The sequence below is a fragment of the Aptenodytes patagonicus genome, chromosome 5 (genome assembly GCF_965638725.1).
Source record: "Aptenodytes patagonicus chromosome 5, bAptPat1.pri.cur, whole genome shotgun sequence".
NCBI lineage: Eukaryota > Metazoa > Chordata > Aves > Sphenisciformes > Spheniscidae > Aptenodytes > Aptenodytes patagonicus.
The window spans coordinates 64,181,786-64,470,143 of NC_134953.1; the positions used below are offsets into that span (position 1 = coordinate 64,181,786).

A 288,358-nucleotide genomic window follows, 5' to 3' on the forward strand; every position below is an offset into this window, starting at 1 on the left:
AGAAGAGAACAAATGACATTTTGTTTCCTTTTTTTTTCCCACTTCAGGAATGGGGTGGTAGTTTCATTTTGTATTTCTTGTCCTATCAGGTCACTGTGTCAACTACTGACAACATAATCATCATAATTAAGAAATTATGGTTTAGCCTGATGGTGGATGATTCTTTTTCTGCTTGTTGGTAGCAAGTAATATCTTTTACTTGTACCTGCAGGAAAAAATTTCCTCCATTTGATTTTGTTATGGGTAACAAATGCACTAATAAACTACAGTGAAGTAGAAGATGAAGCCTTCTGTGTCATCTTCAGTCTCCTGCTACTGTCCTTTAAAGGTATTTTCTCATCCCCCTATGCATATGCTGACCACGCTAAGAATAGGAACAATGTCAGAGCCTAAACATTTTTTATTTTATTTCTTCAGAATTATGTTTGGGTTAGGGGGTTACAGAGAGGAAGATTGATGGAAGAGAATCACCTTTAGCCTACAAGCAGTCATTCTTAAAAGAGGATAATTAAATCAAGTATGCCAATAAGTGCCATCGTAAGTAGATTTTCTTAATAGATTTATTATACTGTCACTGGTTTTAATACAAATGTTTATGAAAAAAAGATCAGCATTACGGTGGAACGAAGACAGTAGTTGGTTCTCTGTCTTTCTGAGGCAAACAAATAATTCTATCTTGGGCTTTTCTTGCCAATTCCTGTATGATCCCAGCAAATAAAAGCCATTAGCAATAAATTTTCCCAATCCTGTCCATTTTAATCTAGTTTTTCTCTGATCTTAATGAATTGTCATAAATTCCTCTAGGTCAGGGATGAGGAACCTGGCTGAGGGCTAAGCAGACCAGTCTTCTAAATGACTCCATATTAGCATACACCAGAAGAAATCAAATTACCACAGGTTGTATGGAATTAAATCCTCAGGCCTCAGAGTCCCTGTTCTGTTTCTACTTAGAGCTTATGGCTGTGTTTGGACTAAGTTTCACAAGAGAAGGGACTTTTCTTTCTGAGCATTATAAAGATCTGCCTTATTGTCCAGATTCTCATCCTTTCATGGCATGTTTAGAGCTGCACTGGAGAGTATCATGATATTGGAGGCATTTCCCCAAAACACATGGAATGTGTTCAGCCAAAATGTGGTACCATTTAAGAAATGGCTGAAGAATCTCTCTTGCATTTAAAATAGACAGAGATGATCCTGAAACTAAGATTTATTTTATCTGTAGTTATTTAATCCTCTCTAGTAGTGCTGTATGTCTGGAGGATGATGCAGCAAAGATGCAGCTGACTCACCTAACTGGCACCGATACTTTACAGGACTAGGAAAAGTTTGTCAGATGTTGCAGTATGTGTTAAAAACAGGGTGTGATGGTATTCAGTTAAGCGATTCAAGTGACTTACTGACCAAATCCTGTTACAAGGTTTACAGAGAAACACATTTTGAGGGCATTATAAATTTGAGTAGCTTTATAACAATAACATAACTTAAATTTTGTTATGGTTTCAGAAAAGAGTAAATTCAGGTTACAGTTTTGCAGGACAGTTTGACATAACAACCTTATCTAGGAGTTGCAAGGGATGTAAACTGACATTTTAGGACTCAACATTTCTTCAAGAAGTACGTTTCAGAACTTGCTGAGGGGCTTTGCCATTTAGAAATCTATCTTCTGTACTCCCTTTACACAGAGGAGGGCAGAAAATTCCTCCCACGTGTCCCTGTCACACTTGAGATCTTTCAGTGTTCAGAAATGAAGGCATTAACAGCAATACAAATTTAATAGGGAAAGCACTTTCTAACAAAATCTGTAACTTAAATATACTATAAATCTAGTCCAAAAGAATTAAAAGATTTGCCTAGCCTTTATACTGAAGAAACAGTTAAATGAGCAATTTTCTGTCTGCACATAGACTGAGCTCTGGTAATCTGGAAATCAATCTAGCAACTAGAAAAATGCTGGAATTAATTTTGCACAGTGAACAATTCACCTTAATCTTAGTATTATTTTATTATAAAACTTAGAACAAATCATAATTTAGTCTTGAGAACAGCAGGCCTGATGTCTCTGCTGAGTACAGGAGTTCAGAGTTCAGAGCATGCTGAATCACATTTTGTACTCCTAATGCATTGCTTAGATGGGTAACGTCTCATCATTTGATTTAAACATCTTATCCTGTGGGCAGAATTTATTTAAAATTTAATGCAGAAGTCCATGCTATTTTCTCAACCGCAAATAAGTGATTTCGACTGTAGTCTCCACAGAGACTTTGAAAAGATACAGAGGAATGCTGCTCAACTGGAATGTTTACTTCACTGCAGCCGGTACAAAAAGGCAAATAAGCATAATCTCTTTTCCCAAAGCTTTCCCACCATCACCTCTTTTCATAGTGTTTGTCCTATTAATATGTTTCAAATAAGGTTACTTGCTCTTTGTAATCCATTTGTTTTGCAAGAATGCAATAGATACATTGTCTTCTCACAAAATTTACACTATTTACAGTAGAGTTTGATGTGTAGCGAATTTAGCAAGGGAAAAGGTAAGAACGGATTTAATATTTTAAAGACTATTGTCGCTAATCATAAGGATTATATGCTATGTTTATTTTCAGTAAGGAGTGTTTATTTTTTCTTTATATACTATTTGTTATTAATAGATACAGCAATATCAAAGCTAGTATTTAAAGCTAGTGTATACACATACACAAGTAGGTTCCAAAATATATGCATATTATTAGGCTGTTATGAATAGTATCCATGCTGTCTGGTACAAAGTCTTATTAAAACCTGGAGGAAAAATATTTTTTTCCTTCTCTTTTTTTTTGTGCAGGTAAATAACAGAAATAATGTCTTAAGCGTAAATCTGACTACGGTAATTTTTAGTTCTAGGTGGGAAATCTAAGGAGATGAAAGGGAGGATAAAAGTAAAGTCAAGGAGACGTGGAACTGAGCAATCAATCATAAAACACAAGTATATAGAATGAGTACTATCCCATGAGAGCTTCTATTACTCATTTTATTTCCATAGCTAGAAGTATTAAAGGGGTATTTGTTAAAACTAAGTTTCAGTTGTGTCAATTTAGAATCAGTTTCCAGCTCCTTCTGCATTTCATTCTGGGATTTAAGGCCAAATCATTTTACTTTAGATCTAAAATCACTCCCAGTGATTTGTACATAGGAGGAGCCCTGTATACAGTATAATCCCTCATGTAATACTGCCCTGATTTTGGGATGCCAAAAAGATCTTTCTTTAGGGTTACTGTTTCTTGTATAAGGATGGGAGACAAAGGTAGCAAGGTTTATCCTACCAAAAATTGGAGAAGTCTTTTTCTTCTTATCTCAGAATTAAAACAATCCTTTTTTGGTGCCTGCTTGAAGGATTTGCTTCCTCTTTGTTCTGATGGAAGTGAAAATGCAGAAATTATGTTTTCATCCTACTCAGATCTCTCTCTCTCCCCTCCTCCCCTTCCCCTTCCCCCCCCCCCGAGAAATGGAGAAAGAAGCAGAGAATTTATTTAGTAGAAGAAAAATAAGTAGCCACCAGAATTGGCAGAATAAACACAAATTGCTCCACAAAAATCATGATCTGCACTTGGACCTCAATTTAGAGAGCAGATGGGTGTTTTGCTACTTTGACAGCTCTCAGGAGCTGTCAGGAGACTATTCCGGCTACGTGTGAACAAGCAGACTCATGTGCAGGATGCAGCCACATCTGATTTCCAGATGAAGCGAGACTTTGGTTCACAGCAGCACCTCCTGCAGCTTCATCAGCTTGGTATCAGTAGGAAGAAAACCCAGGTTCAAAGATCAGGGGAAAGCTCTAGCCCACCCTGGCTAGCTTTCCAACCTCCAGTATGAAGACAAAAGCCTGGGACGTATTATAGGACACATTCATCAGCTGTCTGGACTAAAACAACCACTCACACCAATTAAACAACTCCAGCTCAGGTGACTTCTGAGCTGTAAATTATTGGAGGTTTGGGAAGTACACCAGGGCAGCCTCACTACATGCTTATCTACTACCATCTTCCATAGCTACTAGCTATTGCTGCTGCTGGAGACAGGACAACTGGGCTATTTAGACCTTTGTTCTGAGCCACCACCTCTACTCTTACATTATGTTCTTATTTTCACAGTTAGCTAAGGGACTCTGTAGGTACCCTTTCAAGGAGAGCTTTGGTTTTTTTTCCCCCCGGTAAAAGAGTGGAATTTCTGTGGGGATCTTTAATGATATTGTAGCCTAATTTTACATTGTAGTAGTTGAACCTTATTTTGCCCATTTTTTCATATTAGCAGTTTCACTGACTTTCGCTGAAGTTGCTCAGAACTGCTGAAATAAGCCCTGATGTCACAGACTGAAACAAAGGGAATCCTACTCAGCTCGTAGGCAGCAGCACACACAGGGCAGCTCTGTTACTTAGTTTGTAAGCCAAGAACTTGATGAAAATCCAGGCCTTGTTGCATCTGTTTGCTTCCAAGTTTCAAAAGTTCAGTCTGTTTTATTCGTACTTCCCAGTGCCCTGATAAACTGTTTAATTTGAACAGTAACTGCAACGTAACTTCTAAGCAAATGCTACAATAACATTAATATTAAAATCTGTAAATGCTACTGGAGTTAACCAAATTATCTGGACAATTGTCAGAAAATGGAGAGTTACATCAGCAAGATAATTAATTTTTGAAAATAAACTTGTGAGGAATATACTAACAAGCAAGTCTAACTATAAAAATAGTCTGTAGTATACAGTGAAACTTTGATTTCCATAGTGTAAGCTGAAGTTGGTAATGTTTAGGATTTTGTAGTTTTTTACAGTTGTGTATTTACTTGAGATATACACAACAGATAGTTTGTTTTAATTTACTGATCAAGTTTGCAATATCGTTTGTAGATTAGTAGCATTAAGTCTTTCAAAATAAGGTATCAACAAACAAAAGCATAGTTTAGTCGGGTGTTTTCAGTTCAGGCCAAACAGACCAAAAGTTGTTCATACTTGTGTGTTCCATTGGTGTTATTGTGGTTACATGTACATAATCAAGAGCAAAATCTATCCCATTGACTTAAAGATTAAAGCATGTAAATAGCCAAAGTTAAGCTCTGCTATTCATATTGCATAAGAAAAGAGCTTTTCATTAGTATTACACTCTCCGGTTTTTGCTGACTAGTTCCAATTACGCTGTTTCTAGTATGCCAACTAGAGAAAAGATGCAGCTCTTCTGAATGCAGCAAAATCAGTAGCAACTGAACTGTTGTCTTATCAATCTTTTAGATTTTGTTTTACATATCTGACAATTTTAGACAAAACAAAATCCTACCCACAGTTTTCCCTGATCCAACTATCATTTACATATTGATAACATTAACCCATTCTGTCTGTAAAATGTTATGTCTACTTGGCTTTACACTTTTGGATGGGAATTTAATCTGTTAAATATCAGGGGTTATGTCTCATATGTTTAATCACTATGGAGTCACTGCATTAAATTTACTCATTTCACCAAATTTCTAAAACATGAGGAGGACAATGTTCTTTTTCTTAAAGGTAGTGGACCAATCTTATACCCTGAGTATTTGTTTTGGCTGTAGAATTAACTCAACTTACGATTTCTTGAATCCTGTATATGCACAAATCCTTAATTGTAGCACTTTTGGGGGATTATCAGTGCAGTGTCAGCTGATGCAGTGACTGTGTGAAGCATAGGAAATACTCTGCAGTGTAACTGATCTTAGTAGTGCTTGACTGACTCAAGTGATGGCTGTCATTTCTGTTCCCAGTAGGAACATGGGCATATTCTGTACAGTGAATGCTCAGACAGCATAATTACTTCTTGGAAATGTTTGATTTTTTTCATGCACAGAGAAACTGTGCAGTATGCAATCTGCCATTCTCCGGGTTTTTTGAATGTACTGTGTCAGGATTTCTGATGTTAAGAAATTCAGACAACTAGATACAGAGTTTGGGGAGATGGAAAGATTAATAGACAGATAGAGATGTACATAGATGTGTGTGTGTCCTCAGGAAAAAAATCCAGATGGAAAAAACTGGCATATCTGGGAAAATTGAGACATACGGTAGCTTTAAATCAGGTTTACTTTACAGTGAAGGCATTGCCTAAGGCATAATAATGCCAGCAGGAACAATGCTTCCACTTAGGCAAGCCATGGACCAACTGTTTGGCAGGGGGTCCTGTGGAAAGGCTAGGAAGTATTACAAGCTGGGGAGAACTTTCTGGTAGCTGTTCCTATATCAGATTGTTTAAATGGGAAATCAGTAGACTTCATATTCCAGGCATTTTAAATTATTTATTTGTGCTTAAGCCCTGCCAACCAAAGCATAAGTTAAAAAGGAATTTTGGTCTCTGAACCTTCAGGGTTCATATTTTCAAGCTTTTCTTGGCAACCTTGAAGGCCAGAAAGGTCCTATATTTTGCTGCTTTCTTGTTTGCTTTTTTTAATTAAAGCTCAAATAACCCATGCAAATGCGTAACTCTAGAGGCTGGAGGTTTATTAAAAAAAAAAATAAAATTGGAAAATATGTGATAAAATCTTGGTAGCTGGTAAAACTGAATTTGTTTTCTAGAGCATGCCATATTTGAAAAGAATAAGCAGAAAGGCAGAAAATGAGAAAAGAGCATCTTCCAAGCAGATAGGCCCTGTTTATCTAAAGTGGGACAAGGAAAACTTTTATCCCACTGAACTTTTACTTTTGGATGGCATTTGAATTGGCCATGTATGTTTGGCAGCTCATCTGTTGAGCCATCTGTTTCAAATTATGCATGCTCAGAGGGCACATTGCATCCAGGGATACAGTTCCCCCGAACACAAGAAATTTGAATTTGATTTGCAGTTTAGTGATCTGTAAACATGGATGTGCAATCATACATCTAAATGAACTCTTGTTTATTTTGGAGAAATTGAAGCATTCATACAGCTGGAGAAACCTGAGGAAGGTTGTAAGTGGAAAGCCTTAGGCCACATTCACTGTTCTGTGTCCCTTGTACAGTCCTCAGGCAGTGCAAAATAAGAGAAAACCACCCAAGGTCCCCAGCTAGGAAATTTCTCTTTTAGACTGAGAAGTTCTTAATGGACTAAGAGCTAATATAGTAACCAGGTTTACAGCCCATTTAAACAGTGTCTTAAAGGGATTGTAGGGTGGAGAAACTGCAATTTGGCTCCCTCTGTTAATGAGTCATCTCCAGTCCCATCACAGTGCTCGAGATGAACTGCGTAGTGAATCAGAAAGCTATAACCAACTCTCTGAGAGCCTTTGTTATGCAAGTAACATAGGCCAGGAAAGAGGATTTGATCCATAAACTTTAACACGGTGCATTAGGTAAATTTGATATTATTTATGGCATACTAGTAGCACTTACGTGTTTCATATGTTATCTGCTTTGAACATACTTTTTTTGGAAGAATATACTGCTTGTTCCACCCCTCCCTATTCCTTCCTTTCCCCATAACGCTGACTCAATTCCTTTTGCTCTTTCAGTCAGCTTGCAGTTTTAGGCATTTCCTTGTCTAGTTTTCAGTAGAACACATTACTTCCCTCTCATCAGCATTGTGCAGCTCTGTTGCAGCTGTTGAATAACATGCTGGCTGGAGATGGAAAAGATTTCTTTACAAGCAGTAGATACTAACATAAGACCATCTTCTCTTCATGGAATACACTGGAACTATAGACTTGGGTAGCAGTTGTGCAGTTGCGTATGAGAAAAGGAAATTTGGCGCACATAATGCAGTGATGGAAGTAATGGTAAATCTAGAACCAGCCAGGAGACTTGAGGGATAAATGCAATTTTGTCATAGATTCTCTTTCTAGATTATTATATTTCCTTTTTATAGTTTTCACATTAGCCAAACCCCCAGATTGTTTGCATTATTAGCAAAGTTTGAGTCCTCTGGTGATGAGGATCAGACGTAAGTGATAAGGTTTATAATAAATTGTGAACAGACCATTGACCAAATGTAGATCTATTATATTGTTTGGGCAGATCTTATTCAATGTGTATGAAGAGTCTAATTATGACGTTAGGTTGAGTGAGGTGCTTGGAAATATTTCTTCCTGCTAGAAGTAGCACATGTAGTTCATTTAATCAAATAATTGTATATGCGCAATTTGCACATCTAAAATTTTAGGAATTTTACTTTTTGTAATATATTTAATCTGCTCATCTGATCAAAAATAGATCTTTATGTTACATTGCTTACTCAAATATTAAGTTGTATTACTTTTTAAATTAGCAATCCCAAAAGAGGTACAGGAATTGAATGTTATTTCAGCAACGTTATAAAATTGAGGTACCTGAAAGAAAAAAAAAAAGTCTAATTAAAATGTTGCCTTTTTGAATCTTGTTAGTAAATAAATGCTTTTCTCACATGAACTATTTGTTAAGTTATGACAAAGTTACAAGGGCAGGGGACAGAACTGCAGACATGTAAAAAAGTCAGCTCTATGCTAATGATAAAGGGGGGAGAGAAAGATTCTCCACTGTTTTTAGAATCTGCCAAGGACGTAGGTGCTATATTTTGGGCAAGAGAACTCTTTTAGACTAATGCCATCTGGCTGGCTTTCGTCTGTGCCAGTTGTTATATAGGCCAAGCCCCCTGTCCTGCCTCTACCACCTTTCTTGAAGTAGAAATTAGATTAAAAGTAGTGTAATTCCAGTTACCTGACTGGAAACATACCTATTAAGTGATTTAGAAACCCAAGGAAGCAATCCAAGCTTCTGTGCTTCCTTCAGAGACTTTGATCAAAAATTTCCTCATCCATGTCCTGAAGCAATTTTTTGATTCTTTCCCCCTTTCAAGCCTTGCTGGCAGCAAAAAAGCCTGGCTGTAGGATCTGCTCCAATTTGCTGTCCAATGCACATGATAAATACAGTTAACCTCCTCCCCCCCCACCCCAACTCCACCACCCCCCCAGGTCTTCTATCTCATTCTTTTAATTAGTAACTACTCTTTCTGAGATGCCATGCATATCAGCTTTGTTTCCTGCGCTTTATTTTTTCAAAAGACAGAGATTTATCACACCAAGGTTTTTTAAAGGCTGCATCTGCATGACAATATTGGTAACTCACTTAATCTTTTAAATTATTCTGTAAACGCAAGTGTCAATGCTATATTGAGGATAACTGTAGATTTTTAAGTTATGATTGTAGGAACTCCATATACTGGAAGAAGGGATTTGAAATTATCAGAATTAGTTATTATGTTGACTTTTATTTGAATACAATAAACTTTGTGATATCATCCAGGCCTGTCACAAACTTTTGTTGTTTAGAGTTAACAGACATCTTGCATACCTGAGAATCCCAACTACAAAAATAAGGATACAGAAAAGCAAGAATAAACAGCAGATACCTGTATTTATAAATACAACAATATAGGTTTTCTTGACCTTGACCTCTACAAGGTACCTGTATGGTTTGTATTTTTGGGCCGACAGTTGTGCCATCTAGCTAATGGATTTGTTCTGTAGTCAGTCCCATGTAGGAGACCCACAGCTAATTTTTAGCCTTGGATTTATTCCCTACGTAGGAGAACTGGAGTTAAATTAAGTAACTCATCTATATATTCATTTTACAGTTAACTAAATAGTTCTACTGATGATTTTGAAGTATTTTTTTTCTCATGCTCATCTGTATATATGTAATTTACCATCATCTAATGCTATCACAAGGAAAGGAGACAGAAATTAATTTAATATTTTTTTACAAATATTTCTCTAAGGAAAATCACTCGGGTAAACTTGATTTGAACAGGAACAAATTATATCTCTTCAGTAAACAGGAAGAGACTGACAATCAAGAATGTTTCAGTTTTGGATGTAATTTGAATGCCTTTTGAATCATGGAGATTCTTTTAGGAAGAATACATCCTCTGTTTCTGCAAAACTCATCTAGCTATCTGATCTTATCTAGCTTATTATGGCTTGTCTGTCTTGTTTTCTGGTTTTTTTTGTTTTGTTTTGTTTTAAGATTAAGTTACAGAAGTAATGCAGCAGTGATTCAGCTTTGATGGAACTGTTTAAGGTGTGCATGTGACTGATCAGATGCAGAAGAGCATTAATTGAATTTGAACTCCAGCTGACAAGGACAAAAAAGGAAAGTTGCAAGAAGAAACACTTGCTAGTATCAAGATTTACAGTAATGCCATAAAAATGGCATCATGCCATAAATAGTCATGAGTTTGTCTTAAAGAGAAACCATTACATGAGAAGAAAAAATTCAGTCAATAACATGCTCTTTTACCTAATTACTTCATGTATCATAATTCTGAAATGAATTAATGATCTTTGTGAAGTGCAGAGTGAATGAGTTCTAGGTTAGGGGAATGCTGAGAATTCAGTGTGCAGATTTTTTTCGGTTTAATATTTTCTATTTACTTAAAACATAATAGACTTGTAATTGTTTCAGAAAGGTGAGCCATGTATTCCCTGGATTTGTAGTATAGACAACATGTGTGAGGAAAAAGGGAACAGAAGAAACTGTTGGTAGAAGCCTTTCTGCCCACTACTTTGTAAACATACTAGTTTTCAACCCTCATTTTGGTTGAATATACAATGCACATTACAATATCAATGTGTTTAATTTATAATGAAGACTGTTGCTGTTTCAGCAGTGGTATCACTTGTTCTATTTCTGTCAGAGCATGTATTAAGCTATACAAGGAACAGCTAAATCTCCAACTGCTGTATTAGCTGGACATTATGTCAAATTAGTGCCTATTGAAGATTTTTCTGGGTTTCAAATATGATCTTGAATTAAAAATTAAATCCTATGTGAAAAGTGTCACTCTGCTGTCTGTCATCCATCTGGTTTATAAAGAGGTCAAATTGACCTCTTGTATATATCTACATTTTCTCTAATTCTTTTGGGGCATGAGGTATAGCCCCATGAAATTGGCTCATACAAATTAGCTGGAGAAAATACGCTTACAGTCTTAATTAAAAGATAAATTGTGTGTGTTTTAAAGTGGTATAGATGGGTCTGTAGTGCTGCATTTTAAATTTGCCAATTCTTCCATCAAACGCAATTGTTTTGAAGAGATTCACTCAAGCCTTATTCAGGTTATCATCAACTGTAACATTCCAATCTCTTCATAAAAATTCAAGATTGTTCTTTCTAATTCTCACAGTTCAAAAATAGTTTTGCCCTTTGGGATTCTGAGTAGTTGCAATATAAATGACATCATTTTACAAAAACAAAGAGGTACAATTGTTCCATACTGTACTCTGTTTCTGTGTGACATAAGACTGCCAGATGAAGAAATTAAATTCAGATATATTCAAGTACTTCTGAACATCTGAACAGAAAACACTGTTCAGATGAAGAAATATGCAAAGATACCTTAAGATCCTAGTCTGTGCTTCTTTGATACTGCTACAGTTTTGTATAAATTTGATCATCCCACAACCCACTTTAAAACACTTTCAAGGCAGCTATAACTTTGAAGGTCTGCAAACCACCATGAGGAGCCAAGAGCACAGCACAACAGGAATTAGCAGATGATTCCTATGCAGTTTTCATAATGATCAGTGTACATACTCTAGTAACTAGACATCCTCCTAGAAGATACTTTATGCAAAAAATTAACAGATCTCTATGGAAGATCTGAGGAAGAAGGTCAGGCTGGATTATTGTAATGATCTCTTGTGGCCTTACAACATACCAGCCTATCAGTAACCCTACGTCTAGAAAACTTGCAGCTGCATAAAATGTAAAGAGCACATAAAGCATATCCTGGGGTGTATTTCTAGTTAAAGGCACGCCTGCAGTTGTGACCTCCTAAAACAACTTGTGTCACTAGTCCTGGAAAGTACTCTGAGATTTCTCATAAAAGGTACCTTCAGTCCAAAAGGTCATCAAAGTTTTGCATGATGATCTTCCTCATTTCTCAGGAGGGAACTCTCAATAATCTAAGTGTGGGAAAATGCTGTTTTGTATCAGGAGCATGGCTGTTACTTGACTTTCTGAAACCTGTGCAACATAAGACAGTCTCTGTTTACCTGTGAACCGGTTCCCTTGCATTTCATTCTTTGATCATAGAATAGTACTTCTTTTTTTGCCAGGATTTTGTGTGTTCATGCATATGGCTCCTTTTGTTCTGTAAAACTCAAAATGGTTTAGTCCTTCTGACATGTAGATCCTTAATTCTGTGTATGTAATACTGGAGCTACTAATCTGCTTTGCACTGAAATTCCAGAAAGCTGGGTACATCATTTCATGTTCAGGTATGCAGGAGGCAGGAGTGAGTCATTCCTCTAGTCAGCCTTCCGAGTGTTCATGGGTTGTAATAATACTTTTCCTAGAACGAGCAGAACAAGTCATACTAAATGACTACATGTTGTTTTGGAAAAAAAATAATGGGCTTCCTGTGTGCTGATCCATAATGTAAACAAAGCTATAATAAAGGAAGAGATGGACACTTAAGATGTTATTTCCAGGGAGACCAGTGGATATGATTGAAATGTTATTAGTTTTACTAACGAAGATATTTGGTGATCATAAGAGATTTATAAAACACAGAGGTCATTAGTGTCTGATTCTGACTTGTGTAAGGCCTTTCTGTGCTGTCTTGCTGCAACACAGGTTTCAAATTCAACTGTGCTAGAACAAATCACTTTATACGCTTACGCAGTATCTTACAATGGGGATTTGCACCAAAACGGTTATGCTGTTGCTATTGTAGCTGCACTGGTGCAAGCCCCGTTCTTCACAAGCCATTTGGCTGGGTTTGATTTATTAGTAGTCACTTGTTTGTCCAGTGTAGACTTAACCTTGTGCATTGTACTTTTAAAAAAACAATAAAGAACACTGAAATCTGGTACCCATTTGCCAAAACGTCAGTACTTAGAATCACAGAAAATCCTATTATACTTACAAATAATAGCATGCTAATACTGTTCTCCATGTCCTTTTGGTATCGAAAGTGTCCTGTACTAGAGGATCTTGTGACAAATAGATCAACATATAGCAGTTATTACAGAGCAGATTACAGATAAACACATTTCCTGCAGGAGGATTCATGTTGAATGTGAGAAGATATAAAATGAAACTGTTAATTTAAGTTTTTACCTTGTTCATTGACCTTTAGACTTACTTATGTTCTTAACAAGCTTTCCCAAAACCCCAGCACACAATCCCACCACCCCTTCAACATCTACACAATTCTCAGTGGCTGTGATATTGCAAAAGGTCAAGATTCATGGGGTCAGCAGAGGGAAAAACAGCATTTCCACTGAGGAGCAAATAAGGGGAGAGGTACATTTAGTAAGTCCCCCAGTTCCAGATTTCAGGAGCTCTTCCACCCTAGCCAAGCCCTAGTGAGCTGCTCGTGGCTAAGCCAAGAAAGTAGTTGGAGGGCATTGTTTTGCAAACCTGCCAACAGTTTCAGGTAAATTTTAGTAGCCTTAATTTTTCTCTTGACAGAAAATAAGTATGAAGTCCAGTTTTATGACCGTATGTGAGGAGATGACATTTCGATTCCAGCTTAGAAGCAGATAGCTATTTCCTTCTGGGAGCTGACATTCTAGACTCTAGATGTACCTGCAGTACAACAATTCATTGTCCGCAGGCTGACAAGTGCTGTTGTAGTTATTATAGGGATGTCTGAGGCTGTGAGCTAGTTGTTTTAACTCAGGTGGTTGGAGGCATCCGGGACAATGTTTGTCTGTGGGAGGCACAGAATGCTCAACAACAGCAAAGGGCTACGTGACCACACCAATCCAGTGTTGATTGAATGGAACTCATTATTATCTTAATTTGCAGAGGCCACAGTGGTTACCTTGAGCGATTCTTGCACTCTGACTGTGGACAGAGTTGTCACACATGATGACCATGTGTTTTGAAAGTCCATCCACCTCTCAGAGGAGCCAAGTATGCTATATCTATGGCCAGGGCATGAAGGTACATAACCACGTACCTGGCACTGCCTGCTAGTTCCTAAGCAGCCAGTGCAACTCATCGTCTGCTGCGGCTGCTTAGGAGAGCTCAACAGCAGTATGAAAAGGCTGTCCGGATCAGCAGGCTGCTGCGCACTTCACAGATTGAGGGAGCAAAATGGTGGGTTTTGTTGTGTTTATTTTCTAACCCAGAGGCTTCAGGAAGGTCAGGCCCTCAGGGGCAGTCATTCAGCCAGAGGAGACATACCTCCTGGACAGCACATTCTGCTCAGAGGGAACATGGGACATTTAATTGTGCTCTGGGTGAGGCTGCCCTGCATGAAGGGCTCTTTTGGGAGAGGCGAGTACCCGTTCAAGTCCCTGGTGTTCCTTGACTTGTTCAACACCCTCATTTCGGTAGCCTTGCTGCAGCTGTGGGTCTAGTCCTGGAGTGGATGGGAAACACTTGATGCAATACCCAGCAGAGAGAAAGGGAACAGCAGCAAGAACACATCTGCCAAGTTAGATAGCCTGCCCACAAATTCCTGCTCACAACAGCTCTCAACATCAAGCTCCTAACTCCAGAGCCAGGTCCCATTACCCTGTTTTGCATTTTCCTTCTGTTTGCAATGAGAAGACATCAGCCTGGGTGTAACCTCTCTCCTGAGAGGCCACCTGTCTGCTGTAGCTGTTCTTCTCACTGGGGGAGAGGAGAGAGAAGGAGAAAACAACAGACGGAGCAAAAGGCATCCACGCAAGATCATGGCAGCTAATAGAAACCCAGGCCCTCCAAATCTCTACCGAGGAGCCCCCTCCCAAACTAATCGGCTCAAATACTGCTGTCTCCAGGAGACATAGCTGTAGTTTTACAATCTTCTGGTTTAATTTCCAGGTATTAATTATTGTGGGATAGTATTCCAATTCAATCAAAGAAGAAAAAATCAACCTAGAAATAGAATAACCTGTGCTGTTTTCTAGGGATTTTGCTTAGGAGGAAATGAGCATGAGGTGGAGTAGAGGTGGGACAGTGAGTATGTGAATAGTGTGAATATTTTTACATCTATACTGTTTGCTTTTTATGTTCTTCCCCTCCATGTCTTCTTTTTCTTGCTGAAACAATGACTGAAAACCAGGTCGGTAAAGCAAAGCTTCTATAAAACCTTTATCAGAGAATAGGTGGGAAGGAGGGATCCCACATGTCTTGTGACAGATGATGAGAAATAGCAGCTCAGAATGACTGCCAGCTGAGGAATAACAGGATGTAGAGGTGGGGCATGAGCATCAGCCCAAGCATGAAACTGAGCTGGAGAGGACAGAAAAATGCAGAGCAGTAGAGAATTAAGAACCGAGAAAGAAAACAAAGCACATTGTGAAACCTTTACAGTAATCAAGTATGACTTCAGGTAATTTCCTCTTACTGGCCCAAATGTGTATTTCAAGTTTAAATTTGTGCCTAATCCATCTTGGCGTGAAGTAAAAAAATAGGAATGTTTTCCCTCCACCCTCGGTGACTGATGTACTATGTGGTAGTGCAAAAAGCTCAGAATAGTAGTTGAAATAGCCAGTGTGTGGGTGTGAGCAGGTACAGGAGGAACAGTTTGTGCTCTCCTGTTCGCTGGCTCTGTTGTGGCAGAGGGAGGTTTGCCTGGGTGAAGCTGGAGCCCTAAGCGGGAGAAAGAGCAGGAGAGTGGTGGTGACACGAATATTGCTTTCAGCCTGTTTGTACACAGTTGTTTCTCAAGGGTTAGGAGAACGTGGTACAGTTTGCTTCCCACTCCAGCTTGCTCCTCTTGCTGCCTATGTTGTCTCACAGTTTCTCCTGTCATAAGGGTTGCTCATCCCCTTTCTTCTGCTTCCCCCCCCAGAAGACCCACTGTTCCCCGTACTGTTCCACCGAGCACGAACAGTCTTGACTGATGAGGAGATGGATGTATACAACCGAGAGTTGCCTGGGCGGGCATGTAATTTCCTGTGAGCGGAAAGAGGTCTGGCGGAGAGAGGCAAGAAGCCAAGTGCAGAGCTGCCCCTCACTGCTGCTGAGCCGAGCCAGGAGAGGACGTGTCGGGTCAGCACATCCTGCTGGGCTCAGGCACGGCTTCCTCCGGTGCTCAATTCTGTTGCAAGCGAGCCCAGACCTGGTGCACCTCCTGTTTTGGGACTTCCCCCACCTGTGTCATGACTAAACTAGGGGACTGTAAGCGTTCAAAATGCTTGAAGCATCTACAGCAGAAGCAGGGCCAATAGAGAAGGTAAGGGAAAGGCTAGGAGCTGGGTGCAGGGATGTTGGCCACCGTATCAGGCCAACAACTCCGGCTCCGGGTTTTTGTTGCAGCCGCCTCGAGTGGGCTCCGGCTCCGGCGAGTGTGCTCCAGCGCCCGGTTTTGCTTGCGGCTGCCGCGTGCTGGCGGAGGAGGCTCCGGCTGTCGGGCGGGTGGGGATCCGGTGCCGGGTTTTGGCTGGGGCCGGCTGGGGAAGTTGCTGAAGTTGGGCCGCGAGTGCCGGGGCCGCGGCGCGTCCTTCCTGCGGCCCGGCCGGTGCATGATGGAAGCAGCATGGCCGCCCACCTCTCCCTGACACAGGTACCTCCCGCCGGCTTCCGCGCGGGGAGGGGGCTCCCCACCCCTGCCCGCTGCTCGCCTCCCTCTGCCGGCGGGCTCCGAGGCCTGGCGCTTCCCAGGGGTGGGGTGGGGGATTCGGGACAGGAGCGGGGCCTGGGGCTGACCCGCTCCCGCGGCGCTGAGGCTGGCGGCGGGGCCGCCTCGACGCCGCTGGGGAGTGGCGCGGTGCTCTCCGGAGGGCCCCTCGGCGGCGCGGCTTTGTGTGCCCGCCGCCGCCCCTCAGCCCTGCCCCGCCGCGCTAACGGCCGCTGGCGCTGTCAGGTGGCGACTGAGGAGCGGTGGGGGGCAGGGGTGTGTCTGTGGGAGGGAGGGGGTGGCCGGGCGGGCAGCCAGCCCCGAGCTTGCCCGGGTGACTCTGAGCCGCGGCCCGGGGGCGCCGCGGGCGTGAAACGAGATCCCGTCCGGCTGCAGGTGCCTCTGCCCGGGGCTGAGGAGGGAACGCAGCCTGCCGGAACGCGGCAGGGGCATGGCCGCAGGCGTCCCCCCGGACGGGGAGCGGCCCTCCGGGCGGGCAGCGCCGCGGTCGCGCCCGGCAGCCCGCAAAGGTCTGGGCTGCGGCGCCTGTAATCGCGGTTGGTCTTTTGTCTTCTATAAAGACACAGGGCGCCTGGTTTAAACAGCAAAAAAAAACCCCGCCCCGTAGATTTTGAAGGCAGGTGGTGAACTCGGAGACAAGGGGAGCGTTCGCTGAGGGTTTGAAACGCGATAGCTCTGCGTTAGGTAACTGTGCCCCGGTGTCTGTGCGGGCAGCCGCCGGCCCAGCTTCCCTGCTCGGTTCCCGGAGCTCTGCAACTGACAGCATGGGGAGAGACAGGGTCGAGTGAATCTCTGGAGGTAGCGGTGTCGGCGTGTTAACGGGCAGTATGCAAGAAGATTAGCTCGGAAGGGAGAGCTTAATTTCACGTTTTAACAGAAACTTAACTCCGAAGATGTTGCTTGGAAGTCATTTTTCCTTTTTTTTCGGTGGGCCCCATGGTATGTGGACACCATTTTTGCATACTGCCTGTACAGGTGCCTAATAATGAAGAGCTTTGCAGGTGATGCTCTTAAAACTTCGAGAATCTTGGCACCATTTGGTGCTCAAGTGATCTCACTTTGCCTAAATCTTTATTGCTTGCATTTTTTTCCTGATGGTAGTAGAATTGCTTCATGCTGTTGGGATTACCTCTAGGTAATCCCCTAGGGATTTGATAGGTAATAAACTGCACTTTTTGGTACTTTTTTGTTTCATTTAGCAGTGACATGAGAAATTTGCATTCCTACCTGACATAAGCCTGAGGCAGGCCTGTCGGTGCACGGGCTCCTGCTTGGGATGCTTCAATCCGATAATCTATTATCGCATTTACAGGAAGTAAAGCTGGTAAATAAGCGTGAATCACTTAAGCGCATAGAATTAAACTTAAAAAGTTGGCAGCGAGGCTACTCAATTTGCAGTTACTCACTTATGTAGTTGACTTTTGAGAAAATCAACAACTATTTCAAGGAAAGAAAGGAGGATAGTTCAGTGAAAAGATGAACTTCAAATATGTAGAGAAAATAAATGTGTCTTTAAAGGTCTAAAGATATATAGTTATGAAGTATAGTACCTTCTGTGAAAGCTTGCTTTAATATTAAAAAATGTTAGGTTAGCCTTTTCTTTTTCAACAGTCTTCAAGCAAAAGAAAAAAGTTTAAAACATCTCCTTACTGAAGAGGAAAAAAAAGTTTTCAGAGACCAGCAGCCTTAATTCTGTTGGTCTAAAGGCATGGGCTATTCTGGCTCTTTATTTGGGGAGAGGGGAGGAGTGTCTGCTCTGGTGTGTTCTACAGCAAGACATTATTGCTTACAGGCTGTGTAATCCTTTCATTGTAGAATTTATTTACTCTTTTTGGTCACATGGAAGGGGGACTAAATACAAATGTGATAATGTTGACAGAAGCAGAAAAATCGCCAGTATCCTTAAAACCATTGTGATTACAGCTTACATCAGTGGTTAAATTGAGGAAGCGATTTCTGTTGTTACTGACCATTTGTGTGGGGATTTCTTTTGTTTGGTTGGTTTTTCTTCTTGCATTGCATAAGAATCATCTTAGAAAATCAAGGAAGCCTGAAGATAATTTCTTCAACGTAGGCTCTAACTTCTGAAATTTCAGGGTTATGAAAGGTCCTAACAAATTGTTTAGTGTTCTAAATCTGTTTAGATGAGCATGAGGAAGTGAAAGTGACAGTATAGGGGGTGGGGGCTACAGTTACTGGCTGCACTGAGGTCAGTTACTAACACCAGCAATGAAAAGTATGCAGGTCGGTACTTTCTGCTGTAGACCACACGCAGAGAATAAGAGGCGCATTTACCTGCAGTCAAGCTCACAATTGTGTCGAATTTTCTTTTCCCCTTCCCATGTTTGGTTTGACTGTGATTTAACATGGCTAGGAAGATGGGTATTTCCAAATGAGACTAGGGTATTTTCAGATGACTTCGCAGCTGCAGTGTCTGAGAGGGCTGGGCATCCTTTATTTGAATATCAAAGCTCTGTTTAAGTAATTTGAAACTTTTTGGTGCTAATTGTATTCTGTTGGCTGATTAGTAAAAATATTTCAGGACTGTGTAGCTGCAGTGAAATTTATTACACCAAGTATATTTGAAAGAGTGTTGCAAAATGAAGGTGATTATCTCCCCTTCCTCCCCCCAATTTAGTAATAATCTGAAGTATCTTTTATCTCCCTATTTTGAACCTATTCTGCAACATCTTGTTGCCACTTGCATTTGCTCACTAAGTATTATGGTCTGAGCATAACTGTGGATTTAACAGGGAACTTCTAAGGAAACTTCTACGAAGTTTTGTTGTGGTTGCCTTTAGTTTGGAAACAAGCTAGCAACATCAATGAGAAGGGACTGTTCCTATTTCGCAAATCATCATCTGTTGTTGGAAAACTCAAATTAGGCTATAGCCAATATGAGGAGTTACATTTTTTGACCTTCTGAGGATGGTTGCTTATCTGGCCTGTTTAATTTAGGGAGTAAGGAGCAGAAAACTAAAGATGCAGAAAATGCATGTTGAGAGTGGGGAAGATATGTTTGTTGAAAGCATTCAAAAACTTCTCGTTGCTCTTGAAAATTGAACTTGTGGTTTGTTCTGAAAAACTGTCTATGTGTGATTGAGGGGGAAGCTCACAGTTCAGGGAAGGACTGTAAAGAAATATTCAGGGAGAATAGGAAGATAACTTTTTGTGTTCGTCTTCCTGATGTCATGAAATGCTTTTTGTGAAGAAAGTGGTAGTCGTCTTAAAGTAGTTATGAACTGCTTTGCTAAACAAGACGGTCATGTAATATCAGTTTGTATCCTAATTAGCTACAAGTCTCAGTTTAAACTTCAGTATTGTGTCACGGAGTCCAGAACGCTGTGCTTTGTTGTTGAAGGGAAGCATCGAATATTGTAACTGAGGCTAGGCTAGATAGATAGCTGTCTAATGCATGCATTGCCAGGATTAACGTCTTGTTACTGGAATACGTAGGATGTAAATACTTACAGTATGAATGACACTCTCATAGTAATATATGTGTTATATATAATGTAGAGCCAAAGCTTTTGAGGTCTCTGGCAAACTTCTGACTTTTTTTTTTTTAAGGGATCAGTAAAATGATAAAATTAAGATCTTAGTTTGTTCTTATTACTGGAGTGAGAGATCTGTTGTTCCTATTTGTCCTCCATGAAAGACGAGAAAATCAGAGTATGCGCGTGTGTGTTTAGACTTACGTATAGAGGACACTGACTGCTCCTAAAGCAGATAGAACTTAATTTTTTTTATTGATATTGCATCAACCATGTTAGAGAGTAGCTGCATCTAAAAAGGCAGTGAGATACTCTTTCATGTTATACAGGCTTTGTCCAGTACTGATTAGAAGATGGTGGAGGTTTCCCGTAGCTATTTGAAAATTAAATCGAACCATTCTTAATTATGCAGTGACAGACGTCTGTGCAGAGAGAAGATGGCAGTTTTTGTGCATGCTTCAGCTGTTCAATGGGAATGAAAGTGCTGAATTTTGAAGTACTTGGTAATATTTGTATACAAACTTATAGTAAATATTTTCTTATCTTTTGTTATTGCTGTAGGAGATGTGCTTGGTTATATAATGGAAAGTGGTAGAAAGCTTTACTATGAAACACTTCAGATCAGACAGTAAAGCAATAGGGGAAAAAAAGACAAGTTGATTATTGTTTGGAAAGGGCATCATAAGAAAACCAGCTTGCCTTAAACTTACGTGCTTTTTGGCTGGCTGACTGTGAGGAATGTTTATGACCAGATTGTGTTGTTTGGCCTGGAAACTCTTAAAATGAATCCTAAAGCTTTGCATCATGATAGAATACAGTATTTTGGATTTTAATCAAGATAGAATAGCTTGTTTCTTCCCTTCTATCTCATTTGGGTTGAAGGGGAAAGTTACTTTTGTTTTTTTAATGGACAGCTTTTTTTTTGTTTGTTTTTAAACCTTTTTGTAAGCAAAGGAAGGTTGTGGATGGGTGGCGTGGACAGGCTGGTAGTAGTATCTTATTACACCTAAAGGCAAGTGTGCCAGAGGGATGAAAACATGGGGATATAAAGGCTTGATTGACACCAGAAGATGAACAAGATGGGTGTCCCTGAGGGTGTTTTTTATTTCCTAGGTTAGTATTCTAAAGTTCATAGGTTTGTAACAAAGGTTGTAATTACTAGAACAGATGTTACTCTTATTGATAAACTTTTAAATGGGATCATAATAATGTATTTCTATTTTTGTACACTGTGGAATCTGACCTTTTCTCCCTTCCTCCTTTTTGCATTGAAAACAAGTTGAATTTACTCTCTGCAATTGGTTGTTACAAAGCCCATAAAAAGAATTTTGCCAGGTAAATTCTACAGCAGCACTTTGAAATATGTTGAGCAGTATTTTTTCTTCTTATCCCAGAAGCATATCCTAGACTATATTTATGTCTGTTATTTTATTGTGGGGTGTACTTTGAAGGAAAAACAAGTCTGTTACTAGTAAAATAGCCTGGGAAACTTTTTTACTACTATTATTCTATTTGGCGTCACAGGAAATTCCAGTTACTGCAGTGATACTGATGTTAAAATGAACATTGGAAACACTAACGAAATAAGTAAGAATTAACTGGCTCGTACTCCAAGTACTGAATGAAAAGATTGTTTTGCACTTAGTGTTTTCATTGCAGGACTTCAACACGATGTTTCCTGTCCAGGAGTGACAATGATCAGTTTGGCTGTAATAATGAAACATTTGGCTGAACAAAGGGTAGTATTGGGCAAGAGGGATGATGCATGAGAACTGATACTTCTAGTGTATGTGCTGGCCAACTCTGTTCTAGTTTTCTGCTCATAGCTTTAGTTTGATTCTGTGCCTATATTTTTACTGACTAAGTATTACTTCATTATAATGTAAAATACTTGAATGTTTAGGAGAACTACCCCTCTAGATTGCTATTCAAAGTGTAGCGGAGTTGGTAAGAACAGCATTTGATGCTTAGTTAAGAAAATATAGTATGCTTTGGAGCATGCTGGAAAGTGATTGAAAGTGTTGTCTGTTATATTGGTGTTACGGTAGTCAGAGGTCTGGCAAAACTTGAATATATTTCGTCGGGCTATTTGAAGGGATGTGTAAATGCCTGCTTAGTTGATGGCTGAAATAATAATTCTTTGGGTACCAGAGCAAAGTCAGAGCAAGGTTAAGCTATATAAATGGAAGAATTGCAGTGAATACAATGATGGTTTCCTAGCATATGTAACTTCTAATGTCTGGCTTTGTGAGAGGTATTTCCCACCCACTCCCCAACAAACAAACAAAAACTCACCAGCTCCCCAAGCCTCCCCCTGCCCAAAAAAAAAAAAAAAAAAAAAAAATCAGAAATGCCATGTGGCTCTCAAAAGAAACTGAGTGTCTCTGGGGCAGCATACTTGCTGAACAAGCAGATGTCAAGGTCTGAATGAAAGTTCTCCTGTTATTTCTAGCTGTTCTCTATAATTTATCTTTCAGGATGTTCTGGTGATACTGCACACTTTCTGTAGTTGAACAGGATCACGCTAAACCCCTGATTTCTACCAAACTTTCCCTCTTATGATTCACGAATTTGTCCAAGTAGTATATTCTTTATTTGCAGCGCGCTGGATGCACGGGGGATCTCTCCACCTATCGTGCATGCCCACAACAAAAGTTACATCTCATTTATACAATTGAGTAATGAATATTCTAATAATGCCTATACATATTCATTATCTAACCACGCCTATCCTCGCTCCTCATGCTAATTAGTTGCTAATTAGTTGCGTCTGCGCAGATCTTCCAAATAATTCTGGGCCGGGGTCGTTCCGGTGAAGGCTGATAGTCTTCCTCGTCCCCTTTCACCTAGTTGGCGCCAGGTTTCGCTGATCTTTGAATATATTGCTGACAGCTTGAAGGTCCTTTACACTTATCAGACGGTCTCATTATCCACCTTACAACAAACTGTTTTTATAGTTCCTGTGTCTTCTATCTTCAGAAGGTCAGGGTTCTTTATCTTTAGAGGGTCAGGACTAATTGGTATGCACAAACATCTGCTCTTTATCAAACACATGACAGAATATAAATGTAACACAAATTATCTATATATACATGACAGAGTAATGATTTACGTAAACACCTGGTTGACAATAATTGTCTAATTATTTGTCTAAATATATTTCTCTTGTCCTCCATCACTTAGTATTCTTTGATAATCGGCACCTGTGAACATCGAAGTGCTTAGCCAAAAGAGCAACTGTATTAGCTGTTGCTATAGGAAAATGTATGTGGTTTTATTTAAGCTGTCACCATTTATATGTGCTGTAGTAAAGTGTCTTCTACAACTGTATGACTGACAACATCTAGAATACTGTTGGTTTCCGTATTTCAATGCAGACTTCTAAATTTTAAAGCCAAAGAAGCTACCTTGTTGGATTCAGTTTGTACAAAGGTCTGTAAATCCTGGGGTTAAAGATCGTATTCCTCTTAAGGGGGAGAATTCTATTTCTGGATGATATTCAAAGTTATGTGGTTTGGGTTTTTTTTAGTATGTATCGTGTAATTAACTTGTATTATGCTCAGTTGTTCCAGCTGGGTTTGCGAGGGCAACATGTTGTGATATTTCTAGGGTTATTTCTGCATATGCGCCCAGTCATACACACAGTCTTTGGTTTAGGCAACATGATCTTCATGAAAATAGTATCTGGTTTTGTGCCTGTTTTTACATCGGGTAAGAGAGAGAGCCTTAACAATACATTTCTTGGGAATCTGTTGGGCAAGGGTATTTGGCATAGGCCAAGATGCTAGGTTTTGCATGGTTTCAGGCCTTGGGCTTTTTTAGAGTTTCTAAGAGTGGTTTAAAAATAAATTCATAAAGAAAGGGCCTTTTCCAAAGAAGCTGTTTTGTCCTTGTCCACCTAAGTTTAAGTGAGCACTGAATGTCTGGTAGATGGCAGTGGAACGAAGACAGAAGTTATCCCTGGCAAGGATTCAAGTTACAAAACCCTAAGTTAAAATATTACTCTCTCTTAATTTGGTACCATTGCTGTGGATTTAGTTATGAATCCAGGAGTTAATTTGGATATCTGAAAATTTTACAGACTAGTTGCATATGACACTAAATTCTAAAGAATGATGCGGTGGATAACGAAATAAAATTATATTGCTTTGTACTCATTAGAGAGCATTTCCTAGCCTGTATCATTTCAGGTTTTTTCTTTTGCCTATAGACGGTCTTGCCTAAGAATTCTTGTTTCATGTTGCCTAATCTGGTGACCTGTCTGATAGTAATCTGATAGTAGTTGGTATCGCTGACTTCAAAACAAGAAGTTCATCTTCTAAAAGTTACGGCATGAAGAGCTGTTATAGTCCTCATCGTTTTGCAGAATAAATAGAATTATATAAATGCTTAATGCTTCTTTAGAGACCAGTAAAAAGTGTTTTATATCTTTATTTATCCAGGGAGAGGGGAATTGATATATGGATCTTTAAGGTTAATTTTATCTCTCTCTCTCTCTTTTACAGCTATCGAGTGCAAATCCTGTGTATGAGAAATTTTATCGACAGGTATGTATGTTCTTGTTGAGAGAACAAACTTTATTTTGTATTTAAAGGAAAGAGTATTCTTTTGCTATGGACTTCAGCATGGCCAACAGTGTGTAAACAATAAAAGTTCAAGGAAAATTATTCTATTTTAAAATATATTTTTATAATAACTAACACTTAGGTCTGAGCTATATCAGTATAAATTTAATATTGGTTGTAAGATGACTTATTTAATTTGCTAGGGAACTGCCAGGTATGTATAACTTGCATCACTTTACAGTGATGTTACTGTAAAAGCTAACAGACTGTTAGCTTTTGGAGTGGAGTAAATTCTTGCAAAATACCGTATTGATATGTTCTTTGTTCCTTTTTACAAGCGAAGCTGAATTTCTTGTGTTTGTAGTGCAATTAGTGTTATATAAGACTTGCATCTCTCTGAGAGTGTCCCCAGAGGTTCTTACAGGATGCTGTAAGGAGTCAAATTTGGATGAAAGGCCACTGAATGCCAAAAGAATGCATGTAGTTCTTGCAGCTTCACTCAACAGATACAAATCTTTTAACTTTATAATGTAAAAATAAAATATAATATATATAAAAATAAAATATAACAATATATAAATTTTATTTACCATCTTTTATATTTAGGCCCAGCAAAAATACAGTGTATTAATTCCTATAAATACAGCTCTTTTGAAAAATAGCTGTTTCAACTACTCTATTATAGCAATATTTTGTATCATGTGCATAATATATGTTATTGTACAAACATAGATATATGAAAAATTTTAAGGAAATATAAACTAAATGAATGATTGTATAAAACAATTAAAAATAGATTTTTTTTTTTTTTTTTTTTTTTAAAAAGACCTGATGAGTAATTGATGAATCATGTAAAAACCAACCTGTAGGAAGTTTTTTCTCCTTTGTGCAACTGGTAATGTTCCTGTCTGTTTGTCCTAAGACAGGATATAGTGTATATGACCTCTTTATTTAGGAACTTCTTTTGGGTGTCAACATTAGAATGTAAGCTTATCTGCTGGGGAAGAGAGAAGACCATGATTTCTATTCACGCTCTATTTTTGGATTATGCTTGGAGGATTAGTCCCATTACTAAGTGTGTAAAACAACAGTTAAAGTGTATCAGCCTATGATGCCTGGAAAGCTTGAGCCTTCTATTCTACTTTAACAAGGGTTTTTCTCCACTACAGGAGAGTAGCAGTTTTGAAATTGCCAAACAAGAAGAGAGAGTTTACCTTGATCTAGGTTCGGATGGCTCCTGAAGGTTGAAGGAGAAAGTATCACCCTCACAGTTTTCCTTCAATATGGTGGACAAATCCACTGTGTGTCTATCTCTAGGCATTGGATTAAAAGCCTTAGGAGAATCCCATATTCTGGTGTTCATTATAAGGTCAGAAGAAAAGGTTTCCTAGCTCAATACTACTATCACTGTCATGTATCATCTTTGCTACATGCCGGTCTGTCTCTTCCTCCTGATTGCAATTGCTTAACCACTGATGTGTGAAGCAAAAAGTTGGATAAAGAAACTGAATTTGAGCACAAATGTGATACTGGGTTCCTAAGTCACTTAACATCTTGCATTCATTGGAATATATAGCCTAGTGAAATTGGAGCACTATTTGTTGTCCAGCAGTCTCAGTAGTATACAGGAACAGGGATTCTTTAAACATGATGTTACTGTTAGTGAAGTTGTGCCAATGGATTTGTTTTTCAGAGGATTAATTTTCTGACTTGTTCTGCCAAACTCTTTTCTGCAAGCATTTGTCCTAAAGAATAGCTTTTGAATGTACCGTGTCTAAATCCACTAGATAACTTTTTCCTTCCCTCCCTTAAATAAGGAGATGTCAACTTTCAGAATAGAAATGTTAGAAAGACATTTCCCACTTTGTCCTATGGTGCTGGTAGAGCATGTTTTTATTCTTTCATACCAAAAGCACTTCAGAGCATTCCATGCAACTTGAGAAGAAATTCATCACCTGAAATAGCTCTCATGCTTAGTACACTTCTGGTTCTATCACAAACTTAAAATAATTCATCTTGCATAACGTGTGTTGTGAAATGGGTATAAATCCCAGGCTTTGTACTTAGAATGAGATTGAAATCTTAACCTTTCAATGGGGACACTTTTTTTTCAAATAAAAGTTTTTCTGATTAACTTTTTATAGACTGACTCTCAAAATAGGGTGAGATTAAAGGATAAATTTAAATATGTGTGATAAAGTAATAGGAAATTACTTAAGCATGTGATGCAGTGTAGCAGGTAAGCAGTATGCCTGAGCTGCTGATGAAATCTTAATGAATCCTGAGTTGAAGTATGTCCCACTGTTACCTTATGACCTAATGACGTTAGATGTATGTTTTTAACTTCTAATCATTTCTGGCCCTACAAAAAACAATTTGCAGCAAGAGCGTTGTTGGCCAATACAGCTATGAAAATTTGCACATCAGAGAAAAACCTCTACCAAGCTGGTATATTACTGACAAACACCAGTGATCTTCTCAGCATGATAGTCAAACATAAGCCAGCTTTCTGCACTATTTTAATGCTTAGTAAGTACCCCCATCCCAGCATGCAAGACTCAGTAATTTGTAAAGAAATTGAAATCAGCCCTTTACAAAAAAAAAAAGTTACAAAAATTTAGGGAATTAGTTGCACAAAAAGAAACTGTATCCATATCGGGTTAAATAAGAATCCTGTTTAAATCCCTTAAAGTCACCTTCTGCTGGGTTGGAGGTGAGGAAATTAAAAAAACAAAACAAACAAAAAAAAAACAACCAACCCACGGCTGATACCGTGTTGCTTTGTGACTTTCCCAAAAGAGTGGAAAAGTCCTAGGCTAGAGGTTTTCTGAGTGGATGCCAAGATTACTGTGCTTGTGTGCAAGGTCAACTCCACTAACGGAAAAGGCGATTTGATGCAGTGTCTCGGTAACTTATTGCCTGTAATGTGAACAGCTCTCCCATACAGACTGAATTAGATATTTTAAAAATTTGAGGAGCAGGCTAACTACAAGGCTGTAGTGTTTGTAATTTTATTACCCTGATCAGGGAATCCTCAATTATAGGAAGCAACCTCTCCTAATTAAAATCATATTAGTTATGTTGAAAACAAAAGATGTTTCTGCTTTTGTATTAAATGATGCTATTGGGATTGCTTTCAGAGTTTTTTTGTTCACTTTTAGAAGCAGAAGTGTCTACAGACAACCTTCATCTGCTGCAGCATGCTTTCCAAATGATAAATTCTCCACAGTCTTTCATTAGCTAGTTCTAAACCCATGGTTGGGAGCTGATTGCTTTGAGCATCTTGTGTGTGCTGCACCTGTGAGCTTGGAAGGTTGGTCTTATGTTCCAAACAAAATACTAAATATAGTCTTTGTTTAAGTCTAAAGCTATGAGACTGTAAATGATGCAATGCATCATCATCATCATCAAGTGCTTTGCTGTATATTCCCAACCTTGCTGTTCTATCTGAAGCACTAGTTCTCACTAGACATTCTCAGGCTATTTAAAAGACAGCCATGATGACTCAGTGTTCAGCAAGTGCTCAAAAAGCATTGATCTTCAAAAGGGGGTACTGAGAAATCTAATGCTAACATCAAGTTATTCTTTCAGTGCATGTACTTCAGTTTTCCATGTATGCTCATTTATTTGTACGATTTCAGTTTTGCTTCTCTTTCTCTCCAGGAAGTGTGGAAAGTAAGTGACCTGTTGCCTCTTTCCTGTCCTTTGAAATGTTTATCATGTCGCAAATTCTTCAGAGTTTCAGGGTGTCTCAGCTGATCATAGATGGGAAGACTCTGTTTTTGAAGATAATATTATATAATTTTTATTTACAAAATGTAATATATTATTTGATCTCTAGATCTTGTGGGACCTGTACAGCTACCTGTCTGTTGTAGTAAGCCTGACAGTTTGAACTGACTGAAGATACCCTTAGTCCTCTTCTCCATACTGTGCCCTTTTTAGGCATCCTTTTGCTTTAGGGTTTCAAAGACTCGCAGCTTTTCCTCTATTTTCCTTGTCCTCGTGTATGTGACGTTAGTTTTACTGCTTGTTTCTTCCACCTGAAGGTATAGCTGAGGTACTGTTTTTGTTCAGGAGCTTGTATAACTATCTATTTTAATTATCTCCCTGTTGATCCAGGGAGAAATGCATGCTGGTAGATATTCTGCCAAAACTACCACCAAATTCTTCATTCTGTAAATAAGTTTCACTTTAGGGAGTAAGCATTTTCCTCTTCTAGGGTGGTAAAGGTATCTTCAAGCAGAGCCTTCTTTTTCAGACGGTAACAGTAATGAGTTCAGAGCTGGACAATTAAATGTAATCAACGCTGGGACTTCTGTGTCCTTACAAATCAAATGTTCTGCAGGCATCAAGAAGAAAATCCTGTGATTACAAAGGGCTAATTAGATAAGTTCAAATGATGACCTAATGTGAACAAGCTTCCCTATCTACTGCATAACTTGAGAAATTCTTGGGCCTTTGTCTGTACTTGAAACTTTCTACTGGAGACCTTGAAATCCAGGCATAATAAATGGTTAGAAGCTTAAAGCAGTGCAAATTTAATTGCTTGCATATGTATTAGTGTTTTTTTCCTGTTTTTAAGTGGAATTAATCTAAATCTTCATTGATGATCTATAAGAGTAAGCTTGTGTTGGGGTGCTGGCTTGTGACTTGGGAGACCTGTGTTACTTTCCTCGCTCCTGCCCCAAACCAGGTCATCTAGGCAAAATTCTTATTCTCCCTGTGACTTAGTTGCCTACTGACAGATGGGGATAATAGTGTATTTTTCTGGTATGTTGTAAAACATATTGTAGTGTGAAAGATTCTTAGATATATATGCATAATATATCTTAAATTTGGCAGTGTTAGTTTAAGATACCAATTTCCAAAGCCTGCCTATTAATATTAAATCTGGAGCAACTAGTTCAAAATATCTTACTTCTAATGTAACATGGTTTTTAATGAAAGGGAGTTTTTCTTTTTTTAGAAAAAGTCTGAAGGTTGTTCTCAAAGTGACTATGTTAACTTGAGCATTCTTCTTTGCTAGCTTTTTGAGAGCCTGTGTAAAGAGCATCAATTCAAAAGCTAGTTTGTCATGCAGGTTTTTTTTAATCCCCCCAGGTTGATTCTGCTAATACTGGAAGAGTGTTAGCTTCTGATGCAGCTGTTTTCTTGAAAAAGTCTGGATTGACAGATTTGATACTTGGAAAGGTATTTAATGACAATTATTTAATTATCCTGTCTCTTGCTTCAGTTAGTATCCTGTGTAAATTAAAATACTTAGTGGTACTACAGGATATGTGATCTTCTCTAATGTGTTCTCAGTTCTGCTATCCAGTAGTTTCCAACTTCAAGTATCCTTGATTATTCTACTATGTATGTAGTTTGTGGTGGAAATTAAAACAATATTTAAATTTGTCACCGCAAATAAGTGCTATCATGAAAGTTAAGACCTGAACTTTCATCCAAGAATGCATTGTTAAATGGAGTGAGAACTTGTCAGCTTCCTCTCAGTGCTGTGGAACACTTCGTCTACTGTTTTTATGTTTTAGATTTGGGACTTAGCTGACACTGATGGCAAAGGTATCCTGAACAAACAGGTATGATTATTTATATGATGTATGAGGTTACTCTAACTGTTAGCAAGCCTTGAAATAAGATAAAAGTTAAGATTTCTGGTTCAGGAAAGCAGTTTTTCTAACGGACTTTTTTCAGATTTTTCTGATTGGAGCTAGATATGTACTTCCCACTTCAATGTAAGATCAGTGAATTAAGCAGCCTTCAGATACCTCATCAGTTTTTCTTCAAGTCATAAAATGAGCTGCTGTGTAGCTGTGCAATACAATATACTGAGAAGTAATTTAAGGGTTAATGTACTGTATTTACTATAAAGGTGACTTTTCCTCTTAATCTTGGAGGAAACAATGCAGAAATTAAAATTCTAGTAAAATCTTGAAAATTCTTATTTATCTAATTTTGGTGGACTTGACATTAGTACATTCTGTTTGGAGTTGTTCTTCCAAAGTTGTACCGATGAGCAGTATGACAGTCACTTGCATATCAGTGGTGCTACTGAAAAGCTGTAATGTGTGTTGCTGTTTGGTTTGAAGTATAGTTACTTAAATAACGGCCTGTGGAGAGCTGGCTGCCTCATCCCATGGTAAGAAAAGGAGGAGCTTGTAGCATCTATCAAATAAATTTTTTTTCAGACTACTTTTGTTTCAGTTTTCTGATGTGCTGTACCTTTCTTTCCTCCCCCTCCATCAACTGCCACCTTCGGGATCAACTCAGTTCCTCCAAGATAAACAGCTGTAATTGCTACTTTAAATTTTCACTGCTCTGCTATAGAACTGAGTGCTGAGAACTGACTACACTAGCTGGGAAGCTACTAAATGCTTGGAGCTAGTAATTATAAACTTTGTCTCACTGGAGAAATTCAGTGGTTGCTGACTGCTGCTTTCTGTCACTTTGTGACCCCCTTTGAAGCCATTTACAACCCTTTATATATATAGCAATACTAGAAAAGCTCATAATTCTTCTGAAATTTGAGTATTTTCATATAATAAATCCTTTAAAATTTCATTTTTCCTGTAGGAATTTTTTGTGGCTTTACGACTTGTAGCATGTGCACAGAATGGATTGGATGTTTCCCTGAGTAGTCTTAATTTGCCTGTTCCTCCACCAAGATTTGTAAGATTTCTTTTTTAATTGAACATATCAACTCATTAATAAGAACTGCTTTTAAGTGAACAATTAGGAAGGTTTGATATAAATACCAAACACATCTGAAAGTGATGTTGTAGGGCAATAGGGCCCTACAATAGGGGAAAATTAAGCAATGTGGAATAAGAATAAGGTGCTACATGTTCTAGTGGGCATTTGAATATAAAAGTGTGTATAATTTGAATATATATGGTATTTGTTCTATTCGTGTTGTCCTTAGTGGAAGAAGCATTTTAAATTTCTTACTGTAAATTTTGGTATCCTTAACTAAGGTATGAGTTTAAATGAGGTTTAACAAGGCCAAGTGCAAGGTCCTGCACCTGGGTCGGGGCAACCCCCGGTATCAAGGGGGGATGGGGGATGAAGGGATTGAGAGCAGCCCTGCCGAGAAGGACTTGGGGTACTGGTGGATGAAAAGCTGGACATGAGCTGGCAATGTGCGCTCGCAGCCCAGAAGGCCAATCGTATCCTGGGCTGCATCAAAAGAAGCGTGGCCAGCAGGTCGAGGGAGGGGATTCTGCCCCTCTACTCTGGTGTGGTGAGACCCCACCTGGAGTACTGCGTCCAGCTCTGGAGCCCTCAGCATGAGAAAGACATGGACCTGTTGGAGCGCGTCCAGAAGAGGGCCACGAAAATGATCAGGGGGATGGAACACCTCTCCTGTGAAGAAAGGCTGAGAGAGTTGGGGTTGTTCAGCCTAGAGAAGAGAAGGCTTCGGGAAGACCTTATTGCAGCCGATCAGTACTTAAAGGGGGCTTATAAAAAAGATGGCAGCAAACTTTTTAGCAGGGCCTGTTGCGACAGGACAAGGGGGAATAGCTTTAAACTAAAGGGGGCGTAGATATAGACTAGATATAAGGAAGAAATTTTTTACACTGAGGGTGGTGAAACACTGGCCCAGGTTGCCCAGAGAGGTGGTGGATGCCCCGTCCCTGGAAACATTCCAGGTCAGGTTGGACAGGGCTCTGAGCAACCTGATCTAGTTGGAGGTGTCCCTGCCCATGGTGGGGGGGGTTGGACTAGATGACCTTTAGAGGTCCCTTCCAACCCAAACTATTCTATGGTGTTACGAAATTGCAGTTCTGGCTTTGAGAAGGAGCACCTTCTCAAATAAGGGAATGTTTTTGCAAGGTCAGAACCATTTCTCTTTTAATGTGGGTTTTTTTCCTGTTTTTCTTTAGACTGATACTAGTAGTCCTTTGCTACTCAGTGGAACAGTATCAAGTGATGTACCATGGGCTGTTAAGGTAAACTAAAGATCAGGCTATTACTTAGAACTATGATGTGGTTTGCAAGAAAACATAAGTCTGTTTGAGAAAAATATAATGCTGCTGGTAGCTATAGTTTATAAAGTATGATAAATTACCATTCATGTCATGTCTGTAATCGGGCTAGTAGACCTAATTTGATAAAAACACTTGTCTTTTGGGAAATCTCTTTCTGTTTAGAAATTTGATTTATTGGGAATAGTTACCTGAAGCCATGAAAATAATTGAAGAATAAATCTCACTGGGTTTTGGATGAGTCTCTAGCTGACTTAGAAATAGTATCTTTTTCGTATTTTCTTTTAAACATCAGGAACTGCAATCTGTGTGTTTCCAACTGTAACTTTAAAAAAAAAAAAGTTAATACTTTTGAAAGAACTACTGCTTCTTAGCCTACAAGTGTGACTATCTCCATAAGTAATACTCTTCTTCTGCCCCTGCAGCTGGAAGAGAAGGCCAAGTATGATGCTATTTTTGACAGCCTAAATCCTGTGAATGGACTGTTGTCAGGTGATAAGGTGAAACCTGTACTCCTTAACTCAAAACTGCCAGTGGATATCTTAGGACGAGTAAGAATATCTTTCTACTTAATTGTTAATTCACAAATAATAAGTGTGCTACACTCATCAATATCTGTTTTTCAAATTGAAGATTTGTAGTAAGAAGTGTAACTATTAAATACTATCTCATTGAGTGGCCACACATGTGTAACTGTTAAACTGTAAAAAAAAAAAAAAAAAAAAAATCTTTTGATAGATTGCCTCTTACCACAGTATATCAGTTACTCATACTCTTTAACACTTGGTTTAGTGCAGGGTACCATTAGTGCACTCTGTCTCCAACTTAAGAATCTCTCTTCTTTTGCATGGTGTATATGAGTGTATGTTGCTCGCTGAAAACTAATGCTGTTAGTCTTAATAGAACTTAGGATATGGTGGAGGGAGGCTGTTCTCACATTTGTTTTTAATGAGGTTTTAAATAGGAAACTGCTGCAGTTTAGGCAAACATCCCTATGTTCTGCTTTTTATTGGTAGGTGTGGGAATTGAGTGATATTGACCATGATGGAATGTTGGATCGAGATGAGTTTGCAGTTGTAAGTATCTTCTGCCTCTTGGGATTTTGAAAGCCTAATGGCAGAGGTTTAAAATAGATGCACCGTGTATTAATTTTTGACTGTGTGGTTCATTTATTACCTTTATTCAAAGACCTTAATCAAGCTTTAGTACTAGTTAATGTTTCTGTCAGTTTATTGAAGATCTCTCATTACGCAGCAGTAACTTTCTTTGTGGGCTAAATGAGCCATTAAAAACTTAAACCCGTGATCTGCTGTCCCATGAGAGACCGAGTGATTTCACTAAGTAAATTTTACCTTAACCTTCAGTGTTTATAGTACTTGGATGCCTCAAGATACCTTTGAGGAAAATTTTAAAGAAATTATGTATAAATTCTTCAAAAGTTCGTAGCAAGTTAGAATTTTAACACTATTAATGCCAGGACTGATGAAATAACGTAAGAAGCAGTAAGTAAGTTTCACTTCTCCTAAGAGGTGGCAAGTGAGAAGAGAGTGGGAGGCTCTTGCTTTTGAAGACTCTCTAAGTCTTGAATGCAATAGTAACCATGCATCAACTTTTTCTCAAAACTTTCAGCTTGTTCTTTCATGTAAGTGAATTGGAGAGGAAGGAATTATACATTCGCTCTGGAGGAGAGGGTTTCATTTTACACAGAGAAATATCAAACCTAAGTTTAAGGTTTGGAAAAGCTAACAAAATATCTTAACTGCATTCTGCATTGCAAGAATCTTGAAAAAATAATGTGACCTCTCTGTCCTCAGGTGGGACTAAAGCCAGCCTTTAATTCTGATTTCTACAAACTAAACTATTGCTCATCCTTTCAGAGTCAAAATTAAGAAATAAAATAAAAAGAAAGTTAAAAATACCTGTTTAATTGCCAAGAATTGATATAATGGACAATGTCAAAAGCTTGCTTTATTTTTTTTTTGTAATGTAAATATGATTAATTTACCTTTTTTCTGCTGTCACGTATATTTTTGAGAAATGGTAAAAGTGTAGAACAGTATTCAAGAAAGCAATTTTTAGGCATCTCCAGGCACCTATATGCTTCAGTTTCTTCTGAAACCAATTTCTTTAAGACCCTAGTAGTTAACTGTTACTATACTTGATTTCCTGTGTTTATGCTGTAATGCTTCAGACTTTTAGCTTTGAGATCAGAGGATTGGTATGCTCTAGGCAAATGTTGGAGATAAACTGATAATCTGTAAAGTGTTATTTATTTAAGATGCAGTTCTGTGTCTTGAACAACAGTCATAAAATTATTAAAATGTACCACCACAACAAAAGAATAGTCACTAAGTGGAGCGACTCCTGCAAAAACAGTGAATACCATAAAATTAAGTGTTTAAAGTGTTCTCCCAAATAAAATTCGAGAAGTGGTGGTACAAGCTTGGTAATATTGAGGAGAATCATTTTAATGTTCTAAAAGATACTGAACTTCATTTGCTCAGCACTGAACCTCCAAAGAAAGTAGTAATGATAAACACAGGACAGAAGGCAATAAGCTGCAATTCAATTGAGGGGCCTTGTAAAGGAGAAACATAATGAAAAAATGCTACAAAGTTATTTCTTAACTAATTCTTTAATTTATATATATACTTATTTCTTATATATTTACATTCACACACCTTATTTTCTTGTTCAGGCCATGTTTTTGGTGTACTGTGCTTTGGAGAAAGAACCAGTGCCAATGTCCTTGCCTGCAGCTTTGGTGCCACCATCCAAGAGAAAACCTATTAGTGTTCCAGGAGCAATGCCATTAATTCCATCTTCAACCAAAGAGTCTCATCAGTCCTTGCCACCTGTAGGCATTTTAGCTGCCAAAACACCCTTAACACAGGTATGGTTGTGAAGTTTCTTGGGTTAGAAGATTTCTGCACTTAATGCTGTGCTTTGAAGACTGCCTGAATGAAAAGTCTTGATACAGGTTTTTAGTTTCCTTCTTGCCCTATTGATTGTCTTCAGATATAAACAGTTGGATAAAAGAATATTATTTAGTAAAGATTTTGAAGATATTTTTAAATAAATTATTTCAAGGCATCAAGCTCAACCCAAAGGTCAGAATATTAAGAAAGTTTAAAAATGTAGTCCAGGTACACACCTGCAGAATGTAAGTCTTCTGACTGAAGACTGATTTGAATACGAACAAGTTCATAAAAGAAATTGTGGCAGGCGTGTATGTGCAGTTGTATGTGCACACATGCCTGCAATTTGCAGAAGACATGAATGAAAATGGAATAGATAAATGCAAGCAATGGGAAAAGGAGACAAAAGGTCTGGCATATCCACCTAAACACATGAGATTTGTTTTTTGTTTCAAATTTAATTATTAAGAAACTTGACACCTTTGCACCCCCCCAAGCATCTTATTTAATCCTAGTCATTTTAGAATGCAGAATTTGGGAAAATGTCTTTCCAGGTAGATTGTAACTTACTTGTTCTATTCAAAATAAGAAAAAATTGAGGAGGGGATCTAAGGTAAGAGCTGTAGTACTTAATGCATAAGATACTGCTTGGACATTTGGGTACCCATATTTGAGTAATCAGTAAGAAACTGGCATCTTAATTCTGGAGGTGCCAAGGTTTTCATCTGGCAGTTTACTTGCTAAGTCTTGCTGTGTGTATTACAAAGCAGTGCCATTCTGGATGAGTATTTCAGTGTATGTTTTGTGTACAGCACCATTTGGGATTCATCTAAGTGTCCTTGTATGCTGAAATTAATTAGTGTCCACAAGCATGCACCTGAAGGCATTTTCACTCAAAAAAAAAAAAAATCTTTAGGTAGCTTAGTGTTTGGAAAACTTGTTGAAGAGAAGTGGCTCTAATTCCCATCTTTACCTTGATTGGAAGTAAATTCTACAATTTAGAATGTGCCAATTATTGACAGTCTGGCCTTGAGCAGTTCTTCAGTCCCTCCAGCTAAAGCTCTCCAGCTGTGTAAAGAGGAATAAAATTGATGGAGCCAGACAGTAAGCGGGACTGTGACTGAGCACAGTGATAAGGGCACAACCCCATGCTGGGAGGAGATCTGGGCTCCAGGGAATACTTTTAATACATAGGCAAAGAGGCAGAGCAAGTATCAGCCAGCCTTGGTGCTTCACTGATGTAAATGCTTTGCTTCTGCTTTTCGAGTTGCTAGTGGATCTCTGTGCATCTCTATTTTGGAGGATAAAACTGGTTCATGAACTAGGCACCTATATCACTTTTTAAACCTATGCTGTAGTCCTTGAATTATGTAACTCAAAGTAACTATCTGAAAACAGAACGGCCTATATCTTAGTATTGTGGTTTTTGTTTTTGTTGTTTTCCCCCCCACCTTCCATCCCCACCCTCTTTCAGTGGGTTGTATCGCCTGCAGACAAAATTAAGTATGATGAGATCTTTGTGAAAACTGACAAGGACATGGATGGATTTGTGTCAGGTGTGGAAGCCAGAGAACTATTCTTGAAGACAGGACTGCCTTCTGCTCTTCTTGCACATATCTGGTAGGGATTTTTTTTCCATGACAGCTGTTTAGACGATGGTATGGTTCTCGCTCCTTCCTAGCACTTTGCATGAAAAGTGCTATGTTGACATTTCTGGAAAGTGAGAGTTGCTTTTTGTATATAATAGCATGGGCTCTGTATAAGCAGTGGTATGCTTATACAAGTTACTTGCTTCTACTTTTGGACAGAAGTGGGGGGGGGGGAACGGGTTTATGCTATGCATCATCTCCTAGGGGAGGAAGTAAAGTGCCTGAACACAGATTGTTACAAACAAATACTGCACTTCAGCTAAATCTCTGTATTTAAGGCATCATAGTGTTGCTGTGTATCTAAACACAGATACTATCCATATACTGGTAATGAGAATTATCTGTATAAAATTCTTAGCATGTGAGACTTATGGCCCATTTAATTCTGCAATTTGTTTGTCTTTCATTACAGCTAGTAGTGACACCCACTGCTTTTTTAATTCTTTCCCCACTATAAGTTATTCCAGGGCACTCTGATAGGAAAAACGTCTCCCCCCCCCCTCCCCCCGGTATGGTTAACGTAACCTCTAATTCAGGAAATTTAGGAAAATTAGATGAACTTGTGTTGGCTGTGAAAAGTTATTTAATTTAGAAGAACTTCAGTTACAGATACTCAGGTGGTGTTAGTGACTCATAGCCCTGATTCTGCCTTTCACCAGATCAGAACTTACTGTAACAGAGCTGCAGCCTTAGCATGCAAGGAGAAAGTGGTTGTATGTTTGAGTAATGTTTCCTGTTTATTACCATGCCTTATTTTTATGTTGCATTCTTTTAGAAGAGGAGATATACACTAGCAATTGTCACATTTTTAAATGACAGCAAGTACAATAAACAGGGCTATACTTGCAGAAATGAGGATTTGATTTATTTCATCTGCATCTCTGTACAGGGCGCTCTGTGACACAAAGGACTGCGGAAAGCTTTCAAAGGAACAGTTTGCTTTGGCTTTCTATTTAATTAATCAGAAGTTAACAAAGGGCATTGATCCACCTCAGGCTCTGACTCCAGACATGATTCCACCTTCAGACAGGGGTGTCAGTTTACAGAAGGTAAGAATGGGTTTGGCATTTTTGGTATAAATCTCAAACAAAGAACGTTAGTTTCAAAGGCTACGCAAGAAACACCTCAAGCACTGGCATACCTTAAATTTATCATAATGTCAGGAATAAAACAAGTCAAGTGCAAAGAATTGACAAAACACTGTTCCATTCATGTTTCAAAATGAAGCTGTCATTTATTACGCCTGCCAACCAAGCAGAGAGATCTTATGTTGAGAAAGCATTATTTTCTATTTTGAAAGAATAGTCTTTCTACTACCTGTCTAAAGAAATTTTAGTTTGCATTTGAAATAACATGCACAAGTTCAATGTTTTTCTACTAATGTGTTCACAATTACCTTTCTTACCTTTCTTTTTTAAGAAGTCTGGAAACAATGTGAACTAAATAAAGTTTAGAATTTTATATTTAAAGTTTTAAAAGTAAATGGTCCTCCCATTTTTTTTTATACTTCACAGATAGTTTAAATGTCTTCATAGTCTGTTGATTGCCATCTATCTTAATCCAGCAGTAGACTATACCTCAGCAGTTCAAGTTGTATTTATCAGAATGGTAGAGGTCATCGCAAATTCTTACTTGTTTTACGCATCATGAAGTCTGATGTGGGTTACCTTTTCTTGGTTGTGCAAAACATTGACCTAATTCTACAACTTTCTTAAACAGAATGAAAAGTTTGCACCTGAAAAAATGAAACTCAAAATTTGGCACTACTTTTGAGTTTCTGTAACTAGTATCTAATTTCTTTTTACATTCTGTTTGTAAAAAGTAATTGCTTTATTTGCAACTCTACTAATCTTTTTTGTATGTTTGCTTTCCTTTCTATGTCTCTTTTCTAGTTTGGACTGTTTTTTCCATTCTGCACCACTCTGCTTTTCATCCTTATTATTCTGTCAGTTTGTTAACTCTGCTTTCTCAAGGTTAGAGAATCTTTGCTTTTCTAATATTTACTATCTGTTGGTTTAATAATGAACATCCTTCTAAGACTCTTACATAATCATTGAAATAACACAGCACTTCTCTGAAGTGTCACAGTATGTTGCGATCTCAAATTATTGCTGATTTCCATTGTTGTTCATCTGGAAGAACCCCAAGGTTCTTCCTTGAACCCAGACCTCTGTGACTGTTACCTGTTGGTAGTACGTGCTGCTTAAACTTAAAAAGAAAATGCTATGTCTTATCCTGTTGAAATTGCTGGGGAAGTGGTGACAGAGTAGTAACCCAATGTGACAGTTGACAGTTATCATTAGGACTAATACCCATGGTTTTACTGATTATATTGCAGAAAATGTAGTGATCAGAACGCATTAGATGAGATCAGTGTTGGTTACTGCTATTCTGTGTGTGTAAATTGTTTTTATAGAACTCTCAAAGACATCAGTGTGGTGGGTTTTTTTGCATTACTAACATAAACAGTAAGAGTAAGAATGTTGTGAAAGAAGGTAAGAGTTCTCTTAGTTAGCACTCTAAATCCTTACCAAGAATCTGTTTTACTAGATTGAGCTTGAACCTTAAGCTCATTTTGAGCTTTTTCAAAAGAGATGTTGTCTTGTTGATATGAAAGAACCTGTTTGTCCAAGATTATTGCTCAAGAATTAAACCCAAAGGATAAAAGCAGTAGGCAGAAATAGGCTTTTTGCTGGTTTTCTTGAAGTGGAGTGGCTTACATTGTAACAACAACAAAAAAAAAACCAAAAAACAAAACAAAACAAAAAAACCCAACCAACCCCAAAACCTTAGGCTTCATCTTCTGACTTGACCAATATAAAGGTAGTAGCAGAAATATCAGTAAGTATAATGGTAATCCATTATGTTTTTAAAGTAGGGGAAGTTAACTTGTGATCCTTCTTGGTAGATGTTCAGAATGCATATGTATGTATATTGCTGTTATCTAATGTTTGGTTTCCTTACAGAATTTTATTACTGCAGTAGTGTAACTTTTATTTCAATTTTGAAGCCTGAATGCAGATCCTATGAATGGGACACAGCAGCAGTCTAGTACTTGTTGCTGTGTTTCTTTACCTAGAACTGTTTGTAGTCACCAAATTGTACTTGCATTACCAGCCATAAAACTTAAACTTACATGCAAGTTCCTCTTAAAGAATTTTGACAGGAATTGACTTTTATTGCTATTTTGAGTTTAAAAACTCAAAGCGTTGTTTGCATGCATGTTGCAGCGTAGTAAATGGCAGCAAATAGTTCTAACTTCTGTCTTTTTTTAACTTGTGTATTGAAGCTAAAAACGTTGGCTTATGTTCCTCCCCCACACCAGTTCTCCTGAACAATTGAAAATAAGATGGAACTACATTGTGTTCAAGTTTGATGCTGGCGTTAATGTGCAGAATTTCTTTAACCGATGAGAGGAGGAGGCCTGGAAAGAATTTGTACTTGTAGCTAATAGCTTCATGTTTTCCTTCTGTCCCCTTCCTAGGAGAAGTAGAAACTTTCTCATTGGAACACCATGAGCAGCTCTGCAAAACTCCTGTGTAATTCCTTTAGAACAGGATTGAACTTCATACCTATTTTGCCCATTTGAGAAGCCGTACACTAACCAGTTTAAGAACAGCTGTATGGGGTTTTTTTATTCTCAGTTCATGCCATTTGTTCTAGTAAAATATGCATAAATAATCTATAGTTCTGCTGAATAGTATTCTCTGGCACAGTGTGTTCAGATTTACTGTTTAGGTCTTTTCGTGGCTCTTGTTATAAACAAGCTTAAATAAACACGTAGTTAATAGCATCTTGATTTACCTTTAGAGAAACTTCAGCGTTTAAAGGCTTTTGTATTATTTTGGGGGTATCACTTGCCTTTTTTAATTATATATATACTTTTCCTCTGGACTTTGTGTTTGTCCTGGATGACTTTATTCAAGACTTGAAGGAACTGATGTATGTATAGAAAGTAGTTACAGTGACTATGGCTTCCTAAACATGTTCGTGTTGTGATAAGGCGCAGTAGAACAATTAAAGTATTTGCTAATTTGTGTCTTCAGCATTTGTTCTCTAGTCGTTTATGTGTATGTACTTTTTTTAAACAATTTGTATTACAGTTGTCTTATTATAAAGACATTAAGTAAATGGGAACTCATGGGTGTAACTTACCTATGACTTTGTATTGTCAAAGTTTCATCCAGTACTCTGGAGGTTGATGTTAAACTAGCTTGATATCACTTAAAGCACTGCAAATAAGTGTCTATACTCTGCAACAGGAGGATCATCAAGGTGAAGAAATATAAATATAAAAGTAATAAACCAAACCACTCTTAAATGAATGCTAGGAAGCCAGCTAAACGTTAACTGTAAGATAAATCTCATTTTAGAAGTAGATTTTTTTTTTTTTGTATGATCAGGTGGTCCTGTGCTTTTGTGGAAGATGTCTTCAAGAGTTTACAGGAGACAAACTCTGTTTGAATTGCTAGATGCATTGGATGTATGTTGTGTTCTGTTATTATAGCATCTGGACTGTTTGGGGTTTTTTAAGATTGAAGATTCGAAATACAATGCTACCAACAGTTGTTACAGAGGATAGCTCATGCTGTCACAAAAAGTAAAGTGAATATAGTTGTTGGACAGCATAAACTATAAACTAACAGTATTTATTTTTTATCTTTCAGAGTGCTCAAGGACTGAATTCTGTAGCAGATTTTTCTGCAATTAAAGAACTTGATACATTAAACAATGAAATAGTAGACCTGCAGAGGTAGGTAAAGGAGGAATAGTCATAGTTGCTTTAGGTTCAGTTGTGCTACTTACTGTTTTTTAAAAAAGAATTCAATGCATAAGAGAAAACCAGGTGGTAATAGTCTGCTTTGCTAAAATAAGTGGTTAGCATGTCTGTAAATGTCTGTAATACTGTTTAACGCTTCTACTCTTTGTTCACTCATACGAGTGCATTTAATAACAGCAAGACTGTGAAAGGTCTGCCTATCATGCCTTCTAGGTATGTTTCAGAGAGCTGCATATCTTAGCATTCTGAGATGGAAATATTCTCTCTTGTTCATCTTTATTGGCAGATGAGAACGGAGCAGATCTTTAGGATGATGGAACCATGGTATAAATTGGTATTAGTTGTCTTTGATTTGTAGAGGGAATTCTAAGGACTTTTTTCTAGTGGCAGTAAGGAAGTGAGATAGGAAAGATCAAGAAGTATGTAGAGTACAGAGTGGGAAGATGACAGTTTGTATATGGACCTCTGCTAGGGTTTTGATGGTGGTAAAAATGAACATGCTTCTCTTCTGTTTAGTAAAATAAATGGTTGCACTGAGAAAAATTGTTTTAATTTGAGGTCTGCAGATCCTTGGGTTCCACTAATTATTTCTAAGATGACTTGAAGTGACTAAGAAAATCCAGTTCATATATGTTGTATAGTCTTCGTCGTACTCTCAAAACATAGCAGATATTTTTCTTCAGTGATTTTTTTTGGTACTATCATAAATCTACTGAAAACTCTATTAAGAACAGTTAATTCTACTATTTTATAAGTGAGGGTGCTTTGTCAGGGTGAAATCTGCCTTATTCATGTCACTTGCAGGAATGATTTAATTTGGCAGTGTGTCAAAGCACAGTCTGTTTCCTAAATACATAAATGTTTTTTCACTTCAACTGCTTATTCTCCCTCTTATTACTCCCACTACCTCCTCACTTCTCCCTGCTCTGCCTTCCTCTGTTGTTCTTTAGGTTGTATTAATTCCAATTTTGGACTTTCACATCTATGAACCTGAAATATGATTTACAACCGTGTATATTTGCTGTTAGTATCTTAGAGGGAAATAAATTGTTCATGTCTCGTTTTCTTTTTTTACTGTGAGGTATGAAGGAACCATGGCCTTTGGAAAGTCATTGCTTCCACTTCTTCAGTGGCAAATATACTTGGACAATTATTTAAGACACATTTGAATAATAATTAGATTGTTGAAGATATGGTAGGGGCAACTATTAGTATGTATTTATTTTTAGCAAGGGGAAATTTACTTTGGTATGATTTAGAGGTTCAGAACAGAACTGGATTAACAATCAGAGGCTTAAGCCTGTATCGTCAAACTGAAATACAATAGTAAGAGGTTTGTGTGGTTTCATTGGGAATGACTAGCAAACTCTCAATGTCATAAAGTGAGCTGTGGCTCAAGTAAAATTTTTTCATTTTAATTTTTTTCAAGAAAATTAATTTTGTGATTACTTGGAAATCCTTTAGCCACTGTAGAAGAGTTACTTTGGTAGCAGAGTAAATGTTACTTTTCTGTACCTTCCCTAAGCACAGGGGGCAATGCTAGGCAATAGATTAATCTTTGTGGTAAATGTAGGAAGCTTTTTTCATCTTTGGCAAATCCACATTTCTGTTACAACTGGTGAAGTACACTTTCAGTCTTGATAGTTATCATATAAAAATGTAATTTAAACTTAAGTTACTTTTGTTCATTATTAAGCAAGATATATTGTTCAGCTGTTGAACTCTATAATAATTCTAGTCCATGATTCCACTAAGAAGTATCCATGAGAGCTGCATTTCTGAGACCCAGTAATAGAAATTGAATCTCTTTTTGAAGTGCACTTTAAAAAAAAAAAAAAAGGCAGCAGAGGAAATGCCTCAAAAGAATGACAATGTCTAGAAAACATAGCTTTTTGAGAGACTGAGCAAAGAATACAGAGGTGATGTGTTTGTGGCTCAGTGGTTTGCGTGGGAAAGATTTCTGGTAGCCAATAGGTTTTTAATCTAATTCAATAAAAACAATGTCAGGAAGGTGGAGGTTGAAGATCAGGTGAAGAATAAAATGCAGAACACTTATTAGCAAGGGTAATTCCCCTCTGGTAGGGGGAATGATTTGCCTAGGGACGCTGTGGAATCTGCATCATTTTGAGCCTGTCAGCACTGCTGCCTGAAAGTTCTGTTTCAGTTGCACTATATTTTTAGAAAGCTATTTGAAGCTTTTTTGATCAGCATTGTGGGAGGCTAGACCAGATGTTCTTAATATTCTTTTTTGAGCCATAAAACCTTTTTCTTCCCCAGCAAACCCTGCTTTGCTTTCGTGCATTCAAAGCTAGCTACAGCCCACAAATTAGTGGAATTGTGAAAGATGTCCCTGCCCAGGGCAGGGGGGTGCACTATATGATCTTTACAGGTCTCTTCTGACCCAAACCATTCTGTGATTCTCTGAATTTCTTCAAGCTTTACCAATACTGCGTTCCTCTCTAAGCGTGTGAAGTAGTTGAGCTTAACTTAGTGTGTCTCACCAGAGGTGCCATCCTTCACAAATGTTGGACAGCAACAGTTATATTGTCTTGAATATAAATCAGGTTAAAAGGACCATAAAGCTGGTAAATTGGTCTCTCAAAAGTAAGGAAACAGAAAAATGTCCCCAGAAAAACAGGGCAACCTCTCCTTGCCATACACTTGCATCAAGCCTTTGTCTCAAAGTTCAGAGATCTACAGCTTCTTAGCAAAGCAATGGTAAGAATTTTAATGTAGGCTAGATTATTTCTTCTAACCTTTGGTTTGGAAGTAACTGAGCTGTTGCAGCTGAAAAGGTTGGGGAGAACAAAGGGGAGAAGAAACTAGACAAACCCTAGACATTTTTTCTGGCATTGCCAAACTGAAGTACTACTACACTAGGAATTCCCAAAATTACAAATGTATGTGAAAATAAGAAATGTTGGGCTACTGTGAGTGTAGATAATGCTACCAGCTCTGTAAGTAGTTATCTGTCACTTGTTGTGGAAAAGAACATGATTTTTTTGCTTTTGTAACTAAGGTGGTTCTAAAGTGTTGGCCATCAAGAAGCCTGGCCAGGGTTGTTTCATATTTGGCTTGAATGCCTCTACTGACTGGGGACTCCTCAGTTGTCAGCTATCACAAATATTTGCAATATGCTGGCTCCCATTTTTAAATTACTTCATTCACAAATTAGTATAAAACTTATAGATTTACTGAGATTATTTGATTGTAAATCATGAAGTATCTGCATTGGAGAAACCATCTGTTCGTTTTGGGTTTTTTTTAATCATTGCTTTTAATTTCTTTGATATGAGTTTCTCCTGACCTGACTACTATTAAAATACATAGGGAAGTTGTATTGCTTTCATAAATTGACTTGAATTGGTTACAAGTGTCCTTTATTGGCAAGACCGCAGTTGGTTTTGGGTTGTTTGTTTTTTGGGGGTTTTTTTAAGTGCTGATGTGGTAAGGGACTTTATGGTCCAGGAAATCTGTCATATCCAATAAATCAATTTTGTTACTTGTTTTTGGTTCTTTCAGTTGCTGAGCATTCCTACAGGGGCATACCAGATAGTTTGTAAAAGAAATGGAGGCATTCAGAAGAATTAGTGAATTAAGTAGGTCTGTGTTGTCTTTTTTTTTTTTTTTTAAAACAAAGAGGCATTACGGGGGGGAGGAGGGGATGTGTTATGTGTAGACTACATACACTCAGCTTGTTTTCCTTTGCCTGAGACTGCTGCCTAAGCTTTTCTTGTTCTGCCTGACAATACTTCTTTCACTTGATTTTTTTCCAATTCATTGTTTGTGTTGTGATTTGGCCAGTGTAAGCTGCCTGTGGGTGGGTATTGTATCCTGTTGCTTGCTTAGCATAGTTCAGACTGCAAGGTTTAGGTACCTGGCTTCTGTTGAAATTAAAGGGAAGTGATCTTCATCTCTGATAGTCTCTTAGGCATATCAGTGACAGTAATGCGGAAGGCTGTATATTAAAGCATACATACCTGCTTGCATTTCTATTTCCTGCTCAGTTTTCATACATGAGCAGGAAGAATAACAAGTATTTGTTACCTAGTCAATTATTCTCTTTTATCTTCAATCAGGAATAATATGCCTGAATTTTTGCTATGCTTGATGCGTGTCTGAGGGCTTGAAGGTATTTTTCAGCCTGACTTTTATTTAGATCTGTGGAAGTGCTTTACTGAGATTGAGACCCTTCGTTCTTGGGAAGTTATGGAAGGCAAAATCAACAGAACTTGTTTCAACCCTGTGTTGCAATGCTTTAAATATTTAAGTACAACTACACTACAAATACTAGTTTATTGAGCTAGAGGAGTGTGCTATAGCTTTGATGGAAATGGTAAAGATTTGCTTAGAATTTCCATGATACTTTTTCTGATGAATGGAGAGTGAGGAATTTCATGAAACTTGAAGGTTCACACATAACAAAATAACTAGCCTTGTTCTTCAAAGTCCTTCTTTCCACATCTTTCCTTTCCTCCATTTAAACCTTCCCTTTGGGCACAATCAGCAAGTTGCTCTTTAATCAGATACTGAGATAAATAATAGCAGAACATAATCTGTAGTAATTATTTTTCAGAGCAAATGTTCATTTAAGATCTGTGACATCTGGATCCTTTTTATTTTCCATTGTATGTGGTTTAGCAGTAAACAATAATTCCTCAGCTTGAGTAAAGAGAACTTAGAGTAGAGCTGCTTTACTTTGGAGACAGAAATGCTTTCTTCTGTATTAGATAAGAGTAAACAATAAGATGAATAGTTTTAGATTGATTACCAATCTGCTGCTATTAAAATACGAAGTTACCTTAATTTCAATATACACTAGTAATATAATTTGGTAGCTTTTCACTATGGTATTTCATTTAGAAACGTTAGGTTTATCATTGTTCAAAATCTAACTTTTAATGTGTGTGCTAATTTATTAACGAAATCTTTATGAAAGTAAATATCTGTATACAGAAGGTAGTGTTAAAACGGTAAAGCTTAATGCTTTTCAGCATCTGTGAAAGGAGAAAAGATTCCATATACTGTCTAGAGATAAACACTCCTGATTTTTTTTTTTTTAAACCATAACACTTCTGAGTTGTATGTTGTTTTTTTCCCCTTTCTTAAAGCTATTGTTATGTCTGACTGCCAAGAATTTATTGATGATAATTCCCCTGTCATCAGTAGTCTTGAATAAATGTCTGTAGAGACAGACTTGATATGACACAGCAAATAACTATGCATGGAGTCTCTGAGCAGATAGTGATTACAGCAAGCTAACCTTTCTTCTTCTGGCTGAGCTTACCAACAGATATATCTAAAATCTGTTAGGCAAAGTTCATTAATCAGCTAGATTGGCCTGCTGGAAATGTTTTCTAGCTGCTGTTAGCATAGGAATTACTGTGTTTGCAGGGGTTAATAGATGGAATCTGATGCAATCCCTCCCACTTTTCCCAGCAGTTTTCATTAGACAAGTGCTCCATAGCAACAGTGAGATCACTGGAGACAGTATTTCATTGATTTCTCCCTCCCGCCCCCTTCCATTTTTGAGCCATTCTTATCACTGAAGTGCAGTTGGGTGAAAAGACGGGTTTTTTTATGCAGAACACTTATGTGGGCTTCTGTCTTGTAAATAATTTGGAAAGCAGAAATCCCTTACATCTTTTGTGTTTAATGTTTCACAATGTATTTAAAGAGAGATACAGGCTTAGGGGGCTGGATAACTGTACCTGCTGTAGCTGATGTTCTTAAGTATTCTTGCATTGTTTGCTGGTCTTCTAGGGAAAAGAATAATGTAGAGCAAGACCTGAAGGAGAAAGAAGATACCATCAAGCAGAGGACGAGTGAGGTCCAGGTAAATAAGACACAAAATTATTGTTCGGACACCTGATATTGCACCATGTGGTGCTTTAATGGCAGTGGGATTACTGAGTCTTTAGATCACATCACTTACTCAGTGAAAAGAAAAAAATTGGTGGCTAGGAAAAAGAGTGTACTTTGAAATGTATTTTCTATATGAATGTGAGTTGGTGTGGGTGTGTATATTTATATAAATGCGTGAGCTCCTAGGATATGTAGCCTGCATGAAAAATATTACAAAATAATAGATTTTTTCTTTTTTGTTTTTTAGCAAGGCTGCCTAATGTATAATTAAAACTAAAGATGCTGTAGCACTGCAAATTAATAAACTTAAGTGTCTGAATTAAAAGGGCTTGTATATGGGGCTGCTTCTTAAGAGTCACAGTAATTACCAGCTTGAGAGGAATGTTGCCTCAAGTTAATTTTGCGTAACATAAGTGAATTTTAAAAATTATCTGTTTGATTTTTATTTATAAGGATGACATTGAATTTCCAGAATATTGGAAAATTTAAATTTTATAAGTGTTTTACAGGGATTAAAAATTACACAGTCAGCATCAGTGTTTAGGGTGCTAACAGTCTAGCCAAGCCCTGAATTAAATGCTGCAAAGCAATATTTCAATTAAATTTTAAGCTGCAAAAGCAGCTGGAGTTGCTGCTTTAAGAAAAAGCTTCAGTGTGATATCTGATCACTTACATTTATTTTAGGAATCTTTATTATTTTAAATAATCTTTATTTGATTAAGAGCAAATAATGCAGGATTTCTGCATTTTACTTTGTATTGGGCAGAAAAAGAGCCAACGGGTTACAACCGTTATGAATTTTGTGCTTGGCTATTTAATATCCTTAAAGCCTGGATGATAATTAATAGTCTGACCTTTCAGAAGATAATCAGAAGCTGGCCTGTTAGTCACGATGGCAGCCAGATTCAGCAGCTGCAGGAATGCATACAGAAGTTGCCCATGTCTGTGATTCTGTCCATGCATGCAGCGGTCATTCCCCTCCCCACTCTGCAGATTGCCTTTTCACACTGTTAAAAATTCTTACGGGTATTCCTGGTTTTGCACACAGGATGATTTTGTTAGTGTGTTCTGGAATCTGTGTGTGTTCATGTGAAGGTTGAGTTCTCTGGTGTCTTTGCACAAAAGGTATATAAAGCTAAATAAAAACCTTACCTTTAATGTTACAGTATTAGTGTCATCTGCATATGTTTAGTGTTTGATAGTCAGCAGCATCACAGAATTAAGTCATTGTATCTAGAGCAGTAATGTTGGAAGCAACTGTCTTGGGTCCTTAACCTCTTAGTGATCGCACAGGCTATTTGTCCCTTGTTAATTACAGAGTTATAGAGTTCTGCCAGTCTGCAGAGAAGGAACAGTCTTACTGGCTTGTCAGAAAAATGAGAAACCATCAGGATCAAATAGGATATGGCTGCAGCATTTATTTAAGCTGGTGGCCCTTTATCTCTGGTCCCTTTCTTGCTCCTGAATGTTGGAGGACCTGCATGTTTCAGGAAACTTTCTGGAACTTCAGAGAATAGTGGTGACAGACTAAGAATATCTTTACGTCATGCTTTTTTCTTCTGGTTTTATTCTAATGGTGACATTTCTAAAGATGGTGCACAAACCCAGTGTGTTCTAATCTGCCACCTTGGATCAAGCTAGTTTTGTGGCATCACGCTCCAGGGTTTCTGACACCAGAATTACTTCCATGGACACAAATTATCATCTCAAATATAGCCACGGTCTGATGGGTTGGACAGACTTGTATGGGAGGAGGGAAAGAATGACAGTTTTTCTTCTATAAAATAATTTGTATACTATGTAAATAGATACTAAAAAGTAAGGACAGAAAAAGAGTTGGAGGGAAAACATAGCATACTGGTGGGTTTTAATGTGCTTATTAAAATATCAGCTCTTTAGTACCAAAGATTAGGGAGTGTTTTTTCTTGAAAAGGTATAGGCAGAGTAACAAAGATCAGGAGACCTCTAAGGCACCATTTCCTTAACTTACTCTGTGATTGGATTAGCATTTTCCTCTAAATATGGGACTAATAAACTCATATGAAATGTTCTTGGCAGTAGAGAACTTTGTTTTACAGAGTTAATGTGTAGCTAAAACATTAGTTTTTGACCACATACCAAGTGGCATCTGAAAGTGCCTTTACTTTGCTGTCCCCTTGCTCTCTCACCACCAGCCTGCTCTTCTAGACACAGATGTTGAAGGACAGTGTGCCTCAGTGGCTAGACACTGCCTCAAGCAATGGGCTTTTGGGCACATTCACAAAACTCATCTTCCATCTAGCTTTTCACATGTATGGACATGGTTTGTCAGTCTACCTGCTAAGACTCTGAAATAAGTGGTGATTCTCCTGACTTTTCCAACAATTACCACTTGTTCCCTAGAATTTTATTGACATGAAGTCAAAAGGTCTCTGTTTTGCTTTTCAATGGGACACTGAAACTTCGTAGAGAAATTTTTAGAACAAATGCATGTAACTCCTGAACAAAGCATAATATATGTTTGCATCAATTGGGAAAAAAAATATAACTGCATGTGAGACACTGCTTCAGAGAAGAGGGGGAAAAAAGTGAAAGGTATTTTGGGACTGTGGCCTTCCAAGTAGTCCAGAATGTTTCTGGCCTTCTCTTCTAGCCTTTTGATCTCCTTGTTGGCCTGAGTTTTCTTAAACAGATTTATGCCGAGTATCCCACTCAGCATTGGATTTTCCCTATTCTTGGTTTGTTGCAGTGCACCAAAGCCATTAGAAAGTCAGTGAAGTTTAACTTTTCTGTGCTGTTTTAGGCTTAACACTTCTTAACACATGAATCATTTGGTGAAGTACAGACTGGCAAGTTATTAAATCCATTGTCTATCTGTGGAAATACAGATCTTTAGCCTTTCCTTGTTCTACACTACGTTAGCATGGAGAGTTACAATTGTAAATCTAATACAAGGATTACAATTACCATAAAAATGCTAGTTTGTACCACCTCAAATATGTTAATGGTTTTCATATAGAATCTCATTCAGTGCTTGAACATTAAGATGCTGCTTCTCTGCTGAGGGGGTTCTTTGAAATCAAAGCTTCATTGGAGCCTGGTTTATTTCATGAAGATGTATCTTTGAGTATTAGCCCCAGTTCTGTGTATTGTATCTACTCTGACCTTTAATTTTGGAGTGGTTATGTCAGCGTGTTTGGGTTTTGGGTTTGGTTGGACTTTTTCCTTCTTTTTCTCTTCCGGGAGCCATCAGGCTTAGTCAGGTCTCTTCAGTGCTTCTCTGCTGCTGTGCCTGGGACAGACATTGGGATTCAATGAACAGTAGCAAGAGTGGAGGTGATCTATATTGTGCGTATGTGAATTCTTGCTTCGTTTCGAAGAAAGGAGACTGAAATCACTTTAAGCTGTTACTTTTTCCCCCATTGCTTGTGTTGAGTGTCAGCTGATACTTGCTTTTCAAAGCAATGTAAAAAATGAATGGATCAAGAGTGTCCCAATTATCCAAGTCAGTAGCTGCTGTAAGAGCTTTTTGTGTGCACGCTGGTTTGTCTTTCAGATTAGAAATAACCAGTAATTTACCTAGTCTGACTGCTGTACATCAGTCATATACCCTTTACTGAACTTCAAATTTTGGTTTTTTTTTCGTGTTTTGTGTTTTGTTTTTGTTTGGTTTATTGTTTTGGTTTTGTTTTCATAAAAGCATCTATGATGTTTCTTTAGGTAGTCTTCCAGTTGTCTTGAGGTTACCTATTTCCCTAGCATCTGACTGCTGCACCATATGCCTTTCTATTTCTGTCTGGCTTTTTTGTCCTGATTATCTGGAGGTGTTAGCACATGTGGATAAACTATCTCCTGCACCAAAAAAAACCCCAAACAAAACATATCTAAAAAAGGACAACAGGATCTTAGCTTAGAGTAGCACACGAATGTATGATCTAATCAGAAATTCATGTCAGCTTGTTTTTTATCCTCCTTAATTTTCTTTTCATCTCTATTTGTTTTTTACTGTCGTTCATGATTCTTCCTTCAATTACCGCATTTTCTTGGAAAGGCTGCATTCTTCTCTTTTCATCTAATACTTTTCCTTTAATATAAATCCTTTTTGATCTCCCTGTATTATCTCTTCCTCTTGACTTTGACAATTCTTTCTTCTTCCTAAATTCTTTTCTTGACATGTTTTTTCAATGTTATCTCTGCAGTTTGTTGAAGTATAACCATTCCTGTTGCTCAGAAATGAACTAATTATCATATGATGCTACTTAATGTACTTAGAACGCAAGATGCATACTTACTGCTGTTTCATAAATTAAAAGATGTCATATTGTTGTGTATGGAGTGTGCATTTCTTACCAGTACTGTTACATGGAAAATAAGGTTTTGGCTGATTTTTGCAAAATCAGAGGCAGGGAGGCTCTAGAAGGGAGTGCATTTAGGTTAATAATGCACCGGTTTGGTCCTTTACCATGTTGCTAAAACAAGTTCCTATTTTTGGCCATGTGTTTTTGGAAGGGGGAAGGAGCGGAATAAATAATTTCTGTTGTTAAGGAACTCAGTAAAACATATTGCTAAAACATAGGACAGAGACAATGTAGCAGCCTGAATAAAGACAACTTCTAAATTCAAAATGAAACCCTAACCTCCCTGTGAGTAAAACAGTTAATCTCTCTGTTGATGCATAATCTTCAATATTTCAGTGAGATTCTTTTTACTAAAGAAAAGAAAAAGCAAATAACCTGATTATTTTTGTCTTAGAATTAGAATTTGAGAATACTTGCTTGTCTGACATGTTACAAATGCTAGCTTTTGAAAGATAATTTGTTGATACTTTGAAATCTGAGTTAGTAATGCAGTTTATACTGTGGAATTTAGTGGTTAGGCAGAAAGAGGGAACAAATGCAAAGCTAATCTGTTTTATTCCAGGATCTACAAGATGAAGTAAAGCGGGAAAGCAGTAATCTGCAAAAGCTGCAAGCTCAGAAACAGGAAGCACAGGAAGTCCTTAATGATCTTGATGAGCAGAAGGCCAAGTTGGAAGAGCAACTTAATGATATCAGGCAGAAGTGTGCAGAGGAGGCCCATTTGGTAAAGTCTAGTGGCTAAGGCCATTGAAAGAGTAAATGCCTCATTTTGAAGAACTTAGCCTTCCAGTGTTACGGTTGTTGGGGCAGGAGAAAAAACTTTAACGAATAAACAGGCTGAGTGTCAAGATTTTGTGACCAACAGAGAATAGGAAATAATGTCACTCATTTCAGTGACCTCCTAATTTAGTATCAGTGTGTCAGCAAATATACTGGGATATACTTGCACACAAATAAAGTTAAGTGCAAACAAATAATGCAAAATTATAATGCAATATAAGTGTAATTAGAAGCACTAATTATTGGGATTGATTTGTTAGCAGTTTAAAAAAATCATCTTATGGTTACGTAGATTTTTTTCTAATATAAAGCTGTAGTATTTCTTTAAGGTCTAAAATCATATTTTCAGTATTAGAAATATCTGTGTTGGACAGGAAAACAGCTAGAATATGATGATCTTATTGAGACCGAAAGGGAATTAACCTTTCATTCAGGTATGATCTGTAATCTCTGCAATAGCTATGAAGTTTTTACTTTTTCTGGTCATAAATAAGAGTATATGGATGCGTTTGGAGGTGGGTTTTTTTTATTTGGCTTTGAAATATTTGTTGATGCTTTAGATTGCCATGCTGAAGGCTGAAATAACAAGCCAGGAATCAAAGATTTCAGCATATGAAGATGAACTGACCAAAGCTCAAGAGGAGCTGAGTCGCCTGCAGCAAGAAACTGCAGAGCTTGAGCATTGCATAGAGTCTGGGAAAGCACAGCTGGGACCCCTTCAGCAACATCTGCAGGATTCACAACAGGAAATAAATTCAGTAAGGCAATGTGGAAGACAAAAAAAAAAAATTTTTTTTTTAGCTGACAACCTTTGGTGTGGTTTTTCTTAAGGGGAAGGCGTTGTTTTCTTTTTTCTTCACTGTTTGCTCATGTCTTCAGTTGCTTACACATGTGTTCTGTGCTAGTAGTTGTTAGGATTCTTAGAGGCTGACTCAAGTCACTCAAGATACTTTGTGATTTTTCTCCAAGTTTTGTTAATAAAAAGGGATTAATTTATTATACTTCCTAAATAATTTATCTTAAGGTAATGAATGAAAAATGGATAATGCACGTTTAAATTCTGTGTCCAGTAGTTATTTTAGCTTTCTTCCTCAGCCATGGCCTGGGGCGTGCTCTCACTATTCTTTAATTGATGTGAAGTCAGTATAAAATTACTAAGATTTACTTAGTGCATTGTTGAAGGGGGAAAGTAAGGTGAGTGTAAGAATAAATTGGATTGAGACTAGATACTGAGAAGCAGAGATGGCTGCACTGGTTTTTAAGCACAGAACTGTGCTTTGAGTTGTCTGCCGTTATGTTAAAGGAACACTTCCAGCTCCTATCTGTAATCAGTGATTTATTATTACTTCAGTGATGGGTTTGCTTGCATACCCTTTCCTCATCATTCTTCTCTGGCTCGCCAGCTGTCTAATATATTAGCCAGAGTCACATCGTTATCAAGTTAAAACAAAACAAAAAGCCTTCCTATTAACTTTGAACCCTAGAAATTGCTGACTTTTGGGTTGGTCATTTCACATGTTTCATGTCTGTAACTTGTTAACAATTTTTTTTTTTTTAAGACTTCCACTGCTAGAGTTCACGCAAGAACACTTTCTTCTGTTGAAGAGCCTTACAACGTATTCATAATTTTTGAATTTGGCTTTGAGGTTTAGAAACTGAGAAGTAAACAAATGGGTTTTCCATTGTTTCATCACAGGTAGAGAGAAGGTTGTGCTATTTCAATATTAATATACTAACAAGAGGTACTTGTGATGAACAGATTTGAGGCTGATAATACAAATGTTTATGCTTGACTGTACTACAAATAGTTTTTTATAGGTTTTATATTAGTACTCATGATTTTATTGCTCTTGGCTCACAAACAATGAACAATAGGTGCTTTAGGCAAGATTAGATAATGGTTGGTCTGAGGTCAGTGTATTTGAAAGACACCTGGTGTTGTCTTTGCTGCCACCTGACTTGTGACGTGCAAGGCAATGAAAACTATTAGGTGACTGAACTAGCAGAAGTCAGTGGGATTTAGACACCTAAATATCTGAACTTTGTTCATCCTTCTGCATAATCTGCCAAATCCAATAATTCCTTCATAACTGGCAGGTTGGTTGTAAATGTTCACTGTGAGGCACTGCATTAAGCATATTGCTGAAATAATAATATGTGGATCTAACTGTCTGCTTAGGAAGATATACTGTGGATTTTGTAGACTTCAAAAGTCAGGTGGGAAAAGATAATGAATTTGTAACTTTCTTTCTTGGAAGATGAGAATTCTGATAAAGCAGCCTTTTTAATTTAGAGTTTAAGGCAATTGCAAATGCGTAATTAAAAAAAACCAAACACCACCAACAAAAAAAATCCCAAACAAACAAAAAAAAACCCTGAAAGCTTTGCAACTCTTCTTATGAGTTTAAGTAGAAACAAAGCAACAAGTCTTGGTGTTGCCAGTGATGCAGTCTGCTTCCTTGGCAGGAGAAGGTTCTCAGGTCTGTCCTTCAGCTACATTATACCTCTTCTAAATCATATTTGTGCTTATCTCTCAAATTTCACCCTTTGATTGAAAGAACATGGTTTTTATTACATTTGCTTTTGAAAATAAGAATTTCAGACATATAACTTCCATCTTATGTTTAAGAGGGCATGGTCATATACTAGCTTCTGTGTACTGCCATACGGATGCATATACATTTATTTCTTTTTACAGGTGCAGACAAAACTTCTTGAGCTGAAAGAATTGGAAAATAACCAATTTAGTTGGCACTCTCAGCCACATAATACACTTGTTAATGGAACTGTGGATCATTCTAGTCTTAGCAACAGCAGCAGTGAAACTTCTAACCTTAATGAGAATGCTGAAAGGGAAAGTATAGCAGAAGATGAACAAATAAACAGTGTGTCTCCAGTAAGTAGTGTTTTGCCTGCTTCATCATGATGCAATGCAGCTGTGAAGTTGGAATAAGTTAAGAATGTATCGAGATTGATTATGTTTTTAAACACTTGCACAAGTGAAATTTCAGGGTGTTATTCTGAGGGACTATGTTTCAGCAATCTGGAAGTTGATAAGCAGAAAAGGAGGCAATTTTAGCTTGGCTGGAAAGTGGCAATAAATTTTTTTCTGTATTTGTTTCCAAAGCAAAATATCATAAATTGAATAGTAGAATTAACATTAAAGGAGAGCAGCTGTCTCCAGTTGGTGCAACAAGAATGGAATAAGGAATAGTACAGAAAATCTAAAGCTGTCTTGCTTTAAATGTCCCTCCTTATGTCCCGGTAGATTCTTGATTTTTTTTTTTTTTTTTAAACTTTCACAAGGTTTATGGAACACTTCAAGAGGTTCATACTTATTATGGAACATACTGAAGTATCCTTTAATATATTCTTTTAGCTATTTAATACTTAAAATTATATTCTGTAGTCTTCTGTTTACTTATTTACGGTGAATTGCTTTTATCCTTATGTAGATAAGGAATAGCCCTGAAACAACAGCCTCTGTTGTGGAAGAAGAGAAAGAGACCCCAGCTGCAACCATTACCAAAAAAGTGAGTTTGTTCAGATCTGGGGGAGGAAAAAGTAAATTAAAAAGTCCTGGATAAACTCTTTCAGGCTTGCATCATGGTCATAGAACAACAGAGAAATAACTTATTTTATAGTGACAATAAGTCACTTCTTATTGTTTTTATTTAGAGTGTGATGTTATGAAAACATTTCATCTCATATATAGCAGGCAGGTTGTTGGGAAATATTTTGGATCTCCATTGATGAATTATGTAGAATCCTAGCTGTGTCTTTTTTTTTTTTTTTTTTTTAGCTTAAGAAACTACTAAATGGTAACACAAGATGACATAAGTGTTTTCTGTCCTGCATGTATTAAAAATTTAATACCTTTCTCTACTTCTTTTGCATTGCCCAGGAAGATCCATTTGATGCTGAATCTCATCCGTTGCCTGATCTAGTTTCTGAAGCCAGCTTAGAGTTCTTCCAGTCTGACCCTTTTGTTGGCAGTAAGTAGACTTTTCTCTAAGTGCAGATTTGCAGAAACAGGTCTTGTATGAACACATCTCAGACTAATCTTCACCTTGGAACTGCTCTTTATAGAATAAATGTGAAGGTGTTTGAGTGACAGGAGTGTGGAGCCAACAGTGTTACAAAAATGGAAATGAGAGTTCCAGGATGTTTCACCTTCCTTCATCTGGACTTTCTAATTAGCTGTGAAAATTGCAGCTTTCCCTCACCACTCTTCCTGAGTACCTCTCTTACCTCCCACCCACCCTTAATTTGCAGCACAGATCCACAAACAGACCAACTGAGTGTTCAGTGAGCTGTGGTGTGGGGAGGGTGTGGGTGCTTGAGAATGAATGGCTGTGGCCTACTTATGGTGAGTTTGGCAGTCAGAAAAAGGTAATGTGGAACTGCACCATCTGTTTGTCTTGTGGAAGTGCTATGCTTTATTTTAAGAACTTGCTGCTTACGAATGCTGTTCCTCTGATTTTATTTTTTCTTTTATGTTGGAAGAAGTGATCTGTCTATATGGAGCCACTTGGAGAAGGGGAGTTAATTTGAATTAACTGCTGAAGCAGATGTTTTCAGCCACGTTGATTCTGAAAGCATGTAATATATTAATGTAGTCTAATCAATTTAGCTAGTATCGCTCCAAAAGGAAAATAAGCTAAATGTTTCAGATCACTTGGCTTCTGAAAGAATGTCAGTGCAGATTTAATACTTTTAATGAATAAATTAAACTAATTTAAAACACCTTGAATGTTTCTGTGTAAATATTGCTTGATTTTTGTTTATATTGAAGTGATCCTACTTTTACAGCACATGACACAGCCTTTCAGAGGAGAAAGGTATGTCTGTTAGTAGCCAGCCTTTTGGGCTTTGTGTGCTCAGTATGTTCAGGGCTAGATACCTACAGCTAAGAGACAGTATACCTATGTCTCTCCAATGTAGATGAGGGAGTAGAACTGATGTAGTTGGGACCATGCGTCCAGTACAGAAATGAACACTTAGGAGGTACCATCCATGACACCTGTGAGAATTATCAAAACTGGGACTAAGCTTCTATCAGTGGTTAAGCCTGGATTACCATGGTAGTAAATACTGCATAGTGTGGGTGTTTATTGACAATAGTCAACAGAAATGCATCTTTGAGATCAGGCTGCTTTTGTGTGTATTTCATGCTGGTAATGAGCTACTTGATGAATAATTGCTTCATCTAATGCTAGCTCTTGTATTTCCACTGCAAATAGTGAAACTATTCCTGTGAGTGAGAGTTGTTTAAATTCTAGCTGTAGAAATGAGTTTGTATCCGAAATACTTCAACTCAGTACATGCTTTATGATAAAAAGCTACAAGTCACTTTTTTTTTTTTAAACAGGTGATCCTTTCAAAGATGACCCTTTTGGGAAAATTGGTAAGTAACTTTGTAACTTTTAATGTGTTTGTTTTTCTAAACGAATCCTGGGGAAAAGTGTCACCACTTTCAGCACAAAAAAGGTGGAAATGACCCAAAAAGTCACCATAGGATGGATATATAGCAGTAGCAGCTGGCCAGTTGTGTTAAAGCTTTTCAGAGAAGCCCATTGCCAGTGAACATCTCTCTTGCTGTTGGAAGTCTCCTTAGTTGGGATTTAAGTATGTGAAGGTGGTGAACAGAAGGCCCCAAACTCTTGCTGCTTGTTTTATATGCAAAATAGTAAGACTATACTCTTTTAAAGGCCCTTAACTTACCAACTTTCTTTAGCACTAAATATTGAAAATGGTGGGAAGTCTCTATTTAGACTGGCTGTATAGGCAGTGTCATTGCGTTACTTGCTTGGTCCTGAATGGAGTTATTGGTGACAAAAAAGCAAAATGGCCAGTAGGAGGGCTATAGCAAAATAGCATTGTGCACCAAGTGTCAAATAAGAAAACATCAATTGTGTTTGGGGAGTAAAGGAGAGGAGGGTAGGAGAGTTCTGAAAAACATTGGGTTTTGTAAAATGCTTCATTTTTAGGGGGGCTTGGCTAAAGAACCTATATGCTCAGATGATTCAGGAACTGAACCATTGGCACCATCCAAAGTTTTCATGATATGCAGAAAACGTTGGCTTGCCTAATGTTTTGAATCACAGAATACAAATTATTCACAGATGAATTTCATACTTCAAAGATTCTTGGTCTTAAATGTGTTACCTTCCTGCAGTATGAGAAAAGCAATATAATGTTTAGTTTGTAAGATACCAGGCTAAGTAAAGCTAGCAGAAATGTTAATGAGATGTTTACTTTTTAGATCCCTTTGGTGGTGATCCCTTCAAAGGCTCAGATCCTTTTGCAGCTGACTGTTTTTTCAAACAATCCTCCACTGATCCTTTTGTGACTGCTGGCACTGATCCATTTAGCACTGCAGACAACAGTAATAATATCACAGTAGGTTTGATAGCATACCTTTTACTTCCTTCTATATATGATTTGGACAAAATAACCTATTCTGTACATTTGGACATGCCTTGAAATGCTGATACTCAGAAATCATATAGATAAAAGGTTCCCTCTTACCCCATGGCTCTGTCTTGTCTTTTTTTTGTGTCCTATTTTCTAGAAATAGTCACAGATGCAATAGAAGTAAAAATAAAAACATTTTTAAAATGTTTCAGTGTGGAGCTTCATTGCTCCACAGATAAGAACATTTGAGAATAATGAACTAAGCTCTATTGGTAGCTGGTGGAACTTACTAAACATTCAAAGAAACCCAAGATTCATCTCGCCAAGTTATGTTGAGACACTTGACTTTTCCTTCCAAAGCTTACAGGATCAATAAGTATGTTCTATATCTTATCTGAAATCTGATGTGGTACAGGGTTTCCCCTCTGAAAAGTCAAGTTGTTCTATAGGTATTTGTTGTTTGGGTTTTGTTGTGGTTTTTTTTTAGTAAGAGTCATTGAAGCCCTCTCATAATGTGGAGATTCTTACTGAAGGTACCTCTTTCCAGTGTACTTAGGTGTAACTTTTAGCTGTTCACATTATAACTGAGCAGTTATTGATTAGTCTTGAGCCTCTAAGAAGGTGGAGTTGGGCATGAAACCTTTGATGTAGGATAGAACTTGATGAAGATGAGGTAATATTTAGGGCTGATAGACAAACACTTAATCTAAGAAGCTGAAATTCTTCACGTCATAAGTTTGTCTCCATCCTTTTGCCATCTCCTTTCCCTCTCAGTGCTGCTTCTGTTCATGCCTCACTTCCAATTTTGTTTGTGTATAAAATATGTGTATACATATATAAAAATTAAAGATACATGAGGATTAGGAAGTTAAGTGGCTGTAGAGTGTGCCTGAGGCAAACCCACAACAGCCATGATAGTGAGAAATCACTGCACCTAACAGTAGTGTTGTCCTTCCACATGGTATGCACATTATGCAGATCTCGAGGTCATATTACACACCACAGCCTACACCTCCAACCTTAAAAATTAGTTTTCTACAATCTTTAATACTTAATCAGTACACTATCCTTTGCCAAGTCTTAATATTCTAATATAACCAATTCTTGGTCATATTACAGTCTGATGATAACAGAAGTACAGAAGAGAAAAAAAAATTTAAAAAGGGTCAGAGCTGTGGTGTGAGATTAGCAGTTGATTCTTGCGAGATCTGTGTTTCTGAACTGAAGTTAAGTTATGCATTCATCCGAAAAGCTTTATCACACCTTTGTGGTGTTGATATCTTGTAGTTATATCTTCATGAAGATGGCTCTGGCTGTAGAAATCTGAGACCAAAATGAGTGTTAGATATTCTTAAATTTTAAATTAGTGGTTACCAAGTATGTTGCACATATTGTACCTTTATTCCATCCTTTGGAAGTATTAATCACAGTTCTGAGGAGGAGTTTCTGTAACAGACTTGTTTACTGATGCTGATAAAAGCTACGTCCAAAATACTTTATCTTAAAACTTCTAAACGGAAATAAATCGTGATTGTATTCTTAGAACAAGGAATCTTTTAAGCTGAAAAACAAGTTTCCCTCCAAAGGAATTTTTTATTTTAGACAGAGATATCGAAGAAGAATGACCCTTTTGCTCCTGGTGGAACAACTGTTACTACATCAAATGATCTAGGTAAAAGTAGATTATACACATCAGATTTCTTGGGTTTTATTTTTATTTGCTTTTGCTTATTTTTGTTTCCAGTCTTTTAACTGAATGTGTGATGGAGCATTTTAGGGATTTCCTACGTTTTCTGAATTTTTCTATAAAGTATGACATAAAGTGCAAGTTTGCAGGGGGGGTATTTTTATAAAACAAAACTGTCTCACTGTCTTTAATGCATATTGCTGAAGACTGATTCTGCAAAAATGTTCCTCTGCCTTACCTAAAACTGGTGAAATATCCTGATCTAAGTGTTTGGACTATTTGAATGGTTTGTACTGGTACCTGTTAGGGTTGTTTTTAGAGATTTCATGTCACTTTCTAAGTAACATACAAGATAGTTTTGTGCTACGAGAGGAGATGTGGGATAGAATAACTACTTAATCAAGAACTTAACAGTAAAAGTTTGCTCCTTTTGTTTTGCTGTGACCCTTCCTCATTTGAGGGCTAAAGATGTTTTAGGGAAGACTCCGATACACTGTTTTCCCAGATTACACTGGCAAATGGTAATCCAAAACATGAATCCACATGTGATTTCACACTGTAAACCTGTTCAGTTTAATTGTAGGAAAAAATGCCATTTTCTGGAGATGCAGAAGTGAGTATTGGTAAAGAAAACTGCACTTCTTGCTTTACAGTAGAATAGCAGTTTTTACATATTTTGAGGCACATAAGAATGAAAGGGTACTGTTGGATTAGATTGAAGTGATATGAGGTTTAGATACTTTACTCCACAAGTGGGCCTACAGTCAGAAGTGAGCTCTTGTTCATGTTCTTTTATATATGTATACGTGTATGTATATTTATGGATGTATGCACACAAAAAATACCTCTGTGTGTACACATACATGTATCTCAGCAGAACATCCAGTAGTATGGTTATTTGATACTTTCAGTGGAATTTAACTTTTTTTAATGTAGGAAACCAGAATACCAGTATTTCTTTTGAATTACTCTGTGTTCAGGAGAATTGTTACTCTTAATCGGTAGTTGACAAAGTTTTTGTAAAAGCTACTTAATAACTTAAAGTGCCCACCTGAAAATATTTCACTTGAATTAGTCTATGCTGCAAAATATGTAACAGTTGCTTTTTGTTGTGGGATTTTTTTCAATCTCTTTCATATTTAACTTCTAATCTCATTCTGTTTGCTTGATTTGTGTGTATTTAGCTACAGACCCTTTTGCCTCTCTGTTTGGAAATGAATCCTTTGGAAGTGGCTTTGCTGACTTTAGCACGCTGTCAAAGGTAATATGAAGCTAGTGCCACTCAGAGAAAATGCATGAAACTCTGTAGTGACAAGACATAGGTTACTGTCTCTACCAACAGTTTTTTGTTGTTACAGTTTTGCCACTACTAGAAATTTATAATGGTTGACTTTCTTTAAAAAGAGGTCTTTATAATAAATTGTCCTGCAATTCCATTGTGAAGAATGCAATGTAATCTTTGTGGCTTTATGAGTATTTTCTGTATATTTGAAGTGATATTATAATTATTATTTTTTTAAATTTGCTGAGTTTAACAGCAAAAGTATTACTTTTGCAGGTATAACTGCACTCAACTTTATATTGCTGTACACACTAAGCATTCCTGATTTTTCTTTATTTTCAATCTCCTGGAGTATGTGGATGATATGTTTAAAAACAAAGTATTTTCTTTCTGTCTTAGTCCAAATTTTCAGTTCTAAATAAATATTGCATTGTTGAAAAGAAGGGAAAGTATTAGTAGAATTGCACTGAAAATGTGTGTGTTGCTGTTTTCTTTGTTGGAAGGCCAACAATGAGGATCTCTTTAGCTCTTCCACATCAGGTTCTGTCAACAACGTGATCATAACTAAAAACTTATTTGAGGAACCACCAGCTAAAAATGAGGATGTTCCTCCTGCATTGCCCCCTAAAACAGGAACTCCCACAAGGCCCTGTCCACCACCGCCCGGTAAGAGCTGATACTGAGATGCTGTTAACGATTAGCTTCTTCAATATTGGCAATGGGACAATAATTATGAGGGGATGGTGAAGTGTCTGAATTTAGAATGAATGAGCAAGATGTGAAACAAGTCTGTTCCTGATCTGTTGGTGGTTTCCTCAGAGTTAAATTTTACGTTGTGTTGGGGGTCATAGTTTGTTTTTTGAAGAGAGAAAGGATATAGAAAACAGGAAAAAATTCAGTTATTACAAGTATCTGCAAGAACGTAGCGCGGCTGCAAATTAAATGGTTACTAATGTGATACATTGTGAATCTTGCATTAAATTATGCTTAAAGTGAGACTTCTGTGTGTTTTATCCATTGCAAAACCTCTGGTTTTAATGCAAAATGAATTAAATAGGGTTAAATGACTGTCTCAGGTTTTAAGATTAACTTTTTCCAGGTGGCCTTGCCAGAGGTCTGTGGTAGTAAACCTAGCCAATATAATAGTAATAAACCCAAGTTTCCTATGCTGTTTTCTGTTCAGTGATAGCTGAGTCCTCTGGCCTACCCCGTGACACAAACCAGTCTGCTTTCCAGAAAAGACCATGATTATCAAAAATAACAACGCCTTCTTGTGGTTGCAACAAGCCCATGTTACAACAGACCCCTCACACTCTCTTTTTTTTTTTGCATAGATTGGAAAATGTATTACTAATAGTCCCTTTTTAAGTTTCTGTCCTTTGTTTCATTTTCTTTAAAAACTACTGCATCATTTTTTCCACTATTGCGCTATATGGATCAATCTTAAGGTGTTTCGGAAAATTGTGTAGCATGAAACTTAAATATGTATTAATCTCTTTTCTCAAAAGAAGGGGAACACAGTAAATGTAGGATTATTAATACTGAAGTTTAAACTCAGCTGTTTACTTGCAAGGCATGAGCATGAACCAGATCTCACATCAACATTAGAAATTAATCAGTTTCATTGCAAATAACATTAAAACAGCTGACATAACAAGTGATGATAATTCAAATGTTTGATAGTGTTTCCTCTTATGGTGGTCCTTATTTAAAATAATAAAAAAAAAGGATTTCTGACTTCATTGTGTGGGAGTGGCTACAAGGTGGTGTACAGATCCTCTTTTAGAATGCAAGTTTCTAGTGGTGGAACAACAGCATCCTTATCAATAGATGACTAGAAAAAAGTAGCCTGTTTTGATTTGCACATATTAAAAATGATACTGTGGTTATCTTGATAACCATTCCTAATAAATTATTTTCCTAATGGAAATAAAAAATGGAGATACTTAAGTGTATTTGTTTTTAATTCTTCTCTTGGTCTGACTCAAAACAAGGGAATGTTTTTTTTTCAAAGAAATTCCCCAAAATCTTTCTCTTAATTCGTCACGCTACTGGAAAGTGTGCAGAAGGGCTGTTTGCTTGCCTCTGAAATCCGTTGCCTTTCTAGATACTGATAAGCACCCACATTTCATGATTTCTTGGGCAGATTTGAAGATTGTATATTTCATATTCTTATACTTATTAATCCTTCCCATGTAGAAATAAAATTCCCTAAATGTTATTTGAAGCTGCTTCTCCCACGTTATTCAAGACATAGACATGCGTCGTTTGCCAGTAATAGAACATCATCAGTGAGCAAGAGCTATCATGGCAAGGTTATCTGCAAAGTGTCTAAATAAATCATATATTCCCGAGGGGTTATTCTCTAAATCATTGCCAAATTAGAATCTCTTTTGGTCTATGAAAGAATTTTTAGACTAACTTGCAACAGTGATATGCAAAATAATAAGCACTTTGGTTCGATTCTGCAGTTTAAAATGGCAACAGAAGCACATTTTAAAATACGACTATTGTAAGTGTTGAACCACTTGCAGAACCCATTAATCGAATTCAAGAAACTGCAATGAAACCTTTTCTGTTAGCAGTGACATACGGAGAGAATGGTGGGATGAAATTCAGCTCAACTGTTCTTGGAAGTATTTGGGTTAATGTCCTCAAAGGTTTTGAAAGCTGACTGGGGTTAAGCTGGAAAAAGAGCAAGATAAGTGAGGACTTGTGCCTGATTCTGTTGTATCTGCAGCTACTTAGGCAAGGATTAACAAAATAGTTAAGCCTGTGATTGCTTGTTACCATACTCCTTCATTCTGTCAGTTTATAAACTACAGAAATTCCAGGTGTTAGCATAGTGAGAGGACATGGTGTTTTGAAGACTTACAAATATATATTTCTGGTCTCTGAATGAAATTGTGTGAACTTGATCCAAATAAATAATAAGAGCCTTGCTGGAATGATCATGGACAGTTGATAAGCAGAAGAAAAAATTACTGGGCTGATAGAATAGGGACTCAAAACTGTTAGAAACTCTCTTCCCAAAATAGTTAATTAGTACATAACTGTGTTCTTGAATCATTAACATACATGTGTTCCTTTTTACCTGATTACCCTTTAAGAAACTAGGGACCATACCCTCATTTTTTTAAATTGGCAACCCTTCCTCTGAAGTCATTGCAACTCCACTAGTTTACTAGAAGAGGTTGCATTCTAAGTAGCTTTTGAATTTGGTTTTGGTTTTTGGTTTTTTTTTTTTTTACTATTTTTGGCATGTTATTACCTGCTATCTTAAATTCCTTTTAAATTCATTTTAATCTAAGGGAAAAGACCTATCAATCAAATAGACTCTTCAGATTCCTTTAAACCGAGCGATCCATTTCAGCCTTTCCCCACCCCAGACATTCCCAAAGAACAAGAAGCAGATCTATTCTGTGATCCATTTGCTCCCACCAGCATCAGTAAAGAGGCTGACCCCAACAATTTTGCAAACTTCAGTACTGTGAGTAAACACTTTTTACATTTGTTTCAGTATAATGACAGCTTTGAATTGTTCACACTGAAGTCTTCAGTCTAATTTAAAATATCAAAACATGTCCCATGTACAAAAGGGATATTCCTTCTAGTTAAAACAGTATTTACATTTAGTTTACAGCTGAGGCTGTTTTATGAGTTTTTTCATGGAGGCCTCCTAGCTTTTAGAAAATAGGACTTTTAAAATGTCTATGTTCTAGGGATTATCCATTTTATCAGAGCATGCGGCAGATTTAAATTACATATCTATAACAAGCACACTGTTCACTATCCAATTATAAAAATGAAACATAAGGTGTGGTTTTAATTTAGCTGTCACTGAACTGTTTGGTCATAATTTCAATGTACTGAAATATTGATAAACAGCCTCATAACGGTATATGTTAATGAAATACAACTTGGTGAGTTTTGAATGGCTAGTAAATTCCAGACTTATGTACAATGAAGTAAAAGGTAGTAAGTGTCTCTTTATAACCAGAATCCATTTCATAGAAGTCATGGTGTCCAAGCAGTAGAAGCAAATCTAAAGGTTTGTGCATGCCTGTATATATTTTTTTTTTCCTTGAGCTTTTGCAAATAGGAGTTTTGAAAGGCATCATCTTACTTTCAAGCTTGATACCTGTTAAATGCAATTCGCATTTACAGTATCTTGATCATACTGCTTTTTTTTATTTTCAGGCCTAATAAACTATGTGCTTGATTGAAGTAAATTGAGGATCGACAGGCTCTCAAAATTGACTTGCACTGGTTGATGTGTCTTGTAGCATGATAATTTCTGAATTGCTGTTATTGATTACTGTTACTAGTTAGAGGGACCGAGAAGCCAGTTTGGAGGAGAGAGTGTGAAATGCTGAGGAGAAAACAAAAATGTTCATTATCTTTATGAAGGAAAAAATATTCTTTTCCAGCTGCAATTACTGAAAATACTAAGTGAACTATGGAGAAAACTCAAGCTTTTCTACATTTATTTCCCAAAGAAGCAGCTCAAAGCAGAAACTAGCTGGAGAGAGATATTATGAGAACCCTTTCAGACTTAATATTGGGACATTCATGAAGACATGGGCTTCACCTACCTCTTAGCTTTTCTGCATGCTGACTAGAAACAAACTTTAGCATAATCTTTTGTATTTTACTTAAGATAATACCCTTAACTGTCTCTGATTTATAATCATTGTACCACAGAAACTTAGTTCACGTTCTGTTCACATCAACATACATGGAAAGAACCTGTTCTTTTTTTTTCTCTTGTATCACACTGACCTTTCTCTATATTACTACTAAGCTTCTAACTGTACAGTTACCTTATTATTTTGCTGCTTCTTGGCAGAAGTATTTTTCATCTGCACAATTAAAACCAGTCATTTTACAGCTAATTTTTGCAGTCATTGTCACCTGGAAAAATCATCCCTAATGAAAGTAGGGTAAATCAGGATGTTCCACAGTGTGGATAGGGGTGTGTTTTGCAAAATGTTCTCCTGGTTTATTAAAAATTTTTCTTATATAGACTGGTTTTTATCCAAAATAGTTTGAATTTAAATTATAGCACTTTCTGCTCAGTAATGTTTTTGAAACTTAATACTGAATTTTGAAACATGGCATATTTCATAAAAATACATCAATTGGATGGCTTCAGTGCAGTTCTTAATAGTTAAACCTCAGACTAAGCTAATCTTAAGTGTATTAAAATTAAAAAAACAAGTAATATTTGAAGACTAGAATATATACAACATTTTGTAAGAGTGTAATTGTCCCTTAAACCAAGGACTCGGAAAGTATTAGTTACCATTATATTATTAATCTGGTTTATTTTGTTTTTTAAAAATGCAGTATTCTACTGAGGAAGATATGATTGAATGGGCTAAGAGGGAAAGTGAGAGAGAAGAGAAAGAAAGATTGGCAAGACTAAAACAGCAAGAGCAAGAAGACTTGGAACTGGCTATTGCACTCAGTAAATCTGAAATATCAGAAGCATGAAGTTTAGAATAAGATTTTGTCTTATGTCAACTGTTTTGTCCCTTTTCCTGAATACCTAACCTATTTAAATGTTAATCAGAAAATACATATATACAAGAAACTATGAAAGGTTTTAAATTTCTGAAAGTGATGTGAATGTTTCTGCTAAATTCAATCCCTTTGGTTATTGTTTGAATAATTGTGAAGTTTAACATTCAATTTCTCTCAAGTTTTCAGGAGAACAAAGTACTTTTCCCAGCTGTAAACAAATCAGTTTAAAATGCAGATAGTGAGACTGTAGTTTGACTGTAATCTGTCAGCAGTTGGTAATTGAGCATAAAATGAACATAGCAATGATTCTGTCATGGCTGACTGTCTCCCATCAAGCAGTTAGTCATTTGAAACCTTTTATCCTTCTAAAGAGATTTTAGTAATGCCAGAGTTGTGGAGTGCTTTATTTTATATGTATGCATTTAGATTTTTCTCTTCGTTGAAGATTCTACATTTGGATTTGAAATAACAATCTTCATGGAGTCTGAAGTCAGAAAGAGTATGTCTTTTTCTGAAACCTTTAATGCCTTTTCTTGCATGGTCATAGGTTTTAAGACAGACCCGTTATCTTGTTTTATAAAGCAATTAAGTTGAAGATTTATGTGCGTTTGCTGTTGGCCAAGATGACTGTCAAATTATGAGACCCCACTGCTATTTGAGCCACTTTTGCCTGTGAAATATGCAGCTGAACTGGCAAGTTAATAAGTTCAATTTGAAATAGGATTGAGAATAGAAAGAAAAAACAGGTAGTCTGATTTTTATTTTTTTTAACCACAGTTGTTTTCTATAAATGTAATTTATTGAATACCAACTGATAGTTGCACCTTAAACTGAATTATTTCTTTATGGTCACTGAGTCAGAGTAGGATTGATAGAATGTTAATGAAAATAACTTAATGAAAATAACTTATTGTTCATTTTGAAAGAACTCTATTCTGGAGAATCAGTTTCATTAAAATAATTCCAAAAAGAATAATCTTTTGCCCTATCTAAGAAAAATGGATGGCAGCAGCATAAACATCGAGAGATTGGGTTTTTTTTCTTGCACTTTTAACCTGTGGTATTTCTGTTGAAGAAATGGAAGTGTTTCAACACAGCGCTGGGGGGGAAAGGAGGAGAACTCAGCCATGCTTCAGTATATTTAAGCTCTTCCCATTACCTATCAGTGCTGCTGTTGCACGATTTTGAGGGTAGTTTTCAATTTTTCAGGAAAAATGGGTAACCTGACTGGGATGGTTTTTCTTTTGCACTGGGAAATGAGCATTTAAACACCTGCTCAAAAAAAAAAACTTAATTTTGCAAGTATTTAATAGTTAACTTATCTATACATCTTTGTAATGAGTGTACACTAATCTTGCAAATCATATGCTTAACTGGATTACATAGTTTCTTATCTTTTGTTAAAAATGTATACTCAGTGGACCAACACAATATTATATGTATATATTATATATATATTCCTGCTTTCCTTTACGGAATTTAAAGTTTTGAGTCATTTGATGTTACATTTCATGTTACTGACTCTGACTATAATACTATAATTTTACTCAGACTACCAACAAACCACTGCTGTGAGCTAAATGGCATTACTTTATGAAGTTTTAACTGTTTTTTTTTTTTTAATCTTGTTCAGGTGGGATTAGCCTCTATTTATAGACTTCCCTTTTGTTTAAAAATTCTAACAATAGCCTGTAATTATGAAGAAATAAAGTTTAAGTACATAAGTGTGAACTGTTTGCCTGTGTTTTCAAAAGGGTGCTGTGAGCTGTAAACCAACATGTAAATGTAATGCAAACAATATGAAGTGTTCCAATTGTAGTCTGACGGGAGTGGGTTAATTTGCAGAGAAAAAAGTTGCCTGAATCTTGAGGTTAGCTGAAGTGCACGCTAATCCCAGCTGTCACTTGCTTCATTAGGAGTTGTGGCAGCTTCAAAGAAAATTCGGGCGACTCTTGCCCAAGGATTTTTGCCTGCGCAAGGGTTGCAGAGCCCAAATGTTTAGATACTTAAGATTTATCTGTGAAGATATATAAGCATCCTCTACTGGCTGCTGTCAACATCCAGGGCTTCAGAGATCTTTAGTTTGACCCAGCATATATGATTCTTCTAAATATGTCTGTCAGCATAATGTCTCCCTTATGTCAAGGTATAGACTGCTTGGTCAGAGGTTTAGGAGTTTAGCAACCATTTACATGTGTCTTTTGATCCTTTTGTTACAGCAGTGCTAGGTTTTAATATACTCATCTAAGTGGACCCAAATCTCTTTGCCTATTTTCTTTTAATGAGACATCGGTTGGATTAGGCAATGTAATATCTTCGTTAACTTTATCAAGTTCACACACATTCTTGAAGCTATTTGAAACCTTCTGCAGGCTGTCCATTTTTTTTCCCCTTTTAAGTCCCCTGTCAAGTTTCCATCTTGGGCACACTTTGCCTCTGATTATGCTGCTTTCAACCCTCTCTCCCCTCCAAATTGTATGCAGTCCATTTAACTCTTTATCATGAAACTGAAGATGGTTGCTAATCATCTTGAATAATTTGATATCGTCAAATATTTCAATATTTGATATCCTCTTTTCACTGTCTTTCTCTAACTTCCTATGCTGTCATGTAAAAGTTTCTATTGCATTCGCAGACTATCATTGCACTCAAAAGATTGAAGAGATTATCTAAGGTCTAGCAGATGAATTGGCCACTTGACAGTTACCTTTCTGATGCAAGTTATCTGAAGCAACTTCACTAGAAAATGTATTGGAAGAATGTACTGGGAATTAATGTTAAGTCTGTTACATCACTGTGAAGTATTGACGAAGAATAAAATGGCAATAAAGGTGCTTAATGAAGGAACTGACGTACCGGGTTGACTTTAAGTGGAGTTCTCTAGAAAGCTGTCTGCTTCAGCACAGTGGACTTCAAGCCAGGAGACTTGATGTGACAAAGAATACTGACCCTTCTACTTAATACTTAAAAACTGTTGTGTTAGACCTCGGTATTGGGCTTACCGGTTTCTTTGGTTCACGTGGACTTCCTTGCCGTCCTTTGCCACCTGATGCACCCGCTGTATGTCACCTCTTCACAGAAATAGCATCCAGCTGTCAGAATCATGTTGCCTACTGTTGTTTCCCCACTAACTTCTCAACAGTTTCATTTAGCTACTTAAATTTAAATTGACTTTCAGAATTTGAGTATTTAGCAAAATTATAACTTTACTATTGGAATGTTTTAGTCATGCTTTAGCCTGAATCTTCAAAGTGATTGTGTGCATGGATGTGCAACCTCATGTTTTTGCAATACTGATGGAATGGTATTTTTAGATGATAATGTTTTTAGATAATATAGAGAGTACAGGTTTAATTTATAAAAGGGTAAAATCAGAAAAGTAACGTATCTGTTCAAAATATTGGCAACTAAAGTCGTATGTCTTCTCTTTATGGAATTCCATATCATGTCAGTGAATGCTCTTGAATTTAATTCCATTGTTAATTAGAGTGAACATGAAGGTTGGCTGTCAGATGCATCCATTTTTTATCATAAGAAGGAAGAGGATCTGTTTGCCTTTGTGCAATGATAAAACACAAGACAATGTCAAATTAAAAGCAGATAGTCAACAGTTCGTGCTGGAAGTAGACAGTAGTTTTCCCAAATTGAAGATCTATCTTGATGCAAGTTTGAAACTTACCCTTTTGGTAGGTAAAGTGGAGCTTTAGTTACCTATATGAGTGTTATTGAACTTTCTGTGGAGTTGTGTTTCTAGGGAGCTCCGAGGCTAAAATGAAGAAAGCTGCTGTCTGCACTCACTGCAGAACTATAACTCAGTACCCATGCAGGGAGGGAAGACAGCATAATGTTAAGGAATTTCTTATGTGGAGAAAAGTCAGGGAGGGGAAAAAAAAGTTAAAAAATTTTTCTCCTGTGCTTATAGACTGACAGATGAGTATGAGAAGCCCTTGTTGCGGGTTTTTGTGGGAAGCTTCACAGTAAATTTTGGCCTGTGTCAGTTACCCCAGAAAAGATTGGAAGGAACTTTTAGTTTGTCAGGTGACAAGCCATCAAGTCTAGGTCAGTAATGTCCTGAAACAGAAGTCATTTTCATCTACAGTCTGTTTAAAGAAACATGAATAACAAAAATACATAAATAATATCAGCTGCATTGCCATTCCTTGCTCAGAATACTTAAGAATTCCTGTTGTGAGAGATCTAGAGCTGCTAGAACCTTAGATTTTAAACTGAAAACAAAAGTTTTTAAAGCAGGTGATCAGGTAGCTAGCTGATAGAGGGGAAAAATGCTGCATTGTTTGGATGTGTATTCAAGAGGTCAGGATGTTGTTTCCAGTTATCTCTTGCTGATTTATTAAATGATTTTGGACAAACGACTTCTTAATGCTAATCTGTTTCCTGTTTTCTAAGTGACAACGGGTCTGATAGCGTATTATGTAACTGCTGTAATTCAGAAAGACAATCTTGTGCAGAGTAAAAAGAATTTTATCCCATTTTACTTGTGTGTATCATATAGGTAGGAGAGGTGTTATAAGGTGTTTTCTCCGTTAGTATGAGCAGCCAATTGCACTCTAGGACTATACAAACAACTGGAAATAGATTACAAATTTGACAGAAGTGCTGCTTTAAACAAGGTAGTTGCTTGAGGATTTAGTTTGCTGATGATACAGGGTGAAATTCTTACCTTTGACTTCAGAGGTCTGTCCCAGCTGGCATTGGTCAGCAAGAGATCCTTGTAACACTGTCTGCAAACTGTCAGCTTTCTCAGGTTTGCATCTGACAGTGCCCAAGTCAATACAAGGATTCATCCTGATCCACTTACTTAGACTGATTTTCCTGTGTGGACAGATTCAATATTTATTCTGTTTAGACTATGTAGCATTGAACTTATATTCAAAAGCCAAAAGGTCTTTAGGATTGTTTTCCACAGAATGCAGCCTCTCTTGAGATGTTACATGAACAGGTGTGGTCACTTACTGGTTTCGGCAGGGATAGAGTTAATTTCCCTCCTAGTAGCTGGTACAGTGCTGTATTTTGGATTTAGGATGAGAATAATGTTGATAACACACCGATGTCTTAGTTGTTGCTAAGTAGTGCTTACACTAGTCAAGGACTTTCCAGCTTCCCATGCTCTATCGACTGAGAAGGCTGGAGGTGCACAAGAAGCTGGGAGGGGGCACAGCCAAACTGGCCAAAGGGACATTCCATACCATGTGACGTCATGCTCAGTACATAAACTGCGGAAAGCTGGGGGGGGGCGTGCTGCTCGGGGACAGGCTGGGCATCGGTCAGTGGGTGGTGAGCAATTACATTGTGCATCACTTGTTTTGTATATTCTTTTATCTATTATTATTTTCTCTTCATTTTCTGTCCTATTAAACTGTCTTTATCTCAACCCATGGATTTTACTTTTTTTTCTTCCCAATTCTCTCCCCCATCCCACGGGGGGGCAGGGTGAGCAAGCAGCTGTGTGGTGCTTAGTTGCCAACTGGGGTTAAACCATGACACACAGAAAAAACTGATTTTGAAAGGCTCAATGGATTTTTAGGTAAAATCCTTCATGTAGATTTTTTTTTTAATACATATCTGAAGGTCTATTAATACCTCCTTAAATGCTTTTCTGTAATATAGACTAGGGTCTTTGAGTTCTAAACAGTTCTGAGGAGTTTGGAGTATTAATCCTATTTTGGGCCCATATCCAGTAATAACTTTTACTGAATAAAGAATTTGGTTGAGGTTCAAACCAGTGACCCAGAATCCTGAAAACTGTATGTAAAAGTACTAGTTGAATGTTAGTCGTAGATTTAAATTCTCTAATTTTCCTTAATAGGCGATCAATTTATCTTAAAATATTTATTTTACTGTCATGAACATGTCTGTTCATGAACATACAATAAGATGCTCAGGAGAATAACTAATTCGAACTGCACTTAAGCTAATGATGCAACTTTGTCCTTCTGTTTTAGCTTTTTCAACTTTGTCCCTACAACATAGAATTCCTAAATGTTGTAAAAAGCAATTTAGAGCAGGGTGGTTATTAGGGTGTTCTTTAGGTTAAATGTGACTGGCTGTTGAAGATAGGCTGTATTTAAAGTGCAGAACTACATGGGAAGTCTCTCTTCATTATGAAAGCTATGAGCTGGAGCGTACGAGCTTCACAATTCAAAAAACTAAATGTAAGTAAGTTATGCTGAAAAATGTGGTTTTGCATCTGTACCAGAATAGCTCTGTGGAGGTGCTTGTCACCACTCCTTACAACATCCCTCATTGATCTCAAATGTTTGATGTAGCTAAGGTAATCATGAATTTTTGCCTGTTGTCAGGCTAAAGAATCATGTTCAAATTGATCAAATGTGCTTTCTTCAGTTGTCTTAGCTTCTCTCAAAACAGCTGCACCCCGTGCACTGGAGCGTGAGGCAGGCCTGCCGCCTACCTCTCATTCACATCACGAACCACGTTGTTGGTGTTCAGCTAATAAATGCTTTCTTTTTTTAACCTTATACACCCACTGTTCTCATTAATGTGCCCATTGTTTCATTATGTCAACCAAGTTCTTCTGTTTGTCTTGCCACTCCCTCTGCCGTGTATACCTTTGCCTTCCTTCCCCTGTTCATTTCCTTCCACAAACTCCTTTCTTTTGTTAATCTCTTCTCAACTGTTATCCCTGAAGCTGCAACATTGATATGATTATAATACATGAATGGCCAAATTAAAACAACTTTTCAGTATTGCATATCTATCAGTAATTTCAACTGGTTTAGCTTTTTTTGACTGTACTTTAAATTATTTTAAATAATTTGTTCATAAACTGATAAATTTGAACGGTAAGCACTGTTGGGTGTTACTCCTTTTGTACGTTTAACTGACCATTGTGATTTGGGGTAGAGGGCTCCACCCAGGCAAACACTTTCTTGGGAGCAGGCTTTTACAACGTGTAGGCTAATTTAAAACTCCGCTAAATATGCATTATACGTTCCTCCTGTTTTTTCTCAAGAGGAATTAATGACTCTAATTCCAGCACATAATAATAATGCACGGTTTCCTCTCAGCTGTTCTTGGGGCCCACCTGGGCTCACCGCAGGCCTCCCTTCCCTACAGTTTAACAGCTGGCTGAAGCCCTTCATCCCACCCAGCAAAGGCCCCAAGTCCTGCGCTAGTACCGGGTGAAATGTCCAACTATCGTTGTGTGCCCAAATACTGCGTTATTATCGTTACCCAAGGGAGGTGGCCGAGGCAGGCCCCCGCGCCCTGCCCACGGCCGGCGGAGAGGCGGGCGCTGCCGCAGCCGCGCACCTGCGGGGGCGGCCTCTCCTCCCGGGCCCGGCCCTGCCCGAACATGCGCCGAGGCTCGCCGCTGCCGCCGCTTCACACCATGCGAGGTAGCTGCGGCTGCCGCCCGCGCCGGGGAACAGCAGCACCGCCGCCAGCCCTCGGCTCCGGCCTCCCTTCCCACAGCTTCTGGAGCTGGGGACGCCCTTCGCGACTCCTCTATGGACTCCCGCGCGGCCAATAGCGGGAGCGGCGACGCCCGGTACGGGGCTGAGGCGGGGCGGGGGGGCCGCGGCCGTTGGAGGGGGTGCCGGAGCCGTTACCTCAGGCCGCGAGGGACAGCGGGGGTCTCTCCCGCCACAGCCAGCGCCTGCAGCCGCCGGCGGGGCGGTTGGGGTGTCCCCTGGGAGCAGCACTGCCTCACCCGAGGCTTTGGGAACGCTCCCGTCCCGGGTGGGAAGACCCGTCCCGGTACTAGCCGAAGGTCTGGTCGCAGGAGGCGCCGGCGCCCTGGCGGAGCGGGATGAGGGCGGCTTGTTTCCCGGATAAGCAGCCCGCCTTGGTCTGAAGCCTGTAAATCGAGTTTGGTACCTGTCTGAATTACTCCCGACAGGCTGTGAGGAGTCGGTGCCTTTGTAGCTTCAGCACTCCTTGTCTCCTCGCTGTGGTCTTGGGGTCGGTCCTGCCCCGACGCAGGCCGGGACCACCGGGCAGGTGCTGCCCAGGTGCAGCTCAAGATGGGGCCGAGCCGCCCTTCGATCTGCTTTTGCCGCTGAACTGCACACAACTTTGAGCAAACGACTCTGTCCATCTGTGCATCCGCTTACCGACCTGAACGCAGTGGCTGAAGGGGCAGAAACTGTTTTTTGCACTTTCAGGGGCTTTTCTTTTTTTTCTTGGACAAAAGCATTAGCTTAAGGTAATTACATACCTGTGCTGCAGTCCTTCAGTAGTTACATGCAAATTAACTTTGGTCTTCACAGTGTTGTTTAAGAGCAGTGTCATGTCTCTGAAGTCTGTGGAAGAGCATGGAAGACCAAGTCCTTTTCCTTGAGCTCCTGTTTGCACAGCTTGCAACACGCCTTAACAGTGAAACATTGACATTAATTACTCTGTAACTCAATGCCTTCTTGCTCACCCTTATGAACAAGCTGCAGGTGGATAATTTACCTTTCTCCCTTCCACGTGTGCACTCCCACTGCCCCTAAAATACATAAACTTCCATTGTGTGCATGTGAGGGAGTTGTTTCTTCAAAAGCTGAATCAGTGTGCAAATAACATTCTTCCCCAGTGATGACGGCATGTTAAATTTTAGACATGGCTGCATTAAAGGCTTGTTTGTGGATTCCCTATTTGACATAAGACTTTTGAAATAATCTGCTTTATAATCTATGCAGGAGTAGAAACTTTTAAGAGTGCAGTTGTTTGAGAGGTCAGCAAACCATTTCTCTGCTTAGAAGAGTGGTAAAGGGCGCGTTCATGGCTCTTCATGAAGGGTGGGAAGTGGTGTTTTGCTCTCTTTGCCTGCATGCTTTCCCTATATCTTAAAGTTGAAAACAGCAAACATCAGCGCAAGACTTCAATTTGTCTGCAGAAACCATGATGGAAAACGTTTCCTGAATTTTAGAATATATAAGCTACACAACAGTGTTCATTTTTTGGTGGCATCTATATTAACGTTAGAGTTAGAGAGTGGAGGTAGGTGGTCTAGTGGCACTTAAAGCAGCAAAGTCCCGCAGGATTAAAAAATACAGAGTCCGTTAGCCCTGCCAATGATTCAAAATGACACGTGTATTAGTATTTGTAATACCCTTATACAATTTTGTTGCCATGTTCTCTCTCGATAACTCTTTAATGGACCAACAAATTTTTTTTTTTTTATTTTTTTTTTTTTTTTTACTCTCTAGGGTGGGAAGGTGGGCCATATGTTTGCAATAATGATTTTAAATGACACCATTAAATGACTTCCAGGTCTTGTGTTTGCATTGACAATAGTAGCAGCAAAGGCTGAGAATTGCGATTGTGACTGCATTGCACTTCAGAAAGTTTTGAACGTACAGAAGAACGTTTGCAAAGATGTTGAGAAGCAGGAAGGAGTTTGCTGAATTTTGCTAGATTGGGCAGGTTGTCCCAAAAGTCAGACTGTGTTACTGAAGCTGCTGGAGAACTTGGTGCTGGGTCCTCATCGCCTTTCTGTAGCTCCATCTACTGGAACCTGCTGTCACATTCCAGTGTAACATTGCACTGGTATGTAAAGTACTGCAGATGTTTTGGATACTGTACTACAAAATGTTGAAAACTATGTATCAGAATTTTTCCTAATTTTTGGAAAAAATATTACTATTTCATTATTGTAGTTCACATTTTACTTAAAAAACTCCTTTAAAACCCCGATGAAGCTCCTAGACAGTGTTTTTGCAGGGCTGAGCTTCTGATTTCTTAGGTTTCAGATATATTTTGGGAATAGATTGACATTATTAGCTCATAGTTGGAGGACACGATGGTCTAGTGGACTGGTTGGAAGTAAAACTAAATGCCAGATTTTTTGAGTAGGGGTGATGGAAAATGACTTCCTATTTTGCAGGTTTTCAGCTTTTGTCTTCACTTTGATAATAAAACTTTCAGTCATCTTTTGTGGAAAAAACTATCAGAAGAGAGTCTGAATGTTAGGATGGTCATTCAGATATACTTGATTTAATGGCTTGAATCTCGAATGCAAATCAAATAGAATGTAGTACTGAACTTGCATGTAATTTTATCTTTCTTTCTCTTTGGCTCTAACTAAAATTGTCATCCTGAGCTGATGAAATCTTCTCACTACGTCTGCATCAAAGTTTTTAATTTTGACCATGTTTCCTGTCAGAAAGGGGAAAAAATGCCAGAAAGATCCCAGACTGCTCTGATTCTGAGTTCAAAATCAGCCTTGCTTTTTTTGTTTGTTTTTTTTTTTTATCCTCAGGTAGCTTACTTAGTTGTTTTGCACTCTGAAATGGAGAGAATAACTGTCTGCTTCTTGAAGCTGTTGTGCCTAAGAATAACTCTTCAAAATGGCTTTAGAAATACTGAGTGCCAAGAAAACTTGCTGCTAGTACTTTTTTCCTGTTCTTGAGTATTGATTCAATAGGCAGGTTCAAGAGAGTTATAAAGGAATATTGAAGTGCTATTAATTGGAGAGAAAGTGGCATTGTTATTGGTCAAGGTACCATGAAGTATGCTTTGCAGATGGCTTCTGAAATATAAAGTCAGTTTGTTGGAAGCTCTCAGGGAAACATAATCTGAAGTTTCATGTAAAGCAATGAATAAAGGCAAAGCAACAATCCTCTATTTGTTAAAATATTTTGTGTCATTCCTTTTTTTTTTTATGAGAGCCTAAAGTACTGTTCAGCAATGGAATTGAAACAAAAGCATGATTTTTTTTTAAGTTGCAATAAAACACATTACAGAGTAATTTATTTTGAAAACGCTTTGCATAGATTTAATGCAAAAAAAACCCCAAACCAACAAAACCAAAAACCAAACCAAGAAACACTTCAGCTCAGATGAAGTATTGCAGGAAAATGCCTTTCGGGCCAAAATGTGTATTTCATCCCTTCCATGTTCATCACCACACTGAAGTCTGAAACAAGTGAAGTGTAAGCCAGCATAAAAAAGTACAAACCAGACTACAAAACACTGAAGATGCATAGGTAACTACTTTGTAATCAACCAATCAGTCTTTATTATTGCTAGGTAATGGAGAATCCAACCAAAAGGGAAAATTGTTCAACATCCCTCCCTAAATTCCCACTGAATCTTATTTCAGAAATAATACAGACCTCTGCCTTGATCTTGCAGTCCTTACAAAAACAAACCTCTCAGATTTTGTCTGGCTTCTTGTCATGAATGTGGCAGACGTGAGCTTGCATTTTGCTTGATGCTTTTTTTGTTAGTATGGTGGGTGCCTAAATGTGCTCAACACCATTGCAAGACAATGGTCTAGTGCAGCTCTTGTTGATTTCTCATTAGTTTTAATATGAACAGGATTAGACCTTTAAAACCGAGAGTAACTATGTCAGAAGTGTAGGTTGACCAGGGGCAGTAAAACTGTGAGAAGTTAGAGGACTTTGAGAAAAGAGCAAATTAGTATTGTAAGGTTGTCTAAAGACCTTAAGACTCTTAAAAACCAAAAAGGCATGATATGAATCACATCTGTCCTTCAAAGTGACAAAGGTTGTAGAGCATTTGAATTGAAAAAGAAGAGCTGTTAAAACTTGCTAAGCATCAATACAGAGTGATTTGTGATTAAAATGTAATTGCAGTGTTCCTGTAAATTTCTTTAATGCTGGATATATTAGTTTTCTTTTAATTTTGACCCTGTGTGAGCTAATTTTTTCTGTGTACATTCCAATAGGTTATTGGAGTTCCAGGATGCTTGGATTGATAATTTGTAATTTGCCAGACTATATTGTGTATACATATATTTTCCATCCTCTTTGATGCAGGCAGTTCTACTAACTGGGAATAATCACCTACAGTGATGCATTTAGCCCTCTGTGAGCAGTCATGGCGGTACAACATGGAAAGGGAACTGCAAAAATGACACCAATACTTTTTATTTGTCTGAACAAACCTATCTAAATGAATTTATTGCGTTGTTTGCCTGTTCAAATACAGGATGAGAACTGTGAGTGTAATGCAACTTAGATCCTGCTTGGTGCAAGTTAAACAGTGGTGGAACCGAGGGCAGAACACAAGTCTACCGATTCCCTGGACTTTGTTCTGCTCACTTGACTGCTTTGCCACATCTCTTTGTTTTGTTAGCCTTCACTGAAACAGAAGGGCCGAAAGCTTGAGTATCTTTTTAACAAAAGACCTTTTACATTGCTGAGGCATCAACAACTTGGTGGTTTGAGAGCTGAGTTAACCTCAAAAATAAACTGTGTCGTACTCCATGTACAACTTGAAATACTGACTAAGATCTCCTGAATTCCAGAATTGCATCACTGTTGTGTCTCTATGCAGAATATTTGGAGAACGTGAATGTTGAAACCAATTGCTTTGTTGTTAGAAGTAATGGCATTTCTGCAGCACCGAGTCTTAGTCACAGGCCAGAAATGTGTTCAAGAACACAGAAAGATAAATGCTGAGATATTACTAGCTTGGCACACAGAACAGGAAAGGATATGGTAGAATTAATTTTCTTGCATTAACTTATTTGCTTTTGAATTATGAAGAAATTTCTGTATTGTCTGAAAACTGAATAGCAACAAATTATTGTGAGAACTGCTTACTGGTTCTCCTTTTCATGATAATGAGAGAGCTGTTCATCAGAGATTATTTCTGATCTCGTGTGGGTTTGGAAATGTTTGCAAAAGAGGAAGAGAATTCTTCTCAACTGATGTGCTTTTTGTTTTCTTTGAATGTAGCGATTTTTTCAGTCTCAGGCTCAGAACATTTGTAACGCAGTGTTGCTCAAAGCAATCATCTGTTTACAAAAGTAGTAGTCATTGATTTAGGAATGACCTGGCAAACTTGAAAAGGCTAAAGAAAGAAACCCCAGGTGTATCCTGGTATCTCCTAACGTCTCTCTGATTATCCAGCATTACGAGAACAGAAAGTGGTGTCATGGCAAGAATTTCTATATTCAGTGGTGATATTTTTGCAAACATACAATGGGAAGGACACCCTGGTGTCAGCGACAGTACTTACCACATGTGTTGGCCTGCGTATCAGCAAGCCAGGTTGGGTTCATGTGCTGGAGGTGTCTTAGATGGTTTTTTGTTAAGAACTGAAATGCAGACCTTTGAAATGTGCTTTGGGATGCCCCTCACATCCATGAATGGTTGAAGTGTTAGCACTAATGAAGCTTTGGTAGACCGAGTGGCACAGTGTTTGTAGGGAGCAATATGGTTTTACTACTCCTTCCTGTTTGGAAAAAATGAAGCTGCTTTGGGCATGTGAGACTAATCTCTTTTCAGTTCCGTTTCATACTCTATAAAGAAATTGTTTAACAATTTATTACTTTTTTTCTGACTACGTGGCTAGAAGCAGCCTTCTCTAAATCTCTTTGTAAAGACAGAGAGAATGTAATGCTAATTGTTGTTTCTCTGTACATACTGAGCTCTCCACCATCATAGTAGTAAGGTGTGCTGCCAGGCATAGAATCATAGAATAGAATCATAGAATCATTGAGGTTGGAAAAGACCTCTAAGATCATCGAGTCCAACCGTCAACCCAACACCACCATGCCCACTAAACCATGTCCCTAAGCGCCTCATCTACACGTCTTTTAAAAACCTCCAGGGATGGGGACTCCACCACTTCCCTGGGCAGCCTGTTCCAATGTTTCACCACTCTTTCAGTAAAGAAATTTTTCCTTACATCCAATCTAAACCTCCCCTGCCGCAACTTGAGGCCATTTCCTCTCGTCCTATTGCTAGTTACTTGGGAGAAGAGACCAACACCCACCTCGCTACAACCTCCTTTCAGGTAGTTGTAGAGAGCAATGAGGTCTCCCCTCAGCCTCCTTTTCTCCAGGCTGAACAGTCCCAGTTCCCTCAGCCGCTCCTCATAAGACTTGTTCTCCAGACCCCTCACCAGCCTCGTTGCCCTTCTCTGGACACGCTCCAGCACCTCAACGTCCTTCTTGTAGTGAGGGGCCCAAAACTGAACACAGTATTCGAGGTGCGGCCTCACCAGTGCCGAGTACAGGGGCACGATCACTTCCCTACTCCTACTGGCCACACTATTTCTGATACAGGCCAGGATGCCATTGGCCTTCTTGGCCATGTGGGCACACTGCCGGCTCATGTTCAGCCGGCTGTCGACCAACACCCCCAGGTCCTTCTCTGCTGGGCAGCTTTCCAGCCACTCTTCCCCAAGCCTGTAGCGCTGCATGGGGTTGTTGTGGCCGAAGTGCAGGACCCGGCACTTGTCCTTGTTGAACCTCATACAGTTGGTCTGGGCCCATCGATCCAGCCTATCCAGGTCCCTCTGCAGAGCCTTCCTACCCTCGAGCAGATCAACACTCCCACCCAACTTGGTGTCGTCTGCAAACTTACTGAGGGTGCACTCAATCCCCTCATCCAGATCATCAATAAAGATATTAAACAAGACCGGCCCCAGTACTGAGCCCTGGGGAACACCGCTCGTGACCGGCCGCCAACTGGATTGAACTCCATTCACCACAACTCTCTGGGCCCGGCCATCCAGCCAGTTTTTGACCCAGCGCAGAGTCCACCTGTCTAAGCCGTGAGCCGCCAGCTTCTCTAGGAGAATGCTGTGGGAGACAGTGTCAAAGGCCTTGCTGAAGTCCAGGTAGACCACATCCACAGCCTTTCCCTCATCCACTAGGCGGGTCACCTGGTCATAGAAGGAGATCAGGTTGGTCAAGCAGGACCTGCCTCTCATGAACCCGTGCTGGCTAGGCCGGATCCCCTGGTTGTCCCGCTCATGCCTTGTGAGCGCCCTCAAGATGAGCCGCTCCATAATCTTCCCCGGCACCGAGGTCAGGCTGACATATTCACTATTGACGCAGGTAGCTTAAAAGAGCTGCAAAAATACGTGTTGGTGCAACCCAGTCCTTTCCACCAGTGCTGTCTTTTAATAGCGTAAGATTAGCATTATCATGTAAAAATTGAAACTGTATGTTACACTGAGAGCCCTTGATATAAAGGGAGTAAAGGAGGCCAAAACACCGTATTGTCCAAATTGTTAAACATAAAATCAAGAGCAAATACTTCAAAATTACTTAAGAGGAAACTTCTGAGCTGAAATTGTAACCCTTCAGATGAACAGCTATGTTCTCCTTTCCTTCTATGTAGTAAGACTGGGTCCGAACAGTTTCTGTTGTGTTGCAGAAGAAATGTTTCAGTGGGACAGCAGGAGCAGAAGCCAGCTGTGCAGTATAGGTAGCTTTATAGCAGCAGTCAAGCCAGAACCCAGGTTGGTATTCACTAGAGTAGCTTTGTTAATGTTTCTGAATAAGATGAAAGCAGTATCAGTCATCATTGAGCCAAATTGCACCAGTGCTGTTCAAGCCCCAGAGATAGAAGGTCCCTAGTATGATTACAGAGATTTTGCGGTGAAATTTCTTTGGGATGAGAATATAATCTTTCCATTAGATGCTTTTCTTTGATCTTGCATCTCACTTGCTTCACGTGTTTGGGATATATTTGGGAAAACAGGGCGTGCTTCCACTGCTTCTCACTCCAAGAGTCTCCTGATAATGGAGAGAAGAGAGTCAACTACTGAGTCACCAGCACTTTGTCTTCTCTGTCATGGTTTCTCATCAAGTACTGGTTTAGCTCAATTGTGCATGACTCTGTATTTTATTCTCTTCCTCCAAATTAAGTTACCCATGCAGACTACCTCAACTGACTTATGCAGATAATGTAGATTTGGCAGAGAAATGCATCCATATTTTAGGATATAGTGATTTAACTTGCTTTCAGTGTTTCACAATACGGAAGGAGCTCTTGAATTTACTATTAAAAGCATTACTATAAAGGCACAAACTTCAGACTTACCTTTTTTTGCAAAGTTCTGATAATTACTTGAAGTAAAATGAGTCAGTAGTTCAGCATTTTGCAGAATACAAAGTTCAAGATCCTTTTTATTAATGAAATCCATAAAACCCAATGACAAATCATAAGGCATATGTGCTGCAAACTTACAGTAAGAAACCACTCAGTATCATGCACACAGTGAAATAAAATTTATGCAGAAATATGGTAACTCCCATGCTCAAAAAAGCCTTCCCTCCCCCCCCCGGCTTTTGACCATGGAAAACATCATGATTCTTTACTTTTGAAAGTGCTTTACTTTTCATTAATATTCAGAAATTTAATTTTGCTTAGTTCTGCTTATTTATTTTGTTTGATATTGCTGTAGGCATAAAAAGGATTTGATGCTTCAGTAAAAAGGGCATTGCCTAGCATGTCCCAAGTAATTGTGCTTCTGACTTGAGACAGTGGGGATGCAGTGGAGTAACGAGATCAGGTCTTACCTTAACTCAGAAGATACACTGTAATTATGATTTGTGAAGCACCCCCAGTCATGGTTCCCAGGGCAGAGAACGATGATTTCATAAATAATAAAACCACAATGAGAACCATATGACTGTCCTTAGAAGACCTGTGACCAAAAAGCAAAAAAGGAAAGAAGCTTCTAAAACCAAGGGGGAAATGGCCTAAATTTGGATGTATTTCAGCTCTTAATTTTTTAGATTTGTTTTCTTTAGTTAAAAGAAAATATTGATGTATGTGAGGGAAGAGAGGTTGCATGCTGAAGGTTGGCTGAGCATGTAATTGTTACCAGAGAAGTGGTATTCAAATAAAAAACTGCCAACTCAAGTCTTGAAGAACTTGGCAGAAACAGCCAGAGCCTTCACCATACAGAATCGTAAAGACCATTTGGAGAAATACAGTATCAATTAGGAATTGTATAAACAGCTAGTGAAAATGATGAATAATCTTTTCAGAGTAGCTCATGATCCTGCCATGGAAGCACCCTGGTTAATTTTAAGTTGTAAGCAGTAGTTATTCCCAACTGGGGAAAAAAAATCCAGTAATGTCTTTTATCTCCTGCTGTGGCCCAGGTACATAGTGCTGTTACGAACATGTAATGTAGTCATTAACGGGGCAGCCTGTGGACCTATTACAGTAATTTTTATACCAAATGCAGCACAGGCTTTCCCTGTACAGGATGTCATAAAAACAGCAAGAGATTTAATCAGGTATGTTAATGTCTTCAGGGTATCTTCCTGAAATTATCCTTCGCTTGTTTATCGTTTTTGGGCCTTCCTTCAGCAGTTGATGTCTTCATTACTGGTCCTGCTTTGTGTAATCTAACAAATAAGATCACGTGTAGGAGAAAAGACATGTATAATTTTTAACATTAGATGCTCTTGGAGAGACTAACTTTTCTAAGTAGATCATAGCTGATCAACTTCTACAGTCCAGCTGTGTAATGAGATGACTGCTTTTCCTGTTTGTAGCTGCCCTTCTTATGTACAGGACCAGTACTGCTGATGTGCCAGCAAAGCAGTTTAGGAGCATACCTTATTTTATTTTGGGCAAATTCGGCCAGGTGAGCTCACTCCACTGATGAAATTGTTTATGCCAACCCACCCCATTTTGCATGACATTAAAGAGAGATTTTTACAAAGAACATGTTGAGTCTCGCTACCTCCCAAAGTTATAGGAACCAAGAAGCAGCAGTTTGGCTGGTGGATTGAAGCCTGTTTTGTGGAGAATCCTTGCTGGGAAGAAGTAGTTTCTTGTCTCTCTCACCTGTCTGTTTCTCACAGTTGCAGCAATTAATGCCTCAATCAGTTCTCCTGCATTTCAGCTGGCCTCATTTGAGTCTCCGTTCTGGTTCGTAGGTTTCTGATGTGGTTCGCTGCTGCATGCAGTAATTTTTGTTGTTCCAGATCTGTAATTACAGGGATATTTGACTTCTGCTTAGTTTGTAGTGAATGAAAGATAGCTGGTGCTGCCACTAATTTCAGACAGGTCTGTAGATCAAAGATGTGCTGGCAACTGCCAGCACTTCTACATTAGTAGCAAGTATCCAGTGGTATATGAACTTCATGTGTCATGGACTGGCTTCCAAATCACTCATTTGTAGTATGTTGTAAGTGAACTAACGATGCTCGTAACTCTCATCGTATCATCCATAATGACCAATCAGAGAGTACGGTATCGCAGGCAGGCAGACACTGCCCTACTCTGCGCTCACAGTGTGACTGTCACTCAGAGCTGGTTAAGTAGTACCGAGTGCTGCTGCTAGATGTTCGTGCCTAAATGCTGAGTGGGCATACAAATGACTATGTCAGAAAACACAAGAGATTTAGCAGAAAGGTAAGTAGCAGCACACAGCATTTTCCATTTGGCTTAGAGGCGGTTCTGATATTGCTGTTGAAAGCAGGAGAGAATCTGCAGCCCACTGAAGCATGACTAATCAGTTTGCTAAAATGCTTAGCACTCTCTAGTTTAAAGTATTTCTTCCTATTGTTAACAGCAACAGATGATGATTTGTAGCATTTATGTAAGGTGTGTATTGTGTTCGGGTGTTAAGCCCTTTACTAGGGAACTATATCAAATGTCAGGTTTCCTTGGAGCATGAGGGAAGTGTGCAACTTGTATTTTTGCTGCTGCTGGGGGTGGCACTGTGTTAATAATTCTTATTCCAGAAAAGATGCCAAGTAATTAATACATTTTATTTGTGCTTTGAGCCTCAACAGTGTTTTTTTCTTTGTCATCTTTCTGTTTCAAAGGAATATTTTGTAAAGGTTTATTTATATTGAATGGGGTAATTCTCCTGCATGATAAGAAACAAACAAACAAAAAACCCAGGTAAAATGTTACTGGTCTAAATATTTTAAAACAGGTGAGACTATGTTTTATATAGTGTTAAATATGCTGTTTGGTTCAGGGACACGGGTTTAAAAAAAGCAGGTAAGAATTGTAATTCATGTAAACAATAATTGGCAAAGTTTTAATTATGACAGTAAGTAAGGCTCAGAATAGTTAGGCAGACATGATATTGCATATTTTATGAGACGGATGCCAAGACTTGGTTAATCAATGTTTGCAAAGCACTTGGAGAGGCTCTTGAGTGCAGAAGGATTTGCAGTGTATCTGAAGTGTGATGACAACAGCCGCTATGAACAGTGTCATATAATGTTTCTCTCAAATTTATAATCCTGTTTTTCATATATATATTTATGCTCTTTTTTCCTTTGCAGTCATTATTCTTAAAAACAAAACCAAACCACTGCTGCAGTCAGTGGTTATTACTGATGCTGTCTGTTTGTTCTGTGCTCCCCTGTCTTTTCCTAAGATGATACCAGGACTTTGCTTTCCGTTTTTCCTTTCAGCAGGCTATGTGTTGGGCCATTTTTTAAGGAAGTAACAGTTTCTAAGTCACAAGGCAGATCACATCAGTTAGAGTTGTTCGGAGTCAGGAACGTGATGAGGATTTGTTTGTGTTTTGTTGGGGGAGCTTTTTTGTACGGACTTGTATACAACATATTAGTGCAGTATAGCTCTTTGATCATTAGATGCAGATGTTTCAACTGTCCTGACATTGGCCAGGTTACCTTAACTTTGTTAGTGCAAGGCCTTATTGTTTCTTCTGTGGATTTTTTGTCCAGCAGTTCTGGTGCTGATGAACTTGGGCCAAACTTATTCAGCTGGTCTGTATTATCCTGTTGCCAGTAACCCAAAGACCAGCTGAGAACCCTTGTAACAGGTCAGGCTGACACCTGAATGTTGTAAGGAGAAAAATACAGCCAGAAAAAAACACTGAGACAATCTTCTGACTTTGAGATGCAGCGGCAGTTTTTTTGTTTGAGTGCAGTGGCACTTCTTAGGGACAGTGATGTTCCCAGGAGCATGCACAATGTGAAATTTTAACCCACCTGCAAACCTGTAGTGGTCTACTGGTGAGGAACCATGCTGAACATGAGCTGAACTAAAGCAGATGTTCCAGCAGCAGTTGATGTAATAGTCTGATGCAGTTCGGCAATGTCTCATGCTTAAAGTGACAACATGATCATAATGTCACTAGCCTGTAGTCTCTGTCAGCTTTACACACAGTCAGATGTGTGTTGTCACCCAGTGCTTCTGTGTTCCTGGATACCTGAGCTCATCAAATTGCCACGCTCCCACATGGTAAATTCTGCATGTCCAGGCTCTTATGTACAGCACATGCAGTTTATCTTATTTTCAGAAAGTACAAAACTTGAATTGCTTTCCACATGACACAGAGTAAGAGCATAGTTTAAAAAAACCCAGACCACAAACATAACGGAAGACACTTTCATTTTTTGCAATCACTAGAAATGTAATAACAGATTATACATGGGAATAAAGCTAGAACTGAAGATGAGGAGTTCAAATGTAGCAGTAACGCACTGGTAGAAGGAGAACAGATGTGCTGAGTTTTTTCTCTCTTCTTCTGGCAGGTCACCTACATCAGACCTCAACACGGCATTGCATGAGTGTATGGCAGCTCTGGATTTATTTCTTAACAACAAGTTCTCGGATGCTTTGGCTTCTTTACAAGCAAAGTAAGTTGATTACATTTACTGGTTTTCCTCTGTTTATTTTTCTTTGCTTCACCATCTATCAGGAGAATTGACTAGACAGTTAGTTCTCTGTTAATAGTTGATAAGACTGCATGGTTTTGGTTCAGAAGGGGGTGGTAAGTTAATGTGTTAAGTTTTGGGGAAGACAGAAAAGTGCTTTACACTTGAGTGAGTAAATAACAAGATTGATCAAAGGTAACTACAAAAAGTACAGAATTGTTGTCCAAAGAAGTAACCCCTCAGCTGTAGTACAGTATGTGAGATTCTTGCTCCTGGAAGAATAAAAACCATCTTCTGTCACTTTTTTTTTCCCCCCATATTTTTCTGCATACTGTAAGAATTTGAGAATTCATAGTTTTGTGTCTAAATGAGCAACTGACCATGAATTGCCAGGTTTGGGACACATTACTTTAGGTATGAATTCTTTTTTTTGTTGTTTTTTAATAACCACTTGCAGAAACTTTCTCACAGCTTATTTTGCAATTCAGTGTTGTGGTCATGCACTCTGTTTCCTAATTACATTGCAGCCCAACATGTAATGAGTCACCCAGCTGCAAGCAGTGAGGTCATAAAATAGCTTCTAAAAATTGTTGTGTCTTTACAATGTCTCTGATTTTTCATACCCTGTCCTGAAGTTACCTGTGCTCTTGGCTTGTTGAAGTCCGTGGTTAATTCACATTTTTTTCCCCCAATTTGCTCCATTTGTTTTTGAATCAGCAATTTACATCATGCCTTCTTTCAGGCCACTGGAATATGAAACAAGTAAAATTCATAGGTAATGCAGTAGTGTCTGTTTGATATGCATCAGGGGTAACTATAGTGAATACTACGTATCTGCTTTGCTGAGGTATCAGCCTCAGTCTTTGATGCCAGAATCTGTAGCTTAACCATGTAAGTACACTCTGTGCAAGACATTAATGATAAATTGTAGGCTCAGATGTATTAATAATGCTGGTTTTATTCACAGCAGTAGTGTTTTTTGTTTATATGTCATCAGAAGATATCATAAAAATGGTAAGAAGAATAACCGTGTTTTCATTAAATTCTGACAGTAAAGCCCCTGTGCCCATCTGGAAATGCTTACTCAGTGCTTAGCATAAAATAGGGAGATATTTTATTGAAGGGGGTTTCCAAAACACTGCAAAAGCTAGTGAGGCTGTGGGTTTTTTTTTTCTGTAAATCCATTTTTCTTCTATTGCATATGGTTTTTATTCAGCTTTTGTTGGGCCCTGCAGAATATATTTCATGAGCTGATACTCTGTTTTTGTACCTGACTGTATTCCACACTGCAAAACCATTTTGAAACTGGTTTTTCATGTTAGCCTGTTGTTATGAGAAGGCCCTTATTCCTGTTGCCTTTGGCAGTGAGGGAAATACAGACTTAGGATCTTTGCGAGTGTAATGCAGAAACAGGATGCTAAATTTCCCCACAGATGATATCCATTATGGACACACTCCATCTCTTTAGGGAACGACAAGTGCTGTAGAGTGGGCACATGTGGCAATACTGAGTATTTTCTTTAGGAGTCATCAGTTCCTCACTGTTGCCTTTTAGCGTGCTGAGATTTGAAATTGGTTTTCACAGTCCATAAACATACTATCTTTGTTTAAAGAAATACTTTTCAGTTTTTACATGCTTGTAAAGAATTTCATATCATAGATTTTGCAGCTTTACCACTTATGTTGTAGGACATACTCTGCTCTGTATTACATTACTGCAGATTCACTAAATTACTCACATCTGGCTTCCACAATAAGTGTATTTTCAACTGATTTGTACCATGTGTAACTGAGAGCAGATTTGGCAATGTATGAGAGTTAAAATCGGAAGATCTTTCCTAGCAGCTTAAAAATAAATATCTGAGGACGGTGTCTAGACTTATGTTGGGGTAAAGCTCTTTTTTTGCTGTTAGAAAAGCAAATCCATCGTAAAGAAGAGATCTCGTTTCATAAAAAAATTCATCTGGCATTTTTCCTTCATGTTACGTAACTTTTCTTGTTTCCTCAGCTACCTTTTAGGTTTTAGAGTCAGTTTTCTTTATTATCATTAACAATCATTGTACAATAGTGAGCTCCAATTATCTTGTGGTTTCTGCAGTAAGTTTAATTAAATTCATCTTTTATATGGAGTATTCACACTAAGTCTAAGAACTCTTAAGAAATTCCTTAAATTCAGTCATCAAACACAGCAGTGCTTTTCAATATGTAACCTGTTAACTGTGACAATGAGTAACACTGAAACTGTTTAGTCACTGGAGTGGGGAAAAAAATCTAATCTTCCTCCTCAACCCTGAGATACATACAGTAAATCAATTAAAAGCTGACTAGATTTTAGCTCTCATGTAATTGCAAACAGATAATCATAAATTAAAGAGTTGATTCTGGTGAGATGTCCCCTTTCCTTCCCCAAGACAAATGTTTAATATTTCAATAATTATCCTGAAGGAAAGCATGACATAATCACCTGATAGTTTGCTGATGTCAAATCACTTGGGAGAATGGTAAATAATAAAGATAAATGCATGACACAGAGTAATCTGGATCATTGGATGAGCTGCAACGCATCTGTGTTGCTGCTTGCAGTATTATAAGAACAATATGAGAACAATTCATTCTGGGCAGTTGACTTTATTCTGAAAATAGTCTCCAAAAAGCACTTGGTGTTGTTTGGTGGAATGTTAATTCTAGAATGACTGTGTTTGAAAGGTAAGTTCAATCCTTTGATGTGGGAGTATCTCAGGTAGGTGTGAAGAGATTGTGTTACTGCTCTGCTAGTTACATGTGAAACTCTTATCGGAATAGTATAGTTCTGTGGTACCTATTTACTATCACTGGAATTTTTAATATAAACCCAATTTACAATATTAAATGTTATCTTGTGTATTCTGATCTTTTAAAAGTTTAAAGAGGTTACTAAGGAATGAAGCCTTTTGTAATGACTGTCTTCATGGTGTGGTGAAATGTTCTTGCCCTTGTAGAACAAAAGCAAACATGAGGTTCAGTGGGGTGGAGGAGCTTTCTCTGGGAACTGATCTAACAAAGAAGGTGTGTGATTGTCAAACTGAGAGCGGTGAAAGAGTAAGGAGAAGCACATGGAGGTAGAGTGAAGCTCTAGGCAGTGTTTGGGTAAAGATGGTGTACAGCTCTGCAGAAAGCTCGAGTTAGCTATTTATGGTAAAGAATGTCAAGAACATGAAGGTGGTCATTATTTCCAGGGGCTTTTTATCTTTTTATGCCTGGAGTCTGGAAGAACACAACTTTTATAGTCTTTGTAAATAAATACATTGCTGCCAAAACCTGACTTAATTGTTGGTTTCACCTCCAAGCTGAAAGAACTTACTGGATTCCAAATTTTGGAGAATGGCTTAGATCAAAAAAGCTCAGGGGTACTCTTGTTGAACTGCAGCTTTTTGGCTTAGACCAGACTTAGACCGTTCTGGTGGCTTGTGGTCATTAGGGAACCACCATGTTGGTGGCTGATCAGAATGGTCCTTCCAGTAAACTTAATGCCAGTGGGGAGTTTTCATAGGAAACAGTTTTTTATTGGAAAATGTCGATTCATCAAAATGGAGAGTGTCTACGGAAGCCAATGCAGTAAGTCTAGTGGGTTGTTTGTACATTGGGTGGAACTTCTGGTCAAAGATGAGGAAAGTCTTCAGGGCCTGTGTGACCACATTCTCCTGATGCAGTTTCAATTTGGGCCTCAATCTCTCACTTTTGGGTATACCTGGATGAACGGACTGTTGGCTGGTCTGGGGAGGGTCTTTCTCACTTTGTGTTGTTGGATTTGTTTCACTTGTTAGAAGCATCTTGATACTAAATCAGGGCATGGACTTGAACCTGGGGTTTCTGTAACCTGGTGATGCGTGTCCTGCCTGCTGGATTATTGTAAAAGGATCCGCAAAAAGATTTTGGGCACTGTGTTTTGCACAAAAAATACTAGCCCCTGGGTTAATTCTGAGGTCAAAACAAGCCAAGCTTTTTGATTTTTCATACTTCAGTTGGAGGGGAGAGCTGTCACTGTCCTCACTTAGGTACTTTTTTTCAAGCAGGAATACAAGTGTTCTCCAACAGCTCTGAAGAAAGGGCAGTGCTACAAGATGATAATGATTACACCGTAGCTGGAGAACAGGCATGTGGCATAACTCCATAAGTGCCTAAAGATATTACTTATAATCCTCTTATTCAGCCATGTGATACCAACTACTGGGATAAGTCATTAATCAGAATATTAGTTGTATTTATGTTATAAAGGCTTGTTAACTCCAACAATGTCCTGGGGAAAGTGCTGCTGAGGAATACAAAGAAGAAAAAAAAAAAGCTATCAATTTTCATTCTGTATCCATCCGTATAAAATGCAGGCCTTGAAACTTCTGGCAATATGCCAGGATGTAACTGGCAACTTTAATTGTATGGTTAGTATAAATAGCATAGATAACTGTTACATTTGGTTGCATTTCTACCCGCCTCCCAGCCCCTGGAAAAAAAAAGAGTAAATTTGAGTGTTGCTAAATACCAGTTGACTAATGATAAACATTAATTATTATCTCCTTTAAATATTAGAAGCAAAATAGATGAAAACATTGATTACGGCAGGAGTGATTTGGTATCAGAAACAAATTACTGGAGAGGGAAATCCATCTTCACCATGTATATGTGAAAAGTATAAATTTTCCTTTTAGTGCAGTGAATTTAATATTTATCTGCTTTGATTTTGAAAGCAAATTTCTAAAATTTTTGGAAGGGGACTATTTTAGTGCCTTCCCTGTGCTTTGAATTTGAACCTTTGGAAGGGTTTTTTTTTAATAAATACGAGATGAAGTGTGTTTCTCTGCACCCACTGACGCTGATGAGTAATCAAATGAACAGGAACACTTCATCAGGCTGGCATTTTATAGTATGTTCATTTTTTTTCTACTTTGCATTATCAGTCTACTGAAAGAATCGTGATGCAGGAGGCCAAGACAGAGCTGTCCTGACTCCGCTGGATTTTAAACTAATTTCTCCATTATCTGTCTGTTCTTCTTACTCATGTTGGAGATGAGATGGATGTTAGCATAGTCTGTGGCTCATAGTACTTACGGCAGTAGGTGATTTGATCCATCCGCGGGTCCTGAAGGAATTGGCAGATGAAGTTGCTAAGCCACTATCCATCGTACTTGAGAAGTTGTGGCAGTCTGGTGAAGTTCCCACTGACTGGAAAAGGGGAAACATAACCCCCATTTTTAAAAAGGGAAAAAGAAAGACCTGGGGAACTAGAGGCCAGTCAGTCTCACATCTGTGCCTGGGAAGATCATGGAACAGATCCTCCTGGAAGCTATGCTAAGGCCCATGGAGGACAGGGAGGTGATTCGAGACAGCCAGCATGGCTTCACCAAGGGCAAGTCCTGCCTGACTAACCTAGTGGCCTTCTATGATGGAGTGACTACATCAGCGGACACGGGAAGGGCTACAGATGTCGTCTATCTGGAGCTCTGTAAGGCCTTTGACACGGTCCCCCACAACATCCTTCTCGCTAAACTGGAGAGGTATGGATTTGATGGGTGGACTGTCCGGCGGGTGAGGAATTGGTTAGATGGTCGCATCCAGAGGGTAGTGGTCAACAGCTCAATGTCCAGGTGGAGATTGGTGACGAGTGGCGTCCCGCAGGGGTCCGTATTGGGACCGGTACTGTTTAATGTCTTCATCAATGACGTAGTGGGATCAAGTGCACCCTCAGCAACTTTGCAGATGACACCAAGCTGAGTGGTGCGGTCGACACGCCAGAGGGACGGGATGCCATCCAGAGGGACCTGGACAAGCTCAAGAAGTGGGCCTGTGTGAACCTCATGAGGTTTAACAAGGCCAAGTGCAAGGTCCTGCACCTGGGTCGGGGCAACCCCCGGTATCAATACAGGCTGGGGGATGAAGGGATTGAGAGCAGCCCTGCCAAGAAGGACTTGGGGGTACTGGTGGATGAAAAGCTGGACATGAGCCGGCAATGTGCGCTCGCAGCCCAGAAGGCCAATCGTATCCTGGGCTGCATCCAAAGAAGCGTGGCCAGCAGGTCAAGGGAGGTGATTCTGTCTCTCTGCTCTAACCCCGGTGAGACCCCACCTGGAGTACTGTGTCCAGCTCTGGAGCCCTCAGCATAAGAAAGACATGGACCTGTTAGAGCGAGTCCAGAAGAGGGCCACAAAAATGATCGGGGGATGGAATACCTCTCCTATGAAGAAAGGCTGAGAGAGTTGGGGTTGTTCAGCCTGGAGAAGAGAAGGCTTCGGGGAGACCTTATTGCAGCCAATCAGTACTTAAAGGGGGCTTATAAAAAAGATGGCAGCAAACTTTTTAGCAGGGCCTGTTGCAACAGGACAAGGGGGAATGGCTTTAAACTAAAGGGGGGTAGATTTAGACTAGATATAAGGAAGAAATTTTTTACGCTGAGGGTGGTGAAACACTGGCCCAGGTTGCCCAGAGAGGTGGTGGATGCCCCATCCCTGGAAACATTCCGGGTCAGGTTGGACGGGGCTCTGAGCAACCTGATCTAGTTGGAGGTGTCCCTGCCCATGGTGGGGGGGGTTGGACTAGATGTCCTTTAGAGGTCCCTTCCAACCCAAACTATTCTATGATTCTGTGATTTCCCAAAATGGCTTTTATGCTGGATTGGTTTAGAGGTTGGTTAGAGCAGCTTGTTAGGTAACCGGTGGACATGGTGAGGGCAACTAAAAATTAAGGACAGCCACAAAACACAGACTGCAGTGGGGTTTAAAGATGTACACTGCAAATTTCTTCAGTACAGCCAGCCTGCTCTGTGCCATGTGTATTGGAAAAAGTAGCCCTTCGTTGTCATTATGAGGGTTGGCGAGGGAAGAACCAAATATCTGTGTAATGCTATCTGTGCCAGTGCTAAGTATTATTTTAATTCTTAGATCTCAAAAACTATATATACAAAGAAAGTTAGGATCGTATCATCACTTGGATTTTTCTTTGGTGATTTTATTGCATAATGTCATTGAGATGGGGTTACTTTAGATGTAGAGAAGGTTATTTTTTGGCTCTGGAAAACACTAACCAAACATCAGGGACTCCTGAGGATACTTAAGGGTGTTTTACTCCATTGAGCAAAAGAATTAATGCATAATAATGTATGAATTGTTAGAAAACTTAAAGGGATCCAGGTCACCACAGTGAGTTATTAGATCATTGATTGATGTAGGATTGTCTTAAGTTATCCTTAAAATTGTCTTTCAGTTCAATCCAGGTATCAAAACCTGGGGAGGCAAGTGTATTTCCAGGGGAGAAATTAAATGGATTGAGGTATCTTTAAAGTTTGCCTTTTCCCCTTAAAACAAAACCACTGAATCACTGAAAAAGAAAATGAAGTGGCTCATTTTGAGAAACAAACACCAGAAGTACATGTGTTGAGAATAGGTGTACTGAGGGTGGAGATTTTGTTGAAAGGATATCCTTCTTTGACTGCAAGTGTTTTTGAATATTCCCTGCCACATAGAACTATCTGATCCATTCTAAAAGTGTAAACAATTGAAATAGCAATTGTTGCTCTTAAGCAGCATTTGTCTAAGTCGTGCTATTTGTTAGGGGTGGATTAGCAAGGTCTACAGAGAGTTTCTGTCGCAGGAATTCATCTGAGCTTGCCCTTCAATGTATTTCCCAAGTCATCTTTATTGGCCCTCTAGGCCTGAAGATATTTTGATTCATTTGCAGAGGATTATACCATACATAGGTACTGGCTGAATGCTGTAAATGTGTGCAATATATAAACCCTTCTTCCTGCCAGAGGAAAGATGCCGGCAATGGCTGCAGGTAGGAGTTAATTGTTTTCCTTGTGCTAATGCCAAAGTTTTTGGCTTTCTGCCAAAGAGGCACCATTTGAAATCCCACAGAAGAATATTTAAATTGAACAAATTGTGGTGGAAGGTTGGCAGAAAGGGAGAGCAGGAAAAAGCTGTAATGTTTGGTGTAGACTGGAACGCTTCTGGTGGGGAGGTCTGTTTGAAGAAGATTCTACTCTGGACATGGTTATAGTTTTGTGTTACTTATCTCCTTGAGTCCATCCTGAGTAACTGTCCCAAAATAGAAGAACATCTGGATTTGTGTCACATGTTGTAGTATTCGTTAAATACTCCGTTAAAAAAAACCCCATGATTCTGTGGTTCCTGAATGGGTAGCCATGTGGTTAATTCCTGTGCTTTGTTATGTATGTTAAATACCTACCCTTGGCTCAGATTTGGAACATCTTAGTACAGTTATTGAAACTGGAGCTGTAGACATGATTTCCTGAACAAATCTCAATGTATTAGCATTTCTTTATTTTTTTGCATATCCTTTGTGTTTGATTTCTAGTTTATTTAGACCTAGTTCCCATGAGACTGATGAGTTTCTGGAATTGTATTTGTTTTTCAAAAGTAATCATATAATCAAATCAGCTGTGCTTTGCATCTTGTGTTTTCTTGCAGAACTAAAGATAGTATGTATCATGCACTGACTTATGCCACCATATTGGAAATGCAAGCTATGATGACATTTGATCCTCAGGACATACTGAATGCAGGAAACACAATGAAGGAAGCTCAAGCCACCTGTCAAAAGTAAGCATGGAGCAATTCAGTCAATAAATAGTCCCTTCATGGGAAAGTTTTGAAAGACATACAGGTTAAAAAAGGACATGTAATTTCATAGAAATCATAGGAAAACTGAGGTTGGAAGGGACATCGGGAGGTCATCTAGTCCAGCCTCCTGCTCAAAGGAGGGTCAGTTGAGGTCAGACCACATAACTTAGGGTTTTGAGCAGTCTAGTCTTGAAAACTTCAGTTTACTGCAATATCTGATTTTTTTTTTTTTTTGTCATTTAGGTTTTTGTCCTATCTGTAGCCCTGGTTCTGCAGTGTCTGGAAACTATTTACCATTTACAGACACTGCAGAACCTTCCCATTTGGTGATGGTTGTACTGTAGCTAGCTGTCTTTGAGTCAGCTGTGCTCCCACTTCTGCACACCCATATGCACATGCACTCATACACACACACACACACACACACACACACACACAAAATAAATCAAAAAGCCCGCTTATCCCCTTCCTTCATCAAGACAGATTTCAGCATATGAAAGGTAAAAGGCGGATCACAGGAGGACCATGTTGACTAAGGTCTGTATGGAATATGCTGAAGTTTGTGTATGTGGTAATATGACAGAGGGTTGGTGAGCACTAGGGGTATGTTAGTGACTGTATGGGTGGCCGGCTGAAAGATATCATTCTCTGTTGTTGATGCTTCATGTTCAGAATGACCAAACTGACTTTTCTGCAGATTTAGGAAGAAATCTACAGTAGCTGATTCTATCAACAACCTTGTGCATAGACAAAGCCTTGAACACTTTACTGAAGGTAACATTATCACTAACATGCATAATGTTTTCCTCAATTTTTGCTGCAATTTGAATTGTGTAGAATTGTTCACCCAACATGTTTTTTCAGATTGCGAGTTCACTGACAAAATCACTGATTTGGCATTTGCTGGATCAGTGTTTTAGCAATTGCTGTGTCACCACATCCAAAATCACTGTTTTTGTTGATTGCTGACTCAGCATTTCCAAAAATTGCTGGGTAAAGAAATACCTAGAAAGAAGTATTGAAATGCCTAGAAAGGTTCTAGATCCAGGAATTCCTGCAAAGCACCAGAGAAATTCCTGCAAAGTTTCCGTAACAGTGTGTCATTTCTGTTTGGAGTTACCTCAGCAGTCTAGAACTGAAACACTACAGCAAATTTGGAAGATTTTTCTCAGTTTGAGCTTTGTGATCTTATTCCTGCATTAATGGGCTAAGTGTTTTTTAATTACTTTTTGTCTGATTGATTTGTTTTCTTCCCCCTTCGTGTGACACTAGAGGAAATCCATGCAGAAATTTGCTATGCTGAATGTTTACTTCAGAGAGCAGCACTCACATTCCTCCAGGTATGGATTCCTGCGTGGCTCTTTGGGGGAAAAAGAAGTACACACCGTACAGGTTTCTTTTCTTAAAATTAATGAAATGGTAGAAGACCTTCGTTTGACCTAATGGTGTAGGACTCTTTCATCTGGATTAAATCTGGATTTTATCTGGACTATCTGCTGATGAGATATTAGAATGTTTTGTTATCCCTCATGATTATCTAAAAACACTTATCTTGATACACATAGCACTGAGTCCCCTATGATGCCATTCTCCAGTCCTTTTTCGATGTGTGAAATGTAACCGCAGTAAGCACTGATTTTCAAATACTGTGTGTTGGGATTATTAAAAAAAAAAAAAAAAAAGAGATGGTCATTGAAGTTGTGCTGTGCTGGAATGCAAGCGAGATTTTTGTTTCAGTCAGGCTGGTGTTTGCTTTCCCAAGACTGCTTTCTGACTTGTTTGTTCTTGAACAGCTATTATGGTCTGCATAGCTATTAGGCTTCACACATGCTTTTTGCTAAACAGTGCTGCCTGTCTTTAGAAGACTCCGTTTTCTTTGAGTTTTATCTGTCTGTACTAATGAAGTTTGATTTATCTGATGGATCAACATTAGCAATACTTACCTAGGCTCCAACTTGCAATTTAAATTGTTAGTCATAGTTGAAATAACTGATTTTTCTTCTTGATTTGGCTGTACTTGCTATATGATAGTGGGCCTCTTCATCTATGCAGAGGGGGTAATAAAAGTCACATTCACAAAGGGCTTCTGCTTCTTGGCTCAAAGATGCTGATAGAGAATGAAATGCAGGTGGTGATTTTATAGTGTTTGAGAGTTGCCAGATGGGCTCTGATTTATGTTGCTTATGATAGTTTATGAACCGTGTAACCTTTTTCAGCGATCTGCCATGCCCTTCTGCTAGAAACTATTGCTTCATAGCAAAACCAGTAGTCAGAGTAGCTTCTTCTGAAGGTTTTTAGAGTGCTGCTGATGGTGCCTTTATGGTAAGATGCTGGATTTTTGAATGGCTGAGGTGTAGCTACCTATTTCCATATTCCTGCTGCTTTAGGATGAGTAGTCTCTAGCACTGGAGACAGTGGGTGATATCTGAAGCTATGGAAGCAAGGCTTTTCAGAACATCTCCATTGTGCCTGTAAGAAAGGAGTGTTTAATGCAGTGTCTCTTGGTTTTAAGCACTATTTTTGCAGATATCTGTTTTTAAAAATGTTTATAGATGCATGAGAAATTTAAGAGTAAGAAAATAATTTCTTGTCCTCTTCTACATAAAGAATGCCTGTTCATTTGCTTCCTCTTCTATTCTGTGTTTAATTTTTCATGAACACATGAACTGGTTTTAAAAATTAAACAAAGGCACTTGGTTCCAACAGCTATTGAAGTGGGTTAGTTTTAATGCTTAATGTAAATGACCAAATCCACTTGAAAACGCATAAAAATTAGTCTCAGGATTTTTCAGGGGCTGGACTATTCTCACCTTGTTTGTCTCTGTTGTTGGTATCATGAGTGCTCTGAATTTAAACATTTTAAAACCATCTTCTTTCCTCTTTCCATTTTCCATTCAAAGCAAAATACAACTGAACCTTTACATATGGTTAGGTATGCTATACACCCCGCCCTCCCGTTGCCAGTTAAAACCTGACTTTTTCTACAGAACAAATGAAAACAGGGTCATATTTTTCTGTGGTTATTTTGTTTGCATGTGATTAGGATTCAAGTCTCTGGGGATATATCATCAGGAATTACATGTTCATTTATGGTGCATAGTTTCTGTCCTCAATTATCACTCCTGATAATGTTGCTTAAGGATGACTGTCAAGGACACAGGATAGTGGTGGTGTTGCAGGCTGCAGGAGTTCAAGCCTAATGGCCCAAACTGCCCTTCAGTTTCCTATACTAGTTCATAGAAAGCAAAGTCTGGAAGAAGTTGAACTGTAACTTTGATTGGATTATCTTCCTGACTTACAGGAGGATGGAAAGCTCTTTAAGGCAGGTTCTGTCTCTTTGTTTACGTATCAACGAGCACAATTGGGCCCTTTTTCCTTAACAATAACAGTAAACCAACCAAATGTTCATCTAATCTCTGCTATTTTCTCCACAATGCTTCATACAGCCTCTTAAAATACCATCACAGAAAAACCATCTGCTAAAACACATGTAGTCTTCCTATCCCAAAGTAATAGCAGATATCAAAACAAACCAGAATGATAGATTATATACAATGAGTGAGAGAAGAAACTGCTACCAGAAAGTTACGAGACTAGAGAGTTCTCTCTTTGGGTTCCAACTGTAAACTAATGGTCCCCCAGATACACTTTGATGTAAGTTCTCAGTTTGTTATGGCTTGTAATGTAACGTGTTACAATACTAGTATGGATCTCATAGATACTTGAATATTCAGACCAGAAAGAGCACATCCTGCATAACTTTACTTACCCTGCTTCCTTTTTAGGATGTGAAACTATATTCTCTAGACTCCTGAGGACAGGCAGTTATTTGTATCTGGTGCTGAGCCAGGAAACGTTCAGATCTTAACTGTGCTGAAGGACAAATGAGAGAAAGCTATTTTTTGAAATAGCCACAAATGCATGTACCTTAGGTGCCATTCATTAGCTTAGTCCCTGTGTTCATTAATGCAAATTCAGATGGTCCAAAGGTCAGAGAGGCTAAACTCATCACGGAAGGCATCAAAATAACGTGTATGTGTCTGAACACAGTAAAAATATTTTAATACAAAAAGGAAATCCTAAATCCATGTATTGTTTCTCAGAGACTTATATTGTCTGTGTCATGATGGTTATGTTCAAGGCATGTGTTCATCTCAAGAAAACAAAAGCTCTTTATAATTCTTATAAATTCATATTGCTAACAGGATGAGAATATGGTTAGCTTCATAAAAGGAGGCATCAAAGTCCGAAACAGTTACCAAACATACAGGTAAGTCAGAATGATGATGTGATTCAGCGTACTCTTTCAGTCAAAAGTGCTGCTGGTCGAATTGTCCAATTCACAAAATAATTACTGTTGTATTTATTGCAGCCTTTATTATAGGCCTCATGTCTATAGCTTTTCTCAGCCCACACAAATTCCTCCTTCGCATAACAAAAGACATTGATATTATGGTTGATTTGGATTGTAAAGATAGTGGACCCTAACCCTGTTAACTCCCAAGGTTTGCCTGCTTCAAATACTATATCCTTGAAATTATGTCCAAAAATAACTGTTCTAAATGATGTAGCACTCCTTGTGTCTGCATAGCATGATTTGGAGATCTCACAGTCATTAAGCATAAGAAATGGCATTTCTTTATAGTTCTAGCTGCAGCTTTTTGGAACATTCAAAACCAGTAGCTGAAGCACAAGTAATTCCATAATAAATGCCTGAAACTAAAACAAAATTAAGAGACAATAGACTAAAGAGCTTGCAATGGAAAGTATAAATGGCTTCAAACAAAGATTAAACAAATTTACAGGAAATAGGTTTATAGGGGCTAGTTAGCATAGTAGAACAGATGCAGTCTTTCTGCATCATGAAGTCCCTGAACTGTCATTTCCTAGAGGATGCTTTTCCAAGCGTATGCCACTGTCTCAGTGAAATATGTGGTTAGCTGGACTTTTAATCTGGTTAAGTATGGCAGTTGTTATACTCTAAAGAGTAGGTGCATGCTATTGAAAATGATAAGCAAGGTTGCTTATCTGAACTCACAATATGCCCATTACTTAGTGTCTATAAGCCAAAAACATCTGCTGAAGCAGATTTCTTTTCATCCAGGAAGTTATGGAGAGTTACTTTCAACATGTGCAAAAGGTTTTGAAGTGCAGTAGTAAATTCTAAAAATTACATTAAAATGTACACCATGGTAAGCATAGTCAGTTGTGCCTCAATAAATTAAGATTCGCTCTAGTATATGTAAAAACAAAGTGCTATAAATCTAGTAGCTCTTAGGTGGTCTTCTTCAAAAGAATTGTAATAACAACTTGCATATTACTAAAACATGTACTTCAACAAAGGGAAAGTTTGTATGTGAGACTGGCAGTTACGATTTTTGTACTGTACCTTTGATGTGGGAAGAAATAATTGTTTGCAGTTTTGGTGAGAGCGTGGTGCAACAAGTTACAGAGAAAATAATTAAATATGGATATGAGATTTTATTTGCCTCGATTTTTTTACAACATAGTTTCTGATACAAAAAGCCATCTTTCCTTTCCCCACTGTCAGCAGTACTGCTTGATAATCCACAACAACAGCAACCCTGAAAAGACAGGAGGAGTAAATGTTGCAAAGATACAATTTTTAAAACTCTCTTTCAGAGGGGAAAGCTTACCATACACTGTAAAAAAGATGGAATGAAATAAAACAATAATTCAGAATGAAACATTTGCTTATTGTCAGTGAACAAAAAATTTCAGAAAACTTTCACGGTAGTACAGACTTATATGAATAATTTTAAAAAGTGAAAGCTAAATATGCATCATATTTTGTTTTATTTTAGAACTCTAAATTTGGACTCGGAACAGCCACAAAAATTCATGTGTCTAGCAGACACAAAACAGCATCCAGCCCAGGTTCTCCAGAAGTATACTGAAAGGGGGAGAGATGACAGTGTCCATATTTGTGTGGGTTGAAGGCGACTCTAAATGCAGGTCCATAGTAAAGACTGCAATTACAGTGAATGTCTGTTGGCAACAACCAGCAGATAAAAACATGACAGCCAGAACACAAATATGTGGCTGCCATTAAAACAGTGTTTTTCTTCTCCTAGTAATTAACAAAATAAACTAAAACAATAGTGCGAAAAACACATAGCTGTAGAAAGCTTGGAGACAAAACAGGTTCAAATCCAGCTGGATTACACAGGGAAATAAAGGGACACTACAAAGTTGAGATCTATGAAAGTTAGAAAAAGAAGTGAAAAGTAATTTCTGATATACCTGCCCATTTTAAAATATTTCTTACAATTGTCTTTTCCTATATATAACAAAATGTTCTTTTGAATGAACGTGCACAAAAAGGGAATACCTAATCCAGGGATTAGTGAAACTCAAATCAAATTTGCTAATTTAAATTTGCTAATTTAAATTTAACTCTCCTGCACTGCCCCATCATCTATTTTTGCAGTAGTAAAGGTTGGTTGCTCCCAACAGCCATTCTTGAAACATTTTCAGGCAGAAATGTGGTTGCAAATTGTCTATTTGACAGGAATTAATCTCCAGGACTCCATATTTTTGAATTGATAGTAATGTGACAGAAATTATTTGTTGATAAATCCAACAAAATGTTATAGGTGGTGTTCACCTGGGTGAGATGACAAATTTACTTTTTTTGAACTACTATGTAGTTCAAGGTAATTGGGTTACTTTCTTACTGAATTGTAATTAATCATTTTATTTGCTGACAATATAACAGAATCTTGCGCATTTTCAGGGAGCTGGACAGTCTCATACAGTCTCCACATTATGTCAAAGGAGAGAACCATCTTCATTTTGAGGGAGGTGTAAAACTTGGAGTTGGAGCATTTAATCTGGTATGTACCAACAGTTCTCTTGAGCTGAAGTCCTACAAGCTCCTGAAAATGTTCTTAACTTAAATACCTGGGAAGTTCCACTGACATCAGTGTTACTAAGCATACAGTTAAAATTAGGTGTGTGCGCTGATGCTTGCAGGATCCCAGTCTCCGGTCTAAGAAGGTTGGATAGTAATGCACTTTAGAAATAAAGAGACTACAATACTACTCAGTGTGTGCAGACCCACTTGCTCATCCTCATGGGGAAATTATTAACTGAGAAATTATCTCATCTGATGTGGGCTAAGGGCGTGTTCTTTGAGAATATAGCTGAGTGTCTGTGCCCAGCTTCCAGTAAGGGTGTTCATTAGCCAAGTGACCAATGCTTGGGAGGCATTTGGAGGGGAAAGTGTTGTAGTCTCATGAGACTACAGCTGGGATGGGGGCCAGGAGAAGCCTTGCACAGAAGCAGCAGTTGCCTGTGCTTGTTGACTTCCGTTTACTGTTCAAATGGCATTTGGGAAGCAACCAGGGACTGCGACCAGGGACTTGGCTGTTAGCAGGGCAGTTGGTGGGGCAGGGTGTGTAAATGGGGCTCTGAGTGCTGTTCAGGCCACTGTCAGCTGTTGTTGCTTGTGTTCTGGTCAGAAAGCGGGTGGTCAAATAGTGCAGGACGGCTCCTGGTGTGTCAGAGGTGTTGACACGGAGATGGTGAGGGGTGACATGGTTGTTCAGGTGATGGGCTGGAGAAAGTGCCTGGTGCTTCCCCTTGCATTACTTTGTGTGAGCCTGGCACATGCCCAAATGTTTGATTTACTGCACAAAGAACAAATATGTACTGTCTGGTATGCACCCAGTATTTCTGAAACTTCCAAGAAGTACTAGAGGTACTAAGCATGTGCTATGTAAACATATTTCTATGCAGGGAATCCTGGAGACACAGGGTCCCTATATTAAACAGATATTTCTGTTTAAATCGTATGTAAAATATAGCGGGTGTATACATTTACCCAGGAAATATTCAGACATATAAAGATATTTTTAGTAATTTTAGTGATTATTTCTTGTGTTTGGAAAAGTTGTAGGAGGCAGCTGGTAGCTGAGAGGCAGAAAGTCTATTACTGCATAACTGTTGCATGTCTTTCTGTAGACATTGTCCATGTTTCCTGCACGGATTCTGAGATTACTGGAGTTTGTTGGATTTTCTGGAAACAAGGTAAATGTGAGCTAAATATTATTGGTACATTCCCCTCACTCTTAAGTTAAAAAATGGAGACAGGAGTTTCTCTCTTCTTCCTCACGTTAGCTGTAACCCTCTGAAACACTCTGATAGGTATCACATGTGCACTGTTGGCACTGAAGCTTTCATGCAGCTCAGTTTTCCTTCATATTTTTGTCTGAATTATTACACTTCAAAGATTGTGATACCATTGTTCAATGATGGTACAGTTGTGAAACATGATAAAGACAATGACTAATACAATGATGTTGACATATTTAGTTTTAGTTACTGGTCTTCTGATGTATGCTTGTGCTTAGAAATCCATAGCCAAAAGTGTATTCTTAGCCTTTAATATATTAGCTTACTTGATAGTTACTGTCATGGTATCTGAATGTCCCTGACAAGTTCCTGCATGACATCCAGCTGGGAAAAAAAAATTCAGTTTCATTTCTGATTTTTTTTCTCCGTGTCTTTAATAGCACCTAAATTCTCGTTGCCTAAAAGACTAAGTGCTTTTTTGCCTAGAGAGTAACCAGTCTGACCGATGTTGTTTGTGCATGCAGTTTAAGGACAGAAGTTTGGTAATGAAGCACCAGTAAACTCACATGAACCTGAGTTATTCTGCAGGGCAGATGCACAGAAAGTGCTGTGTTAGTTCTTTTGTGGATTTGTTGTTTCAAAATAGGATACTAAATTGATGGGAATATCTTGGCCTTGATACCTTGTACCGGCCCTCATCTCTCATTCTATGAGCAGAACATGAGATTCACTCAAAGTTGGGTTCCTGGATTAAGAAAACATGGTCCATTTAACCTAAACCACTAGTCACATTTATTTCATAAATGCTGGGTAAGGTAAAAGTTCAATGTCTTGCAAACACAACAAAAGCTGTATAAACAAGTTAAAACTTAACTCTTCTGTAATGCTTTCTATTTACAAAACAAGTTTCGAGGAGAAAAATGTTTCCTTAATCAGAACTGCAGCCTTATGTGACAGGTGGATGAGTGTCATCACCATTTTATTAGTTTACAGAAAGGATCTTAGATCTGAAAATAAAATGTCTTGTTTAAAAGCAAGGAGCTTTTGGCAGAGCATGGATTAGAACTTGGAGATTTCCAGGAGCTGACCAGAAGCTGTTTCACAAGCAGTAGAGGCAAAAATCAAATCGTTTTACCTGTCAGTTACGAAAACAAAGAGCATCTAAAGCAAAATATTATCCTAGAAATCTAAGGGCAATTCACGTACCAGCAGAGTTCCGAGAGTACTTTGCTGAACACTCATCTTATTGATGGAAGTTGTCGCTCTAACTGAATTTCTGTTGTTTTCTTTTGGCCCTGGGATTTCTTGTATGGCTATGAGTGGGCTGATATTTGGGTTGATGAGTCAGCTCCTGTTCCAGTTTTTTTAATAACTCACTGAAGCATGACCTAGATTACCATAAATTTAAGCAAAAACCTGCTGTATGCACACCGTAAAACAAGGAGTATTTTAAACATGTTGATCAAAGTTCATTGATGGTCATTTATTTTAACATCCTAAAAAAGTCCTTCTGCATTTAACATTTGTGAGTCAGATGCCTAAAGCAAAAGCAAAATTGCAATTGCATTTGCAATCCTTTCCAGTGGTGGTTTTCCAAAGCTTGCAAGAGGAAGCTGTCCCCTGCACTACAGACAAGAATCTTGAAGGTGAAAGAAACAGTGATAGACAGGAGGAGAGGGAAAGTTTGTCATGTGCTGCACCCCATCCAGAAGAAAGGAATTTTGAATACATCTGTGTTTGATCTTGCAGTCTTTTCCATTAAATGCTCACGGTGAGCATCAGACTCTGCAAAATACGAGAGCCATGGTTAGTGCCTTGAGCTGTTTACAGTTTACCTGAGAGCGCTACAGTGCACTGGAGGGCAGCTTGCTTTTGGTGTGGGTCATGTGTTTATTAAAGCTGGATATAAAATTGCATTGCAATATCTTCCATGATACTGATCTGCCTTGAAGCCAGCAGATTTGCCCCTAGGGACTCTTCTTGTCTCTCAAACATGTCATGTCTGATAGTAAATGAGGACATGCCCAAAGCTCCATTACTTTCTAAGCCATTTGTGGGCACTGTGGACAACATGATCAACTTAACAGCAGTCTGGAGTCTCAAAATAGTAGGTAGGATAAGATCAAGAAAGTATAAAAGTAGCCTGAGGCCACAGTTGTTCTCTTCCACTCCAAGATGTGCCAGTTGTGCCATTCTCACTGTTCAAGCTGCTTTCCCCTATATCATTAGTCAAAATACAGGTTTATTTGTGTTTAATGGCATAGGCCCTGCATTTGGGCATTGAGGTTCAATGCAGTTTTGCCCAATTTCATGAGAATTTTTTTGTGGGCAGAGGTATGTATTACGCACTGTCAGGTACGCTGTGCTGGGGAGGCACGCCTTCCTCACTCCCTGGGCAGTAGGTGGAGTATGTGTCCCATCTGGACTTTCTGTGTTTAATGATAACTAACTTCTGGTGTGAGATCAGAAGAGTCCTTGCACTATCTCCCATATAAGCATTGAACCCTTCTTACTGACCCCTCTGCCAGGTTTCAGGCTAATATTTACTCTTGTTCTTATTTTATAGACGATTACAAATACTGTGCTGCTAAACTGTAGAAAGGTTTGACGTGAGCCCACCATATGTTAAGTGCAATTTGTCAGAGGGTCAGCTGACAGCATGATTTCAGGGGAAGGCAGGAAAACTTTCAGACAGAACCAGTTTCTTTCAAATTATACTTTTTGATGTGGGAGGACATTTTTCCCAAAGCAGCTGAGCTGAAGAATATTTTTGATGTCTCAGTTTGTAATAAATTGAATTTGTTTCCCACTAAGCATCTTTTTGATTTGCATTTTGGTCTCTTCTGCAAATTTTAAATGAAGGTTAAATGTAAAAGTATTTCATGGGATACATTTCAATGCCCCATCTACCAGTTTAATTAGTCAGTTCTTCATAAAAGCTGTTAGTAGTATCCATCCTTCTTGCTAAGCTTGCAGTAATGTGATCAGGTCATGGGACATGGACGATGACCTTGCTTTGCTTTCATTGTCAAGATCCCTAATTAAAAGAGAGTGATTTAAAAATACTATTCAAGAGCTTTTGCTTCAGGAAAGTAGATGGATTTTAGTCAGTGATGGCTGAACTAGTGAACCAGTCTCAACGTTGTTTGATAATGGTTTTGAGCATTGTCCTTGTTTGTCCTGCATTCGCTGTAGGAGTCCCCACTGCTCATGTGGGGAGTCCTGAATGACAGAGCATTGGATGTCTTGGAACAAGGATCAAATCAATGAGGTACTGACATAATATACTGTAGTGACAGCTTTGGGAATTAAGAGATTGTGGGATGTTATGAGCAACTTGCACCGAAAGGTGAGGGTTATCATATTGGGTCACATTTGTCTCTTAAGAAGTGTCATTGCTCCCTGCTCTGCATTACACCTTATGCCCTTCAGAGTAACTTACATTTTCTGTGAAAACAAAAACTAGACATGTTAATGTCATTTAAGTATTCTGGAGAAATTATGAGCACTTACTGCCTTGACATCTGTTTTATATTGTAGCAATACGCCCTGTAATAGACTTTGTTTGGAAGCTCATTCCTGGTGTTCTGGGATTGCTCATATCACCTGTGGCATAGGAGTGGGAGATATTTATGGGTTATTTATGGTTAGAAGGTGCGTCCTAACAATTAAATATAATATACTCACTTAGTGACTGGCAGCAGTGAGTGTAGTTTGTTTACGAGTTCTTTCTTAGGCTCAAGTAGTAGCTGCTTGTGATTTCCTTCTGAGATCCTCAGTTTGATCCCCAGTGAGGATTACATGGGTGTAACAGTATTGCCCAACTCATGACACCTCACTTAGCTGATTAGGTTTGCTGGCTAATCTCCATAGGCTCCCTGTGGAGAAAGAGTAGGTGCTTGAAAAGGTGATTCATGTCTGTCCTAGGCTTCTGTGCTGAATGGAGGAGTACCTTAGAGCCTAGGGAGGCTGGCTGGCTGAATGTGGTATCTAAAACATGTTTCTCAGCAACACCCTTCATCATCCCACTTTCCTGGGGATCTCATCGTAACAGAAGCAGTTTGCAAGAGTTTTTTTGAGGAGAAGCAGCTTTGTTGCAGCTTTTTCTACAAGCAAGCATTGTAATACTAACAACTACTTCTAGATTTCTTCTTTTGAGACTCTGTCTACTCATTATATTGTTTCTTTAATATAGAAAGTTTGGGGTATTCAAGTGGCAGAGTGAAAAGTAAGCATTCTTTAATACCTGTACTGGACAAAATAGTATCATGGACATGCCACAGAGTGAACTAACTTGCTCGGTGAGCTTCCCATACCTGTGTAACTACTCAGTTTAAGAATTTAGGCTCAAGTATGCCAGATTTGCAGCTCTCTTCTGATGAATGGGCAATGTTCTTAATCCAGTTACTTCACAGTTACTGCTTTCCAGGATACAGTCCCACGTAGGGTGGGTGTGGATGGCATTCCTTGTCCGTACAGGTGATCAAAGACTCATTAAGGTTGGAAAAAACCTCTAAGATCATCGAGTCCAACCATCAACCCAACACCACCACGCCCACTAAACCACGTCCCTAAGTGCCTCATCTACACGTCTTTTAAATACTTCCAGGGATGGTGACTCAACCACTTCCTGGGAAGCCTGTTCCAATGTTTAACCACTCTTTCAGTAAAGAAATTTTTCCTCATGTCCAATCTAAACCTCCCCTGGCGCAGCTTGAGGCCATTTCCTCTCGTCCTATCGCTAGTTACTTGGGAGAAGAGACCAACACCCACCTCGCTACAACCTCCTGTCAGGTAGTTGTAGAGAGCGATGAGGTCTCCCCTCAGCCTCCTTTTCTCCAGGCTAAACAACCCCAGTTCTCTCAGCCGCTCCTCATAAGACTTGTGCTCCAGACCCTTCACCAGCTTTGTTGCCCTTCTCTGGACACGCTCCAGCACCTCGACGTCCTTCTTGTAGTGTGGGGCCCAAAACTGAACACAGTATTCGAGGTGCGGCCTCACTAGTGCCAAGTACAGGGGGATGATCACTTCCCTACTCCTGCTGGCCACACTATTTCTGATACAGGCCAGGATGCCATTGGCCTTCTTGGCCACGTGGGCACACTGCCGGCTCATGTTAAGCCGGCTGTCAGCCAGCACCCACAGGTCCTTTTCCGCCAGGCAGCTTTCCAGCTGCTCTTCCCCAAGCCTGTAGTGTTGCGTGGGGTTGTTGTGGCCGAAGTGCAGGACCCGACACTTAGCCTTGTTGAATCTCATACAGTTGGCCTCGGCCCATTGATCCAGCCTATCCAGGTCCCTCTGCGGAGCCTTCCTACTCTTGAGCAGATCAACACTCCCGCCCAACTTGGTGTCGTCTGCAAACTTACTGAGGGTGCACTCAATCCCCTCATCCAGATCATCAATAAAGATATTAAACAAGACCGGCCCCAAAACTGAGCCCTGGGGAACACCGCTTGTGACTGGCCACCAACTGGGTTGAACTCCATTCACCACAACTCTCTGGGCCCGGCCGTCCAGCCAGTTTTTGACCCAGTGCAGAGTACACCTGTCTAAGCCATGAGCCGCCAGCTTCTCTAGGAGAATGGTGTGGGAGACGGTGTCAAAGGCTTTACTGAAGTCCAGGTAGACCACATCCACAGCCTTTCCCTCATCCACTAGGCGGGTCACCTGGTCATAGAAGGAGATCAGGTTGGTCAAGCAGGACCTGCCTCTCATGAATCCGTGCTGGCTGGGCCTGATCCCCTGGTTGTCCCGCACATGCCTTGTGAGTGCCCTCAAGATGAACCGCTCCATAATCTTCCCCGGCACCGAGGTCAGGCTGACAGGCCTGTAGTTCCCTGGATCCTCCTTCCGGCTCTTCTTGTAGATGGGTGTCGCATTGGCAAGCCTCCAGTCGTCTGGGACCTCCCCTGTTAACCAGGACTGCTGATAAATGATGTAGAGTGGCATGGCAAGCTCCTCCACCAGCTCCCTCAGCACTCTCGGGTGGATCCCATCCGGCCCCATAGACTTGTGAGTGTCCAGGTGGCATAGCAGGTCATTGACTGCTTCCTCTTGGATTATGGGGGGTTTATCCTGCTCGACGTCCCTGTCTTCCAGCTCAGGGGGCTGAATACCCTGAGGATAACTGGTCTGCCTGTTAAAGACTGAGGCAAAGAAGGCATTAAGTACCTCAGCCTTTTCCTCATCCTCGGTGACAATGTTCCCCCCACATCCAATAAAGGATGGAGATTCTCCTTGGCTCCCTTTTTGTCATTAATAGATTTGTAAAAACATTTTTTGTTGTCTCTAATGACAGCGGCCAGATTGCGTTCTAGCTGGGCTTTTGCCTTTCTCATTTCCTCTCTGCATGACCTAACGAGATCCCTGTACTCTTCTTGAGTTGCATCCATTGCAGCACTCCAACCGTGAGAATCACCCCACCATGTTTCTGTGATGGTGACTAAGTCATATCTATCCCGCTGCACAATGGCTTCCAACTCCTCCTGTTTGCCGCCCATGCTGCGTGCATTGGTGTAGATGCACTTGAGCTGGGCTACCGATTTCGCCCCCAGCATTGGCATGCCACCCCTAGGCTCATCTCTAGTGAGCCTGGTTTTATCCCCTTCCCCCTTCGAACCTAGTTTAAAGCCCTCTCGATAAGCCCTGCCAGTTCATGAGCGAGAATCCTTTTCCCCCTGTGAGACAGCTGAACTCCATCTGTCGCCAGCAGGCCCGGTGCCGTGTAAACCTCCCCATGATCAAAAAAGCCAAAATTCTGCCGATGGCACCAGCCCCTAAGCCACGCATTGATAGGGTGTGTTTTCCTGTTCCTTTTAGTATTCTTCCCTGCCACTGTAGGGATTGAGGAAAACACTACCTGTGCTCCTGATCCTTCAACCAGTCGCCCCAGTGCCCTGAAGTCCCTTTTGATTGTTTCTGGACTTCTCTCTGCAACCTCATCACTGCCAGCCTGTATAACCAATAGTGGGTAGTAGTCAGAAGGCCGTACCAGACCAGGGAGTTTCCTAGTAATGTCTCTGACTTGGGCCCCAGGGAGGCAGCAGACTTCCCTGTGGGACGGGTCCGGTCGGCATATTGGGCCCTCTGTTCCCCTCAGAAGGGAATCGCCTATGACGATTACCCTCCTTTTTTTCTTAGCAGAGGCAGTCATAATGTGTGGGGCTGACTGCCTCACCCTAGGCGACCCCCTGGATGGACCTTCATCTACATCCTCATTTCCCTGGCCCTCAAGTTCCAGGGCCCCATATCTGTTCTGTAAGGGCAACCGGGAAGGTGAGGGAGGCCGGGCGGGCGTTCGCCTGGCACCCTGAGCAGGGACCCTCCTTCTACCTGGTGGCAAGAGGGCAGGGGATCCTCTGCTTCTTGTGGAGCCTCCGTCTGCTGCCTTTGCCTCAGGGATGGTAGGGTGTGGCTCCACCAATCTATCTCCCTCTCACACTCCCTGATACTCCTCAACCTTTCCACTTCCTCCTTCAGCTCTGCCACCAGACTGAGCAGATCATCCACCTGGTCACACCGCACACAGGTGTTGTCTCTGCTGCCCTCTGGTACAGCTGACAGGCTCAGGCACTCCCTGCAGCCGGAGACCTGGACAGCTGTATGCTTGCGTGAGGGCTCCGTCTGGGTCGCCACATTCCTTCTGGTGATGGCTTTTGGCCAAGTGGAAACCATAGCTGGTCCTCTTCTGGGAGGGCGACGACTACTAGTTGAGTTGGCCTCTAGAGCCAGGCAGGGGACTGCGCCCCGACTCGCTCACCTTCCCTGCATGCCCTCCCTCGTGAACTGCCGCGCAAACTGCCATGCCACGCCCTTCTGACGCGCCACGTCCTGTTTGTCCGCCCTGTTCTCCATGGGCAAATTATATCGCAATGATAACTTTGTGTTTGGCTGTATTAAAATACATTTTTGGGAGTGAAATACATGAGATCAACTTGACAAATGATTAAATTATTCTACATGACTAATATAATTTGTTTCTGTATCATTCTTAGTGCTATTCACAAATGTGATTAGCAGCCATTTTATATGTATTTTTATATTGTATGGAAGATATCAAACACTGTTAGGCCTAGTACTGATGTCAATAAAGACTCAGTGAAATATCCAGTCTGAAGATTTTTCAATTCAAAAAAATCTTTTGGAAATCTACTTGGATTTTTTTTCTGCCAAAATTCATTCCACAGAATGCTTTGTCTTACTTCTACCTTGCAGTGCTACAGTGCTACTTTTTTTTAAATCCACATATTTATGGTTTTCATCTGGGCAGTTTAAAGAAGCTGAATATATCATATTTTGTTACTTATCTGTATCAATCAAACTTTTGCTCTCAGCAGAAAATGAAGTTGGCTTTATTTTGCTGAGTGCTTGATTTCCATTAAGTCATTGATTTTCAGTAATGATTTTACTATCTTTTAATTTCTTCTGAAGTCACATGCAAGTCAATATTTCCATTATTTTGTCCAGGCTAGATGTTACTAATTGACCTGCAAATATATGTGTTAATGGTACCTTTCCCTATAACAGTAATTAATGTAATAAATTAAGATTTTTTTAAAAACACAAAATAACTGTATTTATGTGAAAACAATTAAGCATACTAGTTAAGTGAAAAAGTGCAAAAGTGCATGTATGATGAAAATTAGGATATGATTACAGGCTTCAGGGTTTACACAGTAAGTGGTAAAGGTGAGGTAGCTAACACCTATCTGTCGGCAAGGACACACAAAAGATGAAAATCTGTGTTGAGATCATGCTCTGAGTGCTCTCTCTGATACCTCCCACAGTGGCTCCGATAGACATCCCTCAGGGTCCCTATTTATAGTGTAGCTGGTTTGAAAGGATGTTCTTATAGTCACATACATCATGTTCCAGTAACTTTCCACTGCAGTCATAGTTAACTTTTAAACAGAATTTTCCCCAGCACACAGTGGATGTCTTACTGTGCATATTTACAAGTAGGCAGATCTCATGTTTAATATGTTTGCATATTTATATTCTTGCTGTTGATACCATGGAACCAGTCCTAGAATGGGCTGCTAAATGCTTTTGCTTCAGGAGCTTGAATCCTTAAAGCTGGTTATCCATCACGCTCTCATTGAATATGAACGCAGCGTTATACTTGATTGCTTTAGTTCTTCCCAAAGGGAACAGAAATATTCTTCTTTTCATCATATTTTTCCACTGGTGGTAGTGGGCCAACATCACTGCAAAGCTCCTTTTGTTTTTAACATACTTAAAAACATCCTTTTGCCCTGTTATCCTTTGCCCTGCTAGTTGCAGATTTTTTATTTTTTTCTTGATATCTTTAACTTGCTTATGCAGTGAACAACAACAAATATGGATACACTGCACAATGGCAATGTGTTATTTGCCTTCATTTCAAAACTCTGTGTTTGTTGTTTCTGGAATGCTGTTTGGCAGCACTTGGATGATGGTGATAAGTTGTCTAACATTCTCTTACGTTAACCATGTAATAAATCCCAAGTTGCTGCTCTGTCATCGGATGTTTTCCAGCTAAGCAGTAACTCAACGAAAAACTGTTAGGTAATTTCATGTGTGTGTTTTTATCTTTGATTGCTATGTAAGCAATGTATGTCAGTGCATTTTGGGAAGTTGGTGATTGCGCAATCTGTAGATGACACTGCAGAAGTTAACAAACTAGCAAAACACAGCTTTGGTTCTTTTCCAATACTTTGTCCTCCTCACCTCTGTTTGCACAGGAGCATGGTCTGCTGCAGCTTCAAGAAGGAGCATCATCATACAGCTTTAGGTCGGTGCTGTGTACCATGCTGTTGCTTTGCTATCATACTTTCATGACCTTTGTGTTAGGTAAGATTGTTTATAATAACTCTTGGATTTGATTAGTTCTTGTGGGACACAGAGGGGAAAAAGATGATTCCGTCACCTATTTGTTGGTGAATTGTTTGTTCATGATCAGATTAAATATAACTCATTTGTGGGTGATTTTACAATAGTGATCATAACTGAAGAGAGTGTCTTAATATTCAAGATGGAGGTTTGTTTAACACTTAAGAAGGGAGATGATGGGGATAGAAAAGGAAGTTGTGAGAACTAAATCTGTCTTCAGTAGTCGGGTGCATTATTTGGAAGGTTAAAATAATGGCTGTAAGTGATGACCTCCTGAATACTTTGTTCATGTTTATGTCATCCCTGACTTTTTTGGGAGGTGATAGCTTCCCACTGAGATACACTTCCCTGTTATCTCCTGCTAAAGCATTCTACAAAATGTGTCGGGCTGCGCATAAGTGAGTTTTCAAGTCAGTAAGCACAATGTTGTTCAGGTCTTCCTGCTTGTTAGCTTAGTGCAACACCAACCTGTATTTATGTCTTACTTATCAGAGAGAGAACTTACATTTTGGCCAGATGAGGATGGCTGATCAGTACTTTGCATTCCTATTGGGTTTTTTTTCTTTTTTCTTTTCTTGCTACTTTTACCACTTGCATTTTTATGCATTCTAGGGACAGGAAAAGGAAATGTTGAGGAGGCAGAAAGACTACTTAAGCCTTACTTGGCTCGCTATCCAAAGGTAAAATGAATCATAATTTAGTTTGGTATGATCATTTAATGTTTTCTTGCCAAATCTAGACTGTATGGTCAGGTTGAAAACTGTTATAGAATACTTGTATTTTTATTATTATTTATTACAGGGAGCCATATTCCTGTTTTTTGCAGGCAGGATAGAAACACTAAAGGGTAATATTGATGCGGTAAGTAATCCTTTTGCTCTTGGGAAAGTAAGTTTCGAAAGCTTTAGAAAAACTCCTTCAGGAACAATGTTTCCTTTTTGGCTAATGCTTCCTGTGGCTTTGGCCTATATGTAATTTATAGTTTTCAAAATTCCTATTTGTAATTCATAAACTATTTTGACTAGCTTGTTGGACCAGCTTGTTTTGCTACCCTTCTCAATTTCTGGTGATAATCTAGTCCGCCAGTATTAATGACACAGTTTTCTCATTGTCTTTCCTATTCTGAAGAGAGTTGTGCCTTTAATAACATCCAGTGGTAATCCTTTGCCTTCAGGCTGAGTGGAGGGTCATACAAGACTTAAAAGAATTAGGGAAGTGAAAAAGGCATGTCCAAAATACTCTGAGAGTATCAGCTGGTGTGCAGTGCATTAGCTCCCTTGAAATCTTTGGAGCTGCAACAATAAATGTCAGCTGAGCATCTGTCCTTTGACTTTCGTTTCCTAATTTCCCTAGACACAAACATTCTTTTTCCCTATGCTTAGGACTTAATATAACTTCCAAGAATGGGGAGCTCTGTGGCAGGGGTAAACTTGCTAACACTAGGATGACTGTGGAGCCAAGGATCTTTTGTGTGAAGCCAACAGACGTGATTTTGGGGAATACTGGGCTGTTAATAATTTGGAAGTTGCAGGAGCCATGCTGGCAGATCATGGAGCCCCAGCGTCTATTACAGCACTGGTGTATGTGCATTTACACATGATTAAGGCAGTGTTTGGAAATCTCTGTGTTCAGGCAGTTAATAGGTATGAAGAATGTTGCGAGGCTCAGCAATACTGGAAGCAGTTTCATCACATGTGTTACTGGGAGCTCATGTGGTGCTTCACCTACAAGCGCCAGTGGAAGATGGCTTTCTTCTATGCAGACCTGCTAAGCAAAGAAAACACTTGGTCAAAGGTAAGTTAATCGGAACAGGAGGGCAGAAGGCCCTGTAGTATCTATTAACTTTCAGTCAGTTTGAGTTGACTTTTTGTAGCTTTGAAGCTTTTGTAGCTTTGAAGATGAAGATTGTAAAACAAAACCTGGTCTGCTGAGGCTCGTATAGAACAATGTGAATTGCAAACATTCAAATCTGAACAGATTATGGGCAAACAGAAATCTTTTGGGCCTGACCTGTAGATGAAGAACAGCTTGTTAAAGGTGTTCTGCTGTGTATTGACTGGTTGTGTCATCAACACGTTGCAATTAGTGGCGCAAGTTGCTATTTCTTTCATTACATTATGGATATAAGCTCTTTTGGTGATGAGTGAGGCTAGCCATGATGGTGCCTCCAGGATAATAAATATAATTAGAAGAGGCGCCTTGCCCTGTGTGTCTGAAAGGGAGAAGCTCTTCCATCCAGAACCCTGGTAGCTTTCCTTCCTTCATCTTCCCCTGAGCCCCAGGGAAATCTGTCAGAAGGGATTAAGTCTGGCCAGGGGGTGTGTGTGGTTGATTGGAGGTTTGTTTCTTCTTAATGTGATCAGACTATGTGTGTGGGGAGGGTATTTCTGTCTGTTTTTTCTACTACGCATTGTATGTATTGGCCAAGTGGAACCAAAACTGACATAAGGTCCAAGCAGCCAGGTGAGAGCAACTCTCTCAGTGCTCCCACTCGGGTGAAAATTGCAGTACGGACCCCTTGAACCCCTGGGGACTCCAGCAACGCATTCAGCCAGGTGCATTAGTCTGAATAGCTCCCACAGAACTCCCACAGCCAGGGGTGTACCACCTGGCTAAAAGCTTTAATATCCTGAAATGCTGTAGGATTAGTATTAACGTGTATCCTTTTAAACTGTGTGTAGAGTTTTATACTATATTGCAGGGGCATTAGAGAAGCAGAGAAGATGCTTCCTACTAATATGTAATCTACAGTGCAACATGACAGTAGCAAACTAGTAACTACATGAGCTAAATGAAAGATGGTCACCTGTATGCACTGTTAGATTCCAGTGCAAATAAATAATCACAGCTTAAAATATTCTAGAAAAGTCCTGAAACTTACGGTTACTGTAGATCCCTTAAAGCGGTACTCAAGAACTCACCAACTGTTACTCTCTGCTGTTGCAAGAGTTGTAACGTCCTCTGCTGCTTTGCTTTCCTTGGTTGCTGAATGTACGATTGCTCAGGAATCCCTATGAAATCAGTACTTTTCATAATCTGAAATCATGAAACCCTTCAAAAACTGTTTCATGGTCTCTAGAACCTAGTATTTGAGATATGCTACCAAGTTGTGATTGGACACATAGACTATATACTAGTATTTTTTTTTCTCTGAGCATGACCTTTTCATGAGTTTCCTAGCATGTATTCCTAAGAGTAATCAAAATTAACTTTACACAAACATTACATTTGTTCTTGGAATGTGGACATAAACTATAAGCTAATACAAAGTAAACAAAGACATACATGATTAAAAAAAATTTCTATACTCCACTTCCTGAAATACTTACCTCCCGCTTAAAATTTTGTAAGATTACGTCTGTTTGTGAGCAAAAGCAGCAACTTCTTCCTCTTTGTTGCTCTTTTGTGCTTTATGTCAATAATGGTGATGCTGTAAATTCATTTTTCTGTACAGATATTCTTGATTGCATTTGCAGGCTACTTATATTTACATGAAAGCTGCTTATCTCAGTATGTTTGGACCAGATGACTGCAGTCCTTTTGGAGACAGCGAAGCTGATTTATTTAGGTAAAATTTGCTAACTCCCAGTTACAAGAGTTTCCTGTCTTTTCACGGCACAGTATTGGGGGAAGAGAGGCAAAACTATTCATTGTGCAGTTCGGAGGCTCTGTGCAAGTAGCATTGGATTGGTAAGAAATTGCAGAATGAAACATTCCCTTAGACTAAAGTGGACCCTGAGTTCAGACAGCAGATTTCTGCTGGCCTGGAAATACTCTAGAGTCAGGATATTAGGTCTATCAGCCACAGTGGCTGCTGCTGTTGCATGTAATATTCACATTCTTTATCAGTTTTTTCCTTTCATCAAAATGGCATGTAAGATCTGAAAACCTTCAATGGATTATGCTACAAGATATGTGCTTCCTTAGTGGAGACAACATCAGTACAACTTGATTCTTGGGTTTTGAGTCTGAGAGGAATATGAAATAGTTAATTGTTCAAGTGAATATATGCATTACTAACACAGTGAATTAACCTAATTGTAACGTTTAAGCTCAAAACTGCCTAAACTTTGCTGGGTCAAAGAAAATTGATTACTTTGTTTTTTACAATTTTTCTATAAAATCTAAATATCACTTTTTTATATGCTTAAGTATATAAAAGTATAATAAGTATATTATATCAATATATCGATACTTTTCAGGACTTCCATATCTTATGTAATCACAAGCAGATTTCACTGGATTTGGGATCCATTACAAAGTGAATCAGTTTGGTCTTTGGGAGAATGGGAGGAACATTGACAAAAGCTAGCTTGCCTCTTTCTTAGTCTGTGAAGAGAGATGGGCCCTTTATAAGTTAGGTGCATCATCTAATTTATTCTTTGGGTGGGGAAGAGTCCCTCTTCCTCCTGCTTGATTACAGAGGAAGCCTAGAGAGATACGTGCCCTGCATAAAGACAGCTTTTGTGAATATGTATTGCTCAGCTTCCCTAGAGGTAGCAATAGCTCAGTGTGTAACAGCTTTTTTAAGTTCTCTTTGGTTTGATTTTTTTTTTTTAAGTTTGAATGTTTTTTTTCCCAGAAGAAAATTTCCTTACATTTTCCTTTAAACTTTCAGGATTGTTCCCAGTTTGAAACTGAAAATTGCAGGGAAATCGCTGCCTACAGAAAAGTTTGCAATTCGGAAAGCTCGACGATATCTTTCTTCAAACCCCATTCCTTTGCCTGTTCCACCTTTGGTAAGTTAGAAATACACACACACACCCCTTATTATAATTTTTTAATTTAGGGAAATAAAAACGAGATAATTAGAATAGTTTCTTTCCATGTTTCTAAGGTAAAACCTCTGCAGGAGACTGGAATGTTCCCAAAGCAAAGCCAAATGAATGCGAGGAATGCTGTAAAACTGGGGCATGCACCAGCCACAGGGAACTACGCCAGTTGTTTGTGACACGTAAATGTGTTGCATGTGTAACTCATTATTCCAGCTATAGACTAGCATGCTCCTAACAGCTTTCTTCTGATTCCCTTTTGAGGAACTTTGCCCTAGGTCTCTTCTGTCATGTGTCATTTACTGAGACTACTAAAAGAAGACTTGAAGGTACAAGTTAGGGGGGAAGAAAAATCAAGGAAACAATGCAATAATCGGGGACTGCATGTAAGCATCTATTTAATGTGCCCCTGAATGTTTGCAATTTGGTGCTTTTCAGAGCAACTCATTGGTTCTGGGATGAAACAGCCAAATCCTTTAGCCACTCCAGAAAACCATTGGATACTGTTGATTTTTTTTTAATTCTTTTTTTTTTGCCTGTAATGCTGGCCAGTTCCCTGTGGCCAGATGAGAACAGCTGCATAAGGCACCCATTGCCTCACTCATGCTGCACTTACAAAAATCTGTCTGCAAAGGAGACGTAAAAGAACATAAAAGGATTTTGACTCCACAGGTTTGCCAAGTGCAGTGGTGTTAACATTTGCAGTGCTTTGAGCTGTTGTGTTTGAGAAACAGATGGATAATTAGTAAATACTCTTTAAGAAAATGCCTGAACAAGGAGAGCCTCTCGGAGACACCAGTGAGTAGTCATTTCTCAGCCCACCAGTTGGGTATGTGACACAGTGCTTCTTGAAGAAATACAGTTGTTACAGCATAGCGTGGGTATTCACTAGGGGCCACTTTCCACTAAGTCGTAAGACTGAAATGAGGGAAATAATTAGGTTACTTTGATTTGCCTTTCAGGTTTCAGAGATTGTAAAGAGTAAGAAATGTACACACCAGGGGTTTGGCTGGGCTGTTCTAATGGGATTTTAGCAGAACAGGTTTCTGTACTGAGGGCTCTCCTTGGAGTGGCCAGGCACTGCGTCCTTTGTTTCTGCTGCAGTTGCATTTCTGAGGCAGCAGATGCCGCAGCTGAACAGTTAAAAGCACTCTGAGGATGTGGAACTGGGTGCAGAATCTCATCTCTAGGATTTTTCGTTTCACTGTGAAGGGATTTGCTGAGAGGAGCGAGTCCTCAAGCAAGTCTTAGCTCAGAGATTTAGCCTAGAATAAATGTAGTTTGAGTACTTCTGTGTCAAAACCATGTTAACAAATCTGCACTATATATAGTAAGTTTAGCAGGGGTTTTCCTATCAATAGAGACCAGATGGTGAAAGCAACAGTGACTGGGGTTAACATACTGTTTCATCTATTCTAGCCTGACAGCTTTTTGTACTATAGTTCCAGAACTCAGTTATTCTGTACAGAAATTTTACCTAAAAGCTTTAAATTAGCAAATACAGACTAGATCATATAAATAAATAGAATAAATAACTTGTCATGAGGACCAGCCGTAAGTCTATATAATATTTCCATCTTTAACTTAGTGATTGCTAGTGGCAATGGGCACATTTGCTCTGGTGATATACTCTAAGAGAGAACCCCAATAACAAATAGGAATTAAACCAATAGTTTTTAATAAAATTTACTCTAAGAACAGTTGAATAAGAAAGAAGTTACTTTCTGTGGGAACATCAAACAAACCTGAGCAATTTAAGGGGTTTACAGTTTGGCTCTAAAATTCTGTTGGTTTGTTTGAAGGTTGGCTTAAAGGTTAGGGTTTTTGGTTTTCTTTTTGTTTTGTTTTATTGTCCTGAGATTTCATATTTTTTCTGTGGAAGAAATACGTTGTAGTTATTTATAGTTATTACTGCCCTGGCTAGGATAGAACTGAAAAACAAGAGGAGACCTTAATCAGGGGACAGTTAGCCATGTGCCATGAATGTTTTAAGTCTGTCTGTTTTGTTGGTACTTGCCTTCATGTATAAGAGAGATTGTATTTGCATTCTGTTCAGGCAATCCTCCTTGCATTGTGTGTGGTAAATGGCTCTTTAGTTGTCTTCCAGGGCTAATTTGTTCTGAAAACCAATGTAACAAGTTTTCAGTTGCAATGAAAATATGTTTTGACAAACTGACTTTTTATTTAAGGAATCTGTAACTTTTTCATCACACAGAGATAAACTAAAGTATTTGATAACTGCATTTATCCAGTGCTGTAATTAATGATGCTGTCATTTCTCCCTGACCCTAGGAAATGATGTATATCTGGAATGGCTATGCTGTAATTGGAAAATGTCCCAACTTAACGGAAGGCATGTTAGAGACTTTAATTGAAGCAGAAGAAGCATTGGCAAGAAGTTCAGGTAACCAGTGATATGGTTTAAGCAGGTATTTTGCAGTGCAATAGCTAAAGATATTATCTGTGAATAAAGAGAGACACTCATTAGTAAAGTTAATCTGATCGTAGGAGGAACATAGATAATGAAACCATAAACTGTTTATGCAGATAGGAATAATTTTCCTTTTTAATATAGCCATAACTTACAATAGTAGCAAATGATTTTACATCCACAGATGTGTATTAGGAATAGTTTATGACATGTATTAAAGGACTGTTTATTTTGCTAGATCAGAATCAGCATATGCATTGACTTGATTACTTGCATCATGAAGCTTTGCTATCCTCAGATACTGTATTTCAGTTTTGAAGGATAAATAGAAGGAGACAAGTCAGTCTTCTATTTTAAAAGTGCTGTCAATTTATGATGTGTCCTTGGGCTGAATGGTATTGATGTGTCAACAGTATGCTATAGAAAGCTGGGACACCAGGGATGGGCTTCCTTTGCACTATGAATGAGCATAAGATAGGGGACAGTATTGAACTGGAACAAGCTTTGCTACCACATCTTCTGTCAGTCTGTTAATTAGCCATCCATGAGAAAGTCCAATGATGTTTATTTCTTGCCAATCTTTCCCAACTCCTATGGGAGCGCAACCAGTCTGCACAGCTTTTCTCACAGAGTTTTCCCTTACTAAATATTTTATCTTATTATTATATACTACCTTCCCGCAAAAGGATCAAGCCCCTATTGACAAAGGAATATGGGCTAAATCACTGCATTGCAGTCTTTGCTAGGACCTTGGTCTTCCTGTGCACATTGTGTTACACAAAATTTGAAAGAGTTGCCTGAAAGACTGGCTAAAGCTATCTCCTTTTTAATTAATCTGATATGCACAGTTGTGTCTAGGATAGGTCCATAAATGTTTCCTTATACAATCCAGGGCAGTTTGTAGGATATGTTATAAGTAGAGAAAATACATACATGTGAACGTGTTCATGGGACAGATGTCCAGAAGAGACAACTGATCTGTTTTTTCTTATTATTCTTATGAAATACCTCTTCTGTGGCCCCGAGTCATCTCATTGTGCTCATACTTAGCGTGTCAACTTTTGCCCTCTTCCCTGTTCCTTCTAAGTTAGTTTGCTGCATAGTCTTTGGGCATCTTCCCTGGGATTTGCTTTGGTGACATATGTATGTTGGTGCTTCTGTGGGACTTAGCAATAGAATTGACTCCAATTGTAGGATCAAGGCCTCCAACTGCATAGTCCAAAGAGAATCAGCAGTTTCATGCAGCTTGTGTCAGCATTTTATCAGCTGGAGTGATAAAGGAAGAACCAGGTAAGGTTTGGTAGTGGAAACAGGGTGACATTCAATAGCACAAGATGCACAGCATCACACATTTTGCAGAAATTCTTATTTGCTAGTATTTCATGAATTGGAAATAAGCAAGCAAGATGAAGATTTTGCTTGTAAACTTTAAGACTAAGCTGCCTGTATGGAATGGCTATGAAAAAGCCAGATGTTTTCTTTGAAATGTATCATGCAAAAATTTTCTGGTGAAGAAAGGTTGTTGTTAGTAATGACTTTGAACTAGGCACTGGTGAGGCTGGTAAGACTCTGGGCACTCATAAAAGTATAAACTCAAAAGAGGTGAAAAGAAGGTATGGTAAGAAGATGAAGGGATGTGAGGTGCAGATAGCAAAGTTTGGCATATTTTTGTTTAGCCAAACGAAGGTGGAGGATTGATAAAACACTTGCCTATGAAGAGATCATGTGACTAGAAGTCATGGAAGGAGAAGAGCTATACATACTAAAGGGCAATAAAGGCATAAGTTTAAGAGGTTATAAATTGGACCTCAATATTTCCAAAGTGGACACTTTAAATTAGTTTTTAGGTGTCAGAACAATAAGATTGTGGAATAGCTTCCCGGTGGGAGTAGGGAGGGAAAGAACAGCCCAACAATTTTTAGACGAAGTTTGATCGATTTATGAAAAGCTTGATGCATGTTTGTCTCTGCATTAAATGAACTAAATTGACCAGTTAGTTCCTTCTGTCCTGTGTTCCAGTAAATGGCTTGTGCTCACAACTACCTGTGTAAAAGTTTTCCTACAGGTAGGAAAGTCTCTGCTGCTCTAGCATTTTCTAAAATGTGCCATTTACTTCATCTTGCAGCTACAGAATTACTAGCAGATGACCAGTGCGTGATAAAACTGTTAAAGGGTTTGTGCCTCAAACATTTGGGCAAGATCTCAGAAGCAGAAGACCATTTCAATTACATCTATTTAAAGTAAGTTTTCATACCTGGCGTATAGGAGAGCGCTTGAATTTCTCAGTAACTGTTCATTTCAAGTAAGAGGAGATGCAACTGTGATATGAATAGAAGGGAGGGACTGCGGTATTTTTAGTATTTATTTCAGTTGCTTTGATATCAAGGAATTGCAATTTTAATTGCCAGTGTTGCTAGCCTTGTATGGAAGAAAAATTGCAAATCTGCACTTTTTACTGAGATATTTTCTCCTTTTCTGGGGACTATACATGCATAAAATTTTTGAGATCCCACTTCCCTTCCCCCCCCCCCCCTTTCTCTTACCAGTCATGAAGAAGCTGTACCCAAAAAGCCAAATACAGTCTGCAGAGACAGATGGCAGCATGATTATACTTGGAACTTCTATACATCATGCAGTGAATGGCATCTCTTTTTGTCAATTCACATGGAGAGAGTTCATAATATTGTAATCTTTTCTAATAATTCCCTGATAATAAAGGCAGTATTTTGAAATTCTGAGAAATAACATACTGTGTAGGATGGTTATGCAAAATACAGATTTAATAACCGGGAATGTAGCTTTGGATAGAGAGCATGGCAAGTGTCGTAACAGAGATTGATTGCTCCTTCTGATCTTAGCTAATCTCCTATTTATTTGTGTTTGGAGCTGTTAAATGAAGGAAACAATATAGCATTTCAAGATCTTGAGGCTATTTCTTTTCCAATGCAGTGAGAAGAAGGTAAAATATGACCATTATCTAATTCCAAATGCCTTGCTGGAGCTGGCAATACTGTATCTAGACCAGGGTAGAAGAGAAGAAGCAATAAAACTACTGGAAAGAGCAAAGTAAGCAAGTGAAAAGCCTGTGCTGATGTCTGATGGGTCAGTATGGTATTTTACTGGTTAGCAGGAAGCAGAAACATTTCATTAATACCATGGAAACTCATTGTTACATTTATTCAATGGAAGCACGCATGCACTAGTTTTGGTTTGGACCTTTCTAATGGTACACATTATCTGATCGTTCAGTCTGTGACTTACCCATCCATTCTGATAAGAGCAAAAAAAATTGTAAAGATGTTAATAGGAATGTCAAAAGCTTCCATAAGAAATAATCCATGTGTAACAAAATGTAATTATCTTTGTAGTCTATTTACTTCTTCATTTTACTTATTTTCAAAGCTCTGTGTTATGGCTAAAATAGTATTACTCAAATTGATGGCTAGCAGTGCTGTTTTCTTTCCTTGATGAAATACATTTAAGATAATGCTTCAGGTTGCATTTAGTATCTTTGTATTGTTTCATCTGCCTCTGAAAGGCAACTGAAACACCTGCTTTTACTATTCTGTGTGATTGATTTTTCTAGCAAAGTAGGTTTATCAGGAATAGTTGGACTTGATCATGTATGTTCTTTATTATAAAATTAACAAAATACGGGTTTTGCCTCTGGCCGAGCCTTTACTTCTCTGCTGAGCCAAAATTTCGTGCGGGGGGCAGGAGGAAGGAATCCAAACCAAACAACCCTCTCCCTCTTCAGGCATCCTGCAGGAGGGTAGTTCACCTCTCTGCCTGGATCCTGAATGAGTCCAGATGTCTGCATCTTTCCAAGTGCAGAGAGTCACGCCAGTCACTGCTGCAGGTGTTAGCAGCTACAAAACTGATGTCTGGCCCCCAGTTTCAAAGAGGTCAGATAAAGTTTTTGTGTTGAGCTTTTGTCCAAGCCAATCCACTATGCAAGACAGAGTCATGAATCAGCCTATCGAAGATTATACCAAAAGACTGTCAACACAAAAATTAAAATACTGCAATTCTTCATTTCCTATGCTTGTGAGCCTGGTTCTCTGTAGGCTCACGGAAGATATTAAGAGCAGCAAAAATTGCATTAGCAAAACACAATGGAAAGTGTTTCAATTGGTTTCACATTCCTCAAAGGACGCCTCTCCTCCTGTCCTCATTTCCTTTGTTCAAATCTCTCTTAAGAAGAGATCTAGAAATCAATGATTCAGAGCTTCTCATTCTATCGCTTGCAGCTCGCCATTGCACCTTTTCCCTGATAGCTCTGTGTGGCTCATGTCACAGGCCCCCTCGAGGGAAGGTGTTTGGCTTAAAGAAGAGCACCAGCAGACAGCATCTCTTAAAGATTTGTTGTTACCCAGTGTATGGAAAGCTAATACTCAGACTTTCTGTGCTCAAAAAAGTCATGGAAACTGTAATGATATGCAAAAAAAACCCCAACAACACCACAACCCTCCCCCCCTTGTTTCAGTCAGTCATTAAAAAAAGTGCAGTCCTTACATTTCCACCTGTAGCTGTTACACTGCACTAAAATGCACAGGGTTTTGTAAGTGTTCAGCTAAAAATGCTGAATGTCTTTGCAGCCACTAGAGGGAGAACGCGTTGTCCGTGGTGGGTTTCAGGACTGCAAAATTACGTTTGCAATTGGCAGGAGTGCAGACGAGCACTCGACTTGTGCATGACGCTTGATTCGCTTGACCTAAATCCACAGACTGCTGCTGGCTTGAATGTTTCAACTCTGGGAGAAAGAGTGGAATGAGATGATAAACAGTTTTGGCTTTGTCATGCATGGAAATATTTCTATTTGTATTACCATAAGCTACAAGCAAGAATATCAGCCTGCTGATGAGAAATCCAGTATCTGCATGACAAAAGCTACTTAATTTAAAGAAAAAACTCCTTAATTTAAAGAAAAAACAAAGAGTTTCAGATCAGCATACAGCACAACCCAGTCACCTCCTTTTCTCATTCAGCCTCTTGGGTGTTGCATACATAAAATTATAAGCTGGTGTAGGATGGGTGTGGAATTCCTTGTTTTCACAGAGAGACTGCCACTGCCATAGTGACAGGTGCTTCCATGCTCGATTTGAATTATGAATTTTGAACTGAAATGCTTTTAAGGTATACAGACTGTTAAGCAGAAACATGAATTAATGTTTAATTAATTAATTAATACTTAATGTTATGTTTCTGTAAAGATGACAAATATCTTCTAAAAGAAAATTAGCATGGTCTAATCCTCTTTGGTGTCTGGATTCTGTATCCATCCTGCAAGAGCTGACATGTTAATTCCTATTAAGTATGATCTGCACTTTCTATGTGTCCTAGGGGCAAAATTTCTTCTTTTATATAAGCTTTTCCATGAAAATAGATTCTTTTAATGTTTCTGTAACTCTTTAGAGCATGACATAGCTACTGGAGACTATAGGCAGATGACGCTGCTGTGTCAGCCACTAGATGTTTGTTGGGGGAAGTCCTGCCAGTCTTTCCCCAGGCTGGTGAATTGCTCCTCGAAAGCTGATACAGAGTCTTGTGTATGCCCACTTTCTCTTTTCAGGCTTCTAGGGCAGCAAATCGTCTGGCCTTATTTCTTGCACACAGTACACATCGTTGACAACCACAGGATGCAGATGGGGTGTTTCCCTCTTCTGGTTCAGGACAGCTTCTCTCTCTTGTTTTTTCTTTTCTTTTTTTTTTTTCTTTTCTCTACTTCCTTGAAATGTGTCTGCTGAATTAAGATGAGTCCATCTTATTAAAATGAGAAAAAAAACCCTGAAAATGTATTCAAATTTATCAGTTCTACTTTGAGAGGGGAAAAAAAAAAAATTCTGAATGTAAACTAAGTGGATGTTACAGATATTTAATGTGAACTCAATATTTTGATTGAGTGGAACAGATTCAATTACTTATTAAGCTATATTTTTCTGGTAGTTGCCAGACAGTGAACTACAAATAAAGAACAAAGAGCTGCATTGTTTGGCTAGGAACACATGCCTTGTATTTTAAGAGTAGGGAACAAAGGAGCTTGTAAAGAAAGGCTTTTGTGCTGTCTACAGTTGTTTTGCTTAGAAAATAATATAAAGATAACTTGAAAATGTTTAAAATATATATATTCATCAGAGTGGATCTGCTTTTGTTTTAGACAAAACTACAAGAATTACTCCATGGAAACAAGAACACATTTCAGAATTCAAGCTGCCCTGCACCAAGCCAAATCCACCCCAGAAAATGGAATGCACTCTGGAGCCTCGGCAGTGTCGTAACTTTTTCTTCTTTGATGCCCTGTTTGTTGCAAACTTTGGTGCAGAAAATTACTGACACTTTAGAATTATTTTTCCTTCTCTTTCAAGTCAGCAAGAAACCAAATCATTTAAAATTTTTAAGGTGATGCATAAAACATTAATCTAGTGTAATAACATAGCAAAAAACCTCTCAAACCAGCCATAACCCTGAAAAATATTGTTTTTCCAACAGTGGCTTTTTGAATACTTACATCTGTGTAATTCATTTTTCAATTGTGTGCCTTTTTTCTTGCGTTTGCAACATTTACTAAGCAAGCTACAACATAAAGGGGAACAATTGAAAAAAACAAACAACAAAACTTTAAAGATTCACGGATTTAATCTGTTAGCTATAAATGTTTGTTTGAATTCATACTGCTAGCAGTTGAGAAGGAAGCATCACTTTTTCCAAGTACTCACTTAGCTGAAATGGTGTGAGAAAATCTTAGTGCACAAGAAACATAGCAGGGAGGAGCTCTGAATCCTGGGCGTTTCCAGTTGTGCATAGAAAGCTTCTCTTTACCAGCTTTTACTAGTCACATTTTTGCTTCTGTAAGAAACTCGCTGGTGGAAAAAATGGTCTCCCTTGTGCAAGTATCTTGACTTTTTCTTTGATTTGGTTTTCATGTCAAGTCTGCTGAATGTCGTAGCGGCTGAATGATTTACCAAGGATTTGGTGGGGGCAGGGTGATGACAGTATAAAACTGCATCCCTTCTTCTTTGACAAGTTTAAAAGTGGGAGGTCCTTAGGAAACAGTTTTTTCATCAGAATGAACATGATTTGAATTTTATATCATGTTTAAAGCACAAGTCCTTGAAGGTCACTTAAGAAACAGCAATATTGCTCTGGCTGCACAGCAATACAGAGTTACTGTGACAGCCAATTCCTTCTTAAAACAATTCTTAGGTTTGCCCAACTTGAGATGTCCATGTTTAAAGAGATCGTATGGCCATGTTTCCTGTGTTAAGAAGCTGGGGTTGGAGCAGGCTGTCTTGGCACAGTGCTCTGCTTTTCACAAAGGAAAAAAGGAGAGCCCTTTATCTTTTTGCTCTTTATTGATCTTTTGGGGGAATTTCTGTGTAAGGGGCTTTGAGAATAGAGCAAAGAGCTAGCTCTGCTTTCCAATGCTGTCTGCCATAGAATTGCTGCTTTTCTGCACAACTGGTGAAGTCAGACCTAATACATATTTGACTCGTGTTTACTGTTCTCCAGGCTAGCTCCATGTTTGTATGCCTATGGTTTTTTGGGGCACACTTCTACCTCCCTTTTGAAAGAGCTTCTTCCCCATGACCCATTCTGATACGTGGAGATGGGAGGTCTTCTGACAGCCCTTTTTCTCCAATGGAGATGTTTGTCAGAAAGATTCATATCTATGTACCTCACAGTGAATGTTCTTTCTGAAGTGATTGTTCCCAGCAGATGAGAAAATTGACAGTTTATAGCTCTGCTTTTACCTCCTCTAAGCAAATGACATTGTTTTATAATTGCAAATTAATATGCAAAGAGACAGAACCACCTGTTCCTCAACACGGAGAACGTGCATTGTTTTAAAAATAGGACACCCTTTATGAAAGTCTTCCCAAGTTAAAATCGTAGATGAAGAATGCATTTTTTTAAAGTGACCTTCTCAGTTAAATTCAGTTCAGATAAATTTCTCAATTCAGATAAAATTCAGTATAGTTATGCTATTTACATACTGCACATCAAAACTTAAGTGTAAAAATTCAGTCATTCTTTGTATAGAATAAAAAGATTCCTGTTCTATTTCATGCATATAACGCCTCTTCTTCAGTTGTGTCCTTTTCAAATATTTTGGCAGTCTTAGCATCTTTTAAGCAAGCAGTGCCATGAAAATTAGCATAAATTGTACTTTGCAGAAAGTGAACAATCCTTCTGACTGTAGATTCATCTCTCAAGGCCACTGCAACACTGTTTGAAATTTCACCCACAACCGAGTTTTGCCTGATCTGAGATATATTGCACAAAGGACATACTGTGCAATATGCAGTCAACTTCCCCGATTCTTTGCAGTGATGAAAATCCTGAGATTTTCATAGTCATCTTTGGTCGAGCACAAACACCAGTCATATCATGGACCTGATCTCCAGCTTCAGCTGACGACTTTGTAGTTAGCCACAATCAAGTAGTCCGTGCTTTCATTCTTGACTTTTTAGCTCCCTAACAACAGGAAATATTCACCTTCCTGATGCAAACAACAAAGATTTACAGACTGTAACATTCTGAACTCACTAAAGGAAGGTAACACCTTGCTTGCTAAAGGATGAATGGAAGGTCTGGTACGTTGTCACTGTCTATGTTTTTCAATGTGTTACATTTTGAATTGCCCACCATTACTCTTTGTTCATCAATGTACTTCATTTTGATTCTCTTCTGTGGTTAGAGATCAAAAACTCAGTGGTGTCAGTCTGGGCTGGAAGGTCTGTGCTGGCATTGTTTTTCCATTGCTTCTCCTGAAGCTGCTGCATTCTGCCTGAAGCAGCTCTCCAGAATGGTAAATTGCTTCATCAGTCTGGAGTCCCAAGTAGAATGAATTAGGGAAATGAATTAGAATGAATTAGGGAAAGCACAATTGGTGCAAGTTCTCAAACAGCTTCAGTGTTCAGTATATTCACCTACCAGAAAATAGCAGATACTCAAATCAAGGATTTTCAGCGTGGCCTAAGATTCAGGAAACATAAGTACTACTTCAGATGGATATAGTCAACACCTCATTTGCAGAAGCACCACTTCCTTCTGCTTTCAAACTGCATTGTCTGACCAATGCTAGAGAAACCCAATCTGTGTACTAGGCTTCAGCCAACAACTGCTGGTATCAACTCTTCTCAGTCCTCAGCAAAGCCAGAGAAGTTAACCAAAGGCAAACTACTAACTCACATAGCAGAAAATAGTTTTCTGCACTTGGTAGGACCTTTATCATAAAGCTTACAAACTGTATTTCTTACCTATTTTTTTAGTAGCACTGGTAAGTGGTTTCCTGCCAGTAGCTGAGGAGGGGTAGAAAATCATACTCAGTTTCCTGGATGTCTGCAGCAATTGCCCACGTGATATTGCTATGCCATCTGAAAGTGGCAGTGGTCAGGAAGGGAAAAGCAGTAAAATGAGCATCACTTTTATCATTAGATCTGGTATGTGGAATCCATGTCTGTATGGTCTCTCATTAAACTGAAGGGATGATATGGGCTGAAAAACCAGCAGCTTATACTGAGGTCTAATGAGGTGTAACTACATCAACACCTAGCTCCTATAAATAACACGAGATGAGGTAACCTGTTGGATGAAGAACGGTGGGCTGAAGCTGAACCTGGTCACAGGTTTTCTTGATAATCAGAAAAGACTTTGATGAAGCCACAAACACGATACAACTATTGTTATTTGGAAACACCCACTTGCGAGTGCTCAACTAAACCAGTAGCAGAGGAACATGCTTTGATTTATTACTGATACGCAGTTCTATTACGATCTACAATTAACGCATTCTGTCATGGATGGTTAGTTTAAAGGCTGTCCCATTCTGACAGTGCCTGGCCTCAGGTTGTTTACACTGCAGTGATACAGCATTCAAAACTTTCCTTAGGAAACTTTGCCCTTTGTAAAATATAGCAGCATAGAACAGGATCGTATCAAATGTTTCCTCCCATTTCACACTGTTTTTGGCATTAAATTCTATATTGAGTGCCTTAGTATTTTTAGAAGGCCTGGGTCCAAGACTACTAAAAGATCATGGGATGATAGCTTTGACAGTTTGCATGCCTCTGGCCCAACAGAAGCATCAAGTAATGCTCCTCTGTGTGAAACAAGGCTTTCCTAGAGGTCAGTCCCAGAATGCAAAAGGCACTCCCAAGAGCTTAAATGCAACACTCTCAGCCTTCGGTTCCACCTGCGAGATGCATTTCTTTGCCTTCTCAAGCAGAAAAGCACAGCAGCAAAGCAAATGTATACAAAATGACCAAAACAATGCATTCCACACAGTTCCCCCTCTGGGAGGAAGAGGAGAAGATAAAGAGGTGAGTCATGTTGTTTACTGCTGTACAGGAAAATGGTTAATGGTTGAAATCGTCACTGATGAGCGAGATCGGAAAACCTGAACAGACTAGAAATGAACTTGCTTCTTTTCTCATTATGTTCTGCAAATACCTCTTTGTGATAGATTATAAGCAAAGCATGTATTGCCAAGTATTTTAATTGAATGATTTGTCATCATATTTTTTAAAGATGCTATCCAAGTTTGCTTCAGGTGTTTTAAAAAAAAAAAAGATAAATACAAATACTTTTTTTTTAAAACATGCCCAGTCAATCCCCGTGTCCAAGAATTTATGAACAGCAACAGAGCTAATAAATATCTGCGTTGCACCATGGTAAAATTCTGCATGGTGTTTGCTCCAAATTCAACAATGTTTTTGTAGGACTAGGATGTGTTCCATTATTTTCTGGGTATTTTAAATCTCTGCACCTACTTAGTTTCATTTCTGGCTAAACATAGGCAAAATGTTTATTTAGAATTATGTATTGTGTTCAATTCTACTTGCTTGGTCTCTCCTTGACTATTTTACAGAAAGAATACAAAACAGAGCAGTTACACAAACACACACACACACACACCTGCACCCTCTCTTTACGGGCCACTTCAATTCAAAAAAGGAAAAAAAAAAGTTTATCTCATGTTAGTCAAGGACTGTAACAACAGTTTCAGGTCTGTGGTTGAAAAGCAATGTAGCGATGTGGTGAGTAGGTAAGTAGAAGCTGCAATATTCTCGACAGTTTTCATCTCTCACTGTTCCTTTTATCCTGCAGCACGCAGGGTGTGGAGGTAAGGAACTACCTTAGTGCTGCAGCTGTATGGGATGTTTGTCTGCAGTGCTGGAGCCACAGGAGCCCTGCTTGGTGTTGATAGTGTCATAGCTGCAGTTCTAGGATGAGCTGGTGTTTTGTTTGTGAATGTGGGGCTTTTCCTGGCGTTTTGGCAAAGATGTCTGAATATTGCCTCTGTTGATACTATCTGAAGGTGCAAAATAGGAACTTTATCTTCAACGGTTAGCAGAGTTCAGTAAATCATTCTAGCGAGGAGAAGCAATGTTGTTTAACTCTAGAAGGTACAATATATGGATCATGTTCAATGTCATCTTCGTTTGGGTACACTACCCAGCACTGCTGTCATCACTACCAAGGTTACATGGCCTCTGTTGGGCAGCTGCAAAGTTTTTTTAGAAGCAACCAGCAGGGCCAGTTACAGTTTTGGCCTTCATTCTTACAGCTCCTGGATACCTGGGTCTTGGGTCAGGTTTCTGTTCCATGATGCTGGGCTCATCGCTGATGCAAGTAATTCTTGGTATTCCTAAGGAACAGCAGGAAGCTCACGTGTGCTGCCTTTGCTACATGTCTATTGAAAGTGTATGATCTGTGACACACATACACATGCACATATATACATAAAAAAGTATATATAGATATACACAAGAAGAATATGTATATATACTCTCACACACCAGTAGCAGGCTCTGTAGCCAAAGCTTTTTGAAAAGTTGTCAGAACAGCTTGAACTATTAATTCAGCACTTAAAAAAAAGCTAAATATACGAAGCAAAATCTTTTGACACCTCGTCAGATGATAGCCGAGGAAAATGCAGGGAGGTTAAGGGCCTTTACTAACCGTTTGCTGTGGGATCACAAAGGGAACAGAGTACGCAGTACATAGCCTTCTACAAGGAGAAATCCCAAAACAAATGGGCAATCTAGCAAGAGCCCTTCAGTGAGGTAACCTCACCAAAAAGCCGTTTTAGGCTGGAGAATTCAAGGGCATCAGTTTTCACTCTGGAATAGCAGAGCCCTGCCTCAGTGGGACAGCACCTAGGATGGCTCTGTCCTGCTCAGAAAACAGTTTTGGAGCGATTCATCTTTTGCCCCTTGAATTTCTGCCTTGTCCGTCTCCCTCAATCTGCTTACCCAGCGTGAATTCTTGATTAGACAGGCAGCTACCACTAATGCGGCAGAAGGGTAAGAAAAAGATGCTAAAGAGGTGGAAGCGTGTCTGTCTGCAGTGAGAATCCCTGGCAAAAGTGCCTCTAGTGAGCAAGAGCAGGGCCTGTTCTGTCCAGGAAAAATGCTTGGTGTGGACAGCCAGGGTGCATGTAGTATGTGCAGTGAATTGAACATTTACTGTTGTGTGCAGAGTTGTTGTTGAAATGCCTTATTTAAACTAAAGACAAATATTTTCTAGGGGTTGGTGCTGCAAAGAATAGGATTATGAAGTTATTTCTACTTGTTTTCCAACTGAGAGGACAGAGGTGGTTTGGGGGCTGTTTGTTTGTAGTATGGTTGGTCCCCTCTTGCTGAGTAAGTACATACCTTTGTGCTGCTAGAAACACGTACAGGTATTTTCACAAATACTTTTTTTTATTATATAGATTCCTCCCTGCAGCTTTTACTTAGCTAAAAGTGTCTGTGCAGAGTGGATATTGCAATAAATCAGTTGCTAGCATGCAAATACAGTTATTTCTTCTGCTTAAATCAAAAAGATGCTTTTGCAGAGTGTTTGGACTGTTCTTTTTATCAAAAGGCACTAACTTTGCATTCCATACCAAGAATTCCAAAGCCCCTCTTATCCCAGAACAGGTTTAAATGCAAGATAATCTGCAAAGGATGGTTAGCATAAATTATACTCTTCAAAGTTAAATGCTATATAAAAGGAAAAGTTAATCCGTGAAGCTAATTTTTATACTGGGTATTAAGTCAATAAGTGTTCTTCTGAACAGATTTTATTCATGTTTTTTATAGGTTATAAACTAGTATGTATGTTTTAATAAAAATGTGGTGTCTGTAATAAACTGTATTTGTAATCAAGTAGCATCCACTTTGTTTCTAAGTCCATTTTAATCCAGGATTTAACTGATCAGAGACCTTGTATGTTTGGTTTCAGCCATCTTGTTATTTATTTAACTGAGAGCCTGACTCAGAAGAATTTTTATTTTTACCGCAATTGCACAAGGACAGGAAATGTTGAAGTCTTGAAACTGTGGCAACTTAAGTAAATTCAGGTATTTCATAATCCCTTAGCCTAGAAATGTACACGTCTATCACTGTGAAGAGAGGACTGTCAGCCTTCCAAACACATAATTGCTTTCAGCCCTAGGAAGCTGCAAGACAGTAGGAACTTTTAAAACCTTATGTGGTTAAAGCCCTTTTGCAACACTAGCTCCTCACAAAGAAATTCTCTGGGCTTTTTTTTTTTTTATGTACAAATTCTACAATTCTCTCCCAGATTTACATAATGAACTGGCAACAAGTAATAAGGATTATCATCCTTAGACGTAAAATGATTAAAGTGGCAATTCCAGTAGCACGCAAGAATTTTTAAGCATAAAGGTCTTTCTTTATAAAATTGAGTATTCATTACTTGTCATTGCATCTCTTTTGTCTCAGATTTGTGGGAATTTTGTCTTCTTCTGTTGTATGACACAAAATCCATTTCCTACTATAACCTGCAAATGTAACCTAACACTTTCCTTGCAGTGCAAGCATCGTGGACGTTGGCGATGCTCTTGGTCCTTACCTGCTCTGTTTCTGTGGCACTTCTGTGGCAGCTCTTAGTCTTTAAATGGGATAGCAGGTTGCTAGGAGAGGCTGCGGTGTCTGGCAATGACTAGGGGGGTGTGGACTTTCAAACTCAATGATGTGTCTTGTGCTGTTGCCTGAAATTGCAGAGGATTAAGCCTGATGATCCACTCAGCTATTTCTGGGTCTGTGCCAGGGTTGTTTTGCCAGTTACAGTTCTAACGTACAAATGGCGGTGTGGCACTGAACAGCGTATGATGCACTGAACAGTTTTCATCATACTGCATAGTCCCTACAGAATGCTTTAAAGCAACATTTTTTGAGGACTGTTGATGCACTTACTTACTTACACACAGTAGCTGTAAGAGTATTTTTTTGCTTCAAATTGCTTTGCAGGCATTTTACTGTGGCCCTGTCCACCCTGAAACAGACAGCCCTGACATAACAAGGGCTATGGTTGAACAGGTCCAGATGAGTAAGAGCCAGCCCTTCCCACCAACTAAGCTGCAGCAGACTCTGGCTAGGAAACAGCTGTGCTGTAAATGGACTGTCTAATATGTTTGAAGTGTAATTAATTTATTAGACACCTCTGAGAGAGGAGATATTATCTTCATCTTACAGATAGTGGAATTAAGACAGAGATCTGGTTGTTTCACAACTGTAGCTAAAATTCAGTTTACACGTTATTTTGCGTTAAGTTCAGATCAATTACTTTTTTGAATTAGAAGTCATCCAGAACAGCACTGCACCTAAAAACTTGAAAAATCATTTGATTTATTTGTTATATTTACACATTTGTCTTTAAGCTAAAATTTGAACTTTTTGGAATGTTTCTGTGTAATCAACTGTAGCTTTAGCCCTTCACACCTTTTTGCTATTTAACAAGTATTTTAATAAAAGTAATTTTTTCCCTTAGCCCAGTAAGTATATCAGCATTAAAGTTCAACTATACAAAGTGCCTAGAAAAGCATTCAGCTCAGTTATTGGCCACTTCATATTTCTTTCAAATCTTTCTTAATCAAGTCTTGTAATAAATAAAGACTAATACCAACATGACAATGCTGTTTTTTCAAATTGTTCATTTGCCAGTTTTAACAAGATAAAGAAATGAATACTTAATGTGGACATTATTTTACCAAAAAAAAAAAAAAAGCCAACAAAAACCAACACCCCAAAACAAACAGACAAAAAGGAGGACACAAAGGAACACAACATGGAATGATGAAAAGGAACAATGATATTGCACAACTTCAGGTCTCCCTTCCCAGATTTTGATCCATGTAATTAGGTATGTATGAATTCAGCAAAAAATTGTGTCCAGATAAACGTGTAGCAATTTGGGTGAATCTAGAACTGTAGACTGCTTTCAATTCCTTCTGACTGCTACTTAAGAGTTCTTCTCGAAGACAGCAGGTTGCTGTCAGCTGCAGGAATAATAAATAAATAAATCAACATGTAGATTCTACATTTTGCTGACCAATCCTTCAAAAATTATCCATAACATGCACAATTCTTCTATATTGTAAATACACTAAGTCTTCAAAGTACTTGAGTCTTTAAACACAACTTGTTGTATCAAGTACTGAAACTATATATGAAAAACAATCAAGAACATTCCCCGATTTGTTGTGGTCAACTTGAGATTGCATCTCATTTTGCAAGACCGGGACTTCTCAATGTATCAGCATTGTGTTGAATGTATAAAAGTCACAGTAGGGTACATTAAAGAAAGTAAAAAGGAAAAAGAAAAAAAAACATGCTAGGTGGATAAAAGGTCTTTACAGCTACAATCTTTGCTAGACCATCTCTTAACAAGCACATACTGTTTGCTGCAGAAATTAGCTAATTGTGGTGTTCTGGCTATAGCAGTACTGTTTTCCCCCTCAACTGCTAGTATGACGGTCTGTGTTTATATAAACTTTGCATTTACATGCAGAACAAAATAGATTTTTCTTGTGTCTGATTTTATATCTGTTTGATCGACTGATGTGTCAGCCAGCAGGGCTTAACAGATACATTTAATACAGGAGACTGAGATACAGTATGTTTATTCTTAACTTCTGGTAACCTAAGAACTACAAGAACGAGAGATGCAGTATCCATTTGCTATGATCCAAGACAACCATTTTTAGGGAGAAAAAAGTAGAATAAGTGATCAACGCTAACACTACATTAGTTCCAAAGATTTTTTTTTTTTCCAGTCAGGGTAGCTTAACTATTTTTTGTCCATCTGGCCCACTTTTAACCTGATCAAGTTAAAGGTGACATATTAAAGTTTAAGGACTGTTGTTTCATCAAAACCGAAGCAAGTTATAAAAAACATGAAACCGTAATTTCACTGTAGGACTTGTTTCATAGCTTCGTATTCCGCATCACTTGTAGAAAAGGGATAATGCATCTCAGTTTGCTTACAAGCTAGGAGATCACTTTGAAGTCTGCATATTCCTAACTGCAAACAAAACATAGCACTTTTAACAGGTTATAAATAAACTGGTTTTCAAGCATAGAGCCAGCCCAACAATAACAATACACTATTAAAAAGTCCTAAGGCAATGAATTCCATCTCCAATGGAAAAGAAAAAAAAAAAAAAGAAAAAGAACTGTGCAAACAAGCTTAAAACTATTTTTTTGTGCCAGTGTTATAAAATGTAGATTTCAATAAAGCCTTGACCCAAATGCCAGGACTTGTGAAAAGAATCAGAACAAAACTGGTTACTTTATTTAGGAAAAAAATACTCTTATCTTGCTGCTAATAAAACTGGATACACGCAGTTTAAACATTTACGGTTGCTGTAACACTTTACACAATTCCTATATATGGGTGTAAGAACAAACATTAAAAGACAACAGTGGGTCAAGGCTTTACATTAAAAATAACAACCTACTTTTCTATAGTCTCTAAAATACTATGTTTTTTCCAATATTTGCAGCCATTCAGGAATATTTTATTTATTTATTTATTTATTTATTTATTTATTAGGAAATGTATACTTTGTGCATGATCTTAATTCCTAATTCCTGGCTCTTTGGGCTGAATGACAAAAGGATCAAACCCATTAAAGTGGATGGTCTCCTTGAAGGTTCAGTGGAGAAACCCTGGCTCAGTTAGTCTCATATGATGAAAGCAGTGCTGCATCCACTGGCTCCATGCAGGATGGACAGGTAAAGGATCTCATCAACCAGTCATCTATACAGTCCAGGTGGTAAATGTGCATGCACGGCAGAAATCGGATAGGGTCCCCATAGACAAAGTCCATCATACAAATGACACATCTGGGGAAAAATAAAAATCATAAAAACATTTAAGCTGCTGTTACCATACTGGAAATGAAAAGTAGTGTAGTATCTACTCCTGGGTATGTTTGAGTCCAACAAACTTTCAGTACTTGCAGATACTGTGAGGAGTTCTTAGCTCTGTCAGTGCTGGCTCCACCAAGCACTAGGATTTTTTGGCGTTTCCTTTGTAGTATGTGCCCATGGTTACAACGTCAGGGAGGTCAGGAAGCCTTCTGTAGGCATGGCGGGGGCAGCTCAGCAGAGTGCATGAAATTAGAAATGGTAAAAGGGAGCCATAAAGCTGAGGAAGTAACAGGAAATTATTTCCCTGTGAAGAGAGGATAAAGAGGGAAAAAACCTCTAAGGGCATGAATTACATGGGTCAGCAAAGTAAGTTTCACCTGTAAGAGGAAAACAAGCAAGGATAAAAGGAAAGAGCCTCCTGCCTGGTCATTTTTTTTCAGAAAGCTACATTAAATTACAGTCTTAAATTACAGTCCCTGAAAATAAGGCAAAAACAGGAGGACAAGATCAGGTTTCCCAGGGCAATATCATAAACCAATGCAACAGCCAACTTACTCTCTGATCTTCTTCTCGGAGCCGTCTCTTCCAGGATCATAGACTCCTTTAGGTAGATGCTGAATAAGGCCTATCCTCTGCGCTATTCTGATTTGTTCCTCTTCTGTCAGCTGTGTTGCTAGCCGAGTCTGGCTAGGAGTCGGGTGATAAACAGGAACAGGGACCTGCTCCTAAAATTAAAATATTTCAGTTAAAAAAAACCACAGAGGCTTTCCTAGCGTTTCATAGCACAGTACAGGCAATGTATTTAACTCTTCCTCTCTTAGTCCTACAAGCGTTTGTACGATCTCCCACCCCTACTTTGCAATTTTAGGGCTCTGATGATATTGAGAATGGGATAAAGAATTGAGGCCAGTATCCTGAGCACAGAGCTGCTTGTGGTTGTTCTCTGCGAAAGCTTTATCTCCAGCAGTCACTCATACATGAAATACACGTACAACAAACTCCACATGACAGCAGGCAAATAAACCTTACAGGCACCTGGTGAACTGCTAAGATACTGAATTGAACAATGTGCTGGCTGAGAAAGAGCCCACAGTATTTGTAACAAAAAGTAGATTTTTTTTTACATTTAGGAAGAATTATTTGCAAAGATGAGGACAGTGCCTAGAGAGGAAGGTTTTATTGGTTCTATAACAACTAAACTTTATGTGAACTGTTGCGGGCCATGCAAGCTCCAATCCAGAACTGTAGATTTAATTCTTGTGTGTTTAAAAAATGTCACCTAGACAATAAAAAGAATAGCTTAAGTAATCCAAGCTTTACATTGGTTCTCATACATTAATATGATTTTACAAGTTCTCCCAAGCTCGACTTCAACTGCTGTATGTTTAAAGTACATATTTCCCAAACAAAAAACAGGCAACATGTAGGTATTGTGCAGTCCTTCCTCTGCCACGTTCTCAGAAGCTTCTTTTGAATATTGACGAACTTTAGATTAGATATTTTCACTAACATTTTTATTAACATGGTACTTATTTTACTTGCTTTTAAAGCACTTTTTTGGACGTAAATACCAATTTTGAACAGGAGATACTATTAAGACAGTATTGGCCAGTAGCCATAAATCTACTGTTAGTAGGGAGACAATTTCTTGCAATCGGCCTATTTTAATGGTACTTCTTAAACAGGAAAAAATTCAACTTATAGATGTGTTCTGAAAATAAACCTGGTGCATCAGAGGCACAATAGCATCAATTCAGCTGTTTGAAAAATGCAAAAGCTGACGTTTCAGAGGACATCGCTGCAAAGCAAGCAGACTGCAGGAGTGTGTGCAGCTGCACCGCAGGAAGCGCTGATGCAGCACACATCACCTCCAACAAAGTTCCATTGCCAAACTCCCCCTCTCTCACCACCAATACGGGGAAGACGTGGGCTTTCACCATCCGTGACAGAGCAACCACCTTCTGAAATGTGCGTGTCCTTCCAGAGTATGGACCGCTGTGGGCATCTCCAGATATTTCTAGCAACAGGAACACAGCTGTGTTCCCCTCTCCTGTTCCCTCTTTGCCTTTTGGCCTGCTCCGGCAATGGTCTAGTGCAGCGTTCAGTGTTCAACTGACAGCAGAGTTTAACGCATGTAATACTGCGCTTGCAAAACCTGATAAAGCAATTCTTCTTTCACTGCTAGGAAGCATGGCAAGCAGACAGACAGGACTCCTGGAAGGCCAGGGGAAAGCAGCCCGAGGGGCACGCAGCCCCTCGCCGGCCGGTGCTGGGGGTGCCCAGCAGCAGAAGTCCTTGCTTACGAGAAATGCTAATCAAAAATACAAGTTTGCCTGGCAACTATTCTTTTAACACAGTGCCTATCACTTGCAATTCAGCTGTGGGGTAGAATTCAGAGTCTTCTCTTCATTTAGCTACACTAGGATTTCTCCCTCTGATTTCCTAGCAGAACTCAGAGGAATTATGAGAACGTTCAAAAGGCAAAATGCCAGTAAGTTTGATTAATTTCCTGACTACTCTAAACTGTATTTCACAGAATCACAGATTTCTTCTAGATCAGCTGCCTTTTAGTGGTTTAAATTACCTAAAGTATTCTCTAATCGTTGTTTGGATAGGGAAAAGCACCAGCTGAAGCTAGGGATGACCTGTCAGATATAACCGTGTTCATGAAGTGGCTCTGCAGCCTGCGGTGTCAGCAAAATAAAGCATTTTTTCCCCTCCCAAATGCTGCAGACCCTCTGCACTGAACACATCAGCTTGAGGCAGAGCCTGGTCCTGCTTTTATGTTTCAAGAACTTAACACCATAAATTATGAGTAACTTTTTTTTTCTCCAAGGCTTTGCTATACTTCTTTGGACAGATTATTAAATCAATAGCAGAAGACATTACTGCTAGCTCCGTTATTTGTCACAAAGACGTACAGAACACTTAGCATTTGGAGAGAGATGCACCCTCCTTCCCATTTTAGAAAGAAAGAGCAGTATAACTAACCACATGCACGGCACATGCTGGCGCTAATAAGGGCAGGAGGGGAAGCTACTGTATTTAATATGCTCCCCTTGGCAAAACCATGACTGCAAGTGATAATGCAGAAATACAAGGAAAGGCAAAAACAGGAGGAGGAAAAAAGATCCAAGAAACTCTCAAAACGTCTGGAAGTAGCAGTGACAACTGACAGTGAATGCCTACAGCAGAACAACAGCAAACTGATCATCTCAGCAGAAATTACACAGCAAAAGGAAACTACAGTTAAATAGAGTCTGTTGCAAGTTAAAACTATCCCATTTGGACAACTCTGAAATGAGAAATGGGTCATGCTATCCAACCGATGACTGCTTCGCTTAAGTTTTGGACAGTAAATTAACACAACTTTTAAGCCTGTAATAGGCCAAACAACAAAACCTCATTCCCTCGTTCTAGTCTTTTACAGGCGCTTGCTGCGAGCAACCACTGAGGGACTATGCACCTGGGGAACCCATTTCTGTATTATTGCAGTGCCCCTCTCCTGTGGGTGTCATCTTCCCCGCAGAGACCTGACGAAGAGGGGCCTGATGGACCCCCCGAGCCCCCTTCCCATGCCAAATACACAAATGCTTTCCCAACCGCCAGTGCTATATGGAAACAATCCTTTTGGCGTCCTGTCCCAGGTTCCCTCCCTGCAGTGCCACCACCCTGCACTACACGTCTGACATAACCAATTAAGGCAGAAATTTATAGTTGCCAGCTGTGGGCTTCTACAATTTCACGTACTAGACAAGAATCTCCTGTCAGATGAGTAACTCTGGGTAAAAACGGTGCTGTCTTTCACCATGACATCTTCATGCTTGTGAATATAAAAAATTAGGGTTGGTCTGGCTGCCAAGCTGTTGTGAAAAATGCATAAATTGTACTACTGTAAATAAAGGAGTGACCGCTCAATACCCATGATCGGGTGCACTTCCTTAACACGCTGTTTGGTGGCACTTTAATCTCACCTCCAGATTACTATTCAAAGCCTGCCCAAACAGAGCTAGCAGTCCACTGGATACAAACATACCAGTAAAATGGAAGAACACAGCCGCACACGTTGCAGAGTGTCAAATTATAGGGTACACCGACAATGACCTTTTCAAAACAGTCCTCTCCCCTCCAACAGATAAAAAGAAAAGGTGTGTTTATACCTGTATGATTCTAAAAATATTTTAAACTCTTCATTCATGAGAATATGAGAGCCCAGATTCCTCTGACTCAGTTTGTTGAAGTGACATTCGGTATCGCCAGAGGGGTCAGAGTAAGAGATGGAGTAGACTGCATGAAGTGCTCCCTCAACTAGACCGTGACCACCACCCATCAGTCGAGCTGGGCTCCTTCAGCCCCTGGTAGCCCCGCTGGCACGCACCCAGGCTGGCCCCACAGGCAGCCACCGCTGCCACACCACCACACTGGCAGCTGCATCCTCTGGTTTCTCCACTACCAAATCTCTGAAGCATTTTTGGAAGTTAAGCTCATCCGACAATAATTTCAAGCCGTCTGTAAGGACGGAGGGCAGCCCTGCCTGTGTGGGTTTATCACTCCTTTGCAAATCTTTCACAGTTTATAACAGCTACTTTTATCAACCCATGTTAAAGCAAGGTCCCGCTCGCTCCAGCGTGGATATTCAAGGGTAACGACGTGAGGATTCGAGACTTCAGTCAACTTACATTTGTAGCTAGAGGCCCCCTGACATGTATATATAGAAAAAAGACTGTATTACCCAAGTAATTACTATTTTACTCCAAAGACAAGCATGAATTTATTGCTCTGGTGTCTCACTTTTCCCTTTATCTACCATGGAAAATGTTTTTGCAGACAAAATTGCGAAATACTGAACTTCTAGCCAAAGTCTGTGTTATTTATCATTCGATAAAGATGTCAGGCGTTTCAAACTAAGATGAAATTTTATGTTAACTCTATTCCTCCATGTAAAAAAAAAAAAAAAAAACCAACCTAAAAAAGGCCAAAACAAATAATCAAAACCACATATTAGTGTCAGGCAATGAAATAAAAATCACTTTCTGGCACTTAATTTGCTTTAATCAATTATTTTTTTCCCATATGAATTTACTAGTGGTGAAACATCTCAGATGGCCACAGTCCTGGAGATACACAACTTTTTTCTTCTTCACAAAGTAGGTGGTGTCAGCACAAGTTTCCCTGGCTTTCTGTGCACAGAAATAATTAATTCCTAATGTTTATTCAGCCCTTAAATAACAGCATTAATTTAGACTCGAGGACTACAGCAGGGTTTGTATCTCCATCTCACCCTGGCTCCTCCTCCTTTGGAGGGGAAAGAAAAAAAAAAAAATCATAGTGGGCATCTGGAGGTCTGTTTATTTTCATTAGAAGTGAAAAATGCATTTTCACACATGGCTTAAAAGGCCCAGACACTTTGTTTCTGCATGCAGATTCCCAAGCACGCTTTGGGTTCTCACCTAGAAAAAGGAGGTTTCATCAAGCATGATTTTTGTTTGAAGTTTTCTCATCAATGCAACTTACCTTGCTTAATTATGCTGCTGTAAATCTGCTTTTCTCTTGTTTTACAGCATTTTCATCTTGTTTTTGCAAGTGCAATGAATTTGTAATACTCTGAAAACAGGTCAGTGGTAGATCAGAAACTCTTAATCCCTGGATAAAGATTATTTTACCATCCCTCTACGCCACATATCAGCAGTATGTTATCAGGGCTTTTGTTTGGTTGTTGTTTTTAATAATTGCACCAACGTGCAAAAATTATCCTTTCAGAAAGGTCAAAGGTGAGATGAATAATTCATAACATCTAATAGTTCCAGAAGTTAAAGCTTCACTGCTGTCCCTGAGATCCTGTCTACAGCCACCCACTTTCCACTACTGACTGCTTTGCTCGGTTTCCATCTCTAAATTTTCTTCCTCATCTAATCCAATGCTCTCAGTGTGTCTCACCCTGGGATATTTATTTGCATTTTAACACCAGATCAACAGCATATCTGTTAATTCAGTCTGACAAAGGAGACAAACGTCTTCCTAGCTATCTTTATCCTAAGTCTTTTTTACTTTTTTTTAAATGCTAGTAGGTATAGCACTTACACTCCTTGCAGGTGCTGCCTAATTAATTAATGCAAATATAACAGTTCAATTTGAATTTCCACAGCCGTTCCCACAGCTCTTTTTTGAAACCCCTTCGATATGCAAATGTCCTTCTTGAAACGTGTTGTCTGAAAGCAGCTGCGCTGGTTCACATACAGCTGCATCAGGGCCACATACGCTTTACTGCTCACCAGCCCTCAAACTGCTCTGAACAGCGGCCTGGCCTTTTAACAACCTTGCAGCATCGCTGCCTATTACAACGCTCATCATCACTATACAAATCTTTCAGTCTTGCTGCTTCCCAGTTTTCTCACCTCTAAGGTGAGATGCTTAGCAGGAAGCCTAAAGAACTAATCTAGACAAGAACAACTTCAGTTTATAAATGTGAAGTCAGGAGGTGAGGAAGAAAATCATGCTTTTTGGTTTTTTTGCAAAATCCCCGCTGAATTTTATGAAATTTTCTCTTCTTGCTACTTCATTACTCATACGGAACTCACTGGGATGACAGTCCAGGGGCCTTTTCTGTGAATGCCATTCTGATCTGGGTGAAAAGACTCAAACTCCATCCGTATGTGAATACACATTTTGAAATAATATCCTCCCCCAAGACATATTACCGTAAAACCACTCGCCATTATAATGTGCGTTACGCGACAACTACAGCTTACTTTAATAATCCTTAGAATACTACAAGCAGCCTGCCAACTATAAAAACCTTTTTCTGCCATACAGAACAGCTCATTTATAAAGCTGAATAGCAGTTGCTATAAAATACCATGTAATGAAATTGTTACCCAATCTTTTATGTTCCTGCTTCCAGGTAGCCAGTCAGTATGAATAACTGCAATAGCTGAACACTTACGCTAAACAGTTCTTTTGAAAGAAAAATCCCCTCCTCTCACCTCTCCCACTTGGAGGGGACACCTGGGACAGACAACCAGCTCAGACACACACGTGCGCACAAGAGGAGCCGTTCTGGCACAAGCTGGAATCTAAAGCACGGGTTTGTCTAGCAGACCCCATTCACTTAACAGTAATACAGTCAGAAAAGAGATTAAACATTAAATTCACACCATATTAAGCAAAACTGTAACTGATCCTTTACCAAATTTTCAAACATGCCAAAGACCGATTCCCTTTGTTTATGTGAGAAGTGTGAAGATCCAAGTAGTTCTCTCCCAACAAATAATATGATGTTTCAAAACAGATTCATTGCACCGCTCTACTAAATACACACGCGCCTTTAAAATACGGTTCCGAGTCCTTGCATTTCTCAGGATTCCCACATTCCTCCCTAAGGAGACACAATTTAAATTTTGAAGGTATACTTGATTCATCTGGAGCTTTAAGGTCAATAAATGTATACTTCATTTTTAATATTTATTAAGGGATTGTTCTGTTACCACTGCTTGCTGGAGAGAGCTTACTTTAACTGTTCGTGACCATTTTAAACAAAACCACTTTACTTTTAACTTTCCTTTGTCTGATGTATTCCTTGACAAGTTTGACAGCGCTGAAGGACAAAAAAAAACCCACGACAAAAAATTTCACATCTCAGTTTTTCCTTTGAACTTTTATTAGTATCACAATTATCATTTAAATAAACATGTGCACTAGCATCTTACTGTTCCATAGCGAGTAGGAGAGTAACGCTCCAAAACCCAGCAAGGGCCCCCCTGCACCTGGGATGTGTTCAGGTTCGTACATGCTTCCCACCAGGGCGCTCTTAAGGGAAGATTAGTAAGAATTCTGGCATTGTAGGAATTTGGCATTGTAGATATGGTCAGTAATTAATATAACAACAGACTAAGGAAACAGTCTGCAACAGAGGAGAGGAACCTGTAGAATCTGCACAGTGTTTCTCCAGCTGCTAACACCAATTAAGAAGCAACACCCGGTTTGAGCCATGTATCATTTCAGAGGGAGGTGTTTTTTGGTGAAAGCCACAGTGGTTCTACAGTGGCAGCGTAGCCTCACTTAAGCTATTACTAAAACCGTAAAATTGTCCTTTGCTTTTTTCACAATTATTCTATTGAAATTACTGAAAAATAAATATATCTGAAGAGTTGGAAAAGATAAGCAACCATGAAAGAGAGTGAGTCCTGGCTGCCAACTCTTAAAATATCACCTGTCCCCTGAGCTCAGCTTTGCTACTGAACATAGGGCTGGGGCAGAGGGAGAGGAGGTACAAACTAGATGCATCCTGCCTGCTGCTTTCCTAGACAGTGACAAGGGCTATTAGAGAAAGGGACTTCATTTTCAAGCTGTCACACAAAATCAAAAAGGCTACCTACTGCCAAGATAAATCGTTGACGGTGCACTTTTCAGCTTGTCCAGTGCAAAGCCAGCCATACCTGGCAGATGGAAATCACCTGCTGCTCTGTAGAGTCACCTGCTCTGAAATTTGATTAACCATCAACGCAAACCTAAATACAAAAGATTAGCAAGAAGGAGTTGTAGGGGGAAAGCAGTAATTAAAAAGCAGTAATTAATCCCTGGAAACACAACCAGTTTTCACATTTCCAGGCTGCACAACAAGTTTCTCTGGCTCAAGGGCCATATCCTTGGGTACAGTTCCACTAACTGAGTTCTTGTTCACCAGCTTTGTGTCGGTTTTAGCTGTCCTTGTTCCTTTCTCCAGTGATCCCATCAAACATCAGAGTCTGAATTTCTTCAGGAAAGTGGATAACATATACACCAACACATCCTAGACCACCAAATTGCTCACCAGAGAACTGACTCCATCTCTCCAGACAGCCCCACTGACAGCTCCACTTACAGCATCAGGCCACTTCCAAGAGATAACAAAGTCCTCTTCTTACAGCTCCTAGCATGTTTATTTTAATAGGGGGTTTTTTTTATATATAGGGAGGGAGAATATCCATAAACAATTTACAAAAAGTCATGCTCTTCTGTCAAGTTGCTGCAGTGAGCAAAGCCAGGGAAGAACAGTTGCCCCTAAACATTAAATTAAGGACACTCAGGCACAAAATGCAGCCTCCTGAGACTTGTACACCCCAAGGACTACAAAGCAAAGCAGCTGGGTAAGGAGAAAATCTAGCAGAAGGGGCCAGCAGTCATTTCTACAGTTGGTGGTAGAACAGCACATGTATGCGGATCATCCTACCGCATAAGCAAACCACAACATCTGCATTATTGGTACATGTTCTCTTCTACTTACGCCAAGTGGTTATCTTTGCAGAAACCCCTTCTTACGCCTGGCAAGCGCAGACAGTTATTACAGTGCTACAGCTATATTAAACACAGCACTTACGGTTCAAGCAAGATGGTTGCTGGAGAAATGAGGAGCAGATTTAACAACAAATAAAAACCTGAAGTTTTGTGAAGAAGAAAATGGTCCTGGAGCGGAAGAGGCTGAAAACAAATAAATCTCTCAGACTGTCTCCTCTGCTGAAAGGTACAGAGTGAACCTACTGTGTCCCATTCACTTACTGCTGTGGAACTGCTGGCTAGCAGGAAGCAAAAATAAAAAAGAACACCCCAAACAAACGAACCCAGTTAACATGTTTTTCAGAGGCAGCATTCAAACACAAGAGATAGGTGAAGCACTCTGGAGCTACAATGGAAAAGCTGACAGAACGCTAATGGTCCATGCAGAAATAGGAGAACGGTTCATACTTCCTTCAGACATATTTACTTTCTGGAAAGGGTAAACATCAAGCCATGCAACTTGCTTATACTATAAATCAAAGGGATAACAGCTAAAAATGCTACTATTGATCACCCTGGGTAACACATAAAGTCTGCAACCAGCCTGGACTCTCGCTATGCCAGGTCCCATACGCAGTGCAGCAAACAGGCTCGCTCACAACCTGCCCCGCTCATCCCGTGATCTCAGACATGTGTGGTTTGTCCCAGACACCGTCCCCCATGCACACTTGCCCAAACCACTCACTTGGAGGCTTTGACTCACCTCAGGGTACAGCAGACAAAAAAGCTTAAGCTCACACGTGCTCCTGCCTCCTGAGACATGAGCTTGACCCAAATCTACCATCCTATAACCCCCAAAGCATTGCATCACTCAGACAAACTCGTGCAAGTCCCTTACACGAAGGGCTTGATACAGATTACTGGACAGGCAGGCCCCCTACAAAGAGTATAGGCATATAGGTGACTTCAGGTCGGCGAAGTAATGCACTAAGTAACGTTGTGCATTACGCTTTGAACTAGCTGCTGAGCCCCCAGACTGGGCGTAGCCGAGCTAAGCACACGCAGCCTCTGCTTACCTCCTGGTACCGTTTCAGGGAATTTGGGGATTAGGCTGCAGCTGACTCCAACTTGTCTGAAACAGTGCTTGCCTCTGCAACAGTGCTTGCCTCTGCAACACGGGTCCTGCCGCTTCCCTTGCACTGGCTCTAGTTGCTGGCTGTGAGGACACTGATCTGACTGACTCTTCATCTCATGAAAAGCAAACAAGCCATTACCATCGACTGTGCAATCGCTATAGCCACTGAAAGAGTTGGGAACAGGCAGCCAAGACGAAAATGGAGGAATGCCCCTGTCAGGGACTTAAGCCAATTGCAAAATCCTGAGTCCAAACACTTAAAAAAACCCAGCAAGAGTGCTAAAATTTATCTTTTGGCAAGAATTAGGTCAGCTTGAAGGCAGTTCTAAGAACAAAACAGCCCTTCTGAGTACTTCGGGAACAAGGTAGCAAAATTACAGAAATCGGCCCTAATTAGCCAAGAGGAAAGGCTGGGGACAAAAAGCCAAAACAGGGAGTAAACATGAAAATGCACATAAACTAAAGACACAATCCGTCAGGGGAGGACTGCTGAAGTATAAATACAGGCTGTACTTCCGCGTGTAAACAGATGTGTATATGTATATTTAAATGTGCTAGTTTGAACTAATAAGAACATAATAACATGTAGCAGAGAAATATTCTGCATAACTAGGAATGTATTTTAGAAAAAGTATATAGTGAGTAGGATATCAAAGGATCAGTGAAATCAAGTGATGAATGATCTCATCTCTAGGCTCAGTGTATGGTGTTATCTGGGCATTATCGTTCAACAACATTGCAGGCATCCTCCTTGGGCAAAGAGGGCTATCCAGAACACAATTTAACAGCCTTGCCTAAAGCAAGTTTCAACACACTTCCAAAACCATCCTATCGAATGCAAGTCCTCATACACTAAGTTCCTAAAACAGGACTGAAATAGACACAACAGCCCCAGCTGGAACGAGAACATCACCCCCGTGTATGGTCTTCTGGGAGGTGTCAATTTAGCCTCAGATAAGAGGTAACACAGATAACGAAAACAAACAGGCAGATCAACAGCAGCTATCTCAGATCATCTACCCCCGATGTCTTATCCTACATGACAACACAAAATACTTTTCTGTAGCCGCCCAGTTGTAAGCAAGCACCAAAGAAGAGGTTTGAAAAGAGACACAGAAGTTCTTTTTATAGAGATACAGTCCGTTACCCAACCAAAATACAGAGAGAAGAGGCAACATAGGAGAGCATTTCTGCAAACCTTGACAGGGACCTTCCCCTTGACCAAGGAGCAGGTAAAGAATAGCTGATGAGGCAGAGCCCCGCAGCCAAGCTGCACTAGGCCAGGAAGGTGGGCTAGCAACAGGCTCCCCCCAGCAAGGTAAGCCAAGCAGAAACCTGATGGAGAATTGTCCATCAGGCCTTGCAGCAAACAGGGACTCAGCAGAGCTGGACTCTCACACAGTGCAAACCTCTGCCAAACCACAGAGAAAGGAGAGAAAACGGATTGCTCTACTAAGGATAAAGGACTTGGGGGAGAAAAGTGGTAACAGTCCATGTCCTACTGCAGAAGAGCTTCAAAAAGCAGACAGGGTTGGTGATGAGCTGGGTCTGTATAACCACAAAGCAAAAAAAACTGAAGCAGAGAGCCTGCTGGCATGGAGCACCTGCTTTGAGACTGTATCAGTGAAGCAGTCCAAGACAGCAGGGTTTGTTTCAACTCTCAGGAATCTGTATTATACTTCACTTGATCATAACTCTTTACTCAATTTGAAATATCTTAATTGCCTTTTTAACAAACCATCTGCAATTACAAATGCTTGCTCAAGCAGGAAGCTGCCACACCTTGGCAGTTTGATGGTACACTCAGATCCACAGGTCTTTTTATTTTCTTAACGGCATCTGAATTTCTAACACAAAGTGGATGCCCCTAAGATCCAGGTATGTGACTTGAAGCCTCAGCCTAGGCAGTGCAGCAGAGGACTGGGCTGTGCAGAGGTGACCAGGAGGTTTTCTGAGGCCAGTTAAAGGATATAATCAATGCTGTGCTTTGCAACAGCTTAACCACAGCCTTTTTTTAAGCATGTTTCTGCATTAACCTGCTAGAAAGCCACAGACAGATGAAGCCTCTACGCAGTACACCTGCCATACATTAGGGCACCTCAAACACAGTACGAGTCTCTGCGTGCAGCTGTCCCGGGTGTCGCCGGCGGTGGCGTGCTGGCTTGGCAAGGACATCCCTACCGTCCACCCAGCCAACGGCTCCTCCCTTTCACCAGATCCTGGGCAACCAATGGGGGGATTTCTGTGATTTCTTCCACATTTTGAAGCTGAAAATGGCGTTTGAATCAGGGGGTACTGACAGCACCCTGAACTGCTGGGCTGTACACAAGAGATTTTGGCGCAGCCTGGGGTGCCGCATCGTGGGGACACTGCCACCTCTCCCAGGCGCACACTCACTGCCATCTCCTGCTTCAGTGGAATTGAACACACACAAAAACCACGGTTCAGCTATTTGTTTAGCATCATTTGATAGTAACATTAATTATTTCAACTCTGAGCTAATGAGCAGCAGCAGTAAACAGCCAGAAGCACCAACTCAGGCTATGGGCTCATCTCAGCCAGTCATTTATTAATCTTAAAGGAATGTCTCAGGCATTAAACAATTATTACTAAATCTGCTGGTTTGTTGTTTTTTTTTTTTTTTTTTTTAAAGCAGGTCTTTATCTAAAAGCAAGAAAGGACTGTATGAATATTAAGGCACACTAAAGCTTGACGAAGCTCCACTTTCTGATGCAGTATTAGCAGTGAACACAAGGGCAATGTTTCTATTTTTTCCAGCGAAGTCTTGTCCTCGCAAGCAATGACTCTGCATTTTTAGCTCGCAGGGCATGAATCCAAGTGTGATCTCATACAACTGTCAAAACTCTTGTAACAGAAAAAAGGCCTGTGCCAAGAACAGGTAGAAAAATCATAAATAGCTCTTCTCAGGAGTCAGTTATACAAGCAAAATATTTCCAGAATGTGTTTTTCCTACTTAAAGTTCGCAATGCACAGAGACAGTTCAATGAGCATCTGGTCTTTTCTTTAATCTCTCACCAGAAAACACGTTCATTTTACCACTATGTATGAAACATACAGCCAGTTGCTGGTGCAACCAGGGTGAGCTGCATACATTCGGCTTCACAGATGAGTACGGTATGACACCATCACTAACTGTATAAGCAACCACATATCTAATCAATATTTTTAGTCTGTTATTTTTTTGAAACACTCTTCTTTGGATCTTGCCTGTGCTGTTTTACACCAAAAATACTTGTGTTCATTTCAGCACAGGTGCTTTCAGACTAGGTGGTTTGAAGGGGGAACTGAAGCAGGTCCAGAGCTCTGCAAGGGCGAGGAGGGGAGAAGGGGAGCATGGAGCCTGGCCCAGCCTCTGCAGCCCCCATCTCACCTTGTTCAGCCCCAACGGGATGAAGGAAAACCTCTATTTAGTCAGGCCATTCCCCTGCTTACCCCTGCTCTCGTGGAAGGTGGCAAGAGCTTTGTTTACACCGAAACCAGCTTTGTGAAGGAAAACCTTGTTTTCCGCAAGGGATTTGTCCTGCTGATTGCAAGTATCAGATAATAAAAATCTAGCTACTCACATGCACTACAAATGTCCCCACTACTACCCCAATAGCAGACTTACTAAGGATTTTTAATGGAGCCATGAGGGTTTTTCCACTTCAACGTCAGGGACAGGGTGGTTTGTTTTAGCACATACCCATGCAGCCACCACAGCGACGGAGCCTGGGAGGAGCGGGCCCACCAACTGCCACCTCGTCACCACCACACTACCAGGGACACCACACTTGAGCACCTACTTAAGTACTTGCCGGAATTAAGGCTCAGGCTGCTACAAAATCTCAGAAGAACAGAAAACTGTTTGAGAGGAGGGACATGAACACAGAGAGGTCATTTTTCTGAATATGGACTGACTGGTTGGAAGACAAAGGCCCATTTCACCCTGATGCACCCGTATGAGAGCAGCTGCGAAGCCTGAAGATCTCTAGCCTTAGCTCATCCATATGCAACGAGGAATCTTTCATGTTGTGTGAAGCACACCAGAAACCCTGAACACCTAATACAACGATAGAGATGATGCAGTTTTAGGGCTGGAGTTGAGAAGATGACACGGAAATACAAAGGTTACCTGCGCAAATTTAAAAGCACTAATTTCCTAAGAACGTTACCTGTGACTTTCAAATACTACGATTTAGACACATGGGTAGAAGGAAACTGCTCAGGCCCTGCACCAAAGCGTAACTCTACCATAGGTGAGGTACGTGCTACTTTTGATGCCCCTCAGAGGCAGAAATGAGAGCCTAATGGCATTAACATCATGTTACTGACACTCTTTCAGGCTTTATGAAGATATGAAGAATACTTTTACTAACTTTATTCTCCCGCCTTAATGTTTAGGGTGGAATAACTATGTCCCACTACAACCCACACTATCACTAAAATAAGTTTTGCCAGTTTATACAAACACAGACAAACTGCAGTCCCAATAGAACACCGTAAATGGAGTAACACTGAGCTACAGGTGGAAAGCTTTGAGACAGTAAAGCTGGAGGTATTCAGTATGTTATTGAGTCAAAAAAATACACACAGCCATAACAAAACAGCTATTAAGAAAACCCTGGGAGTTTTTTTATGTTTAATTTATGGCATTTAGTCTAAAATACACCTTGTTACTTTGGGAGGCATTAGGGTATAACTACAGAGCTAACTGTAACAGCTAGATAGGCTTGAAGAAAAGAGAAAAAGAAGATGGGAAGCTTCTTGCTCAGATTTTAACTCCATAAGCAGAAATATCATCACTCAATTACTACAGATATATTTTAGTTATCTTTCTAGACTTTTTAGCTCACCATACAGTCCCCGGAAGGACACCTCTCAAAGGTATCTCTGAGGCAGTGGGTGCACCAGAGAGTAGCCTGGGAAGTGGATAACATTTAGTGCTGCTCCTCCAAGTCCCGGGACTTACAGGACTAAACTCACTTTGTCTCCTTATGCACCACTGCGGATAAGTGAAGTCAGTGAAGGTGCTTCCCTGGGGGCACTAAGAGATTTGCTGAGTAATCTCTGAACCAAATAGGCAAGGAGATGAGTCTGAATTCCTGTCTTTATTTGGGATACCTCCTTTCCTATAGGCACATCTCCACTGCAGTAAAGACGTAAGTTAGAAATCACTGCAGCAAAGAATTTTTTGTTCTCTCATTTGTTGTTTTGGATCAGACACTAGAAGCAGAAATAAACCAATCGTTTTGGGAGATGGGCAGCTCCAGATGCTTCCTTGGGGGCAGAAAAGGGCTGGGCATGGCTTTCTCCATGAACTTCAGCAAAAATGAGCCTGATGTTCCTCAAATGAAATCTGTTCAAAGCCATAAAGCAAGTACCCTGTGGAGCAATTTCAGACTGGCAGATCAGGTTAAAGAAAATTTCTTTGCTCCGCTGAAGCTTTGTATAGAAATCAGCCTTGAAGTAACTTACGGGCCTGGTCCTGATTTTTTTGTATCACTTCATGTACCGCTGCGTTCCTGGTGAGGTCTTCAGCATGTTATGGAATTGTTTACTCCAGTGAGAGGGGATAATGGCTAGCAGCGCATGAAAAGGTACTTGCCCCTTGGACTTCTGAGCTGCATGTTCTGCAGATTTAAAGCAAATATTGTCTATGACTTCCATTATCAGTGACCATGACAAAATTCGCTGCAATAATTTTTTTAAATTTATTTTTATTTTTTAGTTTCACTGACTATGGACAAGACAGATTTTGTTTTTCAGGAAAACCAAGTTGCTTGAATACCATATCCACTAACAAACAAAATAAAAACAGAAGCATTAGCCCAGAAAAATAAAGGCTGAAAGGGATATAGGACTGATCTCTAAATAAATCAGGAGAGTAAACATCACAAAAACAACTAAAGATCTGTTTGGTACAAGAATAACAAGTGCAAGTTTGCCATAAATAATCTAGAACTGTGAAATAGCTTCTAGATTGATCAAAAGAGGCTCCCTGAAGGAATAGTAAGGGCAACACTTGACCAGCATCTTGTAAAAATCATACATTATCTGCAGAAAATAACTTCACTGAGCATATGCATAACTACCCATATATCCCCTTGTTCACAGACACCAGAAAACAGACCAATTCACACACTTATTAATACGCAGTTTCCAACACTGTACTGAACAGGGCCGTTATCCAAATTAATATAACCTATGATGCAGTGTAACAACATACAATAATGCTTGTCGTATTTAACTCAAAGCTAATTTAAATAAAATACAGACAATAATGCTTCATTAAATCTGAGCCTCGTTTTGTTGAAGCTATTATAAATGTCTGCAGACACTGTCATGAGCGGATCCACCTGGAAGTTTAAGACACTAACAAAATAAAAGCTTTAAAAATAAGAAAAGAAATTTTTTGACAAAATCACTTTGCATTAACAATTCTGGTTCGATCTCTGCTGGGTTTTCGATAGCCCACTGGTGGAAAACACCTATTGCGAAAGCACAGGGGTTCTCGGCCAAACTCTGTTTCCTGCAGCACGCCCCACAAGTAGAAGCAGGAGCGAAGGCAGGCCTCAGAAAAGACATTTATAAAGCTTATCCTGCTGACAGTATGCTAGCTGGAAGTTTTACCACATACAGAAATCTCCAGGTTTACAAACCCACTTGTGTTGCTTGAGTAGCCCCGGGCAGCTGCACCACTGACAAAGATTTGGCCTGTGGCAAGCAAAATGTAAGATCATCAGTGAACACGTATACGTGGGATTACTGCACCCTATGTTGACATACAGACACTTTATTGCTGGAACACGCTAACCATTCTGCATCAAGGATTCTGAAAAAAGATGTATCTTACTTCAGTTTGATGTTTCTTAAGTCTTTTTAAGGCAGAAAGGGCAATAGCTATTGGTCTAATTTAAATAGTTATATTCCGTCCAGCTGAAATGCGTTACTGTATTTGAACTGAAACCTGGCCAGCATATTTTGCGAAATAAACCAAGGAAACATTAGGGGCAGCAAGCGGTCTCATTCAGAAAACTATTTCTACAGCTTTGCAGTGCCCCACAGCCCCGACAATGTGCTGGGCTGTTTGCTTACCAGTGACGGACAAGGAAAGGGGTCCCTCACTGCAATGGCAGCCCCATCTCCTACGGCTTTTGGGCTTTTTTTGTAGGTCTCTAAGCCAAAATGCAACTTAGCTCATTAGATCCAAAAAACTGTAAAGATTGTATTTACTGCTCGTGTTCAGTGTTACTGGTTCTGAATTCAGAAAACTAACCAGAAAGGTATTGAGCAAGAGGGTTCGAGCTATGCAAGAGCATGGCATACCACAGAAATGACAAGAGTGGGTAACACTGCATAAGCGGATGCGTGAAAAAGCAGCAAGATTTGCTTCTCAGGTTTAGTTCTTGAAACAGCATTTTGTCCCTCAATTTGCTTTAAGTAAGGCTGGCTCCAATAGGAAACTAGTAGCCTCTCTTGACAGACACCAAACTAGAATAAGGAGTCACAACATATAAAACAGGAAAGCCAAATTGAGGTGGCCAGCTTAGCTTCTGCTCTTGCATACTTATATAATTTCTTAAATCTAAATGTTTTAGACAACAGGGAGGTTGTTTTATTAAAAGCCACGTACACTGGCAGTCCTCACATACATATGCACAAAGGTAATCAAACTCCTAACAGCAGTGACAAAGCTTGCCAAGTTATGTTCAGACTTTGGAAACCATCCATGGAGTCATAACTGGAAGGCTTGTGTGAGGAAAGAGGCAGAACAGTACCCCACAATGCAGATGAATGATGTTACTGTAGTCAGTTGTGTCCCAAGGGATATCACAGTCTGCTGCGCAACATGAACAGGCTGTGAAAGTCTTCACCCATTCCTGTACTTACCAAATATACTTATGAACTGTTAGATAACATTAATGAAGCATCTTTAAAAAATAAAATAGTGAGGAAAAGCATCCAGGCGTCTTTAATGGCAGCTGCGGTAGACAGATTTATATTATTTTATTATGTTTTGTTGTTGTTGTTTTTTTTTAAACCGGAAAGATCACATTTAAGAAAAACAGAACTAAGGCTTTGTCTACATCAGAGATTTGTCCTGAAGCAGCAAAATCCCTCCAACTGAAATCACCACCCCACTGTTAGAAATGGCACCTTTAGACTGCACTTCACATAAAGACCATTGCCAAATGCACTCCCTGCCCAAACCAGTATCAGACATTCATTCTGTGCATGCTCTGGTATGCAGTTAAGTCCCAGTATATCCTTAATTGCAACATGGAGAAGCCAAAACTCCTGTAATACTTGGTGGTAACAGCACACATCTAATACCTGACACCTCTAGACCCTTCCAGAGATGTCACAAAGTAAAATGCAATATATAGATGGCAAAGAGTGCAGATAAATCCAATCTCCACCAGGAAGTCAGTTCAGTTCACTAAGCTGACGGGAGGAAAATAAGAGCAAGAGAACCCATTTCAGACACTTGAAGGGTATGAGCTGACTCACTGAGGGATCAGATAAGCACCAGAGCCACCACGAAGAGACTGCAGAGCACACAGCTGCAAGTGGGAAAAGCGAGGCAATCTCTTTTGGCAGCAGCAGATGGTTATATCAGACCTCCTTGCGCCAGAAACATGGACACACACGACACGTATCACGAGGCACGTGACATTTTCACCTGGTTTCAGCTCGTGGTCCTCTGAACACAGAGATAGCCCCCAAGCCTCTCCTTTGGCCTTGGCTGAGTTCACTCCTGAGCAGTGTCTGTCAAAGCCATTATTTGTAAGTGCTGGAGCAGAATCCTGCCTCAAATCAAGTTAAACAAATGCTGATGCCAGTTTCCTCACGTGCCAAGAGGTGTACACACCCCAACACAGGGGCACCAATGCTTTCCACTGGCACTCGTCCCTGGTGTGGTTAAGACCCCAGGAGAGGAGTATGTGGTGTCATTAGATGGCAGCACTTTCTTTAGGGACACAGAAAGTACTCCTCTCTCCCCAGAAAGGCTGCAGAAGCCCAAATAGCTCAAGTTGCTGACGCACTGACTCAGATAAACTCCCCTACATTTAAAAAAATGCCTTATGCTGACAAAGGGATGGACAAATTTCCCCCAGCCTACAGTACTCTTCACTGTTTGACTCGTTACCCTGAGGTGGAAACATTTGTCTGATACCTCAACACCAACAGCCTGTTTGGTAGCATCTGTTACGTAGTTGTTACTACCATTTTCCCAGTTTTTGCTTTCCAATAAAAATACCGCCACGCCAGCAGCACTGCTTGGAGGAATCTCCATCTGTGTGATCCGACCAGAGCGAAGAACACATTGACCCCAGGATATCATGTTCAGAGTCCACTGCAGAAACTCCTGCCAGCGCGAAGGCATGATCTAATTCACTCGTTAACCAAGAGGTAATTGGTCATTATTCAGCCGCAGCACACTGAAGAGACACAGAGACATGAAGTTCTGTGTGTGGCAGCTGGGAGTCTGGAAGTCTGGCCTCCACCACGCTGGAATCCAACTAGTGGCATGTGCATAAGATGTATTTATTAAACCCAAAAAAAAGAGGAAGGATAAAACACCCTCCTTTCCTACCTCAGCCCAAAACTATAGCTCTTTTCTCCTCAGTTTATCAGCTCAGAGTAGGTGACAGCTACATAAATACACTTCAGGAGAAGCTATATATAGGGTGAAGTGAACTTTTCCCCAGGAAGCTCTAGATCTAGGTCATCTTGCTTCTTCTGGGAGGTAAGAAAAGACAGGTTACTCACTGAACAAGGATACAGTTTATAAAGGAAAACAAAGATTACCTGGAGCATGAAATTTTGTGTGGGTAGTATTTTTTCTTTCCTGAAGGATTTTTTAAAATAAAACTAATTAGTTATTAAACATTGTGTCTCTGAATACCTGACTCCATCTACTGTAAATCAAGAAACCCACTATATTTACAAAAGGAATGGGCATTCTTCGGTAAATTTACTTTCAGTAGTTTAGCCACACAGTAAAATAAATACAACTTCAATTCTTAGAAATTCCAGAGAGTTTGTCTAAATTCAAACATAATGTAAAATCCCTCCTTGCACCTCATTTTTGGTTCTTACAGATGACTGGCTGGAAAGATTATATACAACCCAGCAGAGCTCCAAGCAACTTACCATATGAATCCACTCTGATGGATTTAAGTACCACACTACCACTTCCAATCAAGGACAGGGTGGGAGAACAACTGAGCACCTCAGTCAGGTTTGGGCCAACGGCCATCATGTAACTCAGTCCAGCTGCTGGAGGGTACCTGGCCATCACAGCCACTGCAGCATCACATGGATGCCATTAGCTAAAGAGGCACACCCCTATCAGGGCAGGCAGAGGAGTTTTCTTGGCTCAGGACAGACCTTAGAGTAACACTACCTATGCAGTGCTTCTTACTCATTTCTGATTTGCAGATCCCTAAAAATTGTCAAGTAGAGGTGTGGACCTGTATTCTCAGTTTAGTGACCAGAGATGGGATTTTATTAGCTCTTGTGAGCACTGTAAAAACAGCCCATAGAGGCTCAGAGACCCAGGAACTAAGAGGTGAAAAAGCACTAACCTAGAAAAGAATTAACAGTTAACTTAAAATAAGTATTTTTGCTTGAATTTTAAAAGTGATATTGTTTCCTTCCAAGAAGGGTAATATACTTTCAAGGATGCCACTCTCCACGGGACAAGGTCTCCAAATATATAGATGTAACATTACAGAACTCTGTGAAGCAAACACTAAAACAATGACTTAGTCATATTTCATAAGCTAAATTGAAGATACATGGATGCAACTGCAATACAAATCTTAATACCTAAACAGAAAACAACCAAGAGAAATCCCAAAACATCAGAAACTGGCAATGGCAATTAAGCAAGTACTATTATAGAGCACGAAATAAAGTCTACAGGTGTTAAAATATTAATTTTGGTGTCTTAACTAAATCTGAATTTAGAGCATTAGTTTGCTCATCTGAGCCTTTTATAGAGTTTCCACTGAATACAGCAGTTAACTGCTTTCTGTTAAGCAACAGTACAGACCAAACCAGTTTAGCAGTTTGGTATATCTGTAGTCGAGCTATGCTTGCACCTGTTTGCTCAAAACCTGAGAGCAATCACTTCTCTTTCTGAACTTTAAATAAAATTAATTTATTCAGGCAAAATAAATACTGGTCTTAATCTATACTGCAAAATTATACTATGTCTGAAGTACAGATTTCGACAACCGTGTTAATAAAATGTTGTGATTAATGTTCAGTGCACAAAACAAACTCTGTATCTGGGTTTAATTATGACGATGAATAAAAGTCAGACACAGGCATCATCCCAGCGTAGTCATGCGTTATACTGTCCCATAGATACTGAAATAATGGAATCTGATGCACTTTGATCTCTTAGATAAGTCTCCTGCAGCTCTGAAACAGAAAGGGCAAGAGCACCCAGCCTCACTCAATTCTGCAACGTTTGCACACTACATCATAAGAGATTTGTATCCCTCACTACCAAGATGCATCTTACAGGAATAAATAAAGTCAGATAAATATTGCTCCATTTCCTTCTGGCTAGAGCTTGTATACAAATCATCAGGACAGCCATACAGAGTGATAGTGGTGAGGAATATAGGGAAACCTTACAGCCTTTACAGAACTACTGCTCAAGTATATATAGCTATGTTATAGATATATTTCTGGGTTATACTCTAGTCTGACTTTTTTTTTTTTAAAAAAAAAAAGCAGTTATGCCATGACAAAGATTAGAAATTGCCAGTATCTGGTAAATTTAATGGTTTTAATCACGGCTGCAAAACATCAGATTCCTTGCTTTTGTCCAATTTTGTCCGATTTTTTGCTTACCACTGGATATTCACACGGCTCCATTAAATTTTATTAGTCATAAACCAGGCATTTCCTTGATGCTTCTAGGACCTCACTTTGCAGTCCAAACTCTAATGGCATGTGGGCTAGCTACAATCCCAAGCTCTAAAAAACTCGGCATTGTCAGCCAGCTGAGATTTGTCTTTGACTGAAGATGAGGTTGTCCCTGCACGGGCATTTGGCCTTGGAGTTCAGTGAAGTACATACAGGGACTGCTTCTGAACTATGCCTCTAGAAATACAAATTGCTCCGAGTGGAGAAAAAGCAAACGAGAGAACACAGAGGCCTCTCCAGTGTCCAAAAAATACGATCAAGGGAAACAGGTTTCAGTATTGCAGGGATAATAGTCTGCACATTCATTGCTGCATGCAGGGCTAAGGGAGAAACTGAATTTCCTGAGTCACAGTTTCTCTCATCCCTCCCACAGTTTCAGTCCTCCCCCAGGCACCTCAGGTCTACATCATCCCTAAACTAAACCAGTGGCTAAAAACAGAGGCAGGATGAGAACGCTCAAAAGTCAGCCCAGCCTTTGATACGATGGTATGCATGCGCGAAGCAGAGAGCATGCGTAAGCATTCTGGTGGATCAGCAGAAATGCCCGATGCAATAAACCAGCTGGTTGTGATTTGGCTGACGCAACTGCGATTGAAAGGACGGTTCTTTTATCTCCTCCTCCAGTTGCTGCACGTATCTGCTGTTTGTCCGTGTCACTGCACGTGTATCATGGCCCAGCAGCTTTTATGCCACCAGCATACTGACTTTCTTCCTCACTGATGAGAAACAGAGCAGCCGACAGATTCCTATGGAGGACTGGTAAATAAAACAACCACTCTATAACTGTTTGGTCTCTTGGAAATTGTTTCATTAGTTCATAGGAAAGTCACTGTTGATTTGCGTTAGTCCATTCCACAGATCATTATCTCTTCAAAACATAAAACTAGTTTATTTTCTGAGGTTCTGAAACCAAAGTCCAGATGTCCGGCCAGCAACAGCTGCTGATCACAGAAATGATCCAGTGGTACATACAGGAAACATAAGAGCTTCCTAAACACATGGTGGTCCTAGATTTTGGGGAGGGCGGTATTGCTTGTTTGGGTTGGCTTGCCTGAAAGAATGCACAATCTCCCAGCATAACGAAGATTCATCATCCTGATTAGGCAAGATTTCTTATTACCATCTCCATGGCCTCTTCATTCCTAATAATTGAGCATCTGGAACACGGGCTGCCAAATAAACACTGAACTATCAGATTCCAAAACAGATTTTTGAAGACTTATCTACTGCCTTAAACAGATCTTCTGATAAAGCTCCCTCTCTACAGCAGCAGGTTTGTTGTAAATTCCTGCAGAGGTTCATTTTATAATAGAGGAATATTACTTTATTAAAATCAAATTATCATGGAACACTTTACAAACAGGAATTAAATTACTAAAGTATGCCTGCACTAAAGAAAGTTTATCACTCCTTTACTCCTCATTTTACAGTGAGGAAACTAAAGCACAGACCAGTTCAGTGATTTGCTAAAAGTTACAAACTAAACAGAAGACTGAACTAAGAACGATGAATGCTTATGCTAGGGCTGCTAGGGTGATTTTTTGGTAGATTTTGGGGGTTTTGTTCAGTATTGGGGGTGGTTTGGGGTTTTTTTTTTTTGGTTGAAGTCCACAGTGCAGTTTTACCCAGCAAGAAGCTACACATCGACTCTAGCTCTGCTGGGACAGGTTGCTGCTGCGGCTGCCCCCCCAGGAGGCTGGCAGAACAACAAGAAAGATAGCATCTTCTACAAAAACACATCCTACCTTCAGGAAGCAAGACACATCTTCACTTCCGAGACCTTCAAAACATCAGGGCAAATTTTTCTTGCAGTCTAAATCAAGACTGAAGCTTGCTTTGCCTTTTAGAGTCAAAGAATAGCGATTCTTCAGCTTTTTCCCCTGGAGAGGTTTTATTCTAACCCAGCCATGACATCCCTAAAAACCAGCTCATTTTGTAATTCTTTGGTCTCTTAGGAACTGTTTCATTAGCTCATAGAAAAGTCACGGCTGATTTGCTTTAGTCTATTCCACAGACCATTACTTCTTCAAAATATAAATACGTTTCTCTTTGTGTGTCTGTGGGGAGGCAATAACAAGGACAAGCACAAAGATTGGAAGACACGAGTCTGTCACAAGCAAGTGGTGTTATTTTTAGTTTCTTGACCTTACATTCTGCAACCAGTTTGACTACGACCGTTACCAGGGTCTGCAGAAGTGTTCATTAAACCGAGCTTCTTTCCTTTAAGTGATGAACAGGGACACGGGCAGACAGGGAGGAACTTTGTATAGCATCTTGATCCAACTTAAGATATTTCTTGCAGAAATCCATGTAAAACAGCAAGCAATACTCTGCCAAATACGATTATAAACGTATCCTGTTCTTTTCAAAATTCCTCTTGAAAAACCTTCTGGCCAAGATGGCTAGGAACAGATCTTTACCGATTGCCAACTCAATAACACTGAGTCTAGAAACTGGCTCTAATTTTCATCATAGAAAGATAGTAACATAGAGAACTAACATCAGCATACACTTCCCATTTCCACTAGCCATGTCTAACATATTTATAACCAATTGGACTTAAGAATCTATTTTAAGCAGGCAAAGAATTACAATATTCATTAAAACCAGTTTATGAATGGGTATTTTCAAGATTAAAGTTACCTAACTCTGTGATACCATCTGGTATCCCTTATTTTCAGGTTTGCCTTCCTTCCTCTCTTCTTCCCCTGCCCCCCCAGCTTTTTTCACTAGCAAAATGGAAGACAGCACCAATCAGCCAGCCTGGCAGGCTCCACTGAAACCAGTATGCATTAGGACAGGAAATACAGGTGCACAGTTTTTTCTAACTGTTACCTAGAAAGGAAGTTAGACTTGGCACCCTCAGGAAACTTTCCATCTAGCACTGATTACCAGCAACAAAATTCTCTAGACAACTTGCTAAGTTCTTCAGATGTGGAAGGAGTGTCAAGGCATATTGTTCACTAACCAGATAACCTTGGATGCTATTACAATGAAGTTCATAATACGTATCATTCATTACTGTCTGGATAAATGAACTGTATACCCCTATATAGACATTAAAAAAAAGTTTATTATTGCTTTGCGCATACAAATAATTTACCAGAACTGCACCAGAAGACATGGAGGGCTTACAGATTTTCTGAATGCAGCCATCTAAATTTTATCGCAACAATTTATCAGGAGTGACTTTAGCACTTAGTGCTTGCTCTTTCACAGTTAGAGATATTATTTCAGAATATTATTATATCACTTGTTCATTGCTGAGAACCAGTTATATAAGACAGCTTAAGCAATCATATTCTTGAAAAGAAGTAAACACGAAACATCACTGGCTTACTCTACCATTTCTCATCCATGCAGCAAACTCTCAACTTCAGCTCCTCCGTCACTGATCCCCACCTAAGACACTGCTGCCAGAGGGCACTAGCCAGCAACACACCAACAGAGAGACACTCTTGTTTGAACCCCTTTGAAGTTTCCACTAGACTGAGGAATTTTAGTTCACATCCACAAATGCAACTGTAATTCATACATGTCAGCGAGATGTGGAGGACAAGCAGAGAAAAGGGCAAGACCTGCATATGCAGTTTTTAAATATATTCCTTTCTCTTACATGAAAGCAAACTTACTAGTTGGTTTGCTTTTTTTCATGGCTAGCTTTCCATATGTAACATCTTTCCTCCTCTTATGCTGTTCCAACCTATACCAACACTTCTAGCTTTGCACAACCACTCAATGTCAAATTATAACACGTTACACTGCTGTAGTCTTCTTTCTTGTACAATACACGCAGTCACACATGATAGATCATCTCATTTGCAGCCCAAGGGAATTTTGTATGGATGTTTCTATAAATGGATGCAACTGCTATATCAGAATTAATTTGGTTTGCAAGTTTTAATGATGTTAATTACCATATCTTTAAGTAAAGACAGCATCAGAACACCAATACAATGTATTACTTAAGTCATAAAATAAGTCATGGTGAGAGTATAATAAAAGCGTTGTTGCTCTGTTACGCAGAATACATCCTACATGCACCCACAGGGGCAAGTTTCACATAGAAATGCAGTAGAATATTACAATAAAGTTTTCTGACTGTTCAAACTGGGGACTTCTTCAGCTTCTTGGATAAGCAACACCCCAAGGCTGCACCTACTGCCAGGCTAAGGGGATCCTGGAGGGTGTCTTACTAGGGGACCGAGGGCACCATCATCACAGGCTGCTGTGCCACCTCCCTGAACCTGGGACGGCTGGAACGAAGCACGACAAGACAGATGGATGGGGATGAGGGTACAATGCGTACAGGTGATGCTCCGTTAACACAGCAGGCCCAAGGCCATGGCAGCAACCTCAGTTTAAGAGAAGCCATGAGGCCATGGCAGCAACCTCAGTTTAAGAGAAGCCATGAGACATCCTAAATTGCGCTTTCAAAACCTGCTGTCCCCAACAGCTTTTGGAAGATTATGGGAGCACGACATTAGGTTAAGCTCATGTTTGTGATCTCTCATCTCATTTTGTGCCTACAGCCTAATCAAAGGAGTATCCAGGTCAGAAGGTTTAAATTAATCCCCCCAAATAAAAAACAAAACAAAAAACAAAAACCGAAACGACTGAAATATTTTATCTGAGCCTCCAAGACAACACAGAGCAGTACTGAGTACCGGAGCATGCTTTGGATCTCTTCAGATAAAGGGGTAAAATATTTTATTAGTCTATCTGCCACATCAACATTTCACATGTGCTTTTATGAGTTCAGTACCAATACCAAGAACCTGCACTTATCACTCATGCTTTTAGCTTATTAATTTAGCAAGTAGTATATGTCTTTTCTTAGAAGAGTGCAGCATATTTTGTCCACAGCAGTACTTTTTAGAAACTTAGAGAGAAAAGATGTATTCTGTACTTTACTGTATACAATTCAAAAGTTTAATAAACTGGCAAATTATTTCCTGCAACTATTAAGGAACTATTTAAGAACAGAAATAGGAGACAAGGATTAAGAAAAGTCACACATCTGTTTTGCAAAATAAAGTCTTTGAGAAGAACTACTAGAAGTAAGAGAAACTGGAAAAAACAGTGAACTTGTATGGAAAAACAGCAGAAGGCATATTGCCAACAGATGGCGAAGAAGTCATACACAGAAAAGGAAAACAAACTTGAAAGCATACTCAATTTTGAGGACTTGAGAAAAAACAAAACCAAAGCTAACTCTAATCACAGATTCATTGGTTAAAAACGGAGTTGCATGTGCTTAGCACTTAGAAAAACAGTTGTAATTTCTGGGTTCTAAAATGGAGGCATCCAAAGTTAGCATCTGTCTATGAAAATGTTGGTCCACTCTTGAAATCACTTCCTTTCCCCCCCTACACACAAACACACTCTTTTTTTGGTGTGTTTTAATTATTTCCCGTGTTAGCCGTTAAGCTTGATGCACTGGAAAACGGCTGATGTTTTAATGGGCCACGTTCTCATTAACTCAGATACCTGTTTAAAAAGATGCTTCCTCTCTGAAGCCTTTCTACTGTAGCTTATAACATGTACTGCCACAGAGACAGATACATGCAGAGCCTCTGAATGGAAGTTATATTCCCCGTTACTCCATGTGTCCATACTGACAATTCAATTTTCCTTCTCGCTTTTGGAAGCAGGAATTTTACACAGCCAGTTCAATAGCATTCACTGATAAAAGAAATTAGACATGCAATACTGAAATGATTATCGGGGGCGCATTTTGCAGTTAGAAATAAATAGCTAAATAAAAATTATGGCTTAACAAGATTCCCATATGGATGCCCACAGCACAATCCTGTCAGAACATGAAAAAGCATTTTAAATGTCAAAATAATACAGAAGTTAGTTACAAGAGACATACACAGTTGTAGAAAATGAGTTCTATCTTCACCCAACAAGCTTCCTTCTCCTGGTTTGCATACCTTGCAAGATCTGTTCAGAAGTTGACACATCATTGCTGCAAACCCAAGAGAAGCAAACATCCCAGATTTTATTCTCTTCTAAAGTATGTCCATTTTACAGCTGAAATTTCAGTAGTTAGATTTTAAATTGTTCATCTCCTAGTTTCTTGCACATACTGCTAGTTGCCACAAGCTAGTTTTCAAACTCATTTCATCCTCTTCCCTGCCTTCCTTCCTCAGGTCTATATATTCTCATATACACTCTAATTCTGGTTAAGACACTGTGAAAGAAGTAATTATTACACACAAGGACAAAACTCCTAAATTCCCATTTGTAACACTGAATCCAAGCTGCCACCTGAAAGTTAAAATGAGAGAGTGACCTATCACTAGCACAACAGCAATAACGGAGCATTCTTCAGAGTCTGTCCTGCGCATCTTCTAAACCCACAACAATTCAAAATTATAACTCCCCTTGACATCGAACTGTATGAAATGCTGCACAATATTGTAGGTAAGGCCTTTTTTTAAAATCACAAACCATTGTGGTTCAAAATTTGTGGAAAGAGTAGCTTTGAATTTTGATTATATGAGACACAAAATACTACCTTAAGGTGGAGCTTTAGGAATTGCTAGGATCAGTGGAGGGGCTTTCAGGACAGCCAGCAACGTTCGAGACAGCCAAGCACCCATGGGCACATCACCCGATGCTACACAGCTCTATTCAAGCAAGGGAAGTTTTGCTATGAATACACTTACTCAATAATAGACACCTGTAGGTTCATTTATTTTACTGTCTACTGTGTTCTCAGTCAACCATCCATACGCATGAGCAAAAAGTTCTTCATCAAGAAAAAAATTCAAAAAAAACCAAACAGCAACGGAGGAAGAGTACTTATCTACCACTGAAATCCACATGAGAAGGCCTGCATAAGGCACATACTTGATTTGTGGCTCTTACAAGAGCTAACAGGTTGTTTTCCAAGGGAAAAAAAAACAAACAAACCTTCGCAAGTCTTCCTAGAATCACAGATGTAAATGCAACAAATAGCATGAACAGTCAAACTCTCTGTACTGATTTGACAAAAATACGATGCGTTCCTAAACCGCATGGACAATTCAGGCTTAACTTAGAACAACACAACCTTTAAAAAACTTAATCTGCCACCAAGCACTTTCTATTTATTGGACTTCAGCAGACGTAGTTTGGAAGTCAGAAAAAAATTCCCCACATCAGGATATTTATTCTAATATTAAGCTTTTGCACCCAAACAAAACCGGCACACGCTGCCAAGCAACACCAGTGCTGCTTCACTGTACCAGCAAGGGCTGCTACGTACGGGGCTTCTCTTCAACAGTTATGGGGCTTCCTGTGAGGGCTGTAATTCTTGAACTTGTAAAGCATTTGCAGATTACACGTCTGCCAGGTTAAATACTTCCTGCAATTTTGTTAATTATACGTCAAGGTCTGCAACTACTGAATGACTCCCATCCTAGAAGACAGAGAGCTCTCAAGTCACCCTCCAGAATGTGTGTCTCAACTGTCAGTTCTGTAGATTTCTCTGGAACATATCCCATTTTCTCAGGTATGAAAATACTTCTAAAACTTGAATAAAACGTGCAGTTATACCACTGGAAATTTTTTTTTTTTTTCATTTTTTAGTGCTGTACAACCGTTTACTGCAGATGGCTTGTTTAGGGCAATATACATTTCTATATATGGGGATGGAGACCACAAGGAGCAGACAAGTGCAACCCCAAGTTCAGCTTCCCCTTTCCACGGCCACCCCTCCGAGAAGCGGCCAAGAGCAGGGCTTTCACATTAACGCCATCACCACTCTACATCAACGTTGTCCTCCGCTGTGAGGAAAGCGATAAAGAAAATACCCGCCCCCCGCCCGCTCGTCATCAAGATGTAAATTAACAGATTCTCTCAGAGACAGAAAAAAACCGAACAATGGGAACCACTTCCCTGCTGGTGCCCCACACGACCGAGGGAAACAGGATCTACTGCGCTGGGAGAGTTACTTACTGGGGATCAGACGCTGCTAAAAATACGGGAGCGAAGCCCGGGCGATGGTGAATGCGTCCGGACAAAGCCCGGGCAGTGCACGCACCCGCGGTCCCCGTCCCGGAGCGTCACCCGAGCTGCGCAACACCAGACGGTGATGTCACCGCAGGCAGGCAACAAAGGACGCCGCACCGGCCGGACGGCCGGCGCCTGCCCTCCTCCGGGACCCGCGGCCGCCCCCCGCCCGACAGCGGGACCGACCCCCCGACCCCCCCAGCCGGGCCCGGCCCGCCCGACGCTCCCCGCCGGCGGCTGCCGCCGGAACCTCGCCTCCCGTCTGCCGAGGCCCGAGCTGTGAGATTGGAAGAGACAAAGCGGCTTCCCCCCCGGTACGCGTGAGCGGAAAGGGAGAGGTTCGGGCAGCCGCCCAGCGCAGGAGCGGCGGGGAGGGGAGTCAGCGGCGGCCCCCGGCCCGGCCCTCAAGGCGAAGCGGCCTGGCGGCTGCCCCGCGCCGCGGCCCCCGCTCCCCTCTCCTCGCCCCCTTCCCCAGGGCCCCGCCGTCTCCTGCTGCCTGCCCCGCTCCCTCCCGTGCCCCTCCAGCCTCCGCTCGGCGCTCCCCGCCCCCTCCCCTACCTGATATGGCGGCGGCGGCTCCTGATCCGGCTCAGCCCCGTCCCCGTAGCTGGCTCTGTCCGACTGGGACTCGTGGAGCAGCGAGATGTCATCCGAAGTGGGGGACTTGAGGCAGTTCCCCATCTTCCCCCCGGGGAGCGGGGTTCACCCTCCGCCGCCGCCTCCTCCTCCTCAGGGACGGACCGCCAGCCCCCGCCGGCGGCGGCTCCGCGCCCTCAGCCTCCCCGCCGCAGCGCGCAGCCCGCAGCCGCCCCGCCGGGGAGGCTCATGCCAGCGCCGGCCCTAAGCGGCTTAACAGCAGCCCGGCCGCCTCCCGCTTCGCTCCGCAGCCGCCCCGACCCCCGAGCCGGGGGGGCGGCAGGACTGGCCTCCCACCCCCCGGGGGGCGGCGTGGGGCAGCGGGCTCCGGTGGGGTCCGCCCGCCCCGCGGCAGCCCGACGCTGTTCTGCTTCCTGGTCACCAGCTCCCTGCGCACTGGGCTTTGTCGCACAGGCCGCCCTGGCTCCTCCTCTCACTCCTCCCCGCCGGGCCAGGTTAGCAGCCGCAAGGCCCCACTCCGCCGCGCCTGGCCCTGGCCCTGGCCCCGGCCCCGCGGCGGGGGGAGCCCTGCCCGCCCCCGGCGGGACGAGGCGAAGAGGGGCAGGGAGGGAGACCCGTCCGGCTGCCGCTGCCTGCCCCCAAAATGGTGGGTGCCGCTTTGCTCCACCCCCGGGACCGCTTTGTTTTTGTTGGTTTTCCGGGCATGGCGGCGCGGCTGGGGCAGAAAGGCCGCCCCGGACCGGCAGAGGGGCGGGCGGCAGGGCCCGGCCGGCGGCACCGGGGCTGCAGGCCCCTCCGACCGCGGCTGCAGGGAGCCCCCGCACCACCCCACCCTGGCTGGTGGTGGCTTGTGTGAGGCCAAGGATCCTTCCCCGGCGTGTGGTTCACCCCCAGGTTGTTTCTCAGGAAGGAAAGGGAGTTCCTCTGGTGCTTATCACTGGCATTTTTCAAGTGGGTACGGTTTATAGTTGTAGGGGCAGGGCAATGAACCCCGAATGTGGAGCAAAAAAAACAACAGGCACTTCTTGTATCACTTTTCTGTTTCTGAAGGTAGCCGTTCAGGCTTTTTATATGATAAGCAGGTACTAAGATAAACCATGTATATAGCTCCTTTTCTTTCATCATTGAAAATCTATTCACGCTTGGATGTAAGTATAGATAAGTATAAATAAATGCAAATTTCAAGAGAGTGAATGCCCCTCTTTCACTGCATTAGCATGCTAGCACAGAGCCACACAGAGGGGAATGACACTTTTTTTCCTTTACAGGATGATCCTTTAAGTGTTCTTTCCAGCTTTGTCATCTGGGATGGTTCCTCAAAATCCCTCCCTGGCTTTCAGATTCAGACCATGGAATATATTTTAAAATCTGTTTTTGTTGCAGTATTTTTTAAAGTGAAGCAAATTTGGTGCAGATGAGAACAGCTAGAAGGTACAGTTTGTAATGCAGCACAGCATGGCCAGTGTTTATCACAGGCTTCTCTGCTGATCCATGTCAGTCTTGGTTTGCGCTAGAGCTTCCATCTTGGGTCAAAGTATCTACAAACCAGTTGTCCGCAGCGACGTATTTGGCTCTGCAACCTTTACTTAAGCATTTGAGAGGTCCTGTGGTGGACCTCTCAGTCTTGGAACAGACTTGTTGCTGATTATCCATCCGAGTCCTTTCTTGAAGATTTCATTTTATTACTGTTCAGGAATTTTGTTTTGCTGCTTATCAATGGATAACCTAAACAGCCCCAGTGTAAAATCTGTAGCAATAGAAAAGTTATTACTGGCATTTATGGGGTTCAAACACAGTTTTAGGCTTTTCTAAGAAACTGAGAATAAAGATGGTTCACGAATTGTGAGCGTTGATTGTGATAGGCTTTGCAGTGGGGTGCTGTAAATAATAATGGCTGTTGTACATGACTTGGTCATTTAGGTGTTTATCCTATGAGTATGTTGACTTGGTTTAATAGGAGAATTAGGCAAGCAATCATTGGAGAGGATCCAGCAAACCACTGCCTCACCCACTCATGATTTCAAGGTTAAGGCAATGTCAGAGCTGTCTGCTGTGAGAACCTGGTGGTGAGACTCCAGCTCTGTTACTGGTATTTTCAGTTGTGCAGTGGCAACATCGGGAACAAGATTACTGGCAACTAGAAAGACTTCTTTATTCAGCTGTCATTTCATGGTTTATTCTCTCTGTGGAGCTTCAGCCTGCGTCGTTGGTGTAGCTCAGTGTAGACCACAGGCATGTGCTGTGGTGTGCCTTGCAGTCCTGATCCCGGAGGTCCTGTGGGAGCATGTGGTGCCTCCCTGCTGGCTGGCATGCCAAGATTTCCTTTCTTTGGAAACGGGCATGCAAACGTGGGTCTCTGGTCTCATCCCAATATGCAGTCAGGACACAGCTGGGACACACTCAGGGGTCCCACAGTGTAGATGTTGCCTTTATGTAGCTTGAGTAAGATCTCCAAAAGCAGTAACTGCTAAACCCAGTTAAAACTTCCCATTAGTAGGTACAGGATGCTCCAAATCTGGGCTACATTTAAAAGATGGAGACTTGACAAATGCTGGAAGAGATCTACTTTTTGTGGTGGGCTCACAGAGACCAAAGAGGAAACAGCAGTTCACATTTGGCTTTGCAACATGACAGACTCTGCACCCGTGAGAGCTCCAAATGAGGAAGAGCTATTACCAGTCATTACTGGGTTCTTCAAAGTAGGGATGGCTTAAGCCACTTGTTTTCTAGGCCATTCACTCCTGTTATGTCAGGTAGGTCATTAATAATGGCTTTGCACCACCAGTTCAAAAGTTGTACTGGAGTCCAGGAGATGGAGAATGGAAAAATTCTTGTGTTCACAAGTGCACAAATGTTGTCTTTTAATATCCCCTGCATATGCTGTGATGTGACTGTGAGGCTACTTCTTTTGCTACCACATTTCTTGGGGACAAGAAGGCAGTCGAAGAGCTTTTCAAGTTGAGGTTGGTTGTCCTTATTGGTCAATAACTGCTTGATGGGAGTCTTTTTTCTAGAGAACACATGAAGTGTTTTCACTGTTTCTCAGTATTAAGTTACAGAAAATTGAACAGACCTGGCAGGCTTCACTGTACCTGCTTTCTGTAAATAATATTTTTAAGTACAGAGGCTGCTTAGAAGGATCTGCTTTTGTGGAAACAGACACAGAGGCAATCCTTGCACATGCAGAATGCTAGAGGTGACTAGGGACCAAATAGACTATAGACCAAAACAAAACAGGCCCCTGTTTATAAGCTGTTCATGCTGTAGGAGATCCTTGTTCCATATAGACTTGGAGGTTCACAAATAGGTTTTATATGGTCCTTTTTTCTGAGAGGGTGTGATTTACAAGTACAGTTTCCCTGTTCCAGCAGAACCGTAGGACAATTTAACTGATGGCTTTAGTTCTCTCTGTTTTTTACTTCCCCCACTGAATTTGGGGAACAAATAATTATCAGACTGGATTTTCTAGAGCCTTAAAATTATCATAGAATCATAGAATCATTGAGGTTGGAAAAGACCTCTAAGATCATCGAGTCCAACCGTCGACCCAACACCACCATGCCCACTAAACCATGTCCCTAAGCGCCTCATCTACACGTCTTTTAAATACCTCCAGGGATGGGGACTCCACCACTTCCCTGGGCAGCCTGTTCCAATGTTTCACCACTCTTTCAGTAAAGAAATTTTTCCTCACGTCCAATCTAAACCTCCCCTGGCGCAACTTGAGGCCATTTCCTCTTGTCCTATCGCTTGTTACTTGGGAGAAGAGACCAACACCCACCTCGCTACAACCTCCTTTCAGGTAGTTGTAGAGAGCGATGAGGTCTCCCCTCAGCCTCCTTTTCTGCAGGCTAAACAACCCCAGTTCCCTCAGCCGCTCCTCATAAGACTTGTTCTCCAGACCCCTCACCAGCCTCGTTGCCCTTCTCTGGACATGCTCTAACACATCCTACAGATGGAAGAAAGAGCCATGTAGTGGTTTAGGGATGCATAGATACTACTGGTAGAAAAGATGAATGCAAATACAAAAATTTGTATCGGACTAATACCAATACAGAACTGGCAACCTAAGTCCATGAAACTTTTTCTTACCTGTAAACATTTAAACAATTGGCTATAATCTGTTGTCAGAATGGAAATGGGGTAGTCTGAAATTTTCCAGTGTACAGTTTTAATGTTCTGGTAAGTCTTGATATGATGTCATACACAGGTCTGTTATGATCATTTTTTGGCAGCTAGCGTCTTGTAAGTGAAATGTATTTTTAAAACCAAAATGGAAATTCATGAAAAATGTTTTTAAAGGATGCAAACAATTGAATGTTTATGTTTTATTTTGGAGGTTTTTGATATGAGGGGAGACAAGTTACATAATGCTGTATTCTTAAGGCTCATATGACCTAGCAAGAGATGATGAGCTATCTTACTGAAAAATTCCTTTCTTTTTGAGTTAAAAATCTAAAAACCACTGAGGACGTGAAAAGTCTTCCTTGTTAATAGTTTCTCTGCAAAATTGTCATCATAAATTGCCTAATTTATAGATAAAAGACCCTTTGGTGACTTCATTTTACATGATCCACGGTCATGTTATTGTTGGACAACATTTTGGGTATGTTCAATGTGTCATGCTCAACAAAAGTTTTTGAAAGACCTTTTCTGTCCTCAGCATGGAAAAGTTTCTTCACTTCCTTTTCTTCCATCAGACTTATTATCCCAGCACTTATCGTCTCTTATTATGTCTTATCTTTCTTCTGGATAAGATTGTTTTCTCAATTCATATACAGAAGCCCAGTTAACTTCTGAGTGCAATCATTCCATGCCATGGTACCCATAGGTTCAGAGATAGTGCTGTTTGCTCAGGTAATGTTGGTGAATAAGACGCATTACAATTTTAAAACCTTTTTCGGGAAAAAAGTCCTTATATACCTCTGGAGAATGGAAGTAAATGACTTTTTTCTATTATATATGTGAATCTGATTATGGGAATGACTGAGTTAGTTTATCTGGCTATAAAGAACATAGCATCTTCTAAAATGCATGTGATTAGTTTTGTTGATTTTAGCTGAACCATAGACATTTCTTAGTATATTTTTCAATTATATATTGTTTTCTGAGGGAGAGTGAGTGCAGCACTAGAAAGCAAGTATGGAACTAACATATTTCCCTGAAATGCACTTTGTGATGCAGCATTTTGCTCATGTTTCTAAAAATTACTTAAGCTTCTGCTTAAATTATCCCGGTATCACAAATACCACTTATATCAGTTTACCCTGAGGATACCATCTTGGTAAGGATATGTTTTCCATTATTGGCATAAATAAGTTGCCTTCCATAATAACTGTTTTCCCCAGATCCAAAATGTTTTATCATCAAGGGGTGTAATGCCTACCTACTCCATGCACTGGGGCACCTACACTGTGTGTCACAAAGAAGAAAAAGGACACGTATTTTGGCATTAAAGAAAACAAACAACAAAGCAGACAGTCATCATACAAAAGGAACCTCCAAACAAACCCTCTGTCACCCAGCTTCATGGTGAATTTTGTGTAGGAGTCAATTTTCCTTTTTCTCAGTGTACCACATATTACCACAGTCTCAACTTCAAGAATGATCAGAGACCTAGAAAACATGATCTAAGAGGAAAGACTGAAAGAATTGGGGTTGTTTAGTCTAAAGAAAAGGGAAGTGTTGGGAAAAGTGGTAATGATCTTCAAAAATGTAAAAAGTTCCTCTGCAGAGAGAAGGAATAAATTTTTCTTCATGTTCAGTGCGTCTAGGGCAAGAGGCGATGGACTTGGAGTAGGAGATTTAAGGTAGACATTAGGAAATTATTTCAAACTGCAAAAGTAGTGTAGCACTGGAAATGATTACCTGGGAATCTCGCTTACTGAAGGCTTTGAAAGGCAGATTAGGTCAAATGTCTCAGAAATGGTTTTAGTTGCAGTAGATTATATACAGATAACCCCAAAAGGTTCCAGTCTGGTTTATATTTTGTTTCTCTTGGGTGATTTACAACAGATGCATTACTGCTGTGTTATTTTAATTCTCACTCTTCCTTATATCCTTAGAAAATGCCAGTAAGAAAACATGGCAGTAGGTAAAAAATTGGGTAAGTAGAATGGATGGTGACATTCCCAATAGCAGAATATTAAGGAATCACAGTTACTGCAGGATAACTGTTGTGTTTGAGCAGGAGTGTGACTTGCTGACACGTCCCCCTAACAGGCTTTGGGACACTTGAGTACTGGGCTGGTGTTCAACAAGTAGTGGATATTCAATACACAGAAATCTATGTTTTAACTAGTCTTTTAAATTTTAATTTAATTTAAATAAATTTTAACTTAATTTTAAATTTTAATTGAAGTGTTGGTCTTTCTTCACTTTTTGCTGTGTGTAAATACTTCCTGAATTTACAAGGAGCGAGCTCTATCCAGAGTTCACCAGTGGCCAGTTTGTTAGTCATCAGGTACCGTCACTGCGGGTTCAGGGATATTCTGCCCAAGATGTGGGGAAAAGATAGATATTTGGAGTAGCACGTCCAGAAGCCAAAATTATCTCAACTAATGAGGGGTATGAAGTTGAACATGATATTGTTTCATCTGAATTCGACTTTTATCTTGGAGACTTTTTGTTCCTCACAAAGCCTTCAGTTCACTGCAACAGTAAGGTAGTATCCAAAATGCTTGTTTCTCTTTGAAACAGAATTGGGGCATTTATCATTTGTCCAAGTTGAATATGCTTAAACCAACTCTTGTTCACCTTCTCCTAAGTCTTCCTTGTTTCTGATCTTCACAGTTTTTCCTGTAGCCTAAAATCTGTCTTCTTCCTGTAGGTAGCTATAGGTCTTCTGCAATAACAGAGTGATAAAATGACGCATGGAAAGATTCATGAGAACCTATAGAGTGCGACCCTCTGACATACAACTCTTTCCCAGTCCAAGATCACCTATGTGTCTGTCATTCCTTGACAGAAAACTGTTGAAACTGTTTCTGGATACTGAATGACGTCTGTAGGTACTGTGTTCTAATCCCTTGCAATTTCAAAATTTTTCCTATTATCTAGGATTGCTACAAGTCAAACTCTTTATTACATGTCCTGTCTGCATTATTGCAGTGATTTTACATATCTGAAGACTGTTATGCTGCTTTGTTTCAGTCTTTCCTTATGGATCATGATTTGTAAATCTCCCATACGTTTCACTGTCCTGCAGACTCTTTCTTTGGTCCACTTTTTCAGTGTCGCATCCAAAGCTGGACAGAGCACTCCAGTTAAAACCTCAGTGTTGAGTAAAGAGAATATTATTTAGTACGTGCAAAAATGCCATCTATCAAACATAGTGTGCTTCCTTTTTCATAATACAACATCATTGACTGCTGTTCGTAGCACGCTGTCACTCCCTATCCTTCTCCATGTAATTCCCGCCTACTCGGATTTTCTTATTTTATGCTTCTCCAGATGATTATTCTGAAGGGTACTATTTTGCACTTCCTGTTGAAACTCTGGTCTGTGACGGCTTAGCTAGCTGAATTGCAGAAGACAAGTTACTGGATACTGAACAGAAGGAATGTGAGGAGGAACCACTGAAGATTTTGTACAAAAAGTATTAGGTGATTGTGAATGACTGCCTCTGGCACTGGGGAGGAGTTAGTCTTTGGGAAATTAACTTTACCACCTGGCCAGAAGTGTTTCCTCTTCTTAAGATTCAGTTTTACTTTTTGAATAGTCCGTGTGTGTGCACCCTCCTCTTGGAGGGAGAGCAGGCTGGAAATTTGTACCAGTATTTGCTTTTGCATGCTCGAACACTTCTGTTGTCTGACGGTTAGTTTTTGTAACAGCAAACTTTTCCCTCTTTCAGTTACGTTTATAGAAATTACAGACTCTGTGGAGCTACTTTCTCTAACTTCTTTTTGGAGGTGTTACCATCTTAACAGGAACATCCTAACAGTGGATTTGCAGACTGCTTTAGAAATTCATATATTAGGCTACATATTGACTTAGGAAATGTCTCAAAACAACATACACTTCATTTGGTGTTTTGGACTGTGTACTTTTCCACAAAAGCTCGTGTAGAAGTAGATGACCTTACAGAATCTCTGCAAGACACAGGATGATTGTCATGGTGCGTATTGCCTCTGACTCATAAGCTGCACACCAGCACAGTGCAAGGGTTAAGGACAAGGTAAAATCACTTGCTGCTGTTTTGATTTCCTGAGGGATTATTGTTTTTACGCAAGAAATGGGGAGTGGGGTTCCTTTTGTGAGGACTGTTCCTGTGCCACAATTTGAAAGTATGGGCTAAAAGTGTTTCTGTCAACTGTGATGCCATTCATAGCTTTTGCATCAGAATCTTAAATTTGGATACAAAGATCTCCGTTGTAGAAGCCCCATCTTGTGGACAACCAATCAATGACTACTTCAGCACAACTGAAATACTTGAGATTTGAAATACTTGAAAAATCTGAAGATATTTTGGTAGTCTGCAATAAAATGGAGAGTCTTCATATTGCTGGACAATATGGAAACTTCATTCATCTGTAGAAATCGGCATATGCTTTTTGAAGACTATTTCCACAGGTAAGAAATAGTGAATTACAGAGAGGTGATAAACAGGGATGGAAACAAGGATGTTGTCCCCAGAATTCTGTTTTAAGTCTGAATCAGCTAAAACACTAGCAAGCCTGAATCCTGCCTTGAATTCCCAGAATAGTTTCCTGTAGCATTTGTATATTATAAATGAGTCTTTGGGTGGCAAAATCATATAAGGGCAGAAGGACATTCTTTGAAAAAATTGTTAAGACAGAAAGAATAGCAAAGTATGCATGAAAACTGAGTCTGGAAACTTCGGGAATATCCTTGAGGAGATACTTGGTTTCAGCACAAAGTGATGGAAAAGGGCAAGCAACTCCAGACTCAATGAGCCAACGTACTTGCTAGGAAGAGTGTTAGGAAGGTAAAAAGAGCATGAAAACAAGCCTGTGATAAAAGCTATTTTCAGATTTCAGTATGACATTAGTAGAATATATTATATATATTCTATTATATAGAATAATAGATACATATAATTCGAATATCTTTTTGTCACTCTGAAGAAATTGGGTTACTGTATGATAGTTTTCTATTTCTTCTCTACTAAAAAATTAGGAAACATATTATGTGAGTTTTCCATTTAATAATAAAGTAGCCAGAAAGTGTAGCGACATCTAGGGAAAGTTTGGCAGAAGTGCCTCCATGCTAAAACATCTGTAGCTCCATTTTGCTTCTTAGGTTGGCATTTGACAGTTATACTCCATGCAAAAAGATTAATGTCTTAAGCAACATAACATCCTGAGAAACAAACATAATGAATATGAGAATATGATCTTTATTTTAAGGTTTTAGAATGATCCCAGTAGGAGTTTTGAGTGGCAATAGTAGAAAAGAGCGGCTCTTCACTGAATTTGCAAGTTAGATCTGTGTGAATTTTAAGCAGGAGATGGGTATGTGCTTAAATCCAACCTAGTCTTCAAAAGACATCCTACATCTCTAACTGCGAATGTAACCACTTTTTTTTCCTGTGAAGGTAGCGTACCCAGGGAAAGTTTGGTCAGAGTGGCTTGCTTGGAAAGGGTGAGAAGAGTAAAGAGGAATATGGCATGTGAATAGGGTGCCATACCAGCCCCTTTGTTGGGAGGAGAACAGAGGTTGCTATTCCTACAGGCGAATGTCTGACTAAGCACAGTGATTAAAATGAGACAAACATTCATGATCTGGACATCACAAAGCCAGGAAAGAATTTCCTAGTTCATATCAAGAGATTTAAAGACATATCAGATACAATATATTTTAATACTTAAAATTACCTCTAAAAGTGAGTGTACATCTGCCACTTCACAGTGTAGTTTAAAATAACTGTTTACTTCATATTGAATCTAAAGACTTAGATTTTCATCCTTCAGTAGTCTGGGAATTTCATAAACACAATTCATTCGTAACATAAATAGATCTAAAAAAGTCATCGTTCTTAATAAGTTAACATAAAACTATAAATGCACATTACCAGCATATTATTAAAAAATTCACAGAAATGCCTGTGGATGCTTGAGAGTTCCTGACTGACTCCTTTTGTTTCTCATAGCAATCCAAAGCCTCTTTGGAAATAGAATTCTAAGTTTTTGGTGAAGGGCATCTTTGAGGGAAAAACCTTTGAGAAAAATGCGTATTCTCAATTTTGACCTCAGTCTCTTCCTTAAGGGAGAGAATATTAAGACTTTAGTGACATACAGGACTAAAATTTTTACTTGAAAGCAAATTCTGCTGGAACCAGCATGCACAATAAAAATAAAAATCTTTCTTAGTGTGAAATGAAGCCATGAAAGGAGCTTCATGGTTCCTTTCTGTGGAAGGTGTTTCTTCCTCTAGAGACAGGGAACAGCAGATGCTAGTTCACCCCTCAAGGGAAGAGCATATGAAGTGGGAACAGCTACTTATAATTCCCTGCATCTAGATAATGAAGCATGAACAATTCAACAAGAGGAGTACAGACAGATATTAGTATGATGTGAAATCGAGAGAAGAAGCTGTAGCCTAGGAAAAGAAAATGAATATGTAAAGCTTGTACTAAAAGGGTGTTGGAAAGCAAGAATTTATTCCAGAGGTGTCCAAGAGGGAATAATGATTGCTCAGAATCCCTGCTCCACCAAGTGAATTCATTGTAGTACAGAGAAAGGACAACCCCTGGTATGAAGGACAGACTACTTCCTTATTCTGAGCAGAAGGCTCTAGAAAAAGCCAGTGTTGGTAAAAGCAGAAGTCTCTGGAGGAGTGTAAGGCAAGGGCAAGCATTCAGTGATACTTTTTTACATTAGATTGTATTAGAAATTGTAGTTGCTTGTATATGCCCATATGAGAGGGAAGGAAAATGATGACATCAAGACACTGAAGAGTGACCTGTTGTACATTCCTCTGCTAATATGTACGATAAAATGTTCAGTTGCGGTGTATCATAAACAGAGGGTTAATTGCTAACAGTTGCAGAGTAATACGAATCTCATGTACTAATAGATTTTATCAAGAAAATACAGCAGGACTGGAAACTCAGAGTTTAAGTGTGAACTTGCAGTAATTCACTGGCAGAAGAGTTGTGTAGGTGTATAAAATTGATTTGAAAGGGAATGAAGAGGTGTGACTTGTGAATTGCTACTTTTTAAAGATAAAAAATTAGTGCACATGTAGGTCATGTTAGAAAAGAAAGGAAGTCTTCATCCTTATCTCTTTATTATGCACATTTTTGTAAATGTTTTCTTTGGTTGCCTCTAGCCTTTCTACTATTTTAAATCTTTGTATATTATATTTTTATTGATATCAAAATGTTAAGAGATGTAGTAATACTGATATATGAAGTGATTCAACATTAAAAAAGATAGAAAGATTTTCAATGGCCATTTGAAAACAAGGCTTGATGTGTTACATTACTACAAAATTAAATATATGCAGTTGAACTCTGAGCACTTGTGTTTGTAATATATGAAAGTGTTCTCTAAAATCTGTGTCTCCATAACGACATTTGAATTCCAACTTTGGTATGTAATTTTAGCATAGTACTTTATGTTTGATTTTCAGCAGGGTAGGTGTTTGCAGCTAGGTGGCTTATGCTTCGAGCGGATTCGTCCTTTTAATCAAAAGGAGGAAAGCTTTTGCTCTACCTCTTTATAAACTCACCAGAGCCAATCCTTCATACCAAAGTTCACGTTTTATTGACCAGACAGTGTTTTGTCTTTGCGGTTAACTTCTGCAAGGGTACAGTGCTGTAGAAACTGTTAAAGAACAGTATTGATGTTACTGTAGTATTTTACCAGAATAGTTATTTAAAGTATACAGTTACTTACTTACATTTTCATGTCTGTGGTATCAGCCTGTTCCACTACTCTGCACCTGTACTGTCTCTGCCTTGTGTCCCTTCCTCTTCCAGCCCTGTCCCTTTCTCCGGAGCTGTGGTGGTGCCACATTGCCGTAACCCCACTACTGTTTGCATTAGTCACCACCATAGGATCCACTTCCCCAGAGACAGATCCTGGTCCCTGTGCATAAAAAATCAGCAAGGTAAGGAGAAAGAAAGGCCCCTGCCATCACCAAAGACAACTTGAAAGTCTTCCGAGCCCCATCCAAAAGGCTCAATAATCCTATAGTTCCATATGGTAAGACACTTTTTCTGGTATTGATGTCGTGAACATTTTAAAATGGCATCAGCCATTAATTACGATTGCAACTGTTAATTCTGGGTTTCTGTTTCAAATCTTCCCCAGTTCAATCAGAACCAAAAGTTAATGCCCGTTGGCTAATTTCCAGTGCATGCCTCCACAGAACAACTGTTGCCTTTAACTGGTGGAGAGATCAAGGCTTGAACTGACAAAAGACATCTGTATCTTGGAAAACAAATTAATGTTTATGTTTTAATTTATAAGTTCCTGGCTCTTTTATGGTTCCTGTTTTTCAAGTAATGTCTCTTTGGATCCCTAGCTGATGGAGAGTCAAAATGGAAAAGGCCCATGAGAGAAGTATCACAATACAACATCTGGTCTGCATTGGAAAAAGCTGAGAAAGATATTCAACATCTCTGAGACCGAGAGGCAGCTATGAGGCACTTTGAAAGTCAGGCTATGAAAAATCATGCAGGTTGTGGCCACCTGGGCTAATCTAATGTTGTTTTGGGAAGAGCTACTCTGCTTCCTAGAATCTGAATTTTAATCTCATTTCAGCACGGATATGTGAGAGCTGGGAGTGGTACGAAGGGTCTGTTTGCTTCTCATAATGTTAATCTAAATCCCAGCATTGTCCTAATTATATTGTGTTCTTTTGCCAGTCTCCCAATCTTCTCTTGAGCATGTGAGCTGAAGAGTTGAAAGGCTTTCCCAGGGCTTTTGGCATAGCTTTATAGGAAAAAGGATGGAAAGGACTTTGTGTATTTTTGGAAGAATATTTTGCATCCTGCTTTAAACTATTCCAGAAGGTAAAAGGACATTAGCTAGACTGCGTATTGGCTCATGTACTGGTATGTCACTAACGGCAAGGAGTTTTGCTTTGCCTAATTTTTCCTGTTTTCTGCAGTCACAGACTATGAGAAATGCAAAGAAATCATGGACCAACCCTGGCATTAAGGGTACCACTGGATTCAGAGGGAACAAACTCCTTCCACCGCATAAAACTTTGGTCCTTTAAGTCGTCATAGCTCATGCAGAACAGAAACAATTTGACATGTATAACAAGAAACACCGCAAATTGTTTGCCAAACAAACTCATATACTGCAGATGGAAGAGCTGATGAGAATTGTTTATAGTTGAGGAACTAAATGTAGATTTTTCAAGAACAGCGTTGCTCTCTTCCTTGCCAAGACAAACAAATCTGGTAGAACATCTCATTTCTTTAGGCTGCCTGAGGACCCACTGGAAAGTCTATGGACCTTTCTCCACAGCAAATTTGTGTGTTGTCAATAGGTAAGTGTGTTGTCCACAGTTGCACTGTGGCAGCTGTAGAGGAAATGGAAGTTTCTCAGCAATACATGAGGGAGAACTGGATTTTTGGCTCCTGAAACAGTATGGAGTGCTTTTGGAAACTGTGGAAGTTTATGAGCTGGATGTTACTGCTACAAAAGGTTATCTTTGAGTTAAACATAATGGTAATTAATCTGCTGTCTTTAGATCTCAACACTAACAACGTGATGAAATTGAGAATTCATATTATTTAGAATTGCAGTTTTCCAAGATGCCTTCATTCCTATGAAGACACCCAGATTTGCACTGTTCGAGGTTTTCAGTGTTAACCTTTAGAAATACACTGTGTGCAGATGTTTTTACAAGGCAGTATGTAGTCATCCCAAACAACTATTTTTAATGGGCCGGTTATTCAGGAAAAGCATGTAACAAGAGCATAAATACAATCCCTGATACTGACATAAAACATGTATTAGCAGAATGATATCGTTTGTACTACCTGGTATATAGTAGGCCCTGGAAATAAAAAACTAATCATGTCCTTAAAATTCTGTTATATCTGTAAACATATATATTTTAAAAGAGTGCCAGCAGCTTTCTGGGCTGCATTAGGAAAAGCATTGCCAGCAGGTCACGGGAGGTGATTATCCCCCTTTACTCAGCACTGGTGAGACCACAGTGGGAGTACTGTGCCCAGCTCTGGGCTCCCCACGACTAGAAGGACATGGACATGCTGGAGCAAGTGCAGGGAAGGGGCATGAAGATGATTTAAGAAACTGGAGATCTGTCATATGGTTGCCCAAAGAGGTTGTGGAGTTGGCATCCTTGAAGATACTCAAAACCCAACCAGGCAAGGTCCTGGGCAGCCTGCTCTGGGTGATTCTGCATTGAGCTGGGGGTTGGACTGGACGATCTCCGGAGGTGCTTCCTACCTCAGTGGTGCTGTGAATATTTGAAGCAGTTCGCTTCTGTCTTGTCAGCGTTTTAGCTGGCACTTGACTGTGTAGGAATCCTAAAGAAAGCAAAGGCTGTGACCCTAGAAATACATCCAGATGGCTGAGGCCCAGAAAAGGCATAATGGGAGCTGCTAAGTATTTTGAATATCTCATCAGAGTGATATTTGACTTAAAAATACAAATACAGAAGTGACTTGGGTCTTACTATCAATGACATTGGATACCCATAATGATCTCTCACTTCAGCTGGACTGCAGATGGTAACAGCCTCTCTCTATCTGAACACCTATTTTAGTTTAATCTTGCTCTGGAAGATCTTACCATATACTTTACTCTAGAAACGAAGATTTGATGCTTTATGATGCAGAATTCATTTGTTGGTTTGTTAAACGCTTCCTTTCCTTACTAGTACTGATATTAACAAATCGCAAAGTATTTTGACGTATTACTTTAGCAATAGGCACATACTATGTCTCAAGGAGTTGAGAATATCATAATTTGAGCAAGGTAAAATCAAAATATATAATTACATTGCATATTCTATGGTACTTTATACAATTAGCTTGTAACTATTCTTTTAGCACCTTCAGAATAAGAACAAAGCTGAAATTAAAAAATGGCTTGCATTTCTTAATAGACACAAGATATATATGGAAAAGTAAAGATAATGTATTTTTAGATCAGCTGAATAGTGATAGGAAGATTTACCTGTGGTTTTCCATCGCGAAAATGCTGAGGAACTAACTTGCAGTGTTGAGAATTCCTGGATCATCTTCCTTTAGAAAACTCTTTGTCTTTCATATTGTCTCTTAAGAAAGAGGGAAAGCACTCTGGAAAACAAGAAATTCAGGAACATTATACAAGGATTATAAGGCATTTGATTTGATTTTTTTTTTTGCTCTTCAGCAAATGAAACAATAAATAACAATAAGTTAATAAGTTTATTATCAATATACGAAGTCATGTTGCATATTATAGACTAAGACATGAATGTATAAATAACACCCATGCTAATTATCAGAAGACATCATATTTTGCTATGGATGAACCCATCCTGAAGCCACAAAATTAAGTCTTCAGACATAAATAACATATGAAAGTCAAATAAACTTAGTCATAAGTTCCCATCTTCTGCCACCACTTTCTCCTGACTTACTGCTTTTACAGCATATCTCCTCTGATTGTAATAGCCTTTGCGTGGGATGGGTTTTTTGGTGGGGAGAGTATTATTTTAAATTGACACCTCTAGCAGCAGTTCCTACTTCTACTGTTTTCCTTTTGTAAATTTATAGCCTATTATATCTGTCCAAGCCTGGCATGGCTCCAAGTCACCCATTTCTCAGTAGTACAGGAAATTAAATCTAATGTCTAATAAGCATAGAGGCTTATGCAACCTTTGTTCACTGAAAAAAGTATTAAATGACTTAATAATATTACCTTGTCTTTTGATAGCTAGAGAGTTGTGCACTTTGTTTCTCTGTAGACCAAATAGGTTCTGCATTTGGACTAGAGGAGGCTGGGTTTATCCATCCCTTCCTGCAAACTTTCTGAATGTCACCTCAATATTCTTCTCTTGTTGAAGGACCCCCTGAAACTTTCATGTCTAGGGTTTCGTGCCCATCTCCACTTCTCCCTGTGGTAGGAACCCCCTTTGTTCCCCAGTGCAAGGGCTGTGTACCCCGTAGTCTTACCCCGAGGGTGCTGGCTGCTTTGTCACTCATTCTCTCCCTCCCAGGATTTTCTCCAGCCTGACCAGATTTCTTCCTGTTCCACCCATTTTTTGGTAATACCCGCTGCGGTTCTGTGTCAGTGGGTACGGCATTTAAAAATGCAGAAATCTGACTTTAAGCCATACAGATTAGCACCATAATTTCAGCGGCTTGTCTCCTGAATGTATCAGTTTAATAAGTGGATTTATACTGAATAATTTTAAACTGTTATAGCCCTGAAACTGTTTCTGTCTAGCTTCTGTAATACCTAAAGTGACATAAGGTCACCGATGCTGTGGAAATTGGTTTTGCAGTTGATATGCTAATTCAGCAAGAAATCAGTTCTTGCAGAAACCCAAAGAAAATTATTTTAATATAGTGCCATGCTACTTCATTGACATTCAGGAAAGAGATAATTAAAACATTCAAGGAAGTTCCAAGTCTCTGGAGAAAATACCATTATGGAAATATAAGGTTATTTTTACCACACAACTTATTAGCTTCTTTTCTGAAAGCAAATCAACTGAATGTGATGGACACAACATTTTCACCTGCTCAAGAAGATAGGAAGTAAGATATTTTTATAAACTGAGTTCAATATAAGAATAGACTTGGCACAGTCTCTTCTGTGTCACTCACCCCAGGTTTACAGTAACCGCTGCTGCAATTTTCTGGATGAAAACTTCCATCCAAATACATCCAGGGCCATTAATAAGGCTGCACTAGTGCAACTGATTGCAATGGGGAACAGAATTACATTGATGGTGCCTAAGGAGAAGGAGAATCTCTGCACTCAGTATGAATAAGGGGTAGCAAATGCCTTGTTTTTTCAGCAACAAATAATTAAGTTAATTTGATACAGTCACTTATACTAGAGAATTACTGAGCACAAAAAGTAAAATAACTGTAATATTTACCATGTGAAGATACTAAAGGAAAACAATTTTACCAGCATAAACTGCTTCATCTTTTTGAGACGGAGAAGAAGAAACAAAATTTTGTTTATTGAAAAATAAACAAAATCAAATTGAGTTTCTAAGAAACAATTCTAAAAAGATCTATATTGTAAAAATCGTATTGTCATTGTAATGTTTTAAAAGATATTTTAATTTTATGAGGTAGTAAAGGAAAAAAATGACATTTTACTCTATGTTCTTTCATAAAACAGGTACAATACTGCTATTCCCAAAGGAAAGACACCAGTTCCAACAAGAGTAGTGTCTGTTCTAGAATGAAGCGTAAATGGTTCAGAATATCTACATAAACAAGAAAGTTAAAAAGCTTAACATGAAAATAACGTTATTGTATGTAATAGCATCCACTGTGTTCAGACTATTCTGTTTCAGATGACCCAGGAATGCAAGCAGGTATGACATCATATCATTTTACGTCATTAATGGAAGTGCTTCCTTTAAAAAGTACTTTGTTATTTTCTGCTCAAACTTTCTTTCATTAATTCCAAAGTTCTTTTGGCCCAACCATCTCTGTGTATGTTTAGCTATGTTAGCTAAAGATGGTTTTCCACTGTTTTCTAATATAGACTTTATACCGAACAATATATTTAATTACATTACATGACATTTTAGTAAACTAACTTTCTAAAAATCTATATTGATGTATATTCTGATCTTTTCTGATAATCTGTTTCAGGGTGACATTATTATGGAATAGAGTACCTCGAAGGTTGCTGTTAGCTATTTTAACTCCATTTAACTCCAGTCCACTCCAGTCTTCATTTTTCAGCTGGTAACTTTTCTGACAATGAACATTATTTTAAAAAGTGGTTATTTAACAAAGAGTAAATTTGACTCTGAATTTCGTTGTCGTCTAGGTTTCTTTCTTGGTGCAATACCTGTAAATCAGATTATTTTCAGCTAACGTAATCTTCAGAGGCCGTGCCAACGCCTTAGCTGTACTCCTTGTTCCTCTTCTTCCGAGACTATGCAGCAGTGGGTGGCAGCAATGATTATTTACCTCCTTTAGTAAAGATACATAACTGTAAGGATAGAGAAGGATGTAGGTTGTGGAATCCATGTGAGTAACGTGTCACCAAAACCCAGTAAGCCACAGCTCCTGGGTAAGATCTGCAAACTCCACTTGGAGATGAGTTTGCTTCCCTGGCTGGCAGTGCTCAGTACATGATTTTAGCTGGTCTGAGATTTTCTGTGCTTGGTTTCTTCCCAGAGTGGTTTGGTTTTCTCAAATGCTAGACCACTTCTTCTAAGAGTTACCTTAGATGTCAAGCAAGCATCCCTGTAAAAGTTTGTTAACTACCTGTATTTATTAATTTTGTTCAATTCAGTGAACTCTGATGTTTGCTGTAATACTCCATTTCAGTTAGAAACAGCACAAGGGCAGTGGGCAGTTGTTGAGCAGCCTCTGAGGCTGTCAGCCAAAAACTTGATTTACTGGTTATTGCTATCACTATAATGATTAATTGGGAAGAGTTTGTGAATGCACAAAAATCCAGAAGAAGTGAGAAGAAAGAAACCTGTGCAAACTTCATTTAAAAAGAGATACTGTCTAACAAAGCAAAAAATATAATCAACTGAGACAGCTACTTAAAAGAAGTTTTCTCAGCTGCAGGCTGCAGAGTTTCCGTATCTTGTTTTAATAGTTACGTATTTGTCAAAGAGTTAAACTAGAAATGGAAATGCTCTGGTGGGTGAACTTCCATATACTACTAAGGAGAGTTTGGGGAGGGACTGTGGTATGGTCAGTATTAGTTGAAGGGCCTGCCGTGTTTGGGCTGCAGAGGTCCATGTTTGAAGAAGAGACATGAAATGAGGGGTCTGTGCCCCGATACTATGCCAAAGACACAGAAGCTGTTCATCCCCAGCAGGGTTTATGCATGTGAGATCCTCCCCCAGGCAGAGTTCAGCACAGTCTGTTGACAATCCAAGAGAGGAGAAACTTGGTCCGAGTCTTCGTCTTCTCCTCCACCTTCACTTTATGCTAGCATAAATAACAAGTTGTATGCAGTTACTTTTTGAAGAGATAAAAATAGAAAATGCAATTCAATGTTTAATAATATGCTTCCCAAGCTTACTCAGATAGGCACACGCAGGGTGGATATATGCTGCACACAACTTGGAGATCTCCTTCTGTTTAAAATTCTGGCTCCTCTGTGCTTTACTTATTTGCCCGTATAGCAGATAGAGTACTCATAACCATAACACTCTGTTATCTCCACTGTGAGAGGTTGTTCTGGGAATCTAATGGCCAACAGAGTGGAATTTAAATTTATTTTTTGTTTTGTTTTATTTTGTTTTTCAGCAAGCATTTAAAAGATCCACCGGTTAATTTCTTGTCAGAGACTATTTTTCTTGTGGCATGGCTTAGCTTGGACACTAATCTCACTGTTGAGTTTACATTTATGGAGCAGGACCTAAGGTTTTCTCCATGTGTTCGGTATTATGGTTCTGATTTTGCAAGTCATGTTGCTTGGGATACTTGCACAAGTCATATCTGTTTGCACAGCAACAACAGAACTGGGGTTCAGATGCTGCTAGTTAATCAATCAAGAAGGAACAAAAATAGTTTTGAAGGCTACCACTCTTCTTGGCTGATGCTCAGAAGAGTTGGTTAAAACTGCAAAGACAACGGAGTACACTGATGACAATATTTATTACACATTTTATTTCTTAAGTGGATTTTTAGGAATCAGTTTTTTAATTTAGTTATTTTACTCTACTATAGCAAATCATGTGTGAATATAGTTGTTGTTTTTCGAAAATGCCTGCTCTGGTTTAGTTGCTTTTGTTGCCACTGGTCAACTTTTCATTCCATGTAGTAATGTCCACAAGGTGGTGCCACAGCTAAAAAGTTAGCAATAAATAAGACAAATATAGTTGGATAATTCTACCTGCTTTTTATGACTACACTATCTGCATCATTAAAGAATTAATAATTATTTTATAAGCATAATATCATCTGCATTTCTAATGATATCACAGGTTTGCAAGGTTTTTTTAAATCACTCATGTAAACAGAGCTGTGTCTATCTGCCGTCTGAGTGGGAGCGACACCCACACACCTGTGACAGTCCAAAATCGTGTACAAAAATGAAGAGACAGCTCAGGGTTAAGTAGACAGGCTGATGAAGAATGAAGAACTGGATCTGTAGAGACTAAGACCAGCAGAGCTGTGTATGTCCTAGCAGGGTTACCACTGCAAACACCATGCCCCATGGATGTGTCCTCTCATGAAGAGCACAAGGAGAGGTATGTCTAGACCGCTTCAGCACTACTGCAAGAGTCAGCCTGGATTCGGACAAGCAGAATAGTTCATCCTCAGCTTCAGCTACATCAGTTTCCATGCAGTCACCCTAGTGTGGCCATGGCACATCGTAACCTAATTTTCAGAGTTTTTTCTACAGCCAGGGATAGCCAGGCTCCTCACTACCCTGTCATATGATAATGTACAGTTGACTATTAATTCCAAAGGGGTATGAAGTGCTTACAGAGGGACCTGGTATGAGAGCAGCTGGATTAGTATATACAGGTAAAATTTAGTAGTAGCCTTTTTTCTTCAATCATGGTTAAAAAGATAGCCATCCCAAACTGTGTTTAGTACAGGTGATCAAGTTTCTGAGCATCTTTCTACACAAGATCAGACTAGAGAAAGTAAAAGGCAGTAACAGGGAATGTAAAATGAGTACCTGAATTAACCACCCAGTACAGAAAAGACAATAAAACTTGCAGGAAAAAGTTCTTTGTGTGGATCTGAATGGCTACAGCGTTTTATAGCAGACTTGCATGTCTCAGAAGAGCTGAAGGGCAGAGGGGCTTGGTCATTCCTCTCAGCATGTGTGTGTTCATTTCTTCAGCTACTTTTGGCCACGTGGCCATGGTTGCTTCTTGCCACCCTGCCCTGCTCCCCTCAATGACCTCTGCAATGCAGGTATGCATGTTAACACAATAAATATTCTCTATGAGCTTCTGCAATGGATAGATTAAGTTTGAGTCATTTATTCATCACATTATTTTGTACCAAAAGCAGCAAGAAAAAGGGATAATTTAAAATACCGTTCAAGCAAGCACTGCATTGATTGTCACTTCCTGCTAGAATCTCTTTGGTATGGTAGACCTGTATCAGAAGGAGAAAAATAACAGGTTTTGCATAATATATTTCCCCTACATTGCTACATTATTATTTTAAAACATACTAAAATTCTGGTGGCTTGTAAGAGAGTCAGTGGAAATTACATATACCCATGAAAGATGGTCTGTCCCCCAGCTATAAAGCAGAATGTGAGTTAGAGGCTTATTGAGTCCAATTCTAAAACTTGTCAAATAACACAACTGCCACCTCTTTTTTTTTTTAAAGGATCATGTTTTTAAATTATATTTTAAAGTGGTTTACAGTATTTTAAAACTTTGTATTGGTTTTTAACATCTGTTTGGAAAAGTCAGAGAACTAGCTAAAAGTACAAAGTCACTGAACAGGTCAACTACATTTAATTTCTGAGTCAGTTAGTCCAAACTAACTAACTAACTGGACTAACTGAAGTTTGGACTAACTGAATCACGACAGTGACATTCAGTCAGAGTATTCGTGTAAGATTGTTCTGAGTGTATGGCTGCATTGTGTGTTGCAATTAAAATTACATATTTCTGTCTTAGTTTGCACTTTGCTTTTTCTCTGACTTCATAAAGTTACTTTCAAAAATGTATATTTTTCAGATATTTTACATAGAGAAGAAATGATGCTTTATTCTAAAGGGAATGGCAGAGTGTCTGAGGTCATACATTTAAGTCTCCACTATATGTAAAACCCAGGTAAGTGTTATTTTAGTAATTTAACAACCAAATTGAAATCCTGAACATTTGCCCTTGCAATGTTTGCAATGATTTTGTGCTCTTGTTGGAAACCCCGTAAGTATTTTTAAAACATCAAAACTATTTTTCCTCTAAGTCTGGTTTTCTGGTTTCCCATTTAGGCAATCATGAACAAAACATGCTTTAGCTCTATGTCTGTCCCTAAATCTATATTTAGATCCCATTAAATTTTAGAAAGAGGTAACTTCCAGTATTCTAGGTTAGGAGTCAGTCTGAGCATGGCTCAGAAATCATCCTGCAGATGCACAGCATTAACCGGAAATAATTTAGAATGGCAGTGGTATCCTGCAGGATGTGTGCAACTCGTTCGGCTATGTGTTGATTTACACAGGACTACATTGTAGATTATACATTCTGGTAATTGTGGTATTGTTATTGCTAGGCTATATCTAAGCACAGGAAATACATATAAGCACATCTGAAGCGATAACATCCACTCCTGTTTAAAAAGCAATATTTTATTCTAGTTGAAAAACTCATATGTAATAAGGCATTTGCAAGAGAAAATAGACAATTGCCTGATTAGTACTTAGAAAGACTTTTAGGAAAAAAGCTGATTCATTATGGGAGGCCCATAACCAGCATTTACAAATAAATCCACATAAACTTTTATTCTTAATCACCTTTTAAATGTTTTTTTCAGTGTGGACTCTAATCCAAGATCAGGAAGGAGACAGTACATTTCCATCTGAAAACACAAGAAAGATCAAAATAAATTCTCAGTGTGTCACCAAAACCACAGTACTAGGTTTCTATCAGGAGAATGAGTAATACCATTCTAGCTATGTAGAATGCTGTGAGTAGGTAATAATTCCATCTAACTGATAGGGCAGACTATATATTCTACAAGAATATTATCCCATTTAAAATCTTGCCCTATTTCTTCAGCTCAGAGAAGGCCCACCCACCATACCCATTTACCTGAACTCCCTCTATGCCTGCTTGTCTAATATTAGGATTCAGGAACAGGCCTGTTCTCCATCTAACGCCCCCAGCCCCCTCTTGCAATCCAGGAACAGATTGGTTCCAACCTTGACGTGAAGAGAGGCCTCCGTTCCTGCTGCTGCTCCCGGGATGTGGGATTTGGGTTCATCCTCAGCTCTGCAGCTGGAGATAGCTTACGTTGAAGCCCCTCTTAGAGCCTCTCTCACCATTTCTCTTTAACAGTGTAGGCTTCAGACCTATCTATGCACTTGGGAAAATTACTGATCAAGTCAGGGGTCTCCCAAGTTCCCTCCTGGAAGGGGGTATGGATCTATCCAGAAGAGGGAGGGAGCATCTATCAGATTTTGTATGCCAACCTCTTCTACACAGGCAAGACTAACTAGTTAACATATTATGCATACTATGTCTATTTCTTTGTTTCACCAGGGAAAATGTATTAAAATTGGTATAAAGTTTCCCTCTTGTTCCTCTCAACAATAGAAAATTACCAGGGAAGAGAAAACAAGACAAAGATTTAACTTTATGGAATAATTAGAGGAGAGCATATGATCTTCTCTTAAAAGGCCTTCCAGCTAAATGGGTTTTTTTTTAATATTATGAAACATTCTTGCCTGTATTAATGCATAAGAAAAGTAACAGTAGAACTGTGAAACAAGTTAATAAATCAAAAAAGTATAAAACCCTGGGCCATAGCTATATCTATATCCATATTGCAGCATGATGTCAATTGTATTGCAGGGTAAAATCAGAGTTGGTGCTATTTGATACTTTTCCTGTTCATAATCCTGGAGCTTGTAATACTGTTGCAGATCAGTAATACCATGCTATACTGTGTAAATCGATTTGTTGAGATGATAGTTATGAGGGCGGTTCTAAACAGACACTGCAACATACGGTAAAGGATTGACCTACTAACGGATCTAATGGTGATGTGATAAACACATACACAAAATAGCCCAAAGCCTAATGATTTCACAATTTCATGAAAAGCTTTTTATTGTTTTCTATCCATATTATTTAGCATTAAGAATACATTTGTCTTTATGAATTTATAAATGCTACTGCTCTGAAATTTTTGTGCTGACAGTCAAACCAACACTGCACACTGAACTTTAGTTTTGTCAGATCTCATATTAGCAAAATTTTGAAATAATAAGGCGGCTGATGCCTCTAGGTTAATATTAATATGCCTTTGCTTTTGAGGTGGGGCTCATTATAATATTCTTTTGGAAGTGTCAGCTGCTTAGCTAAGCTTTGATTTACAAGGTAATATGAAGATATGTTTAATTTTAAATATGATCACCAATATTTTCCTGAATAGGAATCTCTGTCCCTAGTTTAAACTTGTAATATCCTGTTTAACAAAGGAGCAGCTTCAGTAGTACTTACAGTACTTAATGTTATGCAAGTTCTCAAAGTTTGTTGCTGGGATCAGGGCTTTAAAAGCAAAGGTCAGGTAAAGATCCCTTCTTGGAACACAGTAGGATATGAGCCCCTGTGTTTATTTTTTCTTCATAAGTCTACTTATTAAATAGACCAATAATGACTTTACCTTTAATATAATTAAATATATTTGTATTTGTGTGAGTCACAGGAAAGGAACAAATACATGTATTCCGTTGAACAGCACACCTAACACGGCTGCAGCGTGTGTGAATCTTTCTGCGGTACACTCAGATGTTGGCTTTCATTAAGCAGTAAGAGATGTTGCCTGCAAAAATATCTCACGACTGCAAAAAGAGATTCTAATGTCTGTCTATTTCACATGGGAAATATATTTCATCACTCTTTTACATGACATCAAAATTATTGTGTCATTAATCATGACTATGGAGGATCAATTACAATGGAAATTAAAATACCAGACTCTGCATGCCACACGATTTGCAATGAGCTCGAGGTATCCAGAGGAAATTCTGTAAGTTACTTTAGTCTCTTCATTTTGCCTTGTTCAAATCCGTCTGATTTTGTTTGGGTTTATAAGAGGAGCTTGTCACTGAATTTCTAGTGGAAATGCATATGTTTCAACTGAAGTGCTCTAACGAGTCCTCGTCATTAAAATCCTGTGAGTTCTGTCACTTGCAAGGAACCGTGCGGAGCCCTGGAGCTCTTGCGACTGTTGGATAACTCAGAAGCTTCCTCATCTTGCTTGAGCAGTATGACATAACTCTAAAACACCTGAGAGATCTTTAGGGCTTAAATATTTGGTTTAAATAGCTAAAAGATAAGAGTTCCTTAAGCATTAGACGACAGAGTTTAAAGATCAGATTGAGCCGTGCCTCTTGCATTTACTTCTGTAATAAAGCTGTCAGGATGGTGACCAGCTAGCCTGCCAGATGCGCTCTTCCCTATTTTGGGTAAGTAATCACTTGGGCCTGGGATCTACTGTACAAGTTATGTCTGAACCCATTTGCAGTTAGGTGGCACAATAAAGTGGTCAGCATAAACTGAGAAAACTTTGTCTAGCACTTTGTCAGCATGCCAGAAGAAATTCCTTGGGATTCAGAGTCTAAGGTTTAATTTCAATTAATTGACAGGATGCTGAATATTATTTATTTCACACTAGGGCTCATTTTAATCCAAAACACTGTCAGCAGCATCAATGCGGGCAAAATGATATTTCTTCCTATGTAGAAGCCCATGTAGATATAATGCAGTTTGCTTTCCCATCTCTGAATTTGGTCTGCAAGGACAACAGGAACGGAGACTGCAGCTGGCATGGGGTTCCCTTGCACTCGATAGTGTGTCAGCAGCCTGGTCTAATTAGGCAAGTCTATTTTTCCACAAAATAAAATTATTATAGACAACAATATGATGAACTGAAAACTTCTCAAAGTTGTTGAATTATATCTAGTTTCAAAAAGGAGCTGTATCGAGCAGATACTCAGCGAGGCAACGAAGCCCAGTGGGCAGAGTGCTGGACGGGGATTGAGAAATCTGGGTTCTTTTCCAAACTCTCCTGATTTTTAAATGACCTTGAGCTGCCACTTCTCTGTGCTTCAGTTTCACTGTCTGTATGAAGAGGATAATAATCCTCCATAATGATTTTAGATTTACTGAAGAAAGGATCTGTATCGACACTAGGCATTTCTTGCAGTAGCCTGAGCTAGATGCAGCTGTGGTTAACGATGGCCAGGATTTGGTCAATACCTCGGGTATTCCAGAAAATCTGGGAAACTTTGGTTGTTAGACTCCTTGCTTTCTATTGTCTCTCAAAACATATTTCCATGCAAAAGGTCTTTCTTATCTTTCAAACCATTACAAAATATCTCCAGAACATTTCATATTATTTAGTTGCCACATTAATACTCACAGTTCTTACTAACATTACTGGGAATTGTGATTGCCAAGTGCCTCTCAAGATCGTACAAATTATAACTTAACATAGATAATGTATTTTTGACCAAAAAAAGTGTTTTGCAATGTTATACTTAACATATCTGGAGAAAATTTGTGTCAGTTAGTTTATGTTATAAGATATTTCAATTGGACTTTTAGCTTGAGTTTAAAACACTCTGATTGAAACTCAAAAAAAAAATTTTTTTTAATTATATTTTGATTTTACACTTTTTATTGATATACAACTACAGGCTCTGTGCACAAAGAGAACAGTCTACTTTCAAAACTGCTGCATGCTTTGACCTCAAGGGCATAGAAACTGTTGACTCATTGTTTTTACTGCATATAATATTAGTCCTTTGTCACATCCAGGGAATGACATCATCTTCTTCATTGTTAGCAGCAGGTTTGAATAATAGCAAAAGTGCAGCATTAGTTGTCTGCTGTCTTTGCTCTTAATAAATGCATGGATATCTGGTATCATGATTCAGATTAGGATTTTTGAGTAACATTTAGAACAAGTTTGTGCGCAGTCCGCGCAAGGAGGTTTCCTCCTGCCCACCGTCTGCAGGGCAGGCAAGCTGGCAGGGAGCACCGGGCCTGCGGAGTGAATGTCGCTGATGGCACTGGCTTCTCAGAAGCGATAAGGGGAGACAGGAAAGGAAGAGCCTAGGCACAGAATGAAACAGATCTTTTCTTCAAGGTCAGTTTAGTAAAAGGAATCCCTGAACTTCTGGGAATCTTATTCCTCTGGAATCTAAAATTGTGAAAGGTAGTTATCTGAAAATAAGTCATCTCTAAGACATGCTAACAAAATGGGAACCGATTATCTTCAAAATACACCGGGATAAGTATTTTATCCATTCCAATTTTGTATTCATGTCTATTAGTCTTCTACTCCCTGTAACTAAAATCTCTATATCCTATTCTCAAAGAGTAATTCCCTATTAGAAGCATTTGCTTATGCCTGCCTTCTTCATGGAAGAAGGATACATCGTTATACGTAGTATCAGGCTAGTGGAAGTCTTCTTTGGGGTGATACACCACCTTCTATAGGATTCTGCGGAATTCTTTCATGGCAAGGGAAATTTTAAGTGTTGCTTCCTGAACAATAAATATTCCCAGTGAAACAGAGTTTACTCAGGGAGAGATTCCTTGAGAGTCTGATAAAATGCCAAATCCTAATCTGTCTCCATTACCCACTGCCTTTAAGTCTTCCCAGAAAAATGTGATGTATTTAACTATAAAATTATACCTTTGTGGTCCCAAAAAGATTTTATGCCGAATATAAGTTCCTGTGTTGACAGACTGAATGAAACTGGACTTTGAAAAGCTGAAATCCATACAGCTGTGAGAGAACCACCGAGGCAGCAGGCTGGGAAAGTTGGAGGCAATGGGTTAAGGATCCAGGATTGCTTAATCACAGAGGCCCACATACTGAAAGTGGACTCAGACAAGGGGTACACACATGGAAATACTTCCTAGAATGCCAGAGCTAAAAAAAAAAAAAACAAACCCCGCTGTAAAAGATTAAATTCAGACCCACTGACTTGGAAGTAACAGGGACCTAATATATTGGCCCTTTTGCAACAGACTTATCTGTACTCGTGCAGGTAGAGACAGCTACCTTGCAAGTAGATGGCTCAGGTTTAAGCAAGTGCATCTACCCCAATTGCTATCCCAAACTTGTATTCCAAACTTTGGACTTATCTGTTGTGAAAAGTACAAACTGTTTATTCTTCTTTATGCTTTTTTCTTTATGTTTCATATGCTCTTGCAATATGAAGCCTGACTTCTTTTCTCAGTCTTCTGTTCCAGTCCACAGTTCCTCTTCAGTCAACATTTCCAAAAGATCTCAAGCAGCATGAATTTTGGTGAGGCTAAATCACTTGATTTTCCCTGACCCTGTTTAGAAGAGGCGTGACTTGGACAAAAGCAATAATGCCAGCCATTTCCCTTCATCCCTTTAAAATTACTGGCCACCTCTAAAGAACTTGGTCTTTCTTTTCTGTCACTTTCTGACAACTCGTCTGAGTTAAACAGGTTGCTGTGGCCAAATTAAATGCTTGGGAAATAGACCATACAATTAATTTGCAATAGTAAGTTGTCTCAGCATCATTTCTCTTCCTCTCAAGGGGAATGCTGGCTCAAGCAAAAGAAAAGGTTAATGTAATAAAAATATTCTAAAGACATCCTGTTAATTGTCCCAAGCTCGGATGGTATTGTCTATTCTTCTGTTGTACGTAGCCAGCAAACAGTGTAAAATTCAGACTTTATTCCCACCACAAAAGCATAGTATATATAAGTGCTACAGGATAATCTCTGCCTTTCTGAAAAGTGGATGAACATGTGGTGTGGCAGAGCTTTGCTTTGGTTTGCATAGGTGATGTCAAATTTGCCCCATTTATGAGTATAATAATAGGACTTGTTAATTTAGACACATCAGCAACTTTAATGAAGAGAATAAAGGTTTGTGAACAAAAGGAAAATTGCAAGCAAAATAACAGCAAATTTTGGAAAAAGAAGGGGATACTTTGAATATGCAAATAATGGTTCCCATGTTTGTTTAGGAACAGAAAAGACTTAAGGTTTTAAATTCAGCCAAAATAGAAGCTTTCATTTACAACTACATTTGAAATGTTGACCTTGAATATCAAACTCAGCGACAGCAAATCTCATTTTAAAAGTAAGAGAATGTATCCAGTAAAACTCAGAAATACTCACAAATGACTGAGTGAAGGTTAGCTTACAGAAAAGTTAGATGTAACAAGAGTCTATAATTCTCTATTTGCTCTAAAATGTCCTTTCCTCAAAATGCACCAAGTCTTATTTAAGGAATTTTTCCTTATATGAAAATAGTCATAAAATATGGAAGAAAATACAGAATGTTATTTGCTTCCGTTCATGTAAACTAATCAGGCTGAATGATGAGAGAGTCTTCCTGTAATTCGGAGCACTACTGAATACTATGCATGAAACAGTGTCCCTCCCCTCGTAAACAACTCGAGCTTTGCATATGTATCAGTGTAGAAAAGTAAGTATTGACTTATTCATAAATTACTTTTTAGGCACTGGATTCCCAGAAATATAGTTGTATATCAGCATCTAGAAGCAAATGAATTTGTTGGTAATTTAATTTAAATTTGTTTCATTTTATGTCCTTAAAGACACCTCGATCTTAAAAAAAAAATGTTCGTCATTTGAAAAAGCAGAAATTTTATCTCAACTCTGATGCTCACTTCCTTATTTCTTCTTCCAATATAGATTTTTGACATGGATTCAGTATGCCCTATTTAATTTTCTTTCAGACTGCCAATTAAGATGTTTCCTAATACTTTATCAAAAAAACAGGTTCTCTACAAGAGACTAACTTGTTCTCCTGCTTTTATTATTTATGTCTCTTTCCAAAACGAAATACTTTGAATGGGGTACCTTTTTTTTCATGTCCAATATGGATTTTTTAATTCTGTCATTCTGCAGGACAGTAAGGAGAAAAAATAAATCAGATGTTTTATCAGATTTGTATCATTTATCATGTGCCTTGATCAGATTTTTCTGTGTTCTCAAAGAGAACAGTGTGGAGCAAGTCAAGTTCCTGCATTTTTAGCTTTGAAAATACTTTAAAGACCCAACACTAGGAGTGGAGTTGTACACATCTTAAAAAAAGACTCATATTGCTCTACCATGGTCATATCTGACCATTTAGGATCTCCTGGTATTTAATCTCCATTACACGAATTGGGAAAACCTTATCAGTAGGAGCCAAAATACAGGCAGAATTTCACCCACCATAATATCTTCCTATCACTGTCTGTCACTGACATGAGTGGGTGATGAAAACTATCTGTAACTGTGCTTCTGGGTTCATCTTGATACATGGCAACCTAGAAAATACTGACACTGTGGTTAGTTAGGTATTAACCATGGTGGGAGAGATGTGTGAGCCTTCACATTAGGGAATTTCACTGTCTTTGAAGTATAAATTGAAATTAGTAACGTTAGTGATGAGTTCATGGTGGCCATGGAAGTCTAAAGGTTGTGGTACAGCTTGTGTCTTTCCATAGACAAGTTAGAAAAGGTAAACAAGCTTTTGGGCAGAGAAGAAAGTGACGTTGCCCTCCTTGTATGATACCCTTGCTATAGGCAAAGGATGTTGCAGATTTGTTCTGAACATTAAGTAATCCAAGAAAACACTAGGACTGTGAAAATCCACAAGTTAGGCTTTAACTCTTTTCCATCTCCTTTATTACCTTCTCAAATTATACTGCAAAGATCCAGAGGCTGGACCTCTGGGAAAGCTCCTCAATCTCTGGGGAAATGTCTGAGGAAGATGTTCTTCAAAATAATTTACCATTTAGTTTCCTCAGTATGGTAGAAGCTAGGTATCCTAGCTGGCTCCTCTCAGTCCCCCACAGATGCCTCTCATTTATAAAAGGCACGTAATAACAAGTAAACCTTTTTGAAATGTTTGAAAGACTTCTCAGTGCTCCAGGATAGCTAGTATTCTCATTATTTAAGATATGTACCCAAACTGATTTCTCTCTTTTGGTGCCTCCAGTGCAAAATTATTACATCGTCAGAAATAAATCAAGTCTAACTTGTGGGCAAAAAACCCTGGATTCCATCGTGTGTTTCATATCGTACCATTATGAAAATGGTATATTAAATTCAAATACTTCAATTGTACCATTAGATGGTGTCATTATGTGGCTTGCTAATTGATAGGTTATTCAAATGAACATTATAATTTTAGACTTCTTAGAAGCACCCATATGAAGAATTTCCAAACTACAGAGAAGTGAACTGGGTGTAAGGAAGGAAAAACATTGACTGAGAATATTTCCTAATGCATGTCGCTGAAAAATCGTTACATAACTGCTGTATGCATTCCAGGACTTGGTGCAGGCTATTTTTAATACCTGGTATGAAAGAACTTCCTGCTACTTTTTCTCTTTGAAGGCTGCTTTCTGGTTCATTAGATCATGTTGTCAGGCCAATTTTTCTGCTATCCTTAAACCTCATTTTTCTTGCTAAAAAAAAGGTGAAATTGTATCAAATGGAAGAAGGTGCTGAGCATAACATATCATTAAGAGTAAGGTACGTTATGTAAATGTTGCAATGGTCCCAGAACTAAGCATTGCCAACTTAGGCTTAATATTAAACCTGAAAAGAAATCTGGACATGTTAAACACATGCGCTTTTATAAAAGCAAAAAACCTTTTATGCCAAGCAACAGCACCTAGCATGAATTTTCAAATTTGTGTTTATTAAGCCAGATATTTTTAAATTAAATTAGAGAAGTTTTAATTTTGTACTATTCTCCATACAGTGTTATCACAGGTCACCATTTTGACCATAATTTATATAATCACGATCATTAACATAATGCAACCAAACGTATTCAAACATAGGCTATGCAAGATATTTCAGAAGATTTTAACTGCACAGAAAGTTTTCAGCATTAGTGTAATTTTGCTGTTAAAATCCTGGGCAAACAGAGACTGATAGAAATGAAATGGCCAGAGGGACCACCATTTTCACCTCGTCTGACTTCCTGCAAAACAAAGGCCACAGGACTTCCTGAATTAATTTCTTTTCAAGCTAGAACATATCTTTTAGGCAAACGTGCAGTCAAATGACAGCCAATCCATTAGTTCTGCTAAAGGAATTTAAAAGTAAAAATTTTATAGTTAAAAAAATAATGAATGCACTTGCAAATTAACAGGCAGTTCTTTGTGTATTAGAAAGGACTTTTGTGACTCTCTTACTTTCCTCCATCGCAGAGAAATGGAATGACAATTTTAAAGGCAAAATAGCATTCAGTGGTAATTGCTGCAACCGTTGCCGTGAACCTACTCTTGAAATCTCTAGCAGGGAGGCAGCGGAGCGTTTAAGTCAGATGACTGAAACAGGTAATACCCTCAGCTGTCCAACCTGCCGCTCTGATATACATCACCGTTGCCAGAAAAGGGAGGTTTCAACGTGTAGAGCAGCTCCTGAACTGCCTTAGGTTTCAGTTTGGTGTATGACGGCAAACTGTCAACTATGGGAGATGTGGAGCACCTTTAGGGGCCATTAGGTTATTCTTTCCCTGGGGGTTGTAATGGTAAGCTGCACCAACAAGAGCGTGGGGATGAGGGTACCTGCTTTACTCCGCAGGTTTAATCCATCAGCACATGCGGAGCAGAGCCAGAGTACTTAAGAACCCCAGAGCTAACAAAATATTTGGACTTCCCTTACTGTTGCTTTGATGTTCTCCCACCAGAAGCAGTTCCTTTCCTCCCCTTCCCTCTGCTGTCTCCGTAACGTTTCATCTCCACAGAATACTTTTTGGTCATTTATTTCTGCACTTCGGTAGATCTTTCAAGTTGGTTTTGTTGCCAAATAAACTGCTCCAGCCCTCAGTCCCAGTGCTCCCAGTCTCAATCCCAGCACACGCCTCCCTCTCCCTCTTCACGTCAGAGCACTCTGGATCATAACCTTTATTTTCAAAGGAAACGTCTTCACCCAAAAATGTGAAATCTGAATTCTGCTTATTTCATCAAAGTTGTTATTAAAAAAATCATTACAGGTCACTTAAAAATCTTCCACATTTAGGCCAAAGTCATGGAACAGCTCTGCTTAATCTTGTCCAGTGCTTCATAATAATACCTTGTTTTCAGTTGCTTGTAACTGTTTGGGCTGGTATTTTCCAAGCCAAGCATCCACCCCAGGTTTAATTTTTGGCAGTTTCCAGCTAAACCACTGTAGTCATTTTCAAGAACAAGGTTAAAAAAATATTTTGCCCATATTAGAAAATAATAATCCTGTTGCCTCATTCAGAAGTGTCGGTATCCCTATTTCCCTACAGAAGGAATTTGAAATGGAACAGCATCACTGGTCTGGTTTCATCCATGTACCTTTTGAGCAGCAACTTGGAATTTGGCAGCACAATTGCTGTGGTTTCACAGATGTGCATCCAAATGTAACAAAGTTATAAGACTCCATAAAATCTCAGTTTGCACGTGATCGGTTAAGAATTGTTAGCTTTTGGCAGCTAAATTTTCCGAAGATCAGCCTGTGCTGACGGAGCCCGTTCTGCGTTCAGTGGCTCTATGGCATGCAGGCACCACGTGCAGCTTTTTCGCAGAGCAACCAAGTACGCTCTTTGCCTGAGGCAGTGGGGACCAAGCAGCATTTCTCTGCAATTTCTCCTCCTGCGTTCCTAAGAGATTACTGTCTGTGAGATCTGGGTACCCCTCCTATGTGCATCATCTCCCTTCTGTGGCTGCTGAGGCAGTGAGAAAAGGAGGATGGGTCACAAAGATGAAAGAGTTTGGGAGGAGGCCTGTAACCGGCAGAGCATGGGAGGGAGCAGAAAGCGAGGGGCAGAAGGAGGAGGTGAAGGCGGTAGATGCCAGGGAGACAACTATTACTGACCAGTGCTAGGACTTCTCCTAGGACAACTAGGACATCATGGACAGAAATCAGTTGTGGAAGCAGTTCTTCATGACTAGGAAAAAAAAGTAAGATTATACGTGTATACATAATGAGATTCTGCTAGGCAATGAATGGAGGGAATGGAGGGATGGATAAACAAAGTGTGGAAGAGCAAGAGCTGGGAGTTACCTGAAAACAGCACAGAGGAGAAAGAGAAGGCAGGAGCCAGGGAGAAGGAAGATTCATTAAGAGCATCAAGGGAGAGAAGGAGTGTGAATGCAGACTGAACTCTAAGAATAGGCTGATTTTTTGAGTCAGGCATCAATGCAAATTGTAAGTTATCTCTAATGGCATACGAATATGAATCAGGTATGGCTAGCATCTATAGCCACACTCTTTTTCTTGTTAGAGAGCTTCTTTATCGAATATTCTGGATCTCTTGAGCCAGAGCTCCAGAGTTAAGGTGACCACATGTCACTATCTGTTTACTTTTCAGGCTTCCTCTGACTTTATTAACAAACATTTGAAGTGCCTGAAGTGCAATATGCTGCTTTTTTAACCACAGTAAAAAATATTTCTGCAAAATACATTTTAAAATATTTTAAGTAATTTTAAAATTATAGGTAGGGCTGCCAGCAATGCCTCTCACTGGCAGAGCAAAGCAAGGCCCTGCACTTAGCTCGATGGTCTTTCACTGGGGGTGTTTGTCATCTAAGAGGGCTTGCACCATCACCACAGTCATTAGGCACGCTTCATCACAGGGATGAGCAGCACTGCCTTTGCAATTTTTTCTCCCACCAGCTAGGAACAACACCACCTGGAGACACAGGAAGAGAGAGGTGGAGAGGGCTGGGTGCGCTGGGTGGCCTCTGCATGCCCACGGGCAGAGCAGAAATGGAAGTCACTCCAGCAGGAGCCAGGGAGTGCAGCAGCTGGAGGTGGAGAGGGAGGTGTCCTGCCCTGTGGTACTGCTAGAGCTGCAAAGACACCAGAGTTACACTCTCCCAGTGATAAAGTAGGGGGAAATGATGATATTTGCCTCTAACATGATGATTCAGCTTGCAAGCTGGAATTTCTTTAACATAAATGGCAAACGCTTCCCCACAAGCAGCATGTTTGGTCTGTCATGTTCTCTGTCAGCTAGAAGGCAAGCTTTGCAGAGCTGAGCTGCTTTACTTTCCTTTTGAGAATGAAAGTAGCACTGCTGTCAGAAGATTAAGTTGTTGGTATGTATCAGGTGATAGGAAAACTACTCTGAAACTGCAAATGGTCTGACAAACATTTATTTTTATATACTTGGGAGTTGCAAGTGTTGATTTGCTGTCTATTTTTCTGTTTGTGATACTGATAGCTTAAAAACACAAATGACACTCCTAATAACAACTCCTAGGGGTAAGGCTGCTGTTACTACTCAGTTCCTCCTAAAGATTAAACAGAGCTAAGAGTTGATACATTGACCTATTGCTTCTTGAAGCAGATCTCTGTTCAAATTCTGACCTACGTCCCAGCTAAAAATGCGTTCAATCTTTTCTTAATTTGTAATAGATACTTGTGTACATTACAAAACCATCTCGCAATTTGGCAAATTAAGTTGTCTGTGGTTAGCTCTGGAATTGCAGAGATATTGCAGTGCACTGCAGCATTGCATAACGAGCTTCCCCAGACTTTGCCTTACTCGAGTGAGTAACAGTAATCCTTATCTCTAGCGAACATCAGACCCATCCCATTTTTGAGAAAAGAATTAGTATCAAATATACGATGGGCATGTTATGCCTTGTGGCTGCAATGTTTTTTCAATTAACTTCTCTGAATATACCACAATGAAAAGTGTCAGCTTTTTGCCTCAGAGGCCTATAATTAGATTAAATGAATATAATTAATTATCTACTACCTTCTTTACACAAAACAATATGTTTCTATAAATTAAAATGCTCGTACAGGAAGGAAATTGTTGCATACAATATATGCATACAGCGCTGGATTGGAAATACTGTGAATGTATCAGTGTAGCACAGCTTTTTGTCTGCAGCCCTTATTTTACAGGAGGTAAAACAAATTACTTCTGAAAAATCCACACACATCACACTATTTAGAGCATATATGTTGGTGCAAGGAGGTGATATTATTAAAAGTTACAGTGCTCATGAAACAAATATACTTTTCTCTTTAACAGATGTTCTCTATAAAATTCCCTTAGAGAGATTAAATACAGCTTTGTTTGTGTACCTACAGTCACACCCTTAAGGAGTATGGTATGTCCAGATATAAAGTTGCTTTTTCTGCCAGAGGGTACTTGTCCTTTCAGAAAATTTTAAAAAATCTGTTCTGTAGGAAGTATTTACAATTAACAGCTCGGTTTCCAGGCCTGCTGGTATTCTAGCTAGTGTGGACTGAAAATCTTCTCTGCCTGTTCTCCAGTGTTACTAAATATAAGCAAAAGTTCGTGACCGATCAATACGCTCCCATCCTCACATGCCTGATTTAGAAGTGCAGATATTCAAATGGTAGTACACCACCTCGGTGGTAACATATCTGAAGCAGCAAGCACTCTTTTTGATTTGACAAAGCGTATCCAAACGTCCCTATTTCCATCAGAATAGATGTTAATAACTTAAGGCCTAAACATGTGATCCTCCCTCCCCAGAAAATTACAATTAACTTTAGCAGATGCCCTTATTCCGGCCTGCAGTATACTCTGCATATAAATGCAGTGCGTACCCAGGATTGGTCTTGTGTTTCATTGGGGTCAAACCCTGAAAAGCTTTTGAATACTCAGTGTTCCTACAGGACATCGCATTTTATTGTGGCTTGTGCTGTGTGAGTATCCTTTCCTTTAAATGTTCATTAGCTCCGTGTATAAAAGTGTTCATTAAAATATCACTGTGTTGACAATAATCTTAATAGTGAGGAGTGAAGAGGGCTGTGTTGCCATATAAATGCTGCCCCATTTCCTGCTCTCAGGGTGTAACAGGAGAAGAGAAAGACCATCTTGATAGGCACTATCTGCTGAAGGAAAACTTTCACCAGGAGCTGTGAATTGACTTTAACCTTTTAGTGGCCGCACTGTGAAGTAAAATGTTTCATGCTTCCTACACAGGATGAAGCTTTTTTATTTCAAATACTGATAAATACCAGTGGCCCTCCTAATTACTTCTACAAATATCAGAAAGCAGTTACAGAGGAACAAAGAAATGCAACTGGAAACATGGTTCAGTGGTCTTGTACTTCCCTGAAAAGCTGATTATACTTTTGGCTGATTCAGTTTCTTTCAGAGGGAATTTACCCTTTTTGGCAGTTTGAGTTTCAGCAGTGCTGATTGGACTAACGGCAGAAAATGCATCTTGGGCTGGGGAAATTAACTCAGGGTCCTGCGTGTATCAAACCGAATTTTGCCAGCGAGCTCTAGATTTTGTCTTTTAGCCCCTCGGTGTCCCTTGTTTTGTAGGATTCAGAAGCCATTTTAACACTTGTTTAAAAATAGAGACATTTCATTTATGCTTTTGCAGGTGCCTTGCCCAATTCCCTGCTTTCCCTGTATGACTTATCTTTTAGGATAAGCACTAATGAAAGGTCAAGGTTATTCTAAAGTATCCAACATACGAGAGTTCTCTTCCTCGTAGTTCCTTAAGATCAACTTTGCACAATTGTAACTGATACCGTGCTGAAAGGTAATTCAAACGTTCTGGGAAAAAGTACAAAATGACAAGCAGTAACTTTTAGCACTGTAAAACGTCCCTGGTGATTTGTACTTAGTGCTTCTTCAAAATGCAAGGAGCCATCTTACCACTCAGTGCCATGGCAGAAGTTAATTTTTTTCGAGTGGTGCTCTGTAAATTAGGTCTGCAGAGCAAGACTGGGCACATCTGGCTATCAGAAATGGGCCATGCAGTTTCCATCCGAAGATAATCTCCTTGCCTCTGTGACACAGAAACCAAGAAGCGTGGATTCCCCCCCCCCCCCCCCCCCCCCGCCCCTTTCGCCTGTCTGTAATTTTCAAATGTAACAAAAGGTCATGAAAAGCTCTGGCTGGGAGATACACCTTGCTTCTCATTTTCTAAGGGAACCTGGAGACAAACCTGCTTCTTTTTGTCTTCTGCGTGGGCTGCGCTGGGAGAAGATGCTTCTGCATCCCTGAAATCTGGGGGTGGGGGAGGAGAGCCCCGAGCTGCCGCGGGAGCGCCGCCGCCGCAGCCCGGGCAGCAGCCCCAGATATGTGTCATAAACATCCCCCCGGCAGATGCGGGTCCCTTTTCTGTACTCACTGCGGCTGAGGGGCTGCGAAGGCATCAGGGTTATGCCGAGGAGGCTCCGGTCCCGGCTGCGGGGAGAGGGAGGGAGGAAAGGGAGGGAAAGAGGGAAAAAAAAAAAAAAAAAGAAGAAGAAGAGGGGGAAAAAAAAGGGCGCAGTGCAAGTTGCGAAGAAATGCGGCGGCGGAGGCGAGGAGGGAAGGTGGCGGGAGTGGCCGGGGCGCCCGCGGAGCCGCGGCCGGGCGCGGAGCGCTGCGCGGGCCGGCGGCCGCCCCCGGGGCCCCTCGCGGCGGGGGGCCGAGGCGAAGCGGCGGCAGAGCCCGCGGAGGAAACTAAATAAATAAAATCAGACTGTTATTTAAGGCGCGTAAATTTAAAAATATTTGGACAGGAAGAGAAAGGGGAGAGGAACCGTAGAAGACAACCTAACGGTTTCGGAGCCGGGCGCCCCCCCCCCGCCCGGCGGCTCCGCTCCCGGGCGCGCTCCCCGGGGGCCGCCCGACCTGCCCCGCATCTCCGCCGGCCCCGACCCTCCCTCCTCCCCGGGGATCCCGGCAGAGCCCTCCGGGAGCACCGACATTTTGAATGCATGTGTTGTGGGGCAGGCTTTTCTGAGACTTGGTGAGAAATCTTTCTTTCTTTCTCTCTTTCCTCCTTTCTCCCTCTCTTTCCTTCTTTCTCCTTCCCTCCCCACCGCCCCGCCATGCACAGTGTAACAGTCCTCGCAAATAAATGCAGAAGCTTTCCTCCCCTCGCTTTTTCGAGGGAATTTCAGCACTTTAGTAAGTAGATAATAATGTATGGCTGCTTCTGGCTGCCCAGTGAGTTGCCAGGTACATTTGAGGAAGAGACCCTTTTATTTCTTTTAAAAGCTACAACGTGGTGTTTTTCTACTGTTTTAACTCTTTCTTTATGTGAACAATGCAACGGCATTTCCTACGAAGCTAATTTCTTATCCCACCGAGGAATAAAGCATTGATTTCATTCCTCTCCCCACACTGAAAACTGGAAAGAAAGTCTTTTCGTGTACTTAAATGTGCAGTCATTTATTGCACTGGCGACTGAGCAGAATTCACCTTCAAATACCTTATAATTTACGCTCCCCTACGTAAGTGCACGGCCAGCTTTATGTGCCTGCGTTAGCCGTGCGCCTCTCCCCTCTCTCCCCCAGCATTCACAGACCGGCTATTTCACCCTCTCACGGTGCTGCTGCCACAGATTAAACTCTGTTCGTTCCTTGTAGGATCCCTTTAGGATCTGCCCCTTTTCAAAAGGAATTCAACAGCCCCCGCCGTTGTTCCGAGGATGATTTAGAAACAAAGGTCAAGTGTAACAGCTTTGCTCACCCGTGTAACTGAAATAGGGGAGAGGGCTCTTTCCCCATAGTTGTATTCTCCCGTAGCCTGGTCAGTATGAATCCTGGTACAGCTACATTTTATACTCTATTGCTTCACATTTTTCTGTGCTTGCTGTATTTGTTTCTATTTATACATCTCATCTCGATACTATATTGTTTCCTGCCTATTCCTGGGCTGCTGCAGGACAATCTCTGCTCCTGCCTGGGAGGCTTACTTTTCAGTTGGTTTATGTCTCAATAAAAGCTCTCAAAAATACTTCCTTCCATCTGACACGCTGCAGTTTTGCATCGCCGGGTCAGTATTATCGTCGACATTTTCACAAAGATGCGAATTTGTAAACCTGGACTTTCTGATGTTGCCAGACTACTAGGGAAAAATCGCGAAAGTAATTTCTGAAACCACATCTGATATTAGAACCCTTTTTCCGTATAAAGATTCCCTATTAATGAGCCTTGCTTTGTATTATTTTCTCCTCGCACAGTAAATGTAAAAACTTCTGCAGGAACCCACAGGACACCCCAGCAGCGAGGCACGTTTTATCACCTACAGACCCTGCAAGGTGCAGGTAACCCGCCAGCTGACTGACTTCCTCGGTTTCCCAGAGGCTTTTTGTAGTAACTATTAACTTCCTGGGGCAACAGAGAGTAATTTTCGCTTTAAAAGTATCTAACTAGGAATTTCAATTTATAATATTGTCTCTGATAAATGGAATGGCTTACAGAGAAAATGCAGCAGTAAAAGCAAATAAAACGTAGCTTTAACCCAGACAACATCACCCGCTAACGCTATAGGCATGATCGTGGTCTAACACGTCCTGGCTTTAAACGTGAACTTCTGGCATGCAATAAAAGCCGCTATTTCTGACTAGGCAGGGCATTTTTCTCGGAAAAGCAGCTGTTTTATTAAGCCACTACTTAAACTTCGGCTTAGCGTAAATTAGATGCTGACGGGGCTCAAAACGGGTCCGGGATGAGGTTGAAAAATAAGGGGAAAAAATAAGGTGAAAAATAAGGGAGAAAGATGAATATTACCTTTCGGTGTTCACCTCTACTGTAGCAGCGAATGGGAGAAATCCTGGTGGTAGCGCGGATTTGTGCTTTATAAGAGGCGCCCAGGGCACTAGTTGCAGAGAAGGAAAAATCTTGGAGCATCCTCCAGGACATGAGAAAAGGGAGGCGGATAGCAACAGAGAGTGGTTTGGGTCACTTCACCTCGGGGACCTGCGGATTGCGTTGCTCGGTTTTAATATTTTAGATGGTTTCAGTGCTCTTTATACTGGGTATTTTGTGGCTTATTTCCCCGATCATGCATCCTATGTGCCGTGCTGCCTGGATTAATGATCTCTAGATCCCTTGTGAACAAAAAATGATAACAAAAGCTCGCAAAACTTCATATTTCACAGAGGTTTTTAATCAGAAAACACAGCAGTGTGACAGAGCGTATAGTAAATGTGACAATTTCAGCAAATTACTTTTTACTTGAAAACGGTAGTAACTGCTTTTGTGGGGCTAAAATCTTCTTGTTTTTTGAAGAGTTAAAATCTAAACTAATGTACACCGCCTCCTCTTTTAAGAGCTATTTTAAGTACTATTCATTTTTGCATTGATTTTAAATCTTCTATTTTGCGCAATTAAAATTTAGACTATTCAAAATAAAGCACTTTAAACTGCCCATCTGCCCAACAACTAGATCCTGTACAAATGCTAAAAGTTTCATACTAAACTCTTTCCGATACGGTGCTGAGCGTCGTTAGCTCCTGTTGTAGCTGGAGAGGTAAATGAGTTTGAGTCTGATGAACACTCTCAACTGTATTGCAATGGAAAAATTTCAATGGTTAAATTGTGTTTTGGGTGCAAGCAATAACACAACTTCCCGAATATCAAACCAGCTGCTTCCTAAATGTCACTGTATTCAAATATTCCTGTTTTGTGAGATGCATCTACCATTAAAAGAGTTTATTTCCAGGCAAAACAGCATAGTTGGTGGAAAGCAAATATTTCTTAAGGAGCATCTAAAAAGCACTCAACTTATGAAGCGACCAGAAAACTTGTTGTATTGCAGCCTTCGTGTCCTCTTGCCTGTGACAATGGTTCTCTGCTGCTTGTTTTGAAACTAGAAAAAACGTCTTGTTCAGTGCACAGTAAGCACAAACTACTAAACTGAGCTGTTTAAAACCTCTGGCAATCAAAAAAACACCACTTATACTGTTTCTCGTAACTAAATTCAAAACCAGCTTGGTGAAAGTTTAAATATACAAAGGGGAAAAGTGTCATCTACATTTAGAAAGTAAGTGACCTACTTCTACAAGCTCTTGTTAGTGGCAAAATGCAGCTATTTCCCAAAGCCCCTAAGCGCCATCCTCTGTCCTCAGGCCAAGCAGCCTTTGACTTCAAGCTCTGCCTGAGCAGGGAGTTGCAGGTTATCCCTTAAAAGGCTGTTTTAATCCAAAACAGGACTTCAAACTCTTAAGCCTGACCGAAGGCGCGGGGGGGTGGGGGGTGGGGGGAAGAGGGGGGTTTGCGTTGAGAGGTGGGAGAAATCACAGGAAGCTATTTCCTTTTCTTAAAAGTCCAGCAACATTAAGCATGTGAATATGTAGCTCTTGTATTAATGACTTAATACGAATGACCTAAAATAAATTGTAAAACTTGATACTGGAAAACTAGCTATGAGCAACCAACATATACACGGCTGAATCTGTGAGCGCATTGTAAATGGCAGGTGTAAGAAATTGCCGGGAGCGTGGATTTAAAAGATTTCCATTATCTAAAAACCCACCTCTAGAATTTCTTGAGATTTATATTATCAGCTGTTCAAAAAAAAAAAAAAGAAGAAGTAAGGTTGCAACAAATGTTATTAAAAAGGGGGGGGGGGAGAAGGCTGAAAGCCTTAATGTCCAATGGAGAGCACGTCCGAGTTGGATTTAATTCATGGCTGCAGGGAAGAAGCTGCTGTCCTCCAAGAGCTTCACCACGGCGGATCTCTTGTAGAGCTTGGCCAGGTCGTAGGCGGTGGCCCCCCGCTTGTTCTGGTGGCCCACCTTGCACTCCGCGCACTCCAGCAGGAACTCCACCACCCGCACGTGCCCCTCCCGGGCGGCCAAGTGCAAGGGCAGGTTGCCCTCGTTATCCTCAATGTTAACATCAGCTTTAAACTCCAGCAGAGTCTGCAAAGTGTCCAGAAAACCCTCTCTGGCTACATCATGAATTACAGCGAAGCCAGTACTGTCTTTCAGATTGGGGTTTGCACCGTTAATTAGCAACCTCCTGGCAATTTCGGGGTTCCCGAGTTTCATTACCTGTGAAAGAAAAAGGAGAGTTGAATACCGCGGGGGGTGTTTGCTTCAGCACGGGGTCTAGATCCTCAATTCTTATCTCTGGGTTTTGCCACGGCTTAATCCTCATTTAAAACAGACAGAAGAGCCCCCCTATAAAACTAATGATACACCAGAACATCTAGTTTTAATGTATTTTTTACTAAACTCGGTGAAATTGTGAAAGATGTTATCATTTCGGTGGTAATAGCTTTCTGTCTCAGAGAGATTAATGTCTGAAACAGGCAGTGTAGAATGGGGATATAACAATTTTTTTTTTTTTAACGTGGGTTATCTCAGTTTCCTAACATACGAAAATTAAGTATGGTTCGGTTTTATTTGCCTAAGTGTTGAGACACCTTCGCATTACCGTTTAATCTCGTTAAACATCAAATATAGGGTCTCTGAGGAACAGATATTTTACCTCAGCAACAGCAAATGTAGGATGTGTTTTATAAGCTTCCAGGTGTTTACATTGTCTGTGCATTATCATAAAACAAATATTTGGACTGCACCATAGCTCTGTCTGCTAAGAAAAATAAATGCTAGAAGAAATTTTTCTCCCCAATATTTGTGTTTCATTATGTCACCCAAAAAGGAGAAGTTAAAAGGAATGTTTCAAAGTTCCAGAAGTTTTCTTCTAAAACCAGTGTATTATATTATACTTCCACAATTTCACTATAAGCAAACTGTGGCTATATTCTGTTGCTAAAAACATCCCTTTTTTTTAAAAAAAAAAAAAGCAACAACAACAACAATTGGATTTTCTGACTATTTCTCTCAGGAAAAAAAAAAAAGCTTCTTTAAATTTTCTCGATTGCATCATAAACTGTCATAATTAGAACGCAAATCTCTCTTATTTGGGACTTAACAGCTTGCACCGATTTTCCCCAAATTCCTCATTTTTTTGTTTTCTCAAAGACTTTCAAAAAATGAACACGGTAATGTATGATCTCCAGCCTATAGACAATATTTTCCTGTTCTTGTAATCAGTCTCGTTGTAATTGTCAAATTCGAAAAAAGATCTTTTTTATTTTCTTAGAAACGTCCACACATTGATTTGAAAATCTTGTTTAAAAATTTTATCTGCATAAATGAGCATTACAGTGCATTAGATTTAGCATAATGTACAATTTCTACAAGGGATTTGCTGAAAAACCCTCCTGGTGAAAAATATCTATCAGGCTTTTTAAGAAAAGCAAGCTATAATAAATATAATTACTGCAGCGTTTGGACCATAAAGCAGCCCAGTATATTATATCTACAGACAAGAGCAAAAGTGCAGATAAGACGGGCTGGGATTCAGGGAAAGAGGTTTCTCTCTGCCCCAAGGCTTCCAGCTCCGTATGTGCCATTTCTTTCACTTCTGACTAGAGATGGAAGCGATGTAAAAGAAAACAAGAGCATTGTGATCTCTCTTTCTTTAGTAAAATCTGGACGTTTTGATCTCTTTTTGAGAGCCCAGGCAGTATTATTTGTGAATTCAAAACATGTATTTGGTTTAAGTGGGAGTTTTCTGTGTTCAGGCTAGGGGACTGAAGGCTTCAGTTAAAGATGCGGGGGGGAGAAAATCATAGAAAAGGCGATGCTATTGGGACGTGGGCTACAACTGTGCAGCAAATGCCCTTTATTTTGCAAAGTTTCACTTGGGGGGAGGGAGGCAAAGAAGGAGAAAGCATTAATTGAATAAGTCTGACGAAGAGCATGAAGGCAGGACATGTATTTGAGGCCTGCATAGGTACACTTCATCAGAAATAAAAAGTACAGCGCAAGACAAGCTGAGCAGTTGCTTAATTAAACATAAATGCAGAAGAAAAATATAAATTCATTGGTATTAATATAGGAGCATTCTCTCCGTTTTAATCGAGAGAGACATTATGGAGAGATTATTTCAGTTCTGGAGAGTGCACTGACAGAGAGCTCTTTCGAGCGTGGTCAGGCACCCACAGCACATTTCGGGATGATACATATTGAAAATAAGTCGACAGATTCTCCTGTTTTGATTTTTGTTGTGGTTCATTAACTCAGTTATGATTAGGCAGCGATAGGAAGTATTGCTAGGACACGGATGCGTGTTTAATATAGCTGGATGCTATGTCATTGTGTAAAATACTCCTTAATTGAGGATACGGACAGCTAGCTGCTTTTAGACAAAAAATACATTACTGTAGGACAAATCGGCTTTCAGCCCTTGTCCCGAGGATAAACCAGCTAGCTAAATGTTTCCTGCTTTCTTAAAGAAGTTAGTTTGTGTAAGTTTTTCATTTAAATCCTTTCACTCTCTTAAAAGTTGCTGCAAGTGCCTGCACTGCCATGCGATGCCCTATTTAGGTGCTAACAGGACAGAGAGGAGCTCGCAGATCTCCAGCTTCAGGGAAATTGTCAGAAAAGGGTCATTCCTGCTTTTTAGCAAGAGGTGCTTATTTTCCAGCTGTAACATTTTGATGTTAAGCCAAAAAAGCTGTAAATATCTCGAGCACATTCGCAAGCTATATACTGTTTAAAAACCCAATTTCAGAAATGATTATCATGGTTTCGGGGGAGGGGGGGAGAGGAGTTAACAAACGATTTTTCTAATGTGTGAAATTAAAAAGACCTGTAGCTCCACTTCCACATTTCATTGCTTATACCTTCAGCACAAATAACCACACATTTTTTCTCCGGATTTATAAATCACTTCTTTCACTATTCGGTAGTTACTCTAGCCTTTTCGCCATCATTATCTGATATTACTAAAAGCAAAATCTTTCATCAGCTCCGATAGCTAGCAGTTGAACGAGTTCCAACTCCTGCCTGCACAGCCACACACTTAAAAATTAGGACATAGCACCCTATACGATCAGAAAGGAAATAGCCGGAACCAGTGCCCTGCTAGCCGATCTAAAAAAGCAAATTTTTAAGCCTTAATTATGAATGAAAAGGCGAGTGATTCAGCTGGAACCCTAACTCGTAGGGCTAACTCTTAATGTACATCGAAGGTCCTCGGTTCTGAGCAGCATGCTTCCAATGAGAAAGGTCATTCCTCACAAACAGCGTATAAAGGAAAAGTACCATCTACAGCAGACCCCAGAACCGAAACAAGTCACGCTTTAAAAGCATATCGCAGGAAAAGAAGGAGAAAAAAGAGACAAATCCTAAGCTTCAGAGAACAGCACATTTGTGTTTACAGACCTGCTATGAAATCCTGCTCACCTAAGCTGATTTCTTTTCATCTCAGCTCTTTCATTCCTTGCCTCCTCCCCACGAAGTTACAAAATATTAGCAAACTCGTAGCCCGTTTGACATTGAGGGTGATCCCCGACTGAAATAATGGTTTTGACCAGTTTTATTTCAAGTACGTCATTTTAGGGAGTTGGAGCCACTAAAGTTATAAAATATGGCATCCAACGAGTTTGAAAAACCACTCGAATTTCATCCACCAGCCTGTTTAAAACGTTGTCTTTTTTGGAAACCCGGGTCACGTAGGTACCAGTGATGAAATATTTTCTCCCTCTCTGGATACCAACCTGCAGCGCAGTCCTCCCAAATCCATTTTGTGCATTGACGTTTACATTCTTTTGCAACAAATTAGTAAGTTGCACTAGGTCCCCCTTGGCAGCCGCGGACGCCAGCTCGTTCCCAGAAGGCTCGGCCATTCTTTAGGGTGACTGACGATCGGAAAAAAGATGAGATTTTTTTTTTTTTTTTAACCAGGCATGGCATCGGAGACTGACAGAAGGATTGGGATGGTTAATCTTCTGGAGTAGACCTTGTAGTAAATACTCGTAAAAAACCTCCTTGCCAAGAGCCCGCCCCTAACTCACACGTGATTATTCAGCAAAACTGCAGCTCCACTTGAAAGAAGATTTCTTTGCTTCCACATATAGAGTAACTCCTATTAAAGACTTTGGCCACTTTCGGGGGGGAATAGATTAATAGCTATGCAATATATTATATATGTTACGGGTAACATATATACACGTACACCGGAGACTCACTCAGACCTGAGATCTTTGAAGAAGAAGACAACCCACCCTGTTCACAGTCGGGATCTGAGACTTTAGCAGCAACAGCTCCGAGGAAAAGTCTTCTGTAGCAGTGTGCATCCAACTCCCGCTCGGGATCCCCCCTTTCATCCCACACCGCCGCCTCTAGTCCGGGCCGAGCAGGGAAGAGAAGGACGAGCCGCGCCCGCGGAGGGCAGGGCGCGGCGGCAGCGGCCGCCCAGCCGCCGAGCTCGCTCCCTCGGTGCTCTCGCTCCCCGCAGCAACTTCACTCCCGCGGCCCCGCGCAGCCTCCGCGCAGCGGGCGGGCGCGATCCCGGCCGGCGGCCGCCCCCGGCGGCGGCGGCTCCGGAGCATCCAGGAGGGCGGCGGGCCCGCGGGAGGCGGCGGTCCGGCGGTAGCGGCGGGGGGGCTGCCGCGTACCGCCGCCCGCGGTCAGGGCGCGGAGGAGCCGCGGAGCGGGGCCGTCCTCGCCGCCCCCCGGGGCCCCGCCGCCGCTGCCCGCGCTCCGCCGGGCGCTCCCCGGCGACAGCCGCGCCTCTCGCCCCGGCCGGAGAGCGGAGGGCGAGCTCCGGGCGGGGGCGGGGGCAGGGGCTGCGCTGGTGCCCGCCGCTGCCGCGGCCCGGCTGTGCTCGGCAGCCTCCGGCGCGCAGTGACAGCCGCCGCTCGCCTCCTCTTTCAACTTCGCGAAATAAAGCTGCACTTGCCGGTCCGCGGCCGCTGCCTCCGCCCGCGGCTTTGCGCTCCCCCTTTTTTAAGCACAAACAATCGCTACTTCTGTTTCCTACGGACACGAAGCCGGTTTCTCTTTTCCCCCCCCCCCCTTTTTTTTTTTTTTAACCTCATCAGCTTTTTTTGAAAAGAAAAAAAATTTGAGCGCTTTTTGAGTTGAAACACCCGCCCACATTTTAACGGCAGAGATTTAAGGAGGCGCGACAGAGTTGCGGCGCGGCCGGGCAGGAAGGCCTGCAGCGGCGCGCACCCGCCCCTCGCCCGGCCCCGGCCCCGGCCCCGGCCCCGCAGCGCGGCGCCTTGTGTCGTTCCCCTTGCCGTGCAGCCCGGGCACGGCGCTGCCCCGCCACAGCCATAACAGTCAGGGTGCTTTTAGGAGGAGCGCTGCTTGAGGCCTAGGGGGGGAAGAAGAGGGGGGGGGAAATGAAAGGAAAAGGAGGTTTTAGCACCGGGAGCCGCCGCGCCCCTGCGGGAGGACCGGGGATCGGGGGAGCTCGGGGGACGGGAGGGGACCCCGCCGCGGCTCTGCACGGCGCGTCCCCCCGGGCAGCGGCGGTGCACGGCCGCGGGGCGGTCTCCACCTGCCCGCGGGGGGAGCGGACCCGGACCCGGCTCCGGTCTCTGTCCCGGCCCCGCCGCCCATTCTCGGCACCCCGCGGGGCAGCGGCTCCGGGGCCGGGGTCCACCCCGGCAGCGACGCGGGCTCCTCTCCCTAAGGACAAGGTCAAGGATGAAGGGTCAATGTCAAGTTGTCTTAACGGTGGAAGGCGACCGTCCGCGGCAGCACTCCTTGCTTTCCGCGTTTCTGGTGTCCTTGATTGATTTGAAAGTGCCATTTTGAGGGGGGAACGCACCCAGCCGCCGGGAAGACGAGAGGGCTTCGCTTTTCCTTCAAAGGGCGAAGAAGTGACCGTGTGGAGATTTCATTGCCATTCTGCCTAACAGCATTTAATGTCTTGAAACTGCTTTAATGGCCGGATTGCTTTAAGTTTCAGGGCCCCTCGGAAGGCTGAATTCTGCCAAAGCGAACCCTCCGAGAGGTAAGATGCAATGTCATGGCTCCCTGATAAGCATACGTAACCTATCGGTCGCAGAGGCAATCTGCTCGTGTTTTCTGCGTGGACGCTACGGGAAAGTTAATTTGAATGTAAACACGCGTGAGGCAGCTCGGGGAGGCGCGTTAGTGAGGGAACCTGTCTGGCAGTAACATCAGCTCCTCCAGCACTGCCCTGCGGGGGGAACCTGCCGCTGGCAGCCGGGCAGGGGCAGGAGGTGGCCGGGGCCTGACTTACAGCCACCGCCGCCAGAGACAGAACCAGTTCTACAGGGATGAACCTGCAAGCCGGGCAGCTGAAGGAAGTCAGCATGACTTCTGCATCTGGCTCTCCTTTCAACTTCGGTTGCTTCTTGCTTCGCAATTACATTTTCCTGTACTGATTTCCCCCCCACACACACACACTTGATTGTGAAAATACAAAGGTGACAAGTGATGAACCGCCTCCACGCGGAGCAGAGAAAGCAGCTATGCTCAAGTTATCAGCTGACCCCCACTCACGCTCCCGCTAAAGGGGAAAAAAGCACGCATTTTTAAGGGCCTCATTATGGTAATTCTCGGCCAGAAGTAATAGTGCTAACAGTTTTGTGAACAAAAATATGAATGATAATTTCCCTCAAAGTTAACTCTCGGGAAATGTATGTATATAAATAGCGTCCGTGTATTCAAATACAGTTGATTTTCTGCATAACGAAGGAATTTAGATGCAAAACTTCGAATAGTCAGTCAGACGGCTTATAAATTACTTATTTCGTGACTAACCAGTGCCTAAAATCCACTTGGTGGATTTGGTGGCATTATTTGTTGCTAACTTACTGCAGAACTAGACCTGCAAGTCTTACAACAGTCCCCCTACTTTTTTTTTGTTTGTTTTACAGTTCAGAATAACCGCCCCATCTTCTGTTAATCACGTCACACAACAAAAATAATTAAGTGAAACGTAGCTAGGGTGCTGCAGGCCTCCTACAAGTAAAGCTGCCCGGCCAGAAAATGCCGTCAAACCTCCCTCACCGTGCGGGTCTGTCAAAAATCTTTGCAGAAAGCAGCACGTTAATCCTAATCATTTCCTCTCAAGAATGATAAAGCTACTCCTCCTAAACCAGAAAGAGTTGCCCCAGTCGGCTCCAAAATCAGCAGCCGAAACACCTTCTGGAGGGGATATTGTCGCCGGGCGTTGCAAGGAGTAAAGTAAGCGAGTGTCCCCCCGGCTCTCTAATTTGTCTGGCACTGTTGGAGGACAAAAGCCACCTCGAGTGGCTCGGAGTGAGGGGTTGCGAGAAGGAGAATAGAAACTTTCGCTGTGACTTGAACGTGAACTTCCTGCGATGTGGCGGCACGTGCAGCTCTTCACCTTTTCTTCACGTTCTGGATCAAATCCTTCCTGTTTTGATCTAATATAGATATCATTATTTAAAATATGACTGTAGTAGACGCGAACGCCGTGTAACTAATCTTGACAACATACCTATAGCTTCAGTTCGTGCCAGGAATTAATCGGCTTTAATCCAATTGCTAAAAGTCGCTTTTCAGCCTTTATTGTAGTTACTCTCTAGTAATGTGTGGGTGGATTTGTTTGTAATTTAGCACAGGCTGTCCCTGGCATTGCACCATACCTCGTACCTAGTACAGAACTGTCTGTAACATCAAACTGGAAAAAAAAAGGGCAGGTGTGAGGGCAATTACTTTATCATCCCTCCGCTCGGTGGTGGGGAGCTCGAACTGTTAAGCCAACGTCAGCAGGCAATAAAAACCTCCTGGGAAACCCGGCCAACATAAGCTAGAGCAGGAACACGATACATTTAATATCCAACTTCTCTGACACCCTGGCTTTGCATCGTAAGTGGCGTTTTAGCGTGGCCTCAACCCGCCTGGAGACCCTGAACGCGGCCGCCAGACACCCGCCCCAGGCGCCCCGAAGCCCACGCTCCCCAGCAGCGCCGGCAAACAGGCTTTAAACAATTCCCGGGAGTATTTTCCTTGGGAACACGGACTCTCCCGAAGGTACACTTTAACTTTCCATTCGCCGCTGTCCGCACGCAGCGTTTGTTCACTGCCTCTCCCCACCGACTGACCCAGCCGCGGTGGGCGGTCGCGCTGTGTCCCCCCCGCAGCTCTCCCCGGTGCCAGCCCGGCTGCTGCGGCACACAGCAGGGAGCTCGCAGAGTCCGAGAAACTCTTCTGTAACCCTCACGGACGGGAGAGAAAAACAATAAAGAACGGTGTTTCCTAAAAACGGCAAAATAACTCGATTCAAAGATAGAATCATGTAGCTTTATTAGCTCTCGCTAATAAGAAAGGTGCTTGATCTATTTGTGACCTATTTGTAGCTGCGACGCCCGTACAAAGAGCTGAGCAAAACATATTGGACTAATTAGCAAACCGGTGTCCGAATGCATGTTTGTGTTTAATGCCAGTGATAAAGGCGGTCGGTGAAGGGCATCGGGTTGCAGGAGGCAGACTTAAAAAGCATTAATTACAGCTAGATTTGCATTACTTCAAACAAGATTTGTCTGTGGCATATAATGCAATTGCATCTTACAGTACTGGAGTGCTAAGCTTGAGTGAGGGCCGCTGCGCGGATCACGGTCTGTTGGCTCAGAAACCTGTGAAAAATGCTTTTTCTTCTTTTGAGAGAAGTACGAAGACGGGGAAGACCACCGTTCTACCGAGCCCACCCGGCCGGTGCGTCCCCCCCGCCCCGTGGAGGTTCGGGTCATTCCGCGAGCACAAAGTTACGGGTTGTCAGAGCAAACCGCGCTGGGGACCGAGTCACTGTATTCACTGACGCCACTACGATCCCGCCCGCTCCTCTGTCCCCGGGGCGCGGATGGATGCCCCGCTCCCGCACGGGGAGGCAGAGCCGCCCTCCGGCCGGCGGCTGCAGCGGCCCTTGTTTCCCCCCACCCGCCCCCGGATGGCGGGCCCGGCCCGGGCTCGCTGCAGCCAAGGCCCCACCGACCCGTTAGGCCGCAGCCGGCGGCGGAGCGCAGCCGGGCCACCCCGCGCCGCCGCCGGGCCCGGGGAGCCGCCACCTGCCGCCACCCGCCGGCGACGGCGTGGGGGGGGTGTCAGCCTCCGGGGCAACGCGGCGCCCGGCCGAGCCGAGCCGGGGACCGGAGCCGCCCCGCCCGCTCGGAGGAGCCGCTCCCCCGCTCAGAGGCCGGCCCGGAGCCGCAGCCGTTGCCCCCCGGAGGCTGAGGCGGTCCGTCCCCCCAGGAAAGGCCTACGCGCGGACCGCGGGCTCCCTCAGCCGCTCGTCCGGACCGGCCGCCCGTGGCCCCGCGACCCGCCGCGGGCACCTTCCGGCGGGCACCGGCGCGGGCTCCTCACGCGCCCCGTCCCCCCCCTTCCGGCCGGGATCGGGGCCGGTATGGGGGCCGTGGCGGGGGCGCAGCGGCCGCGGTCACCGCGGGCTGCCGGAAAGGCGCGGCCCCAACCCCTCCCCCGGCTTCGCGAGCGCTTGACAGGAGGGTGGTCACGTGCCGGCCGCAAAGCGCCTCTTTGCGACCTCAATGACAGGCAAAATGTGCGACAGGCGCTGTGGAGGCAGGGAGGGAGCGGCGCTGCCTCCTCCTCCTCCTCCTCTCCGGGCCAGCAGCTGAGGCAGCGCTGCCCGCTCCCGGCCCCGGCCCGCTCCCGGCCCCCCGCCCGCCTCTCTCCTCTCTCCTCCCTCCTCCGCTCGCCGCCACCGCGTGCCGGCCGCCGCGGAGCTGCCAGGCGGGGCAGCCCGGCGGCGTCGCGGGAGCCTGAGAGGAGCCCGGCGCCTCGATGAGCTCCTAGCTCCCACCCTGCCCCGTCCTCGCCGGCAGCAGCTCCAGGTGTGCGGGTCAGAGCAGAGCCGGGGACGCAGCTGGCTGCAATGGCGTCCAACATGGACCGAGAAATGATATTGGCTGATTTCCAGGTAAATTTCAAGCCGCCGCCGCCACACGACCGTGGCCTCTCGCTGCTTTTCTCTTTCTTCTCGTTGCTGTGCTGCTTGTTCTTTGTGGGAAGGTCCAGGGCGGTGGGTGTGAAGCCCACTCTCCAAAGCCTCCACTTGCTCGCTCTTTCTTTTTCTTTCTTTTTTTTGTCAGAAATGGGGAACGTGTGCCCTCTTCTCTCAAGGTGTGTGAACAAAATGTCTTCTTTAACTTAGAGAGTTTCAGTTTTTAATAAAAAAAAAAAAAAGCTTTTTCATCCACTTTGCTTGTTCCAACCCTCTACAACCACCCAGGCCCTGGGACAGCTGTGAGCCAGCTCACTTGGAAGAGGTAAATGCCAGGGAGGATACAAAACTCATCACTCCTCATGATTTGTCACAGTGTTTGTAATGAATCACTTACTGGTACTACAGATTAACGCTGAACAGAGGTGTTTCCATTATAACAGCAACACTAACTTCATGGTTGCCTCAGCCTATGACTGTTGTAATGACAGTAAAACTGTTCCCACCCCATTCCAAACAACAACATGTGTGTTTAGAAAGGAGGAATGTGCCCTTAAAAGTTGTTTGTTACCTTCCCTCCTCCCTGCAAATGGGTTATAATTTGACTTCAAACTCTTAAATCTTATTCCCAGAATAAAGTCTTTCTCTAAATAAAAGTGATGTGTTCAGGAGCCTGGTTAATCTGTTGAGTATATTGCTTCTTAGTATTGCTTGGTTTTATATTGTTTTTCTAAGAACAAGTAAACAAACAAGTGGAAGATACCTGCATTTGAAATAGTGGGGAGAGCCAAAAGCAGCTTGGAAGGGTATCAGATTATATCTTTTTAATATTTGCTTTTCAATCGATTTTTTTTTTTTTTTTTTTTTTTTTTTAAGCTTTGTCCATTTGCAGTGGTTGTTCTTACATGGATAGGCTCCTGGATATTCTTGGATTGAGTTGTAAAACTGCTCTCTGTATGTTCAACTTCTTAGAAGACTGTTTTTCAGCTGTTAGCAGTGAAATTTAGTTTAAAAAAAGTAATCCCTTCATTCACTCTGTATGTGTGTTTAACAAGAATGTTTCTTTGGAATTACAGGTAGGGTGACTGTAGGGTACGTTATGTAATTCCTCTTTTACAAAAGGTGTCTGATATCTTACTGACGTAACATGTGGAGTTCCCAACTGATAACAGGGAAGTGTTTTCCCTTTCCGTACCTGAGTATCTTACACCCATATTTATTAAAATGTTTAACAAATGTTTCTATAATGATCCTGTATTTTGTTGCGCTTGGAGATACTTCTGTGTGTAGGAGTGACGTCTCAATGTTAAAGCTGGGGTTTCATGAAGGAGTTCTTCCAGTAACAATACACTGTGTAAAAGGAAACTGGGACCCCAATTCTGCACTCATGCTAGTGGAGACAGACTCTTATGGAATCCCTCATTATTATCTGAAACAGGATACATTCAGGAATCCCAGATGGTGATTAAGTTAGTGGCTGGTGAATGTAAGATTTTTTTTTAATAGAGTTTTCAATCTGTACCCACTTTCCGAGTTTTTAGTGTCAATGCTATTTTGCAGTTCTGCAGTATTTTTCTGCTTGGGTTTTGAAACTGGTTAATAAAGGTATAACAGTAACTGCAGTGTTTGGTATCATGAAGACAGGTAAGTATTATTGCAAACTTGCAGATGGGCGGTGGAGTCACAGAAACCAGTTGTAGATCAAGGATGACATAATGTGTCTGAGCCTAGGACCCAGGAAATATTTTATCATATCACAACGCTTATGGAGAAAAGAAAAAAAAAATCCAAACTTTTTGCTCTTGTATTTCAGTAGACAACTTTGTTTTTCTGTTTCATCCTCTCTCTTTTTTTTTTTAAATAGTCTCAAGGATCTACCTGATTCTGAAACACTGAACTGTCAATTGTCATGCTGTTAAAACTTCAGATTAGTAAAGGACAATGTCGATCATTATTAGGCCTCGTATCTTTAGGCTGTTACAAAATGGTAAAGGATTTTGGGGTATTTTAAATACTTGATGGAATTTGCAACTCATTCACTAAGAATTTAAAATGGAAAATAAAACATGTGCAAAGTAATTCTGCATGATTTTCCCTTCTATATTTTCTGTACCTTTTAATTAATAAATATGTCTCTCAGAGTTCTGCTGCCATTTTCTATGTTTGTGTGAGGTATCTTGTTGAAGAGTGTTGTGCACACTGGAAATTTTAAAAGCAATTCTTCATAGTTTTGTTCAGCTAATCTTTGCTGAATTAAATTGGGAGGGAAACTTCCATCACCGTTTCACGCTTGCCTTTCCCAAGTTACTTTTAACAGGGATAGAGCAGTGGTCTTCGAACTTTTAAAACTTGAAAGGGTTTTCCCTCCCCATAAAAAAAATTTTCAGTGAAGTCATAATTATACTGATGTTTGATGCTTTTGTGAAGCTTTCATGGACTTATTTTGTGTCTTTCAAAGACACTAGGGATTCTGCCATTGATTTCAACTAGAGCAGGATCTTGTATTGCATTTGGTTTTTCCTTTTAGCTCTGATTGTTGTGACAGGTTACCTCCGCATTCTGAGTTACTAAAGAGAAATAAGTTTTAAAAATATGTTGTATGTATACATATACATACAAACATTGAATAATTTTATAAAATATTTTAACTATAGAGTAAAACACAGTAAGTGATCTACCAAAATATTTTTTCTTAATGTCTCAAAACAATTTAAGCCTGTTCTGTGTGGTTTATAATTATTTTATTTCCTTCTCCTTTTTTAATGAGGTTACTGTATGCTACCCAGAGAGTACAAAGTACGTATTCATGCATGTGGGCTGTATAAGCAACCTGTCTAACTTTTCCTTCTTAGGTCCTCACTTAGGAAAGATTATGCAGAAGCTTAGCTTTATACATGTGTAGTCTGACTGTTTTCAGTGGAAGTAGCTAAAGTAGTAGAGTTAGGTGCACAAACAAGTTTTAGCTGTTTTACTAAATGCAATTCAGAATTTCTCCACAAAGTGTCATTGGCATATAGGAAAAACTCCTTAAGAAAAAACTCAACAACTTGTGTTTGTAGCATAAATTACTTAAAAAGGTGACTGCATGTGAATTGGTAAAAGAGTGATGCTGCAATATACCTCACATACTGGGGGAAATAAGGGCATATAATTTCTACCAATTTTTGTTAACATTGCTGTTCTTCTTTTGTTTGTTGTGTTTAACTGCAAAATGTTCTTCCATCTCCAGTGGGATACCCAGGTACTCACATGATACAAATATATTAATGATCTGTGCAGTCTGGGATTTGAAGAGAACTGCTCTCACAGTGTATTGGTCCACTTTTCATTATAAAGAAAATAGATTTTTTTGTTTTTGTTTTTTCCTTTTTAAATGGCAAACTTCAGTTGCACTGAACTTAGTTAAATTGGCATAGTTAAGCTGTTCAGGAATGAAAAACAATCTTTGCGTACTGGCAGAAGTGTCAGACGTTGACATTTTTGTATGCTAGCACCTTTACTTTTGTTTTTAACAGCTTCGCTTAGGATGGGGACTAAAATTAGCAAGAATATCTTTTTGTCATTATAAGTTACATCCACCTGTAGGACCACTTTATTCATGCTGTGTGGTTATCCTCACAACGATTCTAAATGTAGAGTGGGCCTAAGGGTTGGAGTAGTGTGGGAGTTGCCAGCTCCTGGGTGTCCATATATTACAAAAATATCTGGCACGTGGAGCTTCAGAAGGGAATTTTTCATAGAATTCACATTTTTTCATTGACCAAATAAATAAGTAGCTCAAGATTTGGTCTGGGTGGGAAGACTTCGGAGTGGAATGGCAAAACTCAAAACCCCTTGCTTTCATTGAAACAACACATACCTAATAGTTTTCTTCTTCTTCTTCTTCTTTCTGTTTTTCATCTATGTTCATTGTGAAATAAAGTTACATGAGTTTTTTTCTTTTTGCAATTTTTTTTTTAAACTGCGTAATAGACTGCTTTGGTATGATTCACACACATATGTATATAAATTTTTTTTTTTTTTCAAACTTCACCTTTGTGTCAGTCTTTTTCATAAAAACAGAGGTTTGTGGGAGGAGCAAGGGGGAATTGGGAAGGAAGAACCTCATTACCATCAGTTACGGAAAGGTGAGAAAGCATGCTAGATAATTATGTTTTAAGTTATAAAATTGACCATGACATTGATACATCAGCTTATTATTTCTTTATTTTAATTTTTTTAAGATTTAACCGTAATTCAAACTACTCGTTTCCTTCTGGAATGGCTAAAATTAAAGAAACTGCAGAATCTTTTTCACTTGGAAGTTAACACAGTGCTGTTAAATAACTGACAAGATATATTTTTAAAGATTTTTTTGTTGTTATGAAAAACATCTGTCTGCTTCAGCCCTGTAAAAGATTATCTCTGTTATGCACACTGTTTTCACTGTCTAACAGTCTATGTGCAGAATTTACATGTGTATTAATTTTTTTTGAGGGTGCTAAGGGAGCTTTTCTTTCTTCTGTGTGTGTTGGCATGCTGGCTCAGGTTTTCTGTCACTTTTAAGTTATTGCCAGTATAAAAATTTGATGGGTGAAAAAGGTAGGAAGATATAAGAATAGCTTAAAGTCAGTACCCTTGATTCTTCCCCTGGATTGTGACTTATGCTGGGGGCTGGAAAGAGTGTTTCAACCATTTTATGTAAGGGTAAACCATCCACAAAGGGATTTTGAACAAATAGCAAAACTGATGTCCTTAATGTTGGTTTCTGAAAGAAATTGTGTTGTTTTGTCATTAAGGCATTGGAGCAGAAAGGACTGTTCTTGATTTCTTTGCAGACTTTCTGTGAAGTGTTTGGCAATTCGCTTGGAACAAGATCCTCAGTAAAAGATAGGTGCTGAAGAAACTTCCAATCGAAGTTTAAATCTTTGGAAAGTGTCCTCCAACTTGTTTAAAGTTCTTGGAGGCCTACATTTTCATCAGAAAGTTTCCCTAGGCACCTAAATGTCTGTTTTTCTGTGTTCAGATCGTCTGAGCTTAAAACCTCAGTCTTGCTCATACCAAACCATTCTTTTGTGTGGCCTCTCTGTAGAATATAACGCAGCGCGCGCTCCTAGAGCACATCAGCTGGACTGAGCTTTGCAGCTCTCTCCATAGTATTTGGAAGGAAATCCAGTACTCTATAGATTAGAAATCAGGGTTTGGGAGAGACAGGTTTGTTGCTTCATACCCTCATACTGGGTATCTTTAGGTAAAAGTGGACTCTGCTGAGTTTCTAATGGTTAGGTGCCAAGATGCTCAGCGCTGCTTCACCTGACCTTTTTTGTGGATATAGGTTGCTGTATCCTTAGCTAAATTTTGAAATAGTTAACAGGGCTGTTTTTCAGTGTAAAAAAGAGGACCTTAGGACACTGTAGGATGTTGAAGCTCATACTTATGAGGCCTCTTAATTTACATTTTGATTAGAATTCCTTTTAATCCTTGTTGCTTTTTATCACATCTTATAATTTTGTGCATTACACAGTAACAGCATTGGAACTGGTAGTTGGACCTCTTGGTTTGCAACACAATTGGTTTTGTTTGTTGTAAATGGCCTTAGGGTCAAGAGACCCGATAAAAGCATACTGCATGCTTAGTGTGTTTTAGTTTGGTTATTTTGATTGTCGTTTTCTGCTACCAAGACCATTGCTTATATTAATCTGTTCTTTGTGTGTTTCTGAAGAATCAACAGTTTAATTTCTTTAGATACTTTTAGACTCCTCTGTAATCCCAAAGCTCATGTTCATCAGAACAAAGCTAGTTTGATTTACTAGTCACCTTTCTGGCCTTTAAATTGAAGGTAAAGTAGATTCCAGAGTCACAAATAAGAATTTGGAGTAAGAGTGATGTCCATTTAGAAACATGATAACTTGGATATTTCCACTGATAGATGTTCAGGGAAAATCCAGCTAATTTCTCTTATATAATGACAGTTAATTAAAAATACTATCTGACATTTATAGAGAAGAAACAGGATACTATGATTTGTGTGCATTACAGCCCTGCTGTAAGAACCTAAATAATTTACCACTGGAGCACCGATTCATCTTTAGAAAGAGGTTTATGCTGTTCCTTTCATTCAATTACCTTGAAAAGACTCTTCACATTATAGTAATCATGTCACCATTTCCATCAGCCCATTCATATAGGTATTTGGGTTAGTAGGTCACTGAAACAGATTGAGAGGTGGTAGCTGTAGGATCCTTTTTCAAATGCCATGACAACTAATGCTAATTATAATATTGACATTATTAATTATATGTACTCCCAGAGGCTAGGAATGTGCTTTCATTGAAAGTTAATGTGAAAGTTATTTGGCACATTGAAAATAAAATGTGGCTAATATTTCTTGGTAAGCAAAGATTGTTTACAGTAAACACATTTACCGAGTTCATATTTTTGTGTGGAAGGAGGTGTGGGAAAGGAGAGGATGAGGATTTGAGCAAGTTGCTACATGTCTTAAGGGGTCCTGAGACTCTCCCATCTTAAGAATATTGCATTGGTGCTGGGAAGTCTGAAAGGGTAGAATTTCCCCCTCTATTTGGGCAGTTCTCATGGTTCAGTTACCACTGCAAGCCTAGTTTTTATGTGTTTCCCTACTAGAAGCAAGGGTTAATAGCTTATTAACGGAACTACATGGCATATCTTTGATAGGATTTCATATTTTTCTAGTCAGTGGATAAGTTTGTGCATTTGTGGGGCAGCTATTAGATGAGTCCTTTCTTTTAACTACTGTAAGAACTAGAATAAAAAGCCTGGGGAAGTACCTCACATTTTACTTGTCCCTCATCAGGAAATGACATGCTTACTGGCTGGATTGATACCTACTAATTAAGCCCATTTTTTAGAGTTGACTAGATAATGTCCAATTGTAAAAACAAACTGCTCAAAGAGGAAACCAAAGCCCTAATGTATGCATTACATGTTGTTTGGTCTATCAAAGTAGTCATCTACTGGTCCTCTATGTCTAACTGGTTGAGCAGGTCTTTGTTCTGCAGGAGTAGTTACGCTTTCAAAAGATAATTCATTAAAACTGAAGTTCTTAAGAGGTGTTTTGAAACTAGAACACAGTACGTTAGCCCTTGAGTTATTTTATATAGGTTTCATATTTTACCTGTTGCAGGAAACAATTTGTAAAGACAAGAACTCCAAAACTGAGTCACCTCTTTTTTTTTTTTTTAAAGGTCAGGTTGTTTGTGTGTGCAAATATCAAAGGTGCCATATCAGCTCAGATCGAAGACCCAGCTGGCCTAATGTCTCATCTGCAGCAGTGGCTGGTCCTTAGGAAGGAGCCGAAAGAAACGGGATTTGAATGGATTTGCTTCATCCTAGTTTCTGGAAGTCAGCACTTTAAGAGTTTGATGATAGGGTTTGTTATAAGACTTCGGAAATAAACTGTGTCAGCTTGAGTTAGTCTTGCATTCTTCAGAGATATCTGAGTAGTTTTGTGATATGTGAGTTTGCTCTGTAGAAGCCGTGTTCACTTTTCCTCAGTGTGTCATATATATTCATGTATATACTAATTCTATCCTGTATACTTTGTTGGAATTTCTGCTATTTCTTATGGTACAGAAGTCAAATTTGTCTGAATTGTAGAAATCTTAACCCCTTCTGGTTTGCACCCCAAAAAAATTCACCAAAAAGCTAATATCAGCACTGTGGGAACGTGAGGTTGATTTAACCTTTAATTAAGGCTGATTTAAAGAGCAGTCTGCTGTAAAAAAATTAACATTTAAGTTCCTTTAAAATTTTGGGGACTATCATCTGGTCCTGGTGGTTTGTTCTATATGTCTCTACTGACACTTAAGGATGAGAGAGTTCTCTGTAAAGAGCAGCTTTGTTATAGGATAGTCCCTAAGTTCCTCTGTAGTGAATATGAGCACACAGAATTCATTTAGCTTTTACGATATGCCCTTACCTTCTTTGACTACTTCTTTAGTATCTTCTTCCTTTGGCCCCACTGACTCACTGGCAGGCTTCCTTGTCCTGATGCTTTTAAAAGCTTACATAATTTTTATGTCTTTAGAGAGATTTTTTTTTTGCAGTCCTTGTTGGCCTGCATTATGGTATGACCTGTGCTTTGCTGGGATTTCAGTGTTGTTCTCTTTTCCTATTTTGGAAACCATTTCCAGGTTTTGAAGAATATGTCATAGAATAGTTTGGGTTGGAAGGGACCTTTAAAGGTCATGTAGTCCAACCCCCCTGCTGTGGGCAGGGACATCTTCAACTAGATCAGGTTGCTCAGAGCCCCTTCCAATCTGACCTTGAATGTTTCCAGGGATGGGGCATCCACCACCTCTCTGGGCAACCTGTGCCAGTGTTTCACCACCCTCATTGTAAAAAATGTCTTCCTTATATCTAGTCTGAATCTACCTTCTTTTAGTTTAAAACTACTACCCCTTGTCCTATCGCTACAGGCCCTATTAAAAAGTCTGTCCCCATCTTTCTTATAAGCCCCCTTTAAGTATTGAAAGGCCACAATAAGGTCTTCCCGGAGCCGCCTCTTCTCTAGGCTGAACAACCCCAACTCTCTCAGCCTTTCTTCATAGGAGAGGTGTTCCATCCCTCTGATCATTTTTGTGCCCCATTCCTTGTGGTCCTGTTCTTTAAAAAAAAAAAACAAACGAGTGTTTGTGGAATGTTGGGTAAAATATTTTTGTATGGAATAGTACTCTTCCTTTGTGTGCTTATCTAGAAAGTGGCTTTTGTTTATTATTTAGTTGTTTTTGAGGTCCTACTGCTTTTGAGGCAATGAGGAGAAAGGAGATAACTGCAAATATCCAGTAAGCAAAAGTGTTTGTCTGACCTCTGCAGTTCTTTTCTGTTTTCCATCAGTTTTTCTTCCTATGTGATAATGTATAAGATACTGTAAGAGCAAAATGACTGCGATTCAGGAAATCTTGGGGTTTTTACCTTCACTGAGATACTTCTATTAAAGTATTAAACAAGCACAGAAACTTTGGGATAATCCTAATTAAAGCATTTTGTCGTTGTTGGGTAAAGGCTGTCTTCAGTCTCCAGGAAAGACAAATGGGTTTAGTAGTCCAGAGTACTAATTAATGGGTACTGACTTTTGTTTTGGTTTGTTTTTTAATGCAGTTTGAGCACTGCTCTTTGTATGTTGTGCACATGGCTTAAACGCTAGAGTGTTAGCATGGGGGTTGGGAGACTAGAGTTCATGTCTTGGCCCAGCTCATGGGCTTCCTAGGGATGTGCTTTCGTGGTATTCTGGAAGCAGAATTTGCTCCAGAGTCTTGGGAGTGTTCAAAGTCTGCTGGAAACCATTTGAAAGAGGTTAGCATGGTGCCAAGTTAGCTAGTTCTGCTAAGAAGTGGTTAGAGCTTCATGCTACCAGTTTAGACTTTGTACCCTGCTTGCTTTGTTCAGAAGGCTTGCAGTCATCTCGGAGCATGGGCAAAGTTCACTCTTGTCTGCTTGGTAACTAATAGGTAGAAATGTCTTCTGTGACCTTCAGAAATATAATTTTTCTTTTTTTATCCCCCATTCCTCCTGTAGAAAGGGACTAATGCTTCCTTACTTTAGAGTTTTGCTTAAGGTGATGCTCAAATAGTAGAACAATGAAGCTTGTAAATAGTTGGGGGTGGGAGTTGAAATGCATTGGGCAAAACTTTAGCCTGGCATATTTGTCTAAACCCTTTCTTAATTTCTGATACTGGTAAGTGTATTAGCTTGTTTTTGTTAAGTGAACAGCTGGTGAATCTTAATTTTTACCAGATGGTCTTCTGAGTTATGTAAAAACAGAGAAGCATTCTTATCTCTTCATTTAGATGCTTGCAGTAGGTGACCTTTCAGTTTGTGTCTCAGTTGATATGCCTGGATGGTTTTTTTTAAGTGTTTGTCTGAAACAGAAAGAAGTAAAAGTTAATTTAATAACCACGGATGACTCATAATACGATCAGTCTCATTACATCAGTAGGGTTGTTGCAAGGTTAGAATGATAGGGGATGCCACAGAGGGGCGCGCATGTAGCTGGTGTTACAGTCTGTGGAGGTGGTCCTGAGACAGGCCGGATTCTGGGATGAGAAGAGCCGAGGTACGAAAAAATCTCAGCTGTGAGCGTCCAAATGTGCTGAATCTCTTGATAGTCCAGAGGGGAGATACACATGGATCCTAAATCTGGTATTATGGTACTAAAGCCTTTACTTGCTTGGCTGAGCATATTGGTTTAACTTTACCCGTTTTTGGGGAACAGGTGTTATGCTTTGTTTCAGTTGCTTTCAGGTTACCATTGCATTACCATTGCAACACTGTATGTGTGAATTTTCAAGAAAATTTTCTCACTTACTAATATGTCATATGTGAATTAGTGTCCTAAAGCTTTCTGGGTTTGAGTAGACTTCTAGCAGATATAATCTGGAACTGCCCTTGGCTTCCTTGTAGAATTTTAATTATTATCTTTGATTACTGAGCCATTTTCCTCATAAGGGATGGGAAAAGGAAGCAAGGTACTATGTTTCACTCTAGAAACAGGAAACTTGGGGTTGGGTTGTTTAAAAATCCTACATCCAGAAACCTGATTTTTATTAGGAATGCTTAGAAAGAGAATTACGGATTCTTCTAGTAGAAGTAGTAGTCACATAGTGGGCTGCACTAGTATGCCAGGAGACTGAGGGAAGCCATTCTTCCCCTCCGCTTGGTACTGGTGAAACCACTACTACCAGGAGTACTGTGTCCGGTATCAGTCCCTCCATTGAGAAAGTGGAGCAAGGCCAGTGGAGGGCTGCCTACGTGGGGAGGAGGCTGGAGCATGTTTTGTGAAAGGTGAGGTTAAGGGAGCTGGGTTTGCGTAGCCTGGAAGAGAAGGCTAATGGGGGATCTAGTTGCAGTCTCAACTACAGAGTGGGTGATAGCAGACAATATAGAATCAAATTTCTCTTGGAGTTGCACAGTCTGAGGATGAGAGGCAGTGGATACAGGTGACAGCAAGGGAAATTATAATTAAATATAAGGAAAAAATTTTTCCCAGTGAAGGTGGTGAAGCACTGGAACAAGCTGCCCAGAGAGGCTGTAGACTCTCTGTCTTTTGAGATATGTGAAACCTGACAGGAAGCTGAAGTGTGTCTGTGAACTGATCTGTCTGGTTCTAATTGAAGAGGTGAATAAAACAGCAAACTAGATCTCGGTTATATTGGAGGGCAAGTATGCAAGAAGATAATAGCATATGAGATATAGCAAAGGATATTGCTTAAGAACAGTTCTGAGTGTTTTTTTGTTTTTAAGCTGCTGACCTGGAGAATTCAGCCATCCTTCTGAGCAGGTTAGTGGCCTGTACTCAAAAAGAGTTTTCCATGCTCCTAGTCTCTCTTATCTTTTGAAGAGTAAGTTACCAAAGGGATAGTGAATTGATTTTAACAATATTTGTTCTTTGCCAGCATTTTTGATTTCTCTTTAAAACCTCATATATCTTTATGGAATAGAGTTAGCTCTAGTTGCATTGCTGTATCTAGTGATAAAAATTTATTGTGTACTTTCAAAAGTAAGCATTTCCTAGGGTACTGTCTGTGCAGTTGCAGTGGATGGAGATGTATTAATGCTGGCTTCCTGGGGTTTTGTAGGAGATCCCAAAGGGTGAAAGCTTTTCTTTCTAGGTGATCAAACCTGTTGAGTCTTGTGGTGCCTTAATGTAGTTGTTTCTTTGGGCATTATAGTTTTGTATAAATATTAAAAAGGTGGACTGAGCTATAGTTGCAACAAAATGCTGATGGCAGAAAGCTCTTTTCCCCTTTTTCATCCAGCACAGGAGACGCTGTATCAGCTGTTTCAATGTCTGAGAACTAGGCATCAGATTGAATCACAGTAGCTTAGTCTTATTCTGAGACAGATGGATGTGATATTAGTGAGAGGAGAAAAAGTCTGTAGTTGACAACTGGTGTGACTCTACCCTGGAGATCAGTTGTCTGAGTTTGTTGCTGTTATGGGTACTTGGAGCTACGGCTCCAGTTTTATCCTTTTGGTTATGTGGACTGAGCATGGTACCTGTATTTGCATCTGCTCTAAATTATGCAGGAGACTGCAGCTGAGGATGTTAACTGCAGAGTGCATGTGGAGATTAGTTAGGCACAAAGTGAGATTTTTTTTCCAGCTGACTTTTACAGGAGAGAGTGGTGCACAGTGTAATTCACAGCCATCTGTCTGCCAGATTTTAATGGGCCTGAACCTGTTGTGCAAAACGTTCGAGGCTAAAGCCTCGTTTGGGTTAGCTTAGAGATGGTGCCTGTTTGGAGAAAATATAGCTACTGTTGGTAGTCAAAGGAAGTACGGAATTGTTCAACAAAAATGTTGAGAGAGGCAGACTTCTACGTCCTCCATATCCAACTACTGGCTGTTAGGCTGAATGTGGTCTTCTGGATACTTTTGACTGCTGCATTTTGCCTTGGTGAGAAGGGGAATGGTGCCACAGGTGAGATAAATTCTGCCTTGCTGCCAAATACCATTTGCTCCCAGCTTCTGTGCAACAACTGCCACCCTCTATCTGTCGGGGCAACAGTAGTCTGACTCTATTTGAGACAGCAACAGCTGTTTGTTGCTTTCCCGGCTTTTGCAGAAGTAACAGCCCGGCTCTCTGTGTTAGGAGCAGCAGTTGTCCCTTCCAGCTTCGCTGTCTAACAACTGCCTGGATCTCTGCAGCAGGTGCAGGAGGAGCATTTTCAACGGCAGCTGCCGCCAGATGGGGAAGTCAGCTGCTTTCCTGTGATGTGGAGGTAGGCTAAAGCCTGCGCTGTTGAGGTGGGGGGTCACAGAGGGTCTCAAAACCCAGATCCAGCTGTTACGGCTGCCAGGGTCAGACCACCCTGCAAGGGATTTAGAAGAGCAAGTCTGTCATCCTGCATTACAGCTTTCTGGAAGCACCTCCTAGGTTTGTCTTGAATGCCTTGAAGTCTGTCTGCCCTCTGACTTTTCTCCTACTGAATTGTTTCCTCAGTGGCTACTTTGCTTCTTTTACGTAGTGGTGATTAAGGTTACTGTGCCAGTTAAATAGGACCCCTAATGGTTAGCTGTGAGTCTTTCCAAGGGTAAGCTCTCCATCACTAAGGTGATGGTTAATCTGCGAAGCTATCTGAAAAAAATTTGGAGCAGCACTCTGAAATTTTATTATATGCAAATCTAAATCTGCTTGGTGGAAACACTTACCTGGCCTGGAAGAGCAGGATGCTAAGAAAGTTGTTTTAACATTCAATAACTATCTTCAGAATCTGATTTTGTGCATTCAGTGCAAAACAATTGTTTTCTCATTTTCACATTCGTTTTCCTCTTGTATGGTCTGAAAAAAACACAGAAGAGACTGCACAGTCTCTGGAGCTGGAGCTGCTGTGAAGGGTGAAAATGCTATCCTAGATTTAGAGGAAATGCAGAGAGGAGGAGAAGGAACTTCTTTTACCTTTTCTTCCCCTTTGTCCTTCAAAAAAAATTATTTGGTTTCTTTTTGATGTGTAAAGGTTTACAAATCAGTGAGCCTTGAAGGTTTTAGCTTTACTGTGGTGGTTTGTTTTTTTCAGTTTGATGACTTAGAGGATGTGCTGGTTGTTGATTGAATCAAGAGTTAGTAGTATTCTGGTAGGAATTTTCTTCTAAAATATTTAATGCCTTTTATTAAGTAGGTCTCTCATGAAAATAAAGCTGAAAAAATCTGTGAATAAAAAAAAATTCTCAACTAGTATCACTTTACTTTCTTAGTAACAAAGATGTGTTTTTGCATCTTCGGAGCTCATCTACTTTGCTATATTTTGAAGGTTTTTTTTCTTTTGGTTCTGCACAAATGTAACATGCTTTTTTTTCCCCCTATTCAATTTTTTTGTTTGTTTGTTTCTTGCTTGGGTAGAATGAAAGACATAAAAATGAGCAAAAAATCTTTATGTAAACCCTCTGACTTTTAGTCTGCCTTCCTAAAAAAGTAAGACATATAGGCTTATGGTGCCCAGGTGTCCCCACAAATAACTTTTGAACACCTGGACTCATACCAATTAAATGCTTCCAGATTTCATGAAAATACAGCCAGGTAACATGGAAAGAAGTCTATCAAAAGAAGCCCTTATAAATATTACATATTTATATGTAGGAAAAAATTAAATCAGCCCTTGCAATTAGGGATGAGAGAAAAACCCACGAGGAACCAGACTTTGTTAGTTTTGTGGCTCACAGAACGTGTTGATTTCCTGTGTGTGTTTCCCTACAGAAAACAAAGGCAGAAGCAGTCCAGGTTGTTCTGGGACTAATCTGCTGCTCCAGGAGTCTTTGACATCACATCATGCTTGCCAATGAGGGACAACTACCTGTCTTGTGTGCTTAATTTCTTAGGGAAAATTCAAAAGGTGCAAACCAGATGATTTTCTTGAATTCATCTTGCATGGTATGATGCAGGTTTTGGTGTGGTTTTTTTTTTTTTTTTTTTTTTTTTGGTCTTGCTGATGTTTAGACTGGTGATGGATCATGACTTGAGGCAGGGATTTGTATATGGCAGTGTGTGGTGTCTGAATCAATTCTCCTCTTTCATGTTGAAATATTATTCTGAAAAACATTAGTTTGCTGCAACTGTGACGTTAACAGGGTGTTTTATGGTTACATCGATAAGTAGCACTCATTCATTCACTGTTGTCATTCAGAAATGTTTGTTTTCTGTTTCATTGACAACTAGCAAAAATAGTCCATCTGGAAAGTGAAATCTTAGTTTTAGAACTCCTCAAAATTAAATGTTAAAAGTGACTGTAAAAAATGGTCCAAGAATTTTCAACAGAACTGCTTTCTTTGGCTATTAAGAATTCTGATGTGTTTTAAATTTTTAGTTACTGTTTATACCTGTGTGTTCCTGTTACCCCAATGACTCTGCATTGCTAAGAGGGAAAGAGCAGGGTTCTATTTTAGGTTGTAAATCACCAGCAAGATGATTTAGGAAGGATGCAGACATACAAGTGAATTAGTTGCTTAATTACTCTGCCTCTGCTGTGATGAGGTAGCTCCTTTCACTGTGTGCTCTGGCAGAAGAGTAAGCTAATTTTGTTTAGTTTATCTCAAAATAAAAGTATGCCGAAGTGAGCTGAATTGATTGCGGTTAGTATGGGCTAAGAGTGTGCATATGGACAGTTGCAAGTCAGCTGAGCTGCAGGGGTGATACGGAAGAGGGAGCAGCTAAAACCGGTATTTGAGCCCTGAATTCTAGGCACCCTCTCATCAACTTCATCCGCACAGCCCAGGGTTGAAAACAATATGTTGTTGGTCAGGTTCTTATTGTAGGTTGGAACACAACTTAGTTCTTAGAAAGGTCATGCAGAGTTTGCAGGGCTGATAAATGAGAAATAGTAACTTTATTTCTGTAATGACCAGATTTTTAAGTGTATTTCACTTAACTGTAAACAGAACCTCAGACTGTCACTTCTGCAGAACTTTTTCTCAAAGTAAGAATACTTTGCAGCAGAGCTGTTGACATCAATTTCAGTGGCAGGTTTATGGTAGTGTGAACCCTCCTGTGATTTCAGAAATGACAAGCTCAAGCCCTGCACTCCTCAGGCTTACCTGGTGTAAGCGTATATAACCTTCGCATTTGCTAGGGAATGTGTTAAAGTGTTGTCTCATTTTTAGCTTCAGAAGTAACTGCAAGAAGTAATGAAAAAGAAGGCAAAATGATGCTTCTGAAGAGCAAACCTGTTGGTTTGGGGTTTTTTTTTTTAATTTTTTAGCACTCCAGATGCAAAGTGGGTGAAATTCAGTATTAACACAACATGCTGTGAGCAATGGAAGAAATTCTGTCTTGTTCCAGAGAGAATCAACCTGGCCATGAGAGCATTGTGGGTCAATAGAAACTGCTGCCTCCCCTCTGCAGGCAAAAAATCTCTAAAATGTCTTCTTGTGATCCCTGTGGTCCTCTAGACTGGTCCATTTTGTGTAGACATACTGCATGTAATGCTTCATAAGTGTGGAATTCTTCAGTGTTGAATTTGGGAAGATAGAATGGGCCTTGAATTTCTCTGTGATTTCTTTTCTACTTTTTATTTCTTCATTGTTGTAAATAGGGAGAAAGGTCAGAGCATGGAAAATGTATGACCTGATGGCTTTTTATGTCTTGGGAGAAAAAAACCGTGTCTGTTTCTGTGCCTAGCCCCCTTTTTCTCTTATCACATAAAGGAAAAACAGGACTATATATCTTTGGACTCAGGAAAACGGATCTGTTTGCTGCTGCTAACTCTCTCTCTATTACTGCTGAAAGGTTGGGATTTTTTAATGTAGTTTTATATAGACTTTATATAAACTTCTTTTTATATAACTGTGTGGTGGAGCAGAAGGAACATGATCATGTTTCAGATCTTGTAAAAGTCTGAACTCATCTTGTATGCTCGAATACAGAGCATAGCTTTGATTAGGATGAAAGATAAATTCCAGAAAGAAACTTAACTGTTTCCATTTTTCCCCTCTGGTGAAATATATATGATGTCCTTCGATGTGAATGGTAGCAAATATGTGGCAGAATGAATAGCAATGCTCTGCCTGCTGAAGTTGCATAGTTGAAAAGATATGGGTATCAAAAAAAGAAAGCAGGATGCTGCATCAAGGTTTTTGCTGAGTAGAGGTGCTCTCGTATTTGGAATTAAGCTCAATTTACAATACCATTTTGTGGGATGTTATCACTACTTTAAAAATGCTATTGTATTAGATTTCTTGAACTAAGTAAAGCCAGAGTATAGGGCTAGAACAACATGCAAGCGTTTTGTCTGAAAGGAAAACATTGTAAATATTTCATTATATAGTCTTAACTTTAAATAGTTTCACAAGGGGTACTCATTTGTACATGCAGTAGTAAGTTGGCACTTTTACGATCAAAAAGTCATACTTGCCACCTTCTCTTCCTCTTACACTGCACTGTGTAACACCCAGAGTGAGTAGGGGTGTAAGACGATAGTGGAGGTAATAGGGTTTATATATGTGTTTCTGGCTTTAGACAAAATATTTCAGCCATCTCAAACATAATTTTAAGTATTAACTATTTTTGTGCTCCCTTTTAAGGTAGTATGAGTGTTTCATAATTTTGAACGCAGAATTCTCAAAACGCCTTTATGGGGCAGCACTATTGTCCTAATTTTACAAATAACTACTTTGTCTTGCTTCCCTAGGTGGCTTATTCAAGGTTACACAAGAATCCTCTGGTGGAACAGGGAATTATATCCAAATGTTTGATGTTTAAAACTTGAAACCTGATTTCTGGATTACCCTCTCCTAACAGAAATGGAAGACCTATACCTTTCCTGTCATTTTACTGCAATTAATTAAGTTATAAGTATCAATACTCTGATTTTGATCAATGCTTTTAATTCTGTTTACTGCTTCTTTTTCTTTTTAGGCATGTACTGGTATTGAAAATATTGATGAAGCTATAACGTTGCTTGAACAAAATAACTGGGATTTAGTGGTAAGTATTCTAAGAAAATGACTTCATAGATCAACTTCATGTAACAGTGACATGCCATCTTGCTGAGACAGCTATTATCTTTATTTCAAATTTTGGTGTGTCTTATGGCTGGGGCAAGCAATTTATGTGTAGACTGTTTCTGGTCTGTTAAAGCTTCATTGCTAAGTTAACATGATATTGAGTTGTATATACCCTGGTATACTCTGGTTGTCTTCATACCTTTTTGATTTGTTTCTTTTCCTTTAAATCAATGTTTCATATTGTGTTTAGTTTCCTTTTTGGTTAATTGTATGCATAATTTTGTAAGTAGTATAATTAAGGGTAGCATTTTTAGAAGACATCTTGTGTATACACACAAGATTTTTGAGGATTTAGGTGCCTGTCGAAGAAATGGAAGGTAAAAAAACTTCTTCGATCTTTCATATGGTTTTAGTTTAAAAATAAGATAGTTGCTCTTCTATTGTTAGTTATGCAGAACTGAGTCAGAGATTAAGGCCATACCTTATTTGGATTTGGTGTTATCCAGACATGGTTAAACACAAACAAAAAACCCAACAAACAAACTCATCCTAAAAAAGCCTATCGTCTGTTTTGTAACAAGGTTCAATGTGCAGACAAATAGGAGGAAACCAATAAAACAAGCAAAACAGTCAGGTACTTTAAGACTCTGCATAAGATTATCAGGATAAATAAAGAAACTATTAATCCATTTTCTTAAGGTTTAAAAGTGTAAGATAGAACAAACAATTAAAAAGCAAGTGATCTTCCTTTAAACTGCAATATCTTTGATTTCTTTCTTTTTTTTTTTTTTTTTTTCTTTTCCAAATAAGTGATCTTTGGACCAGTCCAAATTATCAGAAAATTATTTAAAAAACATAATCAAATTAGATTTTCCAAAGTTGACTATGGATACAGTTTCAACTGTCTGCCACATTGTGTTCCCAGCATATTGTTTAGAGTGTTCTCTGTTTTAATAATTACAAACAAAGTATCACAGAGGTTAAGGTGGGGTTTCAAACTGAGTTTGTTAGAGTGAATATTGTGTTTCTTTTAAGGCGTAACGATTAAAATGACATGTAATACTGTAACCTATTGTAAACAAATGCTATGTACTCCAAACACTTGAAACTAAACGTTTAAAATAAATGTTGGCCAAAGTATATGGAGTCTTTATTTTGCAACACATCATGGTATAAGCAAGAGTGAGACACCAACGAGCAAAAGGGAGCGCATATCATCAGTGTCTTCAAACAGAAAAACCCAAATGTATGTTGACAGAGTGATATAGTTAAAAACATCTTTTGTCCTAGTAGTTTGTTGTGGCTTAGCATGGGCCGTTTTGAAAATTAAAGTATTTATGGGAAGGCAAGGAATAGCCTTATGCATTTGGTTCAGGTTGTAAAGTTCTCAGTATAATGCATTAAATCAGTTGGATGTGGTTTTGGAGGACTTGCAAATTGTAAAGTATATGCTTTACAATAAATGCTCACAGGTGGGGTTGAATGAGAAAATTGTGATGAAAAATGGTAAGAACAACTAAGAACAACGGTTTTGATTTTTTTTTCCTTTTCTTTTGAGACTCCAGAATGAGCAGAAAGGGAGAGTGAAGTATTTAAAGCTATGAGAATGGCTATGAGAATAGCTTTAAATACTTAATTTTATTAGTGATGATTAAATGATCTAGAAGTAGAATATAGTGGGAAAAGTGGGAAAAGAAGTAATGACCCAAAAATGCAAGCTTAAAAAAAGGCATATGGAAAGTAAGAGAGGAAAGAAAGTTAGGGATGTGAGAGGTACTTCAGGAAAGTATATAGTTCTTCAAACTAAGGAGAAGATGAATGAGTGTCTATGAAAAGGAAGTGGTAAGTTGTGGAAGAAAAAAAAAAAAATTGGGGACAGTAAAAGTGAAGAAGATACCCTAAGAGTCTGTCATTAGTAGGACACTGTCTCCTTTTTATTAAAGGCAGTCTTCTTGTAAAAAAGGGAGTGAAAACCAAATCATGCTAATCTAACAGGGAGTTAGAAGCGGAAGAGTGAAGAAAGAGGAGAGAAGACAAAAGAAATGTGAATGTAAGAAGAAAAGGATTTGCTAGCTTGAGAGAGAAACATCTCTTTGTTAGGCTAGGGATTTTAGCATTTCAAAAGTCAAAACAATACATGAAAAAAAGCTCATGACTTGAGAGATAGAGCATTTTTTATTTTAAAATTAAAAGTGTACGGTCCACGTGTGGGTTTTTTGGGGGGTTTTGGTGTTTTTTTTTTTTATAATACCTTTGATTCAGTAGTCAAGTACAGATTCAGTGCCAAGAAATTGGGAAGGAGGGAAGGCTTCATTTTGGTGGAACCAAAAGGTCTTGGAGTTTTTTAGCCGATATGAAAAATTAAAAAAAAAATCCTTTTGCTTGGCACTAAATATTTTGTTCAATGCAGAACAAAACATTTTTGGGATTTGTAAGGAAAACAAACTTTGTAGGACTTAGTTAAAAATCTTGAAGACAGTAGTGAAGTTGTGATGATTTTGATAAGGGTTCCTCTATCGTCCTTTGACCACCAAACTGTTAGGTAAGCAGGAAGAACATCATCACTCTCTTCTCTAATTTCACTTAGTTTTGTGCATCTTATTCAGAGGCTTATTTCAAGTTCAAGTTTTTGATAAATATCTGAATTCATAGATTGGGATGAGCATTTTTATGACATGTATCTTTGTTTAAAAAAAAAAAAACAAAACCAACCCATTCTTTAGGTGATTTTACAGTTCTAAAGTAAAGAAGTAGTAGTAAAATATAGTCATACAGGTGTTCAGTTTGTTGTTTGTTTTTTTTTTGGGGTGGTGGAGGTTTTGTTTTTTTTAAAATGTGGATTCCTTTCCTCCTCCTGATTTTGGAAGTAAAATCAGAGTTCTGGATTTGATCAGGAAAGCTTCTGTGAGGCACCCAGGGCAATATGAAGTAGAAAGCTAAGCAAGTCCCATTAGGAGGTGATCAGTTCAGAGGCAATTCCGCAGCATTAGGGAAAAAACCAAAAACGTAAGGAAGTTCTTGTCTTGGAAGAGATAGCTTTCTTGCTCTTCATTCAGGCTGTCTGTATCTCAATTCCATTTTCCTGTTTGGGGAAAAAAGTCATGCACTGTCAGAGTCTGCGCTAGGGACCCAGATTGAAGATTCCCTTGAGTACCTGTTGCTTCTTGAACTTTATGAGACTCAACTCAAGGGCTTTATTATTCCTCTGGGACTTCAGTCAAAACAACCAAGAGCAAGTAGTGCTGGTGAGTTGGAAAGCAAAAGGATCCCAAAACAGAAACAGTGAAGTACTTGCTGACAAAGTAGTACATCAGAATGCACAGAGACAGCAGAGGTTATATAGTTCACAAAACAAGTTTCTAATGTCATGCTACAAGTACTATGTTTTTGTGTAAGCTTTTTTGAGGATTTGTTTGCACTGATGCAATATTCCCGCTGCTTATTTTCTCCATACTTTTTTTTTTTCCCTTGTCTTGCTAGTAGATTTTAGTATCAAGGGTTAAAATGTCACCAATGTCTTTCCTGTTACTTCAGTGAGTGTTGCTGTCTTTTGTATCTTTTGGACATTTGGTCTTACCTTTAAACAAAGCCAAACCTGAGTGAAGTGTAAGGAACTCCTTTCTTGGTTTAGTTTTTTCTGATAGCCACTTATGGTTTTTATTAAGAATTCATCTGAATTCTTTTTTCTTTTCAGTTTAGAACTGAAACATCAGCTTCCTATTTTTGAACTTTTAAAGATTACCTACCCCCATTAGAAGTCTTCATGTCTATTCCTCTATACGCGATACTTTAAGACAACATGAACTGCCATTAATTTATCTTTGACTTGGAACTAAATAAATTGGATTTAAATGTCTCAGAGTTGTATATGTTTTAGTGTCCAAATCATGTTTGTAGCTGTTTGAAGTGATATAGGAAACTGTCTTTCATAAATGTTTGGTTGCTAGGCTTTGTTCAAGTGCTTAAAATCAAATTGATCATGAGAGTGCTGCAGAAGAATTCATATGCAATAACAGCGTGTAAATTGCTTGGTGGGATCATGAAGTCTAATCTTGCCAATAATGAAGTCTAATCTTGCCAATAATTAGTTCCCCACCGTTGTGTATGAGTTGGCCTTTATGGTGGTCTGCTGCATATATAGCAGCTTAGGTTTTTTTCTCTATTAGAACATTGTAGCCTAATTACTAGGCTTATTATAGGCCGAACAATGAAATGTTACGGATGTTCTGTGAGATACAGAAGATCAACATAGATAATATGATGATCTCTTCAGGCCTTCATCTTTATGAAACTGTTCTGCAATAAATGGATCCAGCAACTCTCTTAAGCCTGCCAGGATTGCTGATATGTTATTTCCTGAGTGTCGTTTCTTTAGATCTATTTATTTACAATAGTTTTTAACATCAGAGTAAGCAAAAGTTAGGAATTTCTGTCTGTTGTAAAATCTGATGGTTTCATAGCTTGCCCATTTAACTATGACCTTCTGTTTTGGCATTTGAAGGTAAGAACCACGGTATAAATGTGTCTTAAACTTTGTGTAAAGACAATAAAACAAAAGTATGAAAAATCACAACTGTGTGTCTTTTGAAATGTTCCTGATGATAGTACAAATTTAAAGGAAATGACCCATGAATGTACTTCTTGATCCTATGCAATATGGACCTTTGTATATATGAGGTTATTACATAGGTAACAGCTCTTTGCTCTCCTCATATCAAATGCTTGTATCTGTGCATAAAACTTGGATTCCTGTACCTTTCACAGATTTAATGAAAAACTCAAAATCCTTCATATATAGCGTGACTTTATATTCTGTACTGGTAATCAGAACAGGATTTTTGAATGAAAGGCAGGACTCACCATGCTTAATTTTCTACTTTTTCCAGTATGACCATTTCTTCTGTTACTCCTGTTCACTGGTTTTTAAAATTATTTTTATTACAATGTCTATTGGAAAAGACATGAAATGTAGGTACTGCTTAACATCACTTCAAGAAGAAAATAAATTTCATCAAAATAAAGCGGGGGTTATCCCATGTTCACTTCATTATAAACATGTGTATAATGATTATTGAAAAAAAAAAATCTGTTTTTTATTTTCAAAATATATTCTTAAAATAACCTTTGTGCCTTCCTGCTATACTGGCTTTCATTATTCTGTATTCTGGTAGAGGCTCAAAGCACAGTATAACTTCAGTAAAACCAGCAGTTTAGTCCACCTGGAAATGTGATGACTTGCAGTTCCTGTCATAAACAGCTTCCAAGAGTCAGCTGACAAAAAGCATTTCTATACCTTGGAAAGAGAAAATTGTATATTCTGAACATTTGTTTTTATAAAGCTTCAACTCTCAATTATAATTTTTTCTTTTGAATGGATAACTTACACAAAAGATTGGACAGCCTGGATCGATGGGCCGAGGCCAATTTTATGAGGTTCAACAAGGCCAAGTGCCGGGTCCTGCACTTGGGTCACAACAACCCCATGCAGTGCTACAGGCTTGGGGAAGAGCAGCTGGAAAGCTGCCTGGCGGAAAAGGACCTGGGGGTGCTGGTCGACAGCCGGCTGGACATGAGCCGGCAGTGTGCCCAGGTGGCCAAGAAGACCAATGGCATCCTGGCTTGCGTCAGAAATAGTGTGGCCAGCAGGAGTAGGGAAGTGATCGTGCCCCTGTACTCGGCACTGGTGAGGCCGCACCTCGAATACTGTGTTCAGTTTTGGGCCCCTCACTACAAGAAAGACATTGAGGTGCTGGAGCATGTCAGAAGGAGAGCAATGAAGCTGGTGAAGGGTCTAGAGCACAAGTCTTATGAGGAGCGGCTGAGGGTGCTGGGGTTGTTTAGCCTGGAGAAAAGGAGGCTCAGGGGAGACCTTATCATCCTCTACAGCTACCTGAAAGGAGGTTGTAGCGAGGTGGGTGTCAATGTCTTCTCCCAAGTAACTAGTGATAGGACGAGAGGAAATGGCCTCAAGTTGCGCCAGGGGAGGTTTAGATTTGATATTAGGAAAACTTCCTTCACCGAAAGGGTTGTCAAGCATTGGAACAGGCTGCCCAGGGAAGTGGTTGAGTCGCCATCCCTGGAGGTATTTAAAAGACATGTTGACATGGTGCTTAGGGACTTGGCAGTGTTAGGTTTATGGTTGATGATCTTAAAGGTCTTTTCCAACCTAAATGATTCTGTAATTCTAAGATGAGTGTTTTTTGCATCTTGCTGTTTAAAACCTCTTAAAAAATAGTAATTATTTGTCAGACAGGATTTTTTTAATATAAGTACCCATTTTGTTTATATATTTATATTTACTTCTATGTAATGTTGTCTTTTGGAAAGAAAGAAGTAAAAAAAAACCAACAAAAAAATTGAACTGAGAAAAATGAGCTAGGGTTTTACAATTTTTCTTTATTTCTGTTGGAGGTGTCAGTTTAGATGGGATTCCTAGGCAGAAAGTGGGCCATTGGCTCTTGACAGTTATCAACAATCTGTTATTTCTATCTTTTATTGCTTTGTAACCATTAAGTTAGTTCTTTTGTTATAATGTGTAGTAAATCTCAGTATAAGTTTGTAAAAACTAATACACTAATGATGTCTTTTGTCTCTTTTTCTAACTGGTTTGCCTTGCAAAATCTTTGATGTGGTATCTCTTTGTATGTTTTTTTGATCGATTTGAATTAGTCTGCCTCCGGAAACTAGGCGATCAATTTAGGTTTGGCACTGGGCCATTTCCTTTCTCAAATGTGGGACAGTATTGTCATGTGTCTAGCAGCTCTCTTGTTTCATTCCAAGTCGGCTGTATTTCAGTGGTTGGAGGACCAGGACTACACATTATGGTGATCGTGTCCATCATGATCTGGGTGATGTTGTATTGTATTGTTGACCTGCTGTTTTCTTTACTTCAGAGTTGCATACTGAATATGGCACACATTTGACAGCACTCGCTATGGGACTAGTGAGAAGTTCATGGTGTGCTCCTCTCATTAGGACTAGATCTGAGGGATTTCCTCTGTTAATACACAGATAAGTCTGTGTTGCTAATAATATTCTCCCTGTGGTCAAATGAACGGTCACATCTGCCTGTGGGAACCAGAGGTTTGTATCCCCCCCCCTTTTTTTTTTCCCCCAGGAGCTTTTAAAGTTTTATTTTAGGCAGGTGTCCTCTTCTGGATCTTGGTGTCCTGTCGAACGTGTTATTGTCAGCTCAGTTAGTTTATGCTTGCTGTTACTGCACTGAGTAGCCTGGACAGCATTCAAAATCCTGCTGCCAGCAGAGCTAAGGAAGAAGGAAGCTCTGAATTAGGTAATGACAAGTAATGGTGGTGGACGGGCATCCAGCTGGTGCAAGCGTCCTGTGGGCACGGTGCCTGTTCTCCACAAAATACAGGAGTTGCAGGTTTCTTGTGTGTCCAACTGCAGCAATAATCTCTTCTAGTAGGACACAATTAAATTGTATGTGAACTTTTGTTTTACAAGGGACTACAGAAATCCCTTTTGGAAGTCTTTAATGTACTTCCTGTTAAATTAGGGATCCCTGCTTGCAAAAATAATTTGATTTCTCATTCTTTGTATTTCCAGCTTTTTTGCAGCTCCCAAAGTGACATTTCTGTGTCTTTGTGTAAGCTCAGATGCATGCTGTGTATTTTATGCAGCTGGGTGGTAGCAAAGAAGACTAGCTAATTCTTAAAAAACCTATGATTATTAAATTCATTGTTTTTATTTACTTTTGAATGCCTTCATCTTGGGTAAAACAGATGTTTCCTTTTTGTATATTTTTCTCCATTGAAGACCGTATGAAATGTGCAGATCTATAGGCAGTTGTAAGCATGGCATGGCTTTCCACATAGCTGTATGCGCATTCATCTATTAAAAAAAAACCAACCAAACCCAAAACCAAACACTGCCACTAATACACGTGGAGGAGTTACTTGCAGAATGCAGAGTAAGAGTGCTGCTTTGTCACCTCAATAATGTGCCTCAAGGAAGGAAGATTACCTCTGCTGGCAGCAAGGTAGCCCAGTCTTCATGGTCCTACCAAATCCCGACTGCTTTCTTCTGAGACTTTTAATAACGGCAATAGTTGATACCTCAGGTGATGTAGGAAAGTGATCAATGTATTGCCACTGTGATAGGCATTTCACATGACTTCGATGAGAGCACAGGTTGCAATTGATCCTGTTGTGTCTCTGCATCAGTCTTGGTCCGCTGCCTGCAAAGTGGTCTGTTAGACATCAGAAAGTGGTCAGCAGAGCAACTACAGTTTAAAATAAAATGGAGCCAAACCCAATAAAAATGTCATATATGCGTTCTGACACATGCAAGCAAGGAAACAAACATACTAAGGGGAGAATAAAATTAGCAAGTGTCTAACTTGTGTGTTCTAAACATGTGATTGTTTTGAATAAAACTATTTTATTACATAGGTTGGTCCCTTGGATTTTTTTTTTCTCAAACTTAAGTGGTCTTTGGATTTGTTCTCTTGTTTGGATGACCCTTTGCTCTTTCAAAAGAGGTTGAGAAACACTGCTTGGATCATGTTAACATTGCCTATCTTGTGATTTTTATAAGGAAACTCATGAAAGCTGTAATCAATGCTGTAGCTGCTGATACTGTGTAAATATCCAAGAATCTCAAGTTTCACAGTGTTCCCTCTGTAAAGAAAGAGGCTGGGAAGGGGGCAGTTTCTGGCTTGTCTGTAGAGAAAGATTTGAAAACTGAAATTAATTGTTTTCCTCATCTGTAGTCTGCTATCCCAAAACTTTATTAGATTCCCATGGATCTTGCCTGGGACTATTCAGGTACAAAAAAACCCTCTCAAAATGCACTTTACCCCAACAAATAATAGCTAAGTCGTGTACTAGACCCAGAGGAACATTTGGTTTATTCAAGTTTATTTCTGTCATCTTCTTTTTTGGTCCTAAGGCAGGTGAATGTGTAAGAAATACAAACTCTTCTTCCCCCACACCTGAACAAGTTACTGTGTCTTCTTACCAGGGCAAAGCCTTGTCTGAGAAAGATTGGGAATTTGGTGAAAACAGTTTTAATTTCTTTAAAATGCTTCTCTGCTGAAACATGGTGCTTATTTCATGGAAGACGTCTTGAAAGCCTCAGTGCTTGGGAACGCTTGAGCTTTCATTGTGGAAAACTGGTGCTGTGCAGTGTCATTCTTGTCTCCTCTTTTCAAGGCACTGCTAAAATTCTAACGTTGTAAAATTATTATTTGTTTAGTAGGTGACTAACTGTGTTTAGGGCTCATTTTGGTCTACCACGTTTAAATGGATTGAAGCCAAGGGATGTGCAGTTTACAACTTTATAGAAACCATGAATTAGGATTAAATACAGGAATTATTTTGTCCTTCAATTTGAAATTTGGGAGGATGAAAAAACTGATAGCTCTCAAGGAGGTAGGGATTTTTTTTATTTAAGGCAGTTGAGTCATGGCTTTAAAGGTGTTTTCTTTAGTGCTGTTTCATATATGCTTTGCATTTTTTTTTGATTCGTCAGAAGGGACTAATTCTCACATTGCTGATTGAAGGAGGGTGTAATGGGGTAAATATTTTTCCCACAGGGTAAAACTAGTATAGCTTGGGCAAAGTGTCTTCTAGATGAACACCCTTTTGTTCCTGTTAAACTGGAATAATTCTTCAGTATCTGTGAAGAAATCTGTATCTTCCACCCCTTCACAATTTTAGATAATGCAATGGTTAACTTGCAATATAGCAGATAGTTTTCTAGACACTTAAGGGGATTATGTTAGTCTAGTTTATTTTGTTTCATAACTATTCATTTTAATTTTTCTAATAGAAAAAGCCTGCTTTATTCACCGGAGGATAACAAAGGGATTGTGATTATGTGTTTTATGTCTGTATTTTGTAGCCATGTAGCTGTGATGATGCATATGAAATTTTAATGTCTGGCCAGAAAGACAGCTGAGTAGATTTTTAGGTAAAACTTTGCTGTCGGCATTGTAAAGTGATGTAAGCGGTGTGTCTCCTTTCCAAATAACAGATGGAATTTAGTTCCTTAAGAAATGAGCTCCTTTACTTCAGTTTTTCTTGCATAGTGATCAAACAAGGAATGGGACTAATAAACTTAGATTTCTGGTCATGGAAAAAGACTCTTGTTTCTTGTAATAGAGAGTTTTTTGTGTTCTGAGAATAACCAAAAAGCAGCACCTGAGATCACAGTAGTGCCTAATAGTATTTTTGTAGCTATAGGCAGGCATTACCCACCCGCCTTACATTTTACAAATAGTTATTTTCAGAGGCTTGTACCTCTGTATTGGCAATTCTATGAAGATTGCTTAGCATTAATTTATCCTGAGACGTTCGAATTTAAGAGCAAATTTCTAGACTATATTAATAGTGAAGTGGCTGTTAATGAGGTATCTAAAAGTCGTTTGTAGTATGTTACTCTGTGACTAGTTGAACTGAAGATTGCACACGTCTTATAAACGTGTATTTGACAAGTGATTAATCTGTCATGGAGTCATGCTGGAAATGTATGAGTAGGAGAAAAATGAAGTAAATTAAGTAATTTGAGAACCAGCATCTGTGCCAATGCTGTGAATGCATAGAAGACATTTCATTGTAGTTCAATTACAGCTTTTGGTTAATTTTTAACCACGATGGGGACAAATGTTGGCATTCTGTAAAAACTTTGTGGGTGTAACTTCACGTCTAGCACTTGGAAATACTTTGAGACTTGCAAAGCTGGGGAAACGCCAGCAAGTATAACACAAGCTACAGGAAAAAGCTGACTCCTTTCTTTGCCTTGAAAAGCCTGCCAAAGATAACAAAGGTAGAGGTTGCTTCTGTTACTACTGGGGCATAATTGGTAATTTTTAAATTTAAATATTGCATTCATGTAAAAATCCAAACCGAATAATATTTTTTATAACTTAAACTCATAGCAGTTATTACTTGTTATAGTAATGGTTTCAAAGTAGCTGTGTATGTAGGAAGGTGATAGTGTATCTTGTTTGTAAAAAGCCTCTGGTCTAAAATAATTGGTATTTCTGCAGAACTTTTTATGGAATTTCTTGTTTAGAATAACACACAAGAGACTTGCCTGTAACTGGCAAGACTTGATAGTTGCATAAAGCTGCACAGAAGCCATGTTCCTCTGCTTGGGAACCTCATAATACAATCTCGATGTCGGGGCAGAAAGAAGTGATTGTATTACAGCTGATTTCAGTAAACCTTTATTTTATTAATCCAGATTGACTGCAGTATTTGACTAATACTTGCAGTATGTTTTTGTCAGCATCAGTTAGTAAAACTTCTGCTGTTTATTCCCAGACTTTCCACTTTTTTATTGTTGTAAACTGGTCACAAGAAAAGTCTATGCATAGTCTTACTTTTTATCCAGTTTCCTGAAATCACAGTATCAGCAGGTCAGAATAAATGTTTTGACATGTCTACATCTGGCATTACCCGTTAGTATCAGTTCTGTTGAAAATACAAGCCCAAATTAGTATTTGCCAAAAAGAATGTTATTAGGGGAGCATTATTTCAAAACATCTACTGTTATTACTGAAATATATGCCTATAGCAGAACCCTGCAAGTTAGTTTCATTGTAAGAAATACTTCTGTGCTCAGAAGGAACTAATAAATCTTTGTGCTTGTCCTGTTTTGCTTTACTATTTTATATAAAAGTATGTTCCTTTGTCATACAGATTTATAGTTTGGAAGCAATTTAAAATTCACTTTTGCTTTTTCGGTCCTTTCATGCATATTTTGTCTCACTAATGCTTTCCTTTATCCCTTATCATTTAATTATTTGTTTTTCCTCTCTGGATAACATTTGTGCAGGTTTGTTTTTTTTTTCCCCTTTTTTTTTTTTTAAGCTCCCCATTGTACAAAGCATTTGGAGTTTTATCATCCATTTATTTTGCTGGAATACCAAATAAAATAATGGATTTTAAATCTTTAGGATAAGCAATTTATCATGTGAAAGCAAAAAAATTAGAGTAAGAATATTGTATTTCAAGGGAAATATCACATTTAACCCAAATTAGGAGTAGAATTAATTGCAATGGAATTACAATTGTAAACAGAGTAGTATAAATGACCCTTTCAATGCTGTGGAAATATATAATAAAATACAAAAGATAAGAAATGAGTTTTCTAGTGTAGTTTAGATTGCTTAATGAGGGCCTTTTAGTATATTTCATTACACTTTTAGCTTTAGAAAAAACATGTTTAATTTGTCTAAATTCAACAAATCTTGAGTGATCCTCAAGCAGGATGGATTGATAGCACACAGGAATACTGGCTGATATTTCCAAAATGTAACAGTTAATTATTATTTTTTTTTTTTAATTCTACAGAACTCAAACCACAGTACATTTGTCTTGCGTGTCATCTCTCCCTCTATAGTGAGGTTTTGTATATAGGTTTTGGTGTTATATTCACTTGTATAATCAAAGCGAGAAAAAAATCTGGGATTAAATGCTGAAAGGGTCAGTCAAATATTAAAATAGGTTTCTATTTGTTTTGTAATGTGAAACAACAAAACAACCATTTTTTGGTTATATTTCAAAATACAGTCCTAAAAGCTGCTAGCACCCCTTCCTCTAAGACGGTGAGCTGTCTTGTCTTCTTCTAATGTAGAAAGCAGCGTGGGGTAAACTTTCTGAATTTGTGATTTGAGAGAAACTGTTTTTATATCAAGGAGACATTAAATATATAATAGGAAGAAAAGGCAAAACGAGCAAGAAAAACACAAAATGCAGAACTTTGTTTCTTTAGCTTACCAGACATTTTAAACCAAAAGTAAAATCTATGAGTTGTAGCATTTGGGGAAGTTTTTTGAAAGTCATAATAAATGACTCCTTTCATCAAAGAAAGCTCGTACTGAGTTTCATATAAATAATTAAATATGTGGATTATGAGGCTGTGACATTAAGTGGAATACAACAAAAAAAATTATAATTACTAGAAATCTGAATGTGTCAGATCTACAAAACATTGGGGGGTTGGAAGAAAATGCCCCATGAGCAAATTACTCCATTATATTTCCTTGTGACTTTCTGAAGGAGTTGATACTGTTTGGTTGGACATCTTTGGATTAAATCATCTGGTATGGCAGTTCCTATTACCCTGTGTCTGTGTCTCATTCGTGTGTTGTGTTTGTTTAATGTAAACCTTCTCAATTTTTAGCTAAACAAATGTAAAGCTCTGTGTGGGCTTTATTAAGTAGACTGAAGTGGTCTTACTTGCTGAATTCAGTCAAACCTAAATAAGGCTTTTAAAATTCTGTGTGAGATGATTCATACATAAACTTGTACTGGTTGCATTAAGCTGATATGGTTATTTATCTCGATGAAACTCATGCAGCTTTCACATGTGCACGGTATTTACATCTCTCTAGCCTCTTCTTCTGAAAGGGCTGTTCTTCCAGGATCATGCTGCTTGAACTTGCTTTCTTCTTTTGCTCAGAGATGTGTTTTCTAATACCCTGTTTTGGAAAGTTGATCTTATGTTGTGCTTTGTAAAAGCTCTTGCTCTTCATTGGGGTAGAGGTTTGAATGGGGAAAGTTTTAAAGGATCTATATCTAGGGCAGGGTCTGCATCTGTTGGCCAAAACCATTGTGCAGTACGGAGGTTGGGAAAGAGAGAGAACAAGAGGTGGCCATGGAGGAAGATCATCTCCCACCTCACCCATTGCAAAAGCCTTTAACTGTGCTTTTGTCGGGGCCTGGTTTTAAGTCTTAAGATAATTAATCTAAACATCGCTTTTAAATTCTGGAAATTTAAAAACTACCTCCTAGCTGTAGTTCATGAAGAGAAAGGAATTCCCTGCCTTGTTTGAATATATCATCAGTATATGTAGACCTCTGCTTTTAAATAATATGATTGGCAAATCCAGTCCATTTTCAAACTTAGTGATAACCACTGAGTATTTTAAACTCGGGAGTTTAGTTTTTGTGCTATCTAAAATACCACAGTTCGTTCATAATTATTCATAGGACCCTCATTCCCCTGGGATGAGAGTCACTCTAAGATGTACTTAAGTGCTTTTAAATGGTTAGTACTATAATTGTGTATTTTGAGAGAAGTCATCAACATTGTTGCTTTATCAGGTTACTTATATATTTTGAATATATATGAGTGATATCTCTAAACAAAATGTATAAATGAAGAATAACTAAATTTGGCTCATAATTTCCTAAAATAAGTTGTGGGCCTGGTAGTTGTTTGAATATTGTCATCAAAACAATAATTGTGTCCTTGCTTCTATGCCTCTGTTCCAAGTTTGAACAGTGTTACAAAGAGTTTGTATATGGGTAGCACTGAGACAAACCTAAGATTCTTGGCTTTGGGAAAAAAAAAAATCTTATAAACCCCCTATAATTTTCCACTTATGGCGAGCTTCACTCTTTAAATAGTGATAGCACTAGAATAGGTAAACTACCCGTTGAAGTTGTGGTACCCAGTATCCAGAAGCGACACTCGTGGATATACACAGTGTGAGAACAGCGTAAGTATGGAGTGCTACTTCCTTGGTAGCACTCTCAGCAATAGGTTATTGGGAGCTGAAGAAAGTTTCTGAGCCAGACATGGTATCTTTGTATTTAATAACCCATGAATAGATTTACTGCACCTGTTATTAAAATTGTTTCAAGGGTAATACATCTTTTTAATTACTGTGTATTAGTCACACAGGCTGTTTTTGATGATCAAATGATCCCTGTTTGGAAAGACCAAAAAAAAATTAATATCTTTGAATGTTTGCTTAACCATAGAGACCTGATCCTCTCTCAAAGGGGACTGACATTGGGGAAGAACAGCCTGGAACAGATCTTGCCTTAATAACTTTTTTTTTTTTTTTTTTTTTTAATAGTCACAACCTTCCTCCTGTGAAATTCTAGAGCAGATGGTTGTTCCTTTTTCTTATTTTCTTTTCAGGGTCTACTTATAGATGTCTTGTAAGAACATGGGTATTTAATATTTATGCAATATCTACATGTGCACTGCTACCATTTGCCATCTACATAATTTCAGTCTTCCATCTTGCTTAACAAACAGTGTCCAGACTCTATTTTTACAGTGTGGTTAATAGAGGTCTTTCCATCAAAAAAGTACATAATGCTGCTGCTGCTGTTTTTTCTTACTGCTGTGCCCCTTAAATGTCATCAAGTTTACAAAACTGGGGACGTGAACAAGTGAGTTATTCAGTTTTAAAGAAAATAACTTGGAGCCTCTATCGTATTTAACCCCTCTAAGTATGCTCATAAAAAGTTTGAGCTGATTTAATCCTCTCAGACTGCGACATGAGCTTTGACAGAAAAAGTATGGAAATGCCACGCTGAGCTCTATTTCTTCATAGCTGAAGCAGCTTCTTTTTCTTAGAGTAAAGAGAATTCTCTTGCACCAACAGATCATTATTAGTGTTGGTCCTGTGGTACAAAAACCTGTATTTGCTCTCTGTATTCTACAGATGCAAAATAAAGGATATTTTTGTCTTTCAACCAACTTTACCTGTTGATTGACAGGAATGAAATGTATGTTGCTGAAGCGTGTGTGTGGGGGAACCAATCCAGAAAAACCCAAACAAACCAAAACCTCCCACTTTTTCCTGGAGGTTTATTAGATGAACATGATCAAGAGCTACGTATGACTGCAAAACCCACAATGATGATAAATGAGACATGTTGTTAAAAAGAAACCACTGATTATTGCCATGCACGGTGGATAAACTGATTTAAAAACTGATCTGGTAGGAAGCTTTGTTTTCACTGTAATTTGATACAGCCTTATGGGTAGTTGCTGTAGCTTACAGATCCTTGTGACCCTTTTCCTTGTCTGCTTTTTTTGCTATTATTTATGCAATATTTGTCTCTAAATATATGATAAATCTTACCGCAATATCATAGTTACTTAGCTGAGTTCAGCAGAAATACTTTTTGACTTTATGTAGCCTTAACTGTTAATGGAAATTGTAAAAATTCATGCTTATATATTCATAGAAAAAGCATAGCATTTAAAATTAGACGATATCAAGATTTGTGTTTATTAAGCACTTAAGGTGCATTTATGTCAATTTGTAAAAATTATGTTGGTAGATGATGACTGTCCATAGTTCAGTTGCAGTATTTGACTTCATCGTCCTGGAGTACCAGGGAATCTATGAGCTTCTAAATGTCAGTGTTCTCTTCTTCATCAGGGACCAGACACTCATTCACCAGCTGTTCTGGCCAACTGGTCAGGTATACCTGACTTACGAGAATGGATATTAGAAGTTGTGATAATAGAAATGCATGAATCGCTGCTGGTACGGCAGAAAATGGAGATTAATGGGATGCTACAAGCTCTCTTTAATCTCACCGTTAAGCCTAACAAATATGTACCTGTGAACACAATAGTGATTATAAAGATCATCAAAAAGCAGAAACAGAATTAGTCTTTTGAGGTCTGGGTTTTTTCCTCTGTAGAATTTTTTGAATTCTTTCTCATTCCTTGTCAAATTCCCTCCTGTGCTATTCCACCTTATCAGCCCACTGCTGAGCTAGGATTAAAAGTCTGAAGTTAGGTAGGGTTCTGACATCTTTACTCCAATGTCTTCTAACAATAATCAGAACAAAGTTTAATCAGCTGAGGAGTAAAATGTGTAAGTCATCTTCACCAGCTCACGTGGTATGACTTTCACTGCCCCTCAAATCTGAAAAATCCTAGCAATGAGATGATTTTAAAACACTTCTTTGGTGGTATAAAGCAGTCTGAAATAAGTTGTCTTCTAAATACTGTTGAAGAGAGTCTTATTTGCTTTCCAAGTTTTTCCCTCATCCTGACTGACACATAATTTCAAAGTTTATACAAACTAATATAGCATCAGATGTGCCGGAAATACATTAAAACTTTCTGCAACATAGAATGGAGCAATGCTGTAACAGGCTGAGAAGACAATTTTGTCAGAAGTGGGGTTTTGAACTTGCAATGGGGTATGTTGTGGCTATTTTAAAAATAATGCATTTTAACGTGAGATAGAATTCATTAGGATATTTTTATAGGTAATAACTCTGTCATTTCAAATAAGACCAAATCTGAATGCAGCTTGCCAGGTTTGTACTTATACACCTATAAGTAATATTTTGTTTATTCTGATGATCTGGACAGCATGGGGTGATATTTAACCGCATAAACCTCACTTTAAAAATACTTCCTTTTCTACCTGAAGATTTTTTGAATTTTGGGGGTAGTAACTTCTGTGATTCCCTGGCACATGAGGACTCTTAAGAGGCTAGATGGTATTTGTGTGTGTGAGCTATCTAGCAGGTTGTCTGAAAGGCATAGGTGTGATCGAGGCATGTGTGCTGTTGAGTAGCCGTTTGCACTGACTTCAGCAATTAGTGAGCACATCAGGCTTGCAACATGCAGTGTATGTGCAGCTGTGCAGGTTTATAGGTTTGTGCAGGTCTGATACTTCTGGGAAACATTAGATTTTCTGTATATGTGCTGTCTGGCTGCCTTGTCTGTGCACAGCTTGATGTATTTGAAAGCAGTATGTTCACTGTATGTGTGTACCAAGTGTACAAAGTGTTAGATTTACTGAGCATGGGCCATGCAGTTTATTCCCATGCATTCCACCTGGGAAATCCATTGCACGCATATAGGAGTCTGAGCTTCAGTTCATGTTCGTTTTCACTTAGATAAGGTTTTTATTTTATGCAGGTACTTTAATGACAATATCGTTTACCAAGAATATTCACTGAATGGAGAACATTTTATGGCATATTTTAAAGCAAGCTAATCACTCTTTAAAACATATTATAGAAGTTCTGATTTATTTTTGTTGCTCTGTATGCTTGACTTGAAATTTGTTTTTTCTCTTTTCAGGCAGCTATAAATGGTGTAATACCACAAGAAAATGGCATTCTACAAAGGTAAGCACAGAAGACTGGAGTAGTACACACAGAGAATGATGCTGGGTAATAGTTACTTTTTCTGTTCCTGAATCCTAAGATGATGATATAATTCTCCTTTTAAAGCAGTTTCTGGAGCCACAAATTCTATTCCTGGCAAAGCTGATTTAATATTCAATTTTTCCCATACTGATGGAGGACCAGCTCGAACACCTATTCGAATGAATTAATTTTTATTTTGAATTCATTGGCTGTCGGGTCATTCTGTGTAGGGTTGTCTCTTTACTAAGTCTGGATTTTGGTATGCTGTCTTGGATGTCAGGACTTGAGTTTTGTTGTTTTTTTTTTTTCCAAAGATTTAAAAATTTGCAAGGCAAATCCACAGATGTTCCTGGCTAAGTACTTTCTTTTTCCTTATGCGTTTTTAAAGGTATTGATATTCCATGCTTCCCTGTCCCTGGCCACAAATGTTTGTATTTTTGTAGGGTTTTTTTGTTTGGTGGTTTTTTTTTTAAATTGAATTGCAGGCAGCGGATACTGTGTTAGATAAAGTAAGGTTGCTCCCTTCTAAAAGTAGCTTTACTGATTTTCTTTCAGCTTCTGAATTAAATTTTGGCTTGTATACTGATGCCTGGATATCTTGAAGTCACTGAAGCATGAGCTCCTAAGTGCTGATGAGGCAATTGAAAACAGCAGAACAGGAATTGAGCTACTTGAGAGAGACAGTAAAATAGTGTTTAAAATTTTGTTTAGAAAAATACTCAATGTACTATATTTAAAGTTTATTTTAATGATGAAAAGACATACATAATGTAGGTAAAGTGGTGTTTTGGCATCTCTGTCAATACTTACTAAAGCTATCATTAAATAGAGTCAGTTTTTGATTCAGGATAAAACCTTATTTGCTCAGTAAAGTTACTAGATATTTATCTTAAGGCCTACCTAGCCCATTTGAGATCAAGTCTCAGTTGTGTTGAGCGCTCTTTCTACCTATGTTAATGTCCTAACCTCAAAGCATTTATATTCAAAATACCAGAATGTTTGGAACCATTTGGTCAGGGGGAAGGAGCTGGGGAGTAGTTATGCCTGACTTGGATAACAGGCTGGTCCAGTGTCCACTTACAGTTTTCTTCCACATTGATTTATTAATTTTTAGAAATGATTAGACAGTCAAATGTGTTTCAAAACTTTTTTTTTCTTTTTTCTTCCAATGGAAGTGGTTTAAAAGGAGGCTGAGAAGACTTAGAAGCCTAGTTTCCAGTGGTTTTCAGATGAGGCTTATTTTACTGATGTGAGGCTTTTTATGTTCCATTAGAGGTTGCCAGTCAGATATGTAGGATGCCTTTTGTGGTGGAATCAAATAGAATTAATACAACTGGACTTAAAGTAAGTTGATTTGTTGAAGGGAAAAAAATACATTTTGTTTTATAATTCAGTTGTGTTGTATAAATAAATAGGGTCCTGAGAATCAGGATATTCATTGCGTCTTGGGTCTGTTAACAAAACGGTTATAGTACTTAATTCATAGTTGGCCATCAGATTTAAGACAATAACATATCACTCAGTATTTATACTTTTTTAAATCCTGAAAATAAGACTGTTTCCTCTACTCTTTAGACCTCTGAAGTGGGTCTTTGACCTTTGAGCATGGGTCTTTGAGTGTGGGTCTTTGTAGCTGGGAATTCATCCTTCTGAGCCTGCTGATGTGAGAAGTGAAGGAGCCCCTTGTTTTACAAGCATAACACGTTTTTCTTTGTCAGATGTAGAAGGTATAGTGTTGGGATTTGCATTAGCTCTGTATAACTTCGGCACTTGTGTGACATGCATGCCATCCACATTTATGCTTTTTTTAAGTTCAGGCCTCCTCTAGATGACAGATTTGACTTGCTATAAGCAGCATTTCCATTGACAGATCTCATGGTATCTTCAAGAAGGGTAGAATGCATTTTTAAGATAAGTCCTGTTTAAGGATGGAAATGAGACAACTTACATCTCAGCATTTCCTAAATCCTTCTTTGCTCGGCTTCCATTCTTTCAGTGCATACATTTTTATTAGCTTGCATCCTCCTTTGTGATACCCTGTAACTGCCCAGGACAGGTAATCTTCCTGATAAGAACATCTACAAGGCAAAGCTCTAGGCTTGCCCTGTGAGGTTTCTTGCCTTCCAAATTTAATTTCTGTACATCATAGGTTTTTTTTGGCCTGGAGTAACGTTCCTTAAATTTCATGTTTTGTTACCTTTGTTTCTAATCCCAGTTACATGCTTCTTGTGGAGAGGCTCACTGAGGAAGATGAAGTGCTTCTGTGTAGTGAGGGTTTCCCAATTTATTCTGATCTGTAATGCTCTATGTATCCTTGAGCCAGGTATGGAGACATCCTTATATGAATGTCCAGGAGGCTTAAAGGATTTTGAACTTAAAGGCAAGCTAGAATTCAGCATTGAGTTACTGTTGTACTTCTAGGTATTTTTTTGCAATATATACCTCATTATCTTAATTTATGTACCTTAAGTACATAACTATTTTCATATCTGACTTGTATTCCACTAATTTGGTATTGGAAAATACCAATACACGTGCAGTATTTTAGGCTTTATGTCTTACTCTCGTTTCCATGTGATACTAGCCCAGTGATGTAGAAAGCTGGTGGTTGCCATGGTGCCAATTTTTATATGGTCACACCACTTCTGGAACTGGAGATAATGCTTCCTCTCAAGATAATTCTGATATTAATTACATAGTGAACTTTAGACTGAAGTAATGGCTTAAATGCCTGTTTGTCATCTAAGCTGTTCTCCTATAGCACTTCTGAGTCACTGAAATGTTAATATTGCTGATAGGAAAGCTATTTTCTAATTATTAATAAAACAGTATTTTCAGATATGACAGTGTAGTTTATTCAAGAGGTGTGTGCTGTGGACCACAGTAAGTGAATAATACTGTTCACTTTGCTTTGCTAACTTCTATTTAAACATATCAAGCTGTTCTGTGTAAACCTTTTTATGTGCATATCTTTCAGTGAGTACGGTGGAGAGACTTTACATGGACCAGCATATGGCCCGACAAGTCATTCTACAGCAGCTTCTTCAACTCCTTCCTCATCCTCAGCGTTTCGCCATGTAGTGCCATCTAGACAAATAGTGGAAAGACAACCTCGAATGCTTGACTTCAGGGTTGAGTACAGAGACAGAAATGTGGATGTAGTACTTGAAGACAGCTCTACAGTTGGTAAGGATTTGTAAAAATGAAATTAAAGCTGTTATGGTAAAATTGTTAAAATAAAAACAAACAAAAAAGACCCAACCCCAAAAATCCAAATCCTAAAAAAAGCAAAGCAAAACAAAAAACCCTCAAAGAAGAAAAAAATCCCCCCCCAAAATGCAGCCTCCACAGCTACTAACCATTTTCAAATCTCTTTGCAGTTTTAAAAAAGCAAAATTTCACTAATCCATTGTAAAGGTTAGTGGTCTATCAAATACTTATTTTGAAATCTAGTTTTCTTATGAACTTGCTTCAGGAACAGAATGGAGATTACTGATGAAGTTGAGGCATGAAAATGTAATTTGGGGTAAGATTAGTGTAGATGCAGTCTACTAGTAAGTGGATGATCTTGGCATTTCCTTTTCAAATCTTATGGCATCTCTTTGTGTGTAGGATTAGTGACAAGATTTAGAGGAATTCTTTCCAGTGTGAAGAGCATCGTTGCATTCTTCTTTTTTCAATTTTTATTTGACTTGTTTGTGCAAATTAAGATTTCTTTTATAAGTTTTATTGTCTTTATCCTAAAACTGATGCATTTTGTAACAGTATGTTAGAAATATGCTGTTGTTAGTATTGCAGAGCATGTTATTTTTTACATTCCCCAAACTGCGAGTTAATTTACTTTTGCTAAGGATGAAGAGGGGTTTTTTGTTTTGGTGGTTTTTTTTTTTTAAGTGAAGACTATACAGATAAGAATAAGGAACTAAATGAAGAAATAGTTGATTAAAACAATTTTCAGTGCTGCAGCCTTATGTCTGTAGTGAAATTTTGAAATTGAAACTTTTTATCCTTATTTGTCTTACTAGCATTTGATTTGGTATTGGCTGGTGCCACCTAGTGGTGATTAGTTTGAATTCCTGATTAGTGTTTCATGTTTTCCACTGCATTGAGTTGCATCCATGCAAAGTAGATATAAAAGTCTGATCAAATCAGAATTTTGCAGCCGTAGTATTTTATTTTTTCTTTTCTTATTAATTTCTTTCGGGTATAAATGATTAAGCTGTAGGGCAGAAGCAGTCAGTGTAGAACTTTTGTCTGTATCTTGTCATATGAAGATTGAGGGCAGCCTTGTGTTTAAAGTCCTGAGAGGAGTGAGCAAGGCAAATAGTAGAATTTCAACCGTGGACTTCAGGAAAGCAGATTTTTGGCTTTTTCAGGGATCTGCTTGGCAGGATCCCATGAGAGACTGCCCTGAGGGAAAAGGGGCCCAAGAGAGTTGGTTGATCTTCAAGGACAAGCTCTTCAAAGCACAAGAACAGTCCCTTCCAACATGCAGAAAGAGGAGCAAGCATGGCAGAAGGCCAGCACAACAAAGAATTTATGACTACGCTAAATGCAAAAAGGAAAGTACACAGCTGGTGGAAGGTAGCAACGGGGCTACCCAGGAGGAATACAGACGCGTTGCCAGAGTATGCAGGTTTGGAGTTAGACCAAAGCTCAGGTGGAGCTGAAACCACTGAGGGATTAGAAGGGCTTCTCTAAGTACATCGGCATGAAAAGAAAGGCTAAGGAAAAAGTGAGCCTGCTGTTCAATGGCCACTGCTGAACTTGGCCTGTGGGAAGATTATGGAGAAAATCCTTCTGGAAGCCCTTTCTGAGCACAGAAAAGAAAAGAAGGTGATTTGGAACAGCCAGCATGGATTTGCTAAGGGCAAACTGTGCCTAATCAACGTTACTTGCCTTTTATGATTTGATGACTGGCTCTGTGGGCAAGGGGAGAATGGTGGATGTCACTCTGATTTTAGTAAGGCCTTTGACACACTCTGCTGTAGTATTCTTGTAGTCATATTGTTCAGATAAGGACTGGATAAGTGGGCTGATATGGTAGGTGGATAATTGCCTGGACTGCTGGGCTTGAAGTCTAACTGGTGAATAGTTACTAGTTTAGGGACATCCCTCAGTGGTTGATCCTGGGGCCAGTGTTGCTTAATGTCTTTATTAAAAACCTGATTGTTAAGGTTAGCGCTCTTGGCAAGTTCACAAAGAATCAGAGAAAGTGGCTGATATTCTGGAGGGCAAGGCTGCTATTTAGAGGGCCCTGGACAGCCTGGAGAAATGGGTGGGCAGGAGCCTCATGAAGTTCAAAGAAAGCAAAGTTGAAGTCCTGCATCTGGGGTAGGATAACTCTATGTTATCCCATCTGATAACTGGCTGCGGGCTGACAGGCTAGAAAGCAACTTTATAAAAAAAGGGATCTAGGTGTGTGCATCAGCAGTGCACCCTTGCAGTGAAGAAGGCCAGCCACATCCTAGGCTGTGTTAGCAAGAGTGTAGCCCATGGATCCAGGGAAATAATTATTCCCCTCTATTCAGCACTTGTGAGACCGCATCTGGAGTACTGCATCCAATTTTGAGGTCCCCAGTACAAGAAGGACGTTGACATTCTGCAGTGAGGCCAGGAGAGACCAGCAAGATAGTCAGGGGACTGGAGCACATGGCAACATAGGAGGCGAGGCACAGAGAACTGGATTTGTTCAGCCTGGGGAAGAGAAGGGGTGAGGTAGAGACCTCTGTCTACAGCTACCTGCTGCGAGGACACAGAGAAGATGGAGCCAGACTCTTCTTGGATGTGCATGATAATAAGATGAGAGGCAATGGGGACAATTTGCAACATCGAAAACTCCCATTAGATATAAGGATTTTTTTTTTTTTTTTTTTAGAAGTTGTGAGAGTGGTGAAGTACTGGGACAGGTTGGCCAGAGAAGTTGTCAGACTTCCATCCTTAGAGGTGTTCAAGAGTCAGCTGGACAAATCCTTGACTAAACTGGTTTAATTAGACCTTTGAGCTGGGCTAGGGCTAGATGACCTCCTGAGGTACCTTCCAGCCTGAATTATTTTATGACTGTAATAACTACAGGGAGAGGAGAGCATCAAAATGTGCAAAACATTGAAAAAGCTGTCAGAGCAGTTAAATTGTATGAACACTCCAGTTCTTTAGGTCAGGATTATTGAAAATGGAATTGGGTATCAAAAATACGCACCCTCTTTATTGCCGGCAAAGTCCGTTGCTCCAGATAGCATGCATCTGCAAATGTGTGTGTCTAGCATATGCAGTGTAGAACTATTCAAATATATGTCCAAATAGTCAAATCTTCATGTGATGCTCCAATCATTCATGCTTTATGTGAGTTTTTAATTTTTTTTTTAAGCTTCATTTGTCCTTTACTGTTTGAAGAGTATGTTACAAGGGTAACTAGATTAAAAATGGTTTTCATAGTAAATTTTTCTTTGTTCTCTTTTTTTAACTATAACTCAGTACTGTTTGAAATAAATCAGTAAGTGTGTATATTTTATGTATTTTCTTTGTTTTCTCTTTAGGAGGTATCAAACATATTCTAGAAAATGAACTTCAGATTCCTGCATCTAAAATGCTGTTAAAAGGGTGGAAGACTGGAGATGTAGATGATAGTGTAAGTTTTCAACTGTGTTTTCAGTTAACTGAATTCAGAGTTTCAAACTGAGCATCTGTGGGTGGGGATTACAATGCAAGAACTGTGAGTTTCAAACAGTGTTAGATGTCTCGGGTGGCACACAAGGAACTCTTAAACTAAAACATTGCAAAAACAATAATGAGAAATCACTTTAGTTTGTGTTGTTTTTATATATAACACAGCCCACCTACAAAAAGGATATTATGAAGTTAACAGTAAGTATATCTCAAAACAAAATATTTGGTGGTATTGTAAATAAGTATCAATAATTAAAAGAAATAAAATAATATATCAAAATTGGTGAATGTTTTATATTTATAATGATTTTTCTCCCCTCAGACTGTTTTAAAAACTCTACACTTGCCAAAAAATAATAGTCTTTATGTTCTAACACCTGACCTGCCTCCTCCTTCTTCAAGTCATTCTGGGTAAGTCTTTTGGCCATAAATTCTACTTGTATGATTTGGTTTTGTATGGTTTTTACGAAGCCACATGTATCCTTGCAGGAATCTGCAATCAGTAAATACAAAGTGTTTTTACTGCTCTAGTAAGTTTTGGGATGAACTACCTCAGCACCTCATTGTTGAAAAGGAGGTTGTTAAGTTTTTTTTAAAACCTTGGTGTGGTACATGAACCACCTAGGTACATACAGAATTTTCAACCTCCCAGATGCTATGACTTTAATTTAACAGAAATCTAGTCCCTGTGGAAATGGGAGCTGGCCTTTCATAAGTTACTGCATTATGTTGGTTCATTTAATGTAAATTTGTATAAATCGTTGCCAGCAGATAGGAATTTTCTTTCTGAAATGTTTGTTACATTATTTTATCTTATCTTCTTGGACTTTTAAAATGCACATAGACAGGCTGAATAATTAATTTCCTCTAACTGAGCCGGATATCTCTTATTACTGACTTGAATACTCAAAAAGTTAACGGTGAGTATTCATATGTCAGTGAATATTGCTAAGGTTTGAAAGTGAAACGTTATTTTACAGAAAATGGAATCTTTACTCTTACAAAGTAATTTGCAATTACTTCGATTACTTTGGCTTGTTTTCTTTCCTGCCCTTCCCTTTCTCAAAGGCATACCTGTATGCGTTCTTTACCAGGAAAATATTAATTTTATTCGGTAGCCGCTAGAGGGTGCCCAGTAATTGAGCCTGGAAGAGCAGCGCTGCTCCGGACCTGCAAGCGAGCGGGGAGGCTTGCGTTTGGAATTGGTCAAATGGCATGATCATTAGACTGGAGTGCCTTCAGGTTGTCTGAAGAGGGAGTTGTTTTTCTGCTGTTGTAGTCGATGGGAGAAAATTCTACAAATGCAGTCGTATTACTGATGAGGGAAATTCTTTGACAATCAATGGAAATAAATAACTGGTTTCCTAATGACTAAAAGTACTTCATATATTACTAGAAGGTACTTGTGCACATAACCGTGTAGTCTGTGGAGGAAATAAGAATGCTGATATGAATTATAAAAATAATAATAATAAAGAAAAGCATTAAAAGAGGGAATAGTGGCACTGGAACAGGGGGAGCAGAGTGGTGGTGAGCTGTATGTGAACTCTATGTGCTCTGTATGGGCAAACAGGAGCTGTAGTTGTGTGTGAGGACAATAAGCCATTGTACAGCAGCAGCTAGTTGAAGGACAGTGAAAATACTGTGGAAAAACACTGTAGATACTAATTGTTTGTTTGTTTGTTTGTTTTTAAATCCGTCTCCAATTTCAAAACTGTCTACCCAGATATCACTGTATATTGTAATTTGAATGTCTTTGATTCTGGAAAGAAAACTGGGGTCTGAAGAATGTTGTTTATTGCAACTGCAATAAACTATACAACAAACTGTTTAAAAACAGTCCTTAGGCTTTTTTTATTGAATGAAAAGTTTAAAAGAACTTTACTTGCTAGTAAAATCAAAGTGGTTGTTACCTTTACAGTTTATACTTGTTTCATAGTGGAGATTAGTTCTGGATATTTTTAAGATAAAGTTGGTAGCTTTGGGATAGCAAACGATGATTAATTAGTGGCTACTTAAACAAGGATAATTTGAAGGCTAGATCATCTCCCTGAAGTCATAAATTCTAGATGAAAGGGGAGGCTTGCCTCCAATTAAAGCATCAATGCAGATCAAAACGCATCTAATTGAAGCAATGTACCAAACCCAGTTACACTGTTTACTGCCTACTGTTAGGTCAGTTATTATTCAGATTAGTTTGTTACCCACAATTTTTAAAAGCATCCTGCTCACATCTATTATTAATGGATGTTAAGGAACTTTGCCTCTTACTTTGTGAGTTCATCTGTTGTTTTCTTCAAATGCCTTCTATTTTGAACTAGAGATAAATAGTCGTGATTTGAGTATCTCCAGAAAATGATATTTGAAAAGCCTGAGATTTCAGTACGTGGTATTTTATGTATATGTCCTTCTTAAAAGGAGCAATGTGGTCACAGCTCTATAAACTCCAATTTGTATGTGTTCTTGACACTGAAGGAGAACAGTGTCTGAAACATCCTTTTCCAACGTATTGGTACGTAGGCATTGAAGTTTATTGTGACAAACTGAATGGACTTAACGCAGAACTGACTTAAAACTAGCATCTAAATGTAATGGCAAAGTGATCCTGCAGTTTAAACAAGCAAAAATCTCCTAGGGTATCTTCATTCTTCCGTGGCATATCTAAAGCTTTTATAGGTAATAGAAACCCAGTGAATTACTACCGCATGCTAGTAAATTGAGGTGTAAAGATTAAATTTAAATGTCAAATACCACCTGTAGGGTTACATGCCCTGCTTCCACAATTTCAGTTGGTAAAGCCATACTTATCCATGTACGATATCCAGAACAACAACATGTTCTGTGAGCTGTGGACGTAATGAAACCTGATTTCTAGTGAATTCCTGCCTCATCCCAGTGGCTGCAGTAACTCAGCCCTCTCCCTCCATGCTTCTCATGATCTCGCCTACCTCTGATGCTGCCTCCAGTTCTTCCCATGCATTTTGTAGCACCTATGTAATTTTTTTTCTCCTGCATAGACAGTCAGCCTGCCCTGCCTCCGTTCTCCAGCTGGTAGTCAGGTAATATCAAAGAAAAGGTGAAATCATATGCTGTGAGTAGTTCTGAGATCATTGGCCAGAGGTCAGCTGGATGGCGTATAAATTACTATGCTTGTAATGCAGCCTTTTACTAAGGTGGGTAGTAATTTGGGTCCCTTTCCTCTACCCAGCTGTTGATTTACACCCAATCCTTGAGACCTTTATAACACTGTCAGACCTCCTTGAAACTAGTGAATATGTTCAAAAGTTACCAGATGGGACAGGTGGGTGGAGAAGAACATGATTTCCTTTGGAAAGCAGTCTTAAAAGGAAAGGTGCCAAAGAATGTCCATCATTTAATTGTCCAAAGGGAGAGATCCCTTGCACCAGCTTTGTCAGATTAGATTCTTCACTTCCTCAGAGTGCAATTCTTTCCCTTTGTTGCCTCGGGTGCTTCTTGAAAGCCAGCAATACCCAGTTCAAGGAAAAGGTTTAGAAGAATGCAAGAGGGGAGCATCAAAAGCGTAGGCATGCAAGTCTGGCCACGGAGCTAGGTCATCCGGGTCGTCTCTCCTTTTTATCGTGAATGTTCTGGGAGATGCCTTTTATCAATTTTTTCTTTGGTTGTCATTTTAATGGATATAATGTATTTTATATTTCTACTTTCTTCCTGAATAGCTGAAAGTCTTAGATATGTCATTATACCTGATGAATCATTGGAAAGTTCAAAACAGTTAAAAGATATTTGACCGGGTGCATACCTTGGAGACTATTACAAATAATGTGTTTTTGCTAAGCGATTGTAACTTATTTAAGTAGTGTAATCATCTGTGTGGATAGGAAAAAAAACCCACAACCCCCATCTTTCAAGTAATGGGTCCATACATTGCTGAATGCCTGTGTTTTAGATTGTTGCAGAGCAGTGGTGATTGTGGCACGGTGTCTTGTACGTTATCAACTGTAGCAGAGTGTTAATTAAGAACGATGTAACCTGCAACTCCAGTTATTAGTATTGTCTGTTTAGCTGGACAGGAGCAGTGCCTTGCTTTAGTTACTTTGAAAGCTTCAATAAGAATGGTAAGATTAATGTTTTATTTTCACATCTGCTCATGAGACAGTTTAAAAATCCTGAAGTTTAAAATGCAATAGAATGTAAACAAAAGGGTGTCTGCTCATTTACATGTTAGCCAGATTTGCTAACTGATTGCTGTTTGAACCTAATCTACCACCTCCTGCTGCATTAGCTACAACAAACATTACATTTACATACTGATTTCTTATTTTGTTTTAATGTAAATAATCTGTAATTACAGTAAATTTGGACTTCTGTTGACATGAGCTTGTATAAATCTGTAAGTTTAAAATGGAAATGTTAATTACCTTGGGTCATACCTATGTATATAAAATTCAGAGATTTTGGGGGAAGTCTCCATGTGACTGAGAAAGATATTGCCTAATGGGAAATACTGAATGTATTACATAAAAACTTACACAACTGAAATGAAAAGGAGCATTTGCTGATCATTGATTAAGGATATACTTTTGGTCTCAAAGCTTAGAATATTACTAAAGTTTCACAGAAAAATGCTATTAAAAAGCAAAGTATTACATCAAAAATCAAAGCATTAAGGCAGTCACTTAACAATAGATCTATTTTATATATTAAGTGTTACAGAACAGTCGAAAAGCAGTAAACTGGAAAGCTTAAAATATAATAAATATATTTATATTTTTTATATAAATTATATGATTATATAAATAAAACATAATAAATATCAATACTAATACCATCTTGCCTCAGCATTGCATAGACTGATTGAACATTTGCTGTCCCCTAAGATTAGCAGTATTTGCAGTTACACATTTTTTGGCTAAATATTGTTTCTGTTCTTAGTTTATTAGACTTGTGGTTTATAAATTGTACTGTATTGAATTTGGATGGAATAGCTAGTGAATGAACTTTTTCCAGACTCTTAACTGAGTTTTGATATTTTGAGTTCAGTGAAAAAAAAATTCTTGCAACTTCTGTTGCTTGAAATTTTAAGTTTCAAAGAGGAACATTTTTGTTTGCGTATTGTAGAGTTTCAACCCCAGCTGAATCCTGGTCCACCACTGGGGTTTGTGTGCATTGTGATAATGCCGATAACCAATGCGATATAGGCAATCCATATGAAATCCTAAACTGGTCTGAGTCTCTCTTGCTAGAACTGGTCAGAGCGATGACTGTGCTCAGGTCTATTTTCTTTTGTCTGTTCTTGGACTTCTTTTTTGGGTGCAGGCAGAGTTCCTCTAATGGAAGATTGGTGCCCAAAAATACCGTCAAGTTCCCTTGCCTCCTGTGCTGAATAGTGAACGTATAATCATTCAGCTGACGAAAAAAAAAAGTAATGGCAGTATATAACGTATCAGCAAATGCTTTTGAAAGCTAGGGTTTGCAATAGGGGGGAAATGGTGCTGATAAGAGTGGCCTACTTTAATCCTGTTTCTAGAATTTGATTTTCTTTTCCCACTAATTAATTCTCAGATTAATTAAATTCTGTTAGCACTGATGGAAAAAAAAAAAAAAAGAAAAAAAGAAAATATGTCTTGACTTTAAAAGGAACTGGTGTTTGGCCCTGATTTTTTAATTTTTTTTTTTTTTTAATTTTAATGCAGATGTTTCATTTGGAAGATTGTAGTCAACTGATAACATTTGCAGGAATATGAAACTGCTGCAAACACTGAAGCCAAAATTTTAGAAATGTGCATTGTGTTCAAAGTCGGTCTTCTCAATACAGTTATGTGCACTTAAAAAGAAATAAAAGTAAGCTTCAGCTTACTGTCAATGAGAAGTCTCCTTTAAAAACACTTATTTTGTACATTTGATCATAGCCTTAATGGCTGAAAATACAATTTTAGGGCAAGGTATGTTTTGGAAGCAGAGTTCTATTGGCACAAATAATTTGGGGCAGCCTACATCCCTGGCTGCTGGAGGAGATGTATATGGGAGGGGACTGACATTGCTGGTTGTGCAGCTGTGTGTTCAAATCAACCCCATCCTGCAGAGGAGCATTGGTACACGTAGGAAGTCACTGGCACGAACTGCCCATCAGATGTGCCATCAATTCCTCCTCCCATTGACTTTCTAACGTATATGGTCCAGGTCTTATGGCTGTCAGACCATATGAGATTTTGATATAGGAGCTCAAAGGATCAGATCAGTTGGCCACTGCATTTCTGTGTAAGCAGAAGTAATATTCCTCATTATATTATTTTTCTGAAGACAAGGTGAATAATTAACCATGCAGTTTAATTGCTAACACTTTCAAAACCAATTTTTTCCTCAATTTTTTCAGGTTTTTTTTTTTTAGCCAGCTTAATTTTCAGCCTCCTCTTTGTTTTTGCCTATGAATATGTACTGAGAATTTGCTTGTTAACAACATTCAGCTTGCGTTGTTTAGAAATCCAAAACGTAGAGGTGTCAAAATTGTTATTTACTTCAAAAATTGAGGCTTTTAATTTTAAGACACTTCATTTAAATTAACTGTGTTTGAAGAGTATTTTTTCCTTTTCTAAATACTCTCTGCTATCACATCCAGATGAAATAGAGAAGTGGAAAACCTTTCCTGTGAACAGATGCTTTTTATTAGCATGCTGTATTTTGGATAGTACTGAAGTGTGTGTATCATGCATACCTTGAGAGACTGAGGGTTTGATCAAACTAGCCTGTTTCATTCTATGTCTACATCAATTACAGAATGAAAATGTGAGTCATGTTATTGGTTAGCATCTACAGATTTTCAGATAGAGTCAAAAATAGCTATAACAGAGCCGTGTGTGATTCTGAATGGAATCCAGAGCCATTCACATATGCTGTAATTAATGTTTTTGGAGCAATTAAATATGTCATTTGCCTCCAGTATTTGCTGAAAACAAATAAAAAATCAGAATCTGAAAAAGCACAGCAGGATGTTTTAGTTGCTACTGAACATTTGCCAAAAGGAAATACGGTTATGGTGATGCTGGACTTAATTGTAATTTGATTGTTAACAATACCTTTGACAATAGGCATACAACTTTTCAGTTTTTTTTTTTTTCCTCTTTTGAAGGACTGTCAAGTATTTTAAAATTTTTTTAGGCCTTTTCTGACAAGATTTGTGACAAGTGCAGCTAACTTCATGTTCAGCATAGATGACTTACTTCAGTTACATTTGTAATGTCTCTCATACACTTGATCATACCTAGCATTGACAATGAGTTAAATTTATCTTCCATATTACAAAACCATGAAAGACAAGAAATAGCACTTCATGATTTTGTTTTGTAGTATGTGATTATTATGTTTAAGATGTCACAGAATCCAAATTAAGTTGCTGAGTGAAGATATTTTTGTAAGGTAATTTTTCTTGAGATATTAAAGCAAATTGTGCATCTCTTGCTAAAGCATCCAGTGAGTATTGCATGGGTTCCTTAGCATCTGAGCAGCAAAACTGCAGCTCAGTAATTCCAGTAGAAGGAAAAACTAACAAATCAGGACTCGAATAACCTAGCAGTCCTTCTTGTCTTCTTGTATCTTAAGATACAGCTATGCTCATCTGCATACAGAATTTGTCCTTTATTGCTAAGAGGAATGGCATGCTGAAGTGTCATGGAACAGTGAAGATGTGAAGGAAAAAAACCCAGTGTGTCATTCTTTAAAGAGTGTGTGATAAGAAAAAAAAAAAAAAAAATCAAATAGGCCCAATTTAATTCCGTATGCCACGGAACAGGTCAAATCTGCATAAATATTGTTTAGAAATCCATGCTATGTTACAATGTTGCTGCAGTTTTGTAGCCTATATAAGATTGTACACAGCTGTAATTGCCGTGCCTATAACAGAAATCCTGCCTTCTGTTTTGAAAAGTAGATAGCTGCATAATTTTGTACCTGATTAAGCAAACGGGATGCCTTTTTAACATCCAGATGTTTTGTTACCAGGAAAATCACAAAAAGCCCCAACTTTGTGACAACATGAACAAATAGTTGGCCTGTTTAATCTGTATCTTAAGATTATTTTTTTAAATTCATATGATTAAAGATGTTTTAATGTACATTTAAAACAATTTGAGCAGAACTAACTTTTCTGAATGCTCAGTACCCACATGAGAATTTTTGCAGTGGTTAGTTTTCCAGTTCTAATTAGCTGGGTTTATGTGCTTTGAATGAAACTAAGTGGAAGAATTTCTGTTTGGTTTATGCTTCAGGTAACCCTAGAGAAGCGAGAGCATGCTTTGCCTTGTTCTACTTACTATCAGTTTTTAATGTGCACTGTAGCTTGATATTTTGTCTGGTCATCAATATGCTTACAAGCCTGGTATTAATGGCATTATGAGTGCTAAATATACCCGATGTTTGTGAAGATAATGTGACTCTCTCGATTTTGAGAATACTTAACATTAGAAGAGCTTTAAAGGCTGCAGTCACCTTATTAAGGAAGGAGTTCAGGAATGGCCTTTGGTCATTCTCAGCATGCTTCCTTGCATTTAAGAGTGAAAAGAGAGATGATAATGTTGTGCCTGGACTTGTCCATGTAGAGTTTAGGGTACCCTGGGGTTTTTGCATCTAACTGTAAAACAAGCTATAACATGCTTATCCCTGATTTTCTTGTTTTTCTTTCAACCATTTCAGGGCCCTGCAGGAGTCATTAAATCAAAACTTCATGCTGATCGTCACCCATCGAGAAGTCCAGCGGGAGTACAACCTCAACTTCTCAGGAAGCAGTACCATTCAGGAGGTGAGTGCTGTTTCACAGCTGAAGAATAAATGTAGCTCATTATAGTTAATGCCAGCTCTGTTAAAGAGGGTTTACGTGGTCTTGGAGGATATTCCTTTATTTTATTAGTCTTTTTTTGGTTTAATCAACTGGATCATCAAGAATGCTGTAATTTGATTGAAGAACTTGGCCTAAAAAAGGTTTTCTATGAAATTATAGGGAAAAGATGTTTCTTTCTGCATTGTAGTAGCAAAATATATGAACAGTGTTTAGTGAGTTATTCTAGAGTGATGAGGAAAGGCAGTTATTCAAATTCCATTTTATTTTTAAGCCCCTTGAAGCTCCCTCTGTGTTCCCTTCTTTTAACCAGCTCCATCTCCATTTTCTGTAGGCATCTCTACCATTACTGGTTGCTATCGTAATGCTGTAATTCTTACTGCCTTGGTAGCCAAATGGTTTTGTGTATAATGATGTCACTGCCGTTCTGTAGAATGACCAGCAAGGGGTGATATTGTAGAGAACTTCGTCAGAATTAAGTCCTATAGGAACAAATATCTCTGATATGACTCTGGACCCTCTGAATTTAGAACAAGCAGTCCTTGCATATTTGTAAAACTCCTTTCTAAAGCCAAAGGTTGTTGTCTAATGCTCCATGGTATGTCTAATGCCAGATGTTTTGGACATTATTTTCCATATAACCCACTAACTTCTGGAAACGTGACAAACAATCTAGAAATGTGAATCTTCAGAATTCACATTAAAAAATATTAAGATTAAATGTTTGCTTTTCAGATTAAATGTATGTTTGCTATTGATCTGGCACTTCTCAGTCTTTTAGGGTTGAACAGATTTTACTGAAGTTTTTCATGTCACATGCTGACATTGTAGACAGAATTATTTTAAGTTCTGTAATATTAGCTACAGGAGCAATATCTCATACAACAATGAAAAATGATCATTAACTGTTTTAATTGTGAATCCTGTTGTTCTTAAGATCTAAATTCTGATCTTTCCCCTGCGTGAAAGCCTGTCTTCTACTTTACCTTTTTAAACCTATTATAGTAAGTTCTGGTTTTTTAAATGTAATATAAACAAACAAACATAGTTGCATCAGTTTGTTTTTTGAGGGGCCAAGCCCTGACTCTTTACAATTAATAATAATTTGAATATTTATGGAAATAAATGATCAGAATATTTGTTTTTAATTTTAAAATGGTGAGATTCTAAAAGAAAACACATACATAAATATTGCCTGTTTGGTTTTTTTATCTATGCTATATCAATTACTGCTTTGCTGGTGGGTCTTCGAACTTGTAGAGACCTGGCCTAAAGGAACCAGAAAGCTTTGACAGTGCATGGGAACTTAGGCTGCCTTTACATGCACTGAAGCTTTCTTGTTTGTTGCTAATGGCAGGTTACAGTCAACATGTTAACATATAAAGTCAACTTAATTTAAAAGTCAGTTATGATTTATTTTCCCCATTAAACAACCAAAATCCAAAAAAACCCTACCCACCCCATAACCAGCATGAGCGTCAAAACTTTCTTTGCCTTTCTGACTTGTATCTAAGTATTACATCCAATAGATTTTATAAAATTATGAAGACAATTTCAGAGGCTAAAATGAAAAGAGAACTCTGGACCTTCTTGTGCAGCTGATGCTGAACAGGTGAATATGTCTGTCTGTGCAAAGTCTCGTGGAAATCACTGGGGATTTGGCTGAGGTAAAAGGGTTGGTGAACATTTGTCTAATTATAGAAAACAAGCACTGTTTTGTATGTTAACTCCCTAATGGCTATTTAATTTAATTTTTTTTTCCTTTTAGCATAGAGTGAGCATTGTAGCAAATGATTGATGAATCTAGTTAGTCTGTGCGATTTGGAGGAATCGGTGATATCTTTCCTTCTCTTCTCTCCATTGTCTCTTTCCTCTCCAGGGACTGTTACATATATTTTTTTTCCTTCACTTTCTTGTTCACACTTTAACAAATTAATAGTTTACTTTCCTTCTGGTATATTTTTGTAATCATGGAAAAGCTCCATGTGAGTTGCAGTTGCCAACCACAAGAGGGCAGGAAGGACTATTCAATTATTACCTAAAAATGCTGTTCAGTGTTTTCAAATTAGCTTCTGGTATATTAACAAAAAGGAGTATAATGGCCAAGTTATTGTTTGATTTACAGATAATTGGCATATTGGAGGGAGGGGACTTAATTTCACCCTTTTAAATTAAACAGGGAGATTTAAAAAGACATAAAATATTCATTAATGTTCAGTGATTATAAAGCAGTGGCATATATTTATTCTACCTTTATTACTGTTTCGATGGGAAAATACTGCAAATATTTCAGATATCGACTTGGCCATACTGACAAGTTGAAATGTTTAAGCAGTGTTAATGCAATCTACTCACACGTTATATCCTATGCAGAAAGATTCAAAATGACTACATCAATTATTAAAAGAAATATTTAAAATTCTATAAATGTTCTACTGCTTGCCACAGTTGGGTGCAACTGTCTCTCCAGGGCTAGTTGCTTAGTCTGTTGTTATTATTAGTGCTGCGAATTTCAAGGAATAGATATTTTTTCCAAGTGTCTCAAAAAACCCCCAAACAACCCACCACACCAAAAAACCAACCGCACCACCCTTTCAAAATGGTCATAAATATTTTGCAATGGATTAATTGCAAAACCCAGTGACCTCTCGGCTGTGCTTTCCTAAACTACTGTTGCTTCAGTTCTCTGTCGTCTTTTTTATTGTTTAGAATGCATGTTTAAGAGTAAATGATATTTGGATGAATTGTTATTTCAAAGAAATCTTGCTGTTTAATGGGGAAACAGTCTGACGGAAAATTCTCTGAGAGAAGCCTGAAACCATAGTGCTCATATCTGCTTCCACGGTTTCTTGTGTATTAATTCAGTAGTTGGATTTTGGATGGTACTTGAAAATGCCTTTTTTTTTTTTTTTTTTAACATGCTTTATCTACGTCTTCCACTGTTCATGTATTAAGATTTAATTTATCAGTTTAAAAAAAATAAGTTACTATCAGTTATATTGATGTGGGATTATGAGCCTATAGGGAATCTTCAGAAATGAAATAAAAAATTAAACCGAACTTGTCCAAAATTCTGGATATTGGAATTTTTTTTTTTTTTTTTTTTTTTTTTGGTGAGTTGAGCCGGAGAGTTGTTAACTTGGAAAGTTAATGATAACATGTTGGCCTAAATTGCAAATTAATCTGTGTCACAAGTTTCTGACATCTGTTTGTTCTTGTAAAATTGCAGTATTAAATTAATTCTCAGCAGATACTGTTCTGGGAAATATCATGATTACTTTTTTCCATGATCCACATTTTAAAAGGGAAATTAGTAGGTTTTGTGCCAGTTTGGAGACTGTAAATTAATATATTTAATATATATAAAAATATATATATTTTATAATTTATAATAAGGACAATTCTAACAAATCGAACTCCTAATACTTACAAGACTAACAGGAGTTTTCTGTCTGAATACTTGCTCTTTATTCTGCTAAGATAATCTGTAGAGGCTATCTGTAAGTGGAGTGAGAGAATTTTTAAATTTTGATTTGAGAAGCTATGTGCTAAATTATTACAAGGCATTGCCACATTCAACATAATTTGTTTTCTGTCTATTCTTACGAACTTGTTCTCATTTAGAAATGAACATTTCTACTACTTTTCATTTTTGCAAGTTGTAGTTATATTATTTGAGGGAGACGAAGGACAGCCCTTTTCAAAGGGGGCAATATTTAAATGTTTCATGGAAAGCAAGTTTGTGTTCTCATCCTGGAGTAGACAAACTAATTTGTGAAAAACTTCTTGAATTTGAGTTCTTGTCACAATAGCATGCTTCACACTTTTTGTTGTTTTAGTCAGTGACATAGGAAAATAAAACATTTTTTTAACAAACTGGATAACTCCGTTAAAAACAAGGAGTTTGCATTTGTCTATTTTACTGTTGGTATAGACTTTGAAGCCTTTTTGTGATTCCTGTGTGCAGGATTACAGAAGTACCCAGTGTACACAAGCTGTGGCTGCTAAAGGGTGGACAAGTTAAATATGCAGAAACCTCAGGCCTCTTGTAGATTGGTGATTGTATTTTGTAACTGGTGGAGATTCCAGTTGAGAATACTAGCTAAAGCATGTACCGGGCACTATAATTCCTAGTAAAACATAAAATCTGTGCAAACAGTGCAAAGAAGATGGGTCCCTAAATACTGGCTGCCTCTGCATAGCTGCATCTGCTCTTTATTCTGTTCCTTTAGCCAATAACCTAATCGGAGGCTAGCTGCTTAGCATCCCTGTCACCTGTGATAGGTAATATATTTGTTCTTTGTCCCCTATAGACTTACTGGCTAAGGTGGAATATGAAAAGCAATGTATCCAATAGCACTCCAGGCAGGAGGAGGAACTCTTTGTGCATACAACTGCTTGGGCTGAGATAAACTATAAATTCCGTGTTGACAGACCCTAATGACAGTTTGAAGTCCTTTGTGCTGAATTTTTTAAAACTTTTTTGATAAGTGGATGAATGTGAAACAAGATACAAAAACACCATTTATAAACACGCAGGCAGAAACCTTATTTAAAAGGCCTATAAATAGAGGTAAGCAGATGAATTACCTTCAGCATGCAGAAAAATAATCCAGCTGAAGGTCTTGTACCTTTTTCAGATCTGATTTTTGGTGTCTGTACAAAATATTTTCAAGCCAATTGTTGTTGAGTGAGATCACCCACAGTAAAGGTCAGACATTGGCATGGGGACACAAAATGTATATATAAATAATGTTTTAATGTTGTAGCTAAGTAATTACAATAAAATACATTTGCCAGAGATCAGAATATGGACATATCCAAATATGGTACATACATTAACAGTTTCAGAAACAGCTGTGTTATATTTTGAGGGTTTTTTTCACTTGCTTCAAAATTGTTGAAAACTATTCTTATGCTAATAAAAATCAGTAACTAACACTTTTTGGTATTTAATAGGAGGTGCACAAACATTCTACACTATTGTTCAATTACTCTCTTAGTATCAGAGAAGCTAGTAAAATATGTTGTTGCTGTACTGATTGTACTCAAGAGAAGTATATTCTTTTTGTGAAATTTGAACATTTTGTTTGCTTTTTAAAGAAATTTGTCATGTAAAAATTATATTCAATTTATAGTGAGTCATAACGACAGTATACATAATTTAAACATCTATCACTGTCATAGCCTCACTGTTCTATAGTGGTAAATGAGTGCCAGCTAGCAAGCTAGGTTTTGACTTTTTAAACAAGGAGAGAAAAATCTCTTTTTATAAAGCTAAATCAACTTCTTGATTTGGTTTTTTTTGCCTTTCTTTTAAAGAAAACCAGCACATGCTAAACTAAAATGTATTTGCTGAAAGAAATCCTCGATAAACTTCTTCTAAATGGTCATGTGTTAGGAATTATATGAAAAGGAAGTTCCTTGGGAAATAAAGAGAAAATACCTTTTATGTACCTGTTCAAAGTGATAGCTTTATTAGGCACTTGAAATATCTTAATATCTGACTGTAGAGACCTGTTTCGAAGAGATCGTATTGATAAAGGTATATAACGATTATTCTTTTTCTTTTTATGCAACAGAAACAGCAATAAAAGATAAAGGAAGGACACTCTTTTACTTCTCTATTAATTATGAAGCTTAATATATTCCTGACAGAATATGTTTCATAACCTGTAATTTGGTTTTGGTGGGTTTGGACGTGCATATCATTAAAGAAACGATCTTCAGTTATCAAAAACTAGTAAACATGGACATTTTTATATGCAAGAAAAGGCAGAGAGTAAATAATTGCACTGGTGACCAATACTGTAATAATCCTGTTTTACAATATGCACTTGACAGGTTGTAATAGTGCTAATTGAAGAGACTAATTCACACTTGCTTCATTCTATTCAAAGGCAAAATCAGCAGCTTGTTTTGCTTTTGACCAGATGGTCCTGATGAACACCTACTGTGCACTTTAAGTGCTTTACTAGAATTACAAAGGCTGGGGGCTGCGTCCGACTCAAAATGATTTGAGAAGAGAAAAAAACCTCACTGCTCAATGGATTTGGTGCAACTAAATTAATTCTAGTGGACCCATTACACATTGAGCCCCCTTTTCAAAGTGCTGAGCCTCCTCGTTTGTTCTGTAGCAATGAGAAAGTGAAAGGCAGATTACTGCAAACAGAAATAAAAAAAAAGTGCTGTGAAAAGGAGAAAAGAGGCCTTGAAGCCTTTTCATATCATTTGGGTTTTTCAAGTGCGTTATTTTTGGGGAGGGTGGATGTATGAAAAGCCAATTGGAGTTTTTTTTGTTTTAAAGTGCGCTATTTAAGTACTATGAATATAAAAGCAAGAGCAACAGTTGACTGAGTTTACTGTGGTAAAGCTTTGTGTCCAAGGATGAATCAAATTCATTATAGTCAATGCTTTGTATTTTCATATGAATGTAGGGTTAGTTTCACAAGACTGTGTCTGTTTAGGATAATTATAATTTAATATTTTCCTTTCATAAAGTTATCACTGTAGATATCTAAAATTTGCTGAAAGCAAGGTTTTTTCTTGAATAAATTTAGAAGCACCCAGAGAGTTTAAAACTCCAAAGGAAGCTGTTTGATTTCCAAGGGAAGGCGAGGCATGTTCCAATAGTGTCAAAGCACAGATTATTATAACTAATTAGAAGTCACACATCTGTTAGCTTTCGATTTGTCAGCGCTTGTAGTTTTGTGTGTATGTTTATATCTCCCTTCTTCCTTTCGCTCGTTCTCTGTCTCTATTACACTCCATCCGTAAGCATAGTTGGATTTGAGAGAAACTCTCAAAGGATAAGGATCAATTTATTTGAATTTGAAAGTAATGAGGAGTCATTGTTATAATTTTGGTTATAGGTTCGGCTCCGTAAATGCTCAGTCATGTGAGTTGTCCTTATTTTAGAAGTAATCATGTTGAATTGAATGGCTTTGCTCATGTAATTTAAGGATGCTAAGGATTTTGGGGATCAAGACCTAATTTAAAACCCTGAATTTTTTGAAAACGGCAATTAAAATGATCGCTTGCTATTCTGATTTTGGATATTTGCTATGTTTTACTTTCAGGGTGGAGAATTTTTATGCAACGCTTCTATCAGAATGCTAGCTATTAAAAAGATGTTAGCATGAAATGACAAGAAAACCTAAGCAGCTTTATGAACATATTAAGCAACTACGTCCCTAATTCCTGTGCTGTGTAAAGTGGAAAAGCAGTACTCTGTAGCTAAATAGCATAGCACTGCTATCTGTATAAATTATATTTAGTTGAATCATAAATGAAAAATTAAAGTTAGCATTTTTTGCAATTAAAAAAAATTAATTTACAGCTTGTAAATCAAAGTGTCCTAGAGCATGGTTTAACCTTTCTATCCTGTGTTAACTATAATATGATCACTTCTATTATTGCATGATATACACTTATATTAAAAAACCCCAAACAATCGTTGAATTGCTGATTTGTTTTCAAACAATGAAATTTGTATTTGTGCAAATTATAGTAGGCACAGTGTTCTCTCATGTTTTCTCATCAAACAACCCAATTATACTTATAAATAGTGAGGTGCTAATGAACTGTTGTTCTGGAAAAGTTGTTGTTTTTTTTTTTTCTTTAACTTGAGTAAGAAAGGAAACACTTCACAATTTTAGAGTGCTTGCTTGGTGAGAAAATACTTGAAAATATTGTACTTATGTAAATCATGTTGGTGCTATCACTTTTAAATACACAACAGAAGCTAATCTAAAAACCCCATCAGTTCATATGGAGCGCAACTAGATTCTTGACATTGTAAATTGCTCACTTAATTGGGAACTGATGATTTACTTTTATTCACTGAGTTACAGAAGTTTTTTTACTAAGAGTTTATATTTCAGTTTAAAGTTTATTAGTGCATTCATTTAATAGAAAGAGGAAATTTTTTGGATGGTTGAGGTGATGAGGATATTTAACATAGTAGTTGTGGAGATGTGACACCGAAATGGTCAACAGTATCTAAGCAGCAGTGTAATGATAGTGCTGCACTACATCGCTTTGTAATTACTATGCAAAGAAAATACTCAGTTGCCGTTTCAAGTGTGAATTAATAATGTTTGTCTCTGTCCGGTCCATAACGTCTTAGTGAAACAGTGCGCTATCTCTTTAGTAAACCCGTTTCTTGTGATTTTTCAGTTATGTTCCTATATCTGTGTAAAACATGAACTTGAAAAGTTATTCTTTTGTTTTTGTACCAAGAATCATGGGCATAAATTGAAGAGCCTTGCACTCATTTAAAGGATAAAATGGCCTCATAATCACCCTCAAGAAATCCCTGTTACTGTTTTTAAAAAGGGTTATAGAAGCTCTTGGCAAACATTTGCAATAAGTGGCAAAATTTATGCCTTGCTTTGTGATAGTTGCGTGACCAGACAGTGGGATATAGGATTGTTTTAAGGTTTTTACAGCTGCAGGCAAAAAGCATCTGTTCCTAGAAAAGCCTTCATTGTTCAATTTTGACACTGACTTTTCCATGCTGCTTGTACCAGTCTCTGGATTAGGTGCCACTAAGATAAAATTTGTTTTAAGTTGCTCCCAAATGCAGCTGTCACTATATGCGGCCTTGTAGCTTAGGCAAAGCAGACATAATCCAAACAAGCATTTTTGTACAAGGTCATCTTGGTAGACTGAAAAAGCTCAGAGCAGGAATTTTGACAATACTGTATCTTGTGAGTAGCTAAGCTATTAGCTTTTGTGTTTGTTTAATAATTCTTCTGGTGATCAATAACATATATGACTGTCTCAGAAACAATGAAAGAAAAGGATTTTTTTAAACTGCACTGCTTTTCTTTTACATATATTTTATATTTATTTTGATTGAGCAGTTACTGTGGTATTCAATTACATACACTCCACGTATGTGTGTTCGTATCTCTGTATCTCTACAGCGAAATGGAATGATGTACAAAACTCAGGGAAAACTGACATTTTTGAAAGAGCTTCCATTTCTTTCCTTCAAAGTTTCTAGTGAATTAAAAATGAAAGAGCGCTTCATTTTATGTATCCCAGAGTTGTGTTAATTTCTACCCAGCTGGTCTAAAATGATTGATACAAAGCCAAATTTGTGACTGCCTGCATTACAAAGTCTGTAATTTGCTAATGAATTATGATAATAATCTTTCATCATACATGAAAGATTTAGACAATTTACTAACTATATAGTTTGATCACAATTTTTGGGTTTGTACCAAGCCTCAAATCTACTTTATTTTTCCCTTCCTAGATTAGCAGACTAAAGTGAACTTATTCTTACCTTGTTTTGAAAGCAATAATGCTGGAAGATATGTGGGGATGATAGTGGGCAGCAGAAATGATAGAAGTTCATAGTGTAAAACTCCATATTTAATGTATGTACAAATCAAACCACCCAGTTTCTAACTAGAGAAGCATCACAGTAGGCATGGCACAAGAAGTTGTTTGAGACTGCATCTACTGTTGTAGGGACATAGAAGTAAATGAAAACAGGGTAGAGATGTTTCTCAAGTTAAACCTCTGCTGGGTATGGTGGAGGCAAACCATTTGAAGCATAGCTAGACAAAGCCATAGGAGCAAGCTAGGCTTAAAAAGAACGGAAAAGAAAACCAAATCCTCCAGAAGAGGGGAAACTGCCATAAGATCCTGTCAACCTGAGTGAAGTTTGTGGTTACCTGCATATCATGTCAGCAAACAGTTGATCTTGAACACTCTAAGGACCTTCTGAGGACAATGTTCACAGTAGGACATGAGCACAGTATAAGTAGGTGTCTTCCTATATGAAATCTGCTCATTTTTGGCTATCTCAGGGAGCAGATCATCCACCTTCTGACCAAAGTTTACTTCCCAGTTCTGCACAACTTGCTTCTGTATTGGATATTTTACTTTTCCAATAGTGAGCAACACAGAAAAAAGGAGAGGAGCTTTCTGTTCAGTGCCCTCTGACTTTTTTTTCTGTTTTGCAAATAGCCTCGATCATTTTTCTGCTCCTCTTGAGCTCAGCGGATTTAAGTAGACATTCTTTTGATGTCCACCCTAGAAAAACAACCAAATAAACAAAAAAATCCCACAAGAGCTAACACACCTATACAGTGCTGCCATTATTGTTTGGATGAAACTGTTGACTTCAGTGGTTTCTGGCTTTATGTACTTCTGTTCAGAACATGAGTTACCTGAAACAGCTGATTTCTCACCCCAAAACCCCACACATATGACTGCCCAAAACAAAATTGCATTGAGATTCCTGTGGCTTTTATTAGATGAAGTATTGTTTGACTGGTAAAAAGGTAGAAAAAATAAAGAAACTGGGAGTAAAGGCAAGGAAGTAGGACAACCAGCAGTAACAAGAAAATGCCACCCAGAGCAAGGACTGGTAATGTGGCCTTGTGAAAAGATAAGGAGAGGAGCTTTGGGGTAGGTGCTGACTGGAAAGGGGGTTGAACCATGAACAAAGGCTTTTTATTGTTTTATTATGTTGTTTGTTCTTATCATATTTAGGAAACTAGAACTTTGTGAATAACCAGGAATGTGTTCATTAATTATTTCTTACTGAATCAGGTTAAAAAGAAAAATTCTTAAGTTTGGTTAGAAGAGGATATTTTTTAGTCAATCTTCCCAGCTGATAGAAAGTACAGAACAGTTCTGTAAAGACTTAGTCTATTTTAATTCATTGTGTTTTGGAAGAAAAAGAGATTATTAGAAAATCTTGATTCCCCCCCCCCCCTTGGGTTACCTACAGAAAGTCTCACAGACTGTGCCATATGCAGCACAGAATACTGCTAATGTTGATTCTTTGGGGATGATACTTTTGGAATTAAGAGAATTTAATACAACAATAGAAATTTTTGAAACATCATTCATTTGTATATATTGCTTTGGGGGGGGGGAGGGATGTGAACAACAGAGATTTGGTGTACCAAAGACCTTAACTCTCACCACTCTTCTTCCTCCCCAGGAAGGTGATTCTATCTGGTAGCTGGTACCTAGTATCTCTAAAATCTGGTAGCTCTCTTGGAAATTATGATGCTGCTGTATTTTGAAAGTGTAGAAGAATATCTCAAGACCTTCACAATATTGGAAACAGATAAGCAATAACAGAAAAAAAGGGAAAGAGGAGTACAAAGAACAAGGATTTTTTACTATTTTTCTACAATTTGTCTATAAGGAAGAGAGAGCCTCTTCCTACAAATCTGTACTTATAAAATGGCAGTAAGTCCAACTGCCTGGTATCACATGGCATGGCTGTACATACTTTACTCCAACCCCAACAAAGGGAAATGGAGAAAGGAATAATGAATCCTAAGAACTGACATAATTTCAGTCATTTCATCCACAGCATCAGGGCAAAATGCAGCACCCCAAATATCTGCAATTTCTGCCAGGAGAAACAGAAAGACAGAGGTTTCATATTGGTTTTATATTGTTCTCAAATTTATTTTACTCATTTCTGATGACAGGCTACCTTTTATTGAACTCAGCAACTCTGAAAGAGTAACTCTTACTTAAGAAACATTGTGAATTATGTTTGTGTCCCATTATTAGTTTCTCTGTAACCATAAGCTGAATTTCAGTTCAACATCTCCCCTCTGTGTCTTGCATAAACTCCTGTTTGCACTTAGCCACAAAAAGTTCCTCTTTTAAGACAAGAAGGACTTATTCCTGAATAATTCAAAAGTGGGGAGTGTAAGAAGTGCTTAGGTTAATCTGGGGAGTGTTTTGTGTGTTGACAATTTCACCTATAACTAACAATCTGTTTCACCCGCTCTGCTTAAAAGGTCTTGGCTCTTTTTTATTCTATGCATTGATATTGGGCTGGCAGAGAAAAGGCTAGACTGCAGCTGAGAACTGTGACCACAGAGCAGCCTGGGCCGGGACTAAGACAAACAAAATGGAGAAGCTCTGACATTCACAAAAAGCAGCAACAGAACAGTGGAAGAGGATACTTTTTTGTAGTACAAAACAGTAAAGTGAAATTTCTCTCCCTGTTGCAAAAGGTAAACTGTCAAGTCAGGCAGGTCGACGTTAATATTTCGAGGTTGGGTCTCATTAGGCCAATGAAAAATATGGAAATTCTCTAGAGCATTCTGTGAGGTCTGGGTGGGATGGAAGTTTCTTTTTTGATGAACTAAGAGTAGTAGACTGAGATGAAGCTTGAATTGCCATGGAGATGTCTTTACTCTCCTCTAAATCTTCCCACAGAACACTGAGTTGTAGTCTACAGCTATGTCTACGATAGCATGCAGGACAGTGCAATAGAAGGTCTGCATAGAAAACCAGTTGGTGATGAGGATCTAACATCCACGCTATTTATGTTTCTGGCATTCTACTAGTGACCAGTTCTAGTCTGGTCCTGTGGATTGAATGTTTCTTTGTAGTTGAAATTTAAAAATTGTACATCTTCTGTTTTAGTTTGATCCTAATGGTATTCAGTTTGCATGCTTTGAGACCACTCCATCATGCAAGTACAGTAAGTTGGACAAGTGGGAGACTTACTTAAGATCAGGAGTGTGTTTTTGAAGTGAAACACTAATGCAATTCCATCCTACAAGGACTGGATCTGCATCAGTCCTTTGGTGCAAAACAGTATTTTCAAATGTAACACCATTGGGAAACCTTCTCCATTTTAGCAAAAACACTGTCATTTTTTAATAATTGTATAAACAGAGGTGGTCAAATTCTTCTTGAATAGGAAGAAGTAAATGAAAGATTAAGTGAAAAGTACACCTCCTGTGTGTTTCGACTCACTGCAGAGTAGTCATGCAAAGAATCAACATGAGCAGTAAGAGAAGCCTTTTGAATACCCAAAAAAGTATAGTTTTTCCTTTAGAGGAGTATGTTAGTGTTGTGTTTCATTACATTTTTTTTGTTAAGATCAGTTTGAAGGGAGGAACAATAAAACTCAGAGATTAAATGTTTCTTCTGAAATATAAATTCAAACTGTTTGAAGTAGAGGATGATTTAGCATGCAGTCTGAAATAAGCATCTGTTGTCTGAAGACACTGGTATCAGAAGAGAACTGCAAATCCATTTTAAGTTCTCATTTTGTGTCTTTTGCCTTATGTCAGTTTATAGGTCGGATCTAAGATGATTCAGTTTTAACTTACAAAATTTGACAATCACCCATCTATATTTTCTCCTCTGTAGGTCATTTTTGCTTGTGTAGTAAACCATGTCTTTCTCTTTTCTTTCCCCTTCTTTTTAAGAATTTGTTTTCTTCTGTTTTGTTTTTTTTTTGTTTTTTTTTTTTTGTTAGTCCGCATACATGTTTTATTTTTCACTGCTCTCTCATTCCTGCTCTTTATCTTCTGGTTTATTGACTCTTTTTCAGTTTTTAATGAAAAACTTTTAAGAATTTATTCATTGCTGCTTGTTGAAAAAAAATCAAGATGGTTTATCTGACTTAACTTTTCTAAATACTCTTTTCTCCTTACAATGCAGAAAAACATACTGTAAATCAGAAACTCTTAAATTATTATACTCTTTATACTTATTTTCTGCAATGCAGAGTGCTAAGTATGTTGAATTACACTTGAAAACTGTCCCCGTGTGGAGGGAATTACTGAGTACAATGCTTGCATGTTAGCTTTTCAAACAGAGACTGAATTTTCACTGATTATTTTATGAATATCAAATGGAAATTTTTTCTATCAACTAAATTGTTATTCTTGGTGTTAACTTCCATAGTTCAATAACATTACACTTTCCTAGGGTTTAGAAAAGTGTTTTTACATTTTTGGTGTCTTTTTGTTGGTGTATATTTTATACACTGAATTTGCATAACTATGAGTATCGTTGTGGTTCAGAGGAGGAGCTGTTAGTATGGATCTGTAAAACAGTTGTTTTATTAACATCTTCACAGGGAAAAATCAGACAGAATAGCTGAATATGTAAATGAGCAGCTTGTGATGCTATAACTTGTCAAATAACCATTGATGCAGTATAGCTGAGCAAACTGTTTCAGTGTGTGCATATACAGTAGGTATTTCTCTCCAAATTAATATTTGCATTTGAAATACATGTGTAGTGCAAATACATGAGAAGTATATAACAATTAATAATATTTTGTGTTTGATGTTTACATATTATGTGCTCTGCATTTTAATTCTTACTGTTATCTGCTTCTTTAATCATCTTGAATTAGTGTTCCAAATGTATTGATTCAAAGGGATTTATTACTTAGTTATTAAGGTTTGATTTATTTATATCCTTGAAACAGGTTGGGTTTGGTCAGTAGTTAGCTGGCATTTTTTGAGGTTGCCATTTTGTTCTTCAAAATCTCAGACCATTTTAAAACTCCTGTGTCACCTTTATAAATGTTTCTGCATTGTAGTGATGAGAAAAATTTACAGAATAGGACACCACTTTAATAGTGTTTTACAGCTTAGAACTGCTTTGTGCAAAAACACTACGTAGTTCTAAAACAAAGGTGTACTTATAATCAGATTTAGTTAAACCAACACAAACTGTTGTGTGAACATTCTTATTTATCTTAAGGGCAGCTTGTTCTACTTTAACATAAACAGAGGAGGAATTAGATAAAGTTAAAACAAGGTAAGGCTTGTCCTTGGTGAAGTAAAAAGAATAATTTAAACCTGTATTAGTTAATACATGACAAATAAATCATAGTAAACCCCTTGTATTTACAAAACACTGAATCATATATATGCATCTGGTAGAAGGCAAAACTTTGGTTTCCGTCAAGAGTCCCATCTTCACTATGCAAGCAGGTAGAAACTACAGTCTATACTAAAACCAGCCCTACCAGTTGTAAAGTAATGATGTAACACCAAGTACTATAGTGCCAAACATGGAACATGCAATAAACCTCGTAAGCATGCCCTTCTGTCAGTGCTCCTACCATCTTTGTATAATGAGCTTACAGTTTTCCTTCTGAAGTGGCACATGTTCAAGTGTATAAATAAGGACTTTGATTTGAGGACCTTTTACAGTCTCTCTCTATTTACGTAACAAAAAATTATTACCTTTATAGTAATATGGGTTAAAAAAAAAGAAAAGTGGTGTGTTCTTCAAGGTATTTAGTGTCCCCTCCTGGATTTCTTTCCATGATGACTTTCTTGTTCAGCCAAAAGGAGTCCTTTGACTTTGGTTGGTTTCATAGACAAAAAAATGCTTCACAGACTTTTTTGAAGCTCTTTCTCAATTCCTTGCATTCTCCCATTTGTGAACCATGGCTAACTT

General features: G+C 39.3%; 5 protein-coding genes and 2 long non-coding RNA genes across 14 annotated transcripts in view; 4 read left to right on the top strand and 3 right to left on the bottom strand.

The window, feature by feature from the left end:
• Nucleotides 1–250: 250 nt before the first annotated feature.
• Nucleotides 251–69,547, top strand: EPS15 (epidermal growth factor receptor pathway substrate 15). Of its 4 annotated transcripts, XM_076340220.1 has the most exons (26): nucleotides 251–328; nucleotides 418–537; nucleotides 24,528–24,569; nucleotides 29,691–29,780; nucleotides 30,122–30,169; nucleotides 31,164–31,259; nucleotides 32,474–32,539; nucleotides 33,001–33,126; nucleotides 33,592–33,651; nucleotides 35,274–35,468; nucleotides 36,968–37,113; nucleotides 38,032–38,191; nucleotides 41,810–41,895; nucleotides 47,686–47,758; nucleotides 52,687–52,848; nucleotides 53,465–53,662; nucleotides 55,603–55,800; nucleotides 56,360–56,437; nucleotides 56,809–56,899; nucleotides 58,276–58,311; nucleotides 59,170–59,306; nucleotides 60,924–60,993; nucleotides 62,193–62,269; nucleotides 62,794–62,956; nucleotides 65,602–65,780; nucleotides 67,640–69,547. In XM_076340220.1, exons 2-26 carry the CDS (start codon nucleotides 520–522, stop codon nucleotides 67,784–67,786), a joined length of 2,742 nt encoding a protein of 913 aa, XP_076196335.1. In that variant the 5' UTR covers nucleotides 251–328; nucleotides 418–519; the 3' UTR covers nucleotides 67,787–69,547. The 4 variants fall into 4 exon arrangements, with proteins under 4 accessions (XP_076196335.1, XP_076196334.1, XP_076196336.1 ...); XM_076340219.1 differs by lacking the exons at nucleotides 251–328; nucleotides 418–537 and adding an exon at nucleotides 16,067–16,123; XM_076340221.1 differs by lacking the exons at nucleotides 251–328; nucleotides 418–537 and adding an exon at nucleotides 16,067–16,123 and having other exon boundaries at nucleotides 65,680–65,780.
• A 5,635-nt stretch (nucleotides 69,548–75,182) lies between these two features.
• On the top strand, nucleotides 75,183–129,994 carry TTC39A (tetratricopeptide repeat domain 39A). Of its 3 annotated transcripts, none has more exons than XM_076340223.1 (18): nucleotides 75,183–75,344; nucleotides 88,032–88,136; nucleotides 96,611–96,742; nucleotides 97,461–97,537; nucleotides 98,036–98,103; nucleotides 100,969–101,033; nucleotides 103,521–103,620; nucleotides 104,750–104,815; nucleotides 114,583–114,691; nucleotides 115,343–115,410; nucleotides 115,532–115,591; nucleotides 116,363–116,524; nucleotides 118,207–118,298; nucleotides 119,349–119,469; nucleotides 121,795–121,906; nucleotides 124,059–124,173; nucleotides 124,883–124,999; nucleotides 128,091–129,994. In XM_076340223.1, the coding sequence occupies exons 1-18, from the start codon at nucleotides 75,304–75,306 to the stop codon at nucleotides 128,209–128,211; spliced, it is 1,731 nt and encodes a 576-aa protein (XP_076196338.1). In that variant the 5' UTR covers nucleotides 75,183–75,303; the 3' UTR covers nucleotides 128,212–129,994. The 3 variants fall into 3 exon arrangements, with proteins under 3 accessions (XP_076196338.1, XP_076196340.1, XP_076196339.1); XM_076340224.1 differs by lacking the exon at nucleotides 75,183–75,344 and adding an exon at nucleotides 85,852–85,923; XM_076340225.1 differs by lacking the exons at nucleotides 124,059–124,173; nucleotides 124,883–124,999; nucleotides 128,091–129,994 and adding an exon at nucleotides 123,128–123,146 and having other exon boundaries at nucleotides 121,795–121,931.
• Nucleotides 129,995–137,830: 7,836 nt separating this feature from the next.
• RNF11 (ring finger protein 11) lies at nucleotides 137,831–170,638 on the bottom strand. Its single transcript, XM_076340226.1, has 3 exons — nucleotides 169,997–170,638; nucleotides 139,654–139,823; nucleotides 137,831–139,071 (listed from the first exon to the last, which is right to left on the bottom strand). The coding sequence occupies exons 1-3, from the start codon at nucleotides 170,117–170,119 to the stop codon at nucleotides 138,900–138,902; spliced, it is 465 nt and encodes a 154-aa protein (XP_076196341.1). The 5' UTR covers nucleotides 170,120–170,638; the 3' UTR covers nucleotides 137,831–138,899.
• Nucleotides 170,639–181,743: 11,105 nt separating this feature from the next.
• LOC143161321 (uncharacterized) lies at nucleotides 181,744–208,066 on the bottom strand. Of its 2 annotated transcripts, none has more exons than XR_012995505.1 (7): nucleotides 207,970–208,066; nucleotides 192,628–192,692; nucleotides 191,192–191,252; nucleotides 188,017–188,160; nucleotides 185,164–185,285; nucleotides 181,901–182,088; nucleotides 181,744–181,824 (listed from the first exon to the last, which is right to left on the bottom strand). It is a non-coding gene; the product is annotated as an uncharacterized LOC143161321 (long non-coding RNA). The 2 variants fall into 2 exon arrangements; XR_012995506.1 differs by lacking the exon at nucleotides 207,970–208,066 and adding an exon at nucleotides 203,708–203,780.
• Nucleotides 208,067–211,813: 3,747 nt separating this feature from the next.
• Nucleotides 211,814–216,874, bottom strand: CDKN2C (cyclin dependent kinase inhibitor 2C). 2 transcript variants are annotated; one of them, XM_076340228.1, is made up of 2 exons: nucleotides 216,132–216,626; nucleotides 211,814–212,610 (listed from the first exon to the last, which is right to left on the bottom strand). In XM_076340228.1, exons 1-2 carry the CDS (start codon nucleotides 216,258–216,260, stop codon nucleotides 212,236–212,238), a joined length of 504 nt encoding a protein of 167 aa, XP_076196343.1. In that variant the 5' UTR covers nucleotides 216,261–216,626; the 3' UTR covers nucleotides 211,814–212,235. The 2 variants fall into 2 exon arrangements, 1 of the variants encoding a protein (XP_076196343.1); XR_012995507.1 differs by lacking the exon at nucleotides 216,132–216,626 and adding an exon at nucleotides 216,639–216,874 and having other exon boundaries at nucleotides 212,526–212,610.
• A 1,011-nt stretch (nucleotides 216,875–217,885) lies between these two features.
• On the top strand, nucleotides 217,886–220,601 carry LOC143161324 (uncharacterized). The gene is made up of 2 exons (XR_012995508.1): nucleotides 217,886–218,380; nucleotides 219,273–220,601. It is a non-coding gene; the product is annotated as an uncharacterized LOC143161324 (long non-coding RNA).
• Nucleotides 220,602–221,944: 1,343 nt separating this feature from the next.
• FAF1 (Fas associated factor 1) overlaps nucleotides 221,945–288,358 on the top strand; it is a 172,812-nt gene continuing 106,398 nt past the window's right edge. The window contains exons 1-7 of the mRNA XM_076340229.1: nucleotides 221,945–222,298; nucleotides 239,688–239,756; nucleotides 257,606–257,652; nucleotides 260,651–260,859; nucleotides 264,210–264,301; nucleotides 264,662–264,750; nucleotides 273,004–273,109. Of these exons, the coding sequence (XP_076196344.1) occupies nucleotides 222,254–222,298; nucleotides 239,688–239,756; nucleotides 257,606–257,652; nucleotides 260,651–260,859; nucleotides 264,210–264,301; nucleotides 264,662–264,750; nucleotides 273,004–273,109 (657 nt within the window). The 5' untranslated portion in view covers nucleotides 221,945–222,253. The remainder of the gene's footprint in view (nucleotides 222,299–239,687; nucleotides 239,757–257,605; nucleotides 257,653–260,650; nucleotides 260,860–264,209; nucleotides 264,302–264,661; nucleotides 264,751–273,003; nucleotides 273,110–288,358) is intronic.

Coding starts and splice junctions, on each gene's coding strand:
- TTC39A (XM_076340223.1), top strand. CDS start 75,304: ATGGACTCCCGCGCGGCCAATAGCGGGAGCGGCGACGCCCG. Junction 96,743..97,460: donor GCTCAAGCCACCTGTCAAAA/GTAAGCATGGAG, acceptor ACTTTTCTGCAG/ATTTAGGAAGAAATCTACAG. Junction 125,000..128,090: donor AAACTACTGGAAAGAGCAAA/GTAAGCAAGTGA, acceptor CTTTTGTTTTAG/ACAAAACTACAAGAATTACT.
- RNF11 (XM_076340226.1), bottom strand. CDS start 170,119: ATGGGGAACTGCCTCAAGTCCCCCACTTCGGATGACATCTCGCTGCTC. Junction 139,824..169,996: donor AGCCGCCGCCGCCATATCAG/GTAGGGGAGGGG, acceptor TTTTAATTTTAG/GAGCAGGTCCCTGTTCCTGT. Junction 139,072..139,653: donor TCCGAGAAGAAGATCAGAGA/GTAAGTTGGCTG, acceptor ATTTTTCCCCAG/ATGTGTCATTTGTATGATGG.
- CDKN2C (XM_076340228.1), bottom strand. CDS start 216,260: ATGGCCGAGCCTTCTGGGAACGAGCTGGCGTCCGCGGCTGCCAAGGGG. Junction 212,611..216,131: donor TTGGGAGGACTGCGCTGCAG/GTTGGTATCCAG, acceptor TTTCTTTCACAG/GTAATGAAACTCGGGAACCC.
- EPS15 (XM_076340219.1), top strand. CDS start 16,082: ATGCTTGAAGCATCTACAGCAGAAGCAGGGCCAATAGAGAAG. Junction 33,127..33,591: donor CAGTGGATATCTTAGGACGA/GTAAGAATATCT, acceptor TTTTATTGGTAG/GTGTGGGAATTGAGTGATAT. Junction 65,781..67,639: donor ATTTTGCAAACTTCAGTACT/GTGAGTAAACAC, acceptor TTAAAAATGCAG/TATTCTACTGAGGAAGATAT.